Below are 269,577 nucleotides of genomic sequence, written 5' to 3' on the forward strand. Positions count from 1 at the left end.
GGAGACAACTGGGAATGAACTGATTCTCTTGAGTGGAAGGGGAATTCCAGACCTGCCTCAACAATCACCACGAGGGCACACTTGCATGAGCAGGAGAGAGATGTGCAACAGGTGTGAACACCCAGGCTTTTTTTAAACCTTACATGCAGGCAGTAATTAAAAGGATCAAACCAGTAACTGAAAACATTGATTAATAGTGACTACCTCCTTCAGGCCTTAATCAGGTTAGGTGCGAAGTGGTTCTCACAGATTAAGTTCTTGAGAAGATGCTAATCACCAGTATCCTGGTAGTATAAAATGCTAAACTTAAAAGAAGAAACAGTTTCTCTTCCATTTGATTTGACCCAAACCTAAAGGCAAATCTGCCTGCTGACTCTCTCACAAGCAACCAGAACAAGATTCACCATCCCAGAGCAGTTTTATGGAAGATTTCTCCTCAGCATTGAGAATGGAAGAAACAAGGAAGAGATTTCTTCTCTACAAACACTGTATGCATTTTCTTTAATGTCTAGGTGACCAATATATCTACATATGAAACCACCACACAATATTTGACCTTGATATTAAAATTGTTCAGAGATCAAAAGCAAGTGCTAAAAATAGGCAAGATTTATATAACTCATAATAGCAGACTCCTATATTACTGGAACCTCTCAGTGGGGACAGGCCTGAACCGAAACCTCAGCTCTGCACGTCATACCAAGAAAAGAAAACAAATAAACAAAAAGCTGAAGTTCTGTCTCATATCTCAGAGGGTTACCAGGAGTGTTCCTGGTTCTGCTAAAGACTTTGGTGCTTGAGTGTTTGGTACTCTTCATGCTATAGAGAAGAAGAAAAGAAAAAAAGCTCTCTCTACTCTGAAAGTTAAGCACTAAAGTCAGCTTGCCATGTGAATGAAATGAAAGAACCCCAAGGAACAAAATCTCGGCAACACATTGCTATCTTTGGGTAAACATTTGTTTGCAATATCTTTTAAAAATAATACTGTCAACTTCAGTGATTGACGATTTCACCCCATTTATCACTGACAACTAGAATTATTTTTTCAGCTGTGGGTCATGTTAATTGTGGAAGCTAATAGGGAGGAATGTGAGGTAAATGGTCTCAATACCTTTTGTACATGTGATGACTTTACCAGACTTGCAGTACTGTATTTACTGTAACCAAAAGGTCATGCTCTATATTTTAAAGGTAAACAGTGAACTTTTCTGCATCAGTCACACTCCTACAAATCATGTACAAAAATATTTTTAGAAAAGGCAATTAGCATTTTTTAAAAATTAACCTTTGTTTCAGATACTTGAAGGAAGGCATTCAACTTTAACTGACACATAAGTATAAACCTGAAAGGATTACAGCTGTCTCACTGGTAAACAAAGCAATTTAGTAAAGATGGACTAAGGCTGTTATAATTTATATTATTGACAATGAGTGCTCGTTTCTTCTCTGTAGCAAGGTAAATATTGAGGCAATGACGAAATTGAATTGTCCATTCCACTGTTAAATAAAAAAGCAATTTCCTGGGTACCGCAGTTTAACTGGTGTTAAATGGTACAATCCCATTCACATCTTGAACTTCTAGGTTTTACATAGGCACTATAAATGGGAATGGTAAAATAAAATAATTCTGATGTAGTTTTGCAAATAGACATTTGTTGTTACACACATTAAAAATACACTATTTTGATACTGGCAGAAATTGAGTTTTTGAAAGGTATATAATAATACTGTAATTTGGGTGCATAGGCTTCTCTGAGCATATGCTGTTGAACATGGTAGCACAGAAAGCTTGGTATGAGATGTATATGAAACTTTTGTTTCGAAAAATAGCAAGATGTGTATTAGTAGAAAATGGGTATGTGCTTTCAAGTAAATGAGATAAGGTGACACAGGACAGAAAATGCTATTTTAACATGGGCTAACAGAATGCAGAATGGATTAATTTCTATAGAAGAAATTTTTAGAGTGCCAACCTTAACACACAGCAGGAACTGTTGCTTTAAAGGGACTGTGTCAAACTTGACAGGCCCAAAACGTAACCTACCATAAAATTAAACTTTTTACAAAATGGCCTTTTGATCCTGAAAAATCTAACAACCTTCCAAATCCAAGACTGCCACATTGTTAAAATACCAAATACTTTGCTGTGTGATTGGCCATTAAACTTTGTTTAGTTTTGCAACATGTATATGCAAGTCATGATTTTGCTCTGTCCTCCACACTATCTTTGGGCCTATGCATTTAAAGAGTACCAGATCTTTTGTTTGGGATTTCCATGATTTAGCGTGTCAGTTACCAGTAATTTATAACAAAGCTATAATACGAGGCTTCTGTACTACAACAGTAAATGTCTCCTTAGAAAGAGGGCAGTTCTTCATACATGGAAGTTGTCAAACCACAAAAGGATTTATTTTTGTCTTGTTTTACTTAATACATGCAAATACTTTCCAGTGCACACTGAAATGCAATAAATTAGTTACATGGCATAGTAATAAAAATGAACAACAGCATTTAGCTATTTCAAGGTGACAGGTAAAAAAGAAGTGCTGTGATTGCTGCTCTTTTTTTTTTGTCAGTTTTAGCTCACAATCTAACAGTGAGAATTGAGAGAATTAATTGTGAATGGCTTTCCTTATATTGCACACAAGCATAATAGGCACAATTCATCCCTCTTGCTTATTAGCATGTGGGCAGGTTCTCAAATATATGTATAGATTTTTCATGTCTGAGGAAATGCTTCTGTGCTTAGAAATTAACTATACAACAGCTTTTCATTACAAATATGGTCTTTACCAAAACCAGGCTATTTTCAGGCAATGAGTTCCTCTCTTCTCATAATAGTAGAATGGCTGGGCATGGATTATGTCATTCCTCCTCTTCACACCCTCAACTCTTAATTTTCTATAATCTTCCCAAACCAGCACAGGACCTTTTGCTAAACACTTTTATTAGGTTTACTGCACAGTGTTAGCACCAATATTCACATTTGAATATCTGCCTTTTCTAGACAGTTTCAGTAATTAAAAAATTAAGGCATATTTAAGACATCATAAATGGAAGTGCTGAACATGCTCAATACACAAACATAACACTCCACAAACAAGGCTGTCCTGAACATATTCCATCAAAACCCACCAGATGACCACATATTACATTTTCCCATGAAACCTGGTGAAGGAACAAGCAACATATACAGCATACTTTAGCTTCTCTAAATATAGCTGTGATAAAACACATTATAAGCAGCTAGCATTAAGCATAAAAGTCTCAGAATTAGTTAGATTAGACCTGATCTTCAGTCCAACCCACACAATGAAGTTAGTCAGTTCACCCATGAAGGCTGAAGATTGAGAAGGCTAATGATCTTTTTCAGTCTTTTCACCTAACAGAATTCAGCAGCCCTACTTCACTTCAGGAGTCCTTCTCAACTGCAGACACTGAAAAAGGTATGGTTTTTGTTTTCACATAGGCTGTGGGACACTCTCTCATCCTCGTGTTAACCTGGGCCCTGGATGACTAACCCTACAGCTGACACAAACAGATGTTTTTATTTGTTTGAACTATTAGGTCAAAGGGCTAATGAGCTAATGAAAATTCTTTCAAGAGCTATCAAATGAGGCATGATTAGCAGATTTGCAGTTCCTATTTATATTAAACAAAACAATTAAAAATACATTCCAAGTTTACAAATCTTTCATTTCCACCCTAGTCTTGGTAAGAGGCAGATTTAAAAATAATAAAATGACAAAAACATACCTTAGTAGCTGCATCAGCAACTTCAGTTGGGCTCAGCAGAGCTGTACTTCCAACAGCTGTTAGAACTGGTGTTATGACAGTCTCTTCTGCTCAGTGTTTGAGAGGGTAACAATGAGTTTTCCCGTTTTCCCAGCAAGCCTTTATTTTCCCCATAGTATTTTCCTTTGCTGAACTTCTGTAGCTTTTTTTTGGTGTATGTACTTTGCCACATCACTTTATTTAAAAATAATTTCTAGTCATATAAACATGTCCCTCTGTTTCACATTATGGAATAATTGTATGAAGATTATTCCAATCCTTGTTCCACCAATAAACCTTCAATATCTTTCAGATATATTTCCAGAGTAACAACACCTTGCTGTGGAAATAAATCACCCAATTTTTGGAAGTTTCTCATTTTTATAAATATATATGTGTGCGTGTGTCAATATGCAACTATGTATAATTTAGCAATGATTATATAGTAATATTTGTTTTCACCTAGGAGTGAATAATTTGTCTTGAAGATTCCATATCAAGGTAATATGCCATACTCCAAAACTTGCTACTACTCAAGAAATCCAAACATAGCAACTTAACTCTACAGTGTTTATTTTCTTTTTTTTTTTTTTGATAGTGGAAATCATGTATAAATCACAAAGAGTACAAGTTCCTCATGTCAGCAATTGTCCACTTGAATGGGTCAACTCCTGCGTATAGACACTGTATTTTTAGTATAAAGCCAAGATAGTATGGCAGTTAACTAATACTTTCGACTACAGTAAAGATACAAACTTTTGTAATATAAATTAATTGCCATTACAAAAAGGCAACTGTATTAACTAATATGGTACAAAAATCTGCAACTCCTATAAATATAATGAAATGCAAGAAGTTAAATGAAATAATACATCACAGATTTTTGTATAGCGCATTTGAAGAGGCAAGCTAAGATACACATGGAGCATTATACAGCAATAAAGAATATCAAAACTCACTAGATTCAACCTTTTTTCTATACAAATGCTAGAAGTACAAGGACAGAACACAACATGGAAGCAGTAAAATTAGCAGCTCAGAGTGGGTAGACAAAGAGGTCTTACTGACAAGTTGTAAAGCACTAGGCAGCAGACAGAAGCTTGTCAAAACCAGCTGTTGTTGGATACTGATTGATAATGTTTTCATTCTGATGGCTGAGACACTGCAGACAGCCACAGGTCTGAGAAGCCCAATGTGGGCACATACACACACACACACACACACACACACACAAAGTAATTTAACAGATGGCTAACAAACATTAAAGCACAATAACTTTTTAAAAAGACAGTTTTCACTCTTTAATGAACTTGCATGTAAAGTAGAGCCTAGTGCCCAAGTTTGTTTCACCTAAATGATGAACATGTGAAAAGATTTGAAAAAAAAAAAAAGAAAGAAACAATTGAGATTGATCATCTGAATAAACACTGCATAGTGCTTACATAGTCTACCATAGCCAGAGAATTCGACAACTCTTTAGACAAGGAAGTGTGACATGAGCTGCTATGAACATTTTAAATTCCTCCATAAAAAGGTGAAGGTGTTTATAGACATTAAAAAGGTACACATCCATTAAGTCCATCCACAACACAAAACCACAGAAGAACTACATTCAAAGTGAAGTTAAGCATTGGCCTTAGCCTTAAGCAGTTATGAGGTATTGTTTCAACCTGTGTTGAGGAATGATCACTGTATTAGTAAGAAAAAGCATATTGAAAATCATTCTGAAAAAAAAAAAAAATCACTGCTCCTGCACTGTTAGCATTTTCCTAAAGAAAAAGCATTAAGCATCAAGAGGCCCTAGTCTAAGTGGCCACTGGCATATACCAAAGCCATATTCTCATCAATTAGCTGGGCCTTTTGCATGTCAGTGACGTAGCACCTTCCAACAGTGCATAGTTTGGAAATCATGACCAAAACAAAACTCAGAAACTCTAGGAGTTTTTGGACCAGACTCACTCATGCTACAAATAGGTACAGTTTTAAGAATGCAGTACAAGTTGGGCTTATTTTCATTTGCTGCACCTATTGGTCCATAACTTTAATACAGTGAAGAAGGGGAAAAACAGTAGAAAAATGTTCTCTCATCTTTTAACTAATGCTCAATGAAAAAGCAGTAGAAGCTCTGAATCCCTCTTTTTGCCTCCCCACACTGCCTGCCTTCTCTGGGAAATAATTCTCACTCCTCCCCACCACTTCTTTTTTGTCATTGTCCCTAAACAGGACAGAAATCCAGGGACCCTGTGGAAGTCTAGGGACCCTGTAGCCTTTAAGCTCACATCAGCTAAGAGGCTAAGAGAGAGTTTGGAGTTGTAGGTTAGATCCAGTTCCTCTTTAAATCCAGGGAAAGGAGCCTCCTTAACCCACACAAGAGAACCTGATGGGCAGCTGGGTCCCCTCTAACCTGTGCAGAGAGAACCAAACCAACATAGGGCTCCTCTCTGTGTTTTAAAATGAATAATTCCAGTTCTTGGATTTTTCCAAGATTATTAGGAGGGAGGCAATTGACCTGGCAGGAAAGAGAAGGAAAACAAAGCAAGAAGAGATGTCCTTCAGGCTTTCTGCCTATTCTATCACAAAATTAAACACTGAGCTTACTGGTATTCCAGCTTCTTTCTGATAATAGGAAGCAAGTTAGAACAGTGATCATCAGGCCATGCATTTGGGCAGAAGTAATTCTGAGGGAGCAATGCAAGAAATCCAAGGAAATTGAAAAGTAAACAAAAACCCCACACCTGTTAGAAACATTTTTTTAACAGAGTATAATTGCAAGTAATAAAGAAATGGCTTTTATAAGCCTTTAAAAGCTGATCCTTGCTATTTTCTTATCCCCAAATAAACTCATGAGAAACTACAATAACCTTCAAACTTAAAAAAATAAATGCTCAGAGTAGAAAGGTATGTTGCTGAAAAAAGGAGTTGTGAGTTTCAAAATGCAAGCAGAATCAATGAAGAACCACTGACACATCACTACAGTTTGTGTTTGCAGACGCTCATGCACAAGGGTCGCTGAATGCACAAGGCACAACATTCAAGGAGTGCACTGGTCCAGTGACTGATCTGCACATACCCTGTTGTGACTGACTTAATGGTGAACCAGTGACCTGGCATGTTTTTTTAATGGACAGAATTGGTTTATAAGGTTTTAAAAAAATCAACAAAAGGCAGCCAAAATACTGCAAACCTACAATGGGGAAAACTTGGAAAGAGGAAATATGTACTGTGTTACTGGAACCAAATGGGATTTTTCCAAATGTATTACAAATGTTGTTTCCAATGAATACTTTTTTGTCTTCTAAGTAACACTTAGCCCAGAGGACGTTTGAAAGAATGAGTTATAATCCCTTGAAACGAGAAGCTTATAGTGCAAACACTGGAAGGCCCTTAGTTATGGTATAGATGCCTTGGCAATGTTACGATAACAGTAGTACTCTGAGTGAGTGATATAGGAAGCAATCCTTATTTAAAACCAGCCACACTTCTGACTAGTAATAAAGCCTCCACAGCTGAATTAACAGACATTTGCTTTGCTTCTCTTACGGAAAACTACTTTCAATGAAAATTATTACTTTATCCAACTTTTTTACATTTTCCAAAAATATTGTTACTTTAGACAACCTCTTTTTGTCACCTATTTTTTCCCAGATCTATTATCCTCACACATCTGTTCACTACTTTACCTTTCAGGAAACTTCCAGCAAAATAATGGTTCTGCCTTTGACAGGTTATGCTGTGACTTTAGAAGAGGAATCAACTAACTTGTCAACTGTGTTTTCACTTAGTAAAATTTCAGGACTAACCTTTGCATTAACACGAAACTGCTTGCCTTCAAGGTATCCTATTAAGGTTCTCAGTGACTGTGCTTTCCATACTGTGGCGTCAGTAAACAAGCTAATAAAAAACAGTTTCACAAATCCTTAAGACATTAGTCAATTTTTTAAACCAAAGGTATCAGGTAGAAGTCCTCCTTTACAGACTATGTTATTTTTGTGCGTGTAAGATTTCCTGTGAAGGATGACTGCAACGCAAGGAAGCAACACGCAACGTGCAGAAACAGTGGTAAACAATGAGGAACTTCTTATTTCAGTAGTGTAGACAACTTTACTGTTGAAATAGTTGTGTACCTGATTCACAGAATATTTGTTTTAACAAAAGGACATTCTGCACTGTGTATGAACAACATATCACAGCAGTCTTGATACCACACCATAATTAAGCTGTGAGCAGAATGAGCAGGTACGGAGACGCCTGGAGAACCACTCTTCTCTCTTGCATTTCACATTCTTGAAGGTTCGAAGTCCCTCTCTTCCAGCAAGTTTATTAGAAGAGAGAAGCTGTCCTTTACTGCCTCCATATCATCCAAGGAGCAGGGTTTAAGAATCCAGCGCTTTCCACGAGCAAGTGGCTCAAGTTCAAAATACTTTTTTATCTATTAAGAAAAAAAAAAAAGAGACCAATGTATTAATATTATAATGAAAACTCTCTGTCTCTCGTCTAAAAAAAACCAAAGCAAAACAAAACATCAAAAAAAACCCCATGTAAAAAGATCAGGATACTAATTTTTTAGTCTTACCCACAGCTGTTCTTATAATACAGGTTATATGACATGACCTGAAAGTGTTTTCTTTAGGGGTGACTGACCTGCTTGGAAGCTACCATTCTACCCATACATTTAACAGCATGGGAGGTCTGGGTAAGAATTATACGGACTTTAGGCAAAGAGCAAAGCACACAAAACAAGTGTTCAAAAACACAGCCAAAACAGTAGAAGAAATTTTAGGTTATGCTTGTATTTTAATGTTAAAGGTGTATGTTTCATCATATTCTTATTGGTAAACACGTAAGAGGCAGAATTTGTCACCAGACTAACTACAGATATGAACTGTGAAAAATGTACAAATCCTAAAGATGCCAAAGGTGAGCTATAGCAGAGGGATTCTTAATGACCTTGAGAAAACTAGAAAAATAATTATTCCAAAATCAGCTAGTTTTTCTAAAATTAAACATAGAAGACTGGCATGCTAATGTGATTATGATAGTAATAAGTATTATATGTAGGCATAATGCTTTTCTACAATCATCTTAGTTCAAAATCCAGCACATACCAGCAGACTTCAGCTACTCACTAACAATACCTAATAATGTCTATAAAGAAGGAAACTTTTTAATGAAACTAATTCAGTTTTTACTTATGCAGTAACCATGCAGCAAGAAGGCATAAGAACATGATGTAATATAGAATTGCAAGTTTTAAGGTGACTACACAGTTGTGCCTTGACAAAATAACTGAGGAAGATGCAGTTTCTTGGAAAGACGAATCATCATTGATGCTAATTACACCACCTGCCAAGGCAGAAACACAGACCCACAGAAAGACTGAGAAAGAAAAGATTTTAATTTAGTAGTATACTGCAACACTTTTTAAAATAGCAAGTACAATATCAAAACATGTTTTTGATGCCTCTTAGGAGAAGACAGCAGTCTGCAGGTTATTTTGGTCCACTGATTACTGTTTTCATCAAAATTTTAGTCTTTGATAGTATTTGATCCAGTACTATCTGATGCAGAAGTCTACTCACGTTTGACTTGTCAAAATAGACATTTAGTTTTTACATCCAAAATTATATCCATCAGTACTTGTTATTGTCAACATACCAACAGAAGTATTTAGTCCTGACTTAGTTTGCACATCCTTGTTTCCTGTAATTATTGCCAAATACTATTTTCTTTTATCACAGACTGTCCCCCAAATATGCACAACAATAGGAATAGTTACTGGTATTGTGGTAGGCAGTAGAGGCCTTAGACAGGCAACTGGAGCCACACTGTGTAAGGCTCCATATGCAGGGGGGAATAAAAAGAAAGAAAAAAAAAAAAGCTTCCGAAGTCCAAACAAGCTGCAACATCTCTATGCAGCTCTTATAGCATCTATGCAACAGTTTTATTTATCTAGTAATGTATTGTAATAGAAGAAACCGACTGTAGTTGTATCAAACTCACATAAATCAGAATTCAACTGTGATAATGTGGCAGGAAGGGTTTCTTATTTTTAGAAAGGAATTTTGAGCAGAGTGTTTAGTAACAAGTATTAGAAAAAATGGTAGTTTTCAGATGGGAACTTCTGCTTCCCCAGCTAAGACACAGGTTAAACCTTTTAAAATCTACTTCCAACAAAGCAGAATTGTATTAATGACAACATGCAAACATCTGAAAATTCAGCACGGTACTTGACATTCATTTCCTCTCAAACAAATTTCAGAAAACATACAAGTTGAAATAAACAGGACTTCAACAACCAGTATTTTAATAACAGCATACCTACTTTCTAGCATTGTTATCTCAGTGCCTTATTAGTATCTGATATGTTAGTATGGTTATATGTGATCAGAACCTAAATATTAACCTCTATAAGTTATATGTTGTAATGGATTCAGCAGCTGAAGCGACACCGAATTGAGTTTACCCCCATGAACATATTGAATTAATGGCACCGACCAGATTACTGGAGAAGAAGGGTAGGAAAGCTCTCTGGCCTGTTTCAGCAACATCCTCCTTAACTGCTAAGTAAGGGAGGAACTAAAAGCTGCACAGAAGCATAACAAAGCAAGGTGTCAGTGCAGCTAGCTGATAGAGCAGCCTGCTGGTGTTAAGCTGACAAATATGGCTGAGTAACGTGAGATGTTTCAGACCCACAACCCAGAGGATGTCCACCACACCCCCTCTACTGGAAGACTGTTGCCATCAGCCCCTCGAGCTCACTGAAGTCTGTCTGCAGTCTTATTTACATAGCCTCTTGAATTAAGGCTGTACCATTATCAGGAAAAGGTCATTACATTGTAAGGAGAGTACTTGGGTTTAAAAGCAATAAATATCTAGAAACACATACATAAGGAAATGATGGCAGTAAGCAGACTAGGACTGAGTCTTGTGCGTTTGTGGGCAAATACGATGTTGCTTACCAAGGTAGCCTCTGGCCAAGAAAACCACAATGACTTTAAGCTATATTTCAGTGACTGCAGATGCCAAGATAGAATTTCTATTTCAGCAGTAAAACAGCATCAGTTGATTCAGTGAAATGAATTTTGCAGACACATTATTTATTTCTATGCCCAGTGTTGATCAAAATTTATTTTTTCCTATTCCTAGGTGTGTAATCAAAATGTAACAAAATGAACGATGTGCTGTCATCATTTTCCATACCTAAGGAAAGTTCAGAGTATCTTCATTAAAAGGCCCTAGATGAATGATGAAATTATAGTGATTGTTAAGCAGTGGCTTTTGAAATGGTAAGTTTTGATAACAGCATGAAAGCACAACAGCTTATATTCACTTAAGTAACTGCTATTTTGTTCATACCTACAGAGAAAAAAAGATTTGCTCGGTGATTTGTCTCTAATCCAAATACAGAAAAATAACACTGACTGGCTCACAAATAATAAATAACTAAACCAGAAGTAGCACAGAAGTGATTTTCCACAACCCAAGGGACACTCTGTGGTATGCTACTATATTCTCGCATTTAAACTTCACACCACAATGGAGTCTGGTAAAGCCCAGAGCCTTGCAAGCGGGCTCAATGACTTTGAAACTTCCAGCAAGAAGTTTGTGGACACAAATACTTCAAAATTTACTATAACTTCTCCCCTCTTTAACTCAGAAGATGTCATTCAGTTCTAGAAACGAGTAACTTTTTTTTCAGACTTTAAAAGGAACCCTTTTTACGTGCAAGAGATGAATCAACGACACAAAAATAGACCAACACAATGAGATGCCCAATACTGTTTATATAGTTGAGTTTTCCACTGGAATGCTCTCAGCTTTCCATCCTCTTTCGTTTCTCTAGTTGCTTTCTGCCCTGATGGCCATCATTCACACTTGTTCCCTACCACATTTCCTAAGAGGATGCACACTAATCACAAAAATATCCAAAGGAAGCTGAAATTCTCTGAATACTCACTCACCTATGTAGTTCTTGCATAATCAGATAATCAGTAACTATTTTACAGCTCCCTTCAATTGCACTAGCACAAAAGGGGTGAGTTCCTAAGAGAAGCTCTTTTGTCTTCCCCTCTAGCATAAATGGTGAAAAGCCTTCTGCCTGTTCACAGATGCCAAAGCAAAATATAAACACTCAAACATGCTCCAGATGTCTGACACATTAGACGTGCATTTACATACTGGTGTTGCATTTTTAAGAGTTTAAGCATTACTAAAGTTTTAAGATATAACCTTAGAAGAAAATGCAATAAATTAAATCCACATAATTTTAAGTCTTCTTTACTACTATTTTACAGGATCTCACTGCATGTCTTGACTCCACATGGGGGGGCTTGTTTTATAGAGAAGCTGACATTGTATTTATGCTACATTCTGTAGTCAATAAAATCTAACAATACATGTTTGTAATTATTCCCACTCCTCCCACACTACACCTTCTATGTGCTATTCTACTAGCACAATATACTAAGCATACGGTTATCAAATGTTGCTTAACCTACATGCTAGAAAAGTCAAGATACAATAAAAGGATTGGTGCCCAGAACCTCAGCTGGTGTAAATTAGCATAGCAGCATGGAACTGATGTCACTAAATTGATACACGTAAGGTGAGTAGCTGGGTCCTGCTGAAAGCTTTTATATGTTCTATTACTGAACCTCATCTAGCCATGAACATAAGATGTAAAAGAAAACTTAGACACTGCGATATTTGAATACGGAGTCATTTCTATCTATTACTTAACAAGAAAAAAAGCTGATTGAAAGGATTATTTTCCAAATTCAAAATTTTAATACCGAATTTCACAACACAAAAAGGCTTCCAACCCACTCTGATTAATCTGTTGTAAACAAATATAAAATTCAGGTAGTGACTTACATTACCAGCCTGTATTTGGAGAATTTAATGGATAAAATATTTTTTCATTCATTGCTGTTTTACTGAACCATTTTACTGAGGAAAAAAAATTGTAACAACACACGTATGTTACATCTAATCAACGGCTGCAGAGTCATGTCAGTGTCTCCACTTGTCAAAAATTTTCAGAGACTTTTACAGGATTAAGCAAGTACTACTGCAAGAGAATGACTGTTGGAGGTATGAACTAAACTGAAATTACCTAATTTGCTGAATCCATATATTAACCACAAGAAATGGTTCATTCATCTATCCCTCAGCTGCATGGACAAGAAATGCAGTAAGAATGGGAGACTGGGATCCCCATATTGACACTGTGGAAGTTTTATTGGGCTTTAATGCTAAGATCACCTTTTCAGACATCATAAAAATCTGCCTTTTGGAGCAACTGTTTAGAAGATGCAGGAGACAAAAGGCCCATGAACAAGAGACGAGCTGCCTATAACAGTGACCAAAGCATGCGCAAATTCAGCATCTTTGGAGAAGAGAAAAAGCCAAAAGTCCATCACATAGCATTAAGTTTTAAAAAGGGAAACTACATAAAATGAGTAACTTAAAGAAAATTAACTGTGCAGCTAAAAAGGTAAAATACTTGCAGGTGGCACAGAAAAAAAATACCATAATGAGAGGCTCAGAGTATATTTATACTGCTACAGGATTCTTTAAAAGAAACAAAAAAAGCTTTCAACAGTTGTAATAAGGAAAAGGATGGTATTAGAGGTAAAAGAAGTCATATCTAAAAAAGGAAAACAAAAAATAAAGGAAAGGAAATTCTGGCAAACTAAATAGAAACCACAAATGTTGACCTACTAACCATAGAGTGGAACCCATTGCTTAAATCACCACTGATGCTAAAAAGTAAATTGAAATCCACTCTAGCTTATGTTAGTGTGCTGGACTGCAAACTAGACAGCCTCTTGAGCTGTGACACGTGCTTTTCTGCTGGTCCTGTTCTGAGTATAGTGATTTATAAGAGTGGGTGGAAAGGATCGTTAGCCACCTCATCTTAAATCAACCGGCTCAATCCATTGTTGTACAGGAGTTAACACTTTCATGCTTTTCCCTAAAAATCTGCTAGAAACCGCTTTATGTGACACCCCTCTTAGCTAAAAAAGACCTCTTGTCTGACCACAACAGCTGCTCTAACATGCAAAACTGTCAGCAGAAACTTCATAATGTTTATTCTTCTGACAGTGACACTTGACATCCTCCTGAAAAGATACTTCAGGTGTGCCTGCCTGTGTGCTTCTTCATAACAGTGATCTCATCCATGTCTGTAGAGATCCTTGTAGTGCACCTATGTCTCATAAGCACTCCTGCTAAAACACCTGTACCTCATATTTATTGATTCCACGTGGAATACCCTTTATGCAACAGGGAGGGAAGTGGAAGTGCCTCAGCTGATGGGAAGGGACAGTGATATACTGTGGTCTGAAGCAACCTGGACCACAGGGATGTTCCCAGGAATGCCAGTTGAGGTTAATGCTCTTAAATTCTAGTTCTTTGAAGCTAAATATTTCACTGACATCTGACTTCTTTGTGACACTGAATCCAAAGTCTGTATGTGCAATGTTAAAAATTTGCAGTGAGTCAATTAAGTACCTATTATGATAACCAGAATTATGTAACTGAGCTGCTTTTTTTTGTTTGTTTTTAAAATATGTTTTAAAATATGACCTGCTGAAGTAAAACCAAAATAAAAGCTATGACTGTCTTATTCAGCCTTTCTGTGTGCTGGCAGAGTAGGCAATTTCTCTGGATAAGATTTCAAAACCATCAGACAACTTTTTGTAAAACCCCTCACAAGTAGCAGTGAATGCTTTACAAATTAGTATTTCTAGTTTGTACAGCTTTCCAATCTTTTTAATTTTGCTTTTTACAAAAGATTACCTGAAACACTTCCAGCTAAGCTTTGAAGTAAGCTTTGTAATAGACCTGGCCAATATTTTTGGCTCATAAGTCTTTACAAAGAGGAATACAGTCACTTATACCCATATTCCACAAAATTATTTATACAGTGCTTTGTGAAACAGACGCACTTTTCCATCCTTGTTACCTCCAGTGGCCACAAGACGCTACACTTTTGAGACTGCAAGTGATTTTAGAAAGAAATGTATTTTAAAGAAGACCCCTAACTATTCTGAATGAAGAAACTGTTTCTGAAGAAAGATGATGCCTGGCAAATCAGCATAGACAAGCTGTTCCGAACAGAGAGCACACAGTACTGGCAAATGCAAGTGTGAGACAAGAAAAGGGGGAGTGAGCTAGACAGCTGGAAGACGAATCACAGGGGTGCTTAGTATAAAATCTGAAATATTGCATCATCTATCAGGATGGAGAGAGTGGAACATTTTTAAAATGGGTAAGTACTTTCTTATACAGATACATATAAATAGACTTTGCGTACAGATACAGGTCATGTTATAATGGTTCTGGGTCATAGAAGGCAGATGAGAGTGAGGACAAAACTGCTGAGGGTGCAAAAGTACTACAGTGATTTGCACGTATGCAAAGATAGGCTTTGAGGAGCTACTAGCATCTATCACCTCTTTTCATGCAAGTCTTTTACCACACTACAACGTACTGCAGCCTATGAGATTTCTTTGGTTACATTCTGTTAATTTGTTCAAAAGAAATAGTAAGAATCGGGTAGCTGCCAAAACCATACACATGTACTTTGCCTTCCATATCTCATTCACCCAGCATATTCTGTTTATATAAGCATGTGCTTTTCTTACAGCTGGAAGTCATAGAGGTAGCATGAGAACAGCAGCATCGTAAAACCAGGCTTCCAGATGAAGATTCATACAACCAGCGCTGGACTGGACAAACGAAACAAGGGCTCACAATATCCAGCCCCAGAGTGAGCAAAATAGCAATCCTTCTTGAGTGACAAGTGAAACAACAAGAACAGAGAAGGAGGCATTGTACAAAAATGTATGCCATGAAAGCACAGTAAAATATTCTCCTTTAATATCTACAGCTTTAATTCTTTATTAAAAAAATAATCAGAAGAGGAAAACAGACATCAGATTTAATACAAGACTACAACTAACCCTTTAAGTTACTGCTCCTATTGCTTCCTCTCTTACCCACTGTGTTTTCTGAAGTACTTTGGGTTGCAACAGGTACTGTCTGACAGCTACATACTTAAAGTGTCAGAATATAAAATCATAAAGAGTAATACTGCAAATTAGCCCTGGTTTAAGTCAGCTATTTGGAAGACATTTAAAAATCACATCTTTTTTCCCCACATACTATGTACACACAAAAATGCCATTTTACTGCATATAAGAACAATTTTCTGTATGTCTCTTATTAGCATATCCAAATATATTTTTAATACATACCAAAAATAACTGATTGATTTTAAGCTCAATTTAAACTTAGAATAATTTGTTTAAATTATTATTACTGCCCTAATCTGTTAAAAAAAAAGGGAGAATATCCCAAAATAATTTTACAAGACACTCATTAATAATTTTTACTATACCACCACGCATCTCCTCTCTACCTTCTCTCCCTAGGTTTGGTTTCTTGTTACATCTTCAGTTAAATAACTTAAGGAATACAAATAACTAGTAGAAACTCAAGACCTTTAAGCAGATATCTTTCAGAGCCTTGCAGCATTTTCATAGCATTTTTTTAAAGTAGCAGATATTCATGGTTTACTTCAGAATATAATACTAACAACAGAGTATGCTGATTTCAGCAGCAAAATACGCTACCTTTAACTGCAGATTGTGGTTTCAACTAGTAACAAAACCTGAGACACAGGTACACAGGTGCTGAGTTTTTACCCACCCCCCAGAAAAAGTTTACCTGTGATGTTGAATGTCAAAATAACATTTAGAATAAAGAGAAGTCCAAAGATCAGTCCGTATTATGACAACCCTCACCATGCAAATGGCATGTTTTCTGTTCAGATAATAGTTAAACAGTATTTTCTGGAGAGGTGCATATGTGATGATTCATCTGTGTTTGCCTGAACAGGTATATAAATCTAGCACTTGAATAAATAACATCTGTATACCATGCCCAGGTCTGCAAAGCACCAAAACACTGTATGGACACGTATTCTTGTATCAACAGCAAAGAACAGGATTTCTATGGGCTTTGTGGTTGGTTCCCCACATTTACACTGCTGAAACTGTTCCAAGCCAACAGCCAGTATGAACACAAAAGAAAAACAGTATTCAGCAGTAGCTGCGGTTCTCTGAGATGTGTGCTCTCATGCACAGATCAGGCACTGGTTGTTCCTATTTCACTTGCTCCAAACCAGGTATATAGCTGACTGTACAAATGTACGATGGTTTCAACCTCCATTCATGTCCTTTGCTGATGGGAGTATTATTAGTTATGCAGAGTCCACACAGGGGCAACAGAAGCCCAGAATTTACTGGAATTAACCACTTCTGGTTTGAAAGCAGAAACTGTGACATAAATCCATTTTGGAAAAAGTTAACGTAAAACATCTCTGAAACAAAAAGTGTTCCCAGAGATCCTGTCACCACCAGCTTCAGTTCCTGGCTCCCAGAATGCCATGGGCTCTGTGACCCCCTCTGCTCCTCCAGCACCAGGGACTTCTGCAGGGGCTGTTTCAGAGGGTTTCTGCCTTGCCCTGTGGTTAGAGGAGGCAAATAAGTGCCTTGGGTTTTCTAGGTCCAGGCATCTGGAAATGCCAGTGCTTCCAACCTCATAGGAAGCCACTGCTTTAAACTAGTATTCCAGGTAGCTCCTGACTTATCTCAATTTCTTGATATTTGATAACTCTCCGTCTAGAAACGTAGCAGAACTCCTTCATGCTCTGTGACTAGAACCTTGCTTGAGTAAGGCCCCTCAGAGCTTCCAGATTCCTTCATAAAGCAGAAGGATACCAAGAAGAAAATTACACAGCTCAAATCAGACAGTCCTCTACAAAAGGGTATAGAGAACAACTACATGCAAGAACAGTTTGCCACTACTTCTAAAATGATAGGAAATACATGAACAATCATAAGATATGGGAAAAAGGGAGCACTTTACACTGAGAGAGGATATTTTAAGCAGGTAACTGAAGTACTTCCATTACTGGGAAGCAATATCAGTGACCTAATGCAGAGGTTTTCTGCAATGATGCTGAAAAAGACAGGCATGACCAGAAGGATTTTGAGAAGATGGGTGAATACAATGAGATGCTGAATAACTGTGTTGTTCTTTTGACTCTTGAACTTAAAGGTAATAGGCTAGAACCTCTCTTTTTCCAGTCTCCAGTGTTATTCCTTCCATTACTGTAGGCTGCAGTAGAGAGTTCCACCTGAGACGTCTTTTAGTAAAAAGGTCCCATGGGAAGGGACAAGCAAGAAAATAATGAATATTCTTCACCTACCGCATCAAGATACCACTTGCCCTACATTATCCTGACCCCACACTTCAAGGAAAAACATGAAATAATATGCAGGTCATCAAGAGTTGCCTATACATAAAAGAAGAAAGATCCACTGATATCTCAGGCAGGGTATCAACCTTTAGATAAAAAAAAAAACAAAACAAAACAAACAACAAACCAACCCATACCTAAAGAAACCACACTCTTCCCCAAAGAATGCCTGAATTCTGGGGCAGAAAGCCAGCATCTATAAAATTTAAGGGCTCCTTGAAGGAGGACTACTACTAATAATATTGAAGATGCTTAAAACAGGATCTGTAATAAAGCTATTGTTACTTTGCTTAAGTGAATTAAGGCTTGCCTTTGTAGACCTATGACTATGGAGTGCCTTTATGGTGTCGCTAAAAAGCAAGATTATTTCTGAAGAGAAGCACCTGAAGGCAGGAATATTATGTCCTGGTGATGTCCCAATTCTCATTATTCTATCAATGAAAAACAAGAGCAGGCAGTTGTCAAGTGACTCCAGCAGAAAGGGAAGCCTGGCTTCTGCAAGCTGACACGCAGTTTCTTCCTCTGAATCTGACTCCCACTTTTACCAACAGGTTCTAGTGTTACACCTGAGGTAAGCTTCTCACTGGAAAGGAAATTGTATATAGCAATATATAGTGGACATTAATTTTTTAAGAGGATGAGAAGATTAATATCAGTTGACTAAAATATCTTAATGCAACAGATTTTGTGTTAGACTGTTCTAAGCACTCTCCACTTACCTTACAGAGTAATTTACCTATTCAAAATTATGGTCTAATGAAGGTATAATCACCTCTTTAAATTTTGGGGTTCTGGTGCTCAGGAGAAGTCTTAATTCTGCACATTTGCAATTACTGATTGAGTCTTCTTCACATTAGAAGTCACTATTTGATTGTGGCTATAAGTGTTCATATATGATGATATATGATAACCATATGATAAGTTTGTGGATGAGTAGTGACAAGTTAAAAGGTTATAATGTATATCACTAGCTTTTTTAGAACATACCCTAATTTTGCACCACTTCACCACTTCTTGATAATGAACTATGACTATACCTAAAAAGACACTAAGTACTCCAGACCAGACCAGGAAAGGTTTGGTATATTGAAGTTAATGAGTTTAAGTTCCAAATCCACATGTAAGAAACAACCAATTATCCTGTCTGAAACACAGGCTTGTAAAACTCTCAGTTACTTGTAAAACGGTCTGCTACACACCAGTAAGATGTTGTTTAAATGACTTGTTTGACTAGATGCATTCACCATGAAATTGATTCTTTTAAAGCATTATTTTTAAACTTGATAGAAGTTAGCTGTGTAAATTGAAAATGGGAAAAAATCTGTCATTATATAAAGCGTAGGTTTCAGTATGAGTTTAGTATTTTATGAGGTCAAGGGTGACTTGAATGAGAAACTCATCAAGAACAAATAGTCATTTGTAGGGTAGTAATTGAAAGGTTTAATATGACTAAACTGTTCTGTCCTTTCTATGCCAAGATGTATGGTATAGGATCTAGTGTTATTCCACCACAGCCTGTGCAGCTCCAAAATAGTACAAAGACAATAAAACAACAAATAATATCTTTCAGCCATAAGCACCAAGTTGCTATTTTTTCTATAGTCTGAAAGTAGCACTATATTGTGGTTTTACACCTGACACTTCCAATTAGATTTAGTATTATTATTTTATTATGCCTTTTAGGTAGCTGCTAGCATAAGAAGGGGATAACTGGCAACAGGCTACTGAATGTTACTCAATCTCCAGCTCAGGGACTCAGTTTTCAACTTTATAGTGGTCCAGGTTTCAAAGAGAAAGACGAAACCATTGCAAGGAGGTCATGGAGTTGAATACATGTAAAAATATTCCCCCCAAGCTAAAAATATGTTCTTCAATAACATTTTAGATTTGAATGTTTAGCATGGTCCTATATAAATACTGACAGATAGACCATGCCAGGGTTACTGAACAGACCAGAATTTGCAAAGAAATGTTTTATGTTTGCTTCCATAACTGGAAAATTGTTCTATTGGTTTATAATGAATCAGTGTACTAAGGGTATGTTGCTAATAATTCACAGATGCTTTAGCGGCTTAAACCAAAAAAAGTCTACTTGGTAACAGCTAAAATTTGAAATCTTGCTAATGGAATATTTCCAATTGTCCTCTCAAAAAAGAAATTACCTTGTTACAAGATGAAACATTAACAGTAGTTTTTTAAAAGATCAATACAACAAAAAAATGTGTTTTATACATCGCTCCAGAAAAGCTGGAAAAATACTATGCTGCCTACTGTAAAACTGTTTTGGAGAAGAATCAAATTCTTAGACTTTCAATAAAGTAGTATTTGCACATTGTACATCAGTTTACTCAACATCCAGTGAAGAGTGCCACCAGCCACGCTGTTTTATAAGCCCAGTTGTAGACAGATTAATTGAAAGGACAGTGTCATCATCATGTCAGTCAGACCACAGGCAGTGCAGCAGGAATTGGAGAGGGAAAGTAGAAAGAGGTGTAAAATGGTTTTAGATGACTTACAAGCAATAAAACATCCTGCTTCTAAAGATGTCTAATCCATCACAGCAGAAATGACATCATATTAAAAGGAAAAAATTCCAGCCCAGATGGTAGTGTATCAGCTTAATGTTTGCCAACTAGAAAGCACAAATCTGCAAATGGACTTGATAGTGCTTGAAGCAGAGTATACTGAAAAGAGGACAATGCTTAGAAAAATCAAGGTGAAACAGTGACATTTGTCTCAGGAAACAAAAAATGGTTCATATTTTTCCCTTGATAAGAGTTAAGATGTATTAACACGACCTATCAGTAAAAATAAGGTATAAATGCAATCAACTGGGATTAAAGACAAATGCAGGACAAACAACTACAACTGGGCCTTACAAAAAATCCACTGGCTGGTGGTCTTCAGCTGATTGGATCTTCAGCTATTCTTGGGGGAGGGGAGAGAGCAGTTCTGCTTATTTTATACAAAACACAGGCAGCACCATTTTTTAAATTAAAGGTTAACATATATGAATTTTGTGAATTTTACAGTGTCAGTTAAAACACTAAATTCCTTCCCCTTTAGCCTTGTCTGTATTTATGTATACAGTATTTTAAGAGAAAAAGCCAATGAAACTACATTTGAAGTTATATTGTTCTACTAATATAGCCTGTACACTCACAAGTCATATGTAAACCAATCCTTATTTCTGTGAACACACTAATTTACTTTGCACAATGAATTTTCTAACCTACAGGGTAAGCATGAACAGTTCAATTATTTGCTTCTCATTGTCTATAGTATATGACTGATTAGCTAGATCACTAGGTTTTCCTTCTTAACTGGATGACATTTTAAAGCATGGCAGTAGCAGACAGAGAACCCAACAAACAACAACACTGTATGTGTGCCCAAATACCCTGGATGACATGCAACTTCTCATTCTTGATCTTCCTTTCACTACTAACATTCAGAGATGACAGTGAGTTTATTATCAGTCATGTAATATACTCATGCTTGCTACAACAGTATAAGAAAGCTATGGGATTGCACTTTAACTATCAGCTATACACTAGTCTCAACGCAAGAACATCATCTCAATTTATATCATATAAAAAGGTAAAGTGACATTATCATTAAAATTACTGCACAAAAATGCCCAACTGAAGCAAGAGGAGAAATACAATGTCTTGTTAATGTCATACTCAATACTGTGTTGCCTCAGTAAGCACTCCCAACATCTTGATGGACTATAAAGAAGTGAAAATACTCAGTCAAGTAACTTTTTTTTTCACAAACAGTTCATCTATTACCACTCCCAACCTGCGGAAATAATTACACATCCAGTGCAACAGAAACCTATTTAAGAGGAAGAAAAAACCATCTATGGTCTTATACTTTGATATTGGCACATACTTGTGCATAGTACATTTTTACCAGTGCAAGTGAGACTCAAGTTCATTTGTAATCACACACCTGTGCAAACTGAACAATATATACTGACTGCATGGAAAAGAGAGGAGAAGGGAGAGAAAGTAAAACAGGAGTTGTCTGTTGGAAGTAACAACATAACAGGCATAATTATTTTAGATTCCTTCTTCCAAGTATTCTTTGTGAGGGAATAGTACTATTTAATTTAATTACTCATTGCCCATTCAAACATATTTTAAAGCTATTCCTTTATACTGGTAGAAACAGCTACTGTTCAGACCTCTTCACAGTGTACTTGGCTTGGCTGCATGCTACTAACCTCTCAACAGGCATCCTTCCAAATCAGAGGGGAGAGTAGAGGGCAACAACACCTCTCCCAGCTAACACCAGTTTGTCGGATTATGTATCTATTTACTTATTTATAAAAAACACTACAGATTGCAAGACACCATGATACCACAGTGATATAGACCATGTCTCTATCTGATACAGATAAATCTTGAACATTCTGAATCCTAATCTGTACTTAAAGCTGAGGATATTTAGAAGCAGGAAACTGCGAGGAGAAAAAGTAGTAGAAGGACATCAAACAGAAGGAAAAATAATGCCTCTCTCTACAATTGTTAGCATTAATGTATTTTAGGACTATGATCTAGGCCACCTTCTTGCAGAAGGAAGTTTGTGCAAAGAACTGGAGGTCAAGCCTAGAGTGACATGGTTCAATGAATGACCAAATGGAGGTTTACATATTTCCTTTATGGCTGCTGGCACTGGTTTTGGCCTAGAAGCCTCTAATGAACAAAGAGAGCTCTGATTCCTTCTGGGTCCATTAATTTGTGATTAAGATCCAACAATACAGCACTTTGACCCACTGAGCTACAGAAGGATTGGATGTTTCCTGAAGGAGTAATTTTGGGTGAAGGGGGAGGACAAGAAAAGAAGAAGGGAATTTTACTGATCAGGTCAATCTTACTGAGACAGCACTCTTCTCACATCTGACATGCATTGTACTCTCTAGAGAGTTTTGAAGCTTTGGAAAGATGACAGATGACTGAGGTATGGAAAAGAGGAGTGAACTGTGGTAGCAGTGTCTCAAGTACAAAGAATAAATTTATGTTTTCAAAGATGGAATAAAATTCATTTTCAAGAGAAGGAAATTGAGTTAGCTGTTGCAAGCCATATTGTCACAAAGAAGGACATACAAAGAGGGAATCATTACAGCAAATCGGATGGCATCCTTCATAGGTATGTTTGAAAAGCCTGTAGTATCATAGTCAAAAATACGTGCTTCCTCACTCTGATGTAGCTGAAAATAGGAGACGTATGGGTAGGTCTATTAAAAAAAAAAAAATCTCAGAGAATGAACACCTGGTTCCTTGAAAGTAATCTTTCTATCTTGACACCAATATACTTCATATAACCCAAGAGAATTAAAGGCCTGTTTGAAGTTAGAAGAGCATGTACATGACACACCATTTGGAGGAGTATTTACTTTTTTCAACAGACATAAGTATTAAGCACAGGTGATAGATTCAGATCCGCAGGAATGAACGGAGGCTGGAATGTCTAGACGACCAGGAAAGCATAACACAGGTGCGACAACTCTGCTCAACTCTCACATTCCAATATTTTCAGTATAAACTAAATAACTTCCATCATATGTTGATATAAAAGCAGAAGAGGGAAAACATATTTGGCTTTGTCTACTACAAATGTCTACTCCTAGTAATTTATTTTGGAAGCTAACTATCCTTTTCATATTTGGGTTGGATGCTTCCAAGTCCACCTGGGGATGGCTCAACTCTCTGGCTATCCAGTACAAGAGTTTTCAGTTCAGAAAACACTTTAAATTCTCTGTCACTGGTTTAGCCAGGTTGCTTATACTTGAATGCTTTTTAAGTGGCTGTCCTACTGGACAGCAGGTGATTTTTTGCTCAACATAAAATCTTTTTATTTGACATTTACATTCTAACTTCTTGAATCCCTTGCCAATGTACATATACTATGATTTGTCATGTACAAATCAAGCAAAACACACTATCTTCCCTCATATGATTTTTGAAAACCAACATAGAGCTGCACTGACAACCTACTACCAACAGCAGGCAAGCTGAGGTGAAACCAAGGCAAATTAACAAGGTGGTAACCCCAAACCTAAATCCTTCTGCCATTATTTGCTGTAAAAGGGGGTTTGTCACTAATCTTGTACCATAAGAGAGACTACCATCCTCCATAAACTACTCAGTTTTATAGCACTATAATGTCAGATGTATATTAAATAGATCTTGAACTGCTGTGTTTCTGTACACAAGTAGGGCAGTTAAAAGGTACCTACTCCTTAAAGCAGTACCACAGAAAAAATACACAGAACAAGCATTTTGCATCTTTGTGTTAATTCAATGTCAATAACGAGGTTTCCTCCAATTCTAAAAAACACAGTTCACAGGAAAAAGATGGGATTTGCTTTGGAAAGCTCACCTGCAGCTTATGCTTAAGGACTATATGGCAAGTGATTTGGTACAGTTTACCTGTTTTGGAGTGGAAGTTACAAAAAGGGAGGTTTTATTTTCCCTATCACATATATGCAGTATAACATGTTCAGCAGACAGCTTGTCGGTAAAATCTTCTTCAATCATTAATGTTTGTTATTCTTGCCCTAATTTCATCTGCTTCACAAAAGATATTATCAAATTAATAATTTAATTTTCATCAATTAATTAAAAATATATTAGAGCACATTTGCTATTACAAATCTATGAAATGGAGACGATTTAACATTAGACTAGTAGAAATACAATGTTTGAAACTATAGAACTGTAGACAAGAAATCAGTCTTTTTTGGAAACTAACAGTGGGTTGTTCCCTAGGACTGACCTGCGAATTAGCAGAGGGGCAGGATTCTGGATAGCAGCACTCTCTCAAGACATTTACAAATTTGCAGTACATTAATATCACTGCTAAGAGCAGAACATGGTCTGACAGACCAAAACAACTTACTGACCCTATTTAGAATTAACAACAAAGGCACAGATTTTAATGGCAAGTAACCAGTTAGGCCAGCTGCTAATTACTGCCAACCTGCAACTGGAAGTAGTGACACCTGTGCTTCTGAAACTCACCCTACAGCCATACACAGCTGAGATTTCTGACAGCACTAGTGTAACCACTCTTCACCTTTAAGAGTGCTCCACTGTTCAGAGTTGTCTGTACCCCACTGTGTGACAATAAATTTTCAATAATTTCATTATATTCTGGGTTTTGGAAAGTCTGCTTTGTTCTGTTCCGGTGACTGACAAACTGATTTTTGACATTTGCTTTCTAACAAAAAGATGCACTATCTTAAGTGTTGTTGTTACAGATTATGATAATCAAAATGTATGCAGAGCGAGCAGAGTTTTTGATTCATGCTCATTCAAGACTGCTACTACCAACTGCAAATCACTTCATTATTCAGGTTAGGTTAACAATACCACTACCAATTACAAATCATCATGATGACATTCCCTGAAAGCATGGCTAATAAAACAACATGATAACATTTACCATCCTCATGCCCTATTCAGCTAACAGAACACCTAGAATCCTAGATTCCATAATTACAGAGAAGGTAAAACATTCAAAGCATGTCTTCAATAAAATGAAAATTCAGATCTTGGATTTTTTTTTCTTTTTTGTAAACATATAACCCATGAGCATTATGAGTAGAGCAAATTTAGTTTATTTACTGCTATATTGCTTTCTTTCATTTTAAGGGCACATCTACTTCAAGGCATCACTTATGCAGGCATAAATAAGCTCTAGATTGACACAAATTATGATAGGGACACCAGATCTCCTTCCCAGAAAGAACTGTTGGATTCTAGAAGGCTTCTGTGTAACAGTACCACCTGACATTAGAGATAATAATGAAGGAAATGTCATATATCCCTCTGAACTAAATAAGCTTAATTTTCCCAGTTTTACAGATGGAAAGCTGAAAGTAGAGATTAAAATCCTCAAATTGGCAAGTTGTTTCATCATGTGTTTGATTACCAGTTGTGAGCAGTCCCACTCAGGTGAGTAAATGCTTCACTTCTGACTTGCAAGCTATTTTTTCCAATTCTTCCCACCCACCCCCATTCCAAGTATGTTGGAATAAGTTCAGCCAGGTAATGGCTAGCCAGAAGAAAAACAACACTTCTTTTTAGGAACTGACACCAGCTCAGACTTGTTCTGTTCTGAGTCTGTGCCTTGGAGAAGTTCAGGAAACTTGTAATTTCTACACAGAAACTGCCTCCTAAAATAGATTCACTTACAAATGGGCTCTGGCAGCACCTGGATCTGGCACACCTTGTGGCCCCAGAAAGGGAATGAGATAGGTAAGTTGGTGATGAGCTGTAACATGTTTCTGTATTTTCCTTAGGTCCTTGTCTTTTTGGAAGACACAGGGAATTATTAGTGCTTATCATCTAGCTATTCAGTAAATTCCTTATAAAGAAGTGAATACATTCAGGCTCTCAGTCAGTTAACTAGCCAAAAGTTAGACTGCCAGGCAGGTAAAAAGAGAAAACAGTGTAGAGGGCTGGTTTGCTCTAAAGACGAAGATAACTTACCTCTCTTTAGATCAAATATTGGGAAGCAGTAAATAACAATAATCTGGAATTATGGAAAATCTGGATTTTTTTGATGGATGTCTTTCCCAGTATATATTAGTGTAATGAATTATACATTGGAAATATAGTAATCTTGCTTATCCACATCTCAACTTTTTCATGTCACTGTGATATGACCGTATAAAGTGCTGATTTTCTTCTCCCTTCCTGATAAGTCTGAATACGCAAATGCAAGAGCTTTAAAATAGAGTAAGACCAAGTTTATACAAATGAGGTTTTGTTGGCAAATATATCTTTTACTTTCATGGGTGAATTTACATATAAAGAACTGCAATGTGTCAACAAATTTTGTCCCATTACCCCATATTTACAGCTGTATTAGGAGTGCCAGTGCTATGCATTTGCCACACGTATAGCTGTTCAAAAGATAGCTGAGACTTTGGCTTGGCGTGGAGCCAAGAAGACAAGATACTAAAGGCTATTAACAGTGCATCATGACTGAGAATTATAGAATCCTGTGGAACCATAAACTGTCTAGAAAGAAAATGAGAAAAATAATAAAATTTGATCAGAGGGTTAATATATTTTTATTAGTGCCTAGCAGCAGACTAGTAATAGACCATTTAAACATGTACAGCAATATAACTGACTTGTGTCAAATGCATAGTGGTGAAAAAGTCTGCAGACAGTGTAGTATTTATAGCTAATAAAAAAAAAAAAAAAGAACCTGACTAGACTTAGCATAGAGTTCATCTGTATTTCTCAAGATGATATTCTCTGGAATGTGGAGATTCTCTGAAAGAATCAAAAATGTTACCAAATGCTTCCAGTCTATCAATGACAATTACATAGAAAGCACTGCTGGGAAACCCGAATTCCCACTTTAAAATGGCAAACTATTTCAAAAGCTCAAGACACAACTCTCCCCCCACCAAACTCTGTCTCTACAAGGTAAAAATAGCTGTTCCATCCACAGAAAATTTGCCCAGCCAGAAGATGAACGCTGCAAAAAGTAGTATTTTGAAGTATCTCTTGCCCATTAGTCAAGAATTTTACAGCAAGTCTCAGAAATGAAATTACTACCTTCTTCATAATAGATTATGAGTATAAAGTATTTTGTAAGTTAGATTTTATATTTCCTCAAACACTTAAGTCCTGAGAAGCCAGATTTTATGGTTGTACAGAGTCTTGTGTTTAAATACGGAATCAGCCATACTGGAAAAAACCAAGGATGTTTAAGAAGTTTTAGGCTCATTTTCTGGCTTTCCTACTTGTGTTCTGTTACACAACAAAGCTAATATTAATTAATTTTAGCTACTAACACATTTGAGAAGATTGTGGATGAAGAGTTTATGAACAGAACTGAAGATTCTCCAAGTAAATACAATCAGAAAGCCAGAACATTAGCTGAGTATGGAAACATTAGCGGCAGGTTTTTGTTGTCCTCCTCTCCCACCAAAATGGTCTTACTGTTTACTTAAGATATTTATATACATATTTATACAGTATTTAAAGATAGAAAGGAAAATCATCAAAAAAAATGGAGAAAATAAACATGGCCTGTTTATCCCTCTTCATGCCTTCCACTCTCCCCCTCAATCAAGTGCCTTTCCTGTGCTTACCTTGTTCTGATCTTTCAAATCCACCCAACTGGACAAGAACCATCTGCTGCAGCACCACAGCCCACAAGGCCAGGAATAGCATGGAGAACCATAGCATCATTTAGCCCACAGGCTGTTTTCTCACGACTGCTGAAAATGTGTCCAAGAGCCAGGTCATACTGCCTTCCATCTCCCACAGAACAGATTGCAGTGACTCAGGATCCTTCTGGGTCAGAAGAAGTCTGCTGGGCCAACCTGCCGCTGCTGTACACAGAACTAATTCACCCCTCCTAGAGCCACTCCACCAAGCCTATTTCAAATAATTTAAACGTGTTCTGGCAGACAGCTATGATGAATAGCAGCAGACTAAAGTGAAACTTTGGGGAGTTCAATGAGAACATATGTGCAATTCAGTTTAACACTGGACAACTCAATTTTGTTAACATGGGTTTTTTTAAATTATTCTTCATCAAACAACTCCCAACACTATAGTGATGCTGTGAATATACGTATCAATAGGTACCACAAAAACATGTTTTCTTTGCATTTCCTGAGGACCTCCTAGAACAAAATCTGGAGTCCTAACACCTTGCTGTGCCAAAGCAATGGTTATTTTAGTGATTTGATTAATCCATTCTAGGTCAGTAAAACACGCACAAATCTATGTCAGTCGACTTCAAAAATAGGCTATAAAAATGATACAAAGAAGGGGAGAGGTTACTGCCAGAGAGAGAACATATTTAAATAATGAAAATTAATAAGTCCACAGCAGAAGAACCCAGATGACATTATAATTTATGTTTCCTCTTTGTTTCCTTCTTACTAATGTAGTAGAACTTATTTTGGCAATTAAATCGTAGTAAGAAAGATGTTTATATACTGAGCTTTCCTTGCGTTCTCCTCATCCTCTCCCTAAAAACACACACAAAGAAAACGCAGAAATCAAGCAAACTGCAAAAAAGTCCAAACAACTACTCAAATATTTTCAAAACCGTTTTCTTGAAAAAGATCCAGGTACCACCTGAAGTCAACAGAGGGACTTTCTAATTGGTATTTTAGATGGAAGCAACTGAGATATGAAATCTTCATGCAGAAAGACAGCTATAATAAGTTAAATAGCATTAACTTTCTTTGGTGTTATTCTTCATGTTCTTTATGTAAAAGGTTCAATGAAGTTGAACTCATAAAACTCAAAGCTGCACTGAAAGCATCTGATATAAAGCAATACTGTGACTATCTAATTAGTATCATAAACATTGCCTATTTTTCCGATTAAAAATAGGACCTATAGTTCCATTAAAACTTTGTATGATACTAAAACAAGTCAGAGATACATGAACTAAAGTACATAAACAGCAAAATGCCTTGTTTCACTACTTTAAAAAATATTTTAAAAGCCAGTACAAAATTCTGGAACATCACAGCAAGGTAGCACAACCAAGCTTATTTCAATACAATATCACCACTAATAATAGCTCAAGAACCAGAAAAAATAGGCAAGGAAAAAGCCAAGGAAACTAATTCCCCAAGCATTTGTGATGTTTGCTAAAGGACAGAAGGAAGCTGACTGGTAGCATCAGCAATAAATAAGAGTCTAGAAGTCACTGTGCTCTGTACACCTCCATTGCAAATTGCTGAATACTTTCAGTGGTGTTTTTTTACTCTTGAAAGGGGTTCCAGCAGTTTTGAAAGCAAAAGTACTTACAAAAACCACTCACAACTGTGCTGGCTGCTAGTCAGAGTCCTTTGCTGCTGACAGGTGTTTCCTTGGTAGCTATAAGCTATAAGCAATATAGCAAAGTTGATTTGTAGAGTCAAAAAAAAAGATGAAGAGTTGGAGCACTGCTAGCTGACCTGAACACAAATGTCAGCAATATGGGAAAAGCTCTTCATCTGGGACAAGTGAAGGGAAAAGAAAAGTAGATGTCACACCTCAGTCAACAGTGCTTTTGCTCAAACCCAGAGATCTGTGGTCCTTTAACACTCAAGGTACCTGGCTCGTTATTGACAGCAGACTTCTTTCAAAGGTAAAAATGATTTGGTGCTAATGACAACAGAAGTTTAATGTCTGTGGTTACAAACGAGCTACATAGCATGGGTCACAAAGAAAGAAACGCTTAGGCAGTGGGCTGCAAGCCAGAAGGAAGCGCTCCTGATCTGTTTGCTGCAGCTGGTGGCTCTTCCTGCTTCCCCTACTGGAGAATCAGGATAAGACCTTGTCTGTCCCAGGCCTACTAAGGGATGCAGAAAGGGAGAGTGCAACACAGCCAGCAGACCAAAACCAGACAGCTACTGTGCTACCCAAGCAATTATTTCTGTGTATTGGCTTTCTATACCTATAGGCAGGTATCTCAAGCTCAGAGGAGCTTATTTTCTGTTTTGAAGGACCTGATGCTCCAAAGCAAAGACTCTGAAATGGCTGCTGAGTTAGTAACTACCATAAATGCTGTGACAATGAAGGAACAATTGTTCATAAAGACTGTGTCCTCCCCTGCTCCCTTTGAGGGCAACTACAAGTTCAGCTGCAACCATTCATGTGGGAAGCTCTGCCAGGTTATGCTTGCTTACAAACTGGTCATGCAACAGCAATATAACTGAGCTCAAAAGCTCCCAACTGAGAATAAAGAGCTCTTAGATGAAAAGAGAGGAATGTCAACCTGAAGAGACTGGGCTTTTTCTGATTGGAATATCCCCATGGAAACTCTCCCAAATCTCATATGTGAGACCACATCTTTTTTAACTAAGAGTTCGGGAGGCTTATGTAAATTATTTGCACAGAAAATAGACAGATAAACATACAGAGAAACTGCATGAAAACAATACCAGCTGCAAATGAACAAATCAACTACCATAAAAAACTGAGCTACAAAAATAAAGTCCAATGTTTTTTACTTATTCCAGGCTCCAGACATTCGTTGTCTGATTTGTCAAAGTTCTTAGCATTTTATAGCACTTTCCAGATTCAAACAAAGTGCCTACTGAGTCTTTGATTGACAATATTTAACACAGAAAAGTTCTCTCAAGTTGTGTATCGAGAAAAGAGAACTGGGAGAACACACAGTAAGGGACCACTCAAAAATGCTAGGTTTCACTGATTTATTGGGCATTAGACAAAAGTTCTCTAACAAAGGCACTCAGAGAAGCATTCAATTACTTCAACCATATACTTTGTGCATTGCCTTGCATATCCTCGCAAACTGATTCTACTCCTTTTGCCAAGGATCACCAGCAGAGACCAGGATTAAGTACAACACTAAGCAAAATTCCCTTATTCAGTAAGGCTTTTAAACACATGCTGAACTTCAAGTATTTAAACTGTCCCATTAGTAGTTAAAAATACATTGAAGAGCTTTAAGGACCCAAGATGGTCCTTATCATATCTAAAAATAAGTCCTTGTTTAAGAGCTTTGCTGAATCAAGGCTTAAACACTAAGAAGTATTACTAACGGCTGATCCCCAAAAGAATCCTTGCTGAATTTTACTCTTTTCCCTTACCACAGAAGTATCTGCATGTATTTCAGCCTGCCTGATGGCCCATTTTTGCCTCTCCATACTTGGTACTAAGCTCTGTGAAGAACACCTTTCACAAAGACACTGCAGAGGAAGCTACAGAAGGAATGTGACATCCAGGAATGTCAAGAGCACAGTATCACATGACTGACACTAACATTTCACCTATACAGAATGCCAAAGATAATCAGGAATTAATTTAGGCAAGATTTTTCAAATGAGATGTCTATAGTTAGATTCCTAACCCAGATCTGAATGCTGACCTGAGCGCTGGGCAGTTTTCAGAGGTGTTGAGAACTTGCAAAGCTCAGTGTTTCAGAACTTCAACATCACTGAAACATCAAGTAATCTGCTGAAGTACCTAAATATAAATTATGTAACATAACTTTAGGCTAGACTGTCTTGCTTTAAAATTTTGTTGATGAGAAAGTTAAAACTAGTCACCACTTTATTCCAATGAAATGACCAATGCAGCACCCAAAACAATGTGGTGACTTTCTGTATTGTAGCAGTATGCAGCCCCAGCATTGTAGCTACCTGAAACCAATATTCAGCAGCTAGAAAGTTAATCTCAGAAGTACTCACTACAGCTAGCTTTTAGCATGGAAAGAGAAAAAAAGTACTGGCATTCCACTTTTGAATAATTTTTTCCTCTCTCAATTGAAGTTTTTTGGGAATATGATTGTAAATCATTCAGGCAAAGAAAACATTTCCATAGATGGCCAAATCACCCCACAGCTGAAATGCATCCACACAGAAACTAAAAATAAAACAGAATTATGCACCCAACAAACGTAAGCATTATCTATTACAAAGAGCAAACAGAATGCAGCTCACACTGAACACAAACCATAGCATGCTTAAAAGGGAGACCACACCATCCTACATGCTACCAACCAATAATGTAAGATCAACAATTACGACTAAAAAAAATTGATTACACAAAACCCACTTAGACATAGGACTTGAGTATAACTGGTCACCGCCATTTGCTGTTGATGCAGAAGATTAGCAGAGAAACAGAAATCTACAGAGAGAAAGGTGCCCAAAGTGTAAGCCCCCTCTCCCACATACCACCAAGATCATATCTCATGCACTCCTGGAAGCCACACACAGAGGGCAGAACCTTAGTACAGGTTCCAGAAAAGCAAATGAACTGTTTCTGAAAATAATTCATTGAACAATCAGAAGCCAGAGAAGTAATTCCTATGGAAAAGAAAAACTCTTCTCAATTTGGCAATACTGACCACCAAAAATAATCCACCAACAATGACCTATGCCTGACACAGTATCAGGATGATTCTGTAATCAGATGAAATTGCAGCAGGATGAAAGGGTATATAGAGGTGAGAACATTTCCCCCTTAAAAACAATATTAACGTAGTTACTGTATGCATGTTCTCAGATATTTTTCTATGCATTTCTCTATATATTAAAAAACCCAACCATATTACTTTACGGAGGGTGTTTTTCTTCTTCATACACAAATGCACATCCTATCTACAGAAAAACAGCTTCCCATAGAGCTAAGAGGGAAAATTCTCTCCCTCCTACAATTCATTTTTTCACCTCCAAATGTCATATTATACATAATACCAACTTACACATACTTACAGAGGAATAAATGACTTCATATACTGTTGTATCAGAAGACACCTGGAATATTTGTAATATTCCTAATAAATTGCCAATTTTAGGATAGCCCACATACTTGAGCATTTGCTTCACTTCCATCTGCCAAAAAACGTGATACGATGAGTGTTTGCTGCCTAGCTGTATTCCTTAACTCATATTTCTAACTGGAATTACTAAACATTTTATTAGTAGAACATGCACTTTAAAACATAGCTTATGGAGAGAAGCAACTTCTTCAGTGTTTTTTACCACATCTGTTGCCTCTTATGCAAGCCATACACAATATGACACAAATGGACAAAGCTCACTGAAGGGAAATTAGACATCTAAACCCAAATACAACCACATCAGACTGACCTAGTTAAATGAAACTGCATGTTGTAATTTTTTTTTTCTCAGCTAAAATTCTCAGTGTCTACATTTTCCTCATTGAAACTATCTACCTACTCATGAATATGGGTCCTTCGAAGGGAGTATATTTCCCCCACATAAAGTACAACCAAACTGTGAAACTCACTGCCACAGAACGCTATGGATGCCAGAAGTATAAATACATTCACCAATTAATTTGAGAAATTCTTGGAAGAAGCATTCTTTTAGGCAGAAAGGTGTGGAGGCAACCTGCACAGTTACAAAGTCCCTAAAGAGTCCTGGAAACTGGGAGGATAAAGGGTGAAGCATCACTGCATACCTCATGTTGTTACACTGGTACAATGGGGGTGCAAGCCAACCATGGTCAGAAAGGGGCACTGGGAAAAATGAGCCTTTGGTGCGACACAGTGAAGCCGCAATTAGTCTCTTCATGTGAGCAGCATTTCTAGTCTTGTAGTTCCAAATTAAAACCCTAATCTGAAACACAATCTACTTTATGCCGTTTTAACTTGTGTCACACATATGTCTTTTCTGTGTTAACTGAAACGTACTGCTAATCAGAGTGATGAACCAACTAGTGAAGCCAATCTACAAATGACTACGTAAACCTCACTGTCGCTCTGTATACTCATGCTTCACCACTAGCAAGTCTGCATACCTGTGTTGCTCACCTATGGACAATACCTCTATTAACATAGTATAGGAATGCAAACAAGGTGTGGGGGAAATGAAATTAGAATTAATGAAAATTAGTAAGAATGTTACAAAATTAAGAAAGTTGCTCTAAAGTTTGATCAACAAGAAAGACTTAAAATATACCCCCTAGTTAAGTGTAAAACACATTACATTCTCTTGCAAATCAAAACATCCATATTGTACCTATATTCCTAAAATATGAGTGTTAATCACAAGTTCCAAACCAAATAATTATTTAACATTGCTTTTAAAATGCTGTCACTAATCACAAGTCACCTTTGCCACAATGCAAGTCCAGGATGAGATGTTTCTATAAATACCCCCCCAATACAGGAAGTGGATGAAGTATCTGAGAAGATCACAGGAAGCCTTTGGATGTGGCAACACACAAAAACTCTCAGTCTGAGAGCAAAACACTCTGGAATATGGGTAATTCCTGTTACTCAAATGCATCAGACATCAGTTCCCATAAACAAGAAAACACAATTAAAATTTCCTATATAGTATTTGAATATAAATTAAAAGCAACACTTATAAAATCACATTTAAAACACACAATGATTTCTGAACAAGAAGATTATGATAGATGGTTGGAGGGATGTACAGTTTTGATTAACAATAAAATATAAGTGTTTTAAAAGAGCAAAAACTTGACCAAACCAATACCATGTAGCAGATGTTCCTGTGGGGCTATACTCCTTTCAATGCTCTAGTGTAAATAAGGACAAACATCATCAGTATAACGCAACAGAGACAGGAATCAGAATTTGTTACTTCGGTTTTCAAAATTTTAGAGGAAATAAGGTAAAACCTGAAAGAATGGAACGGCATTAAAGGTTTGTCTCTTTCTTTTTAAGCAAGGGAGAAAACCAAATACATGATGTCATGAAACAAAAATTAAAGAGAGATAAAAATCATTACTGAAAATACTAACCCATAGAAGCCAATTGCAGATTTCTACCAACGCAAATAAATTATAAAAATTCCAAAAGGACTGGGAGGCTAAAACATTAAGAAGTATAAAAACCTCTGCTTTTCAGGGGAAGATTGCAAGGTTGAGCTAAAAGAAGCGATATTATGACAGGGTGCAGTTCATTTATGAGTGCTTGTGCAGGGAAGGAGGAAACATTCCTTAGGTATAAAACACTAGCAATTAGGCTGCTACATGATTAACATGGCAGCTTCTAGGTCTCTATCACATACCATTCTGCCTTATATTATTAATGTTACTTTGGTTAAAAACAATAGTAGTAGGTGCTTTAACTTTGTACACTGGATAGTTGCCTGTTGGACTTGACTTTCAGAGGCTTTCTGAGTGCAGGACATTCAGCATAATGTGAAAGGCCATAAATAGTTTAAACATCACTCAAAACTACCAAAAGACATCCACAGCTAAGCTACAAACCAAAGTGAAGGAACTCATGCACGCAACACACCCTTGGCAGCCAGCAAAGTTCAGACCTCCCAAACTTCCTGGTTGTTTTTCCTCTCACTTTGGGTATATAAAAAAAGGAAAATAAAATGTTTAAAATATACAAACTGCTATTGGGTTTCTCAGCAGTCAGCCCTGGGTCAGTTAGGGGAAGATTATTTCCACGTAATGGATAACAGAAGCAAACTAAATTTATGTAAAACATTATGTAAGAATCCAGACTAAATCTTACTTTGTGTTCATCAACAACAAACCTGGGAATAAAGCAGACTATAAATGTTAAGGTTTAAAAAACCCCAACAATAAAATCCAACAAAAAAAACCCAACACAAAACCCCAAAGCCATGTGATTTTACCTAGGATCTCAAGGAGTAAGTGTGGGCCAAAATGCTTGCTTTGCAGGAGGTATCATCAGAAGACTGAAGCACAGGATTGCTCACCACATTCTGTGACCATATGTCCCCTGGGTTCTAATTTGTCTCTAGTTTTGCTTGGTGCATAGGCATAAAGATTTAAGGAGACTGAAAATCTGTGGCTGTAGAGATGATAAGGGATAGTGAGGGTGGCATGGGGGCAAGTACTGATGGATCTCTGATATTATTGGATTTTTTGTATATTAATCTTATGCACTGACAGATGGAAACAAAAAGTCCCTTTAACATTTCAAAAGTAAGAGCAACCAGGAACGTATGTCCTTCCTATTGCATAGAAGTGTTTCTATATTGGGATGACTTAACTCAAAACAAAACACATTGGCCAAAATATTAGCTCCAGTGGAAATAAGCGGTTGAGCAGAACTCCTGTTCTTATATAGTCTTAAAATGGTGTTAAGAATCCATATCTTTTTCCCTCGCATATTTCCATGCTTTTTAACCTGTTCCCATAATTTCCATATGGCTTTTTCAGCAATTTCATATCACAGATTTTGTGAATTACAAGCATTTTTTTTCCCTCCAGAATGACTTTTCTAGACTACACCATGAAGAGATACCTGCACAAAACAAGATCCTATTATACTACAAAACACATTTTTTAATTAAAAAGCTCAGCTAGGAATCATTAGAAATGACCACCTTGATTTTTGAGGAGCACCCTTCAGGACATGGAATTAGTGAGTACTCCATATTTTAAAATACTAGTGGTGATTAATTCTGTAGATCTAACCCTTGCTGTGCCACTGTGAAGTGTTTTGGATGAGTTGATTTTGCTTGGTTACCCTATTCCCAGCAAAGGCAACTGTATTTCCCAGCCTATAAATGTATATAACACTTATTTTGACCTACCTTTCAGAAGTAGGAATTACTTATATTCATCAAATTATTTGAAAACTCAAAGCCTTATAAACAAACTTGTTACCAGAACTTGTGAAGAACACACCTTTGCTGAAAATGGTACAGTATAATAAAAACCTAAATGTATAATCTTCAGCTAAACAGAATAGCTTCTTCTGTACCGGAAGGAGACAGTGGCATGTATCAGCAATGTTCTTTCTAAAGCCTTTGTATCACCATGAAGCGTATGGTTAAGAATCAGCGCAATGAGATCAGACTGAAGTTCACTGAGTTACACAGTGATCTCATTTAACTTTGTTTTTGGAAGGCAAGGTTAGGTATGCTATTAACATCTGCAGAGCATTCCAAAATCCTGGCATGGCCAATGACATGCAAGTTCCAGGTCCTGTGATTTATCCTCCTCCAGTACACATAAATTAGTGTGTGTAGATGGAATCCTTTCACTTCAAATAAAGTATATAATGTAAAATAATTTTAGCTGACAGATTTTTTTCTTCACCTGTTTTTTTTAAATTAATTTACAAGTAATTACGATTTTATTCAGCATTAAACCCATATATATATATATCTCCACAGACATTCTCCACTCATCTCTTTGGCAGAAATTAAGTCAGGAAACAGCTGAATAGGTATTACAGTGCATCTGCTTATCACATCTCTGTGTTCAACAGGCAAACCTATATCTAATAATAAATACTGAATGAGATAGAATAAGTGCACTTGTAGATGGTGGGTTAGATCACAAAGCACATAGGCTTTACTGAAGCTCACAGTTATGTGCTTTCATTCCTCAGCTCCTTCTATATATGGGTAGAATCTGACCTTTCCTTCAGACTGGCCAGCACTTTTCAAGTTTGTCTGGTCGAATAATTTCAGTGCAGACTTTTGAATCGTTGAAAGTGTAGCTGAAACTCGTAATAAGTCTATGAACCTTGCAATGACTTTTGTTCTATTATACTCTTAATGCAATGGGTTTAATATTCAAATTGGGAAGAAGTTTGAAAGAACACATTTGTCAAAAACTGAACTTCACCACAGTATTTCATGCAATCCAGGGAAATAAGAGACAGCATATTATTCCACCATATTTCCCAGCAGAGTTAAACATCAAAATACCTCCCTGCAGTTTATATAAAGGCCAGACACAGAGGCAAATGCACGAAGTATGACATTAGCCATACTGGAGCTATTAATGGAATAAATGCAGCAGTCAAAGACCCTCTGAAGATGAAAGCATCACTCTCTCCTGTCTCTGGAACTTAGCCCAAATCACAGTCATATTTATGTATTTGTCAGCTTTTTTCCCTTGTAATCCAAGGGTTTCCTTCATAATAGTAAATAAAAATTAAGTGTTCCTTCTGTGCTTCAAATTAAATGGTTTCAGTAATGATGCACACACTACAGTTTGCATCTTTCTAAGGAAAGATTTACTGCTTCAATTTCAATTTAAAAATTTGTATTGCTTCAGGATTAAAAACACAAGGACATGTAAACATGCAGAATTCAATTTCTTACAAATGAATTCGTTGCTGTTTCTAGTATCTAGCTCTATGTTTGAAAAGGGTCCTATTTACTAATTAATCCTCCGAGAAAGAGGTTTTATAATGTAAACATATGTGGAGCAAATCTAAGTCTTGCATAGTTGAATGTAAAATAATGTTAAAAACTTCAACTTAGAATGTTAACTAGGTTTCACTTTAAAATCCTTTCTGCAGGAAAAGTAACTGATCTAGAAAGGACAGTTATGTCAATCATTGATTTGACAGACTGACTGTTACACAATTTATGACAATTTCTGGTCTTACAGACAATCCACAGAGTTTCTGTACATCTCTCAGATATTGTTGTTTGAACTAGAACCAAACTTTAAGAAAGGTATCTGGTCTAGTTTTAAAAATTGCAGAAGCTTTTACACAGAAACAAGTCCCGGCAGAACAAAGAGTTACTATATATCAGAGCATCGTGCTGACAGCTCCTGCATTTACCCTGGCCGGTGACAAAATCAAGATAGTTTACATCCTCAGTGAACTAAGCTCTTTCCATTTACTTTGTGTTTGCTGAAGGCTAAGTGGGTGTGGACTATGACCATGAATGAGCTGACATGTAGCAAGTTTGTATACCAATGCAACTGTTTTTTTTTTGCCCAAGCACTTACTGGAGTATGGGCAATTACTTCTGTATTTAACTCCCTCACCACCACATTGAAGATCCCCTTCTATTCAAAATCTCCCATGTATTTACTTACAGATGACAGTACAGTAATTTCTGAATGTTTCATTTGATTAAGTAAGAGACATAGCTTCTTCTCTTAACTAATAGCAATGGAATTTGCTGTATCTCAAACCAGATACTCTAAAAAAGTGGCTCAAGATCTGTTAGAAATGAGGACAAAACCCACTAGAAAGTATTTGGACCTATGAAGACAATGCTTTCTTCAGCTGAATTAGGAATGGCAGTTACAGTCTTTGGTATTCAAAGTAAGCCTTCCGGTCATCGCCCAAGGAAGTCTGCTGTCTTAAGGCAAAGCTGAAGCATCAGAGAGAAGACAGAAATGCCAATGCTACAAACCTCATCTCATTTTGTCTGTCCCATGTTCCATCTTACTGTGATTGCACATCAAATGAAATAATATACTTAAGTGGTATTCCTCCTTTTCTAACTAATCTCTCCATAAAAAGAAAAAGAAAAAAAAAAGTGTTGCTGGCATATAGTGCACCTTCAAATCTCTTTTGGATTCCTTTTCCACATACTGCAACAGTGAGCTATTTTCCATCCTCCCACTCTCACCCAGAACCACTAGTCTGCTTGTCACATAGATAGCTGCTCATGAGAGATATAAGTAGCAACAAGTTGTTGATTTCAATATTTAATTTATTGCCAAGAGTAGAAGCAATAAGCAAAATTCTATTTGACTATGAGCAGTCAGAAGATTAGATACCACCACAAACAAGCCTGCACCCTTTAAGTGTAACTTAACCACACCTTACAGCTCTTCTGTTTTATGCTGCAAACCTTTACATAATGAACATCTAATGAAGCTGCAATTTCTCTACCTGGCCTGGATATCTACATCACTTGACATAATACAGTTGAATGGTTTCTTGTTTGCTAGATGTGCAATTCTTTTCATTATTAGCAAATTTGGAGTATACTTGGTGACACACTGTGACTGAGGCTATTCAAGTCAGCACGCAGGCATGCTTTTCTCTAGCACACACCTTTTTTGGGGCCTGCAGTTTGACTCTCAGCTACAAGGTGAAAGGACTTTCCAGTTCTCAGATGACTTGCAGAACACACCCAGGTGTGTGGACACAGGAGTTGGACGACACATAGAGATTTTGAAAGGATTTATCCGCTGTTAAATATCTCTTTCAATGCCAGAGCTCCTGTGAGGGAAGCGTAATGTCAACTATCCTCATAAACTGGGACTATTTACAGCTTCAAGTAATTATTCCTTTATAATTTCTTTCAAAGTCTGAAGCGTGTCTCAACTCTAACACAGCAAAAGATTACTTTTTAAAATTGTTATTTTTTTCATGCTTTCCAAAAATTGTATTGGGTAATACATGTTATTTTTAATCTGAACTCGAGTAACATTTATCTGAATGTTCAAACACTTCTTGTTAGGTGTGTATTTCAATATTAATTGTACATTTCAGTAATAAGCATGAACCTCCTGAGCTGAGGTTCCATTCAACCGAAGTGCTCTCTCTGCAGTTCACAACAATGCATTAAATAAAAACTGTTTTTACAGCTACCTGTACTAAAGCTAAGATCTTTATTTTCAACATAAATATATGAAAAACCATGAATATGAGCAAATATGTATAAAAAGTTTTCAACCTGTAGAAATTTTCTGCAGATCCAGTGTGAAGACAGATTCAGCATTGCTCATGGCAAGCAACTCTCAGTGTGGTTGTAGGGAAAAAAACCCAAGGTCCACAAAATCTCTACAAGCCCTTCTAATTCCAGCCATAAACTCAGTAAGATAAAAATAGGGGCTATGAGAAAACTGAAGTGCAATATTGATGGAACATTGCCAGTTGTTGCTCTCCTTTAAATGGAGATCTTTTGTTTAAGCTCCCCTGTTGCTCACTGCTAGAATAAACTGCCTAGACAAGTTCCAAGCCTTCAGGTGTTCCATAGGCCAAAGTCAATATTTTAAATACCACTCCAAGAACACCAGCAGCATTATTAACTTACAATTTTATCATGAGTCCCAGGATATTTGTTGATTTTTCTTTTCTTCACACCCCAGTTTCCAGAGTTATGCAATGTCAAGAAAAACTTACCTATTGTAGTAAAAGAAAAGGGTTGCTGGAGATAAAGCCACTTAAATAAGCAGGCTACCATGTTCCTTATGAGGTCTGGGTTACAGAGGCGGGTTAAAATACAGTTCAATAAATGCATGTTGCAAATATCTAATCACAAGCAGACAAAAGCAGTCTGCACTAAACAGTGCTCTACTCTCAGTCTCCTAGAAAAATACAGATGGAAAAATGTTTTTTGGCCATTGATGCTACTTGATCATTGCCAACAGCTACGAATCTAGCAGGATTTGGAGCTCAGGAATACTTCACCAAATTTTCTGGTAGCGTTCCTTAAACTAGAACCAGTGTTTTCTTTCTTTTCTTTTGATGGATCTTCTGCCAGCCAACTTACTTTTGTGCATCAACCAGTCCTCCAAGATACAGTGACAGACTGCTCAGACCACCTTACAACAAAAAAGCTCATGTTGATAGGATTATGACAGCAACAAGCATGTAGCTCGCTATTCCTGTTGGATTTTGATGCCAGAAGAGTTCCCCTACGAGAAAAGAAATTCAAACTCCCTGGGGGAATGTTTTGCAGAAAAGGAACATCTGAAATCAGATTTGTCCACTGAATCAACAGCACTAAAAGTCTGTTTGAACGCTATAACAAACACATGAAGTACAGCACAGCCAAGTAACTTTATAAATCATATCGTTTTCATTTCCTGAATTCATAACCAGAGTGATGCAATAATGGAAACTTTTGTATGTTTATAAGTTAGATGACCCACAATCATTCCCTACAGTAAGCAGTAGTAATTTCTGACTATTAAAATAATTGTTATATTCTATTGCTATGGTTTGCTTTAATGTTGTAAGCCAGTTTTCTATTTAACAAACCATATTACACTAGCCAATGGTATTGGATGAGATTAATTTATAACATTCTTTTTGGAAGTCAAAATAATAATTCACTTAATTTTCTTTGTTTGCCATCTCAACATCCTAAGCAGGCTGGCCTTCTCACAAATACATGTTCGTTGCCCTAATTAACTATTTTCTTTTTAAAATGTCTGAACTACATCCAGTTAGATTCTCTCCCTTTAAACGCCCTTTAATCTAACATTAATCCCCAGTTGCTGTATTTCATTTAAATGACAATCCCACATTATATTTTAAATTAAACTTTCAATTAAAATAGACTGTTCAGAGTTACAACAAAAGTCATTAATTTGGCAAATGACAGGAAAAAAGAAGATACCCTTTAAAAAACTCTACACACAAAGTACTGTATGATAGGATCAGATCTTAAGACTGCCACATCTGATCAAGAATGCTACTGTGTAAGGTTCTAGAATATTTGGAGGGATTGCTTTAGGATATTATTTTGTAATCCCTTGTTGCTTCTTAAATTACTCTCAGTATCCTAGTGCTGGTTAGAGGTAGAATTTAATTTGCTCTCTCAGCTTCTGCCATAGATGTCTCACCAATGTAATTAGCAAAACTGCTTAAAAGATACCTTGCAGATTTTCTCAAAGCGAGTTCCTCTGAAGGAAAACAAATTTATGCTTTTGTAGAATAATACACAAAGTTGCTGTGCAAGGTTGGATTCTACCCTGCACGCTGCTAATGTTCACGCATCTGCTTCACATCTTCAATGTAGTAGCTGCTTTCCAGACACTTAAGATGGGCAGACTGTTATCCTTCAGATGGCAGATCAAACTAGAATCGCCATTTAAGCAAAATAACCATAGAACGGCCTGCTGGAAGTAACAACCACGCTACGAGGCTCAGTGGATGAGACACAATGAAGAAATCCTGTCTATACAATCTGCTTCATCCACTTCTTTTCATAATTAACTTTAATCTTTGCATCTTATGTCTCATACTTAATTTGTTTAATTGGCTGAAGTCTAGAATGGCCTCCAGTTGTCTAGACCATTGAACTAAGAATGCAGTCCTGCACCAGCTCAAAGTACATTGCCTCAATTTTTGCTCCCGGAGATTTACATGAGCAGTTATTCGCACTGCTTTCTAGTTTGTCTTTGTAAGATACTTCCTGTTTTACTTGTTTTAATTGCCTACCTTTCATTCTATCCAAGAATTACCTGACTACCAGTGTACCATAAATATGCATCTGTTTTGCCAACAATTAAGTTTTTTCTTAGTGTGGATCTTCCACCATTCTGTTCTTTTATTGACTTAAAAGGTATATTTTATGTCCTTCCCTTATATTAATTAAATAATTGTGTACATTTGTTCCAGTACAATGAAATACCTACATCTTTCTTTCTCTCTTCATCTCCTGCATCATATTTTTTTATTATGGGTGCATGACCCCACGGTAAGGGTAGAAAATTTCTGCGTGTTTCACCTTAACTTTCCCATGCTCAATCTCTGCTGGAAATTCTACAATGTGTTAAGTTTACAGTCTGTTCTCTGTAGCACTTAAGTAAATAATCATTTAACCTAGATGTCTAAGAACCTGGTGATTTTATAACACTCTCAGTCATAGATCTTTTTCTCAACCAAAACACAAGTTATCATAGGTCCTAAGTAGTTTAATGCATTTTTCTACTTTCCAACATAGATGATATACTTGGACTGTGTACCTGTGACTTGGGGTGTGTGAGCCAACATTCTCATGGCTTCGTTTCACAATTTACATCAACCAATAGTTACTTTGAAATGCCAGACCCTGAACACTTAAAAGAGGTTCTGTGATAAGGATCTAAGGCAAATCAGTTCTCTCTCTCTCTCTCTCTCTTTCCAGCAGAAAAGAGACTTGATACACTAAGAGACTTCCCCATCTGACTCTATTGCCCTAGTAATTTGGCAGAGGAGATGTGCCTCCAATATATTAAACCTACATGTTCGTGAAAATGAACAAGTGTGCAGGGACTGTAGTCCCATTAATGGACTCACTCTCTAAAAGAATGCAGCCCAGATCCAAACTTCATTAGAAATTGGAGAATCCACAAAGGGATGTCACAGTGTACACACCTTAACTATGGAAAAGCCCCAGATAATCCTCAGATCAACTCTAAGACTCAAGTCCATTAGAAGTCTGTACTTCACGGAACATTTCATTCCAGGGTCTTTATCATCTTCTCATTTTTAATGTAGCATCTGCAGATTGCAGTCAGCCACAATATGTATCTCAGACTATAAAGAATCATCATTTAAATTAAAACACTGCAAGAAAAGATACACTACTGTACCATATTAAGAAATACAAGCCTATGTTCAATAGTGATTCTGTTCATGGTATTTGGTGTGCTCATTAAAAATATCTGTAACAGCAGAGTTCTTCCCAAGAACAGTATCTTCCAAAGGAAGAGTAGGGCTTTTAAAGCTCAAGTCTCAAAGTGGAACTATAACGGTACTCCTAATTCATGTCTAAACATTAAGCCATTTAATACATGACAAATATAAAATTTGTTGCTCGACTCTAGGAGAAAAAAAAAAAAAAAAGGTGGTGGGATAGATTTAGCTGGAGGCTACTTAAGTACAAAATGTAAGATCTGTAGTCTGCAGCTCTACTAGGACGCTTAAGCAAGAATAGGGAAAGGAGACCTGCATTGTAAGAACACAGTTGGCAATGAGATATGAATTCCTCAAGGTTTCAAGGGAATTAAATGGGAACAGAGCAAAGGAAGCTGCAGAAACTAAAGTCAGCATACACAAGAGTGCTCACATAGTGAAAGAGCTTGCCTGCCTGTAATATCAAATGAAAAGCAATTTCAGGATATAAAACATCACTGGCATACAAGTTCTTATAGTGCTGAATATTACCACCATACTTTGATTTTTCCTTTGAATTAGGGGCTGACTCTCAGAAGCTGCTCTTCAAGATTCAAAGCTTTATGTAGTTTAGATAATTTTCATATAACTTTTAAGGCGCCTCTATCCCTGGCGAAAAACTGCCAGGTATACTACTAAGTATGTTATCTGGGCTCTCTACCATATGGAAATAATGGATCAAATCTATATGGGTAGCTGACTTTCTCCAGACACTTTTGGAGTCAGTCCTGAATGGTAATTAACTATTCTGGATGATGATGTTGAATACAATGAACAGAAGTAAATCAGAAAGAGCAAAAAATTACACCACAAAGCCTAGCACTAATAGAAAAGATAAATAGTTCAGAATGGTGCATATTCTCAGGAGCTGCAGAGTACTACTATTTATTTTTTTTTGACATTCAATCGGTATATTCCAACTTAACAACCTGGCAATTACTTTAGACCTTTGTAGGCTTTACCTAAGATGCTACACACTTGGACCCGACAAAGTGCTCTTCTCTCTTTCTCCTGAAGCCAGTTTCTCCTCAAAGCAACAGGATAAACCACAGAACACTTTCCAAATATCACACTGGAAGAAGATGATCTACAGCAATTATTAGTCCAATTACTCTAGTGCATCTCAAGATAATTAATTGCTATCAGTTTTAGTTGTTTTTGAAGGGCTGAAAGTAGCTAGAAAAACAGTATGATGCATCTATTATGAACAGAAAGAACATAATCATTGCTTTCCAGTCCTTATAGGGGGCTGTTTTGCCAAGTCTCTTTCTATGGTCTAAAGGGGACATGAAAAGTAGAGAATAACACTTTATCTGTTAATACGTTATCCTGATGAAAAATACGCATGTCACAATAACTTCAAGTGGTGGGTGTAGATTTTTCTTCTACAAGCAGATAATGCCTATGGCCATCATGAGAAGATGGCATTTAGATATAAATCCTAAATTCTATGACATATGTTTTTATTTTGAGTTTTCCCCCTCCCTGATTCAAAGCACTGGCAACAGAAATTGCATCAACAGATTTTTGGCATAGCCATAATGGATCCCACGTTACAATGAAAAAAAAAAATCCCCCCAAAATTGTGTGTGACATTTTCTCTTTGAGACCAATGAAAGTCCAGTGTATCAAAACATGACATGTTAGACTTTGAATATTACTGAACTGAATACATAGAGACCCTGAAGTGTTGACCGGGTGACTAAGATATAGTCCATGGAATTAAGGTTCAGAGGGATCATTACCTCACCTGATCTGACAATCTGCATAACACACACAAGGCATTTCAGGTAGTATTTAATGTAATCACTACAATGACTCGTAACTTATGGATCCCATTCAATGAGGATTCAAAAAACTGGAGCTGAAGGATACATGCAACACTCCTGTTTCTCAGAGGTACAGTCATAGATATCCAGTAAGTGTTAGGCACAGGAAGGCTAGAAGAGAAACTCCAGGGACGATGGAAGAAAAGTCAGCCAGCGTATACTGCAAACACACACAAATGCATATTTTAGGTTGCCACAGTAACAAGCACCAGATTAGAAAATTTTCACCAGATCTGTTTTTTTCTTTGAAAGAAAAAAAAAAACCAACTCATGACTGTCACAAGTTCCTGCGTGCATTCTCTACAACACATGAGCAGAAAGTCAGTCCAGAAAACACATTTAAATTATCTGTTGTGTATATGAATAACCTGTACCTTTATCCCAAAGTACTTAGCCTGACCCACAAAAAAAAAGCTCTTTAGTTTCACAAACAAACTGCTATTGTATCACAAGTGTAGAAAAGGGACAGATAAACATGTAGGGGCCTCATTCTGTGCACACACAGCAACTAGAAAACCTTCTTAGAGCTGTAAGGAAAGCAGACTAGGACAAAAGGCATATCTGAGACAAGCATTCTATGTGTAGATGTCTCCTTCCATTAGCTGAAATGATGGCTTTGACCAACAGCAAACTGCTGACTATGAGCATCTCACTAGAAGGAAAAAAGAAAAGGTGCTAAGGCCAATGTCCTCTGCTAAGAATGCAATTGCTTCACTGATATGTTTCTCAAACTTGGTGGAAGTGCACAGCTTTTTAGCTCATCTGATCACCCAGTCACCCCAGGAGCCAAATACTAGGTACGCTTCCAGAGTCACAACACTAAAAACACAAAGATGTGAAGAACAGTATTTGCCACACCACCCCAACTTACAGATTTACAACACACACACACGCACACAAGTCATCCTGGTTAAGTTTTAGCTTTTTTAGAATATCATAAAATAAAATTTTAAGCCTTTCTAATACTCTCCAGGCAATTTTGAACTATTTTGTGATCCCATCAGGAGCAGTGATGCCACCTAAATGTGTTTGCACTGCATCAGCCAATGTATCGATGCCCACAGAATCTAAAACCATTCAGAAATTTTTCTGTGAAAAAATACCCAAAACAGAAGCTCCTATCATCATCTTTTTCATTCACATCAAGCAACTAAAAATTCTTGGAAGATCCCATTTCCTAATCAGGATTGAAAATAGCAATGTTGATACTCATGCAGTATTTCAACCTCAAGTTTTAAGTTCAGAGCTTATCGAAGTGCTGTAATAACACTTCCGTCAGTTGTCTGGTTTAAATTTTTCATGTCTCTGTCAGTTCTGGGCATGTTTTTGTCTTCTTTCATATATTTTAAAAGGGAAGCACTACTATACAAGGACAGACAGAAGAAATAGAAGTTGCATAAGAAACAGGTTGACTGGAGGACAGGTAATTGTATTTACAAGTAACACTGATAATTAGATTTTAAGAGTGCTGACTAACACATAGTTAGATACCTCTCATTTATTTGCATGTTTCAGTGCTATTTTACATCTAGTACGGGTAAGAAACTTTCTTAAGCACACAGACAAGTGAAGTAGATACACAGATGAATATCCACACTATGGCAAGATCAGTTCAGGTGTGTATGAAGTAGGTGATAAAGCATAATTATATTTTCAGCATGCCTGACGAAGTGTCTGTCATGATAAAAGGATACAAAAAACCCCTTACCTTGACAAAATGAATCCTGCAAAATTATATTTTGTAATAAAAAACTTTTCTAAGCAACTTTACACTTAAGGCAATAGGACAAGACTGAAAACTTACTTTCAATACTACCTTATTAAACCTTTAAAAAACTCAGAGTAATTATGTAATATAAGCAATACTTGTACCAGTTGTACCTGAAAGTATTTTCCTAATGTAGAAAGTAATTCTAGAAATAGTTGAGTGCTTCCCTCTTCCTATACCATGTTCTTTAGTTCAGATTTACTCCATTTACAATCATGGGCTTAAATTCCAAGAATTCTTTCTCTATTCTCTGTCTTAAAATACTAGCCGACTGAAGCTAAAACTTCAGTCTGAGCATTACTTTCAAAGGAACTGGGATAACTTGAATTCAAAAAGGTAAAGTGGAGACATAAGTTTAAGGTATGAGTAATTCAAACTCAGGGTGGAATTTGACAGCTTAAGTATGATCTTTTCTTGCTGTCCATCTGCCAGAGAACTTGCACCTAAGATCCTTTGCAAACTGTCAAGCAACTGACCTTGGTAATACAAATGTCAAAATGCAAACCAGGCTTGTGCTGATACTGTAGAGTTAATAGGAAAAGCAATCAAAGAAACAATATGTATTCTATTACAAGGGCAAGCAGATGCAACACTGAGTACATGCAAGGAATAGTTTTGTTGAGTAAGGTGACATTTTTACATAGTCGCTTTTCAAAGCAGAACTACATTTTAAGGGCTTTTGCATATGTTTTACCTAGAGACCTCTGTGATGAAGTGCCAATATCAACTTCCCTTTCTCTTTAGTTGCCAGTTTTATTTGATTTCTTTCTTCAAATATGTGCCAACCAGTTTCAACTTGTTTAACAACATTTTTTTTAAAATCAGCTGCCTTCTGGAATGTTGAACTGATGCATGTGTGGGTGTGTTTATAATACATGCAAAAAATACATTAAAGCAATACAGAGGCTCTGGTTTAAGCCTATAAAAGTAAAAAAAATTTAGCATTAAGGCAAAATACTGGAGCAGACACCTCTTTACATATCATAATACCCTGCAAAAACAACCCCCTAAGTTGCATAGAAAGTGTTAAGTGAAAGTGCTCTGTTCATTTAATACAGTTGCAGTTTATATGGTTGACCTGAAAAACCAATGGAAAATCTCAGGCTGTATTATTCTTTAATGGAAGGAGTTACATTTGCAAAATATTTCATCCTCAAATACTGTAATATGCAATAAAATCATGCAATGCAATATATTTGATGATTATATATATTTGATTGTGTACTAAAGTGACATTCTTTCTATCCCAATTATTTAATAAAATGTTGATGACCTGAGCACAATCAAGCAAAACAATAAGACCAGGATGTCAGATTTGAATATACTATTAAAGGAACTAAAGCAGCATCCTTCCTCATCTGGAGAAGCATTAAGGTTCCCTAATGAATTACCTTCAGGCCCAGGCCTCCAAACTATCATAAGTAGCAATTCGAAGTCTTTTGGGAAATTTCAGTTGTGTTATCTGACTTTTATGTTACATTCTGACTTTAAAAACTATAGGATAAGAACAGACCTTCACATAAACCTAATGACAGAGACAGTTCACCAACAGCACAGACCTCCACCTAACACTAGTGATCACACTAACTGTAAATCCTTGTACTTATGATATCCACTGCTTTGTAGCTCCCATGGAGCTTGATAAAACATTAAACAACAAATCTTAAGGTGTTCCTTCTGAAAGCCTTTCGCGCTTAATTGGATTTATTTTTGACAACTGATAAAATACCAAATTCTTGTTGCTGTTATCAGGAGAGACTGAGAGAGAAGAGATAATGGGAAGTTTCTGGCAAAACTTGTAAGATTTTACAGCTCTAACCGTCACTTTAGGATAACTGGATGATCAGCATTACTTTGATAAAAAGCAGCTATTCATGTAAGTCCTATCTTGTGTTTGGGTGTGACTTCCAGTCTACTAGTACAGTAACAAGCTGGCTTGCAAAAATAAGTGGAAACACACTGACAGGTTTTTTCCCCCCTCATGAGTGAAGATAGGAAGAGAACTCTTCAGAAGAAACTTTTCCTTCCCTTCCTGGTCTCTGTGCCACATCTCTGCCATCTGAATATTTTCACTACCTCTGAAGCATGGTCAGATGCTTGTGACCTTCTCTATCGCCTCTGATTTCTACACTTTTCTCTAACACATCTTCTGTAGCAGCTCTCTGAAAGAATCAATGCAAATTCTTTTGTTGCTTTAAGCAAACTGGCCTAGTTTTCACAGGAAAAGTGAACAAAAAAGCCATCCACAGCACCTGCCTGGTCTTGACTTTTGGACAATCACCACTGATTTCACCTGCCTGAACTGTTTCATGATTTTCTGAGGGTGGGGAGAGCAGAAGGATCTTGCTTTTTTTAATCATTGCTTGATTTTTCCATTATATGAAAGGAATTAATTTCTTTAAATTAAACTCTCTCAGTAAGTAGAAGATATCTTGCATCAAAGATATTTTAAGAGTCCTCCAACTCAGTAATTCTGCTTGCCTCTGCCTGCCTCACTAAAAGAGTGAATCTGAGGAGAAATAAATGATGTTTAAGCTTGTCTGAACCTGATTAAAGACACATGGACAAAAGAAAATGGTAGTCTGTGGATTATTTTTTTTTAAGTTTTCTCTTTTGGCATTGATTGCCTATTCCTGTCAGTCACTCAACGGTGGATCCAAAAAGTAGTAACTTGAGATTTTACTCATGCAGTACTTCAGCAGGAGTTCCTGCCACATGGAGTTCATAGAAAGATCTCAGGGGATGTAACTAACCAGTAGTTGGCCCAGATAGGTCCTTCATGTTTACATACCTTCTTTTTTGTGAAAAATAGAAAGTGCCCTCAAACAGTCCTTAGTGATTGCAGACACTGACCTAGCAAGTTGAAAAGATAATGTGCCAACAAATGAAGTGTTGGTCATAAAAAGTTGTTTATGCTCATCTGTTAGAGTAGTAAGGCTCTATAGATTGTTATTTTTAAACACCTGAATACTCAAAAAGAAGAGGAATTCCTGCAATATTATACACTCATTCAGATTCCATGTATTATTTGACATTGCTTGTCTTTATCAACCCAGGGTTGACTTTTTACAGGTCTGTTTATATGCTTTTGGCAGTATTTGATGACTGTGGCTGCATAAGCCCCTGCTTTGGCATAGTGGATCTTGTACCCACCTGCAGGAAAAACCAACTCATCAGGCACTCACACACCACTATGCTCCCCAAAGAGGGATTCACAGGTGTTCCTTAACCACTGAACAAACACCAGTCCCCCAAGTTCAGCTCTGTACTCTGATGGTAGCTAACTCTCGCCCCGATTTTGCCTGATATTTAACTTTTTATGCTGTTTTGACTGCTTGAATCTCAGTAACTTGGGCATGGTGCTTTCCACATCCTTTCAGAATGCAAGGGCACATACCCATCTGACCTAAGAGCACTCAAAGCACTTTGTCATCACAGTTATAATTTAATTTAAATCAACTGCAAAGCTTCAGAAAGCAACCCACTCTCTTCTAATAAAGACAGCAGACTAACACTAAAGCGGTTTTAGTTCAGTCAGATGTATTGCCACAGATATTAACACTGCCGTTTCACAAAACAATCATTCTTTGTTTATTGTAATTTGATAAAAAATACTTAACCATCCCAATCCAAAACTTATTCCTCTGATAATTGTGTTTCTTTGACCAGCAATGTGACCATTCACCAGTGCCAAGAGTAACCGAAGCTCAACCTCTGTCCTGTTGAAATCCAATCTCACATGCAGCTTTCTCCCAATATCAATATCTAATCCTCATCCAAATAAATACTTAGTTATGACTATTTTACTAACACTACTGTAAAGCATGCAGCTATGACATAAAAGAGATCCCAGAAGTAAGAACCGAAAAGCACATTTGATATAACAGGGAAGAAGGTTTAATATACCTTCCACTCCTGAAAATGTCAGAATTAAATTTGTGTCAGAGCTATCAATATGCAAAGATGTTCATCAAAATCAGCTTTTGGTTTTGTGTTTTAATGCAATGAATTGCAATGAATGAATAGACATTGAAATGGTCAGCTTAGTTTTTATAACTACAGATTTCTTCTCAAATTTACATTTTTTATTTTCAGAAGCACAAAGTACTTATGTCAATCTATTCTTAATACTATGCCACATAAAATACACCTATTTAAATCACAGAATGCAAAAAGGAGGGGCATAAAAATCTCAAATGATTTCATGTCATGCAGACCACTTTTGCTAATTTACATGCCTGCTCTCAAAATATGTAGCTTATGTTTTAAGTTAAATAAGCAAAGCTAGATGTAAGACCTTATTTTACATTTAGCTCTGTGGAACTCAGAAATGCGTTCAGGGATCAGCAACGTGCCTCTTGTTAATGAATACACAACACTTCCTACTTTCTTCCATGGACATATTTTTTGATTCTTGAAAAACAAAACCACTTTCAGTTTCAGCAGATATCAAGCTGATATTTGTTGATATCTGATAAGATATAAATCAGGAGACACCAGGCACTCAGAATGTATTGGTCAGGTGTCTAAAGCAATATAGTTATTTTTTAATACTCTGGTCATTGTTATTCAAAAATGTTTCATCCAAGTGGCAAATCCAGTGAACAACAGACTGAATTCTTCAGGGTCACACAAAAGAGCTGCACAACATATTTGCTAAAAAAGGAAATACTTGTGAGGGTTGGAGGGAAAGAACCTCCAGAAAGAATAGGACTCAAAAACAGATGGTAGATAAAGAAGAAAACAATCCATAAAACCTATCCACATAAACAAAACAAGATATACTTTTCCATACAGAAGCTCAAAGCACTTTTCCGACTAGACAAAACATTGGTGTTTTAGCTGTGGTGGAAAATTAACAAAACCAAACCAAACAGGACAAGCCTGAGATCAAGGCACTAAGCACAGCCTGGGTTCAGGGCCTGGCCTGCAAGCAGCACATGTTTAAAACAGTGAGCCTACTTTCTGCTGAACAGTAGCCTGGAAATACATCCTCAAAGTTAGGGTCAAATGATAAGATTCTATTAGAAAGCCTTTACCCACCTCCTTATGAAAGTGACTGATAAAGAGTTGTGGAAATATTCATGTCTGGTGATTACAAATGCAACAAGCAGAAACAAAGATGGTGTATCTGGGGGCACCAAGACCTGATGTACTTCTGCTGTACTGCAGATGTGAGCAACAAGGAAAAAATTGTTCCCTAAACTCTCCCCACAGATACTACTAGTTACCACTCTATGCTATTTCAATTTAAGAAATCAAAATAAATGACTGAACACCCACTATTTGATAATTTAGTGAATAAAAGTTTCAGGACAGTACTAAATGCAGTCTGAAAGTCCTACCTTTATTTTTCACTGACAGTGTAGCCAAGTATAAAGCTATATCTTTTTAATTAAATAAATATTCTTCAGTTTTCAAAGACAGATGATTTATTTTTGGGAAGGCTAAAAACCTAACTCCACATGATCAGTCCTTTATATTTTAGGTCGTGGATTAAAATAGCGTCCACATAATAGTACGAGTGCTTCCTTTTTAAGGAAAGTCGATCGGCTGTGGCAAAGAGAGGCAACAAAATACAGGTTAGGAGGAGCACAGGAGAGGGGGTGTTTTGCAGCCTGCGTGGCTGCCACCACAGTGATCCCCTGGGGCCGCTACAGAACCCCCGGGGAAGGCAGGGGCACAGGGGAAATATTACCCTTGTCAAGGTGGAATAACAGGACATCTGGGATAAAGCCATTAAAAAAAGAGATAAACCTGGTAACAATTATGTAGGATATCCAGAAAGCAGCACAGCTCCCTTAGCTTCCCCAGTACTGATGCAGGGGCTATGCTGAACTGAAAAGGGGAAGGTAAACATAGTGCCAAGGGTAAACGCATCTCTCCTTCATTCAGCTTTCAATTGAAGCTTGGAGGCAGGTATGCCTGGGTAACTGGGCTTGCAAGGATGGAAATGTCAGTGGCTTGCCAGTCATGCTGGAGACAATAGAGAATCACACGCACAATATCAACTAACGTACCCTGATATAAGTTACAGAAAATGTAAAATACCTCTTTGAAATTGAAAGAACCAAAGAATGGGTGATATAGTCACTGACATCAGACAAACATCCATCCTTTCAAGCCACATCATACAGGAAAACTGGGAATAGCATCATACCAAGTCTATATAAAAACAGGGCCAGATCTCCTGGCTTGCACACCTGTATGAGAACTAAATCTGTCACCTCACAACTCCCCATCAAAACAATCCAGCTTGAACCAAGACAAAGTCATGCAAGAATCCATTTAAAAAGAACAATCTTTCCCAACTTGGAAAAGAAGCAAATTAAATCCATATGTTACATAAGAAACAAGTGGTTCCATAAGCAGCTGAACAAGTAGAAATTGGTTTTCTGTAAAACAAAGATTTGTGTCTTGCACTGATTCTTTGGTATCTAGCATGGGCTGAACTTGTTTTTCAGGAGAATGCTCAGAGATGTTGAAGTTGGACAAGAGTCAAAAGTTATTGCTAACAGGGCACACGGACAGGCACACACATGCAGAAAGCACCATCACATGAGCTTTGTTTTCTTAGGAAACCATGTTAAAAAACAATTCCTCAAAGGATATTTATTTTAAAGCAAAACCTCATCTGTGACATTACAGTAATAAAAAAGAAAATATCACTTATTTTAATAATGAGAGTTCTCACCACATTCCTGGGACAAAAATAAAAAAAAAGTCTGTTTTAGGGATTAGGAAATTTGAACTAAAAAACCCTTTCAGTGATTTTTCTAAGGCATGAAGAATTACATACCACGAATAGAGGAAGCACTGAAATTCGTAACTGTTTTGGTACCCCAGAACCCAACTGTCTTGAATTAATGTATTTAAAACCTCCTCCCTGTACTAAGTTAAAAAGGATCATACAGATTAAAAAAATAAATAATATATGGTTCTTCCATGCTCTCAGTTGATCAGCTGATTGCAATGAGCTTCTGTACAGAACCTGAGAGCTTCATTATCACACTTCCTGTAATTAAATATTCAGTCACATTAGGACATTTGAGTTCAGAGAGGAAAGCAAAATTTATCTATCATTGAATAAATTTTACTCCATAAAGATCATGTCTTACTTAGCATACAACTGTAGGAAGCTAGAATTCAATTTCTTTTAGTTAATTCCAATATTTGGAAATTTTATAACAGTTAATTAAAAAACTGAGACTATGGAAGTCTCGGCTACAAAATTACCGTCCCCAACTGGTTTGAAAAAGTTGTTAGGTTTAGTTTTTTATGTTTCAAATGTAACATTTCTACCATTATTTGAATACCTTTGTTTCATCTTCAGTATTACCTTTCTGCAGAGAATACTAGAACAATCTCTTCAATATAAAATAAAGCAAAATACTGAGCTTTTCAATAGTTGTACCATTCAGTACGAGTCAATACAAAAACCTACAGGTTCCCACAACATATTTCGGTTTCCACAAAAGCTTTTTCCTTTTTTAAATAACAAACAGTTTCAATATAATAACTTGGGGGGCTTTTCAACTTTATACAAGACCAAACCAACCCAAGTTTCTTGATCACCATACCCTAATAAGTCAAGATGGAAGAAGAAACAGCATGCAGTACGTGCAATGTCCCAACCAAAAAGATATCTGCCAGTAGCATGTTTACAGCCACAATTAATCCAGAAGCTGCAGAGATACCATTCTTAGAGCACACAGCAACACGGTTAGGCAAGGTTTATCACTTGCCCAATTAATTAAAAAGTCTCATCAACAAAAATAGTTGATATAAGAAAGTATTATGTTAAGACTGGTAAAATATAAATTGCCATTGATTTTAATCATTAACAATATGAATGGTATTTAATATCATTTAAAGTTTAATCCATTCTTTATAGCTCATAAGAATCAAAAGAAGTTTGTACTAGAAACAGATTTATTCCTTTTTCATCTTAAAAATCAGCCAGACACTATTGGCAAAAATAATAGCCATTAGCCAAGAGGATGTGCCTACCTAAACACAGGCAACCTTAAGACCCTACTGTAGAAATAAGAAACTCCAAAATACAGAAACAAAGATAAGGAACTATCCAGTAGTTGCAATCTGAGGAATTTGCAGGGGTAAGGGAGAACAAAGACCTACTGATTGTTAGACAGCATCACCATCTTCCTAACAGGAGAGGAGGCAATCACTCATTAATAAGAGCTAGAGTAACACCGACAATTTTGGTGGCAGTTTGACTGCATGGTCATAGCTTCATTTCTTCCTGCTCCTCATGACAAGTGCTGTCAAACCAGTAATTTCTTTCAGAGCATGCTGCGCACACACACTCCATAGAACCGAGGACCACACAGTGATAATATGAGAATTCAGGTTCCTTACAGTATGTCACAAGAAACACACTACCTCACGTGTTTAGTATCTTGATCAATGCTCATCTAGGATTACTGTTCTTCTGCACTAGGAATAAGATTCAATTATATCTTAAGAGAAGTTCATGGGCTGATTTTCTAAAGCAAGCAGCTTGCAACTTGAGACACAGCTCAGAATACAAAAGACAAAAAAGACTTAATAAAGGTCAAAGACTCAGATAAATTCTGCACTTTTGGCATAAGGATAAGGTATATTAGGAAGTATTCAAAAGGACTTCAGTCACTTTTATGCTCAAGTAAGATCAATCTGTAGTATTAAACACATCTGTCCTAGTACCTTTAGTAACTATGTTGACATAACAAGCATGCTCTGTCACAGAACATCATAAAACTACTATTACCTATTCAAGGATCTGAATTCCCCGGAAAATTATATGGGGCCAAACAGTATTGTACGGTTTTTCATAAGCGTTTATGGCAGAACTTCAACTACTTTCCTGTTAATGAAGTGTCCAGAGTTTTTTTCTTTCCATGTTTACCTTAAAAACATTAATTTTCAGAAATTAGAAACATGCGACAATAATGACTTCTGCATACTGTCAGAAGCTAAATGCAGTCTTTATAATGAGAAAGAATATTAACTTATGTCCCAGTAAATCAGCTAGATTCACAAACCAAGAAAGTTTCCACAATGAGAGTTGCAAACACTAAAGACTTTATCGAATAGCCATTCACAGCCCTAAGAGTCAGAGAATACCTATTCTATAAAACATTCAATAGATAGAGTACTTTTTTTCGAATTCAAAGCCTATTCAAATAGTAAGCGCTTGCTTTCTTACAAACAGGTCAATACTACAACCTCATCAGCTTAACCAAATAGTTTCCCCACTGTTGGATGCTGGGCCCTAAGTATTTTCGTACTTTTTGAAATATCACCAAGGTAAGGCTACTTTTAAACAATACCATAAATAATAGTTAAGCTTTAATCCCCACATGAATAGCACTAAATAAAATTTTATTAGACCTCCTAAATTCACAGAGTAGTCACTGGCATAATTTAGGGTGTCCAGACTGACAGAGATTCAAATTTTCACTGCATGCAAAACCCATTATATATTACATTTTAGAAACACACAGCCAGTATATCAGATCCACACATAATTCTACATACACGCAAATAGTGTCATGACGATATATGCACGTAACATTTTAGCAGAAGTATTAATGTTCACCATGTCCAGGTCTGCTGACCATGCTTATCTTAGACTCCCTAGCAATGCAAAAAGCTCTCCCCAGAACCGCTTTTTCTTTTTGAAATGACCTTTTCTTTTATGTCTCCAACTCACACACACACAAAGTTCAATGTGCAGCACATTCAAAATATGGTATGTAGGACATCTCAGAGAACACAGGCACTATGGAGAGTCACCTGTATGGTTCTTAAATTCACTCCCAAGTTTTGGTGAGTTGCCTATCGATGATGCAAAAGCAAGCACATGTGATTACGTGTAGACAAGAGAGATGAGTGAAAGGTTTCATTACAGTTTGTCAGATTTTTTTCTGCAGAAGGTTTTTTCTTGGTGGTTTTTTTTTTTTTTGAGTCTTGTTTGTTTTTGAGGCCAGTGCACAGGTGCTAACTCTTTAAACATCTCTGAAAGACAACAGTCAAAAACTGGGAGCTGCTCAACTTCCAAGTGTGGCAAACTGCAGATGAATGCGGCACTGTGCAGCTACAGAGCATCCTCTCCAGCCTGCATGCACACTGTGGGGCCGGGCGCTGCAGAAGGCAGCCTGGTGCCATGTGCAGGGCAGCAACCATGCCACCGGTGCTGCCTGCAGCTGATCTCCATGAGAAGATGACTGATTCCTTAACCCAGCTGTGACTACCATATGTCAGCTTCTTCCCCCAGCATACCAGGTTTCCTCTCCTCATGATCTGCTGGCATAACCACTTGAGTAACTGGTTGCTTACTTAGTTTGGTTAGAGTGATCTGGGATAGCTTCAATATCAGTAGTATGCCTTTTAAATTATTTTAAAAAAAAATTTTAAGCCTACAGATGGAATGGGGGTGGTGAGCATCCACACGGGTTATGCCATGGGTGGTAACTTGCAGCAGGGGCAGTGGTGGGAAAGTTTGGGTCAGGGAGGCAGGCAGGGTGAGTAGAGGGAGCTGGGGTAAAGGACAAGCTCCTCCTGACCAGCTGCAAGAGAAGAGAGCCAGCAGCCAGAGACAGGGAGGAGGAGGAGGGAAGGGAAAGGCTGAAGACCATTGCCACAAACCCACAGCAACCCAGCACCAGCAGGACTGTTCAGGGTCTTCAGAGTTGGGCCATGTATAGGACTGGGATCCTCAGCAGGGCTGCCAGCAGCCAGCAGAGCAGCACCGTGTCCTACATCTTCAAGCCAGCCCCCAGCTTGCTGAATTTTAGAGCAGCATGTGGCTGATAATGTCAAAGAGATGTTACTGTGTTAGTCCCCATCTTCAGGAGGAACCAGCAGCTAACATCCATCATTGACCACAAAAACACACAATTAGCGTCTTCGTTGAGAGAGGCTTGAGCAACTCAAGTGACAAACACTTTCCTGATTGCTAGCTATCATATTTAATAGAACACTTTAAAAGTGTGATGTAATATATTGTGAGATTTGGGCATAGTGTTACTATGCTTTCTTCCACTTGCAGACAGAAAATGAAAAATACAGCAGGAGATCATATTGCTCATGGATATTAGCTGGTCCAGCTCTGGATTCTCTTAACATAATTCTCTTTCTCCATAGTCAATGAAGGTTGGTTAAAGGTTAGAAGAAACATAATGGTCCTGGGTAGACAGGCTGGGGGATAAGCTTATTTTTGCTAATTGAGATGGAAAACTTTTGAGGCCCAATTCCCACCTTAAGCTGCTTACTAGGTAACTTGCCAACCTTTAAAGCTCTTAGAACTAGATTTATACTACCTTGCCAGACAAAACACACAAGGAATTCGCTGGAATGATCACAAATGCATTCTTTTTTTCTTTAAACAAACAAAACAAAACAACAAAAAAACTTGCCCAGTTGCCAGAACTATATTTAAAATAGGACATCTACCAAGAACTTCATATGGCCCCCATAATTGCTGTGCACCTATCTGAAACCAATCAAAACAAGTAGAACTCTATTTAGGAATATGGTTGGGAGATATTTCAATCCATAAATAATATATGAAAATGCCTAGGGAAGATTTTAAAAGGGGGTTCGTTGACATGGGTAAGAGATTTTGCACTAGTGAATAGAAATAGCTGAAAACAACGCAATCTTCTTTGGATAATAGATCATTTTATTGTCCAGTGTAAGTATTGTAAAGAAAACCAAAGAGACTGAAATTATTGGCTCAGTTTAGAAATTATAACATTGAACAAATCAAAGTCAAAAAATAAAAGCCCAAAACAATACTGGGAGATGAGAGGTCTGGTCAGGTTTTAGACAAACTATCCAAACAGCTGGAAAAGATGTTGATTCTCTGAGGGAAATTTGTAATGTATTTGACTCATGTTTTTGTGGAGCTGCGGATTATCCTGAGGGGTTTGAAAGAAGGAACATATGCCTAGAAGTTAAGAACATTATCTGGAAAACGATAGTACTTTAGTAGTTTTCCAATACAGCCAGCAAAAGAATATAAATTGTAAAAAACATATAAAATAAAAAGTAAAACAAGAACTGGTGGGGTGGTCAAAATGAGAGATTACCTATCGATGAAGGGGATTCTTCTGCTTTGTTTTCACAAAATACCAGTAGGCTCATGTTTTCAAAAACTAGGTTTTCTTTTCAAAAAATGTTTTCAGGACTAAATTAAATTTTAAAAGAGATTATCGTTCCTTCCTAATTTTCATAGTTTTACATCCGTTAAAATGACAGAACAGAAATAAAATTTGTCATTAATACAGCTCTTACTGGCTTGTTTTTTCAAGTCACATATGTACTACATGTTGTAAGTGACAGACTACCCTTAACATGTGTAATACTGTCTTCACAAGTAAATCTGTTTTATAATGATTATGACTTTACAAACTATTTATTTTTAGAGATTTGCAATATGCTCCCTCTCACCATTTTGAAGTACTTTATAAAACTGGTAATTATGGAGATATTTTGTTCCTTTCTGCAATTAAATCTTGCCTTAGAAGCCATCTTCATGTAATTAAACACAGGGCTGGAATGGCTCACAATGTCAGTTTTCCAGACAAAGATTGTTGTCTTCCCTTATAAACAGTGCTTAAATTTGTGAGGTGTCAAACCAAGATGATTAGTGTGCATCATCTTACTACTAATTATTTACTAATTATTAAATTAGTAATAAACGTAAATATTCAGAGACTAGTCCATGTTACTGCTTCTTGTTCCAGTGATAAGGTTTGGGGCGGGGTTTTACTTCTATTTCAGTGATCCAGGGGTGGTGGGGAAATATACCAGGTATGCAGAATTTGCATACATCTCTTGATTGACAGGAGCCAGTGATAGATAAGCCTCTTTGAGATGGATGTGCCCGGTGTACCCAACTTACCACAAGGCAAGGAGGGATGCGATGGACTCTTGGTGCTTGGCATGGGGCATCGTGCCCCAGCAGGGTCCCCAGATGCAGGGCGCTGGGGGTCACACACACCTCTGCCAGCTGAGTAGGTATCACAACCTCACACGCCAATGTGGCTGACGAGGAAATTAAATCACCGCCCAAACAAATGTGTCCAGTCTGATGGGAGCTACAGAGAGCAAGCAAGACTGTAATGTTGTGATGGGAGGCAGTACGAGGACCAAATGCGTTACAAGTGATTAATATGCAAGGACTCACAATTTCACATTTCTCAGAGCAAGAGATTGACAAATCTCAGTATGCCAGAGCAGGATGCACGTTCTTTTTGAGTCAGGCAAATAGAGAGAGTTCATCAAATCACCGATCAAGCTGAAGCCAGCTTTGTACACAAGGAATTTTGATACCCTTCTCATATGGGAAGTCTCCAGCTCCACTTCCTGAGCCAGGCTACCTGGGGGTCTGTGCCACTGCACATGGGGCTCCCGGCACAGCTAGAATCGTCACAAGTAGGTGGGTAAGCCTGCTCTTCACTGGTAGAACCATACTGGTGGACTAACTGGCCACGTGGCCCAAAGGCCAAAGCATCATTACGCATACACTGGCAATACCAATTCTGCGACAATTTCAGAAAGATGAGCACACTGAATGAGGCTGTAAGAGCCCGATTCTGTTCACAGAAAAATTCCAAAGCATTTTTGCCATTAATTTTGTTTGGAGGACACAGCTCTGCAGAACAGTAATCAAGTTCAAATTGTTTGCAAGCTTAACAGTTTTAAGACTGAATGATGAACGCATCCAAACCTTCAGGGAAAAATTCTGCTTACTCTTTTAGTCCAAAAATTACAATTAGAGTTTAAGCGGCACAGTTGAGCAGATCCAAACACCAGTTTAAAATTCAGTCCAGAATCCATAACATAGCAGCCAACTAAGAAGTATCTGGGGATGTCCAGATCAGTCCAAAGAATTTATAACACAAAACCAGCGTTTATTTAATAATTGTAATAAATGTACAAAAGCATGTTAATATAAAGACCAAAAAAGTCATTGTATTTACCAGGATACAAAATTCTGACGAAATTTGACAGCAAACCAGTTACATTTGAGAAAGTCTGGAATTGTGTTTTCACTTCTCCTTGAAAAATTACTGATTGAGCAGCAGAATTTTGTGTAGAAATCGAGCAACAAACATGTAATGAGAAGACTTCTGTTAGACTAGGAGACCTCAATCTATTTGAAAGTCACAGTTTGGTTTCTTTTTCAACACCAAAATAAAGGAATGCAGATTCACAAACAAAATCTTTAAAACTGAAATGTTTTCCCTGTATTATTAATTTTAACCATATCTATCTCAATTTTGGATCTGCTACAGAAGCAGAGACAGTCTTTTTAAGATGGGTTTAAACCCTTATGCACAAATATTTCTCCATTTTAGTAATCAGATGGGTCTGTTTTAAGACAATAAGACGTGACAGGTAGCACATTTGCAGGAGATCAGTGAGTCCCCCGGTTGCTCTGCAAGACGCAGGTCTAAAGGCAGAGTGACATCAACCAGCCAAGAAGTGCAGTAATCCACTGGGACTAGCTGTCATGTCTCATTGTCGTTATGAAAGAAAAATGGTAAACAAGGAAGCCAGTCTGCAATTATGAATTTATGGATGTTTGTTAATGAGTATCTGAGACCTAGTCAGACAGCTCCTTTTGGAATATTTTTCAAATTTCACAGAATGGTCCTTCAAAACTGATTAAAAATGCCACCATCATTAGATTATATGAGAAAAAATGCATTAATATGTTAACACAAATACACTCTGAAAGCCCGGGGAACACACAGCCGCTGTAAGTTTCAGACATCAGCTCTTTCCAGTGGACAAATAAACCAGGGATGAAAAAAAAGAGGAGAGGGAGAAAGGGATTTAATTCATAAAGACACAAAAAAGAATGACCCAAGAGGACTCTAAGGACCAAATTTAATATATTTCTGGTTTAAGCCACACAGACAAAAATGAGGTATCAGAAATCATACATTATGATTTATGCTAAAGGAATCCTTCAGAAAAATCCCTAGACAATCACACAAAAAGATAATGAGGATAAGATGATACAATTTAAATGCAGATCACCCAGACAAACACCCTCTCCATCATTTAGTAAGTCCAGACAGATGGTTCTTGCAGCAGTTCTCTTACCCTGACTATCCTTAAAATCAGGGTAATCACTTGGACGAAGCATAGCCTAAAGGCAAAACCCAGCACAAAAAAGTATTTTAAAAAAATATCTTTCTTAATATTAATTTAAGGATTATAAAAAAAAATAGAATGTAACTAGAGCAGTATGATATTAAAAGAAAGAAACACCGATGATTTATAATGAGTGCTGGTACCAGACAGGGGAGTAGGGTTGGGATGGCAGTGGATAAGCAGTTCATAAAAGTGTCTTGGGCTACAGGTCATATACAATATAACACAATATCTTTTTTATGGGAGAGATTTACTTGCATGTCTGTTTAATCCTTTGCTGCATGCCTTGGTATACATATGATCCTTAAGAGAGACAGTACAGTGCTGTTTCATATAGGGTGTTTAACAGTATCCAGGCACTAGTCTGCAGTTGGGGTTTTATAATTGTTCAGAACTATTTCCCCCAAATAAAACTAATTTTTCCACAGGTTTTTGAACAACAAAAGCAAGCATCCACTGAACTACATGACAAAGACTTAAGAGCAGTCTGTCCGTGAAACAAAGAGGAGCAGGTCACAGAACAGCACTTACTGCCATCAGCTAAGACGCAACTAAGTAAACAAGTTTTGTCTGAAACTGTGTTTCATTTGAGTTATGGGGAAACCTGTTACTACCTGCCCATTCAAAACTTTTGCCTCCTTGCAGATTAACCAAGGTGCTGCAGGTTGCAAGACTCAAACCAATTTCAGAGCAGCATGCCAGTGAGCTCATAGACATGAAGCCATTCTGGTCTAAGGTCACAAGAGGCCCAGTTTCCTCCTCTCTGTTCACTACTTCACTTTGAAAAGTCTTAAGAGGGAGGGAGAGCATGAAATTGCAGCTGCAATATATTTCTAGTCACCAGTGAACCCCCTCCCCCCATTAGTGTCTCTCCAGACCTAACAGACACCCTCACTGAACTCTCCCATCCACAAGCTGAGCAGAGCTCAGCTGGAGGGATGTTGTCCTGGCGCAAACAACTGAAGCGACTCAGACAAAGCCAAAGAAGTGCCAAGTGAAAATGAGAAATCAAACTTCAAGTAGCAGTCCTGCAAGTCTCTGCTATGTGCTGTTTTACACACTCAGGTCACCAAAGCAGCCATCACTCAAGATCAGAGTGTTGCAAAACCTTGCCACTTCGGAAGCAATACTGCCCCTACAGTTCAAAGTCATGGGGCACAGTGTTGTTCCACATCTACCCACATTTAGATATTTCTATGGAAACATGAAAATCACCTCATCCAAATATTTCTATTCAGTACTAATGTAAGTGACCCAAAGAGAAGACTGATTAAGTTTCAAAAATCATCTTGGTTATATAGTCACAGCAAACGCTAGTGCACCGCAAGAAAAAAATGTATTTGCAGCATTTCACGTGTAATTACATGAATTATGATTAAAACACAGGAAGGAGTTCAAGCATACTAAAAATAGTAATAATATTCCTTTTAGAATTAAAAAAAGAAAATTACTATGAATGATCCAAAACAGGACCAGGGATCTTATATTTGTACAAGTGATTTTATTTTATCTAGATCCAAGATATCACAGTAAGATTAACAAAACATTTGAAGGATGCAAGGTTATAATGCTTGAATGTGGCATATCCCAACTCTTACACGGCACTTGATGTAGGTACAAGTGCCTTCCTTTTTAAAATCTTAGATATAAATGCATCCAAGGGGGATCAGACATCTTCTTGCCTACCAGCTGTAGCAGTATATGAAGTTACTGTGGTGCAATGTTTCTACTGTCATTCCACACACACACACTCACTTGAGCAAGATAAAGTAGTTAATTGTATAGGCTCCAGTACATTTCAGCTCAAAGAAAAGGTTAGTTTAAACTGTCTTCACTAGTAGATTATACCAGTGCATTTTACTTAGCTCAGAAAATAACGAGGAACAATCACACTGGTGGATGTGTCATTGCAGTTCAGGTCCAGTAATCAACGTTTTGTGGGGTAACTTCTGAAACAGCTTGTGGCTGTTCCACACAAAACCTGACTTGGCTCCATTTTCGTTACTGTTGTTGCAATTATATTTTCAAGTTAAAGACAGTAAGAAAGATGGCCCATTTTATCCACAACAAAGCCACTTTCTTTTGGTACCAGGGAACAAAGCTATGAAGATGTATCTGCTATTGTCAAAAATTTAACTTTTAAATAAAAATTAATAGTACAATTTCTAAAGGAAGGTATAATGAGCACCCATATCAGGAGTCCTATAAGTCCAGGATTTTAGGAAAATGAAGTTAAGAGCCAGCAGTGGCTAAAGCAAAAACTTTGCATCAATACTTATCCATTTTCTCCAGTACAGAATTATATATTCTTGAACTGCTAGTATTTACTTATTATCAGCTTCCAGAGATATCTGCCAAGAATTATTCACATTATGTGGGGTTTTTTTTGGGGTGTGTGTGTTATTTTTTTTTTAATAGTCACCATAAATCAGGCTCTACAATAGTAAATGTATGCATAGTGGACACACTTAAGTTCGAATGTTTGAGAAAAAATGTAGTTAAAGAGTTTCCAGCCCTGGCATTTTCCCCACACAGAACAAGTAAAATTATTGTGAATGGTAGGAGCTATGCAATGTCTGATCTTTGTATTTAAATCAAAACCTTTATTCTTAACTTCAAGAATGATGAACAACTTGCCAAAGGCATATGACTGAGGACTCCAGACAAACCTTATAGGGAAAACCTGCCTCTACAGTTTCTGATCACTTTGACTTAATCAAGCCACAGAGAATGTTCTTGTCAGAGATGAGCATGGTCTTTGCAGACACAGAGCATCATAAGAAGCAAAAGCAGAGTTACCGAATGGAAACTGTCTAGACAGTCAGCAGAAACTTGAGCATTAGCAGGAGGCACCAGCATGCCTCTGAGCCATGACAAGAGAGGATTTTGCTCTTTCCCTAGAGAGACTCCTCTCTTGAGCAGAGTTCCCACCTGTGAACAAAATGCATGATCACTCCACAGCTTTCTAAGTGCTTTTGTTAGGTTGTCCCTACTGTGTGAGCTCAGGACTCGTGCACAAGCGACCAAATCCCCGTTTTGAGGGCACAGCCACAGCATTTAACTACTCATGCCATGTAGCTTGGCTGCTGCTATAGAAGCATGCACAGAGTAAAAGAGAGGGAAGCAAAAGGCTCTAGCTTCACATCCCACCTTTGCTCTTGTTTGGAATACGGGGATGATAGCATAATGACTCCTGAATGTCCTAAAGAAGGAAATCTAACAGTGTCCTAAATTTCCTAATAACTCAAGCATCAGATTACTTCAACTCTAAGTGTCATTTTTGTTTCATAAGAAAACCTGTAATGTAATAGCAGTGGAACCACATGGAAAATAAACTGAGAAGAATGTTGATCTTCAAAATCTTTAAGCAAGTAAGTATAATTTTTTTAAAAAATTATTTTAAAAAGGCCAGGTGGGTTTCCATTAGTGTATGGAAAATTGGTTCTACAGATGTTTACAAATTTAGAAAAGTAGAGCAAATCAGGCTTGAGAAAAATCATCACAGTTTTCACCAACTGCATCACAGAAACGTTTTACTATTGACCCTTCACCAACTATAGTAAGTATCGAGTACAATAGCTATTTCCTGCTGGTACCTAAAGTTTAAACATTTGTGCACAGAATGAGTAACCTGACAGTCAGCTGAGTCCACAAAAATTGGTTTTGGGCAGATTGCTTTGGTTACAGGAATGTTATTCAATCTATTAGTCTTTATGTACATTAGCATAACATTTAAATATATTCAAGCTGGTTTCCTTTTAATCTGAAAAACTCAGCAGCTCATTACCACTGGCAGCTAAAATGACGCTAGACTCAGTGGCAGCATGCCTAACCTCAAAATCATTGAGATTCATTGCAGCAAGCAAGCCTTTAAATCTCCACAGTGTCCAGTGGGGACAATCAGAATTGTGCTGATTGAGAGGAAACTACAACAAGGATACAAAAGGGTCACCACACCTAAACAAACATTGTGGCTGAAAGCAATTTCAAACTTTTTGTGTTTTGTAAACTACATAGACTTCTTTTTCCACGGAAAAGCAAAATGAGACTCAAGTCTTTCAATTTATTTTCTCTTAAATCATCTGGTTTTCTAGTATTTATTCTTTATGCTCTGCCAAACAATATTATAATTTACAAAAGTTTTTGCTGATAGAAAAAAACCTGGAAGCCCTCTCCAATGCCAAGCGACAGCAGTTTAAAGAGTTTAACTGGTGAGTAATGCACTGATGAAAAACCGCAATGCAAATTTTTTTCAAAATATTTAGGACTTAGAGACTACCTACGGAAATGGTAATGTTTCCTAACAAATCAAGTGTTTCAAGAACAGACCACCCAAATGTATTATCATAAAAAGATGTCAGTTACTTGATTACATGATAGAACAACACATTTCTACTTTACTTCTCTTTTTTACTTTTTTTTTTTTTTTTTTAACAAAATGTATCCTCTCTAGAGAGTAAAAGGTTTACAGCAGGAGGTGGGTTAAATTAACTTTACTAGTAACCAACTTCCTCATGTTCCAATTATTTTGGAAATAGTTTAACTTGAACCATGATAATGTACATATAACACAAGGGAATGAAAACACTACCCCTTTTCCGCATCTGAAATGGCTTTACTGAGACCACCTACAGTGACTTAAACAGTACATACTTCCAACTAAATTTAAAAATACTTGTATTTGTTCAACATATTTTATATAATTTCACCTTCCCCACACAGATTGGTCAGGAACTACTGTATTTCTGCAGTCTGTGCAAAAAGTGAGACACTTCTTGAGCTACTTCAAAGATTTTAAAACAGACTGCCTAAATATCAGATTCATCAGATTTTAAACCACTCTACTTCAAGAAAACATAAAACTGAACATTATTTAAGCAGCAAAATGTGAACTGGGAGTAATTTACATAAAAATTAATCTGCATGACAATGTACTACCCTTTATTTACACCAGGCTACTAACTCCCAACAGTCAGCCATTCAGACCAGGTCTCCTACCTTTTAATGCGAATAAACACAGTTCTTATTAAGACTTCATGAAGAGTTCAGAAATACTGCCTTAATTTACACATACATTACTAAACCTCTCCCCCGTAAAAACATTTTTCTTAAATGTATGCAGTACCAATATGCCTGAATGTTCAGTGAGGTATCTACCAGAAACATGCCTTAAACACCAGGATAGCCTAGTGAATATTAAACAGACACGGACTGTATTTCTATTTGAGAGCAAAGTGCTGAAACAACTACTTTGTACTTCACTACCTATAAGCCATATTGTGTGTTCATCACCATTTTACAGAATAGTAAAGTCTACTAAGGGGACTATCAGCATCTGATGAGAAAGCAATATGTATTGGCAATCCATTAGAAAAGGGTAACAAAAGGACAAAGTATTTAAACAATTGAATTTCACAGCAGATAACTTTAGTGGGTGTCATAAAATGTGCTATATCTGTAAAACCATAAACATACTGAAGGGTAACATGGAATAAAACTGGATCAGAGGTGCTCTGGCAAAGAAAGCAGGGAAAGAATAGGGATTTTGTAAAAGAATTCAGCCCTGGTCCTTCTCCTTTTCTGGGTGATTACCCTACATTTCCTTCTGGGGCTGTGACAAGATATTTGTTTTTTTCTTTCTTATTTTATTGCGCTGCAGGCCTACCATTTATTTTCACATATTCAATGGATGACTATGCATTTTTCTTGGGTGTCTGTCCCATTAGTGTACTTTTTATGTGAACCTGAATTTGAGGGTATCCTATACCTCATCTGAAACTAATCTACTGTGCAAAAAAACTCCTATTTATCTCCTCGCTGCATTAAAACTGTTTAAAACAGATGTGTCAAAGTTATTCTGCAAAAAGGGGCTGAATTCCATGTTTAATTAGGCCCCACGGAACAGGTCATAAACCTTGTGCTATCACTGACAAACTGTTTTTGATCCCTCTTGAAGAGAAGCTGCTTTGGCCCAATGTCTAAACACAGAAACCAGACCTATACAAATGAAAAACCACAATGTTTTAGCCTTGCTTTGTAAATACAAGGAAAATAATTGGAGAGGAAAATGGTATTAGATGTTAACCTAGTATTGACAGGCAGACAATAGTAGTATAAAGCGTAGCATAATGAGATAGTGCCATGTGGAAGCACAACTAGCTCAAGTTTTCACTTCTCAGGAGGTATCCCTCTTCCCAGTTTCTGCAACAGCGTGACCGGAAGGAGTTGCTGCTCTTCCTCTGTGACAGCGCACGGCTGCATGGTAAAACAGATCACGGAGTCACCCTAGAACAAACATCTCTTTCCAAAAAGAGAGGAGGGTGCATCAAAGGATACAGAATCTCAGTGATCCTGGTTACAGAAAAGATACCTCCACCCTCTGCCTCCAACAGCATTGTTAGTACAGCTATCGGGAATGCAAATGTGCAGCTTGGGAATGAGGAAAAAGTGGCCAAGGACAGGGCTGGGGGAAAAAATGAAAAGACAAAAAATACATTAAGAAAAAAATCAAGCTGGCTCGTTAAATCCATTATGTAACTGAAACTTTCTCTATCAACCTTTTAAACCCATGCATCACTGGGATTGTTTGAGAATTTTTCATACCTCACTGTAGTACATAGCTCCCAGTTGATAACCACTGCTTCATACCTTATTTGTTGTTGACAACCTCCCCTAAAATGTGCTTACTCTTAAATTACTGGCTGGTTCACAAAAGAAAAAAAAAAGCAAAAGAAGGAAGATTTCTGCAGTGAATATGACCATTTATTATCTGTACTACAGTATCACATGAACACTTGAACAAAAGACAGCCAATAAGGATGAATAAATGGGACTAAATTTACATTGTTAAGATATAAAGTTTCATAACTCAAATGTTGCCTATTCTGGTCATGAGGTCTACTTGCAACACATCTCCAGGTAACAATTCTACTTGACCTGTATACAAGACTTCACACTGACATATGTAAACACAGAGCTGGCCTGTAGCATCCATTCACGAGATGTTAGTCTCTAAAATCAGGTATCTTAACGAACAAGGGTTAAGAGGAGGAAAGATGAGCCTCTCCAAATGTGATGATTAGATAAGCTTGGGCTGAGGTCTCTTTGAAGGAACTAGTTTGCATTACAAAACAGTCAAAAACCAAGGTCACTTTTCCTACAAGTTGCTTGGGAGAATGTAATTGTTTTTGCTAACACTGGTGGTTTGCAAGACTTTGAATCTTAAAATACTGCTTTTTGAACACTTTCGATAACAAATCCTATGACTTAGCCTGGTACAATTTAAATACCTCCTATGTTTTGAAAGCTTTCTATAGACTTTTCAGAGGCAATGCCAACTAACCTCTTATTAGGCGCCTAAATAAAAGACCTTTGCTTTTCACCAATGAGGACACAGTCATGCTGTCCCATTTTCTCTCTAAGATTCAGTGTTTTATCCACAAGTTATCTCCTGAGACATTCTGCTAACAGCAAAAAGCTATATAATACTGAGACAGAAAAGGCTATGTGAAAATGACCTCAGGAACAGCATAAAGAACGGAACAAGACGTGCAAAGTATTGTCAATGACTACCTTAAGATTTCATGCAAGCACTACTGCCTAATGTACACCTGTGGAACAGAACCTTTCACCCCAGCTCAGGAAGGCCTTCAACCTGAACTCAACGTGATAGCTTCAAGCTACATTTCTCTCAGGCAGCCTACCTCTTGGCCTGGAATTTGCCACAGCTAAACTGTACCACTCAGGTATTTGCTATATACTATAAAGAGGCATGTAAAATTCTCAATTTAAGTGATACATGGGTTGAAAAGGGTGGGGGAGAAAGTTTCAGTTATGTAATGGCTTTTCACAAAGGCTGAAACCTGTGGCCTGGTGGAGCACCTGCCTTGAGCAGAAAATTTTGCCTGTAATTCACTGGTAGGTATCATAGATCCCACCCAGATTCTGCTGACGGGCATCAGAGAACCCCAGCAAAGGGAAACAGGACCTCTGGAGCTCACTTCGTGTAACTTCAGGCAGGAGCCTGGACTAACACCATCACCAGGCAACCCAGCTGTAGATTTATCTCCACAAGTCTTGAAAACCTCCAGAGACTCCACAGCCCCTCTGTCCCAACGCAGCAGCGCTTTCCTGGGGGTGATTTCCTTCCTGATGTCTAGCCTGAGCCACTTAAGCCACAACTTCTGGCTATTACCCCTTTACATCACATCACCTGGCTCTACTGAGACTCTTCTTCATTTCATTATCTTTCTAACTGCTTCTCAAGTAAGCAACTGTTCTGATTGCATTTTAGCCGTCTCTTTGCCAGACTAGAGAAGCCCAGCTCCCTTGTAGTCTCTCTTGCTAAGAAGGTGGCCCCTGGCCACCCTGGCAGCTTGCCACTGGACCCTCCCCACCTTCTCCACATCCCTGCTAACCTGGGGATCCCCAGACTGAAATACAGTATCCACAGGGGAAGACGAAGGGTACAGCAATTTGCACGTGGCTCTGCAGAGCTGCTGCTAACACCCAGAACAAAATTTGGACAACCCGTTCATGGTGCTAATCACTCATGTGCAATCTGTGCAATGAAAATGTAACCAGAAAGACAGCAATCCAGATGGTAGTGGCTAGAACTGAAATGTAATTAGTTCAGTCAATACAGTAGTGTATTTTTAGATCTTCCACTAGTCAAAACAAGAGATGTTGCTCAAGCAAATTTAACATTGCTTAAAAAAAAAAGATTGCAAAAACTGTATGCATGTAAATTCTGTAGAGACTTTTTTTCTGACAACTTAGGCAAGAGCTGGAAAGCATATTTTAATTCATACAATGACTAAAAGTAAGAACATTGCCAGAAAATATGATTTGGAACAATTCTTGGAATACAGAGGTTCATCTGTTTTGCAAAGGAAAGAATCAGAAGCTCATAAGTATAAGCAGTTATTTTAAACTTGCCTATTAAGCAAGGACACCAATAGCTAACAGATGCAGTTATTTGCAAATGATTTCAGCAAAACATACATACTACACATGAAGAGACTTTTTTTTTACCCCCTTTATACCCTGATTGAAATCTGTGTCCTGGTAGAGACATGACAATAATACAAACCTGCCTATAAACTCAGCATTTGTCTGAGGAATATTAAACTACATATTGAATTAGTGCTGCAGTAACAGAATCTTTCAGACGATTTCACAGTGAAGTTGGAATACAAAAAAATTAATCTAGATTGCCATTTCCCAGAACTATTTAAACCACTCAATAGAAAACTTGCTTTTGTTGGAATTTTTCAGTCTGGAATAAGAAAAACTGCTCAGACTCTGAAGGATCTCTTTCCTAAAAACAGACCTAATTGTTTCCAAATACACCTCAGAATACTGAGGAAACCCAAACCTTTGCAAAGCGGTTTAAGCACCATGGCTTTGATTACCATTGACACATAACACCCATTATACTGTTTGGGTCTGTTTTGATAAGTGCTACACAAACATATTAAGACTGAAAACACAAGAGGAAAACATCATCTGGAGAAAGGAGAGGAAGGAGACATCAGCCAAGTAACAAATGGCTACTTGTGTCTCTAGCTGCATAACTGGCAAATTTCAAGAAGGAGCAGTCAGGGAGCAGGGTACGACCTTCCAGCAGAAGTGCAAAAGAACATCACTATGAGCAGGCCATTAGAAGGAAAAAGTGCTGCAATGAGAAGCAGTAAGGCTCAGACAGGAGAGCAATCAACCTGGTGAAAAGCTAGGTGAGCCCTTGCTAATTATAGAACTCTACAGTTCTTAAGTTTAAAATAAAGATCTTGACTTTTCTAGTTAACAAAAGTAAGAGCTGGGTTGTTTGGGGTTTTTTTTTTTTGAGGGGAGGGGTGTTTGTTTTGTTTTGGTTTTCACTTTGCCATAGGACCAACACCAGGAGAAAAAAAAACCAACAAAACCAAACAAAAGACCCATCCCACGGCTCTAGAAAATCAGACAAGGCAGTGAGGTTCTCCATTTCAAAAAGTGTGCAGGGCAAGCTATGGAAGTTTGGTTAGGTTTTGTGATATGTTGCATTTCAGTGGTTAGACAACTTCAGTGGAGTGGTGAAGAGTCCCATTGGCTCAATGCGGAATAGCAGTGGTAGCCAAGATAACAGTGATAAGCCACTTTAAAATGTCTGGTGAACCACAGGAGACTTGTATTTCAATGATATCAAAAATACATGGCACACCAACCATTAAAATCATTAATTCAAAACATATTTGACGGTTTTCATGGGGCCAGTGTTAAGATCACGGTTAGTTATTTATTTAAGCATTTCTGAGAAGTTACAAGCCCTTTTATGTATAGTATGAACTACAATTGCTTTCTAAATTACTGCAAACATAGTTCAACTTTTGGGTTTTTTCATCTTTTGCTTTCACTTTTTGCCTAAACAGTTTTATGAAACATTTTTAGTTTCTGCCACGTTCTACCCATATTGAGCAACCTAGGACTGTAAACCAGTGTAGAGTTTTCAGGCTGAACACAGTGTATTCTCCACTCCCCTAATCCTGCAGAACCTCCTCCGCCTCACATCTGCAGGGCTGGAGCACTGCCAGTGGCAGGTCTGCTCTTCACAGCACCATTCCTTCAATGCCTGTAGGGATTTTACTGCAGAAGATAATTCTGACCATATCTTACTAAAAGTTGATGCCATTTGATGATATCTTGATAGCCTGTGCAAATTTAATCGAGGGTCTTGCTTGATTTCTGGAATAGCTGGCACTCTCTGTAAAACGAAACAAAACCCCTGATTCACACTACCATGATTACCAGCAATTTTGGCAGCTTTGCAGTTCAGACCCTAGGCTGAAGTGGCACAGAAGTAAAGAAGTAAAACCACTGTTTCCCCCTCCTGCAAACCTGCTTTTGAAGTCATGGCTCTAACACACTGGGCAGCCAGCTTCTGGGCATAAACACAGGACAGTTTTTAGGACTAACCACCATGCACTCTCCACAGACTCTAAACTAAGTTTAAAATAATATTTGCATCAAGAGAAACTATAGCTGTAAAGAGAGCTAATTTTATGCTAGTATGGTTGGAATTCTGTACCTGAACTTGCTAAGAAAGTATGTACTTTCCTTTAATATAAAATTAGCTTTGGGTGTATCTATTATTTGTTTTTCAGCAGAACCTACAAACTATTTCTATTTGCTAGTACCTAAATGTAACAAAAAGATGTTCTCCACACCCATGAAGTTTAATTTTAGGAGCTAGAGGCTCCTGAAAAACCCAGGTGAGCCAACAGCTGGCTCTCATCTTCCTCCAACCACAAATGGAATGGTGGAAAGTCCTAAAGAAGGAACAGCCCTAATCCTGTTACTCCTTCTCTGCATCTCTTTTCCCTTTCTTCCACTCCATGCCAACCAACCACCTCAAACCCAGTTACATTCACTGTCTCCCTCTTGAGGGATTAGTGGCCTTTTCCTTGTTGCAGGGAGAAGGCAGTCTTCATCACCAAGAAACTTCCTTCACTGTAACTAGTCTCAGATCTGTCTGAAATTACTGATTTTTTGCCTGTCCGTTTTGGCTTCTGGCAGAACTACACAACAAGAAACCTTACATCTTAAAACTTAAAATTCACTTGCTAAATACTGTTTGTGCTTACTCATTTCATTTCAAGATTATCATATTCCAGGCTTTCACTGCTGCTCCATTTCTACCAGATGCTGCAAATCACTAGGGAATATTCTGATTAATAATTTTTGTCATATGAATAAGATAAACGAACTTTTCTTTTTTAAAAATAATTCCCCATATTTAACTTTGATTTTCATTTTTTAAGTTAAATTTAGAGTATTTTTCTCAATTTGAACATTTCCTTCTATTTCAAATGAAGAATTAATGGTTCTGTAGGTATTAAAACAAAAATTTTGGCTGAACCGCTAGTAACAGAATAGCTGAGTGTGTGTGTGTATATGCACAAAAAGGCAACACCCTGAGGTTAAATTATCTTTTCAAGAAGATTCTCCTTTATTATTTTTATCATGGTAGAATTTACTAACCTCACTAGAGACTGGGGCCCCACTGCATGATATGCTGTACAGACATCTATTACAACTGAACTCCAGCCCAAGAGAGTTCACAAATCTATATTTCTCCTAAAATGCACATAAATATAGTGTGGCTGTTCAGTTCTTCAAAACTAGCCTGGATAACACCCTTGAGAGCACAGACCATCAAGCAGTGACTATACTTTGACTATCCACGTACTTTTTAAAGTAGTACTAGGTAGCACTGTGGCTTAAAAACATTTTGAAGAGCACTATATTAAAAGACAAATGTCAAATGGGCTTTGACACTTTATAAAAGGAAGCCCAACTAAAAACCAAGCAAGTTTCTAACTGCTGCAAGTAGACAAAAGGCAGTGCTTTTGCACTGGCAAACTTTTTTCCATATGGGAAGAGGTGGGGTAAATGTTTCAGTGCAGCTTACCCTGCGATGTTTCTCATTGCGGTGCATTCACAATGACAGTGGCTCATCTGACACACACACAGACATATATTCATTATTTTGCTTTACTGCATTGCCTGATGTGCAGCTGTTGACTTGTACCCATTGCAATAGATGCTGCACATACAAAACAGAGGCTCAGCACCAGAGCTTACAATGCCTATGTAACAACGCAAACAACAGATGGATACAGAAAATATCTAAAAAGGAGAAACACTGGTCAGAATATTCTCAGCACAATGGGAGAAGACTGTTTTTTTTCTGTATATAAAACCCAAAAATATATATATGGCAAGCTTCTTTGGAGTATAGGGGCATACACAGAGGATGAAGATGCTTGTTTGAATATTAGCTGAGCATGGAATTTATCATCATAAATGGAGTTAGATGAATACTACACTTCACATAGGCCTGCAAATGTTCCCATTTTAACATTTCTTTTCATGAGAAGGAGTCATGAATAAAGAGCAAGTGAGCTCTTAATATGCAATTTGATTCTATTAGGAATCCCTAAGCAATCATTCTTTTTTTCCAAAGCTTAAAAAAAAAATTATCCAAAAACCCCCAATGCATCAACAGCATTTATCAATCAAATGGGTGCCATGTATTTCTAAATATTGCAGTGGCAGTGACAGGAACATAAAAAATAATTTTAAGAGCATATGAATAAAAAGATTCACCACAGTCCTATCATAATGATTGTTTACAGTGAAGTTACCAACAGATTCCCTCTGATCTAATTTCAGACCTTTATCAGTAAGCTGCTGAGTAGGTAGCTTTAAGTACAAATCCTTAAGGTAAGCTGGGAACAGTACCTAATGTAAATGCAACACAACTGTTCTCAAACTACCAGTTGAACCATTGTTCATATTCCTGCCATTTCCCAACCAGAAACAGCACCTCCTGTTATGTTATTAAGTGCTACAGTCTGAAATTAAGTTCATGGCATCAAGCATACTGAAACATAAAATGTTTACCATCAAAGAATGTAAATATTAAAATGATTAAATAGACATGGGGATCAAGGCCACTGGGGTCGGAGAAGAAAGGTCTGCCACCTTGCTTTTTCATCTGTATACTTCCTCCTCCCTTCTCTTTTTCACTCATCTCGCTCCTCTTCCACCATCTCTCCAGAACTCAACAGGAGATCAAAGGATGTTCCACCCATTGTAAATCAAGCCAGAGGCTGCCAGGCTGGAGCACACAGCCAGGGCACAACTGCAGGGAAAGTGAACACAACTGCACTTGCATCAGCAACAGAGGGTAATAATTTCTAAAGGGTAGAAGTCACACGTTCACTGGTTTCACAATTACAAAAATGAGGCCTGTGGTTTAGTTAACCAATAACAAGGTTAAAACATATCAAAGCATTCACTTGTTTTTTTAAACTCAGAAGCCTGCTTTCATTGTTCTAGGAAATTACTATTTTTTGAAACCCATCAGTTCTTTTTAAATGCTTAAGTTTATATTCAGCGTAATTCAGTCTAACTTCTATTAACACGTCTGCAAGTGTAACAATATCCTATCCTTTTCAAGCCATTTGAATGTGAGATTTTTTTCAGCGTTTTCTTTAAAAGTTTAGCTGGCTGTTTTATAATTTGTCACCTTTTGTCTTCTTTCAGCAGTATGTCATTAAGTCTTTAATTTGGTGTTTCCTGTTGTCTGCAGAGGGATATATGCTGTTTTAAATCCAAAGGACTGCAGACATAGATGGTGGGTAAAATCTGTGAACCATAAGTAAATTCTTATAAGGAACGTACAAAAAAGATTGTTCTTCAGCCAGACTTAAGCCATTACTTTCTTCAAAAGAAGAAAAGACACAAGTTAAGAAAAAGGCACCGCCAAAGACCTTCTGCCCAAATGTGCATCTCCATGAAGTTTCCTGCTGAGTGCATATGAATGCACTGCGATCTGGGAAAAGGATCCAAATAGGATTTCAAACATCCAAAAATTTTAACTCAAACATTTAGGTATTTCACCATGCTGCTATTCATTCATTCACTGATTTTTTTTGTCTTAGTTTAAAGAGATGCTAAACAAAAGAAGAGCTCTACATGTATTTACATTCCAAAACTAAGCTCCCCTTACCACCCCCCTAGTCTGTCATCCCTTCATAGCTAAATAAACCGTAAAGTCTGTCCCTATCCTCTTGAAGCAAAGTCACATACATAGCAAGAAAAAAGTTCAGTCTTTCAAGAAGAAAAAGACAGAAAGCAGTTTTAATCTATTATAGCTGCCCATGTTGTTTTGACTATGAACGGCATTGCATGCAGCTAATGCATGCAGACTAAACTGGTGGAGGACTGGGATCAATTTCTTTACTATTTTGGCTCTACTAAGCTTTGCTCTGTGGCAATTTCCCAGTCATTAATAGCCTTTCCTGTCCTACCACCAAGACTGGCTCTTATATACAAGCGATATATTTCACAGAATTGTTTTGCAAACAAAACCAGAGGATAAATATTTTACCATGAAAAAGTAGGCAAGAGCAACAGTCAGCTCTCTGCAGCAAAGGGGTTTCGGCAAGGGGAAGCCTGACAGACCCTGCCACCTGCATTGCATTTGGCACGCTGCAGGGCCCTCTTGGGAGCTGCTGGGTGCTTCGCCCAGGGCAGGTCACACACTGCAAACACCAAAACCTGCAGGTTTTCACCATTTCTGACACACCAATCTTTTTCACACAGAAGACAACATATGGGCTAGGGTCTGTACCTTTCCTAAGGACATGAGAATCTAAATAACATTAAAAAAAAAACGCATCTTCCCACTGGGAAGCTCTGCAATACTTTCTGTTTGTACCAAACACTTACTGGTACATGAGTTCTTTGCTGCGGAAGAAGTAGAAATACCCCATCTGAAGCAGGAAAAAAGCATGAGAACAGTATGGGAATGCACAACTGGTTTAACAAGGAAGTTCCTTCATGCAGAGAACAACACATTTAACCCAATTTTAAAAAAAGAATTCATAATGAATTATGCTATCTTCTCTTTGTGAACCATATTTTAAACCTTAGTATAGTATGTACAGTTAAAAGCTTTTAAACATGGGAGTTTTACTATAAAGCAATTTAATCTTATGTGAACATGCAAAATAATACATTAGAATAATATATCTACCTAACAAGGCCCCTTTGATGAGTGGTAAACATTATTCTTGAAGCACTTACAAAATCATATTTTTTAATATTAGAAGGACGTGTTGGGATTGTAGCAACAAGGATGATAAACTGAATTGGATCCTGTTCAGTTTCAGTTCTTCTTGTGAGACACTGCTGAGCACCACATTCTTTTTGAGCATTAAACAGGCAACAACATCTTTTTTAAGCTGGTGTTAAAATACATCTGCCTACTGTTTCCAACCATGTTCATGATAAGTATTTTGCTTTGTTATTCAGATTAATCCTTAAAGGCTGAAGCACTGCAGAACTTGACTTTCCACCTGGCTTATTTGAAAAAGTTTTGGCCTCCTCTGTGCCAAAAATACAGGAGTTTTATGATCTTTAAAGTTGTAGAGGCTGAATTGATTTCCCTGTGTTCTGCTAACAAGTTTGAGGTAGAAATTTATGATCAATGTTTGTATAGCATATTTAACTGGTCATGCCAGGCATTCAGTTACATTCTTATAATTTCTGAGACCTTCATTTGTCTCTTTATTACTTCATAAATACAATTAAAACTATTTTGGAAGCTGAATGCTGTCACAAACTCGAAAGGAAAATTTTCCTAGAAACGGTCAAAACTGTTGTAGAGGCTTGCCTATGTGGGGAAGGGACTGTGAAAACGTGGAAGTACTACAGCTGTTCCATTCAAACTCCCGCACAGACATTCTTACTAAAAGCTTTTCTGTGGTTTAGCTTAATCCACTTTCAAAGTGGACTAAAAAAGGCACTCTTAACATCCTCTCAGATTGCTACTGTAAAAGAGCTATTCCTTGATAGATATTTTGGGTTATTTCTCCATGTAGACAAGCCTTAAGTGATACCTTCCTTGGCATACTTCCTCATGTTACATCATCCACCACAATGCTTCAGTCTTTTGGAAACAACTCTGTGGGTAGATCCAGGTATTCTGCATTCCAAGTCCTGTAAACTCTACTATACTTCTCATCTATAGAAGGCCTAGTCTATATAAACAGGTTTGCATCAAGCATTTTTACAGAAAATGTGAAGTCTGAACATTCGTCTGTCCTATTCAGGTTTTAACTATTTTCTTTCCTTTGTACTGGGGAATTTCCCATCCAAATTAAAAAGAAAGTTCCCCACCTTTTAAAGTATCTTTTTAAAACAGCAAACATTAAGAAACTTACTGTTTCAATCTAGGAAATCATGTGTTTAACATTCCAGAAACACTAACATAAACATTAGGTCTTGCCCTGAAATTGTTCTTTTTCCTCACCTTCATAAAAGGGAATTACTGGTTCTGATACAGTAGTTAAGTTGCTAATCCAAAACTTAACACTGTGCATTAAATCTGTTCTATGATGACAGAAAACGTGCAACTGTGCAGATACATCCACCTGGAGAGAGGCATCCAATAATTTTAAGATTTTAAGACAGCGAACTCTGGGCTCCCAGAGGAAAACAAAACAAAACAAAATGTAATTCCACACTTTATCAAATGAAGAACAAGAGAATAGGTAAGCAAGATGTCTCTCCCTTTTCAAAAGCAGAGGAAATTGTGCCAGGCAGCCAACTCCAGCCAAAGTAACAGAACATATCACTAAATAATCATAATTTTTCATGTAATACTGTCTTATCCTTATCTTCCAGCATTATCAATACTGCAACAAAATGAGTTTATTTCACTTAATTATGTTTGAAACTCTTAACATGGAATTGCAATGGTTACCTGTGTTTCAGATATACCGCTGAATATATCGCCACATACATTTAAAAGAACAATACAATCAGCATATCCCTTTCTCCATAAAGAAATTCAAGAGGCATTGGCACATCATTGCTGTTTTGGCACATGCTGACCTACATTTGAGCACACAAAAAGCAGGTCTGCTGGAAATCAATTATTTAGTCTCAGAGGACGGTAAGGCTAAAAAAGGTAGAACCATTTATTAGAAAAATGTTCCCAACATGACAACAAATAGGCCACTGCAGAAAACAAGTGTTCTGGACATCATCAGAAGGCCCTCCATGACCTGGTTATAGAAGGTGCTCAAAGGCATGATGTGGGGAGTCTTGAAAAAAAAAAAAACACATGGCGTCATACCCAATGACAAAGCAATTATTTTTCTGGTCTGCTCCAGTCTGCATGATTTCCATCTACTGCTTATTCATTCTCTTCACCTTCATCCACTCATCCACATTTTGTGAGAAACACACATTTCATGTCTAGCTGTTTTACAGCCCGGCTTCAGTCTCTTGCTTCCCTCCTTCCACTCCAAACTTTTAAAGGCTTCTAAATTTTTCTAATGCCTGTTTTCTACATGATACAACCTGGTTGCTAAAAGTGCAGAAGACTACCATAGCAGTCCTAACTCTCAGACCCAATCATTGAAACTTTCTCTTCTGAAGGAGTTATTTCAAGCATCCAGCCTGTCAGCCACATCTATGCCACTATATCATTTCATCTGATCTATAGGATTTTCATTAATATGTACATGTAGGAAAACTTAAAGCACAATGCAAGGATGCAAACTCAAACTAGCCAACTGGCATGTGCTCTGTGAAAGAACACACCCATATCAAACACCCACACTGGTGGAAAGCTATGTCCTCTGCACTCACCAGAATGGATGTGGGAACCCAGATGGAGCTTCCACAAAAAACATGCAGCCCCCAGGTGTCAGGCTGCAGAAAGTGCCAGAGCCTTTCGCTGGTAATGGATGGCAGTAGTAAGAACAGCTGTGTGAGGTGTGACCAGGTGGACGACCTGCTCAGCATGCTGGCACAGCTAGGAGTGGTAGGAGAAAGGTTAAGGAGCATCATAGAGTCTGAGAAAGAGGTAGGCTGGTGGAACCATGTTCTGCCCTCCTGAGACAGAAACAGGAACAGCCACCAGAAAAAAAAACAAGATTAAGGGGATCCTGTGTCCTCCCCCCACCAGGCTGAAGGCAGTAGCTTAAAGGAAAGGAGTGAATAGAGGCAAGTCCACGCTCAGGGTGGTAGGCAAACCCCCTCCTTGTCCACCTTGCCCTCCCAGATGCCTCTGTACAACAGGTATGAGGCTCTGGATGTGGAAGGCTGGTTAATGGATGATGCGGATGATGGTCAATCTACACCAGAGGTGCTGCCAAGGTCAGAAAGGCCTACCTGCTGTATCATAACCTCCTCCATGAGGAAGAAAAGACAGGTTATAGTTATAGGCAACACCCTTCTGTGAATAACAGAGGGTCCAATATGCCAGAGAGACCCTCCCCTTAGGGAAGACTGCTGCCTCCCTGGGGCCCAGGTTAAGAATGTCAGTAGGAAACTTCCTAGCCTGGTACAGCCCTTGGACTATTACCCATTACTGCTTTTCCATGTGGGTGGCGATGAAGCCACAACACATAGTCCACGGGTGATCAAAAGAGACTTCAGGGCCTTGGGACAGTTGGTAAGGGAATCTGGAGCACAGGTTATTTTTTCCTCTTTTCTTCTATCCTTCCAGTTGTGGGCAGCAACATTGGAAGAAACAATGGACAAAGCCTATTAATATCTGACTCCATGGCTGGTTTCACCACCACAATTTGGGGTTTTTCGCTAATGGGATGGCCTACATGGCACCAGGCCTGCTGGCATCAGATGGGATTCACCTTCCTCAAAGAGGGAAGAGGGTCTTTGCTGATGAGCTACCAGGGTTCACTGACAAGAGCTTTAAACTAGACTTGAAGGGGGAGGCGGAAAATATCAGGCTTGCCAGTGACAAGCTGTGGGATGACATGCCAAGGTTAGACGGACAAGGTGCTAGTGAGAGCCCTCAGCCTGTTGCTGTGAGACATGCTGGGTACACTGGAGCACACAAAGTCTTATGGAGAAAAGCCAGGTGCTCCTGAGGTAGTAGGAGCCAACAGGGAAATGCCAGTGAAATACCTTAAAGGAATTTAAAGTGGTGTTCCTCTAAGAAGGTGACACAGCCGACTGCCCAGCTGAAGAGGCTCTACAGCAATGCACACAGCATGGGCAACAAACAGGAGGACTTGGAAGCCACCACGCTGCTAGAAAGCTAAGACCTAGTTGCTATTACTGAAACTTGGTGAGACAAATCCCATGACTGGAGAGTGACTACCAATGGCTACAGGCTGTTCAGAACAGACAGGCAAGGAATGATGGTTGGAGGGGTTGCCCTCTACACCAAGAAAAGCACAGAGTGTGAAGAGCTGTCTCTGAAGAATAGCTATGAACAGGTTGAAAGCTTATGGCTAAGAACCAGAGACTGAGGCAACAAAGGGAACCTTCTGGCTGGGGTCCGCTACAGGCCACCCGATCAAGGGGAGCCTATTGGCAAAGCCTTCTTACTCCAGCTACAGGAGGCATCGTGCTTGCACACTCTCGTCCTGCTGGGGGATGTCTGCTGGAACCACCCTGATACCTGCTGGAAAAGTAGCACAGCAAGCAACCTGGGAGGCTCCTGGAGTGCACTAAGGATAACTTCTTAAGCCAGGTAATAGTCCTACCAGAGGGGATGCGTTACTGGACCTGTTGGTCACCAGCGCAAGCAAGGTAATTGTTGACATCAAGACTGGAGGCGGCCTGGGCTGCAGTGATCATGCACTGGGGGAGTTTGCAGTCCTGAGGTATATGGGTCAGACAAAGAGCAAAGTCAGGATCTTGAATTTTAGGAAATCAAACTTCCAGCTCTTCAAGGATTTAGTCAATAGGACCCCTGGTAAACTGCCCTCAGGGACAGGTGTCCAGAACAGAGCTGGCAGATCTTTAAGGATGCTTTCCACAGCATGCAAGAGCTCTTTATCCCCAGGTATGAGAACTCAGTAAAGGAAGGCAAGAGACCAGCACAGATAAGTCAAGACCTGCTGGTCAAACTAAAGGGCAACAAGGATATGCACAGGCAGTGGAAGCAGTGACAGGTGTTCTGGGAAGAGTATAGGTACACTGCCTGGTTGTGTAGGGATGGGGTAGGAGGGCCAAGGTGCAGATGGAGCTGAACTTGGCAAGTGATGGAAAGAATAATAAGGGCTTCTGCAGGTATGTCAGCCAGAAAAAGAAGGGCAAAGAAAGTGTACCCCCTCAATGAGCAAGACTGGCAAACTGGTAACAATGGATGAAAAGGCGGCTCAGGTACAACATTTTTGTCTCAGTCTTCACCTGCAACCTCTCTTCCCACACCTCTCAAGTGGATGGACCTCAAGACAGTGACTGGGGGAGCAAAGTCTCTCCCACTGTAAGAGAAGATTACGTTTGTGACCTGAGGAACCTGAACATAAATAAGTCTATGGGACCTGATGACATGCACCCCAGAGTCCTGAGGGAATTGGTTGATGTAGTTGCCAAGCCACTCCCCATCATATTTGAAAAGCCACTGCAGTCAGGTGAAGTCCCTGGGGACTGGAAAAAGAGAAACATGGCAGTAATTTTTTTAAAATGGGAGAAAGGAGAACCCTGGGAACTACCAACCTGTCAGCCTCATCTCTGTGCCTGGGAAGCTATGCTATGGAGGATGGGGAGGTGATCTGAGGCAGCCAGCATGGCTTCACCAAGGGAAAGTCCTGCCTGACCAACCTATTGGCCTTCTATGATGGAGTGACTACATCAGTGGACAAGGGAAGAGCCACGGGTGTCATCTACCTGGACTTCTGTAAGGCCTCTCACATGCTCCCCCACAGCACCCTTGTCTCTAAATTGGGAGAGATACAGATTTGATGGATGGACTGACGAGGAATTGGTTGGATGGTTACATCAGAGGGTAGTGGCCAATGGCTTGATGTCCAGATGGAGACCAGTGACAAGTGGTGTCCCTCAAGGGTCTGTACTGGGACCAGCACTGTTTAATATTTTCATCAGTGACATAGACAGTGGGATCAAGTGCACCCTCAGCAAGTTTGCAGGTAACACCAAGCTGACTGGTGCAGTTGACTCGCTGGAGGGAAGGGATGCCATCCAGAGGAACCTGGACAAGCTCAAGAAGTGAGCCCACATGAACCTCAGGAAACTTCCTGAGACCAAGTGCAAGGTCCTGCATCTGGGTCAGGAGGGCAACCCTCACTATCAATACAGGCTGGGGGATGAAGGGATTGAGAGCAACCTCGCTGAGGAAGACTTGGGGGTACCAGTGGATGAAAATCTGGAGATGAGCTGGCAATGTGTGCTCACAGCTCAAAGTTAACCATATCCTGGGCTGCATCAGAAGCAGCATGGCCAGCAGGGCAAGAGAGGTGATTCTGCCCCTCTGCTCCACTCTGGTGAGATCCCACCTGCAGTGCTGCGTCCAGCTCTGGAGCCCTCAGCACAGGAAGGACAGGGGCCTGTTGGAGCAGATCCAGAGGAGGGCACAAAAATGATCTGAGGACTGGAACACCTCTGCTGTGAGGACAGGCTGAGAGAGTTGGGGTTGTTCAGCCTGGAGAAGAGAAGGCTGCGGGGATACCTCATTGCAGCCTTTCAGTACTTAAAGGGGGACTATAGGAAAGATGGGCACAAACTTTTTAGCAGGGCCTGTTGTGATAGGACAAGGGTAATGGTTTTAAACTAAAAGAGGGTAGATTTAGACTAATATAAGGAAGAAATTTTCACCATGAGGGTTGTAAAACACTGGAAGAGGTTGTCCAGAGAGGTGGTAGATGCCCCATCCCTGGAAACATTCAAGGTCAGGCTGGACTGGGCTCTGAGCAACACTATCTAGTTGAAGATATTCCTCTTATGGAAGGGAGGGTTGGACTAGATGGCCTTTAAAGGTCCTTTCCCCTCCAAACCATTCTGTGATCCTACAGCAGAGTCAGAAGTGGCACTGCCAGGCTTAGTCTTCCTCTAAGCAAAAAAACCTCTCCAAGAGCCCATTGCTGCTTCTGGGTCCAAACTGGCTTGAACATTACTCCTTTTGCTGTCCATATCTATTGATTCTTCAGGTGCCAGAATCTTGTATCTGTCTCACCATCTGAAACTAATGTAAAACTGTTTCTTTAAAAGCAAGTCCGCAGCCATTAGAAGTGAAGTCCATTCCTATGTTAACTGAACAACTCCACACCAATTATCACCCTCTTCTGAAGCTTCAATAAGATTGTAAAAGCAAACACTCAGAAGTGAGGAAAATGTTAAGTAAGGCTGCTTATGCAGTCTGCATTTTGCCCTCCTAGTTGCCATTAAGATACCAAAATAATGACATACATCAAATCCTATTTTCTGTAAAGATGCCTCCTTGATTCCATGGAAGTGGGCAGCCTTCAGAGAACGAATTCTCTATCTCTAGTGCACGTTACACTAAATGGAGAAAGCATGACCATGCAATCTGTCTGACACACTGTGGCTAACCAGCAGAGATCTACTTTTCTATCATCCAGTTGGAAAGCCTGAAGCTCTCCTTTTTAGTTTAATTTTCCAACACTGAAATCCATGATTAACAAATGGCAGTAGATTTCAGTGGAAGCAATGCATGATGTAAAACATGTAAAAAATTTAAAGCCCCAGTTTTGGGGCTTTATTCCTGGGTTATGGGCCAGGCTTTGAAAGGTGTTTAGGCATCTCCAGAAGAAGGAGGATGCCAGAGAGTATTCATGGCAGAGTAGCCTTGGGTAGGCCAGAACTCCTCCCTCGGTAACAAGTGATTATGAAAGCACAGGTTATTAACATCAGTCAGCAGACATGACACCTGATCTCATGGTTTTCTGATTACCTGCCCCAGGACACCTTTGTCTGGGCCAAAGGGTATTTAGAGGGAGGAAAGCAGCTGCAACCGTAGCCACCACCATTTTATCTGCCTTCTGTCTGGAGTTTAAAAGGTGTGTGTCATACTGACGCAAGACAGTAAGATGGTTCAAGTGTTGGGCTAATAATACTTAGTGATTTTGGCAGGAATCCAGGAACACATTGTACAAAGGAAAAGCTAGACAGACTATGACAATTTTCAACAGCTTATAACTTGCTCAAGTCTCCAAAACTTTTCAAGGAGCCAGCAAAAGACTCCCTCCTACCTTCTACCTTTCTTTTGCAGGAAGGGAAGTAAACAGAAGTAGCTGGAAGTAAGTAAGAGCTTTTCAAACCAGAAAGCATTAATATTGAAAGACCTACCAAAAGTAAGCAAATTTGCATTTCCCCTGAAAAATTCAGAAAACATCTCCATGGTAAAACAACAGCAAAACTCCCTTAAAATAGTCAGTTATCAGCATGCAAAACCCTTATGAGTCTTCATCTCGTAAAATTGTATTTCTACAGTTTTGATAAGACATTTGTAAAAAAACTAGAAGTTGTTTAAACATGAAGGACTTATAATGTAAACTTGTTTTACTGCTAATAAATCTATCTATTAAGATAACAACTTAGAACAACTAATTGTATAGAGCTCTTCATAACTCAAAAATCATGTACAGTACTAGATAGAAGCAGGGCTCACCTGGGTCTTCAGTAGACTACCACTATCTCACTTGATACAATAGACCCTTTAATTGCATAAGCTTTTGTTACTTGCCACATACACTTTTGCAAGGCATTTAAATTCAGAGGTAGAAAAAAAGTTTAGTTACAGAAGTAATCAGCTTAATAACAGGAAATTCATTAGTGCATGACAGCCTGGAGCTGTTGGCCAAGCCAGCAGAAAGCTAGGATTTTTTGAAAAGGTTTTTTCTACATAGGTCTGGAACTGACCTAGTTAGAATCCTTCCGTAAACTTTTAAAGGTCTTGCCTGCAGAAATACATTTGCACAACTGATGTCATCATCCCAGAGTTGTGTCTAGTCCAAGCTATAACACTGACAAACACTGTGAGTGAGTGTTCCCAGAAAAGAAACTTGTTTAGAAATTTCAAATCCAGGTACTTCAATGCCTGGTGAGTAAGCTTAAACCGTTTGAGAACTCAGTTCTCAAGAGGAAACTCTGACAAAGACAAAAGTTGCTCTATACTGTGCAGAAATGGGTTGTGAGAAAGGAAGCATCAAGATCATTCAAGCTTTGGGCTGATCTCTAACAGACTCCAACAGACTATTGATCTATTGGTCTTTGACAGCTCTCCAAATTTAAAACACAAAATCCCAGGACAGTGATTGTATATGGCACAAAGGAAAAATGCAGCACTTAAGGTTGACAACAAATACTTCAAAATCTGTGTCAAGCATTTAGCTTAAGATAAGACAAAAATTTCCTCTCATGTTTCTAATTTGGCAGGACATTAAGCACAGGCAATACTCTTAACACCTGTTGCACATAACTCAGTTCTTAAAGTGGGCTCTGTTATGCACAGCAACAGGTAAATTAGTTTTTCCTTTTTTTCCCTAAGATGACAATGACTCCCTCCCTATATAAAAAAAAGAAAGGCAAACCAAAACATAGAATAGAAGCCTTGAGCATTTTCACATCTTTCCCCTATTAATTTTTCTAAACAGGAACTGATGATGAAAGAAGCAGGGACCTGTCCTGTGTCAAAATAGATAGTAAACAAATAATCTGTGGGGATGAACCTGTAGTATCAGAATTCTTCTCTGGGAAATAAATAGACCATAATATGATCACTAAATAAAGCCCATGAATTTTCAGTCACCTAAGCAGACAAGGCTTTAACTGGTGTTCTTAAAATTAATCTATTTCCCAACATCCTGTATTGTACATCAACGCTTTTTAGTCATTTAAAATTTGACAATTTTATTTAAAAAAATGCTTATAAAACATATCGTGCCTTGAAAATGCGACTCCAGCACAATAGATCTGTCTTCACTTTCTGAATTATTCATGAACAATATCCTGTTCATCTCAATACAATTTTATTCTTTCAAAAAGCAAACAATACAACTGGTTCGGGGTGGGGGGGGGGGCAGAACTGCATCCCATCTTGTCCTAACCAGTACGAAGCAATTCTACATGGGAAGATTCCTCTGGATATTACTTAGACTTCCTTAATGAAATTCAGGTGTAATCCCTAAGGCTCTATAGCAAAGAGTATCTTTAGCTCAGCTACAGAATATGATATTTGCCAAAAGGAGATTAATTATGTTTAGATATGTCTACTATGAATACCAACAAGTAAAGAGCCACTATTTAAAATACATTTCAAAATTCACTCAACTTAAAATTTGGTAAGAAACAAAATATAAGCAGTTAAAGAGCATTTAATAAAGATTAGGAAGACTTCATTTTCATTAGTTTTGATTTCATTAAGGTCAATTACAATACGAACTGCTGCTCTTGCCCTCTTCCAACATTAATGTAACACAAGTTTTCTAAAATGACCTATAGCAAATGCTAAGCATAAACCTCTGTGATGAACTCACAGACACAGAGATTCTAAACTTAAATAGCAAAATGCTTTTATGGGCCATAGAAAATACTTATGGGGACCAAAATTTTCGATTCTACTCCCAGACTGCCACTACGCAGCCTGTGGTGTGATCCACAGAGGTTTTCCACCAGCACACAATAGGGCCCAACAAATATTTGTCTCTTAATTTGCTCTCTCCTGCATACTTTTCCTGAGGAGAAAGCTTTATCCACCGATACTATTTTGGTAAGGTTTTATGTTTCTACCACAGTTTTCATGCAGTCTAGATTAGGTGCAAAGCAGGGACACAGTCAAGCCCTACATCTCTTTTGAGCAAACATATTTCCCAGCAGCTTCAGTCTTCAGGTTTTTTTTTTTTTATTATTATTTTATTGTTTTAATACTTTCAGCCTGTCAATCCATCCTTCCCACCTGGGACCATAATGTACATAGCACTGAGAGCATTCCAGTAGTCCACGGGGTCTCAGACTGCTTTTTGTTGGCAGACAGAGCGTATGTATAAGAAAAGTAAAAATATTGACTAAAGGAAAACAGATAGATAGCTTTAAATGGACATCATCCTAAACAGCAGCCCTTCCCTTCTTCTGTTTCAGGAAGATAAGGAAGCTGTTATATCTGTGCTGCACATTTCAGACAAATATCCTCAAAATCAGCTGATATTTCACTTTCAGATTTATGAAATACTGAAAATATTGAGATATTGCACTGGAAGTACAACAGTCATTCTTCAGAAAGAAAGTTATCCAGCCACTGATGAAAGTACAAATGAGACATCTATAGAATCACTTAATGCCTGTGGTTTTGCAAAGAAACTTAGCGCCAAGAAAAAAGGTACATCATCTCAAAATACCAGCAATGTAGAGCTTTTCTAAGGTCGCTAAATCAATTTGTGCCTTTCTTACACAGGCACTGTAAAAGCTAATCCAAGTGTCCAAGCCCAATAACCAGTGATACTGCCTGAGATCCTAACACTGACTGTAGTCCCATCCTCTAATATATGTATCCAGATTTTAAAAGGTTGAAAATCATAGGGGGACGACTACCCCACAGAAGAATCAGTTTTGACAGTCCTTGATTATCTTAGCACAAACTATGAATTCTTAAACTCTTTATTTACTGACAAAATGAAACAATGTCTTCACTTCCTTCATCACCTTAGTATGTTTATTATTCTTTTGTAAACACTTCAGATTCGATCCTCTCACCTGATTGTACAATGCACCCATGAGAATGGGGTGGTGGTGGGGATGGCTCTCAAACTGATAGAGCAGAAAAAGACTCAAATGAACAGAGCAGATCAAATACTTGTCTAGCCGTAGAAAATCTAATTTAACACTGAAATCTAATTTAAACAAGCTTTGGACACAAATCCTTCAGGTAAAGCTAAGTTGCAAGTTATATGCTGCATCGATGTTTCTAATTTTATTACAAGTCCATATTTTGAGTATTTTCTATTACACAGGCTACTAATGTAGGGAAATCTGACTGAAGCAGTAATTGGTGCATTTTAAAACTTACAGTATTGTTAACATGGAGAAAAGCCTCTGTATTCCTGTCCCACCCAATTTTTCAGCTTTAATAGTTGATCTCTTACCATAAACCTTTACTTGCTATAGACCTTTTTAAAGAATGACCTGTGCTAATAATGGCTTTTGTGTATAATGGAGCAGCTGATCATGTCAGAATTGAATTTGATTTTAAAAGCGAGAGTAAAAATACAATTCAGGTTCTTTCGCTTAACTAGTAGGATAATGTATTCTCAGGCACCATGTGATAAAAACCCACACAAAAGCAAATAGATAAGTAGTCAGCAAGAAAACAAGAAAAATACAGGAGTAGCTATTACCTATGGAGTGCTCTTGCCTCTCACTTATATATATGAATAAACAAACTGCATTCTGTTAACAGCATTTTTCCCAGTTCCTATGTTAATTTTATAGCCTAACTGTCAAGTTCTAGGTATGAGAGGCTTAATATAGATCAAAAAGAAAGACTCTGCTCATTGTTTACCCAAACTGGAAAAGGAACTGCGAGGGTGAGCAAAAGGGAAGACTGTTCTGCTTCAGCACCCTAGCTAGAGAGAGGCACCTGTAATGACCAATGAGGTGACCAGGTGAAGAAAATAACCCCATCCCTGGCCTCCTCCTCCAACTGAAGGTCCAGAAATAGTTAATTCATGCACATGTTTCAATGTCAAATTCTTCAGGCTAATGGAACACAAAAAATACACATTGTTATTCTAATTGCCAAATCCTTTTAAAATTTATAAATTGATAATAAATCAAATTTTCAAAAGACTGTTAGAACATACTACTCTTCATTTTTAAGTACGCACAGAGGAAGCTTCTGTCACCCAATTCTTGTATCAAATATGCTTTAACCATGCATTTATTCTCCCTCTGACAACTACAGTATGTCCCAGCTTTCCGTAAAAAAACCCTCACAAGCACTGTAGCAAAAAGGGATGGATATATTTCCAAATTGGAAGCAACAGGCACCAACTAATCAACACACTCCGAGCAGTACAGCCACTAACAGTAATTACACAATAATGTAATATGTTAAATCCAAAATCAACTAGTTTTCACTGGATGACCTTCAAACTTCTAAAAGCAACCTGCAAAGGAAAGAAGCTTGTACAATTTATACAAAAACTAAAAGAGTAAAAACATTATTCCCTTACTATTATTACTAATTTATTTGAAGGACTAATATACTTACTCCATTACTATTTATACCGCAAGATTGGGAAGTTTTTATAGACTCTTTGCAGCCTTTATCTAGTTCATTTTAATTACAGTATTTATATTTTCATTTCTGTTTTTGCTGAAGAAACCTCCCCTTGTTTGCCAGGAGTAAGCTTGGATTTTCACATGCTGTTTTTGATGCAAGCTTGTACAGCAATAAAAAAAAAAAAGTATTTGGGATGAATTCCTGCAGCATGCCACAGTTTATTAAAGCTGTGAACAAATCAACAGGAGCAAGAAACATTTGAAAAAGACAGGCAAACCTGAAAATGAGAGGGAGAGATGAAGCCAGGCAGCTGACCTACCCTCCCCTTGCCCAAGTGAGGCAGCTGGGGAATGCAGTGTCCTCTTCCTGTTATGCAGATTGCCCCTGTGCCTTCTCTCCCACCTCCCTAGGATCCAGTACCTCGCAGGTTATGTCTGGAAACACATGTAGTGAGTAATAAAAGGTTAATGAAAATAATCCTACTCTTACTAAGTTTCAAAGCATCTTCTTTTTGCCAAGGTCAATAAGAGCAACAGTCCAGGATTTAAGAGAGACTACCCTCTATTTTACATTTTTAACTAAAAGCCCAGGGCAAATATGTTTGATGGGAGAATAAAGGCAAGAAAACAAGCTGGAACAAGGTACTTTTTAAGGGATGACTACAGGTAAAGAAGAAAAGTTTCACACCATCCTAAACAAACATGTCAATAGGATATTTTTGTGCAAGTTATTTAAGGAAAAAAACCCCAAAGAAACAAAAATACCCAGGCCAAGGTTTTCTTGTTACACTTAAAAGATGAGACTCCCACGTGTACAGAGCAAGGATTTCCGTAGAGCTCTGACCATTGGCGTCTCATGCTGCAGCCCTCTCCTTGTCCAGGGCACCTGTGGGATTGACTCTTCTCCAACCAGCTACCTATTTCCACAACATGTGAAGGAGCTTAATTACCTCTGAGATATTGACACCAGGATCTTCAGCACAAATCAGCCAAACAATTTTAGAAGTCCAGTTTCAAATAAAAGTTCGAAGTAACCACAGGTAAAAGAGATGCATATTCATAAGTAACTGTGCCCCATGGCACCAGTAGCCTGTGCACAGACTGCACAAACCTCTCATCAATCTATTTTCTCTTACCTGGGTAACTACAGTATTGTACTGTCTTCATCTGCCCATCCCAACACTACACAGTCTTCACATGCAAACATCCTGCAGCCGAAGTCCTACTCCCAGACCAAAGGCATAAAATCTAAGATCTGTTATCTCCAGTTTTCTACATTTTTGCCCCTTCTTATCATTTTGCAGTTATCTTACAATAGACACAATTTTTGGCAGTAAAGATGCTACCCATCACGTAGCATACCTTACACAAAAAGAAAATGAAAAAATGGGGTGGCAGGGGGCCGCGTGTTCTTCCAGTAGATTTTTTTCCTGTAAGGATGATTGAAAATCATGGAGAAGAGTGCTAGTTCCCTCTGGAAACTCCAGACGTGATCCCAGAATACATCTGCTGGGTCTTTCTGTGGAAGAGCTAAATAAAAATTCATCACAGTTATATTTCTTTAAAAGCTACTGTTTATCTTCATGTTCAGAAAGGTCTTGCTGCCATTGTGCCATCTGTGAGGCAGGGCAGAGCTATAACGTGTAGTGCTCCAGCCAGGCCATCACACATTTAGCTCTGTATACATAAAAAGAATGAAACCACGCTAGGACAACACAACAGGAAAAACACAAAATCCTCTAAACTAGTAATGAAAAAAAGTGAAATACTCAATGGTGACATCTTTCAGTTCTATTCAGGAACTTATATTTTAACAGCACCCAGAAACAACGCATATGCTGTGAGGATGCATCTTTAGACAGACTGAAAGTTCTCTTTCCAAGCAGTATGGGCCAGAAATACAGTTATTTGACTGTGTGTTGCAGACACCTTACAGAGTTTCTCAAGATACTGCGAATGTGTCATGGTCAGTTATTTTCCTTAAATGTGATCACTACAAAACACAGTCAGGAGTAAATATAATCCCCAGCTTGGGACCTTGAAATCTATAAACTCCATGTGTTTCATACAGGAGATACTTCGGGAGAATAGCTGCATGGACTTTTAAACTGAAATGCTCCGTTCTCAGAAGGATTGAGCCCTGGACATGGACTGTTCTAGTTCAGTTTGTCCTGGAATTTATTTAAATCAGCATGTTTTTATTCAAAGCTTTTTTTTCTACCGACAATTTTGCTAAAGTGTGCAGGACTTTCCATTTTACACTAAAAATTTTTAAAATGCACTTTACAGTTTTTATAATGTGTACAGATACATCTTAATAACTGACATTGAGAACTGAGACCTCACTCAACGCCACAAAAGAGTTTCCATCATTGTATAGGTTGTTCTGTTTCTGGATGCTGAAACAGACTGATCACTAAATTCTCAAAACAACAGCTGAATACGTTCATCATGATTTAAAAAGGACTCCACCCTCATAACTATGCCAAGTGAAAAATACTTTAAAGTTGCCTGTAAAATGGGGGAGGCTTTAGATTTTTGTAGCAGATTCTGTATAAGCTGAGGAACTTCCCAAACGTTATTTCACACTATTATATAGTATGAATATATTTTTTACAACAACACTAGAACTGCTTTTCTTATTTACATAGCCTGAAACAGAAAAAAGGTCAGCAACTGAGATGCTATCTTAGCAGCTCTGTTGATGCCCTGGTTTCTCAGCCTAAAACAGGACAGCTACTGGAACAAATTTATGTACATCTAGAAGAGGGTATCGCTGCTTGTGAGGAAACAAGAGTATTAAACCAGGTATCCAGACAACTTGTTGATGTACTTTTTGTGTTTGGAAGGGCACTGGACTATCCGACCCACTTCATAAAGCCTAGAGTAACCTAAATGTACCATAACACTATGTGCCTATTTATTTAGCTATTACAAAACTTGTCTACCACCTTCTCTTGGCTTCCTTTTTTTAAGCAGAACTGCATGCAGCTCAGTGACACACTGACAATCTTTAGTAAGAAACCCATAATTTGATACAGAAGTATTTATTCATCTTTCCTTCAAGCTGAAGCTCAAAGTCTGGATTTTTTAGCACAAAGTTACATACGAAATGCTGACTTCATTTAAGTGACAGAATAATGATAGGAAGTAGAGAAAAAGCTTTAGCCTGGATATATCACCAGCATCTTGAAAATTATAATATGTTAAATGTTTATGAAGGACAGTGCTTGACAAGGCTAATAGCTAGACTGATGTAATTTGTTTCATTGCAAGTTCATGCTGATGGCCATAGAACTATGAGTTTAAAAACGCCAACACATACATATTATTGTATGTATATATAATATATATACATCTTTTTCAGCTGAGTCAATACATGTTTAAGAGTTCATTCTCTATTACAGAAGTATACAACCTCATTAGAAAATTTCATCAAATAGAAATAATAAATACATAGAAATCAGTAATTTCTAAACCTATGTTAGGAAACTAGCATTCTTAGACACTGGAAAAGAAACTGTTATCCAGTAAAATAATTACTTCTTTAATAACTTATGGTCAAACTGTAGATAAAAATATTCTCCCAGTTCATCAGACAGCTTGAGATGCAAACGTGAAACAAAAGAGTATGGTCCAAATCTGACAGGGTAAGGAAGTCATCCTCTGATTTCCCTCTTTCCAGAGAGCTGTGGTGTCACAGAAAACACCAGCATAACTGGAAGATATAACCCATTATTTTTATGGCTTAAAAACAATAATCACATGATAGCAGATCAGAGTCATATCAGTTTGCTGCAAAATATCTTCTGAGCCGCAGTGAAAGAATTTAGCAACCTTTGTAGAACTATCAGAACAGTACAGCATGTGTCTGCCATTAACAAAACAGAGAATAGCAGGCAGGGATATCTTTACCACATTTCAAATTGGTATGAGATTCAAAGTAAAAATACTGAACTCTGACTTGGATACATTTACAAAGCACAATCCCTGGGAAAAATCAGAATGGGATTAACTCATATTGACTAAACTTTTTTTATTATATTGGATACCTGGCTATCATACTTAAGAGAGAAATTATGACAAAAAGGTAATGAGCTAGTTATTAAATAGTAAGTGCTGGTAACAATTGATGGGGAGAATTGGAGAACTGGGATACCTCTTAATATTTCCTGCAACTAATTGTTTCTAGCATCTAGGAAAAAATTAAGCCTCCACACAAGAGATATTTCCAACTGCCCTTTTTCCTAACCATTTTGATTGACGGAAATCTGAGTATATACTAAGATAACAAACAAATATATTCCAAATCTAAGGTACAGGGATTAACTTGTTAAATCAGAGAAAAAACGTTTAGATGTATATTCTATGGTACGCAGCACATCCCTTGTCATAAAGTAACATTCTTCTCCCTGTCATAATTCTGGAAGACTTCAAAATGCACACCCTATGATTTCACTCATTATAAGAGATGTAGTTTTATAGGATATTAGAATTACAACTGAAAAGTGTTTGGTGAAGATGCTGATAGGTATATTTATCCATTTAGCTATTTTTGTTCAAGCAAGATTTTCTGCAGATTTTCCTTTTGCTCTAGCTTTAACAGCTGTTCACCAAACAGAATGAATCTGGTCAGTCCATTTCCCTCAAATTCATCAAAATACTCTGTTTAAAAAAAAAATCTATCTGCCTGAAGAATTCAGAGCAAAAATCTACTTTTTAAGAAAATATTCTCAGTGGTCATAATAAGGTTTTCTGGTAATCTAAAAAGCAAGCTCTTTGGGGTGGTGGAATAAACTCTGGTCATCTACATATTCACATCTGTATATTGTTCTTTATGAAAGCAGCTGTATTTTTTCCAGCGTCATTTTACAACAGCTACCTGGGACCAGGGAGCTGTAGCATTGAGCAGAATGCAGCTTCAGCCAGAAGTTACCATAGGTCCTGAACAACTTTTCTTTAGGAAAGCCCTTAAGTTTGTCATGACACCTCTCCTTCTACTTACCCCAGCCAGCTTCTTGTCTTTCCAACCCACTTGAAGGGAAGACTTTTCAGTACCCTCACAGACCCACTGGGATTAATTTCTATCTGCATTTTGGAAACACTGAAGAAATGGCAATAAAAATGTGTTCAAACAGCTATAGCAAAATGTCTTTTGTGTCACCTTCCCAACACAACGTCTTAAATAAGATTCTAGTACTTGTCCTGCTCTAATTTTAAAGGTTGTAATTATTGAGCTTTATACCATTTCTTTTTCAATGCCCGCAGTATCACTTGAGAGAAGAATCCCACAAAATAATGACAGTATTCCAAACACAAGTTTCTTCCTGTTGTTTCATGTCATCAATACTAATTTCAGTCACTACACATTTCAGAATAATCCCTTCCCTTCCTTTATATTCTTCAATAATTTATAGACAGCTGTTTCTTTCTCAGCCTACATGTACCTACGCTGTATATATTAAGTCCTGCTACTCATTCCTCAAGTCAGTCCCAACATCCTCTCTTATGTGGGGTCAATCTGTATGCAAGAATGCAGGCGGTTATTGTCCTGGTATTGAGATGCTTGAAAGCTTTTGGGCAAGATACTCAAGGTGATCTTGAACACTGTTACATATGATAATACTTCATTCTAGGGTAGGTCAGAGGTGTTTCACTTCCTGAGTGAGATTTATTGGCAGCTATTACCAGAATTTTTTAATACTTTCTGAAGGCTTTGATTACATATGCCTTGTGCTAATACCTCCTGGGTTTTTTAGAACTTGTTATGGGTATGTTCCAAGAAGTTCGTTAGCCATTGGCTCATTCACGAGCAGTTAGCAGCACTATATTTAAAACAACCTGTTAATAAATGAAAAAAAAAAAAAAGAAAAAAGAACCTGCATATCTCCAACTTACAAATTTAGAACTAAAAAAACCTGTCTTTTGGAGAAACACATGACGACACAGGTGATGTTTGCATATTTTCTTATGCTATTACAAACAAGCCTTTTTCCAATGTTGGATACTTCCAGGAATTTTATTCAAAACTTGAGACAACTGTTGTTCTGTATTAAAAGCCATAGCTATTACTAAAATACATGTTTTCAACAGGGTGAAGTGCACTTCTGTCAGTCAGATCATAACCCACTCCATGACTGATTACTCAAATATTTCATCAGCATTTAACCCTTTAAGTCTTTGATAATTGCCAATTTTGGAAGCATTTTATTCTTGGGAGCCAATTCACTAAGAATAAACCAATACATGAAAGCAAGCTCAAAGTACTACAAATGACTCTTAAGTATATATGCTATTCCTCACTCCTAAATCCTCCGTAAGCTGGTCATTTTCTTCCCTTGTCAGTTTATACTTCTTCCTCTCCTGGATAGCTTTCAACTATGTGACAATGAAGAAATCAAACACCAAAATAGCAGCAGCTACATATCCTCTGTATGACAGTGTAATTTCTTCTGCCTTAAGGCAGTGTCTAGCACTGAAATCATAGCCTGTTTACTTCTAACTAGTGCTATATTACACCAAAGACTTAACTCTTGCTTATATAAACTTGCACAAAGACCAGTTTACTCACAGTGGTCCAATTTAGAATTTAGAGTCCAGGCCAGCAGTTCCTTTTACAGCCAGGGATGTGACAATAGTTGGACAGAACCCTAGTTCTCATGCAAAACTACAGAGGAGCTCAAGCCCTACTACTACTTTCCTATATTCCTATAAATAAGAAACAAGAAAGCAAACATCTATGCATATTCACTCTTTTTCACTTAGAAGGTCACAAGTTTAATATTTTGAAGGAAATTATCTTCAAGAGTTTTAAAAATAGTTTTCATACTGAAGTCTAGTGTATTTGAAGAAGATCCTTCACAGGTTAATTAAAAAGTAAATATTTGTTTGAAGGGGTCACAGAAATCAATATTTCTATGCTCATTTGAATTGGGATTAATGAATTCAGATAACCATATGAGAACCCATGTGGGAAAACTTGAGCTAAAATGAGCAAATGGAAGTGCAGGAATAGATACTGTGGCTTCCAAAAGAGCAAGTAAATACAATTATTAGCTACATGTATTTTATGAGCACCTGCAGAATTGCAAGGTATTAGCAGACAGAACCAGAGAGTTGAGAGGACAACAGCATTCATGCAAGAGTCATGTAGGTTACAAGACCAGTACTCTAGATGCACGCCTGCCTACATAATTCAGCACACATGAGCAGTTTCACCCATGCCCACGGAGCACAAAAACCAGCTGAATTAACTTATACAAACTCAGTTTTCTCTAGCAAATTTTGCATGCTTGGAAGGCAATTTTCTATAGCATTTTTTAACATCTAAAAATATCCTACAGTGATGCCTTTATCTGTAATAACTGATACAAATTGTAAATAGTGTGCAAAAAATCATTCTAATTACCAGCATTATCTATGCATATAGCAAATTGTTTTGCTATGGCTAGCCACCTTAATGAGCATTGCCTCCTATATTAACATAAAAAATATTTTTACATATTACAATACAGATTATTTTTATATGGTTATTTTGAAAATAAAACCCTTATGTTCTATAGGTGTCAGATGAAGTAACAACTTCTGTCTATTAAAGTTACCTTGAAGCAAGCACTGATTTTATGGCATATTTCTAATTCCCAGACTAACAAAACAGGCAATTCATCTTTTATTGTACCTAAAAATTAGCACCAATTCCATTGCTACCAGTTGGATCCTTTAGTCCACTTTCTACCAAAGAGAGCTGAAAAGTTGCATTCAAAGGTAATTTGACACAATAATGCAATTTCATAAATTGCATCATGACATTACTCTAAATAGATTTAAAAATAAATGCTTTCAAAAATCAGAGTCCATTAAAATTGTTTTTACTCTCTAACTCTCTGGAAGAATTTCCTCCTTTGACATCTGCAGTGAATATAAAATCCTGAAAAAATCCTGAAACTCCAAGAGTATCTCATGGCCATTTGTAATTTAACAAAGTCAGTCTATTTTAGTGAAAGAATGCAACAAGACTGATCAACTGCCACTATCAAAAAGTGTTTAACTTCAGAGCTGCAAGCCTAATCTTTTGCTGTCTAGCCTGCACCAATTAAGCCCCTATAAATAAGACAACTAGAGTCACAAAAAATTTCCATTTCAAATTACTAGGTCTCAAGAGACCAAACACCACATAACATCAGGAGTTTCCAGTAAAGATGACCTACAGGTTTTCCTATTCATATTATAACACTTAGTCTTTCTCATCCTCATTAGTCTGCATTTCTGGGAAATACCTAAATCATTTAATTCATCAAAGCCTATAAATGTTTTCCATCACAATGCCTGTTTGTGATTGAGAGTATTCCAGTTTTCATTTTAATCTTTCTGATCATTGAAACCTGACACTTGAAGAACAGTTTATAGCAATTTTTTGACGAGGTTACTCATTTATAGAACTTGGAATGGATATTTTTATAGAATAAACAAACTATACAGAATAAAAAACCCCCAATTAACTGAGATCTTAGCTTATGAAGTATTACTCCCTATGTCTAGAAGGTTAGGCTGAGAAAATGGAAATATGATCAATCTACTGTCTGACATTGTCAGAAACTATTCTCAAATTCCACAGGCAAGGGAAGTCGAGAGCTTTTTCAGTAATAGAAGATTAATTTTTGTTTTCAAAAAATGCTATTTTAATATAAATACACTATTCTAAGGTTTTAATGTTTCTTTATATTAGAAAAGCTAATATCTGTATATAAACTGCGTCTTAAGCATAAGACAGGGGTGCCATTCCTCAGGTTTTGGTCTAATTATTTTAAGTTCTGTGCTGAAGTACAACAATAGAGAAACAGAGGTCGTGATACAATTCAGGCAAATTGTAAAATACCACAAAAATAGAAGTTCCTATATTAAGACCACCTTCTCAGTGAGTCTTCCCTTTGCTGGGTCACAGGACTCAATAATTAACATCAAGGCCCTGGCACTGAGTAAAGCCTCCGCTTTCATCTACTTCAGATGATCTCTTCAAAGCTTCATTATAAGATGTATTTGCACTAATTAACAGAGATCAGAGTCAATTAGCTATTTGCAGGCTGCCCATCACATCACAAGGCACCTATGTTTGCAGTGATGCTGTATGACAGCAAACTAGATCAATTAATGTAACACAACACTGATTTTCTTCCCTAAATGTGCATCTCCAGATTTTGGTCACCTCTGTGCAAATATCATCAAGGCTGTTAAACTCAGCACAAGCCCAGTAACATTAAAACTCTTTACAAATAGTTATTACTGTTTTTTCTAACCGTAACAACACCTACCAAAAAGCACCAAGAAAACAGTAATTTAAAAAAAAAAAAGAACAACTTATCAGGTGTTCTTTCGACATTCCAAAACAAAGGATCAAGCTTCCTGCACAGCTACCTTTTTAATTCCAGATGTCATTTAGGAGAAGTAAATAATAACATTTTCACCCTGCAGTCACCCTCCAGTCTCTCTGTAAAATGCATCTTCGTCTTGAAGCTAAGCTGGACAGCAGGAGCAAGCACAGTACCACGTCCTGCATTCAGACCACAGAAAAACTGAGTTTCACTTCACAAGAGACTGCACTGTGAGTGCTGAGGCAGCATTACCATTCCTCTGCCAGTTCTGTACTTCGCAAAACATTTGTTTCTTTGAATACAGTGTAATCTTCTGTTCTCTATTAATTACAAACTCAGCAACCAGTAGCAGAAAAAGTTTGTCATAGTATATATAAAGCTAATGACATTAATACAGCGGCTCCACCCTTCAGTTGAGCCAGGAGCTGCCTAAATTAATGTGATCTTGATTCTATGCCATGAGAATATGCACAGAAATATAATCCCAAATTATGATATGTATTTTGTGCTAGCATATCACAATGACCATTACACAGGTATCTCCAAAATCTGTCTTGAAGGCAGACCTGAGTTCCATTGCCCAGGCTTCAACCACGTAGAAGAACTAAGTCATGACTTTAGACCGAGAGGAGAGTACCAGCAGTGGTGTGCTGAGTATCAGGACATCCCAACCAAAACGACACTAACATGACTGCATGACTCCTGGTCTCCTCAGAGTGTAGTCACAGTCTTCCTGCAGCTGCCTGGAAAATACTGTGTAGACATACTTTTCATCTTTGGCTGATTTTACACGTTATTTTCTATTTGATCTTATAAGATATCTTGATGTCTTCAGTTTTCTTTGGTAGGATACAAAAAACTAGTTATTGCATGAGACTTCTGAGTGCTTTTTGTTTTCTTAGCTTTACATCATGCGGAAATGAAGCTAACTCACATTCTGCATTTTAAATGCTATCTTAAGTTCTAAGTGGGGCACACTGAAATTTTCAAACACCAGAAAAACTTTGATATGTCACAAAACCACTGCTTTAACCAATGAGACTGAGTTTACAGAACCATTACTCAACCAGTCGTGAATGTGAAAATCACTTGTGTATCTTTTTAATCACTAGATTAATGTAAATTATTTTTTTCCCTGCTGATTTTAATGTACAGGTATATCTGAATAATTACCCTAAGTATTGCATAAATATATGTATACTTATACATAAAAATTATAAATGAACCAATATTGATTATGATGGAGATTGAGTAATGGATCAAAGGGATCTAGTCAAAGCAAATGAAGGGCTGCATAAGGTAAGATGCCTCCAGTCACAATAATTGCATGTGAATGGCTTCTGAAAGGAGGAAGATGAATTACATATACACCTTACCGAGCTCTAAACTGCTCACCAGCTTCACGAGTGGGGCATGGGCAGATGACTACGTGGAGCCTGCAAGGCTGACCAAGTACATTCCTCCTCTCCTGCAGGCAGTGGCAATCCCTGTTCCAGCTCAGACAACTGATGAAACTACATCTTCAAAAGCAGTTTGCTCTCTTGACCTGATTATGATTCTAGTTTTATTAGTCCAAGACACTTGGGAAACATTACATTCATATACAAACATTTCCATTTTTGCCTTATTAACTAAGTCTTGTTCCAAGGCTGGATGATACATTTTTTTCTCACTAATCCAGAACTGACAGTAACGCAGATCATGCCTACACCTCTGTCCCTCCATTTTCTTAGAATTACGCTCAAAATGAGTGGGCAGCTCAATAAATATTTCTGTCCTAGGAAGCAAGATTAAAGATACCCTAACTGAGAGAGATTAATAAATTAGAGGTAAATATATTTTAAAAAGAGAAAAGGTTGTGGCTGAGAAGACCAAGACTGTCTTAAAAAGTGGGAATTTTGTTTTTAAATCTAAATCCATAAAACCAAAGTTCTTCCACCCCTCAGCGTATTAAGGATTTCAAAACTTAAAATATCTTATTAATTGCCTCTAAATGTGGTCAAGCCCCTTTCTTCAGAAAAATGAAATCTCAAAACCCACCTTGCACAGAAGATTCTAGGGTAGTGGATATTTCTTAAATATTTGTATTTGGGTTACCTCTTTTGGCACTCATGCACCATCTTCTTTTTAATATCCACAGAAAAGCCAAGAACCCAAGAAATCACCCCCTAAACAAGCCCAGGCTGTGTCAAGACCACCATGGCATGGCAAAGAGGACAGCCAAAATAATTCTGTTTCCAAGGATTTGCAACTCTTCTGGTTAGCAAGCAGCTACACTGCTGTCTTGCCCTTTCAATTTTAATAAGCACCCTCATGTTTAGCTTTAAGTATATTTTATCCTATTTAATGGAACTAACCATGATACCACATATTGGCTATAAAACTAGACTACTTAATACTCTCAGTAAAGGTTAGTAACTTTCAGTAGTGTTTTCTTCACAGACCACTTTCACACCGTACTTTTCAGTGACACAAGCTGAATCAAGAAAATGTCAAACACATCCTTTTTACAATACTGAAGATAAAGCAACAGGTTTGCAAAGTTCTTCAGAAATCTGAAGAATTTGTATAACATTCTTGAAAATATTTTGTGTTTAGAGCCCAACAAGCCTGCTCTCTGTACCTCACAAACATCTTCCCACTCCCCACGCTGACACACTGCATCTAGACAAAATCAGCCAAAGCAGCAGCACTGTAGCAGGCTCTCATACAAAGGAGATAGCCAGAAGAAAATAGCCAAGCAACTAAGTGGAACTTCTCCTTGGGAAAGTGGTGCTACTTCGATACTGACCTTCACTGAGCACAGAATACTTCTTCTGTGAATAAAGAATATTCAGTAAAAACCAGTAAGATTGGAGAATGATTAAAAAGGATGAGGGAGAGCAGAAAGGGCATAGGAAACTGGGGAAAGAACCACAGGGTCAGACAGATTACCAGAAAAATCCTGCCTCCTGCCTATTTACCATCACACATATAAAACCAGATTAAAGTCAGAGGAACAGAGACAATTTTACAACGTGGGTTTTGGGTGTATTTTTTTGTCTCCCAGTTCAGCTTGCACTGCGAAAGAAGTCAAAGATAATAAAGCAATTAAGCTAACTATAGTTTCTTGAAACATTTACTCTGGGCTTTGATCGCTGGATCCAAATGTCTCAACCCAGTTCTGTTTCCCATCCTTATCCTTGCAAGGGAACCTAAGCACAGATGCCTTCTCATGCCCGGACAGGTGCTGCTTCTCTTCTCATCAGAGCTGGGCAGAGCAGAGGAGCCAAGCAGCTGCACAAGTGCAACAAATGCAATTAACTGATCCCTTCAGAAAACTTTTTTCCCTGTCATTTTCTAAAACCCAAGCCAAAGACTTGTGTATTTTACTTCATTTTCAGAACCCTTAAAAATGGTCCTGAGAACCTTTCTTATAAGAGGAGATTTGCATGATAAGTAATTTTAAGAGAAGCTAATACTGCTGAAATACATGGGAAATTCACAGTGAAATATATATTTAATCTTACTTTAAAAACTTCTTGAGTGGACCGGATTACATTCACAGGTCTGAACTCATGATTCAGCTTCCAACATTCATGTCTGTCATTTCTGCCTTAGTGCAAAATCTTGCTCAATTTGCCCAAATGAACTCTGCAGTACTCTACATTTTACTAAGTGGAGGAGGACTCTGAGGTTTCGGGGTTAGAGACATGGAAGAATAGGAGGCCTGTTAACTGGTCTTTCTTTTCCTGGATATTTTGATAACATTGATTTCTTCTAGGTGATCAAGGGAAATAGAAAGTGGAAATTTTTTTAATTGTATTTAAAAAAATAACTATAGAGTGCCAAATCATTAGAAATCTCTGAGGGGAGACACATGAATAGTATTTCCCTTAATTGCAACTGCTATAGATTAGTACTCCTGTTTTCCTTTTTATATATTATCTGGGAGGAGCAGATGAGGTGATCAGTCCTCAAGCATTCTCTTAATCCTCTCAAATCTCCTGTGCCTCTCATGTTCCTCTCTCCATTTCTAGCTTGTGTTGTCCCCTCTCTACGTTAAGCTGGAAAGTAGTTTCCTTCAGGATGCCATAATGTTAACAGTCATTACCAGCATGACAATGTGATCTTTCCTCTCACTAGCAGAGTTTCCAGTGGATTTAAAACATTTAAAACAAACGAAAAAGCCACAACCAACCTCCCAACACCCAAACTCCCAAAACAACAACAACAAAAACCACAAAAACTTTCTTAGCAGCATTAAGAGGATACTGCTTGGTTGAAAGAGATAGGATTTGAAAAAATTGGGAGTATCAAGATTGTTAAATCCACTGTAAGCAATAACAACTGCAAATAAGTAAATAAGTAAACAAAAAAACCAAACAAATATATACATTTAAAAAGACTGCTTCTCAGTGATAAATAAGGTCTGGGATTTCTCCGATGACTTCTCAGAGTAAATTTGTGCCAAACCACATGATGTACTTCTGGATGTCATTTACTTCCTGACACACCTTGAATAAGAAGATGATGCTTTCAGAAAACTGTACCCTTTTCCAGCATAGCAGTAGAGGATGTCAGTGTCAAAGGTGATCAAGGTGTCCAGATACTAAATCACAAATTTCCTTGTGTAAAGTGAGAATTCTGCAAGACCAGTAAAAGACCATACCTGAAGACCAGCACACAGTGAGTCAACTCACTCTTTACAAAAGCACAGGACAACTCATGCTGAGTGTAAAAAACTTAGGCCTCTGTTATAATATCTATTTATTTACCTCTAGATATGTGAGGCCAGCTTTTTCACACAATGTTATTTGTATATATTTAAATCCTACTTTTTTACTTCTCTAGAAGGATGTTATTATCCAAACATCTGGATGCCTTTTCTCTACAACCTAATGAGCAGTATTTCATGGGCTGTATATTAATCTAGAAATACTGTATATGTCTGCAGTTACATGTTTTGAAGTTAAGAGAGTTTTGAAGGTAAGAGAGAAAAAGATACTCCTTATGTTCTTTATACCTGATTGTGTTTTATGTCTTCTCATGATGAAGAACAGGACGAGCAAAGTCTACACACATTGTAAAGGCCTGTTTAAAAACTATTCACCTCATGATCTAAACTACTTGCAATAACAGATTATGTGATTAAAGGCTCCTGTAACACAAGTAGATAAATTTATCTTGCCTACAGGCATAAATGAGAGTGCATCTGCAAACTTACAACAATGTTTATCAATTGGTCTCTTTCACAGCTCAATAACATACACTAAAGAAGTATTTTAATAAATCCATCTGCCTTTTGTACTTTGTAGAGGGTGGGGGAGGAGAAGGAGAAAACACAGACAACTCCAGTTTTCATATAAGCCAACAATTTAAAAGGGGTCTATTACAGTACACTTGGCTTCTGACAGAACTACTCGAGAACCTGTCATATGGCATGCCAAGTTCTTTTAAACTCTCTGAACAGGCTTATTATTATTACTGCTCTAAAAAGTCTGCAACAAGTCTTGGCAGACCTACCACTCAACAAGAGGAACACTAGACCAGATGTGTTTAGAATCCAAAAGTGCAAAGTTGCCATTTTCCATTTACAAGTCACCTTTAATCTTTCCAACTAACCTTTCAAACTATAGTCAATCCAGGGTCTTGTCTACTTTAGCAAGATAGAGATGGAAATGTAATGAGAAAGTTCAGTTGTCATGCTAGCTGTTTGAGGCCAAAACCAGTTTTGTAGCACGTTAATTAGTCTTTTGGTAACTGTAACTGAAGACAAACTAAAATGACTAAATTCTCCTGGGCTGTAAAAGTACAGTGCACAGATATACAATATTTCAGTTTATGTTCACTGCAGCACTGTCTGGAGGATCTATGTGAACATACTCACACACCCCCAGGTTAATTTTGAATGATCTTTCCTTTCCTCCCCACTCCCCTTTTTCATCTGCCTACCAGAAAACATCTGGAATGACAAAACCATCATGTTAGACGTGGCCAAGATGTCACTGATACTGACTAAATGATCAGTGATAAGAATTTCAAAATTCTACAATCATCCATTATCAGATGGTCATGTAATATAGTAACGTAGTAACATTTACTAAACTCTACTTTTTCTGGCTCCCAGAATTGAGACAGAAACAGTTTAAGAAAGAAAATTAAAAATGAAGATTCTGGAGCATGATTCTGAGGCAAATGATGACAGCTCTAGCACTCCAGCAATGAGAGCAAAAAAGTTTTTTGCATAAAAGCCATGTTTGTCAGTGGCTTGTGGAGGCTAAAGGCTTCTCAGAGGGTTATAAAACTAGCTAAGATATGAACAATGGCAAATATCACAGTATTTCACAAAGTGCAAGCATCATTATATAAAGATTTACATTAGCATTTTCTACTTTCTCATCTGGAATTCTTTACGAAGATATTGTTCTCTTAGAAACTGATGTGATCAAATAAAGAGTTAATTTTACTAAATTATTATAAAGCTGAAGTACTATGCTGAATGCAGATTAATAAAGCAGTGAATTAATCCCTGTGATAAGCTGCCTGAAGGAATATCACAGATGACAATGGTTTTTGGTGATTTGCGTGGTTCTTCTCAAACAGAGAGGTGAGAAAAAAATAATCACACCCATTATTTTACTAAGGATTAGAACGAAGGCAAAACACTAAGAGTCCATGAGGAAAAAAAAAAGCTCTGAAAATTCTAATATTCTTTCCTAACCCCAATGTCTCTAAATTTCAAAAAATGTCAATTTACACTATTGGAGAGAACTTATATTACAAAGAATAATTGTTGAAGCAAGTTTGCGTTTCCTTTCAGGGAACAGTCACTGATGGTACAAATTTCTGGTTGGTTATGGAATACTGAGATTCCACAGTGCTTTGCAAGTGCAAGAAGCTGCATCTTCATCAAGAACAAAGATACTATCTTCAGAAAATGTGCTTCCCTGTATTTTGCATGCTACTAGTTTTTTATTAGGCAAGTAAACATTAAATTACTTAAAAGATCGGACAAAAATTGTATACTTTGGGAAATAGCTCAATATGATGACCAGTTTCCAGAAGAAGCTAAGAATACACTAGAAGTCTCTGATTTTGGTATTCGGTTTGTTTGTTTTGAAAGGGAAGAGATCCTAGTAGAGTAGCTCTAGCGTGGTTTAGTTAAGCACAGAGGTTCAAACAACATGGATCAACGTTAATCCATGATCAACAAGCATTTTTAATTAAGGCCCTAGCAAATTCAGAGTATTTTGAACTGTCTACCAATACAGAACAAACTTTCCTGAAGAAGCTTCCTGACTCTCCTGCTTACCCAGCATTCACATGAGGGTACTCTGCCATACCAAATCCACACAGTCTGTATGTTTGATAACTACAGCAGCATAACATCTCAGAACACTGAATTAGCATCTCCATTTAGATTACATCCATTGATCAGACAGAGAGGTGAAATCTTATGAACAGCAAAGTTTACGAACTAGGAGCACATTCCTACCAACTAGGGACTACAGTTTGACCATTCAGCAAAGATCGTTTCTAAGGCTGGTGGCAAGAACTGTTTGCTGCATGACTGTGTCTAGCATGGTAACCCAATCTCAGGACACCATGTAGGCATTCTACTTCTTCCCTTGTACAAACCAAGATGAGTTGTTCAAATCTGGTTGACCTTATGGAAATAAGTGTCATACAGTTGGTGCTCGCAACAGTTATGTACACCTATTCTCATCTTAATGACGAAGATCAGCAGTTGGAAAGGTCGTGACTGAGACCTCCCAGGATGATGAAGAAGAGCTGCTAATCATGCCACAAGTTATGCAACTGCTGGGGCGGAGTTAAAAAACCAAAGCAGATTGCTACAAAGACAGATCTATGTACAACAGATAGGTATCTATATAACTGTAGGGATAAGTACTTACCTGTATGCACAGGAACATCAGACAGAGCCAGACACCCTCCTCAGGGGAAACTCAGCACCATGAGACACTATGTGCGTTTTGCTCTACATGACCACCACATACCTTCCTATATACCTCCAAGGTGAACACTAGAGTCTGACTCAGAGATTGATGAAACACAGATTATCCATGTTAATATTCTGGTTACATTATGTCAATGGGGTGAAAGGATAAGCACACAGGAAACAAAGGGGAAATACTTCTACGGATCAGTGCTTCCCTTGCAAACAAAGTTTTGGAATAGCAAACTCCGTGCATATAAATTCTTTTTGCATAGGAATTCCTCCATTCAGGTCATGTAATACTACTAATCAATAAATAACTTTCTGAGGACAGATGAAGAACAAACACCCAGTGCAAAACATGCCATAAAATGGGAGTTGTTTCTTCCAAGGATATGATGAAATATTCCAAATGACACAAATGTCCTCCTACAATTCTTTCTGAATTTAATGCCAAGACATGTTTGGTTACTGCTTGTCAAGTTAAGTTCATTTTCTCCTTTCAACAAGCACCTCATACAAAAAAAATCCTTATTAATTAATGTTATTATTCCATAGCAACTTCCTTTACACTGCCACAACAAAGATCTGTCCCATCATAACGAGATTACGTAAAATATGCATCCTCCTTAGTTGTATAACACTACCTAAAATGGTCTTTACATAAGCTTCTTCTGCCAATGAATTTTTTCTGAACATGTGTGCCTTTTGGACAACGAAAAATCTGAAGTTGCTTTCTTCAGTTTAAGAAAGCTGTTTTTATGGTCTTGCTGCTCCTTAACTCCTTAAAGGACTTATTAGCATTATACAAAAAGATAGTTGATAAAGAACATTTAACTGTTTAACAATACTCAACAGACAGTTGATTATAGAAAGACATGTCAGTGCACATATGGCAGGCAGATAAATTATGCACATCTGGATTACTTTTGGCAAGAAACACAGCTAAGTGTCTAACGCCAAGTTTAGCAATCTGTCACTATCAATATGTGCATTTATTTAAAAGATGTCAAGGATTCAAAGTCATATTTTCTATTTCTTCATAAGTGTTCCAGCGCTTCATGAGACAGCAAAGCAGGCGACAAAACACATTGCTTAAACTGCCAAAGGCTGTATAAACAGGGACAATTCTGAACTCACCATGCATATAGGAGTAGCCAAATTTTTAATTCAACTCTATTCTTATTAGTTTATACAAACATCTAGCATATAGACTAGGCATATAAACAAGCTCTGAAGAGCCAGCCGCAAAACTTAGCTGAAAATGGTTAAAACAAGTTCAAAGAAAATTAAACAAAATGAAATTATCAGAAAAGTTGCAATTGCAACCTTATTTGTAACAGTAATTGCATATTTTAAGTGAGAGTCTAATGAGAAAATATGCTAACTCCATATCCAACTTTCTTGGCCAAAACAAATAACAGATTAATGGTAGATAAAGGTTGCACCACCTTGAAAGGCAAGCATAAAACTGAAGGTTGAGAAATCATGCTGTTCTTAATTTAAATCAAATACAAGTAAACAAAACAGAAAAACTCCAACAGATAGGGATTAATATTTGTCACAGGCACCAACAATTATGTAAACACAAATTAGGTGATTAAAAAGCCAGAGCTATTTTTCCTCAAAAGAACAGAGAGTATGACAAACAAGGTTTTTATAAATCCAGATTTAAAAAATATTAAAAACAAAATCAGATTTAGTGGCAAAAAGCCTACTGTATTCTTACACATTAAAACCATTCAACTCATACTAAAACAGGGGTGAAGGGAAAAAATGAGGACAGTATTAACCTTGCTTAGCATTTTTCATGTATAAAAAGCTACAAAAAACATGCTGTAAGAACTCCATAATGGCCCATTGCTTAAGAGAATGTCAACACACCTTTGGCTGATGGTGCTGTTTCTTTGCTATAAGAAATTCATTCAGCTTTAGCTGAATGACCATATTAGTCTCATCCACAGTCACAGCCCTCTTAAGATTTATATTTGTGAGGAGGACAAAACCTCATTCTGTCTCATTTACACTGGCTAGATGTACAGAGAGACAACATTAAGGCTGCATAAGTAAACTTAATTGTTATATTCAAATGTTTTACTTCATTAAAAGTTAATTTTTGTGTGTTTTGTATGCCAGAGTAACTCGTTTTCACTTTTATTAGTAAATCAATACATGAACTATAGCAACATTCTGATTTACAGTTGTAATACAGCCTTTATATTTTTCACTATATTATATATTTATTATTGAGAATTATATTCATAAGAAATGGAAATTACTTGATATATACAATAATAATTATTCCAAGTACTTAATCACAGTTACATTAATATTTGCCATACCAAAAATAAAACTATTTTGGAATACGTTTCAGAACCTACAACCTTGGCATGTGTTCTAGAAGTAGTCACCATTTACATTTTATGTCACACACACACCCCTGATACACACACAGAGATGTAAATAACCAGCAGAGGTAAATATTTCACATTTTAAAAATAGGAATTGATTCACCTATCTTACTGAACACTAAACCTGAAGCTAAGAGGGATGTTTAACCTAGCCAAACACAAAAAAGAAAAGCTGAAAGAAACCAGCAGAGAGACAGTAGAATTATTTCCATTCTTGATGGGAAATCTGTCCTCTGGTAGAGGAAAAACTATCACACTGCTGGGGCTGTTGGAACAACAAATTTCCTATCAGTCTCAGGACAAACATACTAGGCAGCAGGAATTCATGCAGGTCTTCTAGAGATTCACTTAAGATAGCTTTTTGTTTGCTTGTTCATTTGTATTTTCCTGCTGATTCACTTCTTACTGGATCACAGTACATGCTTCTTACCATGAATAACCTACTTCTCTTGTCTTCGGTACCCCTGAAGTTTCACTTTTCGTCATGAGTACTCAAAGTAAACATGCAAAATTTGGTAAAAGCATTTCCCACCAGAGAAGCAGGATTTGAGAAATTATCCTGACAAGTATGCATACAATATTTTAAACAAATTATTAATTAAATTGAATGGAAAATCTTTTTAAAAGGTTACGTGCATAGGGTTGCTTAACATGACCAAATTCTTAAACAGCTCTGAAATGGGTAGACAACAAGCTGATCAGTGCCACAGGTTTGGTACAATACAAATCAACAATACAGTGTAGACTCTCTATTAGGCACTTGACATGAATTACTTATGTGCCAGCTAAAATTACTAGACAGGGAACTTGGTAACTTCAGTTGTACTGTATTTCACTTTAAATTGCTTCAGTAGGTTTGCAATAGTTTATACTGCGTAGCAGTGGCTTTTTTTCTTGCGTAAACGTGTTCAGACACAATCCAGTTTATGTCTAGATACGCTGCAATCTCTTGAACATTGAACTCTCTACCAGCAGAGGGGGACCTCTATTGTTATTTCCTTCTTTCAATTTACTCCAAAGACAGTCTCTAAATCTATTATTTAGCTTCTAACACACTCTTTTAATAAACCTCCTATATAGGACTAGGCAAATACTCCTACTTCCATAAAGTCAACTGTAGAGTTGTGTAGCAAGTCCACAGCAAAGAGAAGAAATGAACCTGTATTTCCTAACACTTCAATAATTGTAATGACTTCTCCTGCTGTAACAGTTATTTCTCATCTCAATTTCTACCAAATGAAATAACTGGCAATCAGCTTGTATGATTAAAAAGAATTATATTATGGTATATTAATTGCAAAAAATATAACTTCTTTCTGCCATTAGGGACTGAAAAATTGAATGTTGGGCATTCAATGATTTTGCACGAGAGTCATCAAGCTGGAAACTTTGTATAAAGCATATAGAGGCATCTTATGAATTAAAATATTCTAAATATACACAGTTTTTATTTCATTTACATTGTGAGATCTCACCCACCCAGAGAGGCTCTAGATTGGAGTTTATCATGAAATAGTAGTAGCACAATACAAAATAAGTACCACAGCTCTAATGTAATTCAAGAAAAACACCGTAAACAGATTCTTCCACTTTTTTTTTTTTATGAGGCTATGATTAAAAGTAGCCTTAGAAACCTACCCCAGGTAAAGCTCTATTTTAAGGAGTAAAGATTTTAAGCAGGATGATGCTTTTCTCAGTACAGGATGAGTGCCATATTTAAAAAAAAAACCAAAAAAAAAAAAAAAAACCAAAAAAAAAAACAACCCACCATCAACAACAAACACCCACTTCCTCCATCCAAAATCTCTGGCTAACTTTGCTGAAATTTAATCTCAGTGCTTAACCGTGCCATCACACTGTGGTCACACAAAACTTTGATCATAAATTCCTTTTCAGAGACCAAAATGAATGACAATAAGAAAGCAGGTTTCTACGGCAGGGCAGTTCTGTTAAAGCTTTCAATAACCATGTCAGCTCCCAGGGGCTTTAATTTGCTTCTCTGGTGGCCTTTGTTTTTATGTTTAAAGAATTTAGTAACTACATGACACATACATACCTAATGTTTCTTCCACACCTAATGTTTCTTCCACTATTCTTTGGTAAAATTTTAATTGCTCTCAAACACACATTTGTGAGGGGCGATCGTCACTGGAGCAGATTTGCAGAGCACTACAGACAGGTGAGGCTCCAAGCTCCTGCAAAGGAGTCCCAAATGCCAAAAATTTCCATTCTTTTGGGGAGGCAAACAGGCAAGCACAGCCCTCATTTTCTGCTTTTTAGCATTCTTCTTCCCACTCATGCTTGGGGACATTACCTGGCACACCCTGTCTGTAAATATTCTTTTCTCTGCAGAACTAGTTTAATGGGGAAAAAAAGAGCAAGAAAAGGAATCTTCTAGGACTCTGGTTTGCTTTTCTCCTCTTCACCTCTTCTCCCTTGTTTGCTTGTTAAATTTTAAATGAAATACGGGGGTCTGCAAAGACAAGCAGGAGATTATTACTGCATGACAAAATCAAACCTTGTCTTTTCTAACAACAGCCTGCCGGCCCCAGAAACAGAGTACAAGACACATGTGGCTCGGCCCTTCCAAGGCAAAACTTCAGATACTATGTGTAAATAATAATGTTGCCCTAGTGCTATGAAATACAAAAAAGCTCGTATGGCCCTAAAATATAGTACCATAGCACATTAAAACTTCGCAGGATCCAGTACCCAGCACACAATTTAAAGGAGTAGTAGTATGGGGTTGTCGAAGGTTTTTTGTATTGATCCATGCTTGGCATAGAAAATTACGATGAAGTTTTATTTTGGAAATTATCCTCAGTGTCTCAAAGCTCATGAACAGAAAGGTTATGACGGTGGCATCCGTAAGTCTTCCTCTGTAGGAACAGCAAGTATTCTACTAAAAGGGTAGATACATAGAAATCCAATTTAAAATCAGAGAGGTTTTACATAATAAGGTGAGAAACAAAAACTTTTTTGGAAACACAACTATTTTCAAAGCCATGAATTAGAAATTCGCTTAACAAACAAACTTGAATTTTCTTATTATCACTGGAAATTAAGACTTTCAGAGTGCTTTCAAGTAAGATAATAATAAACATCGTGGTGATGAATAATTGTTCGCATCTGTCCCAGCAACAAAACCTGAAGACAAGAAAACATTTCTCTATTTCCAAGCACTGCACAAAGCAGCCATCTAAGCAAAGTCTGAAGAGGCAACAGAGAAAACACTGACAGAGGTTGTGATACTGATGGTCCCGATCAGATCTATCACTGCTGTAGAGAGAGGGCAGTTGTCCAGAGTGCAGTCAGCTGAAAAATGCTAAATATGTGAAATCTTGTGGTGTTTTGCAGGATTTCTGGCAGAGTTTTCCTGCATTTCTCTAGAACTACATCAGTTTCTTGATGAGTCTTTTGTGGAGCTCAAGCTGCAAATTCCTTTCATAGGTATAGGATCACCACACTTTTCAGCAGTAATACTTTATACCAATCTTCACAAAACTCTCATAAACTTTACTCCTGAAAAGCCTGATCACTCTAAATTAAGAACAAAGTAACTGATAAAGCAACGATTAAGGTCCGATAAAGAGAACTAGGAATCAGATTTAAAGCTTTCTTTTAATCTTTGGAAAAATTCAGAATTTTATCAAAGCTTGCAAACAACTCCATTACACAAACTAGCTGAGGCTACTTTTTGCCTACTAATACAAAATTAAACAGTCATTATCTATTAGCACTTACATTTTCTGTATATTAACACTTATATCCTGAATGTTAGGACCTACATTCTAACTTGTTAATTCTGAAATACTTCTAAATAGCAACAATTTTTTTTTGTGCAGAAGATGAATTAAAACTCCAACAAGAACATACAGCCAGGCAAAAGAAATGGAAACAACCGCAATATTCTAAACAATAACCAGGAATTTTAAATCTACAAGACAGAAAAAACTATGGTCTTCAAAGGGTATACAGGCAAAATGACCACTTCAGTATAGATGGTCCACATATCCAAAAAATATTTTATAGGAATACTATTTCTGCATTCTTTAATAACATAGCTGAATGAACAAAGAGGAAAATGATCACAAATAGAGAATAATAGATCTCAAAAAACATTAAAGTCAGAGAATGACTCAACTGTTTCTAGATCAGACATCCTTAATAAGAAAGTACTGAAACTGACTGTACATACTGAAATGAAGTATGCAGAATAACTTCTTTGTAACAGACAACTAATTAGGAGATACTGTATGTTACCTATGTCTTGGGTAACTCAGGAATGCCATTTCAGAACTTGCCAGTGCTGTATTTATTTCCAATTATTACAATAAAAGCGAATCCAGACTGCTATCAAATAAGTCAAAATCTTTTTCAAAGGGTCAAAAAAGGTTTTGACTGACACATCACTCAAGTGTCAGTGCAACATCATTATCTCTTTCAATTAATTTGCAGCTATTGCTGTCAAAACAGGTTACAAACTGACAGGCTATACAAGTACATTAAACACTGTATTTTGAATATAACTTAAAAAGTTTAAATCCAAGCAATTCAAAACCAAAATTAATTTCAAGTCGCACTAAAATAACCTAATGAGCTCTGGCACATTTTTCCAGCATTCAACATAATTTAGTCAAATGACTAACATAGTGAGTCCCTCACCGATAATCCTGAGCAGGGCAAGTCAACTCTTCCTTCATTGTCTGATCACAGTTCCCAAACAATACATACTGTATTCTCAGGCATTTTCAGCTACTCATTGCAGATTCTCTGAATACTTAAAGTAGTATTTTTCAGAACACAGAAGTTTAAATAATTGTAAAGCTCCAGGACCAGAAAACTGCCATCTTAGTTTATTTCTTAATTGTTTTGCATAACTTCTGCACTTAGAGAAGTCAATACCACAAACATAACATATGTAAGCTGCAGGACTCCTCACGACCACAATTCTTATGATTGATAACACAGTTCTTAAATTCACATATATCATGTTCTATGCATATAAAAGCACTGTGATGTTGGCTGAATCAGAGCCATCTTGGAAAGGGAGAAAAATTGAAATATTCAATTATTAGAGTGATAGCACCAGTTGGGACACCAGTCTTGTCTTCTGTTCTGTGTGTCCCAACTTTTGCATTAAGCTCTTAATTCCTGCTTCCGATTCAAACTCTCATTGGAATCACCAATAATTAGATGGCCATTAGCTTTGTGGTTCTAGCTGATAGTCTACCAGTCCTTAAATTTCTGTAAAATTAATAGCAGACTGTTTCTTCACCTCAAAGATGACAAGCAAATACATTGGAAGACTGACATGTTCCAATACTATACTATTTCAGCTAAAGACATAAGTATGGGGAGTAAAATTCATTAAAAGATCCAGAGAGCCTTCTGCCTAAAAATCATGAAGGAATGGGCAGTGCAGTCCCAGATGTAACTCCATTTATCTCTGGTATGACAATTTATAACAGAGGTCTCTCTTTAATTTGGTTTTTGTCTGTCTGAGAACAAAATGGAGTGGAAAGAACAGAAATATCATTATGAATCTGAACCTTCCTGAGAAGGACATTTTTGCAAAATATTTTGCATCCAAGCAGCTAGATTTCTAATCTCCTCTCAGCCATGGTTCTACCTAGAACATCAGTCAAGTTCCTCCTCTTTCATTGTATCCATTTTCTCCCTCCAACCTCACTTTGCCTGAACTGGCTTCTAGAACAGCGCTTTAGGGAACAGTCCTTAGCTATCAGGTCTCCTCCCCAGCACAGTGTTGGTTACAGCTGAGACACTTAACATACACTACTGATTTTGTCTTCAAATGCTTTATAGAAACTCAGACCCATGCACATCCTAATTGACAGTACACAGAAGAGGACTCAAACACCAGACCGTGATTCAATCAAACTAACACACGGAGGTTCCACGTGCTCCACTGCCAGGCATAGCAGATTTTAAATTTTAAAATGGATTTTAAAATGGAGATGTCACTTTGCTGACCTACACTTTGCACACAGCTCATTTCTGAAGCATTCATTCCCCTGAACAGGGGTCAGGGACTTGATGATCATCTTCTTTCTACATGCACAAAAAACATCAACCAAATCCTGTGCCTTATTACCCACAAAAGCAGACCCTTTAAGCTTTGACCCAGTTTGGCCACTAACAGCCATCTTCCTAACTCAACAGCGCTGTCAAGGAAATGTCAACAAACTAACATGTAACAAAACAAAACCTAGTTCAATGTTCCTGATTTCGAAAGAGGCAGTTCTTCAGTCAATAAACATTCCTTCTACACTACAAGTAAGTGAAAGGTGACTAACAGGCAAGACTTTTTAAATGCCTGGAGAGTTTGGAGAGGGTTTGGAAGGAATAAACTTGCCAGAAACTTCTGGCAAGCACACTCCCTGCAACAGCCGGCAACAGGATATCCAAGTATGTATTTTTGCTTCCTTTCCCAGACCATAGTATTACCACCCCCACCTTCTTATTTATGCAGGGAAAGGATGGCATTATCGAATTATTTTCTTAGTCAAGCAAGATTTTTTCCTACTGTACAGAAGGAATCACTTCCAAAAGGAGAGGGAGCCAAATACATCTAGGGAACATTTTAAGCCCATTTTACAGTCACTAAAATCTGAACTGTCAGAGCCCATTGGCGTAGCAAAACATTTCATTTTAATACAACATACTAGTTACTTCATTCCCAGTTTAACAACATTTTTAGAGGTATATTCCTCAAACATAGCCTGCAGGAACAATAATGACTTAAGAGAAATGTAAGAAGGCGCACCCATTTTCTTTAGTACAATAACACATAGAACTACTTTTGTATTTAGTGTCTCCTATTTTGCTAAGTCTTAGTTGCATACCATCCATGATGTAGACTAAATCATAACCACTTCACATCATTGAAGACTTTACAGTGCATAACCTGCAGGAATTGCAGCTTAACTTGCAGGAAGGTATAGTGCTTTTCTGCAGGTTATATATTGTGACATATCGATAACAAGAAGAAACTTCTATGTTGCATTTTAGTACCTACTTCAAAAGTAAACATCTCTGTCTTACAAGAAATGCCTTCTCAAAAGGCAGTTATGGACTGGAAGGAAAATTCCAAAAGCCAGCATTTGGCCATAACCCCTCTTCTTTTGCGAGCAGTCTTCCTGTACCACGCAAAAATATTACCATCAAAAAATATCTTAATATTTCCATATAATACCTGGTAAGTTTATGTGAAAACAATTCATATGACAGCAAAATTTTTGTGTTCTTTAGATGGATTTCTGGACACCAAGCTACAAAAAACACTCACGCCTTTAAGAGGGCCAACAAGAATATATGAAAATTTACCATGTTCTTCAATGGGTAAGTAATATTTACTCTTCCACTGCCGGTGACTGGCAGTATCAGTACATTTGTCTACTCTTGGATTGACTTTTGTTTATAAGCTAATTTTGAAATACTGCTCCAGTGTCTTGATTCCTAAACAAACACCCTCAAAAATTAGTCCAGTGATATGACATTAGTCTCTTCTCACTGAACAAATGCTTTGAAATAAGCAGATTGACAGGGATGACTTAATTCAGACACACTGGGTAACTGAATAATTAAATCAAATAGAAGAGCTAATAAAGATTGCATAGACGCTGCACAGACAATGTTATTTAGAGAATGGAGAAAGTCAATGGAAAGAGAATAGTAGGAAAGCTTAAGTGTGTTTTGATTCAATATTCTGATTTGTTAAACATTTTCCCATCATTTTATGCCCTAATAAGTTTCCATTGACCAATATGACCTAAAGCTACAGAGGAAGCCAGTCAAGTGCAGAGTTGCCTAGAATGTGTCTCCACCAAGCTGCTGCAACTAAACATCAGTTAAAATAATTGAGAAAATGGAAATGTACCCTGGTAAAATTCTTTGAGACTAGTCTTTGAGTCTAGCAACTGCTAAGCTACTTTAGACACCACGCTTTTCAAAATAAATTAATTCTATATCAAAATTCTAATAATAAGTTAATTTTACAATGTGGTAAGAACAGAAGTGACACTGGGAAAGTCACTGAGAAATGCTGCAGTGTATACAGAAAATGTACTTTGTTCCCCATGTCCAACTGTCGTGTAAACTTCAGTTTATCAGGAGGTAAAACTATACCATATGTTCACTGCAAACAAAAGAGGATCAAGATAAACCAAAAATAATCTGGCACCACATATTAATACATAATCCAATGCAAGTAAAAATTGAAAGTTAATGTTCAACATAATTAGGCTGACATACTATTGTCTTCTCTTCCTTTTAACCAGGAAGAGACACTCCCTTAACATCAATGAAATTATTTGAATGATCAAGGGGAGCACAGTTCCTGAAGTCAGATAAGAAATTCTCTTAATCATGGTCAGCTCTTCTCAAACGTTTAATTTTTTATATTTACTAGTCATAATGAGACACACAAAGATCAAGACGACAAACTGTTCACATAGTACAATCTAAAAGTTAACACAGCTGTATGCCAATTGTGAAAAACTGATCTTTGACAGCCAGCAGGAGTAACAACCAATTCATGAAACTTCTGGTAGGAGACAGAAAAAAGTACCTTAGCCCTAAGACCACCCATTTGTTTTATTACCTACTGCTTCAATGCACAATGACAATATAGCTAAAAGGCTGCACTTCGATTTTTACTAAAGCCAAGCAGATCAGAAATAGCAATGACAAGTGTTTGCTATGAGTTAAAGGCTATCAATGCAACAGCTTAAAAGGATATTCTGCATGGTAGTTGTACACTTCAAACCATGGAGGTTAAGGCTACTGCAAATTAAGTGAATGAAACAGAAGAGGAATGTAAATTCAGAAATAAATAGCTCCAACCTTTTCTTTTTGCAACTGCAAAGCAGCAGTAAAAAATTTGCAAATATTAAGCAAAGACAACAAAGTAAATTAGCCTGTCTTAAAGACAGGCTGTCAAGTCCAATTCAAGTGTTAGGAAATAACATTTACTGTTAGGAAAAATAATTCTTCAAAACATAAAGACAATGGGGTATTTTTTTCTCTGCATTTGTAAATGTAGATTTAAGATAAATCAGTGTTCGTGTTATGGCCAATGGCACAAAGATTAAATGTTCACTCCAAGAGACACAATAAAGGATATGAGGAAAAAAAAAAAAATAATACACTGCAAAAGGCTTGAAATCTACCTTCCTGGGCAACTGGTGTTAGAATTTTATTTTTACATAAAATGTAAATGTATGCATATATATGTGTGTCCATTTAATAAATACAAATAAAAATTATATATTATATGAACACGCGCACACTTACACTTTACAGATCTCAAAATAAGCAGCACGGGCACATAATTAAGGGGTCCCCAGGGCTCATAAAGAAAGTGCAACGACCTTGTTAGTGTTTGGCCTTTCTTTCGCACCCAGTCTCATTGTAAAACAGTCAACCATGAAAGCACTTTAAAAAGCTGGGTTTTTTTTTTAATATTTACAGCATGATTTTATCATGTACCTTTCATGTTTTAGAGAAACTGGTACTTCTGTGTATCTTGCTGGCAAATTCAACATGAACCACAAACTTTCTAATTTACAACTTTCAGAAATTTGAATGCTTTTGAATACCAGGATTTTCAACTTTGCAATTTAATGACAACCCTGCCTTTGGCCTTTCCTGACCTGTTGTGAAGTAAATCAGGCACACTAATGTGGGCTAACAAGTCTTTTTCACACTGTTCGATCACCCTGCATCTTTTTTCTCCACAGACACTGCTTCTCTCCCACTCTCTGTCTAGCCATCCTCCCTCAAAGCAAACAAAATGGTCACTGTAACCCTGCATTACTGCTCATTAGATCACAGGTTAGTCAAGTGGAACTGCCCGAGGTTCCCAAAGGAGAGCTATACTTCAAAAATCTGTCCATGTCAAATGAAGAAAAAACCCCTGAGCGTGGGGTCACCCAGATCAATGATCAAAAGCGACTGAGAATAGTGGAGGGGAAAAAAGAAAAAAAAAAAAGCCCTTTTTTGTTAAAAAACAGCCTTCTGTATAATAAATCAGAATACAAAGATACTAAGCTTTTTCTCCCCCTTAAAAACACTCCATTTCAGTTTTAAAATGGAATACCTTGCTTTTCAGAAGATTTTCTAGACGTAAGATTATTTTTTAAATGCCAAGAGTGAGATTTGAATAAACCTCAAAATCACCTTAAGAAAAACAGCATGAGAAATAATAATGGGAAATACTGGGGATTTTCTCTCCATCATACAACTATTTAATTATTTAAAAATGTAGTTAAAATCAATTTTTATTCAATTATGACTTTAATTTAAACAACTGATGCATTCTGAGCTTAATGAGCCATGATACAGGTAGTATGTCCACAGAAAAAGTAGTCAACCAAAATTATATAATTTGAACTCTTCTGGTAGATGACAGATGTGCACGCACGTGCAATACTTGAAGAATGTGCAGTACTATTTCTGTAGCCTCTGTTCATCTTTTAAGAACATAAAGTAATTTATTAAAGAGAACCAAGAAAACCACAGGGAAGTCCAGAAGAAAAAAAAATATTTTAAAATAACAACACTATCTGTAAGTAATGAATTTTGACACACAGAACAGACACACATGTGCTTTTGAAAGCAATATTGGAGGATAGTCTCCACTTACTCAGAATTAATGAAATATGACAAAATTAATTTACATAATGCATTTTAAAAGACACACAGATAATTCTGCTTACTCAAAATGAATTATATATTTTTAAAATGTAAATTAAAGATAAACCTGCGTACAGATTTATCTTAACATACCTACATTGTACTACCACTGAAAACACTGCTGCAGCTAAAGGGACCCCAATGTTTCCTGCAATGTTGGTGACAAAGCATCATTTCATTTTCATTACAACTCTGAAGAGTTTTTTCTGTCCTAGAGAGTAACTCAGATTTCACTCTTACTTTCTTTATCCTCAGCCACAAATAAAGGCATTTTAGGAAAGGAAATAAGGTATCTAAATTAGAACAGAATATTTCATAGTACATTTGTAGTTAATATACGGTCTGCTGCAAAGGAATTACTGCAACAGAGCAAAGCTATAGGAAATAAAATTAAAGAATTCCTTAAAATACTCATACGTTTCATACAATTTCAGTAAATAATTTTTTAGCATTTATTACCACAGTAACATAAAAACTAAAATGAGAATGCAAATGGTGTGATAATACGTCATAAAAAGTACTGGGAAAAGTTTACGGAACAAACAGGTATTGAGACAGATGGGACAACTTAATTTTTAATTAATACAGTTGTGGCAAATATATAACAATATTTGCAGTAATTCCAATTATCCTCCTCTATACATATCTGTGGATGAGATGAACAGTTAGTGTTTCATGTCAGACTGCTGTAATAGACTTTCTAAACATTTAAACTATTTTGAGAAAACATTTACACTTATAAAGGTTCCAGCATGACTAATGATATGCTGCAGTATCAACAAATCATCATTAGAATAATGTCATTATATTCAAAACTCTGCTTCTAGTCTTATGAAGACGATTGTTCCCAGATGCTAGAGAGCAGATAATTCATGTTTCTTCAGGGGTATGTCTGTATCTGCTGCTGAATCACTGCAAGAAGGGGATGGGAGAATAGATTCTTCTTTTTTAACCACATGTCATTATGCACTGGACAGAAGAGATTTGTGAAGAACAGACACTGTTTGCAGTATACATCCCTACAGAAGGCAGCCTCCAATGGACTGCTTTAAGCAAAAACTCAGCAGTACACCATCCTCATCCTCCCTGAACTGTGGGTCCCTTCACCACTTTTGAACTTGCTGAACTCCCCTCCATTCTTCATTTCTGTTTCAAGCCCAGAATGCTCTCTACTTGTCACTTCTGCTCTACTGACAGTAAAGTCTTGGGAAGTGGCAGGAAAAGACACGCACAAGATTTGCCACCTTTCCATTCTCTCTGTCACTCCTTATCTCTGGATTGTCCCATTTTCAAAAACTACGATGTCCTGTCCAACAATCAAACTTGTAACCTGGGAACAATCTTTGATTTTTGGTTTCCCTCGCACCCACAGAGCATCTGAGATTTCTTCAGAAGTATAATGGCTTGAAGGAATCCCAGGGGAAAAAAAACAGTGCAGAACCGAGAATGGATAGGAAAGGATTTAGTCTGACTTTACAATATTAAGTCTTTCCTTCTTGGTCTTTGACAACTGCAGCATTGTCCCAGTAACATGCATCAAGAGCACTGATGAAAAGATGATCCTTTCCCTAACCTGTCACTTGGAAATATGTCGTTGTTTCACAAAGACTCAGATGTATGCCATCATCTCCATGTCTAGAGCTGCATGGTTCATTCCCTCTCATAGGAATTTTATGCTCACCCGTCTACATCAGCTTCAGCCTCTGATGGGCCAATGATGCATCCAATTTTCAGTTTTGTTTTCCCTCCTGCTACAGCTCATACACACGAGAAACTCCTCTCAAGGATCTTTAGAAATGCTGAGTCTGAAGAGGCACCAAAAGCATACCATACCCAACCTGAACTCCGAGCACCTTCTGTTTGAGGCAGATTTAAAAAAACTCTGCATACACACCTTCCCAGCAAGCTCTTCAAGATGTTGGGAATTAGACAATATTAATTTATGTTACTTCCTATTGCAGATAGTGCTGATGCAGCAGAAAATTTTCTACTTTTGAGGCACATAATTAAATTCCAACTTTAAATACCTACACGGACATGAAATTGATAGATTTTCTTCTGTTCAGTTATTATTGAGCCTCCCTGGCATGACCAATAAAGATGCTCATCACGACCTCCTATGCAGTGTGAGTAACTAATTCCTGCAGAATGGACTGAGACCAGAAATTAATTGCATACATTGCATGTAATGAAGATTATGTGATCATAAATTTTAATTTTTTTTCAATTTTATTATTTCTATTAGATTGAGTAACAAATATAAATGATACAGAAAAAAGTTCAACTACACAAAATGATCAGAAAGCCACTTGCTTCTTCAATAGATGTTAACTTCCCTTCAATCAATAAACTTTAGCACTAAAGACATTCTGGTACTTCCTCTTAAAAAAAAAAGAACAGGAAAAAAAAGAGAAGGATACGTTCTCATTTTTTAAAATGCAGCAGCTTGTATTCTTGCACTCAATAATTCATTCTAATAAATATAAGAATGATGTCTGAAAGGAAGACAGATTCTAAATTGGTTATACAATAGCACAGTGTCACAGACTTGATCCTTTGCATTCTTTTTCATCTGATCCTGAGACCTATTTTACAAAAACTATACAGTTGTATTTGGAAGCAGTTATATAGCTACTATTTTGTTCCATTTGAAATGTTATTTATTCTGAAAGGAATACATCTTCTCTTGCTCATGCAAAATGTCTCAAACAGTAATTAAATTTTTGAGCATTCAGGAATTCCTCTGAACAGCAGTATCACAGACATAGAGGCCCAAAAGGATCATCATGATCATGTAGTCAGATTTGTATCCAACAGGCCTCAGAATCTCATTTAATCCTCTACTAAAGCCCAGCAACTTTTGACCAAACAAAAAAGGTTTCAGAAAGAACTCTAAAAAGATGCACTCCTCTCAGTGTCAGCTGTCTTCAATGAATACTATATATGCATTTGTAAGTATAGAATATTTATGGAAAACATTTACTGAAAGATTAATACAGATGTTTGTATCTGAAACCATTTGAAAATTTCCCTAGTCACTTCACTTTTTATTTATACAGACTATGCTATACCTTCACAGTCACTATGTTTAGTTCTGCAAGCACAACCAACTCCTTTTTGAATGACATTTTCTTTCTTCTTCCTTGGCTAGGAAGACAACAATGATGTTTACATAGTGAATATAAACGCTTCTTTCATACCTCTCTCTCAACCCCAATAGAAGTACTTGCACACATCCTCCAGAGCCTTAATTGTTAAGAAACAGGGAAAAAATATTTCCCAGAATTTCCTGCATAACCTTCCACTAATGAGTTTCAGTGCAGTGGGATAAGCAAAAAAAAAAAGGCGAGAAAGGTGGCAGGGAGAATGGTCCAAGTGTCACTTAGTTTTAGAGTACCACACCACTGTTTTTCTGCACCAGTACCACCCTCCTCCCACCTCTTTTTTGTGCCTGTACAATAACTTATCCAGTTATCTTGTGAGCTCAGTTCATTTGAAAATAAGACCATTAGGAAGGAGGGGAGTAGTTAAGTAATTTTTCTGCCCAAACCAGTTCATCACATGGTCAGACATGGTCAGACTGTCACATCTGAAGGATGGGGCAGGCAAAAAGGCCAATACTGCTGGTAAAAGAAACACTCCAAGCACACCCATATATACACATATAAAACAACCATTTGCAGACACAAAAACTGCTTTAAAAATCACATTATTGACGTTAATACTATACACAAGAACTCTACAAACTATACACAAAACTTTTCAAAACCTACTCCAAAATATGCTGCTTTTTGCAGACCTGTACTTGGCACCATTAGCTGCAAGCACCATTCAACAGATTTACTTCTGTGAGGACAGTTCGATGTCATGAAACTAGCATATGCAGACCATACTTCCACTCCTGTAGCTTAGCTACTCTATGCCTGTTCTTCAGCTCCCTGTGCATTGTGCAATATGTGCACATTTGAAGGTGTGCTCAAGCAATTTTGTCTGTATCTTCAGGAGGGTCGTTCTAATTCAGAATTTCTAGAGGCACTCATTCAACTCAGTTGCTTGCAGACTTATTTCTTTGTCAAGAGTACGACTAGGTGTTTACTATTCAGACATATAGTTGTCTTTGTTAGATGGGCCACGTACATTGGCACATTATGGTTATTTGTAAGCTTTATTATTCACCTAAAAATTATCAACAATTCCAATTTGTCTTTTGAAATAATAGAAATATATAGAGGATATCTTCTGCCATGGCTTTGCTTATTATAAACCATAATTGAAACCAAAATCCATGTAAAGAAAAACTATGCTTACTGTTTGGATGCATGTTACTGGATGAAGGTGACATAGTCACCTTTTTATAAAGAGGTTTTCACAAAAAGCAGAGCCATTTTAGACAGGTTATTTACAAATCCATAAAAAGACTTTAAAATTCCTTTTCAGATCATCTTAATTTCTTTGTTAACCATTATTTCCTCCCATACCAGCGATTCAAAGAGATCAGAACAATCCAGCTTCTTCCAAGATCTTCAGCTTCTCATTTTAATTTCTTTATATGGTCACTTGCACTTTGCAGTAATAAATATTTACTACCCAACTTGCTATTATTATGGTCATTCTATCTATGCAATGATTGGAGGAAATACTACCTGCTAAATATTTACATTGAACTGCCTTGCAACTGTATGAAACTGTTTTGCTGTTCACATCTAGCTAGGATGTGGATCTACTCACAGATTATTTTTATTTAAATTGTTTATCATTTTATATTTTATTTAGAGTATTTTAGTTTAGGATCTTCTTCTAACTAAATCATCTTCCTAACAGGTCTGAAGAAATTCTTTAATCAGAACAGAAGTTCCTACGAGACATGTAAATACGATTTATTTCTGCATTGTTCTAAACATGGCAGAACTAATATTTCCTAAACATCAGTTTAATAACATCCTCCTCTCCTGCAAATGTGTTCACAACTGAAGTCTGACAAATAACTCCTCTGTTTCCACAAAGGCCACAGTTGTGAAGGAAGCAGCCAATACTCAAAACAGCAGAGTCCAGCTCCAAAACAATCTTCAAATATCAGGGGATACACCTTGGACGAGAAGAAGTATTTGCAGTGAGGGGATTGGAAATATTAGGGTCATTAAGGTCACTATGATCTCAAAACAGGGTAGGAATCCATATTTTGGCTATTTGCTGCAGTAATCTGAAGATAAATCATTTCAGAGACAGTTTCTTGAGAAACCAAAAATCTGCCCCCAATTTAACTTTTCTATGGATGTCCCTGTCATAAAGTACACAGATTTGCAACAGCTGGTCTTTAGAAATTCAGATAGGTGAACTCATTTGAGAGGCTTGACCAGGGTGAGGATGGGATAAACTGCAGAGAGCAATTCCATTTTCACTCTTGGTATCAGGCTAAGTTTTTGTAGTACCTGCTGCTAGAGACATTATCTACTCATAACTCTTAGCTGAGATACTGCATACTCTCTGAAGCTAAACCTCCTCACATGTCACTGTTCTATTCAGTTTTTCACACTGTTAGTAATGACATCTGTAACTGGTACGTTGAAAGGCTTTCCAAAAAGAAACCATTTTCCCCTAACTAGCAGAAACTACAAAAGGCATGAACTACGGCACTACAGAAGGAAGATACCATAATAAAAAGTAATTACATCCTGGAATTAAGCCTGTCATATACAGCCAACTCTGACCATAAGCATCAGGAGGCTGAGAAAGTACAGTTTCTAGAGCGCTCCAGCTCCCCAGCACCAGTAAGAGCCTCCACAGATGCTGACAAACCTGGACATGCTCCTGCAATGGTAATTAAGCTTCAAGATACTAAGGCATCAAGTACATATTGTTTCTCTACAAAACTAGTCCCAGACATAAACAACAGAAGAAACTGGCAGAGTAACAGATATTAGCCCTCACATCCCTAAGGTGGCTCTTTTCACAACGAGAGGCACCCTCCACTTTTCTGCTAACAGAAAAGCAAATTAAACACTGTCTGCAGTTCAAAATCCAAATGCTTTAAAATATTCTCAAACAGATAAATACATCACAATCTATGTTAACATGGGATCAACCTTCACACTTGCTTTTGAAAATATTTTTTGTAATTCAGAGAGATTTTTAATCTTTATCTACTGAATAAAAAAGGAAAATGAGAAAGACTTTCTTCAGCAGTTTCACACGCCCATCAGTACCACAACTTTAAAGATCTAGTATGCAAGAGAAAACAAATCACCTGTGATTGGCACACTACATAACCTTTTAATCTATTTTTTTCCTGACAACAATATTTAAAAATATAATCTTAAAATAGACTAAGAAGAGTTTTGGTTCACTGGTTATACTCTATGAATGTCTTCACATGTATGATCTTAGAATAGGTCAGTTGGAAGGGACGTACAATGATTATCTAGTCCTACTGCAATCTTGAAAACAGCCTTAAATATAAAAACCAAAGAAACTCCCCAAAACCAACACGCTGCCAAACATGTAGCTGCTTCACCACTGAACTAGCAAAGCTTCATGATTCCATTGGGTTTCTCCTTTGGCCAGTCCTACATGTCTTCCAGAAGTCCTCGATGGACTCAGGCAAGTGTTCATTCAGCATAGCCTGTTCCTAAAACACAGTGGCTACCGACAACTTCCAAAGCATCCTATCTGTGACTCCTAAACATCGCTCTGACCTGGGAGGAAAGCAACTCTCAGTTTGCATACTGGTTCAAACCACAGGCATCCACTGCAATATCCTGCTTCCAATATTGTTATACACTCCAAAATAAAAATCAACAAGTTGAGAATCATAGCAATGCTACTGTTCCCTTGCAAAGCAGTTTACAGTGCTTTATCACCACAAATCTCCTGTAATACTTTAAGCCTGTAACAGAAATCTGACTAATCAAAAACACTTGTTATAATCAAAAGCACTTTTGTGATGGGAAACCAAAAGCACACTCCAACCAAAAGCAAGACACTTATTAAAAATATATATATAATTAGGTCACTGTTCTGGAATTCCACCCCGTATTTTGGAAACAGTGACCAAACTGATATGCCACCATCTTCCCATCTGCTGATTAACTAAATTTATGTTTCACTTGTAACTACTTTGATTTACTAATTCAGGTAGTTTCCAAAATGGCAGTCAGAACTGACTTACATATGATTAATTCTTAATTATTGTAATTTTAATCTAAAATAAGGTTATTTTGCAGCCTACCAATTGACTCAAATACGATTGTCTGAGTTCCACAGTCTGGTTAACGTACATGGTCTTTATTTCAGCATGGCTTGGCTGAAATCACTTAGCAGCTATTTGAAGACACTTAAATATGTGCTATGTCACAGGAACAACAAAACAACTTACAAATATCTTTGACGTGGGAAGGTGGAATAAACACCATAGAAGTTGATGTAAGAGAAGGCACAATATTTAAAATTACATCTTTGTTTATAATTTCTAAAAGGAAATGTCATATTTACTTTTTAAATTTCATTTTAAAATAAAAAAAAATTAGGAAACAGCCAACCAGCAACTGAACACAGGAAAAAAGGATTACATTTACTGATTAGTATTTCAACTTGGCTTCTCCTGTAATATTTCCTGATCACTTCACTAATAAGAAATATATTCTCTAATCATGCCTGTAAAATGAAGTAGGTTAAACTGAATTTCATAAATTAAACAAGTTATTTGGATATTCTTACAAATAGACATTAAGAGTTCTGAATTGAACTATTCATGACATTGCTTAATACTTACAGCATGCAGCTTCTACAATATCATTTCTACCTAAGGAATGCATGGAGAAAACACATTAAAATAAAATAGAAAATTTTGAAGAACTGAAGCAATTGCTCTTCCCAACAAGAAATATAACTAACATCTGTTGCAGAACCTGCTTGGCACATATACAGTTTTGTGAAGGATTTTTGTTGTAGATAAATATTTTTCTACAATTCCTATTATGCACCACTCAACTCAGACATTTACTTTAATTATACTCCAAGGGGTCCTTTCATATCCATTAAAGAAAGGCAATTTGTTGCCTAAAAGAATGCATACATGCTTCTAAATTTCAACTGTGATTCATCTGTCTTCTGACATGTGAAAAAGCAAGGAAATACCTATAATTAATGGACTTATATCTGAAAAAATGTCTAATAAAACTCTCAATGCTCAACACATTATTTTGTTAAAGCCTTAAATACGCTTTTCTTGAAATAAGGAATGGTCTTATGATTCAGCGTTTTACTTTCATTTCACATCTCAATAAAAAGAATAACAGCACAGTAAAGCCTTTAGGAAAGCAAGAAATTTCTATTTTAACATTGGCAAAACTGACCAAATAAGGCTCCCATTTTGCATACACATCAAACACAAGGCATCCTTTTTTCAGGGACAAAGTAACAACCATGTGACATTTTCCCTCCTTTTTCTTTTTTTTTTGTAATTTTGTTTTCCACTATTCCTAAGTAAAGAATCTGAAAAACACACACTAAGCTCTTGATACAGGTTTGGTTTGGGGTTTTTTGTTGGGTGGGGGTTTTTTTGGTGAAAATATGTGTAAGCTGTGCACATTTAACAAAATTTTGTATTCAGCATTTCACACAGACTCAAAGTAGCAATATCAAGACTTGTCTGCTATGATAATACATTGGAAGTTTTTTGGGTTTTTTTTTGAAAGAGAATGCAGTAGAAACATAGTTAAATGCTACTGTAAGCATATAAAGATGTACTCTACTGAGATATCAAGCAATTGGTAATTATGGATGAGGAGAAAATGAGGGTACTGGCAATAAAAGAGAAGAAACGCTAACTCTAAATACACAAAAGATTCAGCTCAGGTCCAAAAGTCTATCAACATGGGCTCAAGTGGAGAACGAAGAGTTACATGTATAATCTGCTGTAAAGCAAACTAACTGGCATTGTATTCACTATTCTTATGAAACTGGTTAAGGAACAGTTCTTAAATTATATTTACAGTCAAAATCCTCAATTAACTTTAAACCAAATTTGGACATTTTAAGAAGCTAAAAAGTAGTTAAATAAAAAATACTTAAATAATGTGAAAAGGCATTTCTGTTGATAGAAAGTATAATCTGTATTGCTCTATGAAAGAAGTAAAAATCAAAATACCTTGGCTATATTTGGATGAATAAAATGAAACCAGTTGTGTCTCAGAGTATTGCCAGTTTTCAAGTGGAAGGTTTAGGAATACATGCTTTGCTTTTACACTGCACAATAACATAGATGAAATTAATAAAGTGATATATGAAAATCCATATTGCACTTCCTTTAAATATTCATTACTTCTTCCTAAATCTGTTTTCAGGCGAACAAGACCGAAAACTTGCAGATTCTATCCCTGCTTCATTGCAGTTTACCTTTTTATGTAACTTGATACATTAATTCCAAATTTCTTCTTTTTTCCCTAAGCACAGATTCTTGGAGGAAAGGGCAATATAATAAAACATTTTGCAGTTTTAGCTTACACAGTTCTTACTTATTCTCTTCTTCTCATATTAAAAACATCACTCCAGTCACATTTACGCTTTCCTCTTCTTAACACATAATAAGCTTAACTTCTTATCCTCTATTTCTTCTGACTTAGAAAAGAGGCATAAACAGTAATAAAGCAGTACAGAAAGTACATATAACTACACCATGCAAATAGCAGTTATTCTACAGATCAGTAAGTTTTGCATTTAATTCAATCAGTACTCTTCAGAAAGATCATATTTTAGACAAAGAAGGGCATCTAGGAAACAAGTTTAAATACAAAGCAGCAACAGAGTAAGGTGCTAAAACAGTTTTCACTCTGCTGTAATAAAAAACACCACTCACAGAACAAACAGGAGATTTCACACACAGTCTTTAATAGGAAGAGTCCTTTAAATGACATTTCTGAACAGAATGACACAACCAAATTTTAGCTTCTTCCTACAGTGCAGAAAAGTAAGTAGAGCTTCTCATGAAGAATCAGTAACTTTCAGTATTTCCTCAAAGGTGTGTGACATGAAAGGAATGTAGGTAAGATGCATTTTTCAGAAACTTAATAGCAAAAGGTACACTGCATAGAACATTTATATAATTCACTATGTGATAGCTACAAATTAGAAAAGACATTACTCCTTAAGAGAAGAAAATCAGAACAAGTTAGGGATTTCAGACCAAGAATTGCAACTCTGCCCTCACACCAGTACATAGCAGTTCAGAAGAAAGTTTTATATAAAAGACAGCCTGGGGCTGCAATCTATTCCTTTAAGCAGCTGCAAAGAATGGAGCAATGGGGTAGTGCAAGATTAAAACTAATAGCCAATAAAAAACCAAGCTAAACAAAAAATCACTGTCCCAGCAGCTTTTGATAACAGTAGTTAAAAATGTCTTTTCTCCCTTAAGCAAAATATGGTGAAAGCGGGAGAACTGCTTGCATCCAAGTATTACCTGTCTGTTTTCCAGAACAACTAAGCCGGTATAGAGTGCACTGGACTAAGTTCTTAGAGGCTGGGACTGCTCTTAGTCTGCATACTTAGAGAGGAGAGTAACTGAGGCCACTCCTTAACTAGGATACCAGGATAATAAGTAATACTGAGTCAGCAGTGTGCAGATAGTAAATACAAACACGCAAGGTGGTGCCACGTTAACATACCTCTTGTACGGAGCGAGCTGCTGGTTTGTCTTGATGATTGGCCAGTATTAAAAATGGCAAAGTACATAACTGTGGGTGCTGGAGAGCAGAATGCAGTTCATTCCTAGCAGTTTCTAGATCATCTTCAGAGGAGGCACTGTCTAATACAAATACTACCCCTTGGGATCCTTGGTAGTAACGACTCCAGTATTTCCTGATATTGTCAGCCCCTTTCAAGACAATAATAAGAACTAGTTAAAACAAGAATAAAACAGATTTAACACTTGTATTTGAAAATAACCCTTCTACTTAGAACAATCAAAGCAATGAACTAAATTGTCTCTCCTAAATAACCATAATTGAAAGAATAAAAGGAAAAAAGCAACGTAAAGCCAACACAAACACAAATGTCAAATCAACATTGTTTAAATAAAGGAGAGAATTTGACTCAATGCAGTTTTCATCCCTGAAAGTTTCTGCTCCAGTAACAAGTACTGGCAGAACTACCATGCTTCCAGCGCCACACAGTCTAATCCCATACCTTCTCACTGAAATATCTTGGTACTAACATTTAAAACTTTGCCCATTCTTTTTTACTGAGCCCTGCAGCTCCTTGCCATAACCTGTATCTTCTGTCATGGCAGTTGCTCATTTCTGCGCATGGTTCAGCCACGAGGCAAACACTTCATAACTGGGGAAAAAAGTGTCAGGAGAGCCTATTAAAGTAATTAGACAATGAGGAGAGTGGTGATACAATAGTGAGTTGAACAGTGAATGAGGAGCTATGGTGACAACGTGCAAAGGCATTCATTTCAACTACTTTTGCTCTGTCAAACACACTAAGGATTCTGGAAGAGCCCAACAGTAGACACAAGTGACTGTACAGGCTTTTGTGTCACAGTAATTTTTAGGACACAGTTCAGCAGCACTCATCTCAACAGAAGCCAAGCAATAAGGTTATCTACAGAAACCTTTTGCCTCCCCTGGAGAGCAGCATATGTTGTAACATTGAGGTAGGGAAAAAAAATTGTATTTGACAGCTGTCATACTATCTAAACTACGATTTGGATATGGGCTATTCTTTCTAAGTCTGAATCTGGCGCTACTCTCACGGGGACTAACACTAAAAAGTGAACAGCAGCAGCAATGCTCTAGTAGAAAACTTGACTTGTCTGCAAGACAGTGATTTGCAGAAATGTGCTGAAGGTATCCGTTACAGACACTTTGCTTACTTTGAGATAGGGAGAAGTGATCTTTAATGTAGACACAGATACTACCTTCTGATAATAATAAAACTCCATTTTTCAGTGAAAGAAAATTACACAAAAGTTCTGAGCAACATTTAGGTACAAAATGAGAATTTAATGCAACACAATTATTATAACATTGATATGATATTTAGAATATTCACTTAATTCATACATTGTGCAACAACAAATGCAGTCACTAAACAAGGGTGAAGACATAAATGTCTAAAAAGTAATTTACACCGTATACTTTTGGCATCCAACTCAAGAGTATTCAAATCTCGACACATGGAGTTATTGTCTTCTCCATACCGGCCACACTGGAACCTTAAGCACTCTGTTTCTGTATTCTGCACCTAGCACAATTTAGGTGGCTAACAAACATTGTGCACACAGACTTTTTCCTACAGAGAATGCTGAAGTCATACCTAAACAGATTTTTTTCTGCAAGAGATCTAAAGAGTTGATTACTTAAAGGTAAATGGTCACTGGATTTAGTCAAGACCTTGCTTAATTTCTCTTAATAATTTAACCAGATTCAAAGTAACAATGCACAGATGGGACAGGTGTTTAATTTATTTTATCATCATCTTCTGAAGTTCGACATTACTTATACAGAAAAGGGATTGCGTTGAAAGGTGATTCTGTGTTTCTGTACCATGACAAGATCTACCAATTGTTCTTGTAAAGAATGTCACAGCATCTGTTAGATGTCCCAGTCTTTCCAAACAGCTGTCTATGTCATAACCAAGTAGAGCAAGTTGCCAGAGGGACACTATTTACGTAGCCACACAGAGCAATGTTTTGCAGGCATCTGAAGTATCACATTACTTTAAAAACTGGTGAAGAATCATCTTCAATGAACTGAAAGGCCAACACCATGATCAGTTCTTTGAAGGTGTTTTTTTTTCCTAGCAATGTAACATCTGTCTTATTTACTCTAAGTTTCAGCCAGCCACTTTTCAATCACATGTCGCTGCCAGACCCTGAGTCTTATCTTTGTAACCATACTATTTCTGAAGAGAAAAATTGTGTGGTGAAATGCAGAGCATTTGACCTCTTGTATCCAGGCACACGGACAAAAGCAGCTCATGGATCCCTCCATGGGACACCGGAGCCAAAAAAGCAGAATGCTGATTTGTTGACTTCACGGTTCTGTCTTTTTTGCTCAGGTTCTTTAGCTGTTCAACTTTGTTTCTCCACATCAACTGTCCCAAAAGAAACACCACCAAAGCATAGTACTCCTTTCCTCTCCAACCCTGGCCAGTAATCATGCATAGTTATAAGAACCAACCAGTAATACCCAACAAAACTTGGGATTTCCTTTGGGATCTTCCATTAGAACAACAACTTGCTCTGAACTTGCTTACACTTCAATTCTGAGGAAATCACAGCCTGAGGTTTAAGAATAAAAAAAATTGCACTAAGCAGACAAGAAAAAAGTCTGAGAGATTCTGTACCTTAGGGTGCCATTTTAACTCATTTTTCTGGCAAACGCACTTGAAAAACAATTCTTGGCATCAATAAGCTATCAGCAACTGGAAATCACAATTTCTACAAGACAAATAAGCTTATATTCTTTCGCCTATTAACTCTTCATATCCAGGTAGCATGACCTGCTCTCAGCTTCTTTCTCCAGAGCATTAGGTAGTACATTGTAGAGTTATCCTGGGGAGGAAATGTTGGCCTGTGAATAGTGATCCAGCCATCACACTTTACATCATAACAAATTCTGTCTTATAGACCAAGCAATGGTTTTTAAAGGTGCAGTTTAGCACAGACTATCCTATAAATTAATCTTGTCATTTATTCCAAAGGTTTCTAAGACAGGGAAATTCAAAGTCTGAGTTATTCAGTAATCCAGAATGTAATGTGCATCCATTAAACATCTTCAGGCTCTCAAAGACTGCTCAGATAAAACCAGGAACTTAATTGGTACTGGTACTGGTACTGTCCTATCAAACAGTAGTAACACAAAAGATAAAGCATTTAGGTTTGCCACCCAAATATCATGTATTTCTCTAACAGCTTTGCAGGCACATGGCTGTTTCTTCAACCACTTTATGCCTAAACTAAGATGAAAGAAAGAAAAAGAAAGAGAAGTAACTCAGGTAAAAATCTCCAAAACATCAAAAAAAAAGTGACAACAATTCACATTAGACCTAGGAAATGTGCTACGCAAAAGGTTAACTAAAATGTTCAGTGTAGTATTTTCCTCAGACACAGGCAAGAGCCACAACTCATGCTTAGGCATATGATTTGTTTCCCTCAGCAATGAACCTGCAGGAGTGGGTTGAGTCCTGTGATGTGAGTAAAACATCCCTTTTACAGATAAATTGGGGGGACACACACCCCCCACTACAACACAATCACACTACTTATTAGAAAACAAAAGATAGTATTCAGTCAAACATAGGCTTGAATTACTTTATCAAATAAAAAAAAAAAGCCCTCTCCTTACAGAGAAACAACAGGATGCTGTAATTAAAAACCCTAATCATTCAGCATTACTACAGGGCAGGTTTATTCAACTAACTGTTCAAAATTTTAGAAAGTTTTCACACACAGAACACACACGGAATCGTATACATCGGAAAAGACCTTTAAGATCATCAAGTCCAACCATTAACCTAACACAGCCATGTCCACCTTTTAAATACCTCCAAGGACGGTGAGTCAACCACTTCCCTGGGCAGCCTGTCCCAATGCCTGGCAACCCTTTCAGTGAAGAAGTTTTTCCTAATATCCAACCTAAACTTCCCCTGGTGCAGCTTGAGGCCATTTCCTCTCGTCCTATTGCTTGTTACTAGGGAGAAGAGACCAACCCCTGCCTCACCACAACCTCCTTTCAGGTAGTTGTACAGAGTGATAAGGTCTCCCTTCAGCCTTCTCTTCTCCAGGCTAAACAACCCCAGTTCCCTCAGCTGCTCCTCATAAGACCTGATCTCCAGACCCTTCACCAGTTCTGTTGCCCTTCTTGGGACATGCTCCAGTATCTTGATGTCCTTCTTGAGGTGAGGGGCCCAAAACTGAACACAGTACTCGAGGTGCGGCCTCATCAGTGCTGAGTACAGGGGCACGATCACCTCCCTGCTCCTGCTGGCCACACTATTCCTGATACAAGCCAGGATGCTGTTGGCTGTCTTGGCCACATGGGCACACTGCTGGCTCACGTTCAGCCGGCTAGCACCCCCAGGTCGTTTTCCTCCAGGCAGCTCTCCAGCCACTCTTCCCCAAGCCTGTAGCGTTGCATGGTGTTGTTGTGACCCAAGTGCAGCAGGACGGCGCCTTCAGTATCCTCAGCTGGATCCCATCCAGCCCCATGGACTTGTGAACATCCAGGTGAAGCAGCAGGTCGGTGACTGCCACCCCTTCAACAACTGGGACTTCATTCTGCATACTAGCTCCATCTCCCAGCACAGGGGCCTGACAACCCTGCGGATGACCAGTCTAAGTATTAAAGACTGAGACAAAGAAAGCATTAAGTACCTCAGCCTTCTCCTCATCTTTTGTGGCAAGGTTACCTTCCTTATCGAACAAAGGAGGGAGATTCTCCCTGGCCCTCCTTTTGTCACTGATGTATTTATAAAAACATTTTTTGTTATCTTTAACAGTGGCAGCCAGTTTAAGTTCCAGCTGGGCCTTCACCTTCCAAATCTTTTCCCTGCATAACCCTTGTAGTCCTCCTGAGTCACCTGCCCCTTCTTCCAAAGGCAGTAAGGTCTCCTTTTTTTATTTGAGTTCCAGCCAAAGCTCCCTATCCAGCCAAGCCGGTCTTCTCCCCCGCCTGCTCGACTTACAGCACATGAGGATGGCCTGCTCCTGCACCTTTGAGACTTCCTTCTTTACAAACATCAGCCTTCCTGGACTCCTTTGCCCTTCAGGGCTGCCTCCCAAGGGACTCTGTTAACTCCTTAACAATCCAAAGTCTGCCCTTCTGAAGTTCAGGGTAGCGATTTTGCTGACTCTTTTCCTTAATTCTCCAAGAATCGAAAACTCTATCATGTCATGGTCACTGAGCCCAAGACAGCCTCCGACCACCACATCACCCACCAGGCCTTCTCGGTATCTTTTCAACTTTTTGCTAATTAGAAATGGTCTGTTTAATATCAGTAGAGGAATTATCTATATAATTTTCTAATCAACCATAAAACCTTCAAAATAGGTAGGTGTCTGTTTCAGGTGAGTGGATGTTACATTTGAAGCAGTAGAAAAACTGGATGCCGCCTGCATTCTTTCATGGCCCAAGATTAACAATTTTTGGTGGGAAGGAAAAAAGGTTCTTCCCTGGATTTGAGACTATAACTTCTCCAGAGCTGTGATGCATTTTCAGATGAACAAGAGCTTTCATGTGCAGGCTAGACTGTCTTCAGGCAAGGGCTGTGTGACATTCATCGCGCTGTAGATGGAGACACTGCAAATTTGACAAGTAACACATTTGACACCTTTAAATTGGTTTCAGTTAATTTAGTCTGTAATGCTCTGTTCTGTTCTCCTGAAAGTACTGAAAAGTATGGAACTGAAGGTAGCCTCAAACTGCTGTAAATGAAGATATAAACAGGAGTATTCATAGTTGAAAGGAAGATTTGCAGTTCTGCGTTTTTGTAGTATTTACAGGAATGTGTAATTGTGCAACCTGTCTTGGATGTGTATTAAACTGCACATAACTCTCAAACTCTTCCCACCAGTTTCCAAGGGGCATTTGAGAGGGTACTACCGACATTGATACAAACCATAAACAGTGTTAATATGGACACGCTATACCTTTGGCTGATAATCAAAAAGAATTCATTTATTTGATGTTTAAAAAATTACAAGTGAACAAAGTGACCTGCCTAGTGGAAGAGGGAAAGCATGTGGATGTTGTCTACCTAGACTTTAGTAAAGCCCTTGTCATCTTTTCCCGCAGTATTCTCCTGGAAAAAACTGGTGGGTCATGGCTTAGACAGGTTGGGTCAAAAAACTGGCTGGGTGGCCAAGGCCAAAGAGGGCTTCTGTTTAATATCTTTATCAATGATCTGGATGAGGGGATTGAGTACACCCTCAGTAAGTTTGCAGATGACACCAAATTGTGTTGATCTGCTTGAGGACAGGCTCTGCAGAGGGACCTGGACAGGCTGGATCAATGGGACGAGGCCAATTTTATGAGGTTCAACAAGGCAAAGTGCCGCGTCCTGCTGCACTTGGGTCACAACAACACCATGCAATGCTACAGGCTTGGGGAAGAGTGGCTGGAGAGCTGCCTGGAGGAAAACGACCTGGGGGTGCTAGCCGGCTGAACGTGAGCCAGCAGTGTGCCCATGTGGCCAAGACAGCCAACAGCATCCTGGCTTGTATCAGGAATAGTGTGGCCAGCAGGAGCAGGGAGGTGATCGTGCCCCTGTACTCAGCACTGATGAGGCCGCACCTCGAGTACTGTGTTCAGTTTTGGGCCCCTCACCTCAAGAAGGACATCAAGATACTGGAGCATGTCCCAAGAAGGGCAACAGAACTGGTGAAGGGTCTGGAGATCAGGTCTTATGAGGAGCAGCTGAGGGAACTGGGGTTGTTTAGCCTGGAGAAGAGAAGGCTGAAGGGAGACCTTATCACTCTGTACAACTACCTGAAAGGAGGTTGTGGTGAGGCAGGGGTTGGTCTCTTCTCCCTAGTAACAAGCAATAGGACGAGAGGAAATGGCCTCAAGCTGCACCAGGGGAAGTTTAGGTTGGATATTAGGAAAAACTTCTTCACTGAAAGGGTTGTCAGGCATTGGGACAGGCTGCCCAGGGAAGTGGTTGACTCACCGTCCTTGGAGGTATTTAAAAGAAGGGTAGATGAGGTGCTTGAGGATATGGTTTAGTGGTGGACTTGGCAATGACAGGTTAGCAGTTGGACTTGATGATCTTAAGGGTCTTTCTAACCTTAACGATTCTGTGATTCTATGTCAACTGTTCCACAAAATCTTTTTGCATGGAAGACTGGCCCATGAGTGGAGGAGTAAGAAGGAAGGGAAGGGAAAAATAAATCTCTTGTCCCTTCTTGCAAAATCTTCAAATACACCCTACCCTGCCACCCCAAGAAAACCTATGAAAGAATTTTGAAATAAATGTTTCAAATCTATGTAGGGTTTATAACCTCACTTCCCATCATGTGCTCACAAGGAAAACAGATATGTTTTCTTAGGTATTCAGGAAGATGCCTGAAATCTTAGAAATCTGAATACATTTTTAAGTGACATGGTTGCTCCATATCTATCTCAGGTATATTCTCTGTGTAGGTCTCCCAAGTACTCCCCTTGAAGAATTACAGCATATGATTTTTTTGGTGTTGCTTTGTTTTAATTTGATTGATTTTTTTTAACATTAGCTATTTTTCAACCTCTTAGCACATTTTTATTACAAATAAAGTTATAAATCCTTTCTAAGATATCCACTTTGTATCTAACATGCCATTTGTCCACACTGACAGACACATCCACACACAAAGGATACATAAGTTTCCTGCAGGTGTAATGTCAGTCTCCTTTTGATGGCTATTTTGTATTGCTACTGCTTATCACCAAGTGGCACTACAGATGCTAAACAAAAACCTTCCTCAAGTTTCAAAAGTCCCAGGACTTTTGCTTCGTAGAGTTTAAGACCAAGTGAACACAAGCTGCTTTCTCTAGCCTTTCTGGCAGCGCACTCCTGCAATCATACACAAAGCATGGCGGTAGTGAATTGGCAGGGTTTTTTTCCTGAAAGAGGAACATTTTGAGATTGCTAGATAGATCAGTTACATTCACTGCAGCAATTCAACAACAATCTGGACAAAAAGCATAAAGAAAAAAAAACAAACAAAATTTTGAGGAATAAATTTTCTGCCTTTATATTCAATATATAAAAAATCAGAAATGCACATAAGTTTATTATGCTTATTTTTATTTTTCTTATCAAACTGAAGTTTATGGAAACCATCTCTGTCACCCCTTGTCTGCCTTCCAGGCTTCCCCAGTGACATTAATCTGGAAATCAAGCCTTTGGTATTTTCCCTATTAGCTTCACCTCCAACTTTGAATCTCCACCTACTCTGATATTTTAAACCATTAGAACAACACTCTAGCTGCAAGCACTTGGAAGTTTTAAAAACTCCATATTCACACTTGCCTGCAGAAAGTTTGATCTACTTAGCTGTGTGTATTTTTCTACCATCTTTAATTAAAACAATTTGAAACAAAAATCTCCTGTTCTAGTCAGGAACATAAAGTTCAATAAAATTTCATTTAAAAACTGTTACAGATTATTTCAAAAGGAAGAAAATATATGCCCTGCAATCTGCCCTAACATTTATTTAAGCCTGAAGTCTGAAGCTTCAACAGTTTGCAGCAGGTGGCACACCACACTAAACTGGACTTCATGTATGACAGCATTCTCAAAATCACCCCACTTCCTTTTTTTTAATTACTTTTTTTTTTTTAAGGCACAAACACACAGTAAACCCTCTAGGGCTAGCAAAGAATGGCTGTCAACAAGAAAATCACCTGCCAGTTTCCTCTCTACCCATCACCCCGTCTTCTCCTCTCCCTCCACCTCTGCTGGAGGACTCAATAGCAGCCAGGGTCTCAGAACAAGCAGCACAACTCCCCAGGCTGACAACTGCTGCCAGCACCCTGCATGGCCCAGATGTACCCTCCTCTGAGCTGCAGTCATGCCTTTGATAACAGTGCAGGTAATCTCAAATAAAGCTCAAAACGCATTTTTCTCCATGGCACTTAAGACTAGTAGGCATATAAAGAAAACAGCAAGTCTACCACAGCTGTGTATTTCTGTCTGTCTATCCCTTTTGCAGACTGGAGCACAGAAGTTTGAATCTGCTTTAGTCTTTGAAAGGATCAAGGCTTTTTCTGTCTAGAATCAAAAATAAAAACTTTATTTGTTTGTTTGACATGGGAGTTCCTAAAATGTAGGTATCATTTCTATGCTAAAAGACACTGTTATACTCTACCCTTTGATTCAACTTGAAGGAAATGGAGTTGCAAGTCCAACAAGAGACAGAGGCTTTTTAGCAAACCAGAGGTTCTAGTTTCTCTCCACAAAACATCCCATCAAAAACCACCAGCCCTCCACCCCACAAAAAATGTAACTAGGAAAGTTTGTGGTTTGCTTATCATATTGTACATAGCTTTGATAGGCATTGCTTGCATGGTTCCTACTTGTTTTGAATAAGATAAGCAGTGGGTTGTCTGTTCGCACTGTGAAAAGCTAATTGTAGAAAAAGAATATTTCCAGAGAACAGTAGAAAAATCACTAATGCTGAATCCTTATCAGAGCTTCCTCAGGACTCATGTTAACAACACCCATAGGCAGATGTAAATGATCTCTCTTATCTATGAAATGAGGAAACCATGTGACAGAGCCCAGGCTTAGGCACCATTTGAACAGGAGGCTGAGTATGATTGATGGCAAACAGATCTAACTTTAACGCTTTCAGAAGCTGAATGTCTCTCTGCGACTCACAGCTTGGACAGCTCATCAGGGTCATCTAAAAATTTCATCTGCTAAGACGTTCTGTAAACTGTTAGACACAGCTATGTCGCAGATGGCATTGCATACACTCCACCACCAGATTTTGTAGAGGTGTTGCCTGCCTTTTAGTCAAATACAGTACTGAGAGTTTATTGCTTTGTGTTAGTTTGTCCCTGTGAAGATAACTTAGACAAGCATTTACTTGTGGGATCAGTTTTCTGATGACTGAATGAATGAAATTTTAGCTGCTCTGCCAGGCTATGTTGCTAGAAGGACGTTCAGTACTCCCCGCTACCTCCACCGAGCAGAGGAGGAGAGTGATTTCCAATAACTATTCAAAATATAAATTCTAATTAATAGCTCAACATTATTTTCTCCCTCCTCCCTCATTTTTTCACAAGGCAGATACTACCTGACATCTTCTGCCAGGGGTTCATAACTTCCATTCGACTTGGATTGCATGACAGGGTGACTCCCCTCCTACTCTCTCTTCTTCTGGTCTTTACTTCCAAATTAGGGCAAAATACGCATGCTTTGTTTAACCAATCCTATTTAATGTTATTTGTTCTCAAGCTCTCACTCAGGAAATTAGTTTAGCTGGCCTAAGAATGTGAATTTATTACTTTGGTCATGAAGCTTAAGAAGGAACAGCAGTGGGGAACACAGTTCTCATCTCTCTTTTCCTGGGCATGCTCAACCAACTGCAGATTCAAGCATCCCTGATATTAACCACTCCACTCTTCCTAAGAACTTAACACATTTAGCCTTAAATGAAGTTTCAAAGATGACTACACAACATGTTAATTTGCTATGCTTGTGAAAAAGGCCTTGGGTGGATTACAAAAACGTAACACAAACATATGATAATATATTTTAGTACATAAAACAGAGAATGTTACTAAACCCTGTAACATGTTGTTAGCATTTTTAAACTTGGTAAGAAGAAAAAGAGCTGTTCACTTCCAGAATCATTCTTTTAAACTTGACCAGGCTCAATATTTGGCATCTTACCAGTAGTTTCTAAGCCTGCATTTACAAGACAGAAAACTCAATTATAAAATAGACTTATTCTAAAAAAACAACTGTAAATTATCAGTTGACCTCCAGAATGGACCTATAAACTTGATTTAGGTCTGAAAAAGTATCTACGTCACAAGAGACATCATGACTTTGCATTTTTTGACAGCATTACAACAGCAAATGACTGAATAAACACACTGAATAACTGGTGGTTTCAGGCACTGTGACTCCAGACTGGAATTTGTTAAAACCGAAGAAAAAGCTTCCTGTTGCCTTTGCACCTTGATTATCTGTTTTGAGAATAAACCCCAGCACTCAGCTTCTTTAGCAAAACACTGTTAGAACCTTCTGAGCAACAAATTTTATCATCTGCCTTATTTTTCCAGACTTTCCCCACTCTCCTGTATGTTCATCATATGCAATGTCACCCTTAGTTCCCACCAGAGATTGCTGTACCGTAACAGGAAATCATCAAATCTGTAATTTCTTTCTATATCATTACTCAGCTGAGTTGCATAATAGAGATATTTCCAGTTATCCTTGTAACAGTACATTCTGAAAGAATGTAGTCTAGGGCATGGCACATCTTCACAGTAATCTAGATTAAACACATTATTTTATTGGCTAAATTTCTGGAAAGAAAATGTAAATTTTTTTTAATCTCTCAGGGAGCAGGAAGGGATTACTGGTATTTCAAAATAGAAACTTAGAGAATGGGCAGTTCAACTTGATCAGTAAGTAAAGAAAGACCTCCTTTCCAAATAATTCAAGCAGGCCTATGTTTTATTTGAAAGCTATATATATTCTTACTTATTCAGGATCAAATTCCTGTTTTTAAACATAATGTTTAACATTTATGAAATTGGATAAAAACCTTGTTTTCTGGTAGAAAGGCAGCCTGGCTTAGGAAACAAACACAATTTTGAAAAAATCAGAAATAGCATTTTTTTTTTAAAAGTATTTTAATATCAGGTACTTCCAAGAAAGATTTCTGCAAAAAGAGCACAGCAAACTTTGCTCCATGTCCCTAATCTTAAGGCTGACGAAGAGGTAATGAAACCAGGAAGAGAAAAAAGAAGAGAGACTGTTTTCCACACACTTTGCCTGAAAATGTACAATCCCTACAGAAATGAAGAAACAAAACCTGGCTTCACTAGCAGCTCCAGAAGGCAACCAGCACAGTAAATCTAGCACTGCCTTCAACCTTGAAGAAGGATACTGCTGCAACCAAACAAAAAAGATACTATGCAGTCGTCATCTGTTTCACGTTACTGCTTAGCTGCTGAATACAAGAACATTAAACAGTATGACTTCTGCTGTGTTTTTAAAATATCAGCTGTTAATATGTTGCTGTACAAAGACATATGAAGCTTTCAGTTACATAGACCTAAAAGACAATTTTAAGAGAGTATCAAAAATTAAAACTGTACAGAAATTCACTCTTTGAATAACCTGCAAAATAGGACAGCAATTGTTAAAAACAGACGCCTTTCTACCTTCCTCCAAGTTTCCAAGACAAGCATCTGGAGAAGACCTCCATACTACAGTAAAGAGAACTTAGGTAACAGTACCATAACAAGTGAAGGCAAAAACCAAGAATAAGAACAAAAACATAAGCTTCTCTTCAACACCAGAAGCAGAAATTCCCAAATAAAATTTAGCACTGATTAAATATGCAATATTATTTTCTTTATTTTCATAGAGCAGCAAGAGAAAAACCATGCATACTCCAGAAAGCTCAGGCTTTAGCTTCATGAAATAGGGACACATCTCTCAACTAGAAGATTAAATGGTGACCACCACCTTTTAGAAGAAAAATTAACGTTTGGAAGGTTGCCTTAGGTCCCTTACCTAAGCAATGAAAAGCTATCAGAATTAGCATTTTTCTCCAATATCTCATAGAAAAAACAGATCATATCATTTCTAAGTACAGACATGTAAATACCCATAGTTAAAGGGAAGAGAAATAAAAAGATGGAGCAAAAAAGTTCTGACAATCTGTCTTTGGGAAGAGATAAATGGGTGAAAAAAACCCAAATCAGATATTCTGGATTACTTCCAGACTACTTCAGGATATCCTGTCATGAGACATCTAAGCGCTCCACTGAGATAAAGTTTCTCATAAAACACATACCTGCACTAAATAAAAGTTGTATGACCAGAAAAGGCTAAGGAAGAGACTTCAACAAGGATCTGCTATAAGATACTCAGATTCAATCCTTGAAGAAAAACTGCATTTACCTATACAAATTATGTATTTCATAGAGATTAGGCAGCAGAGTGTGTAAACTGGGCTGCAAATTATTCACCCTATCTTTTAAAAAAAAAAAATATTGAAAAAGTGACCTAAGTGCACATCATGCAGACAACACACTCAAGCAGAACCAACATTATCCCTGTGGAGTGGTCCCTTTATCAAAGAAAACTTCTGCAACTTTTACAGGATACATGCTCAAACAAGAATATGTATGTGTAAATCAACGGACCATCGGTAATGAAGAGGAAATGCTATCCTTTTAATATATGCTTATCTCAAAGCCTTCTTGAAACAGTTTCAAATAAGACAACCATCATGAAACTTTAAACTCCAGCCACATTGATTTATCATTTTTAAATCTAAAAGAGCTAACAGTTTGGTATAATGAGATTTAGACACTGCATGTTTTTGTAAGCAAATGAATAAATGCTATACCTCCAAGTTCTTTTACGTTCAAGATGGCGTTCTGGAATGGCACTGCTTTTATACTAAAACCTAAGAACAGAAATAAAGAGTATTAGTAAGTTATTTGTTAAAGAGGCCATTTGAAATCAATTGCATGCATTCAGAAAACACTACTTTTTTCGTGAAGAACGAGGATTTTGCATGTGAACTTCTATTTCAATATGATGTTTAAAAATATCAGTTATAAGGGGAGAGGCAGGAATAAATCAGCATGAGCAATGAATTTTGCTATGATACTATTAAATAGCTGGCATACATAAAATTCAGCACAGAACTCCCACCCAGACTATCTACCATTTGGTAAGGAGTTAGTATGGAATATACCTTTATAAAACCATCTCTGAATACATTTGGAACTAGAGTTTAGATTTCAGACTACCAGTAATATGAAGTGATCCTTCTGCAATTTTTAGGAGAGGTGGAAGACAACTTGCAAATCACTGTTTCCTTACATTTGAACTCCACAGGTTTTGGTTACACCTAGAGTACTAATTCTGTCTATAAATGTTATTAACAGAAAGATCCTATTACAGACCCAAGTGGTATGTACTAAAGTGGTTACAAGAACATTAGATGCACCTATGAATCTTCTGTTAGTCTGTTATGCACTTAAAACTAAAAAACTTTTTAGAAGTGTGTTTTCCCTTAATTGAAAATTCAGGCAGTCAAGAGAAAGAAAATGTGAAAGGCTCCCAGCAATCCATCAATATACTATATATTAAATTCTCCATGCTTAGTCCATACATATATGACAGTGTATATAACACTTCATACAGGAAAAATTATGTCTGCTCTTTCAGCATAAAATGCCCAGGAAGACATTAAATTTATTTCCATCTAGCACAGGTAGTTTCAGCATGACTACATACCTGTGAACTGAGTAAAGAAGTTTTGAAAAAATGTGTTTCATACTCCAAGTTTATTAGCTATCATTTAACAGAGACAAGGTATTTTTTCTCCCAGTTCAGACCAATAAGATATTCCAGTACTCCAAACATGGTCAGTGCTAGAGGCAGTAGAGGAAAGTGCAAGAAAATGTGAAGGGAATAATTATGAAATATTTTTGTGGTGGTTGTTAACACAAATCTTAAACTCTTCCTAGAAAGGTGGAAAAACTGCAATGGAGCTGTATGGCACTGATCAGAAAAGAAAAAATACAGGTTACAGTCTGAAAACTGAGTGGAAAAGTTGTCATGTTTATTCTTGGATCCTCAACAATATTTTCTGATATAGCACAGATATGTTACATATAGTTAGATTTATTTTAAGCTGAACAGCCTAGATATGCACCATTTTGGTTTGCATGCTGCCTAGTTTTCTCCAGAGTGTTTTCATTCCTCAAGTGGCCTGACTAAATAATAGTATTTTGTTGCAACTATCTAGTAAGATGTAAGAAATCTAATTTTTAAAGTAATCAAATTTTCCTTTGATAGAGCTATACTGCTGTTTACATTGCTGTTATTATTTCTTTCAGGGTCTAAAATGTTAAAGTATAATTTGCCCTAATTCCAGGTGAACTCTAAAGATAAAGCTCAGAAGAGGGGAAAAAAAGAAAATTTTTAAAAAGCCTGAATTACTCTACAATTTCCTTTTAACTTTTTAAGTTAGGCATTGACACCTTCTCCACACAATGATCAGATCTCTTTAACATTCCCAGTAACACCCATGTGAAGGCAATTGGTTAACTATTCATCGCAGAAAAAAAAAACCAGTATTTTCTTGTACCTGTTTTACTTTGTTTACTTACAGCTGTACTATATAACCTAAGGTAACTGTAATTTAAACAAAGATACAGAAAACCAGTTATGGTTGCTAAGGCGCAATCATAAAATTCAAGCCCATGAACCACAGCTACAATATAAAGCCATGTAACTATGAACACAAGTTGTTCACACAATATTCACTATCTGTTCCCTCAGCAAATCAACCTGAGTAAATCACTGCAGCCACAAAACCAGATTTCTTCCATGTCTATGACCTAATCTGTCCTTTTTCTGAACTTTGCAGCCAGGTGTTACTTTTTCTCACTCCACATTTTTGTTTCTGTTTTATCTGGTGCTGTTTTGGTTTTTGGTTTTGTTTTTTTAAATCAAAATACTCTTTTCAGTATTAGGCACTCAGGTTCATCTATATCAGTATGCATATTCAAACTTTTTGGACTTAAGATACCTTTTAGCTGTGGTTGTTGTGTCTGTTTTTATGTATTTTCTCAACGTAGGTATTTTCAAAAGGAAGGTAACTAAGCTGAAGTCCTCTACCACCTTTGCTATATGTTTCAAGAGTTACCTTGTTAAAGCACTCCTCGGAATTAAGGCAGCATCCTACCTGTGGTAGACACTATGTTCTCCGGGCTTTCACTGCAAAGCTGTGACAGAAGACTTGTCTTGCCAGAACCAGTGAGGCCTATGCAAACCAAGTCATATTCAGGTCGTGGTGGTGGTGGTCCCTTGCAGCAAAGTGCTCTGAAACACTGTCAAAGGAAGGAAGAACAAAACAAAAACAAAAGGAAGAAGTTACTTTTTTCTGCAAATGTTTATTCAACAAGGCTCTAAAGATCAAGTTTAGAAATTCAAAGGCATTGGACAGAAGCAAAATATTATTCCAATTTACTATTTTGACAACATCAACAATTAATAGACTGAGATCACCTCAGCTAAAATCTAGAACAGCTTTACAAGAAAAATAAATAAATCTGTTAACTGTTTAACTAAACCTCATAAAGCTGGATTGAGGAAAGTGACACCCATTTCCTGAATGGCATGAAGAAAGTGCATACGGTGAGATAGGCACATACCCTACTCAACTCTGTGGTTGGGTATGCATGAGTTTGCTTCCTGTGCTAATTGTATGCAATACCTAGTGTGAACATTGGAGCTGCTCCTGAGTCATGTGTTCTACCTTACAATATCAGCTGTTAAAGAGTACAGCTTGTATAGAAATAATTTTTACTGGACATAGCTCAGCCATAAATATACAGATCTCCCACTTGCCTTGAAGAAGTATAAAATAATCACAATATAAAGAACAACAATCACTTACACAAAGCCTGCTTTAGAGTTCTGCCCACGTCTCAAACTGTATTGCCAAAGTAGGCCAAGCTCATCATAAGGTCCTTTAAGCCCTTAGTAAAGTCCATTGGACGTGTCTTTATACGTAATATGGAATATTTTTATCTAAAAATCTATAAATGTACCATTCTGGGAAAGCTAGGAAGTTTATATTTAAGGTATGGTGTATTATTACCCACTAATGTCCAAGACAGACTTCGACCACCCCAATATGTACAAATACCTTTTTTCCCAATATCTGCTACCTCGATATCAGAGGAATACATCTGCTATAACAAGGAAGTGAAGACACGTGTGTGCATTCACTCCTCTCTAACACATTCAGTCTCTACATAGCCCCAGATCTTTTTTTTTCCTATCTTAACCACAAGCCAATCACCACACTGGGTAAAGAAATCCAGTCTTCACAACCTTAACCTGGTTTGTCTACATGACTACCCAGGATCTCTCATTAAGGACTACTGGAGGAGCAGAGAAACTGAACAGATGTCAATAAGGCACTGCTGCAAATAGTGGGGTCTGGCTCTGTGAGCAAGTCATCCAAAGAGAACGTGACTAAAAAGACAGCGCACTGAATGAAGAACTTTTATCAGAATCTTTCCGTATAGGTGGTAAGTTGTTATACATGCTGCCAAAACAGTCTCCATAGGTTTAAAGAAGTAAAATATAAGTTCGGGGAAATTTACAAGATTCCTTCAACACCTTTCAAGAATATGAAATGAAATATTTTAGGAGTAAAAACTTTTACAGTAGTAGTTAAGCTGAACAAAGGCAAACAAATTTAAAAATAAAAGCTCTGCCTCTATTAAAATTTGACTCAAAAATTATTTTTTTCAAGAAGGTTTGCCGTTATGTACATGTCCATAGCGAAACAGAGCAAACTTGCCTTCCAGCTTTATTCACTGACGTCAGTTTATACTTATCTCACAGATTCTACAAAGCCACAGCAAATATTCTACTCTGCTACTTAAGTGAGAAAGGGCAATTGAGTTCATTGCACAACATAAGCTCCTTCAAACAGAATTTCCACTTAATGGATATCAGGCTGAAAGCCACATAAAATTCTTCGAAGCTTCCCACAGCTCCTTAGGCTGTGCATCAGGCCCTTTGCAGCCAACCTTTAGAAAGGATTCAATTTGTCCATGTCAGCACAGCATTCTGCGACAACTTCTTGATGTCACATTGAAAAACATAAAGGAATAGATGAGCTGATGAAAGTCTGCGCTTCTCTCTCTCCAGACCCTGCCCCAGTTCTTATGCAACCAGACACAACTCTTGCAACCCTGACAAATGTTTAATAACCTGCATTTCTGTCAAAGATAATTATTGCTCTTTGTAGAACACATATGGAGCCTCAGTGGGTGTCAGAGAAGCTGTACAGGCTGGTTTTGTGAAGGTCAGAGTCTCTTTAGTGCAGACTCCTTAAGCCTAACTTAGTCTGGACAATCTTTATGTGTTATTGATTAACATATGATCAAAAATCCAGCTCAAATGGCATGTACAAAGCAGCATACATAGACCTGCCACCCACTCACTCATCCTTCCCAAGTAAGCACAGCCAGGAATGAAAGTTCCTGAGATACAGTAGACAGGGAAATGGCTCCCTCCAAGCCACTCTTATATTATGATTCTCCTGTCTTTGCTGTGTTCATGACTTTGTCCTTCTGCAAGGGCAAATTCCTTCAGTAGATATTTTTGTTTGGTTGGAATGAAAACAGACTTTAAGAATTCTAGCTTCAAAAAGCTGCTGAAATTTAGGCTGCTGTGTATAGCACTTACCACTGGCTGACATGAGAAATTCCACTGCACATTTTAGGGGATACATGTAACAACATATTTAATTTTTATAAACTTGCTTTGCAATCGTCCTTACTCAAGCTCAATGAAAAAATCTTCCATTGGAAACATCACTATACAAACAGTCCGATCACTGCCTTCCTGTGCTCTCAGAAGTTTAAAGTTACTTGGCCCCTAACAAAGTCAGGACTATTTAAGCATCCATTTTAGAGACTAAACCTCTTTTGTCACAACTTTGGCGGCTGCATCTAGTAGCTCCACAAGACCTGTGAAGAGTAAAAAATTAAGAGCTCATTGACCATGCAGAAGATATTACATCCTATATTCTGCTTTTGATTACGGACAGGAAATGCATCCTGAATTATCAAGTATGGACTAGAGCTACATAATTATTTAAGATGTCATCACATATTACAGTACAGTCTGAAATGCACAGAACTGCAAGAAATGCGTATTAGTAACTAAAGAAGGCATTCCTGAAATCCAAAACACAAATGTGTCAAAAACATTGAGAGAGTTGTTCAATTCACAACTAGCGCTCAATCCTTTCCAAAACCGGTGTACCATCCCCTCCATTTGGACAACCCAAAGGGCATAAGAGAAAATTGAATTAACAGCCTGACTGGTCTTGAAACACTTGTCAGATATAGACGTGGAAGTCTCTTTCACTGATTCCCAAACCTGATTTGCTCGATGAGTCAATGTCCAATAAAAGGCTGCCTCTTAGGTATTATAAAAACAAACTCTGAACCCAAACGAGGTCACTCAGAGGGAGTGTTGGAGAGGACAGAAAGAAAACATTTGACTACCACAAATACAGGGTCAAGCAGAGCTAGCTGGCATAGTCATGGAAATCATGCCTGGGATATGGTCATGCATTTCAGCCCTACTACTAGCAACAAAAAAGGAAAAACTATTTTTTGATCCCTTTCATCCTATCAGGGTAAGACCTTACTTACTTTAAAGGGAGAGAGATGCCAAACGAAGTGCCAGTTTTCATGGTCTTTGAGAACATTACACTCAAAACTCTTTATAGCCCAGTGGATGGGGAGAAGAAGCAGGCAAAGGAGAGTCAGGAGTTGATTTTTTAAAAAAATGAGCAAGCAGATTTTGAAGTACTGAAAATAAAACAATACAGTATCTTGAAACACCACCTGCATTTAGCCAGTTTTGGGAAAAAGTATGTATTTGTCCAGGAAAGGGAGTAATTAGGTGCTACAGTCTGCAGAAAACTAATATTCAGCACCACTGTTACTTTCATTTTACTTGTATATGTGCATGCATGCTGCATGTGCACATATATTCATTCATAAGAGCTAAAGGAAGAAGTTAGCCAGTCCTGCTCCTGCTTAAGGATTTCTATCCCAAACAGATTATTCCAGTTTTAGGTTGACTAGTATTTGAGCTGATGATCCTAGACAGTGCCCCTTTAAAGCCCTATGGAGATTTTTACATGCAAAAGCATTAAATATTTTATCTATAGCAGGGGTGGCTGAACACTTCTGATATATGTGCCACTCAGAGATCAGAGATTGAAGCTCTGGGCAGCAAATGTCTCAGAACTACTATTGTCTCGCACACACTGCGCTGCCTCCAGCCATGGAGTCTGTCCTTGTACTTTACTCTTTGTACTTCTCATTTCACTCTCCTTTTAGGGGTGAAATACTCCATAATTTCTGCTTTGTTCTGGACCCATCTCCTGGCTGTTTCTTTTGTTACCACTATTTAATAGGGACAAACAGAAGCAACAGATTTTATGCTTAGTTAATTAAACACACACACTCTCATGCAAAAATACCCTAAGTTAGTGCAACATTAATGCTAACAAACCAAGCATTCAGAGTTCTTGAAATCCAGAATTAAGGCTGAAAGCTCAACTGTAACACTGCTCTGCTCTCCCTCTTACTTATATTTATGGATATGGTGTCCCTTTACATTTTATTTTTTATTAAGGTATCTTTGAACAGACAGACATCCAGTATGGAGCACACACTTCTATCCAGAGGACTAGTTAACCATCTCAAGCTGTTGATGAAAACTCAGTGACATTATTTTAAAAAGTCATATTTACACACAGCAGGCTCCATAGCTCTGATGTTGTATGAGATCACACAAGCACAAAGAAATCTCAAACCTTGAAGAGATAATGTGAAAGATGGGGAAAAAAACCCCAAGGTAGATAGTTATAATACTAAGGTTAGTAACAACTGGGGACAGCAGTGAAATAACTGCATACAAATAATGAAACACTCAAGGCACCTGAATGAAATTACACACAGCTGGGGGAGGGGGGGAGAGGGTATATAAATAAACTAAATTTTAACTGTATGAATACCTTACTGTTAAATTAGTACAACAGAATATATGCATTTGACCATGTGATCTAAAGCTGCAGACTCTTCAGTTTCCATACGGCTGCACGGGTAGTTTACCACTACAAAAAGGGTGGAAGCGGGGGCAAAATACCAATTTCAAGACAGCAACCAGTGACACTGATTTCATTTTTTCAAAACATCAGATTTATAAGGTTCGTCTTATCCATATCCATATGACAACAGTAATGAGGACAAAACCTAACAGATTGCTGTTCATTTTGTGGCTATCAACAGAGATGAATGAATACTCACATAGTCACTGCCATCCTGAAGTGATGTTCAGCCCAGATGAAATCACTAAAATCATGACCAGTCACCTTCTTTGACAGCCCACAACCTCATTAAACAGTGGCCGCTATACTAAAGCTCCTCCATCCCAATACAGACTAACAATACAAGCTCCGATAGAGATGCCCCAGCTCAAAGCCTGCCAGCGTACCACATCACTCCCCCAACCAGGACAAAATAATCCTCCTGTTTAACCTGGCTATCTTCATGGACTGACCCCAAAAGCACTCTTCCTCTAAATGCACCTACACATCTTCATTTTTATATCAGTCTGTGCTGCAGGAAGACTGACAAGTATATGACATTAAAGACAGCATAATTTAAAATAGGACAGGGGAAAACAAATTCTCAATTAAGTGAGGCAGTTTTATAGAGCAGAGTCCTGCTTATGTCTGACCTTATAGAAATGTTACAGAGGACTAAAACAGCAACATATTGTTTTGAGCAGGAATCTCAAATTCTCCCTTCAGACCACTGAGAAAAGAAACACATTTGGATTCATTGGTTGAAACTATTCACCAATCCCTGTAAAAAACTTCTCGGTATTTCAGAGGAGCTGAGCTTCTGGAGGCTCAAAAGGAGCAATCACACCTCAAATTATTTTCAACATGCCTATGTAGTCACCAGCTGAACAAGACATAAGACACAGGCTCAAGTACAAAACCAGACAAAATGACACAGCCCTATTAGTTCTTTGACATATTTGACAACTCCACTACCAGCAGAGAAGGCTCGGAGGAAATAAGGTCAAGAAGAAAGAACTGGGTGACTTCTGAGAAGCCAGATATGACACTGCTGTTCAGAGGATATGACTTCAAAAGACTTCATGGTCATGCTGCATTCTTCCTTTGAGTGCCAATAATACAATCACAGTGGGTTGAATCCTGTCCAAAATCCAGAACAACTTTTGGATTTCTCATGAAAATAAAATCTTCACTATCTCAAGGATAAAATAAATATTTCAACTCAGTTTTTGGTAGTAAAGCTGCTGGCTGCCACATTGCACAAGGATGAAGGACAGTATCTTTGTTTATATAGCAATTGGGTAAAAGGCAGGATATCAGAGGGACTGTTCCGGGGTGAAGGCTTCACCCACAAGTTCAGGGCTTTCGGAACCATGAAAATTCAATAAATGCAGTCAAAAGCATAACTTCCCTGGAAGGAGCTGTAAGGCAACAGAAGTCCTTTCCCCACTACCAGCCAAAACAAATTGCAAAACCTCATGTCCAAAATGGAAAAGGAGCCTCTCTGACCTTCATCTATTGCACACTTTCTATAAATGAAAGAACAACAAAATGAAATTATGACTCTCCACTCACACTGTGCTTGAAGGAAGCATGAAAAAAAACAGTATCAAGCTCTGGAGGTACTCAAATACTCAGGGCAGTAGTATGATTTAAAAGCCTACATGAAAGAATACAGCACATGGCTATGATAAACTAATGCTGAGTCTGCAAAACAGTGAAACATATGCACAGGTGCTACTCTGAACAGGAGAAGCCAATCACTCACTTCACTGCAGTGTCAAATCAAGCTCCAAGGGGGTTGTCGGACACTTCCAGGTTTCATCAAGTGTAGAATTATTGCTGAAGTTATTTTCTCTCTGACAGTTTGCTTTCCATTTGTTTTGCTGCACAAGTGTAACTCATCAGTCCATTCACATTTAACAGCAAGAGAAAAAGGCAACAAAAAAGATGAATGAAAGCCTTTGCAGTTTGTTTCACAACCTAAGGAAACACAGACCTACTAAAAAAGACTGAAGGATCCTTGAAAATACCAGCAAAAAAGGCAGTAGCAGCACCACTAAAATGTGCAGAAGGATGTGGCACCTCTTGTCACTTCTAATTTCTAGTAAGGATGAGAGAATTTTTTTTTAACGCCACTCTCCATCCCCCACCCAAAAAAAACCAAACCGAACAACCCAATAAAAAAAAGCTTAGAGCTTTTCAGGCTTGCTAAAAGTCATCCCTTTGCAGTTTCTGAGCCAAATCATAAAAAGCTTCTCCACCTTGTAACACACATGAATCGTGGGTTACAGAACACTTTTCTTTCATTCAGCATCGCATGAATAATTGCTTCCACTCTGTAAGCTCACATGGAATCACGGAACCAGAAAGAAGCACACAGACCACCTGGTCTTCTCTGATTTTTGCAACTAAAGCTGACTACATGTCACCTAAATGCAACATCACACTTCGTTTCTTTCTTCTCCCAAAAATTATTTGGTACACAAGACCCTGGACATCTATATTTGATATACGTGGCACAAAGAGTATTACTTCTCTAATAATATAAAAAAGATTTATGGAAACAGTATAGTGATATATCAAAATCTCATGCCCAAATGGGTCAAAGAACCTCAAAGAAAATGCTACGCAAATTCAAAGTACACTAGGAGAGTAGAACCCATCACCAAGTGTGAAGTGAGATTTCTGCAAATCACAACAGGATTCCTGTAGCAAAAAGGGTCTCAAAAATTCCAGTTAAAGTAAGTCAAAAGACAATCAAATAGTTGGAAAAAGCACAAGGAACAGCCAAGTACCACAAACACAAGAAGTGTGTCCTCATGCACTGAGAGCCAGAAGATCTCAAGGGGGATTCAGGTGATACCAGTTAATACATTCTTGAAAAAAGTAGAAAGACCTGAATTCTTCCACCCACTGTATCAGTACCAATACAGAAAGAGAAAAATTACAGAGAAGTTTTTCTACTCTGCTTCAGCCCACACTTTCAGAGTTGCTGGGTATCATAATGATAACTAAAAGAAAACAATTCCCAGGCTGCATTCATGTTTCTCAGTATCAAAAAGCAAGAGAACCTAAAGAAACTCTAAGTGTATTTTGAGGGAAAAAGAAGAAATATGTACTGTTTACTTAAGGCAATGTTTCCTCTGAGATTAAGCCCTAGGATATGTCTTGTTCTTTCTTATGAAAGATTTCAAAACTATCGTTTACCATCAAATCTGAGAGAAAAGAGGAGAAATCTCTAAGGACAGCAGACCAGACTATTTTCTCTAAAGCCTGGTCTTACTGAACATGTCCATAGCTGAGGCAGAATACTAAGTACAAAGAGATTGTGGGTATCAGTCAAAGTAGGAAAATCTAGACAAAAAACAAAACAGGAGAGAAGGACCCACTGACAAAGAAAAAAAGAATCTAAGAGTTGTAGAATTATTTTGTGAAATACCATAGAATAAATTTAAACAAAATTATGACAGTGTGACAGTACTTAAAAATGAAAGTACAGGTTTAGTTGTCACTTTTAAACCTACCTGCTACAGGGTCCCAACTAATAATTCTCCCTGATGATACAGTATATGAAGCACACCATAGCAAATTTAGGCATTACCTAACCAAGAAGTTAGGAAATCAATGAACATTTGGTTGCTCTAAAATTATCAGGAGGTAAGGGAATGAAGAAACCAGTAGAGGCTGATGTAAAAAAAAGTTACAGAAAAAGAAACAGTTTATGCAGTTAACATTTAAATATAAGGGCAAAAAGCACTACTAGCGCACACAGTCTAACAAGAAGTAATGGGCGGATTTAGATGGAAGAAGGAGATGGACAGAAGAACAAGGACAGCTGGGTTTTGCAGGCAGTGCAAGTCTGGCCAAAGAATTCTTCTGCTTGGAACACTGAAGACTGAACTGCTTTCCAACACTAGAAAACGGAGTAAGAGTTACACCAGTGTTGGCAGAGACACAAATGGGAGATCTAATGGGTGTTCTCTATTACCAGTTCAAGGTATTATCAATCTCCAGCATTGAATTTGAAGCATTATATAATTGCAGCTATGGGCATCTCTTATTCATTAGGCTCCTGATAAATGATTTTGCTCTTATGTGCCCTTTTCATTTCACTTTCCCAGTATGCTATATTTACAAAAATAAGAACCTCTAAGAGGATATCTATTTTGACCAAGAGACCTAGGGAATATGAAATATTTAGTAACATATACAGGAACCTCTCTTCCCCCCTTATATAGTATAGAAGTCTTATTTGGCTAGCACTGCACATTATTACTGTGGGAGGAAACACAAGATTGACCCACAGAAAAACATTAATCCAAAATACATGGTTAGAGGAAGGCATATGAACCTCAAGTATCATTAAAAATTCTTCAAATTTTCATCAATGAGAGCCTCTTCAAATGTAAAACAGTTTTTGCCTCAAACTCAAAGTGAGTTTGGTTTGAGACACTTCAGCCATTGAAAACATCTCATGTTCCAACACAGGCATTTTGCATTTCTCCACTCTCCAGCTGTAAGTTTGGCTTTTTTTTAATGGCTATATATCTACATCTACCACCGAGCTTCTCAGCTGTCACCAGTCTGTTTGCTGATGAAGACTGTATTGGCTATTTTCTTCATCTGGCTTTGTAAAACCAGAACTGTCAAATTTGTCACTGCTGAGCACACATGGATCAAGGACTATGCAGCCTTTAAACTGTCTTGAAGAGAAACCCAAAAGGTGCTCTGCTTCTGGTGCATAAATGTTTGGGGAACACAACTCAATTTGAGGTGGGGATTCTCAGCTGACAGGGAAGTGAACAGATTATACAGAGCAATGGGTCAACTACAGATATACATAAGCTGTTTTCATATGCCTGCACTGCTAAAAAAAGTAAGCAAACAAACCCAAGCAAAATAAAACACAAAACCCCACACAACAGCCACGCTACTCTGTTCAACCAAGAATTTTCTTTAATAAATATTGGCCAATACTTACTCAACTACTTAAGGGGGGGGGGGGGGGGGGGGGGGGAAGAAAAGGTAAAGAATAATTTCTAGATAAATTCTGGATACACTTAGAGGTTAAAACTGCCTCTGAAAAGTAAGAATTAATTTTAAACTTGGGGGGGCGGGGGGGGAATAGGAGCTGGCAAGAACCACCTTTATTTTTTGTGAAAACAGAGATTAATGTGGCCTTGCTCATAAAACAGCCTGCCATAAAGCTATGCCTACTCATGGGTATGTCAGTGCGCCCTCTCTCCAGTGCAGATAGCCCAAACCAACCAGCTCCTCCTGGTGAAATTACAACCACTTTTTATCAGTTAAGGGCATGAAATACTTCAAACTATGGAAAGGTATCACTATGCCAGATCTTTTTTTTTTTTTTTTTGGGGGGGGGAATCCCCTTTTAGTCTCAGAGGTGCTGAAAACCTCTTGAGGAGATTCAAATTTTTCTCCCTCAGGTGAGTGCAGCATCCAGGCATCCCTAGCAAATGCAAGCTTTTAAAGGGAATAAAAGCCCTCAGCCTGAAACCTTCCTGTGCCATCCCTTTCCCAATGCTACTGCTTTCACTCACAGTGTGCTGGGTACCTGGTTTTTCAAATAATTATTACACAATAGTTCCATAAAAATTCTCTTAAGTTAAAAAAGCAACAGGTTGTTACTTAAGAATATACCTTATGTTGATGAAATACGATCATAAATCCAAGCAGAAATAAACTCAACACGCTATTCAGATAACTGAGCACCGTTCTGGGGTGCTCAGTCCCTCACCTGATTTTATGCACAGCTGTGAGAGATTTAATACTTGTTCTAAGGAGACTGCAAACACCGCAGTAAGAACTGACTCACTGCATCTTACTGGAACAAAAATTTTACTGTTTATTCTAGATCAGCATAAATCTTGCCAAGCTGAGAAAATCCTCCTTTTGCTGGCTAGAGAGAAAATTTCATTGAGGACCAGGGAGAACTGCTGTAATGATAAGAGTCTATCAGAGAAACATAAGCAGTCTGGAGCTGGTGGCATATGTCAGAACAAAATTAATAAAAACAGTCTCAAGAAATGGAAGAGAGCTGTGTTTTACAGACTAAGTCATGTCATTAGTTATAAAAGCAAAACACTGGCTTTAACTCAACCTTTTTGTTTAAAGTATTTTTAATTTTTTACATTCACTTCCCTAAGAAGTAAACAAACTGGAAGCTAGGATTTTGTAATATAAAGGTATGATAAAGAAATGCCTTTTACAGTGAAATTTCAGTAACTGCCAATTACCTACATATCATTACATCAGTATTTCTGAAGCACAAGGAATGTATGTAGTATAGGAAGAGACACACACAGTTCTTCTCATGCCACAGAGATTTTTGACTGAAGGGAAAACATTCACAGCTCACACCTATTTCTCCGAAGCAATTTATAACCATGAAAAGATATGATAAGCTACAGGATATATCATACCCTATTATACAAGGATGAAGGAGTGCAGCACAGTTTGGTTATGGTTTTAGGTAATGAAATTACAAAGTGTAGGATTTAAGAAGAAACTAACTGCACTAAAACATGTCAAAGACCACAGTAACTGAAAAAGCACAGGAAGTATTTTACTTTCCTAAATAATAATATAGTTTTCTGTATTTGAAGAAATGTGTAGATGATCACATTTCCTTACCCTTCAAGAAATTCTTGCGCTCATATTATCAGGTTTATTGCTATAAAAGCATACAATCACAAATTATGCCTTAAAGAAATCAATGCTTAATCAGGAAGAAATGGCAATCCATAAAAGCAGAGGAAGAGAGACATTTGAAGGAAAAAAGTATTTCAGAACAAATGTCCTATGACAAACATTCATGACATTAAGAGACACTAAACCTTGGTTTCCTAGTAGGCTGCACAAGATCCTTACCTCATACCTAGGTGGAATCATCATGCACATAGATGAACCTTCATTTGGTAGATTTTCAGAACAGAGCCATGAACAAGGTGCTAGCGTACTACTATCAATCAAAACACTACCTCTGCATAGCAGTTGGCAGCAAAAACTACCCCAAACCCCACAGCCCAACAGAGTAAGAGCTGGTAGTGGGGCATGAGCTCTACATATAACCTCCTTGGACTTGCACAGGTGAGCAGAATATAGAGGGGACTTTCTGGACAGATACTGAACCAAATGGCTTAAAAAAGAGAATATCCTCCAAGACTTTAGTCACTTCCACCTCTGCAGGTAAAGAGCAGAAAGATTAGAATTTGAAGTAGTTACTGCAAAAGAATGTTTTCTACTCATTTTCATACAAGCAGTTTAGGAAGCCTATATAAATGAGGAAAACAGCTGTTTGCAGTTCTCTGGCAAGAGACAAAATTTCTAATGCCCCACATGAAGTAAGAGCCCCTGTGTCTCCTGCAACAGAAGAGCTGAAGCACCTACAAACTTTGTCAGGTCACTATCCTCAACAGATGATGCCAAGTAAAACAAACTAAAAGATATGGAGCAACATATAAAAAAGCATAAGCCCAACCATTCCTCAAGCCTTAGCCAGTTCGGCAGAATACTGAAGCAGAAATTCTCCTACCACTATTAACCACACTGCTCAAATCTGAAAACTTGTTAACAGCTACTGTTTTCCCATTGAACATTCCAAGTTCCTTACGATGGGGAACTCAAAAAAACCTCCTATCTTTTAAGCAATTAAGTGCACTCTCTAAACCCAAAGATATTTTGATGGAAAAGAATACCCAGGCAGACAGTTCAATATGAAGCAAAATACAAGAAATTCTAGTGAACATATTCTGTCTAAAGTTCACAAATGTAAATGCATTTTCCTAAAAAACACTGGGAGGCCTTTTATTATTATGAGGCAAAGTGTGGTCTCCAAAACTAATGGGCCACTGCCTAAATTTTTAAACTGAATCTCACAGTGAGTTGGGTTCTTTTTTAACTTTATTCTTAGAAACAAGCCAGCATATTTTATTAAACCTGTTTTTAAATGTAGCTAACCTCACAAAGTTGAGGATAATGTCAGCCTGAACAGTAAAATTCAGCCAAAGAGCTGAAAAAAAAGGCCTAAGAATACTATCAGGATGGGGAAAAACTATGTTGTTTTTAATGTATTCCTTCTAGTGAAATATCACTGAAGTCCAATGGGATCCAAATCAAAGTGCAATGAGTGCAATGCAGCAAAGACTGTAAGTTCCATACACTAAAGAGAAGTAACAATTATATGGCTTTTTTTTATTATTTTGCTCAGACATGGAATTTGGTTTTGGGACTGATTCAACCTATACATAGTTCAAAAGAAAAGAGTCCTTCAGCATAGAAATGTGGTCTAAAAAATTACTAGATGCAAATTTCAGTGCTAGTTTTCTTCTTAAAGGCAACAAAAAAATATGAGAACATGATGTGATGTCCATCCAGTACACGGAAACTAGAGTAATTTAAAGTAGTTTATTGTAAGAGGACACAACTGAGCTTAGCAGTCTCACATTTGACTCTGGTCCAGAAACAGGAATCAAAATGAACTATTAAGCTGTAGTCTAAATGTTTGAAGATTTTTCAGCTGGGGACATTATGCAGCCTTAAATGGTAAAAACAGTTAAGTCCTACCCCAATAAAAATCCTAGGAAAAATAATCTTCTACAAATAAGATGAAGATAGGGTTCCAACAGATGATAAATTGATTGGGAAATGTTCACATTAGAAAAATCAAATTGACAGCAATAAGCACAGTGTTGAATAGTATGAAACCAGGTAAATATTTTTGCACTAAGTGTACATATGAAGTCCATTGTAAAAACATTAAGACCTGCTTGGACTTCCAGGCACACTGAAGTATTTTAATGACAAATGTATCATGATTCTTCTTCCCGCTGTCTACCACTTTTCTCTTCTGCTAAGCCTTACATTCCAGCCTAATAGCAACATATTTTCTACTCCAATCAACCATACTATTCAGTGGTATTTCCTAGAAAAATTTTTCTTTTGTGTCAGATAAACACAGAAGAAAATCCTTCAGGGACAGCTTGATATACCACAGATTCCAGTTGAAATAATACTGAAGCAAGAAATTAAGAATTTCTTTAGTGAATCTACCAGCATAGAAAATGGGGTAAAAGTACAGACATTTTAGCAAAATTTAACTGTATCAAGCATGTGATTTGGAATTCATAATTTTACAGCTATGTGGATTCAGAAGGATGAGAAAAGTCACACTGTGTGAAAGATCGACTGCAGCAAAAACAAACTGAAAGGTCTACATAAGCAGCATTATGGTATTGCACTATCACACAATCATGAATGTTTCATTTGGAAAAGCAGCGCAGCTCATGTGGAATTTTAGAACTTTCTGGTTAAAAATAATTTGGTGGTACCTGACTAGACAAAACAGTGACCAAAAAAAGTTACCTTGCAAGTGCTGCACAGAATCTCCTTAGACCGTAAGCAAAAACATATTCTTCCCTTGTGGAATTGCTGAACTTCTATCAACAAATAAACACTTCATTAAATGAAACTGCACATAACAAAGAAGTGAGTGAATTTACGGTGCAAGTCTTATCAGTATTCTCATAAAATTCTGTGCTGCCCACATTTTCAGGAATTAGACCTGCAAGTTTCCCCATTTTTACACATGTTCGAAGAATTTAACGTGATTAGACTGTCATAAGTGACTTAAGATTTTTGGCAGGCCATCTGCTGTAATAGCTTTGAATTTCCCTTAAGTGCTTATTGTGGATGACTTATTTTAACAAGAATTAACACTACCTTGTGGCTCAGACAAAATCTAAACTCTTAACTCCTTTGCATCACTAACATGCCAAGTGAAGGCCAATGTTATATATGTGGTATTTGCTTAAGGCAAATTAAGATACATGACATATTACATATATTGGACATACTTTTGGTCTTAACTTGAAACTATTAATCTTTCTGAAAAGAAGTAAGACTGTCTCCATATGCTTGGTCAGCAGAGTAATTTGTATCTCTGGTCAGCAGAGTAAGAACCCCAGAAAATTTTAGAATAAATACTTTGTCAGTCACGATAGGGTTAAAAAACAAGCAAGATCGCTAACACCATTCTGCAAATTCCAACTCTATTTGAAAAGTCATACCAGTCCTATTCTGTATTCTGAATTTCTGCAATATTCATTAGTTTCAGTGTAAGAAACATCATGAGTGGAAGACTGATTGGCTGATAATGTTTTCTGTGTTGATTGCACTCTAGATATACTTTGTTACTGTAGTATATAGAAGTATTTAATCAATCCTCAGAGAAACAATCTCAGCAACTAGAGCTATTTCAGTGGCTTATTAGTGACTTATTAAAAACAGACTTCATCACCAATATCTTAGGACAGTGAAAACAAAAACTAGATTGCATAGATTGGTTTTTAAAGGATTTGATGTCATTGTTTTTGCCATAATAAATTGATACTGAAAACAAACATTGGCAAAGAAAGCATACATCCTATACTTTCTTGATGCCTCGATTGCTCATGCATAGGAAAAAATATTGCTTTAAGTAACACTGCAGAATCCTCCCCTTCCAATGCAGACAAGAGGTGAGAGAATTTCAAAAACGAATGAGCAAAATCTTTTATTTCCTGTTCTGTCACAGAAAGCAATCTCAGTTTACACTTTTCAAACAATGGTTTCCCCTCAAAAAATACTGACATAATGATCCTGCAGTTTTCAACCACTTTACACTGTTTACCACGTAGCAGAAATGTCAGCCACACCCTTTGGCGTTTTATACCCACTGGCTTGGGTATTTTCCACGTCGTGAGTGAAAGGGCACGCAACTTTCCTCATTCTCGACACACATAACTTGGGACTTGCAGCAGGATGCAAAGTTTCCCTTAGGAAGCTGACCATCTAAAAGTTTCAGAGATGTTCAACATCATGATGGTCAAGACTCCTATAGTATTTTAGTGGCTTTTCACACATCTAATGATTATACTTTAAGACTATACTCTTTACCAGCTAAGCCAATATTCAAATAATTTCTTATTACAGAATTTTTAACTCGTAAGTCTTTAGGGAGAGATTTTAGGACACAGCAGCAAGCTGCAGCTGTTTTTTTTTCTGTAGTTTCACACAGCCTAAAAACACAGGAAATTGTGCTTAATTCACTTCAGTCAATGCTTCCATCCAAACACCCAAAGAAAATTGTTTCAATACTGAAAAGCTGCTATTCCCCAGTTGTGTTTATCCTATAGTCACATCATGCCACATTAAGGTGTATGGCATGGTGAAGGCCAAGCTTACTTTTTCGATATCAACACACGGTACACGTACATGAGGCCCATGGAAGACAACGTATGAAGAAGAGAACCTTACCTATTGTGTAGCCTCATTCCTTCAGCAGGGTTTGCTTGTTTGTTGTTTGGGGGAAATATCTTTTTTCTTTGGCAATTGCCAATTTTAGACACTGGTAGGCTACAGCTTCCAAATCAGACTGCTAAAATGACTGCCGCACCCTTAAAAGTGGAGGAGCGGTTTGGCTTGTATTTTAATTGGGAACTATTTGTAGTACTCCTGGATACCTACATAGTAACAGTAGCTAAAAACTCTTGCCATCTTTGGCTGTCCAGGAGACTGCACCCATTCTCCAGGAATGTGGATTCAAGCATAGTTATCCACGTTATTCATCACCCCTAGGCTGAGTATCACCAAGTGCTACACCCCAGGGATGAGGCATTTCAACTGAATCAACAGGCAGCCTGCCCTGCGAAGCAGCGCGTGTCGATTGCTCACCCGCGCCCGGCTGCCTGCTGGTCTGTTACCAGATTCTTTCCAAGATCTGGTGCTTGATTTCATGCTAATGATTGGGAGTGGATCCATTTCCCCATGAATTTCTGTGACGATGGCAGTCAACAGGTTATGGGTATGGGCCAAATCAGGGGAGGGAGGCTCATTTCCACAGCAGCTGACTTTAGCAGCAAAATACTTGTGGTGGTGTCTGAACCACAAAACAATTAATAGTTCAGCAAAATTTCCTTTGCAATAGCATTGTGATTATAGGAAAGGTTTCAATGTCTACAAAGAGAAAAATGGAAAGCACCATCTCAGAGCACTATACTGAGTTTCATTAGGCACTTGTATTGCATTACTGTGTACTTTGATCATGTATGCCTGCAACATTTTTGTCTGAACAAAAAATGCTATTCAAGAAGTTGCATGGAAAGCTTATGAAAAACTAAACGAATGCTGCTTTACACAGAAGTAAGAACAGGGAGGAGCCAAAAAAAGTGATAGATTTACCCAATTCTGTTGTCTGCCAGCTGGAAAGTAGTTAATGCAACAGTGGTAAAAAAAATAAGTAGATAAATCAAGGCAAAGACCATTCCACAGTTTAAGATTCCCTACATCTTACCTCTTGCAGCTACTCCTAGTTTTCTGCTCTATTAAAGACAATACTCACTTCAGTAAACAGCAGTTTTTGTTAGTGAAGTCTTGTATTAAAAAATATTCTGCAGCCTTGATGCTACGTTTTTGATACTGGTGACTCATATGCAGCTCTGCGTATCAAGAATGCTATTGTACCACTGCAGAAAAACAACTACCTAAGGCACAGGCTTTAGCAAGCAGTCATTGTAGATCCTGTGCAATACAGAAAAAGCTCCAATGCCTCTGAACCAGGCAGAGGAAGACAACGTAACACTGTCCGTCTTCAGAAGTGGGGTTTTACTGATCTAAAATTAAAAAAATAATGTACCCTACACAGCCACAGTAGGCCATATACAGTTCAAGTGACAATGTGGAGCTACACACAAACAAGTGATACTCCAGCCCTTTCAGATAATGCACAAAAAGAAAGCGAACATGAATTAAGAAGTGGATTCTTACTACTCCTGTACATTACATATACACACAATTCAAGTTAGCCTAACTCTGCTCAGTGAATCTTCACACATAGGTTATGCTAACTTATCTAAACTGTTTTAAAATAAATTTTAATTAAAGCTACACCTTGTGCCTAGGCTAGACTGCAGCTCAGCATATACTTACTATCAAAAAGCCATAAGGAAACAAAAGAGAAATCTACAAACAGAGCTTCAAAACACCACTTACCTACTCCATAGTCATCAAAAAAAAATCTAGCTGGAGAGCAGAAAGAATTAAGACATCTATTTTCATACAGATCATTATTTTAACATGAATTTCAGGCTGCCCAGCTATCTAAAAATAGTAGCATATTAACATGTTGCTGTCTTCTGGTTCTGTTGGCTTTTTAGCATCTTTGTCAATGCCCTAAGTTTCCTATGTGAAATTGAAATCAGTCGGTCTCTCAACTCCAAGCCCTAAATGCCACAGCATATTAAAAAAAATAAACTAAAATAAAATCCATTTCCCTTTGTTACTTAAAAAGCCACTCTGATTTCCCGCTTTCAGAACAGGCATTTGTTAATGCAAATGCATCCGGCATCACATTTTTTCCTTATGTTTCAGATGACAATATTGCCAAAAGTACAAATTTGTATTTGTTAAAATTTATTTTGTACTTGTACTACATGTGCATACTGAATGTGCCAACTTTCAAAAATCACACTGCAGTCTGAGTTGCACCCTCTGCTAAAAGAAATCACATTCAAAATCTAACAAGACCACAGCAGTACAAACAGAATAATCTTCAAGACAATCTAAAGCTGTATAGATATCCAGATAAATGTCCTGGGAACACTCTGAAGGCATACTTGCAGCTGTAAAAGGAGTGAGGACAAGAAACAAGGGACAAATTGAAGCCCAAAAGGTTCAGACTGGATATAAGAAAATACTTTTTCCCCATGGGAACAGTCCAGCAGTGCCCAGAGAGGCTCTGCAGTCCTTATCTTTGATGGTTTCTTCCCCTGGCTATTCAAGACCAGAACTAAGCTGAATAAAGTCTTGAGCAACCTAGTCAGACCTCAAGCTGACCCTGCTTTGACCACAAGGCTGGACTACAGACCTTCCAAGATCCCTTCCAACCTCAACTGTCCTGTGAAAGCAACAAGAAGTCTACAGAGCTCTTTTCTGATCTTTCATCTACACAAGTCTTAGGTGCCAACGTTTTCCAAATACAGTTTGTAGGTTGACAGTGCCCTTACAAAGCTACCATCACTGGGGAGGGCCCTCAGAAAAGCTCAAGCAGCTTATTAATTTGAAGAGACTTCCAGACTGCTCACTTCAACACAGGCATGTTGATTCACTGCCAGCTTTGCCCAGGTGCTCAATCCCAAGCACCTGCATCAGCTTAGTCACAGGGTGAGTAGCCACTTCCCAAGTTACTTTCTTCACCAGTGAAAACATCTCTAGCGGTGTATCACAATGGGGGATTTTTTTTTTTCCTTTGTTTTTACAGAAGAGAACCTTCCCCCATATTAACTGGAAGGGAATCATCAAACATCTGCCTGCGCTTCTGGGAGAGCTGTGGGACAGCCCCAAAGGACTGCCAGATCTGTTCAGCATCCTCATTTGCACAATGGGCAGGTTGCCAGGCTGAGTTAAAACAATACCTGAGGCTTATTTTATATTCCCAGCTGGGCCAGCTAGCTGGGATTTAAAACACTGGGTTTGGGTGTGAGGGCGGCATGCATCAACAAGGCTCTAAAGGACCTCTCTTCTAATGCAAGGTCAGCTCAAAAAAATAATATCACAGTGGCTCCCCCAAGCACAAAGCCCAACAAAAAGCCCAAAGTCTCATTGCTTACACATCTCCAGTTAGGTAACACCAGTGGACCACCTGTTTCTGGAAGGACATACTGGGAGGGCGCATCTCTGGCCTTTATGACTGCAGTACCTGGCACCACCAACCAGCAGCTCCTAAGCTTTCCTCCTCTGCTCCAGCGGCGTGCTCACAAAGCACACTGTCCTTTGCTACAGCAGCAGGGGTCTTTGCCTCTCGGAACTGACAATGGTCTGTAATACAGCCGCCTCAGGCGCCTGTGTGAATTTGGGCAGCGCAACACACCATCCTGCTGGGAACCTGACCAGGCCAAATATTTTATTACTAGTCCCTCTGTTACTTCTTGTAAGTTTAGGCTGCCCTAAAACACAGAAAAAAAAAAAAAATGTAATGTGCACCTATTAGCCCATCTCTGATAAATTCACTTCCAATAAGCAACAAAGCTATGTTCAGAACAGTAAGCCACACTCATTAAAGTGAGTAATGCTTATATAAATACTCTATTGTCTTGCTGTAGAAGTAATGATTTTTGAAAATTTAAACTGTCCATGTAAAGCCTTTTAGTTGATTGAGACAAGTTAAGACAGCATTAAGTAAGATTTCATCACAAGACTTCACCATATCAAAATAAAACCAGAAGTACACTTAAAGAAAAATCTCAATTCTTAAACTTCAAAGGAAAATATCCTATCTAAAGCCTCCAAGGCTGAGTAAGGTTTTCTAACGCGTCGCAGCAAAGAACCAAAAGTAACCAAGTATAACTTAAGAGTCTCAAAAAAACCCCAAACACACCTGTATTTATTGTACGTAGGTACATGTTTCACAACATGAAGTTAAAGCCAGAATAGAACTACAGTGAAGTTAAAATGCTTATTCAACTGTTTAAATGCTGTATTAATATCTGTTAATTTCAAGTTTATACAGAAAACTAACTGGCTAATTAAAATACCTCAATGCAACATATGCATATTTTGACAAAACTGGAGCAGCACAGGAAAAAAAACCAGGAATGTTTCTCTTGTTCTCCTTAAAGACAGTCAGAAAATGACGTTGCCACTGAGACATGGAAAGATACAATATGGAGACAAAGTTTGACAAACTATTAGTCCCAGTAGCCACTGATAAGATCCCTAAGAAAGAAAGAAAAAAAAAGCACAGCTCTATGCCTTCTCCACATAAAGGACAAGAATTCTTATTTTGGTGTTAAAGGTTTGTTTCTCTGATATCTTATATTCTGTTCACTAAAGAACTTGCACAGAGGAAAGTTGTGTAAGAGTCAAACATGTTCAGAACACATAAATCACAGAAGTCTACCCAATAAACAAAGATTACACCATCACACCCTCTGCACATGGATTTGTGAAGAATAAACTAGCTGCTTTATTCCAAGATTCAGTGGTACACTGCTGCTGCATGGCAGAGGAGTTCCGGGCCCCCAAAACAGCACACAGGGAGCACACACATATTTTGTAGGAACAGTAAACTGCCTGCTGCAGAACCAGCACTTGATTTTCTGGAGCTTATTCTCAGCTATTAATATTTGTATATTTACTTTTTATTTACATATTTACCAGATCTATTTACTTTCTTCCAATGTCACAAAGCTCCTTCAAGCAAGAAAAATAGCAAGAGCAGAGGATAAAAGTGCCTATAAAATGGCTTTATATTTAATTCAATTCTTGTTCTTATTCATGATCAGTAATAATTATTCCTAGCAAACGTGAGAGACTTTCCAAAGCACATACCACAGACAGACTTGCAAATTAATTCACGTATTTTGTAAAATTGTTTCTTCATTAAGTGGTAGCATTCCCCAAATATACAGTTTACTACAACATCTGGATCCTTTCATCATCCCATTACTCCCTTTGCTAATCTTGAAATATCCTTATAACAGGAAAACATTTTCAAAACATGCTGTGGCATGTTCAAGCCCAAAGCTTGCCACTGCAATTCAGTTATTTGAAATTTACACTACCTCTTGTTTCCACCATCAAATGTACCAGCATGTCCAGCTTACTTTAAAATTTCCCCAACGCTCTTGCTTAGCATTCCCATTGCAACACAAATTACTGATGCTCTTAAAAAAAAAAGAACAAAAGACACCTCAAACCCCACAACATTTGGCTTATTTTAAATATGCTCTCCTCAAAATCATCTCTCCCCTGGTCAACCATTGGTGGTTCTTACATTGCATAGTAGCTATGACCCCTTCATTTGAGGTGGCACGATCAAAGGAGCCCTGGCCAGACTTGGAAAAACATTTCCACTGAGAATGGACATACTGCCTGTCAAAAGGTTATTCCCACTGCGTACTGGGAGCAGCTCATATTACTCCAGTGTAACATGAAAGTGCAAAATCTAGCCGTAGTAATCCACATACATGTTTTTCTTTCCAAAAGGGCATATGGGAGACACTGACTAGAACAGAAGATCTGTATTATCATTTGAAGGGAGGGGATGGACGAATGAGAGAAAGCTTCCCTAATCAGTCCAGCTGTAGGAATCAGCCTCTTGAAAAAAACACTTTAAAAATTCTGCCTCTTACCATAGCAATTACTTCAGTTCCTTTCCTCCCCTTCAGTTAAAAATTTTTATATGCAAATATGCATCTACATGTAAATAATGACACACATACACACGATCAGACTTTACACTCCTCGGAAGACAAAATAACTTTGGAGGCGTAAATCTTAATGTCAATGACAGGAAGGCTTTGGTGAACCATTACCATAAATCTGACAAACGCTAATTTGATGGGTGGCTGTATCTGTCTGCTGCAAGACCAGTCTAGACAGTCTATTGAGAAATCCTAAAACACAACTGTTTGTTCCCTGTAACACCATCTGGATATGGCAATAAGAGCCGACCCAGTGCCATTCACACATGGATCAAAGCGCATGCTAATGCCATCATGAAGTCATACACATAAAAAATTCAATCTGAGAACTCTATGCAATTTTCCTAAGTCCTCAGTGAAGAAACCTCAGACTTAGCGCAACTCAAGCTAAGTGCATGAAGAGGCGGAGAGGGTGGAAAAAAGAAGAGAATATTTAATGAGCTTGGCCTTCCCGAGGAATGTTAGGCCACCCATTGTATTGGAAAAGGCTCATGTCACACTTCAGTCATGGCACCCATCAGGGTGCCCCTTTACAAAAATTGATCCGGAGGTTTTTGTAATTACCTGTTTCAAACAGAAAGAGTACCCAGAAATACGAGAAGGCTTCTGAGGTGTAAATCTTGCATTTTCTTATTTACAACAGAGCTGGCAGAATTTGCAATATTGCAAACAATATTGAAAACCCCTTTCTCATTAAACTGCACCATGGCACTAGATCAAAGCACCAAGGGCCCCCTATTGAACTTCTCTAAATATTACAAACATAAGAGCAAGTCTAGCTATGCAGAAACTAAAAGTAAAGCCAATTTTTTTTCTGCCTCCAGAAAACAAAACATGGCTTCCCTGATACAGCTTAAAAAGGTACAAGAAGTACTATATAACCATCCTGCAAACTTTAAATTGACAAAGTTTTGTCCACTCAAAAAACCCCCAAAATTAAAAAAAAAAATAAAAATCAAAGATTACTGGGGTTTTTTTCTGCATAGCTCACTTCCAACAGTTTCTGGGTTGCTTTTTAAACTACTGCCCTTTAAGAGGTCTTGTAATTTTTTTTTAATGTAATGCATCAAATTCAACAACCTGCACAAGATGTTTAGCTTTGTCATAAAATCCACCAATTTTTTTTTCTTTGAAGTATCCACTAATAATAAGCTTCCAGTAATTACATTGTTCCCAGCCTTTTGACCATTGAGACTTTATTTCCCATTTAACTGTTTTCTTTCTATGATGTGTTTACAACAAGCAATCTTTAGTCTCTAAAAATTATACTATGAAGCCAGTCTGCTGATACTGAAGATGTATCATGACAGAAGGCAAAGGCAGGTTTTAACAACCATTTTGATACACGCTCCATCTTTAAAAATTCATATCCTATCATTTAAGTCTTTGTCTCTAACCTTTTGAAAGCAATCTAAATACTCATATGGTGGTATTTCATGTAGAAAACATTTGGGCATGACCGCAATCCTAGTTCCTTAAATACTTTTATTTGTAAATTAAAAAATGACAAGTGGCAAAATTTATTTCTGCCATCATGAGCAGTTCAAGGTAAGTTAACTAACTACTGAAACTGCATTTTAAACTTTTATAGTCTGATGTTAACAATTTCCTTATTCTCTAAAAACAGAATTAGCATGTTAACAAGAATGGCCTGTCATAAAATTCTGTATCCCTAATATAATGTTTCATAAAATCACTATAGAAAAATAAACTCCTTAGCTCCTTTACACAACCTGCAAAAATCTCTTAAATATGCACACCAACACACCAAAATAACTGGAACTAAACTTCCAAACACAAACAACGTAAAAACCTCTCAGTCTAACAGGAAAAAATATATACTTGTAAAAGCACAGTTATGAAGTTACAACAGCTATGCTATGGTGCATCACTGAAATTTAACTATAAAAAAAAAGTACACCCTACAGTCCTCATGACCTTCTAATTCACAATTTACAACTGTCTTAAAATTTAAATATCTAGGTTCTGTATATGGTTTTCAAAAAAAACCTCAGAAGAGAAACAAGTTCAGACTGTCACAGAGATAAAATATTCTGAGGAACTTCCTGCTAACATGCCGTTAGAAGGGCCAATTCTAATAACGTTCTTCTAGTGAAATAGATTAAATACATCTTTTTTCCTATCTTAACATTCCAACAAAAAAAAAAGGGGGGAGGAGAGGGGGAATAGTGAAAGACTATTTTTGCAATCAGATTACTCTTTAGGACAAAAAAAGGTGATCAAGTAGCCCTTCTAATTCAAAGTGTGCTCATGGATAAACGGAAAAAAATCTCCACAAAGATTTCCGGTACTAGAAAAGCCATGAGAGATTGGCCCTGACTTAAGACTCAAAAGACTGATAAACTATGAATCATCAAGTTTTCAGACTGTAGAGATATTTCAATATAGGGAAGTGGGAGATTTACAGGAATCAACTGTGCATCACGAACCAACAGTTATTTCTGCAGAAACCAAGTAATTCCCCTTGAGGAAAAAAGTTAGGAGCATACGCATCGTAGTGACTTCCCGTTACATTTGCAGTGGCATTAAATGGCATCATCCTAGCATTAGGCTCTTTTATGTCTGAATCATGAACAGATAACCAAAGAATATACATGCACTTAGTATCTATTCATAAATACCTATAACCTCCTGTTCCCTCCAAATCTCTACATGACTAATTGCCTTCAGAGAACTAACCTAATTCTACACAGAACAATATTTAACCTAACTATTAATGTTTCAGCAGCAGGCATGTAGTGAAGGGCACGTTGCAATGGATCTAAAATTTCTGCTAACGCCCCTTCAAGCGCTGCAACAGGACAGCACTGCCATCTACTGTTCACTGCCCTAGCAGAAGTCTTTCACACACCTCCTCCAAAAAGGATCCTCTGCCTTAAAAACATCACCTCTTCTAAGCACCAGACAGAGCAGAATCAAGCAGAATCCCTTGAGAAGCCAGTCTCGGGGAAGACACCGGCACCAGTAAACTCCTCTAGTAATTCTATAATTCTACACAGCGTAAAATAGAAGTCCAAGGTTCTTTTAATTCAGTGTCTAAGAAGCGCAGCACGGTGCAGGGAGTACTGCAGCTGCTCCCAGGGGCGGCAGTGGCACAGGGGTCACCGGGCAGCTGTGCAGTGCCCTCTTTGTTTTCCCACCAACACAGCTGTATGTCCCGTCCCGTCCCCCGTGAACACTGACATGGTCCCTTTTGCCACCTTTCGGTGCTTTTCAGAGTACAGACATAAATAAATCTACTCATACCCCGAGAAGCTATCAATTTTCACACACAGACAAACATTACAAGGCTACACAAATTATATACCCAGTGCTGTAAGCACAACAATCATTAATTTTTCAAATTTTAGTATCATATTTTATTTCTATCAAATGCTATCGACTCAAATAATTTAAAATAAAGGTTGCAGATAAACTATGCACTAGCTAATAAGATATTTCATTCAGCTGCTTAAAAGAGTTGCCAGGAAGTTAACTGATATGCTCGATTCATTTCAATCACAATCTTGATATGATTAATTTAGTAAAAAAGAAGCACAAGGATTTATTTGTGCCACTGACTTGCTCACTGAAAAAGTTTGTCTGGTAGGTTTTAAGGGTAACACTTGAGAATTCCATTCCAAAATTGCTCTTCCAATTAACAACAAATGTGGATCCCCTAGAAACTGACACACAAAATCTACAGAAAAGAGATTATAGATTTCATTAATGGAACACATCTCACACGGCACCATCATAACGAAGAAACTACTGAAACTTAACCTAGAAATACACTGAAGACAAATTGAACGAATCCATTATAAAAAACAAAGCAGTTATCACTGTTTTGCAGGGTACAAATAGCCATGTAATCACTTCAATCATAAGGCAAGTGCCATGTAATTACAGTACATAGTTATTCATGTCTCACAGATTACAATGGCAACAAAAGCAGGTTACTTCTTACCATATTTAGTAATTAGGAGTTGATGGTGACTGTGGCAGATGTTGACGCTAACTTTAAAAAGGTAAGAATAATTGTGAAATCTATAATTACAATATTATGAAATGGCATTCAGAGGGTTTGGGTTTGCTGTTGTTTTGTGGTGGTTTGGGGTTTTGCTTGGATTTGCTAGACAGATTCTATGAGAATGTGAATGACCTTTCAAAAACCACAGATGCAGTCTGCACCTAGAGATCTACAGACATGTTACAGGTATGGTGTTCCTGGAACGACTTAAACAAAACAATCCATTATCAAAACATAACCAAGACATCAACCTTTAATTTTGCATTGTTTCACAGAGCTAAAGACACCCCAAAGATTTTGCCCTCTAGCCTTAATCTATTTTTGCTGTGTAGCTTCTCTTGCATATTTCTTTCACAGATATGTTAAGATATAAAAAGCTCTCCCAGAAGACCTCTGCAGTCACTCTACCCCTCTTTTTTTGCTGAACAGTTCTTCAGAGAATGTTCAAATATTCTTGTTCTGTAGAACCCAAAAGTCACAGCCTTTTATTTTCTATCCCTGGTAGACAAAATCAGATGAACTGGAAAGCTAAAAAGACTCAATTTTCATATAGTTCTGATAGAACACGCTGACCACATTAATAATTCTCTCTCTCTCCAACAGATCTGGGAAAAGATTTTGATTTGCAATTTGCTAGACTATCCAATTCAACCTGGAGAATCCATTGGGAACACAAATTTCAGATGGCAGGTGTGATATATACAATTTTTTTTTTCTTACAAGCTCCATCCCCTTTTTTTACTTGAAGTCACCAGTGAACAAGAGATGAAGGCAAAGACTATCCATAAACCACCACTTTTTAAATCTTTATTTTAGAAAAGCAAAATTTGGGAAGTGAAATCCAGGTGATGCTTCTCTTGGCAGCCCCCCCTTTTATAGCTGAAGAAAGGTGATTGGCTTGGTGCCTACCAAAAGTCACCTATGAATCAGAAGCATAAGAATAATTACTTTTTACAGCCAGTAAAAGGAAACAGGCACCCACAAAAGCAAGACTCTACTCATTCTAAAATGAATGTGTAAGGTCATAGGTCTACTTCGTCTATGTCTAGATTTAGGAGAAAAAAATCCCACCTGTAGTAAAGGAATAGTTATCAGCAGGATGCTCATACTGAAAATGAATTAGGCTATTTCATTTTTCCTAGGCAGAAGATTCTAATTCATCTGTGGCACCGTAATTAAAATCTTCTCTCCTCATTAACAGGGTATCAGTTGTCCTTTCAAGACCAGATGATTTCTGGCTGGGAATTAATACTGAAAGCAAATTATACAAGTTGCAAAGGAACTGAAAGAGAAATGGGCAGCTAGAATGGTTAAACAGTTTTTAGTGTCCTCTTCTGGCAATAAAAAAAAAAATAATCCATTATTAGATGGAAATTGTCGGATTGCTGACAGTAACAGAAAAAAAATTAGAATTTTAATATACACATCTCTCTGAGAAAAAGCAAACATGATGATGATGATGATGATGATGATGAAATAGTTTCCATTCCAACAGTACTTCAAGAAGATGTTAAACAGCAGCTATTAATTGGACACTTCTACATCAGCCAAGCTGAATAACTTGGATACAAGCATGTTCAAAGAGATGGCATAGGTACTGGCTGGACTAGTAATGCTTATGGTCATTAAAGTTTGAAAAACTGGAACTGGAGAAGTTCACAAGAACAGAGAGAACAGAAGTGCTATGTCAATATTTACAAAAGACATATTTGGCCTAAATACAGGCCTGTCAGACTGAAGCAGAATTTGTAAAGAAAAATAATTTTTATGTAGTGAAACAGCTGATGAGAGATTTGATTATGAACAATTAAATTAAATTACACAATGAATGCCAATCAACAGGTCTATAGGCAACAGACTTACTGGTTTTAAACTGGGTTTTAAAAAGTATGTCCTTATGTAACAGTCTCTGGAATATGCTCAGTTTGGCACTGTAGGACATTTTGCTTAATCCATTAGAACAATCCAATATCAACAAAGCACTTTTAAAATTGTATAAATTTATTTGATTTATGGGTTCCAGGACATACCTGTAAACAAGCAGCTTTCATCGACTGATGCATTTCTAGTGTGATCCCATGGGACCTGCCCATGCTGTCTTACATTTAACAGCACCCATCCCAAAGAAGCTCAAGATCATCAACAACAGAGAAAGAATACTGATAAATAATTAAAAAGACAGCTTGCTGATACATTACTATGTGTCCAGTAGCACAGCAACATAATTTGGAATAGGTGCTCCTTGAAAAACACAACAGACAATAAAATAATCCTGTTTCAAGCAACTGGATGTGCACTGGGTTTCTTGGAGAGGTCACAGAAAGCAAATCACAGGCCACGTTGACTATTCTGAGCAGAAGTAATGGTAGGTATAACAAGAAACTCAAGAGTATGCACATTTGCATCTAGAAACAAAAAAGAACAGTATTTTCTGCCCTGGAAAATAGTGCCTCTGAAAATGCTTCTGGGCTAAATAGCTAAAGTAGCTAAATTTTCACAGGGCATCTGTAAGGATCAGTTACAGCCTCAAAGGACTAACGTCTGCTTTGGAGATTAGGGAATTACCAAACTGGAAAAGAAAGGTTTTGTGATGTCTGTAGTTGACATAGGAATAATTCCCATTGCACTGCTGTTGTCTGTCCTGATGTCCCCAAAGAAGAGTGTTCAAATACGCAGAAGAATAGAATCAAAGAGGTCAGGGAAGAGTCATTAGAATGAGTGAAAGATTCAAAAAAGTTCCGTGGTAACTCAGGGCTTGAGGAACTCGTAATATTTGCCTTATAAAAAAAAAAAAAAGGACTAAGAAAATCTTCCTTAAAACATGCAGAGGAAGATCAAAAATGCAACAGGCATTATTAAAGGAGAGGCAGTTACAACTAGGACATCTTGCTCAGACTGTAGTGAATTTTCTACTACTGGAAATATTCACATCATAATTAGGTAAACCGACCATCATCCCAAAAAGTTGTTTTAATTTAGAGGATCTCTGTAGACTTCATCATCACTAAAGACAAGGTAATCAAAACAATACCTTCTGGATTTACATCTATTGATTTACACTGGACAAACAACAACCACGGCTTTACTGTAACAGAGAAGTCAGTGGATGTCCTCGAGATGTGTATTTCCATGCTTGGTTCCACAAGTGCCACCACGTGCCGTGCAACATCTCACAGGGCTAGCAGAAGCCTGTATTATGCAGGAGCATCCCAGACATGCAGACCAACTTACATTCAGAGAAATAACTCTAACAGGGACAATACAGAGTTCACTACGCTGCAACTGCTAGAGGCTGAATTTGGCTATTGCGCTTACAGCAGTTCAGACAGAGCAAACAGTTCCCCATTTATAACACAGCAGCCCGATCTTTTCAATGTTGAGAGAGAAATACCTCTTCCAGGACGCTGGTGCTTGTCAGGCCCAAGAAGAAAAGCAAACCTTTCTACGGAGGTGATGCGATCTCCTCTGGGACAGAGCAGCAGAAGCAGCTTCCTGCTTACCTGGCCTGTCACAGGGACTGCAAAACATGCAGAAGCAGAAACCACTTCTGCAAGAGGAAGAAGAAAAGAAAGGAGGCAGAGCAGGAGAGGAACACCCTTTTGTTATTTTCCTTTCTCCTCCCTGCTCCAGCAACGATGCCAGCAGCAGGAGCTGGTTAAGGAAAGGCAGAGACGTGCAGATGTTTACACGAGATGGTTGCTACTCCAGCTACCACTGAGAGGCCACAGCACATTCCTTTGTCCCTGAGGCTGAACACAGGCAAGGAAGCATTTTGCTTGTCTGCTCCCATGTGTCAAACAGAGTAAGCCTGGAGGATAGAAAACGGCTGCCTACCAAAAGATGGACCATATTGACTTCAGCATACTTCATCTGGCTGTCCACTTCAGAAAGGTTATTGTAAATATTAAATTCTTGTTACATGTTTGGTGCATCTCCCCAGATTCCATAGAAAATGCATCCTGTGCATTTCTGTGGAAGGAATTCAGCTATACTTGCAGACATCACTCCAGACGACTTCAGATCCAAGAGGTAAAATGTGCTGTTTGCCTTTTAACGTCAAATAGTGAAAGGTTCTCCAGGCTAACTGATGCTGCTGGTCACATGTATGCAATACCTATGATTTTAATACAAGTGCCCAACACTGACTGGTATGAACTGTTCTGGGGGTGCTCAGAAAGGCACAGAACCCAGCAGTATTTTAGTCAGTGGAGCAAGCAGAACCAGCTTCTAACACAGTGGGAGTAGACAGTTTGTCTTAAACAGGAACAGCTTTCGTCTCCTCCATTTTGAGAAGAGAATAAACGCTAAATTTTTTATTTAGATCTAAAAATATTCTCTGTGAATGCAAACAGGTCTGCAAAGTCTGCACTAATTCAGGAATTGAAACAGTGTCTGTAGATGACCATTCCCAGGTAGCAGTTTAGACAGCTTTTATTCAAACCAATGCAGTAGAGAAAATTTGCCTTGAGTGCGGTAAGCTTGAAAGGAAGGATGGTAACCAAATTGTCATTCAGAAATAAAACAAGATCAGGTCCTGCTGAAACCACACTTCCTTTTCCCAGCTGGAAACTTATTATAGGGAAACCTCGTGACTGAGAAAACATTTCAGAGAAGAGTGTGTATACATGCCCACACTGGAACAGATTACCAGTTGTTAGGCTAGTGAAGGCAAGTGTATTTCTCTGAAGCATCCCTTCTCCTCTCAGGAGATAAATCTTATGCAAACGATACTTGCTAACAACGAAAACATAAGATGTCAACAGCTTGCTAGTTTGTTATGCTATTTAATACGAAGTTTGTACCAAGCACAGTGTGGGAAATAAAAAAAAAAAATTTCTGAAAAACTCAGACATTTGTAATGTCATTCAGGTCAAAATCAGAAAAGTTTAGTTAGAAAACCCTGGAATGATTCTGAACTACAGGAAGCCTTTAAGAGTCTTGGAGAAGTTCTTGTGAGCCAAACAAAAGAGAGTCTTAAATGTGAGATAAATCTGAGGTGAAACTGAGCCAACATGGATAAAAACAAAACAAAACAAAAAAACCCAGAAACATACTCTACCTGGCAATAAGCTCTTAGCAAGCTACAACACAAACATCAGTCCCCTCCATGTAGCAAAATGAAAAAGATGGGGTTAAATGGACAATACAGTATTCTAAGAAAATTATCCCCTAAAAATTCAGTTTACATTTAATAACTTATATGTAAAAAATTCCATAAACCACACTTCAATAACAAAGCTTAAATGTGTTACCTGACGCAATTTATCATCAAGCTGAAATCAAGTTATCATATCTGAGATAGCAGTTTTCAGATAGAACATGTATGCTCCTACCTTGCACAGTTTTATTTCACTATTTAGGGATTATTTAGTACACATTAATGCCACAGAACATTCGTCAGCTCCCACATGTAGCAAAAAATTCCTATCTGGAGTATGGCCTTTCTCACTTACTAATCCGAAAAGACCAAGACTAATTCATCATGTGGAAAAACCCAAACAGTAATGCCCAGAAGTACAATAAAGGACATCTGAGAACAAAGTTTGGCACATATTCCTTACAAAATTTGTGCCTTGATGACTGATGATACAGGTCTCCTAGACACAACAGCCCAGTTCAAGACAAGGCTCCTCCTTTGAGCATGAAATCAAAATGAAAGAAAAAACTTATTAAAATTTCTCAGCAATTTATACTGAACCAAGTGATGCAAAGTTGGCACTGGAATGCTGCCTTGGTTAACATCCCAATTTGGACCAGAGAGATGCTTCTAATGGTCTAATATCAACAGCGCATCAACTTCACATGAACAAGGAAAAAGCCTTTAACATGCAGGCAAGACTTATTTGGAAAATGCCAGAAGTACAAGAGCATTCATGGAAGTTTCAAGAAGATTGACACATTTTCATACAAGAATAACAGTACAGTTTTAAAAGAATCTTCTGAATATTGAATAGAAACTTATAAGGAACCGCCTCTGTTGTTACAAGTTATAGCAGTTAAATAATAGCAGTTAAATAAATGTTATCAGAAAAACACGGGGCGAGGATGGATATAGAAGAGACTACTGAGTCAGCCAACAAGGTATGAAAGAACATAAAGATCTGAAACATCACAAACCTGTAAGTGAAGTGAGGCAAAACCATGTCTTCCCTTTTGCTAGCACTACAGCTCAGATAAGCAATACAGGAATCATGTGCAGAAAAAGAACTCTATTAACAAAAGTGATCAGTTTTCTGGGCTTAAATCTTTCGATCAATGTAGCTCCAGTACCAGAAACTTCACTGAGTTACAGTATTCCACCTTCGACATTTTACTTTTCCTCTGTTTCTTGGAAATCAGCAACTAAAAGGAGCTAGAAGAAACAAACGATAAAGCAACAACTGGGAACAACCCAGAAGATCTACAAAGTACTAAGAAACAAGGCTTGTGGAAATGCAACTCAATACTGGTAAATCAAGTCTTCACGCAGCAGCTGAATGAATTCTGAGGCCTCCACTGGAGATAATTTTAAAATCTCTCAGAGTAAGTCTCAAGACTTCACTATTCCCTTTCATACAAACTGAAGGATTTTAATTAATATTTTTCAATCCATTGTTCATTAGGGACAGGATAAATATGAACAGAATACCCTAGATGCCCTTCCTTTATATTAGCTGTCCTTTCACTGTTTTCTGCAAAACCCAAGAACTAGGCTCACCATGCACTACCTTCTACAAATCTTGAGAATACTAATCCAAACTTCAGTGCCATGTTGCAAATAATCTGAAAGCTGGATTTACAACACTGCTACAAACAAACACGCTGTGTTGGTTCATCAAATGATCTAACAGATGCTCTATGGAGCATTTACACTGAAAGTAAAAATTGAGGACCTTCTCCTTCATGGTACAAAACAAGAGCATGCATGGAGTGGATAAACAAAAGATTTCATGAGACGACTAGCAGCTCACCACTGCCAAAAGGGTTGGGTCACCTTTTTCTGTGTCCCTTCCCAGCTGCATATTCCTGCCCCTTACATGCCACTAGCCCTTGATACTAACCTGATCCCTCATATGAGAGTTCAGTGAACTGTCAGAAAACTAATATAAGGATGAAAAAACCAAGCCAGTTTGCTAAACTGGCAGAAAATTAAACAGCTCCTGGAAAGTACAACCACTACGTATGCACACTTTATCCCCCATGCCAAACAAAGGGAAAGGGGGGTCATAAACCTCAGAGCAAGGCCAACTTGTTCTGGCAGCTCAGTTGTCCCATGAAGCCTCATTCTAACCATTCCCTCATTTTACAGGTTTGAACATTTATCTAGAAAAGAATCTGAAAATATCACGTGACAGCTACCTGTAACATTATGAAATAGGCAGGTATTCCAGTGCATCAGCAATGTTTCCAGGCTCTAGATCAGAACTGCCTAGGTGCTTTTTCTAATTCTCATTCCCTGAGTCGGAAAACTTACTCACCGTTGAACAATGAAGTGATAACTAAGGAGTTAAGTACTCTTGTTTCTCATTTGTTCTTTCTTTTTTTTTAGATAAAACCCATTCTCTTTCTCATTTGGAGCCACTGCTGGATTTCAGTGCTGGCCTAACTTGTTTGGTTGCATCCCGAGGTCTCCTCTAGGCTTTGTTTGTTCTCAAATATATCTGGAATCTTTCTTCTCTGTAGTCCTTGGCACTCATCAGTACTGCATCTTCACGAGCTTTGCAATGCAAGACCTAAGGTGAGACAATTCAGAATCTGCCCCCTCTGAGAACACAACTGTCTAACCAAAGGGGATTTACATTGGTTCTCTTTTCAAACCAGACAAATCTGTCTTCCTGGCATGTGTTTTTTCCACAGTGCCTAATAGCTTACTCAAGATAATGGAAATGGCAGAAAGGCAAACTGAGAAGTAAAGGTGTCATAGCCAACTTCTCCTCACCTCAAAAATCCTGCACTTATTTCAAGGAACTACTTATGCAAAAACAACCTTGCCTTGAAAAGTCACAGTGACAAGTTTGCTCTTTCTCTTCTATAAATACTCTAGAATTGGAATACAAAAGATGGATAAGGTTCATTCTCCAAGGAAAATTGCACAATGATCAATGATGAAGTTGTGAAAACATAAGAAGCATCAACTGTTTCAGTAAGCTAAAAAATGTGGCTACTTCAAGACAAATAAAAAAGGGGCATCTGTCCCCCCCCAAAATATAATCAGGCAGCAAAACCCCACTGTTATAAGATGGTACAGAATCCAGTAACTGTCAAGAATCAAAGAGATTCCAGCTATTTACACAGCAGCACACACACTTGGAGAGCTGCAATGCTAGGAAAACAACAGACAAATTTTAAGAAAAACAAAATGTTTAAAACCAACCTTTAATTAGGCATTGCATAAAATCCTCATAAACATGCAGATTATTCCACGTGTTTACTGTGGGAGTTTTGGGGTTTTTTAACTAAATTTGGCGGCTATGCTCCCAGCTGGATCACAGGTCAAAGTATGACAGTTTTTATGTTCTTGTCTCCCACACAAATGCTACAGGGAGTAAAAGCTCTACTATGCCTTACACAATGCCACAGGCAGAATACTTCTATAAATATCAAATACACAAAACCCAAAACACAACAAAACTAAGGGAAACCATACAGAGGTTAACAGCTCTACAGATTTACAAGGTAACTGCAAACAAACAGATCATTGCAGACCCTCCCTACCATTTGTCTTCCTCCCTTTTCTCCCCAGTTTAGGCAAGGAGGAAGGCTGCTGTGGGTTGTCACCCTCCCTGCAGAGCAGCAGCACTGCAGAAGGTGGTTCTCTCTTGGCTTCCCACGGGGCAAAAGCCTAGGAATGTTGTGGGTCACAGGTAGAAAGGTTGCTACCACCATGTCTCTCAGATGCCAGGCTGAGGTGCCCACACACCCAAAACTTCCACCGTGCAGAGAGTGCCTAGTTTCCATGAGGTGCTACACTGAACCATTTCACACACCCCAAGGGAACTGCTCCAACCTTTCATTTCCTTCGGCACTGACTGCAACTGACAAGCTGTCCCCAGCCTCACAGGCTCCCTGCACCCTTCCACACAGTTTCTAGCCACCCTTGTCCTCCTTCACTTACAGATGCTCTTCCTTCCAAGCTTTATTCCCTGCACAGTTCACCTTCCTGTACCTCAACCACACAGTGTCCCAGTAATTGCTCTAGATGCTCACAAGTCACCTGACTATCAGGCTGCCCTGTATTGTACTGAAGGCACAGTAACACTAGGAAAAGCAGTGGGGAAAGGCCCCAACCAACCAAAAACAGCCTTCTCTCCCACATCTGCATCAGCTTCAAAGTTCACCTTCCTAAACCTTCTCCAGTCTCCTATCATCCTTCCGCACACACTAAAACTTATTCATCACACCCTCCCTTCCGGTAGGGATCTCAAGTCTGCTCATCCCCAGTCAGAATGAGGGCTCCATGTCTTAAAATACAGCTTAGTATTAAGTTTGCCTGCAAGTAGCATTTTCATAGCAACATGGCATGCCAGGTCTTCACTGAAACAGGAATCCTCATTTAACTACAACTCAGAATGTTTTCCAGCAGCAGGATAGCTGCACCGGGGCTACAGACACATAATCCCATGTTTTATCGGTATAGAAAGCAGCCTTACAGTAAAATAAGAAACACTGACAGTTTGAAAGCGCTGAGCGGTGAATTGTATTAGTGAGGTAGACAACAGAGGGCTGCTCCTGTCCGTGCGGCGGCGCGCAGGCAGGCAGGGAGCGCGGCAGCCGCGGCAGGCAGCACCGGCGCCCTCCCGTGGGGCGCCGCGGAGGGAAGGGCTGCAGGCCGCCCCCACCGTGGGGCGACGGAAGGGGTCCCCGCCACCACTTAGTTAGGGCGTGCAAGACTTCGGACGCATCCATCCTTTCCACAAAGTGTGTTGTGCATCCCTGTTCCGTCACCAGAGCACAAGTACCCTCTCTGCTCTGAACATACTTCTGTCCTTCTGCCCCGCCTTTCAGACCTCCTTCTGCTTTGCCAGACAGGCTGACAGGCCTGGTTTGAGCTTCCAAAAGAACACAGCAAACTGGTTCTTCATAAGACACAGGAAAGGGATGGATTTGGTAGAAATCGGGGTGGGAGGAGCAACACACACCACAGGAATTTAGGTTCAAAAGAAAAACAGTTTGGTTTTGGCAGGTTTGGGGCTTTTTGGTTTTGGCGTTTTAGTTTGGGGGCTGTTTTTGTTTGTTTGTCTAGTTTTTAACAGACTTCTAAAAAACCGCCCTGAAAATACATTAAATTGATAAGACTTGTGAACTGCAATCTCAGCGGTCTGCTACCAAAATGCAACTGACCTCCTGGAAGACTGAGAGCTGGTATTTAGGCAAAGGCTGCTTAGGAGACTCACCTGCTGAATTCTCTCTATACCTCTGCTGGAGTGTGTTTGTCAGTGTACAACTTTTTAATCTTTCATTTCAATATTTTAATTTTCAAGAGAATGGGGCCAGACTCTTTTCAGCAGTGCCCAATGACAGGACAAGGGGCAATGGGCACAAGCTGGAACACAGGAAGTTCCAGCTAAACACGAGAAAAAACTCCTTTCCTGTGAGGGTGCCAGAGCAGTGGGACAGGCTGCCCAGGGAGGCTGTGGAGTCCCTTCCCTGGAGACATTCAAAACCCACCTAGATGCGTTCCTGTGCCCCCTGCTCTGGGTGTCCCTGCTCAAGCAGGGGGGTTGGACGAGATGATCTCCAGAGGTCCCTTCCAGCCCCCACCATTCTGTGATTCTGTAATCTGCAAAATAACAGTTTGCTAAATACGTTCTGAAGTAATTTTCTAATGCTGCTGTCTCCTAGCTCTTCTTAACAGAACAGATCCGTAACTCAGACACACATCCATAACACAGGGAATTCTAAAGTCAGCTACAAAAATTCAGTATAACCCAGTGGGATGTTCAGGAGATTCAAGACAACCATACAAACCTATATTCTGTATATATAAGAGGAAGCACTTTGCAATCTATCAACACAGAAGAAAAGTGGGCAAGTTTTACTGACATCTTTTACAAATTCTTGCCTGGTTTCTTGGGTCTTATCTGTCACTATCAGAAAACAGCAAAAGTAAAGACACAAATTAAGGATTTCCTCCCAAGAAGTGAAAAAAGTATGAATGATCCAATAACTACCTTGGCTTCCACTTATTTACACCCAACAATGAGGTATCGCAAGTATCTGGACCAGCTACACACCTTAGTCACATTCAGGTACATTCTTTAAATTAGCAATTATAATGATGTTGAGAGAGTATAAGAAGCATCAGAAAAAACCAAAACCACTGATGTTTTAGAAGACCTTAATTGAAGTTTGTTTCTTTGCTGTGCTTTAGCTTCTTCTTCTGCGCTACAAGTTTAAGATATTTAATCCCTTCCCCTTCAAAAAAACCTGCTATCCTCACTACTGTGCCAGAAAGATCACCCACAGACTGCCCAAGAGGACAATTTCCAGCAGTGTGTGAGAACAGATTGTGGGGTTACATGAGAGACTGTTACCCACAGAATGGCTGCAACCAAAGAAAACGCTGGCTGATCTCAATGGTGACCAAGATGGGAGAGGTCCCAAAGAAGTGCAAAAATGCCAATGTCATGCCATCTTCACAAAAAAAAAAGCCGGAACAACTGATCAGGGAACTACAGGCTGATCAGTCTGATTTTGGCCCCTAGAAAGTCACAGAGCAAGACTTCTACAAGAGGAAGAACATTACAGTCTGCTTAGGTAGACAACTTAGGTAAATATTGGTTGGATGATTGGCTTAGAGGTAGCAGTTAATGGCTCCTAGTCCACCTGGACCACAGTAACAATGTGGAGAGCTACAGGGGCCTGTCCTGCTTAACAACTTTATCAGTGACCTGGGAGGAGTCATTCACGTCAAATTTGCAGATGACACCAAACTGTGGGGAACAGTCAATGCACTGGAGAGCAGAGCTGCCATCCAGAGGGTCCTGGGCAGGATTGAGGAATGGAGCCTTGTACAGTTCAGCATGGAGAAATGCCAAGCCCTGCCACTGAGAAGTCAAGAGCCTCAGGCAGCAGTCCAGGCTAGACACTGCCTGCCTGGGTAGCAGCTCTGCAGAAAAGTCCATGGGGCCCTAGGGGACAGTGAGCTGTGCAGGCGCCACCCTGGGGCTGGCAGAAGCAAAGGCCAGCAGCATCTAGTGCTGTAGGAGCATGGGCACAATCAGAATATGGAGGGAAGTGATGATGCTCCTTGACTCAGCACTTCTTAGACCACACCTAGATAAGATACTGAGTCCTCTGGTTTGGGCTCCCCAGTCCACAACACTGCCAAACTGGAGCAAACCCAGCACAGGCACACCAGGATGATCAGGGGCTGGAGCACCTGCCCAGCAAGGGAACTCCAAGGGACAGGGCTGCTTCAGCCTAGAGAAGGCTTTGGGGGCACCTCAGGACAGCCTTCTCCTGCCTACAGGCAGGTCACTGACAAGACAGAGACAGGCTCTGTCATGGTGGCTGATGAAAGACAACAGGCACAAGCCAAAACAAGACAAGTTCAGGCTGAAGATAAAGGGAAACATTTCTCCCTATGGGAACAGTGCAGCAGCAGCGCAGGTTGCCCAGAAACACTATGTGGTGTCTGTTCTTGGAGGTTTTCAAGGCAGACTGCATAAAGCACTGAGCCACATGGCCTGACGTCCTCGCTGACTCTGCTTTGAGCAGGAAGTCAGACCACAGACCCCCAAGATAGTCCCTCCAGCCTTAACTGTGGCATGACACTGCCTAGAGTGCTGTCAAGCTTCAATGCAAAACAAAGTCTAAGTGAGCTCTTTAACCTTTCATTTATATTAATCTTACCTGTTAATTTAATAGGTGATCAGAATCCTACAACAAATCCCGTCTGTAAGGTGACAGCATCTTTGCAAAGCCACTGTCATGGAAGTAAAACACAGAAAATTTTGAGAAACCTACTAATTTTGTTCCCCAAGCCTGCATGGTATCATGTTCCACTCTTCTGGGGACTGGGGAGAAGATGCCTTCACAAGTACATCACACTGCCTGTTGCGTATGCTCATCAGAAGCACAGAGAGAATTGCACGACTCTTCAAGCAGGTAATACAGTAACAGCAAAACAAAGCCGCATGTGCTAGACCTCAGTGCTGCTCCACCTGCAGTCAGTATAAAACACAAATTCAAGAAATGCCTGTTCACCAATGCACGCAGCATGGGGAATAAACAGGAGGAACTAGAGGTCTGTGCGTGGTCACAGGATCTCACTGCAGTCACAGAGACATGGTGGGATAGCTCGCATGACTGGAATGTGGTCATGGATGACTATGGGCTTTTCAGGAAAGACAGGCCAGCAAGGCAAGGTGGGGGAGTGGCTCTTTATGTGAGGGAGCAACTGGAATGCATCGAGCTCTGCCTTGGAGTGGAAGGAGAACAAGTTGAGAGCTTGTGGGCATTTGCTATAGGCCACCTGATCAAGAAGAGGTAGTTGATGAAGCCTTCTACAGACAGCTGGAAGTAGCCTCGCAATCGCAGGCCCTGGTCCTCATGAGGGACTTCAACCACCCTGATACTTGCTGGAAAAGCAACATGGCAAGCCATGCAGATCCAGAAGGTTCCTGCAGACTATCGAGGACAACTTTTTGACGCAACTGGTGGAGAAGCCAACGAGGTGAGATGTGCTGCTTGACCTTCTCCTAACAAACAAGGAAGGGCTGTTTGAGGATGTGAGAGTTGGGGGTAGCCTTGGCTGCAGTGACCATGAAATGGCTGAGTTTAGGATACTGCAAGGTAGAAGCAGGGCTATGAGTTGGGTTACAATCTTGGACTTCAAGAGGGCTAACTTTGGCCCCTTCAAAGACCTCTAGGAGGAATCCCATGGGTTAGGGCTCTCTAGAGGGCAGGGGGGTCCAAGACAGCTGGACAGTATACAAGGACCACTTCCTTGACCATCTCCAGGAGGAAGAAGTCAGGCAGAGGAGTCAGGAGACCTGCATGGATGACCAGAGAGCTTCTAGAGACACTCAAATGGAAGAAGGAGGTTCACAGTATGTGGAAAAAGGGACTGGCCACTTGGGAGGAGTATAGGAATGTTGTCAGGGTGTGCAGAGATGCGACGAGGAAGGCCAGGGCCCACTTGGAATTAAATCTGACAAGGGATGTCAAAGCTAACAAGAAGGGCTTCTTTAAATATGTCAGCAGTAAAAGGAAGACTGGGGATACAGTGGGCCCACTGCTGAACAAGGAAGGGGTCATGGTAATGCAGGATGCAGAGAAGTTCCTGAGTTACTGAGTTACTGAATTCCTTCTTTGCCTCGGTCTTTACTGCTCAGGCATCTCAGCCCCCAGAGAAGAGAGGACAAATTGGGACAAAGGAAGACTTATCATTGGTTGAGAAAGACTGGGTCAGAGATCACCTAGGCAAACTGGATCCTCTCAAATCCATGGGCACTGATGGGATACACCCACGAGTGCTGAGGGAGCTGGCGGATGTTCTTGCTGAGCCACTCCCCATCATCTTTGAAAGGTCATAGAGGGCACGAGAGGTGCTCAAGGAGTGGAGGAAAGCAAATGTCACTCCAGTCTTCAAAAAGGCAAGAAGGAGGACCAGGGAAACTATAGGCCAATCAGCCTCACCTCCATCCCCAGAAAGGTGATGGAGCAGTTCATCCTGGAGGTCATCTCCAAGCATGTAGAGGACAAGAAGGTTATCAGAAGTAGTCAACATGGATTCAGCAAGGGGAGATCATGCTTGACCAACCTGATAGCCTTCTGTGATGGTGTGACTGACTGGGTCGACAAAGGGAGAGCAGTGGATGTTGTCTATCTTGACTTCAGTAAGGCATTCGACACTGTCTCCCATAGCATCCTCATGGGCAAGCTAAGGAAGTGTGGGTTGGATGAGTGGACAGTGAGGTGGACAGAGAACCAGCTCAACAACAGAACTCAGAGGGTCTTGATCAGTGGAGCAGAGTCTGGATGGAGGCCTGTCACTAGGGGTGTTCCCCAGGGGTCTGTGCTGGGTCCAGCCTTGTTTAATATATTCATCAATGACCTGGACGAAGGGATAGAGTGTAACCTCAGCAAGTTCACTGATGATACCAAGCTGGGAGCAGTGGCTGATACACCAGAAGGCTGTGCTGCCATCCAGCGAGACCTGGACAGGCTGGAGAGCCTTCAACAAGAGCAAGAGCAAGGTCCTGCCCCTGGGGAGGAACAACCCCATGCACCAGTACAGGCGGGGGGCTGAACTACTGGAAAGCGGCTCTGTTGAGAAGGACCTGGGAGCGCATGTGGACAGCAAGCTGACCATGAGCCAACAGTATGTCCTTGTGGCCAAGAAAGCCAACAGTATCCTGGGCTGCATTAAAAGGAAGGTGGCCAGCAGGTCTAGAGAGGTTATCCTCCCCCTCTACTCTGCCCTAGTGAGACTGCATTCGGAGTGCTGTGTCCAGTTTAGGCCCCCAGTTTAAGAACAGGGAACTGCTCTAGCAAGTCCAGCGGAGAGCTACAAAGATGATCAGGGGACTGGAGCATCTGCCTTATGAGAAAAGGCTGAGAGACTTTGGTTTGTTCAGCCTGGAGAAGACGGAGGCAGGATCTCATCAATACCTATAAATATCTAAAGGGTGGGTGTCAGGGTGATGGGACTAGGCTCTTTTTAATAGTGCCCAAAGACAGGACAAGTGGTAACTGGCACAAGCTGGAACACAGGAAGTTCCAGCTAAACACGAGAAAAAACTTCTTTCCTGTTTTCATGGTTTCAGCTGGGATAGAGTTAATTTTCTTCACTCTAGCTGGTATAGTGCTGTGCTTTGAAATTAGCATGGAAAAAAAACCTGTTGAGATAACACACAGCTGTTTAGGCTGTTGCTGGGCAGCGCTTATACTAGTCAAGGACATGTCTAGCCTCCCATGCTCTGCTGGGTGCACAAGAAGCTGGGAGGGGAGGGGGCACAGCTAAGAGAGCGGATTCAAACTGACCAAAGGGATATTCCGTATCATGTAACGTCATGCCCAGTATGCTACCTGGGAGGGGCTGGCCGGGGGAGGGGGGGAGCAATCACGGCTCGGGGACGGGCAGCGTCGGTCAGCGGGTGGTGAGCGGTTGTATCGTTCGTGTTTCTGCGTTTTTTCCCTGTTTTCCCTTTCCTTCCTTTTCCCTTTTATTATATTAACATTACTGTCATTATTATCATAATCATTTATCATCATCATTCTATTGTAGTTATTAAACTGTGCTTATCTCAACCCACAAGTTCTTTTGCTCGTCCGATTCTCTTCCCCATCCCACAGGGGTGGGGTGGGGTGAGCGAGTGGCTGCGTGGTGTTCAGTTGCCAGCTGAGGCTGAACCACGACACCTGTGAGGGTGCCAGAGCAGTGGAACAGGCTGCCCAGGGAGGCTGTGGAGTCTCCTTCCCTGGAGACATTCAAAACCTGCCTGGATGTGTTCCTGTGCCCCCTGCTCTAGGTGTCCCTGCTTAAGCAGGGAGGTTGGACGAGGTGATCTCCAGAGGTCCCTTCCAGCCCCCACCATTCTGTGATTCTGTGAAAATCAGTACTGGACACAAAAAATACAGGTTTTTTTGATCTAAACCAAAATTCATTCCTTTAAATATATGGCCAAAAGAAAAAATCAGTTTCATAGATAGCAGAATTTATCACAGGCAGAGTATAAATGAGAAGATCTGCATTCACCTATATCAGAGAAAACAGGAAGCAGATGTGCTGCTGGTATGCAGAGTGATAACAGAGCCCCTGTGTTAGCAAGTAACATTGCCAATGCAGCAGCAAGAGGTACATCAGAACTCTTAAAAAACAAGGCAGGACATGTGAGAGTTTCCTCAAACCACCCAACTCATTAGGAGAACCCCAACCTTTGCTTTCAAAAAGGTCCGCTGTGTGTAGTCCTCATGCCAGCGATTACTGAAATTCAGCAACAGAGGACTTGATTCTTGTATCAGTAAACTGATTAAAACCTAGTAGTGTGTATGAAGTTCTTGGGATGAAAAGTGGCATATGAAACAGCTGTTAATCCTCTGATCTCCTTAGGAGGGAGGGAAGGTTCAGAGGGAGCGCAGTCAGCTAACAAGCATGCCCTACAGCAGTCAAGACAAGAGGATGTGAGGAACAGTTAATAGTTTCTGAGATGGCTATAAGTTACAGGAGTCTCATATTTTAAATAACAAGTGGAAGGGACTGCATAAATACCAGTCCTTAAGAGTAACTTCAAAACCCCCAACCTAGCATTTCCATTACAGACAAATCCTCAACAGTGTGAGGGAGGCTCACAAAGAGGAATGACTACCATGCAACCAGTTTAATTACTGATAACTAAAAGAAAGGGTTTTTTAGGTTTACCCGTTACTGGGCATTATATTCCCAACACACACTAGAAATTCTTGTACAGATTCCCAATATTTGGAACAATCACCATCTCATCTGGTTATTGACCTCAAGATTCTGCAGTGTCCAATGTCCAGAAGCAGAGCAATAGTAACTCATGAGCCCCACTTGTGAGTCATCATCTTGAGCTCCATCCATGCTAAGGCACAGTATCTAACATATATCTATCACAGCCTGGGTGAAAACAGATGTTACTGGGAAAATCAGCACTACTGGGGGAGGAAATGGGAAATAAAATGTAGCATTTGACCTTCCTGCTCTCCACTTAATCAAACTCTAACTACACATGAATTAAAATTCTGCTCAACTAAACTAGTAACTACATATAAAAACATTGCAAGAAGTCAACATGCTAAGACCCAGCAGAAAGGCTGTCTTCTTCCACAGCTGCACAAATTCTATGCACTTCGCCGTTCTTCCTGTTGTACTGACAGCTATGTGGCCTATCCTAAAAGATCCTAAAAACTGCCCTCTGTAGAAAGCTTCCTTTTGTCAGTGGTAAAATTATCACAGATATGCAAGCAAGTGTGGGGGAGGTGGGAGGACAGTGGTGGGAAGAGAGATTTGTACAAATATGTACATGCTTGTACATGATCATTCCTACAAATCGGTCTATCACATATGCTTTCTAGATCTATGTATCAATTTTTCCCTTACCTTACTCTATTTTGCTTCCTTTTCTGTTTTATTTGCTAGTTACAGTAAGTTTTCAGGTACTCTAAATACACCAGTGAAGAACTCCATCTGTGCATGTGGTATAACAGCTTTTCATACGGCCATACTGGAACAGTACAAGTATTAACATAACCTACAATGTTAATAAAAATCCTAAAAATCTTTTTAGATTCCTCCTGGGGAAATGCCAAGGTGAACAGAAGCATGAGAGGATAGCTACTGGTTGAAGGAAACCTCCATTTCCCTTCTTGCTTTCTCCTACCCATTCCCTTTCCCCCTCACTATGTGCCTCCTCCCTCCTGCAGCAAAGCAGCATATCAGACAATTATCTACTGTATTTTGTTATCTACTGACAATTATATACTCTATATTCAGTCCTAATTTATCACTCTCCTGCAGCTGCAAGATTGCATCAGGCAGAAACCTGGCTGGCTGGACTGCCACGACTTTTAGGGCACACCCAAGCATGTACTGACTACCAACAAATGCTGGGTACTGTAAGATCTCACTTCAGGATGTCAGGATAACAGTGATCAAATCCAGTTCTACGCTAGACATGAATAAAAATCCATGTGCATAGCCCGCCACTTTCCAGGCCCAGCTTCTCCGCTACAATAAAATAGTGGGAAAATTAGAATTTTCCATGCTCTTTCCTGTTATATGTTCTATTTTACTTTCTGTTCTCAAGAAATTTGAACATTATTTTTTTAAATTCTTTCAGAAGATGGATATGTGTAGTTCAAAATGCAAAAGCACAAATCATTTACACAGCACCAGCATTTGCATAAACAGTCTGTGAATAAGATTTAAAAATCGTTTGCTGTCACACTGCTGTATTTTAACACTAAGTCATTATTTTTGGATCAGTACGTGCATTCTGGCCTTTGCTGAACTCCCTGCATACCATACTATGCTGGATGGTGCCAGAGGACCAGCTGGTGTCACCAACACTAACTTCAGATTTCAAGTGACAAAGAAACATCTCCAGTAATTAAGTGTCCTTCTTAAGTTTTCTGACAGTGAAGACAATGTCAGTGCAACAGTCCTTGACTCACACAGGACAAATAACAGCAAATTCATCTGCTGTACAAATCTGTAGACTCTGCAACATCATTTGTTGCAGAAATTTGAACAAGGCCAGGAATATTCTCATTAGAAGCAGAAGACCGCCAGCTTCATAAATGTAATTCTACCATTGCTTCTGGCACAGGGTGTCTGTTAGAACACTTACACATTTCAAAGACAGATGCTATTTTAGATAATCAAGATGAGAGCTGGAGTGTGATTTAGAAAAGAACTAGTCACTGCTACAGTCAGCGTCATGGATCCATACAGGGAATGGATGGCATGTTCCAGGAGGCAGAGAATTCTGGAAAAAAAAAAGAATTTTGGAGGAAAAAGAATGGGTGTGAGTCTGAAACTGGACATTAAGTTACTACACAGTTTAGACTTCCGCTACTTGATGCTTTGTTCCAAAACTGAAGAAATTTTACAACCTCACAGACATATTATTAAAATAAAATTCAGCATTTGTAAAGTACACAAACATAGTAGCCATGACTGCCACAGAAGAGCCCATGAAAGCATAGTCAGGGTGGATTTTCAGAAAGCTTTCTACAAAATTCTTCAAACACGAAAATCAAGTGGTTGTGACAGAAAAAGAAAAGCCTTGTATGGACAAGTAACTGGTTAAGTGGTAGGAAACAGAGGGTAAGCGTAAATGATCGATTCCTGCAGTGGAGGAAGACCACTTGCAAAATTTCTCAAGGGTCTGTGATGGATCTGTTGTGGCAAAGCCAAGCAGTGAGCAAAATCCAGTTATCCAAAACAGTACAGACTAAAGATTCCTGGGAAGGACACTGTGAGACTGAATGGACAGCAGAATGGTAGGTGACATTCAACAAATAAAGTGATCTACATGGAGGTAAAATAACCTGCAGTCCTAATCAGCTGATGGAGTCTAAGCTGACCATTATATTACTCAGGAATGAGATTTTGGGTTATAACAGTCCCACAAAAAGAGCAGTTTGGTCCTTGATAGTTCTCAAAAAAATATATCAAGTGTTAGTAGTAAGGACAGGTATATAATCAAGCCACTGTATGAATCTATGTTTCAGTCTAACCATGTTTATACCTAACACTGTGATTTTTATCCCACTTATCTCAAAAAGAGTTACAGAACTGAAAAAGGTTCCTAAAAGGATGATCAAAATATGGAATAGCTTTTCCTTCAAGAAGCAGTCTAAGCAATCTTAGGTTTTTCATTTGGAAAAGAGAATTTTGGAGAGGTCTGACAAATTTACAAAGCTTTAAGTAGGTTCTAGAAAGTGGTGGTACCAAGTAACTACACACCGTCTCTTCCAGGACAAGGATTAAGAGCCATTGACTTAAGGTCATGGGAGATTGCTTCAAAAGGACAAAAGGTGATTTGTCATGTAGCTGGTAGTTCACCCGAAGAACCACCAGCTCATTGCAAAGGAGGCTGTGGATTCTGCCTGACTTCACAAAGAAACTGTACATATTCAGAGATAAAAATCTACCAATGTTAATAAGGACATAACCCACAACTAACTCTGAAATTGCTTGCGCTTAGAAGAGCTGGGAACTTGTACAATATCAGGTAGCAGCAGCATATACACTTTTCCTGTTCTTACTCCTCCAAAGGCACTTGTTTATGGCTATTGTAAAACACATTGCTGGTCAAGAGATGTTTTTGGACCGACCCAATAGGGCCATTTTTGTATTCTAATTCTACCTCCAGAAACATGTTCGAGTAGCAGAAAAGAACATGAGGCAACAACACCTCTGTTTTTCTCCACAATTGTTAACAGCAGCTAATTAAATTACCACCACCCATCCTGTGCAATGAATGACTCATGGGTCCTATGGGGAAAGGAAAAGGGAAAACAAAGCAATGTCAGTAATTAAAGACTACACCAAAACACACATGAAACACAGGAGACAAATTAGGCAGGATTAGCTTGCTTGCACGTTTCCCTATCCATGATAGCTTGGCTTTGCCATCAGCAGTTCTAATGTCGCATTTCTAAAACAGCACAGATAAGTTTCCAGTGGTCTGGAAGAGTTTGATAGATGTGTCGTCTAATGCAGAATGCCAATCACACGTCAGAATCACTGGAATGGAATATGTGAAGAATCTCGATTGCTTCCCTGGAAAGAGACAACTGTAAGCTATCAAACACAGTGCTGTAAACTAAACTGGCTAACCTTGTACTCAGGCAGGTTTGGGACCATTCAAACTATATTCTAGCAACTAGGCTGAGCAGCCATAAATCTCTCCATCCATTCCAGGCAGATCAAAGGTGCGTACAACCACAGCTACAGATGTTATCGAACAAGAAAAAAATCAGATGTCAGCACATTGACACTGAAATGTTTTGTCATCTCTGCCAGTTACAAAGATACTGCTGTTCAAGTTATTCTGTATCTTCTGCATTGGATCATACACAGAAAGTGACAGCTCATTATGTGTTAAAACTGGGCTGAGTTTACCAATAGATGCATCTCTTAAGGGGGAGGCAAGATCATTTTTTTTTAATCCTGGGTTCTTTCCTAGGACAGAACCTTCAGAAGAGAGTAGAAAATGCTGAACAGGGCTAAGTAAGTATACACGGACTGCAACTTCACAAAAGCTGACTGTTTTTAGGGACAGAGGTTTAGGGATTCTGTTTTAGTAGGAAGAGCAAAACACTAATTTCCATTTAAGTTTCTATACCTGATGGTGGCTGCTAACAGAAAATGTTCAGAGGAGAGTTTAAATATACATGTATAGGACTATGAAATACTGTTTGTAGTTTATATCGTGAAAACCTGAGGTTTAATATCATCTGTAAAAATGTTTGCTGTTTAGTGCAAATATGATCTAAAAAACCATATAAATGTCTAATCCTTCAAATGCTATTAAATTCTTAACTCCAGAACTATCTTGTAGCATAACATTCCACTACATACTAAAAAAAAAAATGTGCAACATTTATTAAAAAAAAAAATCTGAAATGTCTTTCTCAAAAACCAGGAAGACATTACATTCCAGGAGCATCTGATTTATCACCTCTACAAATATTATTTATTTTCCTTTTTAATGTCACTATTCTAAGAAAAGAGCCCCAAATTCTGTAGTGGCCTCTGAAATCAGAAATTCAAAGAGAAAATTGTATTGTTTTTTTGTTTCTAAATAGAGCTGGAGATATTTTATTTCCATAGCATTTTTAAAGGAGAGATGGGAGAATACTTCTGTAATGCTTTAGGTGAAGGATCAACACCTATCTAACTGCACCACTGTCACACTTTTGGCATCCATGTTTGCTTTTTGCTAAAGAATAGAAAGGGCTAGCAAGCTTTACCCAGTGGCAGCAGTTTGCTTTCCTGAATTGTCACAGCTTTGTTACTTCTCAGTTTCCATGTCAAGCTAACATCCTTGAAATACATCGCTGAGTTACACACACAACCCCATGGTTCTGGTCTTCACATGTAGTTATTTCATTCAGTATGTATCCATGCTGCGCTGGTCAATTGTTTTGAAGTCACTAAAACAAAAAGCGTTTAATTTCTGAGTGAGTACAGATTTCTCCATTAGAACCCAGCTACCCTGTTGTCTTTTTAATGGCAACATACCCAATTTTTTGGTTTCATTAACTTTCTGCATTGAACTGGTATCTGGAAATCTCTTTGTGTACAGTTTAGACAGCTAAATTGATTTACAACTAAACTGGTTTACATACCAAGACTATGTCAAGACCATGTTTTTATAATACTCAATGTCATCTACATGAGTCCGCTTCCTGTACTGAATTACAGCTTTCAAATACTACATTGATATCATAACTAATACCACAATCTGTTCAACTTCTGTGTACCTACTCATTTAGTATCTGATGAAAGACAAAAAAAAGTTTAAATATTTATTTTTATGCCCAGAGTCTGTCAGTCAACAAATTCAACAATATCAAGCAAGATTTAAGACACACACAGTCACAATAGCTACTTAAGTACTTGTATTATCCAGGGAACAATTATCTATCTTTTGCTAGCAACAGCTCAGCCACTTCAGGACAAGGGAGTGAACTTTTACACCTACATCCAGAAATTCCAGCTGTTTCTCACTCTCCTGACCTGGAAGAAACAAGCTGCTACTAACAGTCAAAGATAGGCTAACTAACCACTGCTAACATAAGCTCTCATTACACAGCACTGGGGAGTGGAGAGGACTATTTGAAGACTGACACATACATAAGACCAAGTCTGCAAATTTTTTTTGAGAAACACCAGCATAAGTTTAAGGAGAACAGGTAATCTTTGCTTCTTTTGAATCCTCCAGCGATTTCTGGAAAAGGCTTGAAGACATTATGAAAAAGAAACTAACAATACATTTAATAACTGAACATCTTGTTGAAAACTAAGGGCAGAGAAGGATAACACAGTCTCCCAGTATCCAAACGCACATTCCTGAAAGGGAGATGGCAATCATGAGCATTTCTCACATAGGAAATCAATGGTTTATAATCACCCTGCCAAACTTAGCAGGATATTTCTCAGTAATTTTACATGAAACCACATACACTGTGAGAGGCAATCTCTTCTGAATTTTAACAAGCAAAGACTGCTTTGCAACCGTCGTGTGTCAAGCCATCAGTCAAGATCTGCATGGTATAGAAGCATGCAATCTTCATGGAACAGCTCTGTAGGATGTGGGTTTTGTGTCCAGTGATGCAGCGCACACAGTGAGCAGCAAGACAACTGAAGCAGACAGTGATAAAACAATACATGGAATGAAACAGTCAAATTAGCAATGCACCAGCATTAGCCAAAATAGTAACTGGAGCTCAGGCAGAAAAACAGATCATGTTCAGCTGAGTAATTTGCTTACAAGTATCTTCACTGATTCTGGTACTGATTTTCAAAACAGAGTGCAATGTTGCTGCAGCTAAAAGACAGAAATCGTCATCAGAGTATTCAATGCATTAACCTGTATGCCATTAATTTTAATAAAATATTACTACAAAACTTCAATTTTACTTCAATTATACTAAATTACTTCAGCAATCAGGAGACTCAATCAAAGCCAGAAACTGAGAATGACAGTATAAGGTTATCATCCATGCCCAAGCTCCACATTTAGGACACGGGCAGGCAAAATACACTGTCCAGCGGGCAAACCACCTCAAAATATAGTGGAAATGAAAGAAGCAACACACCCCAAACAGTCTGACCTCAGAAGAAACTTCTTGATCTCAGATCTACCAGTCTAGTTGACTCCAGTCATGTGAACTACAGACCAGGCAAACATCTAAGAACACTGAGACTACTGTCCACCATGCTCCATGCTCCTTCCAATGCTTATGAAATGGCTACAGTAAAAACTGACCAATTGCTCAGCACAAGAATAAGCATCTTCCCCAAACCTCATAGGTGACTGGATGAACTGGTGAAACACAAGTTTTCTCTCCTCCATCCCTCCTTGTTTGGTTTTTTTTGTTTTTTTTTAGTATAAAGCTACAGTCATTATCAGATTTCGTGGAATTTTTCTCTGAGTTATCAGCTTCTAAAAAGCAAAGCACTTAATTTAGGGAAAGTTTTCACTCCCTATAGATTGAAGAAAACCTAGCAGTGCACATTTGAAAAGCTGTGAATCAGGGCATACAGAAACCTCAGAGAAAGGCATGAGAGGTATTCAGCACACTTTCAGTGGGAACACATGACTAGATAGGATCACTGTTGAGTCACTAATTTCCACCTTCCACACAGATATCCACATAAAGATCTGAGATGGACTATCTCAAACAATCTCAAACATTCTCCTGTTCACCCATCCCCTGCACATATTGTGAGCTGCAAGTCATCTCCCACGTCCCCACAGTAGATTAAAGATTGCCAGTACCAAAATTCCAAAGCCAGAACACCAACATTTCTCCAGAAAATAAAGGAGAAATCGCCCGTATTTTGAGCTTGCCAACATAAAAACAAGTCTTTGAGGAGCAACTTCTCTCTCAGTCAGGAAATGTGGTAGAAAAAAAACCAGTAACTTAAAAAGCCACAGAGAACTTTTAGCAGTCAGTAGCTTACAGAACACACAGCCTCACAACTCAGGGCTTAGACAAGGAAGAAAAAGGGGGAATGGGAGAACGGAAGGAACCTCCATCGTAGACAATGCTGGTAACATCTTGCAGACCCTGGACTTGAGGCAATAGCATTAAATCTGTAATAATTAAAAGAAAAACAAACCATCATAGAAAAGGCAAAGGAAGGAGGAGTGCATGTTTTGTACATACACCTCTTGGGTCTCAGAACCCTCCCCAAAATCCCCTGTATATACACAATAGAGGTACAGTAATGCAGAATTATTTTGATCCACAGACAAAATAGCTTAGCCTGAGTATCACAAATGACCCTCCATGTATACACAGCTCAAGAATTAGAAGGCTGAAGAATATTATGTCATCATAGCAAGAGACTGAGTGAAGCAGAAGCTGAGCCATGGTCATGCAAAAATACATAAATTGCTAACACCAAGCAATGCAAATGTAAAACACAAAGTACAAATCCCTTACCAGCACTGACAGAAAAGGTGATCCCAGCTCCCCTCAACGATTCAGTTATTCACATGAAAGAGGTAGGTGTTATAAACTAGCCCTGACTAGATGGAGAAACCACTTCTGCTGAGATGGTCCATGGGAGAAGGAATTAGGAAACTAGCAAACCTATATGGGTTAGCCAAGCTAGTATTGATGTGAGAATGATCTCAAATTTAACTGGGAAAGGCAAATGGGTGGAAAAAGAAACATTTCAGAGAAAAGCTAGTTAACTTTACAGAATAAGAGAATATAAAGCTTATGGGAGAATACAAAAGAATAAAAATATACAAAGCCTGTTGTGTGATAGCACCACTCAAAGTGAGAAACAATTTGATACAAATCATTCTACTGACAAAAAAAAACCCCAACCAACCAACCAACAGAAAACAACCAAGCACAAATTCATGCCCAGTGTCTTTTAAATCTGAAGACACTCCAGTAATTCAGAACTAGCCTGTCCGAACAAGAAGTAATAACAAGATTGACAAGCATTTCTTTCCTGCCTTCATACAAAGATATCTCCCAACTCCCGCATGATAGCCAATCTCGGGTTTTACTATTTCCTTCAGGTTACATCAACTATGATTTGCCCTCCAGGTAGGACAGTGTCTCCAAGATAAAGATAAAACAAAGAGTCAATAGCCAGAATTAGAAGTGGTTTCACATTCTGCCACTGCCCTTAAATGTCTGTCTGTCTACGGTTCCTTCAAAAAGTATGTCCCTGTTGCTATTCAGAAGGTGCATGTCAGCAAGAGAGTCTGCCTATCTATATGGAGCAGACCACAGAAAAGCTACCAGGCAGGTACATTTAAACAAACAAAAATAAATAGTTTTAAAGTGAGAAGTGGTATTTGTTACAAGATGGGCACGCAATTTTGTGACAATGTTCAGTAGACTTCTGTTCACCTGCAGAACAGGAATGCTCTAAGAAGAATCCATACAGTTGTTTTCTTAATGTGGTACGTATGAGAAATCTCTACTGCAGTACTTGATCACCTTCTTGCTCAACCATTCTGAATATTTTGCAACGAGCGAAGAAAAATCTTAACAATTTTTAATTAAGAACTATGCATTTCAAAAACACCAAATTAAAAAAAAAAACCAACACAACAAACCACATTACAGTTAACATAGAGAAGCTACAACACCTTGGAACATGAGTTTCTAATTTTATTTTTTTTAAATTGCTTTAATTTATCTTAAGCATTCTCCGGAAACTAATGAAAGAACTCTTTCTAAAAGGAAACTACATTTCTCAACATACAAGAAGCTGTGTGTGAGAAAGCTCCAACAAAATAAGTTTGTATTCAATTATTATTTATATCTACATCCTGTTTAGCCATTTAGGAAAAAAAGTTTAGTTCATGTTTTGTAGACCCCTTTGTGTAAAGCTTTAAAAAGGCTTCTGCTAAACGAGGGAGGGCCCCTGTACTTATATCCTCCAATTCACACTGTGTAACAACTCAGAACCTTCAACCTGGATTTCCCCAACAAAAATAAAGTCATCCTTATCGCTTCCTCATGAAGCAGTTGGTTTTAAGCTTTAAACAAAGAAATAAGGGGGATGTTGAATTATAGAAAAAAAGTAGTCATGTTATTGTTTATAGGTCCATGTAACTTCATCAAACTATTTTCCTGAGCCAAAAACAAGCTTTGCCAGACACAAGTTTTGCCAGAGGAGACTACATTCATCAAGCAATAGGTCTGCACAAGCGTTTTTCTACAGCTTTCCACATGTTCCAAAGACTCAGCCTTAGAATGAGATAGTACTGGGGACAGAGACTACCTAAGGACCCTTTTCTGGCTTAATTACAGCAGCACTGCACTGAAATATAATTGAGGTTTGCTTGCACTTGAAGTGGCAAGTGACCTCAAGAAGTTACGGCTTACACTGAGATGCTCCTCATCTTCAAGCTCATTAGGCAAGGACGGTACACGCTCCCATGCTATCTTGCAAGGGTGTTCCAGCATACACATGCATGGTCTCTTACAACTAGGTATTAGGTCTTTTAGAGCCTGAAGCAAACTTGATTACTGAAGTTAGTCTCCAATGAAAATACATGCTTTCCCTTGACACGCACATTTCTGAGAGCAAGTGCCACTGGGTTCTTGCCAAAGCCAAACACCTTATCCATGCAGAGTGAGCACAGAAGGCAACAGCCAGCACTGTAATAAATTAACCAGCACAGAAGCTAACCAGCAGTAGTACAGATTTACTCGTATTTCCTGAAACTTGAGGACGAAGACTATTAAAGCTGACCACTTTTATTTCATGCCACATTCTGAGAACCCTGGAGAAGGAGCCAAAATCAGACCAAAGCATTTTTACAGCACAGAAGGGAGTCCAGATACAGACAGTCCTCGCATACAAACTAGCATAGGACCTCTCTGGCCCCACACCTAATTGCTTTTAATTTCATTTACTGGATTGTTGGCTGACCAAGTAGAAGGTCATACACTAGAATAATCCTATATTTCACCACAAGAAATATGATTTTAAGTACTACTCATATACGCTAGATTTCTGTAAGAGAAGACGAAAACAAGCCTTATCTGCCAGGGCAGAGGGGAGGGGGAAAAAAAACCAAAGTACCAGTTCCAAAAACTACACCAATCCCAACCAACCCTCAAGAGTACCTAATCACAACTGTTAAGTCCTCACCACACAGAGAATGTTTCTTTAAATTATCTCAATGTCATTATTATTATAAAATGTATTTCATTTTCTTAAACCATCATTCTGAAGTACAGATGCTGCTTTCAGGCTTTTTGAAAAAAGCCTATCATGCTGAGTTCTAAAAATATACCGTTTTCTTTCACATTCACAGAGGTACTTCTAAGACAAAAACTGCGTATTGCCATCTGCTCAAATTATTAGATAATCTTCTCATGTGACACCAGACAAAAGGAGCCGACTCTTGCATACTTGGACTTTACTTTAAATAAAGATGCCATTCAAAATTAAATATTATACTAATATATATAATAATAAATATATTACAATACAATCTGTCTCAGGTGTAATTCTGCTGTATAGGAACTAGCCCAAAACCAATTTAATTACAAATGTTCCTCAAAAAAATGCCAAAAGACATTTACTCCTTGGAAATTAGTTTTCATTCATGTGGTTTTAATTTTTCTGGTTTAGTTTTACCCTATTTTGAGTGTTCATTCCACACGTCCACCATGGCAAGGATGGGGGTGGGGGGAGTGGGGGGGAGTACTTTTTTCTTCTGCCTAAACAACTTGCTCTCTTTGCTCTTGAACTTCATTCCACTTCTGTTTGTTTGTTGGGATCTGTTTTAAACAGGGGAATTAACATTAACTTTTCTGCAAAATACAGCTCTCAAACATTAATTCTACCACACAAACCAGTTCGGAACTGCTGCTCAGAAACAGTATACAGGCATTTCAAAGTCAGGAGATTCTAAAACCAGCTGTGCAGTCTCCCACCTCATAAACATACTGAACCAGCTGAATTTGACATAACTCAGCTTTGCCATTTTGAGAGTGACAGCACTGAAAATCACGTTCTCTAATGAGTATTGCTATTTGCCCCTTCAACTCACAGGGGCAATCCAAAATTGGTGAGAGAAATCAAGAAACTGTCCTCCAAGAAAAATTACTAAATATTTAATAGATTTTTAAACTTTAATTCAAATGCAGATGATAAGTAGGACCACATCATTAAACTATAAATTAAGAGAAAGTCTAGGAAATTGATAACAATTTTGTAATCTAATGTTATGTTAACATAATATTAAGTTGATAGCAAGAGCATTCTGAAGATGAAGTAACAACCGGAGCACGACCTCTACAATTCGTACAAGATTCTTCATAGAAAACCACTTATATTTGCATATACCCATGATGTATAGCTGAAAATTTTCCCATCACAGTCAGAACCTGCATATGGCATCAACTTCATAGTTTCCAAGAAGATCAGCTAGAACATGCTTAATTTGTAAGTATCCCGGAGCTTTCTGTTTCACTGTTAAAATACCCATTTTATTTGCTGGTTTACCTAACAACCTTTTTGACCGCCACCCTTTAACTTCATCAGAGAACAACACAGTGTTACTGAAAGCTGAAGCCAAACATAATTTGGAATTTTGAGGGTGATCTAACTCAACTTATCCTTCAAAATATGCAGCTACTTATTCTTCAAGAAAAAAGTGTCTCTTGGAAATATTCACATTCTCACAATATTTTTGGTATTCTGATGGTGGTATCTGTTTCTTGGTGCACCTTCTATGGTTATTGAAGGCATCTGAAAATTTAAGATAGATGTTATAGTTCATTTATTAAGCAAACATAAATCAGGTGGACAAGACACAGACATTATTACAAATTATGTACCTAGATCAATATAAACAATTATTGTTGTCAACTGGAATGTAGATTTCTAAAAGCTAGGAGAAACTACTTAAGCCAGCACATTTTGGATAAACTGCAAAGGAAGCAAATGTGACAGAAGAGAAACTTTCTAGACTGCAGATTAGTCTAAACAGAAACTTGCAAATAACAATAATTAGAAAAGTGGGCAGCTTTAATTGGTTTAAAATCTGTACTTTGTTTACTGCTTCACTGCAGCAAGGCATTAAACCATTTAATTTGTTTTATACAAAGCAAGAGATATCCGACCAAACACCAATCAGTTAGACTTACAGTTTAATCACAATAACCATATTAATGCTTATGCATAAAAAGTTAAATTAACCTCACCCTCTCTAATTTAAGAAACAAAACATACTCTCACTGAAAGCCCTAAAGGCGTTGCCTCTTTGCAAAAGCTTAACCAAACAGGACATAGTTCTACTAGGCTATAAATCCAACCAGGTAGATTGTCCTGAATCAGCTGACAAGACCCCTAGTGCTAACAGCCAATCATTGGCCTTTGGTGACATGGAAGCAGGACATGAACCAAACTTTCAATTTGTTCAAATTTACCAGTTTTTAGTTGTAGATAGAAACAACATTACATTCCATAAAAGCCACATATATTGACTCAACCCTACAAACAGATTTCCAGGTTTTAAATAGCTGCTTCCTTATTGTTAATTCAGAAGTAGAATGAATTCTCTTTGTAAAATATCTTAGCAAACAGCTGTGCTGAAGTCAATTGGTCTGTAAGTAATGCAAGAAGTTAAAGCCTGAAGTCTAATTTCATAGCGATTCAAGCTGCCCGTTAACCAAATGCCATCCAATGACAGAAGCATTCGCAAAGATTTTTCATTCAAAGTATGCTATTCTTCAGGGGAGAGAATCTTGTTGCTATAAAAATCGTTATCTTCCCAGATGATATAAAAAAAGGTGCTAAGTCACAGCTGGTAAGTCTCTTACAAAAGAGGAAAGAAAGAAACGTTGAATCTGTTTCATGGTTTCACCACTGTTCTAGGAACATCCAGGTATATTTATGTAGGTTCTATTGTCCAATATAATCAAGTGCTAACATTGGTGAAGCTTATCTTCTAAGAGTCTTTCCCGGCATCCTTGATAGAAGAGTGCCTACCCAGTAAACAATCTCATCAAGCAACTTAGTATGTTCAGCATGAAAAAAATAAGCTGCTTCTAACCCCTGTTTTATTGAAGTAAAGGAGACAACAGAACAAAGACGAGCTACATAGCAGCACTTCTGAATTGTAACCTGCCACACCAATAATTCTTCACTTTGGTTGTAACTTTGGGGTTCTGTACAGAATGACACATCCTTTAATTTACAGAAAGCTGAAGAAGTATTTGACAACCAGTTTTCAAAAAACAAAGGAAAATACTTTTCTCCCTGTTTGCTATGTGTAAGATAAAGAAGAGCTTAAACCATAGGAAGAGAGATTTAGGTTAGATCTTAGAAAAACTGTGTATAGAAGAATATGGCTAGTCAAGCTCAGGAAGAGATTACCAGAGGAGAGTATGCAATCTACCAGGGTTTTTTAGAGAACCAGTCTGGTCAGAACTGGTTTGGCCATAGCTCATCCTGCTTCTGAGCGAGGGATCAATTAGATGACTCTCACTCCTTTCAGCCCTATTTGTTATGATTCTGTCATGTGAACATGAAAGAGAGAATAATTTGTGCATCAAGACAGACTCTCTGTTTCTGAAGTTTCTTACACTTTACTGATCTGTGCCATGAAGTCTTGCATCAGCAACACATTAATCCGCTAATTCATCTGTCTATAAAGCACTTTTCTTGATTAAGCCCTTCTTTAAAAAGGAGGCATTTCAACCTTGACAAACCCAAAAGAGCCATTGAAAAGACCATTACAGGTAGACCTTCTTTGGTGTTCCAAATGACTCTTGCAAAGCTCCACCAAGAATCAAAGCTTGCTCTTCAAATAAGTAATCTGTTTTCAGTACAAAATAGAGACATAACCATCAGAAAGTACCTGAAGTCAGCTTAAGAGCTAAGGAATACTGCAGTGCCCAGGGCCTAAACAGTAACACAGACCTGTGATAGTTCAACAAACTGAGCATATAATAGTAAAAATTTACATAAGACTTTTACAAATAAATAAAAGTTTTGGCACCACATTTACTATGTACTCTCTCTTTTCAGTTCTTCACTGAATACTTTTTTCCCTATTAAGAGCAGAAGACCTTCCTTACAGCAGTCGTTAGGGTAAGCAGGCAATACACATGCTGAAGTATAACACAAGATTTTTTAGAAAAAAAGTTCAAGCAATGAAAGATCAGGAGATCAAAAATAGAAAATCCTGAACCTCAATCACGTACAATACCACAGTTAGCATCTATCTTAAAAATGGTTAGTTTATTAGAACCAGATGCTAAGAGAAAAAAAGATGTCAGATTACCTAGCACACCTCTCACCTAAAGAAACCTTTAAAAGAATGCTTGAAAGAGTCAGAAACAGAACAGAGTAGTAACAAGATGAAATCAAATGTTATTCTTGGCAATATTATTCAAGAAATAGACCAAACTACTAACATCTTCCTTCCTCAGGAAAGAGCTTCCTACACTATAGGCTTTTAAAAGGGAAAATACCTAACTCAAACAAAACAAGGCACAGAAAAAGCCTATCTTTTCTCAATCCTGCGCTAGAATTCACAAATTTGCAATCACAATGTATTGTTTTCTAATTATGTTCTAATTTGAACAGTAAAAAGAGCAGAAGGCTAGTGTCAGAATTCAAATGCCCACATGTCAATCACACAAGGCACCGTGATTTGGAACCACAAGCACTTGTCTAGGACTTTCTGTGGAATATCAATAAGTTGTTTGCATTTTACACCTCAGTTTACCCTGCTGAAGAAAAAAATAAAATAAAAGTAGCTTTATTCTCATTAGGAAGTTTTAAGGTTGAGCCACTAGCTGTAAGATTTGGGAATACAAGCAGACAGAGTAATAAAACCATCACAAAGAAGAGTTCCACAGACATTTCCAAATACATTCAGATTTCATACTCACTAAAAGCTTTATTCACATTCTAAATCTGAAGCTGATTTACCATCCACTAGATTATTATTAAAGGGTGATAGCTTATATAAGATTAATTCACATTACATTACAGAAACAGAAACCTAAAACCTCAGTTTCTTTTATTGTGGTTTTCTTGCACATTATCCGATAGTCCTAGAGCCTCACATTTCCACTGGCTCAACATACCTAATTCCACAGCAACTGCTTTTTTTATATATATTATGACCTTCTTATTCATGGGGTATTTGGATGTAGAACCCCATTTTATGACCCCCATGTTATTCTTGCCTACAAGATCCCGTGATTTGGGTTCTCATGCTACTGTAGCTTCTGCATTTTAATCTGGTATGCCAAGGTGTCCATTTCCATACTTGAGCCCCTTCAGAGTTACCTTCTTGTTCAAAGTCAAGTGAGATGTTAGAGTGAAAAGCATTTTAGAATCCTTGAAACCAAGAGTTACTTTCCCCTAACATCCCACATGACCCAGCCTGCTCTTGTAAGCCTCTCTCTTAGCAGATTCATTCTCTTCCACAGCCAATAAACTCAAGCAGAGAAAAAACAACACAAAACTCTTATAAAGAGCAAGGCAAAAGCATCTGAAACACAAATCTTTATGTCAATAATCAAAAGTCTTTGTCAAGTCTTACTCTACCGGCTCATTCCACTTTTCCCTTCATCATTCCAGCATCTTTTGTCTATGCAGACTCAACTTCACAACAAATCCCACCTTCTTTTCCATGTGTAAACAAGAAGTGTGTGTGGCACAGACCTTGCATGGCTTCCACACACGCTGCTGTGTTTTATACATTCCCTATCCGCCTATAGTCTGCTGGTCACAGGGGAGACTTGGCTAGGAACCGAACAGAGTATCAACCTCTGTTGGGCCTCTTGGTATGACCTTATACTGAGGAGTTAGTACTTAAGCGTATATAATCCAGAGAAACACACTGGAATGTCTTCCATGTAATCCAAAATGATTACAAAATTAAGTAAGCAGATCTTCAAAGAGAATACTAACACAACACAGGCCTGGCTAAGAAACAAAATCTCCCATGTTTTGGAAATACATGCAGTTTTAGAATCCGGGAACAAAAAATTATCTTCCATAAATTGAAGTGTATGTTGTCTGACTACACTACGGTGTGAACAGTGGTTAAAAAAGATGTTATTAATGGAATTTGAGGGAAAGAGATTTTAGCATCCAGTTTACCTTAAAATGTTTAATCTGCACACACACCCTTCCACCACTGCCACTCACTCCAACAAAAAACTGGAGATGTAAATCACATTGTGCTAAAACTGGAGGAAATTAAAGAAGCAACACTAAGAAACAAGTCTGAGGTACAAGGAAAGTGAGTTTTACAGAGTAAAGCATTATCTTTGTCAGTGGCAAGAAGTCTGATCTAACAGAGAAGGCCAGAATGAAGTAGAATTACACGAGTGAGGTGAAGAAAACAAACGTGACACTTAGGGGACCATTGAACAGGATGGGAGCGTAGAAAAATAAAATAACGAATAACTGAACTGTGGGATGAAAGAGAAAAGAAAGTGACAAGCATTAGCAGAATACACTGAGGTAACTCCATTAGCAGCTGAACAAAAAAAAAAAAAATCTTAAACATGCAGAAGCACAACACCTGGCTAATGTTCAGTTTTGAGGAGGCGAGCAGTGACTTAACGCGTGTTTCCCAAACCAGGTAACCGACATGCTACCACAGAATGGTCAGAGATTAAGAGCATTTGGCTTCAACCTTGTGGTAGCTAGAACTGCTGCAAATGAAGCAGAAGAGCTGCAAGGCTGCACAGAAGTGATTTCATTTGTAACTCACTGTACAAAGTAGCAGATGTGATTGCAGGCATACACAGGGCAGTGCATGCAACTTTTAGCATAATCATAGGGCAGTCTTTCACTACAATTTAGAATTGCCTGGCCAGACTTCAGGAATCCTTGCCAATTAACTTGCTTTTCTGCAAACCTCATGGCTATGCACAGACCCAACCTCTGGACTACAGAATGTGAAAGACAAAAGTTCAGGTTCACTGAAGAGCCATTTCTAGTCTTTTTGCTCCCTTAATAATTCATATGATACAGCCAACTGCTAGATTTGTACACTTGCTGCTATCTTCCTGTGTCCACAGTCACAGGGCAGCTCAAATTTCTAGCACATAGTATTTTTCATAGGAGATTGTCAGGATTTTGAATACTTTTGTTTTGCAATGCACTTGCAATTTACATTTTAAATCTATTATTCATTTGAAATAATTATGTTTTATTTTCATAATTAAAGAGGCTACTCTGCAAATGGTATGAAAAAAGGATGCTCAGCCAAGGCTATCAGGAAAACTCTGTGCTCCCACAATCACTCCCTGCATCACTTGAGCCTACAGGAGTAGTTTATCTTTCATGTGGACCAGCCACTGAATGCGTAACATGACATTTGGCCAATGTATTACACAACTGTTCCCTGGAAAGACAGCAACGTTGAAAATCGGGAATCCTGACTTCCAAACAGAAGATACAGAACAGTGTATACAGTACAGGGTAACTGACCACATAGCTTTGAAAAATACAAACTGAAGAGCCACTTGTCTGAACAGAACAGACTGAGACTTCTAATGAGGATCTGGGCTTTTTTCCTAGTCCTCCCTGAAGTTAATGGTATGTGGAACATCACCACTATTTTCTAGAGCAGGAAGGGGACATGGACAGCAAAGACTAGTCAGAAAGAACACAACCGAGTTCATAATGTCCTTAGTTCAGGACAAAGCTCTGTTCCAGCCTGCAAGTTTGTCCAACAGACACTTAATTCTGACAAAAATTAACAGGCTAATTTGGCAAACTACACTTTTCCCAGTGAAATAAATTACTAGTTGTCAGAGGTTGTCAAAGGGCTGTAAGTACAGTGTATATCAGTTAATAGTTATATCAGTAATGCTGTCGCAGCAGCATTGTTTGGACCAAACTGCTGAGCTCAAAGCAGGTAGCGTGAGCTCTGGCCACGACGAGAGGCTGTTCAGCAATCCAAGTACAGTTTACTTTAACAAATGAACTCTGTGGAGAGACAGGGTAGAGAATTTTATCCTGATCTCCCTCCTGGCCCAGCCTTGATGATTTGCCACTTCACCTGTCTTTACTTTCCCCATTTGAAAAAAAAAAAGTCAATTCTTTATTTCAAAAAAGTAGAAGGTGAAGTCTCATAGCTCACAGCAAAAGAATCCAGTATATCACATACACAGAACAACACCTGCATCAGAACATTCTGCCTCTCTTTCTCCTGTTCAGGCTGGTAGCAACGCACACCACAACCAGCATGGTTCAAGCAGCTTGACTACAGATTTGTAACAACGAAGTGCCCATACTCCCATCAAACGCAAGTCATTGCCAATACTAATGATAGCAAGCACCTTTTATTTAAGGCTGGATGCTGAAAACATTTATACCTTTGCTTTCCAGCAGCCTACCCACAGAATATCAACAATGTCTGTGAATGGAATTGTCCACATTTCCCAAAGGGTACCACATAAAAGGTTTTTTTCCTGCTGCCCTTTTATGCCTTTGTTTTGCTGCTCATGTCAAGGACATGACATGGGAAAGGGAGGAGCAGACAGGATATGCTATATGAGCTCTGTTATTACTTTAATTTGGCTTTTTCCAATGGGAGACCACGTTGGGGAGGGCAAGAGTCTCACAGGAAGATTTCCATACTCTAAGTCACAGGCTGGCTCCTGAACTTTTCCAAACATGCTCCCATGATTACCTCCTATTCCATGACTGCCTTTAATTACCACCTCAGTTGGTTTCTCTTCTCTTAAGAGCTTCCCCTCCACCACTTCATGAAAAAATGTTATTTCTGTTTTGTTCTAACGTCAGACAAATTCCTTAGCTCACCAGCTGTTTCCAGTCAAACCATTTCAAGACATGAATTTATCATTATAAACAAAGACAAATGGAAGTTAATCCAAACCAAACCAGAGAACTAAAAGCACATTTGCATCACTTGCTATACTTAACCATATATAAACTACAGTTATAAACTACAGCAGGCACAACTGTATAAATGCATCATTTATTTCCACATCTCACTGCACAAATGCAAGCAAAGAGGCTACTAATACCGAAATATCCATTACTCATCATTTTCAGGAAGAAGATGCCAACATTGATGCAATGCTGCTAGCATGCATCACTTTTGCCATACCCATCATCTGAGAAGCAGAAAGTTCTCCAGAGGGCTTTTTGGTATCTTTATTGTTTTTAAATGAGTGTTTTCTAACTTTACTGTTTATGCCATATTCTGCAATCAAGGAAAACCATTACTTTCTAATTTCCTGAGAAGGGAAAATCTTCTCCAGTATGTTTCTTTATAATGCATACCAGCAAAGGACCATGCTTCCACTAAGTCTTCTTAGTTTTTCTGCATGGTTCTCATGCCTGCAGCGGCTTCTGTCCTTGTTTTGTTATCCAAAACAAGTGACAGCAAGATTACATTTTGCTTACTCCTGAGTCACATGTATGGGGTAGGAACAGGAAAGAATACCTTATTACCCCTGTTCAAAAACCTATTATAGGCAAACAGTTGAGAAGAAAAAAAGCCTCAAAGGCTAGTACAGAGCATCAGAGAACATTCCAGAGATGATGTGCTGGCATACAATCATGCTTACTGTTTCTGAGGTGGAGTCCTAAATACCTATGAAGGTGGCAAATGTCCTATCATAAAAACTGTTTTACAAGACAAAAAAATTTGGATTATTTTTCCATTGAAGTTCATGTAGGTTGAACTCTCCATCATGATTTTATGAGTATTTTTACCTGGTTAAGAAAATCATATTGGAAACAGATAGGAAGTTAATGATAATATAAGGATAAGCTTTGCTACAAGCTGTCATAGATTTACAATCCCCAGAGTCATGCAGAGTCAGTAAGTAATTTATCTGCCTGTTCCCGCACTTCCAACTTGACACATCTGACTCAGACATTACCATGGTGCAAGAAGGAGAAACGTGTCTGAAAAGACTGGTACTCCTGCCATAAGGTACTAATGGCGTAAAACACAGAGGAAATGTAGTTTTATTTTGGTTGGTTGGTTGATTGGCTTTTAATCCCAAAAGTTTCCATTTAAGTTTATGATGCTTTCATTTTAGGGTACACATCTTTCAGCTTCAGATACTCAAAAATATCTGTGCAGTTTTTATACTAACCAGCTCTGCTTTTCTACTCCCACCTTTAAGTGTATATAATTCTAAGCAATCTCAACTGATTTAATCCCAAAAAATGGGTATCACACCTCTTTTTGCACTCTTGCAAGGATCTATGTTTTTCCTAGCTCAAGACAACAAAGCTTTATCCTCTTAGTCATGGCAGCTGAAGGCAGCATAGGCTCTTTTGCCATGGATAACCATATAAACTCTTCCTCCATCTCATATTCTGTACAGGCATGAAAAACAGGGAGCCTATTTAATGGAATAGCACTGCTGAAGTTATGGGTGCTCAAGAGTGTCACTGACAAGCAGCTTGGTAACAGACCAACAGCTGAGATGTCTGTAGCACAAAGGACGAAGAGCCTTAGCAATATACTTGGAGCACTATACAATGAGGATGTACAGAGCAGGAAGTGTCCAGATAATACAGTACAAAATGAACATGTGATGCTGGTAAGGACTGTCATTGGAGAGACTGCTTAGCTTTTGGATAAAAATCAATCAATTAAAAACAAAAAAATGTATTAAATGTGCAAAACAGCATGTGGTAGAAAGCACATGATACAAGATATAAGGAGTTAATTAAATGGGAAATATGAATTGGAGTTTTGTGTTTTGCTTCTTGCCATCAGTAGGGAGCACCATACTTGCTAGCTGCCAGATTGCTCGCATATCTGAGCAACAAATCCAGTGGCCGAGTTATGTGACTGAGCATGAGCTGGGCACAGCACAGAGGAACTAGCACACTGCATTTCTGCATAGCTCTCGCTTCAGCAAGCCTCTCCCTTTACTCTGATATTAAAGCCATTCAAACCCACTTTTCATTCAGATCACCTGAAACTCACCTTTCCAATGACAGGCATTTCTATATAAGCAGGTACTCTCAGCACCTACCATTTTCCTTAAGGAACTATTTCAGCCTTCAAATGCACTTTACATGGGACACGTTCTCCCTCTCCTCTGTGGGCATAAAAGTGCATCTCTGGATGCTCTGAAGCCTACTCATCATCCTCCTCACTTTCCTCCCTCAAGTACCAGCAGCCAAGGAAATCAGTTCCTCTCACCATTTTCATAAAGGAAGCTAGCTCTTCATACTCTGTAATTTAAAACATTAGATGAAATTAAATATTATGTTGCCCAAAAGGTCACAATAAGATATCAGTTATCCAACTATCACTATAACTGCTGCTACAATTGTGCAGTGTCTTGCAGTATACATACCACACTTGCCTATGTTAAATTAAAACAGAACCAATTATTGTCAGAGGGTGTATTTTGCTTTACATTATACCTGCTTATACCAGACACTGCAACACACACACACACATTTATACTTGGACATATTCTCAAATTAATTTGGACAGCTTATTATAGCCTTCTGAAGAGCTGGCAGATAGTCTGCATACCTTGCAGCCATTAAAACCTCATACTGTAACCCTCTCTGATCCTTCAAGATAAGCTTACTCTTATCACATAGGAAGTTGGACAGAGAAGTCTTCCTAAAGAACTTAAATACCACTGGAAAATACGCCTTTGACTCTGCAATTAGCAACTTCCTCCAGGAGGATTTTGTCCATATTGCCCAAATCTGTTATTTTCTTCCATTTACAAAATAGGGCTTTAGCTGTTAGAAACCAAATGCAGGCAAATTTCATGGGAAAAAACCTCAGGCAGACATTAAACTCTACCTGGAACCAATTTATAAGAATAAAAGAAAATGTTAAGCTTTGCAATTCTGTCCTCAGGAAAGACTTACTGGTGATACATAGTCCTCATCACAGCTGTTCAGGAGTCACCTACACTTTTGACTGTACAGCCTAATAAAATGGGAATTAGTATGTGCCAGGCTTCCTCCTGAAAAGTCTTAAAAACAGGAGCAGCACTCCCACTCCAAAAGCTCCAGGATTTGAAGCATGATTGGAGCAACAGTGTCTTATACATTGTGTAGAGCTTACCCAATGAATTTTATGAATCATTCCATTCATACAACTGTTCTCATCAATAACTGGAACAACTGGGAGCAGCAAGAAAAAATTACTTAGCGTATTTGTGACATATGTTTGAAGTAAACCTCATATTTATTTTACATAAGTTAATTAAGGTTTGGAAAGTTTAACTTCACAGCATTTGGAAAATATTAAGGCACTCCAGACAAAGCTTACAACAATATGTGCATCTAGCTAACATGTTTTAATATAAGACATTACTTAAAAGCACATCTATACAAACCCTTCAACAATAACATTAGGCCAGAATTCTCAGCAACCAATACACAGGAGTTCTGAATTTTCTTACACCTCATGAGATTGGCTGAAAGTGGAGAATACTTCTTCTGTCCTGGTATTAGTAGATAGACCCATGCTGTAGCCTGTTTATGTAAACTAGTATGACAAATCCCTTTTGCTAACCTGCATTACTTAATCCTGATCCCAAAAGACTAAATAACTTCTTTTCACTCAAATGGCATTAACACTAACAAAAATTATTTAGGTAGTTAGAACATTGCCTTACCGTGTAAATGCCAATTCTACAAACAGCAAATGAGAGCTGGATACATTCAGACATAGTCTAAAGAAATTAAAATAAAGACGTTACCAAGCATGCTATTTATTAAGAATTAGTTTCCTTCCCATCTCTCCCCACTCCCCTCAAAGAAACACCCGATGGTATATTACTTTGTTTCTCCTATAAGGCTGTATTAAACATCTGAGAAAAATGCCATATAAATTCAGATTATGCAGGTACTTATTACCTTTCATACAGAAGCAGCTGCCAACACTATTGCACTTAGTAATTCAGTACTTCATTATCGGCCTCAAATTAACTAATGGTCCCTGAAATACCTGTGTGCAACATTAACATTTTGCATGCAAGCTTTCAGTCCCATTTCTTTTTATCTACTCTGGTTTAAAAACAACCTGCAAGAGACATTTTAAGAGAGTAATGCGCTTTTTGGCTTCTTAGCGGACTGTAAAGAGCTTCCATGTTTAAACAGTATAGTAGTTCTCTCCCTGTATCATCATTCAATTTCTCTTCCTCTATATACCAAAATAATGCATATAACTTTATGTTCCCACATTTCTGAAGTAATATTCCTTTAGTTTTCTGAGATTTTCATGTTCAAAATAGAACTCTGCTGTCTTGAATATTTTATTTAATCTGCTTTTACAGCTGTGAATATCATATTAAGAGTTTTTGCCCCCAACTCGCTCAACTTCCAATCTGTTGTGATGCCACAATTCTATGTCTTCTGCAGTCACCCAGAGAGGCTGAAGATGGACTATAAATTTCTAATGAAACAGATGAAAAACACCTTCTTTAAATAGCATAAAGAAGCCAGAAAATAAATGCAACTCCCCACCACCAATATAAAACCTATTGTAGGTTTGCCATTTTTTTTATTCAGTCAGGTGCAATAAACCAGGTTTACAGGTATTTATTTAGAAGAGTAATTGAGAAATTAGTTTAAATAATGTATTTGAAAAGTCACTGTAGGCAAAAATTAAAGTAACCAAGTGGAACATTTTTATGTATGTGTAAAAAGTTCACACATCATGTACATTTATTTTAAGATGCTGAAGGTGAAGTACTGGGTGATATAGTGAAAACTTTTTTTTGGCCTTTGCTTTCTACACACATACATACACACACCCCACCCCTCCCCCCCCAAAAAACCCCACAACTGCGACTGAATCACCCATTTAATTAGAATTGTGAGTTTAAAAAATTAAAAGAGCAGCTCTTATGAATTATGAGTAATAAAAAAATGTGTAGCAATACTTTTTTTGCTATAACGGTTAAATTTATATTTCAAACAAACAATATTTCACTGAACTGCCTGAAAGTCAAAAAGCACAGCACAAAACCTTAAAGCAAACAAGCAAACCTCAAGAGCAAGGTTGTTTTTCTTTTCTTACTGGAAGTAATCTAGAATATTATTGCTGACAGGGAAATGCTGCTTCAAAGCACCATTTAAATTGCCAGGACATTTTTTTTTTTTTTCCCCAGCTTCAGAAGAAACTTCAAATTCTATGAGTTGTGCTCTGAGTTTCCCGTAAAAAAAAAAAGTCACAGAAAAATAGTAATAGAACTGAGTTTGAGAAATCTTACATTACACAAAGTGGTGGGGTTACAAACTGTACTCATACTGCTCCTGATAGTATTGGCAGAACTTGTTCCAAAGGTTCCAGGGATGGATGACTTCCCCGAGCAATCTAGTCCAGTGTTTCATTACCCTCCCTAGTAGAAAGCTTCCTAATGTTTAACCTGAGTCTGCTACAATTTAGGCCCACACTTAAACACAGCTGGAAACAGACAGTAATTTGTATTTTCAGTATCATGACATTATACGTTGATGGCAGACCCAACTTTACATACAAAGTAGATTATTTCAGGTTGCAAGGGAAGTAAACATGCAGCAGAAAACCATTAGTTTCTTAATGTATATAGTTTGCTTTTATTCTAAACAACCACAGCATTATAAATTATTTTCCCTTTTTAATTTTTGTTCAGTACCTCCAGGCTATACACTGAAAGGAGAACTAAGCTGCAATTCAAATTCCCCAGCAAGCACCCGTTGATCCTTGCTTCAGTAGAATAAAGCAAGCTACATCTGTGTTACCTTACTCAGCTGTTGCTGGGTTTGCTACTGTTAATGTTTTAAAATCACAAGCTATTATAAGGCATGAATTGTAAAATTACCTCCAGTTCCTAGTGTCACATACAGTATCAGTGAATGTTTCCCATATGCATTTCCCAATGAAATATTAAGCTAATCCCTTTCCCAACCCTCAGAGATAATGCTGTAGTGTTAAAAAAAGCTCATTAATTCCAATGCTGTTATCACCTTCTCTCTCAGAGATATATATAATGGTGTAGCCAGCTGGAGCAGGGAAGTGATCATGCCCCTGTACTTGGCACTGGTGAGGCTGCACCTCGAATACTGAGGAGCCCAAAACTGAACACAGTACAAGGAGGACATGGAGATGCTGGAGCATGTCCAGAGAAGGGCAATGAAGCTGGTGAAGGGTCTGGAGAGCAGGTCTTATGAGCAGCAGCTGAGGGAACTGGGGTTGTGTAGCCTGGAGGAGGGTGAGGGGAGACCTTATTGCTCTCTGCAAGTACCTGAAAGGAGGTTGTAGTGAGGTGGGTCTTGGTCTCTTCTCCCAGGTCACTAGTGATAGGACAAGAGGAAATGGCCTCAAGTTGTGCCAGGAGAGCTTTAGATTGAATATTGGGAGACACTTCTTCACTAAAAAGGTTGTCAGGCATTGGACCAGGCTGCGCAGGGAAATGGTGGAGTCACCATCCCTGGAGGTATTTAAAAGACATGTAGATGTGGTGCTTCAGGACATGGTTTAGTGGTGGACTTGGCTGTGTCTGGTTGATGGTTGGACTTGATGATCTTAAAGGTCTTTTCCAACGTATATGGTTCTATGATTCTATATTCACACCCCACCCCCGAAAATTTACATTCCTTTCCAGTATTATCTCAGTTTAATCACTAAAAAAGTGTCAGAAAATTATTTAAATAATTAGTTGTTAAGTCATATTATGCTACAGACTATCACTCTCATCACTGAATTACAATATATGTCATCATCTGCTGCTACAATGGAGAATTTATTCTTGATTCTTGTAACATTTCATTAGTTTGGTTTTGCAAGTCATTTTGCACCATACAATTAGGCAATAAAACAATTGGAGAATTTGCATTTAATTTACTTACAGTTTACTGTTGCTTTCTGAAAGGATTTTACATGGTAAGCATGAAAGCAAAGGAAAAAAAATAATGTAAAAATATACCTACAAATATTACAATTGAAAGACACCTTGTTTGATATCATTCTACAAAGACATTCATAATAGAAGCCACTTAACATGTCTAAAGTGAGAAACGGAGTCATCAGGTCAAATATGTCACAGATAAGCATGCATTTCAGCCAATATGCACCCTCCTGGTTAGGCGAAGGGTCATCTCATAAACAGTAAATAACTTGTCCAGCTGGAAGCTAAGCTAATGGCTAACATACCTATTTGCTCAAAACTTTCTTATTTTAAACATATCTTTTAAAAAGGTGTCTGTTCATAATGACTTAGAAAGATGTCTGCCTTGCAGCTGTGCAGTTTCATTCATGACAAGCATTTGTTCTGTCCTTTTCTTCAAGCATTCAGCTATCAGTATAAATATCAGTACAAAATAATTTCAGTATTTGGTGTTTAAAACAAAAAAAATGCTCATACAGCTCTGATACAGGCACACATTAGTCTACAGCCGCACAAATTCATTGTTTTAGTATTGATATCTTCAGCAAATACTAAATTAAATTCCTACTCACAAGAGAGCAAATTTTGAAGAGATTAATACAGCATGTTCTGCAACTGATCACTTCAAATTGAATCACTGAGCTGAAAGCACTAATCTCAAGAACTTTAATGGGCAAAAGGCAGGGGAGGGATCCTAATCAGCTTCTCAGAAAAGACACAAAAGTCTCAACACCAGCCAGAACTGGAGGAGCTGGTATCCTTGATTCTGCCAACCAACAGAAATACTCACCTTGACCTCAGCTTGCTTTGCCATAACCCTAAATACATTACAGCACTAAGTATAGTTCCTAGACCACAAAACCAGAAAGCAACATGACAAAAGGAAGTTGTAGGGTTTTTTTCTGGTGAAATGTAAAACAAAGTAAAACAAAGATTAAGATGCCCTCCTGCTCATTTATAAAGAAGTGGTCCACCCCAGGAATCACTCAGAATTCCTGCATCTTCCAGGCACAAAGCTCTTCCACCTCCATTCTTATCTACGTCTTTTTCAATGCATAAGAAATGTGAAAATTAGCAGTACAAGTATAAACAATATGCAGGTTTTAAGGTACCTGTATGTATGGAGCCTGAAAGAAATTCTTAGTGCTTACATGTTTTGAAGAACATGTAGGTACCCAAAAGCACACACAACTACGCTACAGTACAGGTGGCAGGAGCTTTGACAAGAACTGCTGTTTGTTAAGCTTGTGTACTGAACTCCAAGTAGCAACTCAAAAGTTCCTCTTTCTGCACAAGATGTCACAGTTCTCTAGCGCATTCCATTAATAGCATTTCTAATTTAAACTCTCCAAATTAATTTTTAATACAGTTCTCAGAGATAAAAGACACACAAAATGTTTTCATATTCTCCTTTAATGCTGAATAATTACATTTTTAAAATACTGACCTTCTTGTACATAATCATCAGAAAAATATGAGTTTCGAGACTATAAGAAACCTGATGCTGATGGAAAGACAATGATAAGTGAACAAAAAGGAGGATCGGATCCAAGAACTCTCTTGTCATCATAAAAAGTAATCAACTGGATGCACCAAGGAACAATGCTCTCCTCTCTTTTAGGCAATATTCTCACTAGAACAGTTTTCCATGACTGTTTCCAGGACTGCAGCGGTTCAGACAATGAAAGATGCAGATTAGCCAACACAAAATGAATAGATGCAGAACAGCATAGACATTTCTCAAGAATTCTGGACCTTTTCTCCAATCTTGCTGAAACGTGAAATTATGTAAGTTTCTAGGCAAGAATAAAGTACTGAAGGATCACTCACAGTAGAGTGCATCATCACTATACACAGGCTGTCAATTCAGTTTCCAGTTCACTCAGTGTTGTGGGCCTTATATATAAAGTAATAAATTGCCTAGGATATAGATGTTGGAAACAAATAGCCACTGCTCATATGTCAAGTGAGCACCTCCAAGCAGAAAGAGCCCTTTAGCTATGTGTCCCTGGAGCAGATTAAGTGACTTCATAAATCCCTCTGAATTAAAAAGTCTCACCTCCTGCACAGTCAACACAATCCTGCTTCCACTGTGGAGTGTTCCTGGACACCATCCAGCATATCTCCATTTTCTAACTGCAATTTCCTGTTCTGGAACTGGATCTAGCTGTCCCCTCAATGAGGAGGGATGGAGGTGTTTAGCAAACAGCATAAGCACCAGGACACACAGGGAATCATATCTCATGGACACATCCTCAGGTTCCAGCAATCACAGCTTCAGGATCTTCACAAGCCTATCATCACATCTGAACACCATGTTTGATACCTCCCCCAATGGACCTGTCTTCCAAAAACTGTACAAATTCATAGGTATTCATTTTGGTCTCTTCACCACTACCACTCCTGTGCTTACTGCACAAGTGAGACCCAGAATTCAACCATACTCATGGGAAAAAGCCATTCCTGGATTATAACTGTCATCAAGTTCTTTTATCAGGAGACATTACTTACTATTTACCTTCTCTTTATGATTTCAAAGATATCTATGATATTGCTTCCCCACACCATTCAGCTGCCTTTTCTTCACACTGAAGGGCTCTAACCATTTAATCCTTCCTTGTACAGAAGCAATTGTTTTCTTTCAATTACTATGTCATCCCTCTCTGTATCTTCTTTGGTTTTACAATACTCTCTGAGATGATGCAACCAGAACTGCAGCATTTAGGAAAAGAGCAAGCCTTGCATTTAAGCAGTGTGAAAATTAGATTTTTCTTTCTTTTTTCCTTTTTAATACTCCAAGCTTGTTGACAGATATCTGGGTTGAGATGACCTTTTAAAGAAGGATTCTCTTTTCCTCTCTTGAGCACTGATGGTATTTCAGGGCCTGTCCATGCATCTGTACTGTCATGTGGCTTCTTTTATAAATATATGTAACTTCACATTTATCAACACTGAATTTCATCTGCTGTTTTATTACCATTCCCCTTTATATAGGGGTACTACGATTTTTTCCCAGGTTCGGTATGCACTCTTAATATTTGTCTCTGCATTAGCCTGTCCAAAGCATATGTAGTTTATTCAGCTAAATACAAACATGAAACTCCCTTGTAATCTCTGCAATCTCTTCTCCCTCTTATTCACTGCCAGAGCAGTGTTATCATTGCTCATTTATGAAACTTGTTATTGACAGTTTACAGAACAATTACTTCTTTTTTAATTGCTTTGAAGTTTTTGAGCTCCATTAGAGGCAAAATCATATAAAGGAAGACTAGGCAGTAGTTGTTGTAAAAGCTAATAAAAACGTAGGATGCTACTTCCATCCAAAATCTCCAAGTCATAACAACAACAACAAAACCCCAAATACCCAAAAACAGATCTGCAAACTCTCTTCCCCCCATAACAACAGTTCCTACTGGCACTTGGATGCCACCTTGCTTCCCCAGACTCTCCAATGCCAAGAGCTAATGTGGTCCTGTGAACAAATCCTTCTACTGCTCCACCAAAACACACACCATAAAAACAAAGCATTGTTCAAAGATTCATCTTCTTCCTGCTGTTCGTCCATATAAGCAAGAAAGCTGTAGGGAAGGATTGCATCTAAACATAAGAGGACTTGTCAGATAGACTTCCTGCTTTGTCTCTTCCTCAGTTGGCAGGAAGCTACTTACATTCTCGTGTTGGCAATTAATACAGTCACCTTACCAGGCTGCCAGTGAAACAAAAGAAAAGTTCTGTACTCTGAAGAGCTCCAGCATGAGCTGAGCCAATCTCTTATTCAATTACAAATACCCTGTTTATGTCCCCAAGGACTTTTATACAGACAGTTTGCACTTCAGAAACTTTTGCTCCACACAGCGAAAGAAGCAAAACCAACATACTCCAGAGTATTATGAGCCAAAACACAAAAATCACAAGATTTTAAGTGCTGCATTTTTTTTTTCCTTACGACTTTACAGCTGTCTGGGCTCACATTTGTGCTTTTAAGTTTGAAACCAAAAATGCTTCTTTTGTGGTTATGTGAGGATATCAGCTTTCCATTAACAAAACTTCAGAGCACAGCCTTGAAGAGAATATCATCACAAGCTGGCAGTATTAAAAAACATGAGCTGATGATACTGACGACAAGCCAAAAATGGTAATCAGCATGGGGTATTAGGATGAATACTCTGTCCTTACTAAATGCAGATTTTCTCACTTATTAAAAGCATGCATTTCTAATCTTTTGTGAAATTCATCACCATGTGGCCTCAGGCTTGGAGCTATGACTAAAGAATTCAGGAGCAGCACACTGCAGAACAACATGAAGCCCAATACATATTGACCTTGGGGGTAATTCACAAGGCCACTTTAGGTCTATTCATAACAAGCAGAGACTAACACATTTTCAGAAACTGAGGCATATGTTTTTTATGTAATAATGTCTACCACTATAATGCAATCCTCATCATGGAAAAGAAAAAATGGTAAAGTAATTTGATTTTAAATTGTCATGGTTTTAGCTGGCATAGAGTTAATTTGCTTCACTGCAGCTGGCACAGTGCTGTGCTTTGGACTTAGTATGAAAACAATGTTGATAACACACCGATGTTTTAGTTGTTGCTGGGTAGTGCTTGTACTAGTCAAGGACTTTTCTAGCCTCCCATGCTCTGCCGGGTACACAAGAAACTGGGAGGGGAGGGGGCACAGCTAAGAGAGCGGATTCTAACTGGCCAAAGGGATATTCCGTATCATGTAACGTCATGCCCAGTATGTTAGCCGGGAGGAGCTGGCCGGGGGAGGCAGGCAGCAATCATGGCTCAGGGACCAGCAGCTTCAGTCAGCAGAGGGTGAGCAATTGTATCGTTCGTGTTTCTGGGTTTTTTCCCTTTTTCTTCTTATTACATTATCATTATTGTTATAATAAATCATTACTATTTTATTCTAATTATTAAACTGTTCCTATCTCAACCCACAACTTCCTTTTTTTGCTTTTACTCTTCCAATTCTCTCCCCCATCCCACAAGGGTGGGGGGGAGTGAGCAAGCAGCTGCTGGTGTTTAGTTGCTGGCTGAGCCTGAACCACGACATAAATGTGCTAAATTCACTTGTTTCTTCAGTGTGTGTATCTGAAGAGAATGAAATTTCTGGCACTGCAATACTCACGAGACTTCAGAGAATCTTGTGCTGGAAATTATAGTACCATTAAGGCATTCTCTTGTGTTCCCAAGGAAGCTGTATCATGTTTCACTGTTTGTAACAGACATCTTTGAATCAAAAGTTTACCTGGGGAATTCAATAATGCTTCCTATTGCAGGATGAGCAAATACAGCATTTGACTTTTACCTCCTGCAAAGGAATTCTACACTTCTGCTTGCTGACCTATCTTCAGCCAGGTAATTTCCAGCAAGTCACTGTCTTTGTATTGCCCTTTCTGTATGGCTGATTCCATCTTTCATTCAACAAAAACTGTCTGCAGTACTGGCTAGGTAGATTCTATCAAGGAGGAGGACTTGTTTTCCAGAACACCCCTCTTCAAGGTCTTCAGCCAGATCAGGTTCTTGAACTCCTGAACTTACTTAAATCAGAAACATGCTCATTCAGTGGAGGTTGACTCCCAGAATTTATGCCATTTGCCATTCCCAGTTGATTTAGATTTTAATAACATGCTTCGTAAAGCTGAAATACCAACAGGAACTTAGCCACAACAACCTCCTTGGGAGAGGATCTCAAAAATTTGTTTGGGGTTTCTTCCTACTTTGCTATGCTGATGGAGAAAGCAATGAGAAGCAGCAGCACTCTCAATTCCAGACTAAGAGACAGACCCTGGCTAGGTATGTAATAGCAAGTAGCGCAGCATAGGAACAGCTGGTGCTGAAGACCAAGTGCTTTTACTACATACTTCAGGCATTTTCAGACTGGTTCTGATCAGGTCCAGTGGGCTGAAAACCAATTAGTTGAATGCATCTTCCAGCCTGGTTTCACCTGAAAAATATCGAGTTCATGTGTTCTGTGATCACCCTGAAATGCAAACCTACTTACAGTAAGTAGTGGTGATGATTCACTTCAAAAATTCACATCTGATCAAAACACTAATGCAGTTGCATGCACCCTGTACACTAGTGGATCTTAGACCGGCTAGTCGTCTTCTTTCCTGCGTTCACCTATATCTTTATCTTGAAACAACCATCAGACCCCTCCATCCTTGTGCCTAATCAGCTTCCCAAACTGAAGGAGATATAGTATCTTAAGATGTAAGCCATTGTGCTCTACAGAGGGTATAAAATGTCAGGGATGTTATAGCTGACAGATGAGTCAACAGACAGCCCCAATAATCCTTAGTTACGTGACAAAATACAAAATTCATATGATGAGAAGCATGTTTAGTAAACAGTAAGAGGGCAAGGCTACATAGACCTTTGTTGCTTATGTTGCAGGTGATATATCAAACACCTGTACATGCATCAGAGGAAAAACCCAGGGTTCCTAGTATGGACCTGCCCCTGTCTTTCCTTATTCAAAGAAGAGCAGCTACTGGTTTACAAAGTTTCAGTGAAGTAGGACTCTAACCTTCAAACAGATGCCTCTGTAATGCCATTTGTAGTGTAAGAAATAATGGTTTCTATGGCCTGCAGATACCAAACCACGTAACAGGCAACAGCAATGGAAAGACAGGATATGAAATAGGTCAGAACCATCAAGCGATCATGATCTATCCTGTATTACCACTTTCCAAATCAAACTTGTCCAATTAAATGAAAGGTCTTAAAGGTAAGCTATCCATGAAAGAGAAGTTGCTCAGAAACATTTTTTTTTCTTTCAATATCACATAATGTTTTTAAGAACACCACGGCTTGGTATGTGCAGCTTTCCCCAGTGAAGAAAGACTTTGCCTGAATGGTAACCATCCAGAACTTGAGGTCAAGACCATTCAGAAACCAAGAAACCCTGAATTCACTTCAAGGCCTATTCATCTAAAGTTTGAAAATTCAGTTCCATTTACTCAAAAACTACCCAAATTATAGCTTCTGTGTGCATGCATACAGAAGTAAAATAGTTCATAACAGCTAACAAACGTACAAAAAAACAAAAAATCCAAACTTATTATAAAGAAACAATCCCAAACAAAGCAACAAGGATTCTACTGCCCTAAGAGCATACACCCTCTTGACTTTCCAATACTCATGTTCATGCTTAACTTTTTTTAAAAAAAGGAAAAAAAAAACACAGGAAAAAAAATATCACTAAAGTCAATGTGGTTGTTCATGCAAGAAGTGTTATCTTCCATTTCAGGTTGGAATATACTCTTCATTACCTGCCCAAGAAATAGTCTTATATGCCACTAAGATACTACGTAGTATCAGATACAATATAAATTGTCATAATAAAAATGTTAATTATAAAATAAATAGGTTATCAAGTGTATTTTATAAACTCTCAGGGTGATATAAGATCTCTTCTTTTTTTGTGGTCACACTGAATCAATTTTCTATAACATCCCCTAAGGTAGCTTTTAAAAGCTCTACACAGATCAGGCTGACACACACAACTGTTCAGTGTAAGATCCTTATCTAGTGCAGAGGATCCTACTGATCAACTATATTGTGAAAATCTACTCAGCAGCTTAAAATTTGCATTGCAGGTATCACATAAGAAAAATTGAAGCATTGTTATTGTTTCTCCACAAGCTCCCCAAGCAAAAATTGCAAGATTGGTCACATGCCATGCTTTTCACAAGATGTATCATGCTGTAATTTCTTAAATTAAGCATAGTCTACTGAACACAGGCCAGCCAACACAAGTCTACATATGCTCTATAATCCTTCCAGTCACAATGCAGCAAAAAAGAAGCAGAAGAAGGTTGCAGATATACCACAGGATTACATAGTCACAAAAACCTACAAATCTACACTGCTGCAGCTGTGTTTACAGAGTAAGTTTTGAAGGAGTTAATTTCAATACAAGAATAAAGTATATAAGGAAAAGGTGCCTCTAAACAAGTGAAGATGGATTATTTTCTAGAGGTTGAACCTGGTTTAGCTATGTTGATTCAAAAAATAAACCCAAAACACATAACACAAAAGAACCACACCACTCCTAGAACTGTAATTAGATCAATACAAAAATACAAAAGCCACCAGGCCCAGAAGCCTCTTTCTAGCTATTAAAGATACAGGGGCTAATGCTACTCTTCTGTTACAATGCAAAACCAGACCACAGCACCACAGAAGATACTCTTCTAATGCCAGTGCTTTGTCAAATGGCATTAGCCATAAATCAAGGATCACACTCTAAGTAGGAGAGGTCCTACACAGGTTCTAGGCATCTACCCACACAAGCTTCAGGGCCGTAGTCCAAGCTGGCTCCAACTGACTTGGCTTTGAGCAGCTTTTGCACATTTTCGATAACCTGCTGATATTAGCAGGTGCTGCAGATGTTCAGTGTTTCCTTGGATCAGCTCCATAAATGAGAAAAAAAGTCTCCATCAATGTAGGCCCTATCCAGGAAAAATCCTGAGAGGAACCTTCCTATGCAAGTCTGGGAAGAGCTAGCGGAGGGTAGACTCCTCGTCAAGAGAAGTCCATGCTGCAGCAAACCCAACCTCAGTTACCCTAGCCTCCTTCTGCTGAACTTCCTCGTTCAGCCTCATTGCTAACCAAAACTTTGTCTAATGCTCCATCAGGGGACTACTGCAGCCAGGAACAACTGCATCCTTTTCCCTGCTGTCTGCTTCACACTAAAGGCAGAGGAGAAAACCTCACTGTCTGCAGGCTGGAACACAGGTGGCCAACACGAGGTACCAGCAAAGGGACCTTCTGCTTAAGTTTTGAAGCCTACATAGGTACAAGATCCCAACATAAATGCATTAGACACAAAATCCCTTAACATATCGAACTTTTTCCTACTGCTGTTATGAAAATAACTAGGCGGTTGTTCCACTTGTATAAGTTAATGTCCATACTACAGCTGCAAGTCTTGCATAAGTAAAGAGTAGGCCTATCTTTATGTGATGGAAAACTGTGGCAACAGCTTGGTCCTCCACGCTGAAAGTGGACTGTAGACGACTAGTTGCCAAACTCACCACCATCGATTCGTTTTGTCAGAGCAGGCTTTCTAAGGTGCCCAAATCCCCTGTTCATTACTGAGAAGAGCCATTCCTATCACATTACGAGAGAAGGGCAAAGGAGGACCAATCTGCTGCAGTTGGTGAAGATGAGGGCTGGAAGGGGAAGTCCTCTGCACAAATGCACAAAAAAAATATTTGAACTGCCAAATGGAATTTGTTTTCTTTCCCAGTTATACACAGATGCAAAAATATAACTTTTGTATTTTTTTTCTCCTTTGGTTTAAAAGTGTTGATGCCAGTTGCAACAAGTATTCCAAAGATCAAGGGACTCCTACTGTATAAGAAGCACAGAAACACCAGCAACAAGTGCTAGTCAGTGATAGATGAAGGCATCTGGGACTGTCCCAGAGCATCAGTGGACCAGCAACCTGTTTAAACTATTATTGCCAACCCCTGGCTTTCACCATCTATAAAAAAATAACTTGGCTGACCTCTAACAACTTGTACATCAAAAGAGTCCTTTATGTTTCATGCAGCACCATAACATGCACTGTAAGATTGATGAGACCTTGAGAAAGTCTGCCTTCAGAGATACTCCCTGATACAACAGAAGCATTAAGCAAAAAGTGCTTGAACACTCAGTATATCATTACCCTGAAGACTGACTTTTTTTAGAGAGCACCAAAGAAGGCCATGCAACAGAAAAGAGGAAAAGGATCAGCTGGAGAAAAAGAGTGAGGGAAAAAAATGAAGAGTTATTTAATCCCCTCCCCCCCTTTAGTTAATACAAAAACATGCTCTCAGTTTCTAAGGCTTATTAAATTTATTGTTCTCAGAGTGGCTGGCCTTCCGCACAATGGCCTGTAGCAGTCACAAAGGTTAATACAACCATTTTGGAAAGTACAGGATGGCCAGTTTCATCTGGATATAACTTTATAAAGAAAAAAAAGTCTAAGAAACAGCTCCAGGCTCTCAAGAAGCTACACGGCAGCACCTGGCACATAGCAACTTTATTATCAGTATTTCATTAACTAGGTTCTTAAAGAGAAGTCCACCTACCATTTCTGCTGCACAGGACTCATTTTCTGTTCTCTGTTATTTGAACTCAGGAAGAGAAGACTAAAACATATTTTTTTACAAAGCTGAAAACCCCAAAATAAATCTAAGCTGTGCATACAGAAGCTTAATATTTAAGTAAATATCTAATATATTTCTGACTTAATTTCGTCATCAGAGAGGGAAAAGTCAGTCCCTGCATGCAGCTGTCATCTCAATACGGAAAATCTTCAAACCAATTAACGAAAAAGGGCATCTCCTGAGATTTTGTTGTCTGGTTGATTAACCTCTCTTGAAAGGCTACACCCATGTGCATCTCGTATGAAGACACCAGAAGGGCCGAGTCGAGTTTCTGACTCCAAATACTTCCGGACTGGTTGTGCCAGACACCGACAGCGGACAGGGGTGGCTAAAGGAGCTCCGCTCCTTATTGCCCCAGCGGACTCTTCCCAGCGCTTCGCCGCGCAGGAGGGGGCACAGTTCACAGGCTAGGGCTCAAAGACGCAAAACTGCAGTGCCGGAATGGGCCCGCTACGCTCTCCTGCTGTTATGCTACGCTTATGTCTATGAACACACGTGTAACACGTATGTCTGCAAAGCGTGTGTACGTGCATGTGCCTACGAAGAGGCCCGGGTCAGCTGGTACCGTACGAAGGCGCAGTCACCAGCTCGTCACCTCGCCCTGCCGCGCTCGGGGTCCGCTCGCCGAGCGTACGCGGGTGAGCCTGAACCCCAACCCACCCCGCGCGCCTGCGATACCATCTCTCGCAGGCGAATAAGGCCAATATTCATTAAAGAGCAATAAACGTTACCCCTGAATACCAGCCGCCTGGGCACAGTGCTGATCCCGCCCAGGGTGACAATTTAGTTCATTCAAGCGTACCCTAAGCTCATGCATTTAGGAAAAAAACAGCGACCCGGGTCACGGCGTTAACAATCTAATAGCGGCCAAATGAGCGGGGCCGCCGCACGCTCCAGCGGAGCCGCCGCCGCCGCCGTATCGCCCTTTAGCAGCCCGCCGGGCCGGGCCGGGGGAGAGCACGGCAGGGCTGCCGGCGCCCCCCGCCCCACCGCACCCCAGCCCCGCGGCCTCGGCCACGGCGCGCTCGGTAAGATGTCCGACAGGCGGGGGGCGGCGGGGCGGGGGGGGCGCTGCCGCCGGGGACCTACCAGGTAATCCATGTACCGGGTGGCGCTGGGCGCCGCGCCGCCGAGCCGGGAGGTCTCCGGGTCCGCGGAACTGACAGCGGCACTGGGCCACCGGGAACACCGCCGTCACGGGGGGGGGGGGGGAGAAGCGGCGCTTCCTGCCGCCGCCTCGGCCGCGCGGGGGGCTCGGCTCGGTTCGGCTGCCGCAAGGTGCAGGGCCGGGGGAGGCTCGGTCGCCGCTGCCCCGAGGGCCGGCGGATGGTCCGGGGACACTGGCGCTGCCCTGGCGGCGCTGTCACAGCCGCCCTCCTCCCGCTCCCGCAGACGCCGCCGCCCTCACCTCACCGCGCCGCAGCGCCCTGCGCGCGCGGGGCGGGGGGCGGGGAGCGGGGAGGAGCGCGCGGGGGGGGGGGCGGGGGAGGGCGAGGGCGGGCGGCCCCAGTACAACCAACCCCAGCCCGCCGGCCGCCGCGCGCCGCCGAGCGCCAGCAGCACCCGGCCACGCCCCGCGCCAGGCCACGCCCCGCGCGGCGTCGCTATCAGCTGGTCGCACACGTGTGGCGCGAGGAGGGCGCTCTTAAAGGCGTACGCGCCCGACGGGGCCGTGGGGAGGTCGGTGCGGGCCGGGGCCGGGGCCGGGGCCGGGGCCGGGGCCGGGGCCGGGGCCGGGGCCGGGGCCGGGGCCGGGGCCGGGGCCGGGGCCGGGGCCGGGGCCGGGGCCGCGTTAGCGGGGCGCTCCCCCGGTGAGAGCCGGACCAGGGCTCGGTGGGGGCGGACGGGCTGACAGCCGATTTGCAAACACGGCTTCGTTCCGCCTGGGCTGGGGCTGGAGTTTCGTTATTCCCTCGGCAGAAACCAGCCGTCGCCGGGAGGGGCCGAGGTGGCCAGGTCACATCCATCCGAGCCGCTGAGTGACCTTGGTCCTGAGGCGCTTGGTCTGGGCAGGGAAGAAGTGTGTTTTCTTCATCCTGTTTCACGGCTGCCCCAACCGCCTGTGAAAGCAGCGGCCGTGCCCTGTGCTGCGGCCCGGCGTCCGAGCCGCGGGCTTTTCCGCTTCGTTGTGGCGTTAGCAGCAATACCTGTGTGCGGGAGCAAGGGAAGGAAGCTGCTCGGTGTGGCTGTCGGGCAGGAAATCTGGAAAGACGGTACTGAGTGAGATAATTTACAAAAAAAAAAAAAAAAACCCACAACCGACAGCGTATTAAGCATTGCAAAAGTAGGAAAGGAGCAAAGAGGAAAGAAGGATCAAATGAGGATTCAGGAGCAAACCGGATTGTGTGTATTTGTAAGCATATTAGTAAGCAGTTGGTCTAGGTTTAGTAAATCAGGGTGGGGGGAGCGCAGCTGCAATTGCTTCTCTGATTTTTGTAATGACTTAAGGCCTGTTGCAAACAGGCTCAGTTACAACATGCAGCCAGTGTCAGAGAGCGTTGATAAGGTGTTCCCCCTGCGTGCCCAAGAGGCAGATAGTTCTCAATGGATGATTTGTTTTCCTCATGTGTCTTGTCTAGAAAAAAAATGTGCTTCCTTTGACCCTCTGCACTTGGCTTTGGGAATCAGTGTCAAATACAGGTGTATAGCAGGTTAAATTTAATTTAGATGAGTGCAAATTTGTTTGTTTACTTTGAAGAATTAAAAAATTTGCTAATTTTAGTATTTTAATAGCTAAGGGGTGGAAGGAGGGATACGGGCTTGGCCCATCCTGCTATTCCATATTCTGACTGTTTTCCATGTGGTCTCAACTGTTGCTGGCAACTTTCTGCTGATCACAAGATGTCATTTTGCCAGTGGGTACGGCAGGGTGCACAGAGGTGGCTAAAGTACACCTCTTGATAACGTAACAATGGAGCTGCAAGAAACTCACTTTTATTGTTGTTCTTCTCCCATTGCCTGTGATTTTTAATGTTTTGCTGCGCTTTCCCCTTAACCTTTCAAACCCTTTATTTTTTCACAACAGTAATATACTTGCTGCCATTAGATAATTCTCTGAATAAAGGATGACTGGAAGAGAATCTACAGGAAAGCGTCACGAACAAGCAGAGATTTCAGAAGTATTTCCTGTGAGAGTAACAGGAAAAGACTGGGAGTTATTTCTTCTAGAGCTCATTGAGGGGAAAATAGAATCCATATGTAGAGAGTTGCTGCAGAGAGGGTATCATGATGGGGGGAAAAAAAGGAGTGATTTGCTTGCACTGCAGCAAGGAGATTTAGGTCAGACGTCACGACCAGAAGTGGTAGAATGCCTGAGAGTGGTTATAAGTTACATAAACATTTCTCAGGTGTGGTTTAGTTAGCACTGAGTTAGATCTGGAGGAAATGAAATAGAAGACTGTTCTGCTTTGTATGAATCTGATAGACCTGATTATGAAGATCCAACGTGTTTACACATGCAAAGAAAAATACTTATTCCCAAATTACTATTTTATACATGCAGTTTTCTTCCTAGCTTATAAACAAGTGCTCATGAGCTGAACAGAACATCAGTTTACAAAATCAGAAAAATTCTAATGCATACCCTGCAAATCCCACAGACTTGACTGAGAGAAACCAAGCCTAAACTCAGATATTAGTCATCCTGTTCACTACAAACACACAAGTCACTTCACCATTGTGTAGCCTTATGGTGCATTCATTTTATGACAAGAAGTGAAGATTAACATTGAACAATAGCGGAAGGTAAGCAGAATACAAGTCGTCTTGTATGATAAATGGCACATGCCTTCTAGCCTACATAGCAGTCATCGTGTTGCTGAGATATTTGTAGCATGTCCTGTAGGATTGGTTTCAACTAAAAAGTTCTATTTTCTGTTGGAATATATAGATAATGCAGTGTTAGCTATATTCACAAAGAAACTTGTCAGCAGGAACTAATAGGTCAAGATAGAAGGGAAAAGATCAAAGTATTTTAATGGGGCAAAATGTGGTGGATATTAAAGTGAAGTGAGCTTCGCAGAAGTATGACTATCTTCAGTTAAATCCTGCTGCAAAAATGATTTTTTTAAAACTTATGAAAAATAATTGATCTTGGACTCAGGCTTTGACCCTGACAAGTGATGAGCACAATGTTTAATCATCTGTTGTTTATGTCTGTGCAATTTAATGAGTTTGAACATTTTAACCTATGATTGCCACCTGCCAAATTCAAGGTTTTACAGCACTAGCAGTCAACAAACTCTTAAGGTGGAACTGACATAAAATTTGTTTGTTCATTGGTAGATATTAGCAAAATGGGAATTTAAAATGTGCGTACCAATGAATATGCCTATTTCCAAACATATCTACATGGAGTTAGTAGGGTTTTTTTCAGAATTGTATAGTCAGCTATATAGATACAAGTTGTTCAGCAAGTGTTATCTTGGAAAACATCTTGAGGGACAGGCATACTTTAGTATACCTTTTAGTTGTACCGCATTAATTTCTGATCTCATTAATTAAATAGATTCTGGCAAAGATAATAATTGTCTAGAAGTCTTGCAGAAAGCAGTGGTATTCATTCAGTAGCAGTACATATGAACAGTGTGGCCAGTGTTCCCACATCATGGTTTGAATGGCCCGAACACCGGATGTTTTATAAAAGGTGCCCTAAAGGAAAGAGACCTAGCAGTATATCAGTAATTGAGACAATCTAAACCACTTTGCCACATCAGAATGATTTCATTCATTGGGAGAATTAAGTGCGTGGTGGTTTTGTTCTCCCCTTGCTCCCCTATCCTGCCCAACTGCCTTTCTTTTTAATAACCTTAGGTTAGAGGCAACTGACTTTTGCTTGTTAGCAATCTTCAGTTTTTACTGATACAAGGTGTCCAGATAGCTCTCTTCAAGCTAATAAAAGATTGCCCTTTAATTAAAGTTAGGATACAGAACACTCAATATCTCTGAAATTACTGAAAGAGAATACCTTACTCATACTGTGTTATGTTTCAACATTCAGTTTTGCATGGTACAAGGCTGTTACAGAGAGCATACACAAACTCTTATCTTGGCAAGTCATAGGACAGTTAGCAGCAGGAAAGCAGAACGTTATTACATGTGGCTTCATGTTAATACCATATCCTTACTGTGGAATAATAAAATACGTAGAGAAAAGCCTCACATGAAAACACAGACCACTTTGACTCAGGATACTCATACAGTAATGTAAATGCTCCCACATGCTACAAAATCCCTTTACTGGGCATAGCTAGAAATTTAGAATCGTGTGCCTTAGAAGATTCAAATTGTGGTTAGTTCAAAAAGACAAACAGTGTATTGAACAGTCTCCAACTTCACTGGCAGAACATACAAGAAGCTGGAGATAAGTAAGACTAGTTAGAGGAGTTCTGAGGTTCAGCAGCTGGAAAACTGATGGAAGAGAAGTTTTTGAATGGTCTAATGGTAATAGATTTCTAAGTATAATTTTTAACAGCAAATGTGTGTGGCCAATTGTCACCAAAAGTTTTTCCTAGAAAGATCCAGAAGGGCATAGAAGTGAAAGAATGGAGTTTTTCATACGGAGAGTTTGAGTATTAAATAGAGGCCAAGAGCAGCCGGCAGTTGCAGCTCTAATTTCAGTGACTTGGAGCCTGCTGTTAAACAAACTCACGTAACTGTTACCAGCAAAAGGGAGAAGCTGCTCTGAGTAAATAAAAGTTGAAGCGATTTGCAACTCTATCTGATATATTGGCAAATGTCAACATGCAGAGATACTACAGACAAAGGTGAGTGAGCGCTATGGGAGAAGCAATACCTCTCAGTCAAAAAACTTCTCTTTCTCTGTGCTCTGATGCTTTGCTACCTTCTGACATTATGGTCGCCATGTGTGCTGGGGTTAGGTATTTTTCATAAAAAAGAATGTGGATATGAACGCAAGCAAGCAGATTTTGAAAATTATTTTTCACCTGTTCTCCTCCTTTTTCTTGTTTCCTGAAATATTTGTCTGTCTTCTTGGTAACTTTACAGACAAAATAACAACAGGCAGTCTAAAAGCAAAGATTAATGATGAAAAAGGTAAAAAGTAGAAACCAATTTCTGACTGTAGTTACACAGATATAAATTTAGTGTAATTTTAATGAATAATTAATTTAAACCTATGGGATATTACAATTGCTTTATTAATATTACAGTTGACTTTATATACATTATTTACTCTTCCCTGTGCAGCAAACATGTTACCGTTGGTAAAGTAATTCAAGAAGATTTGCCTGAAGAAATTTTAATAGATTAGTCGATAGATTATATTGCTAAGCAGCCTGGAAATTACTTATAATATCTTTTTCATGTCTACGTCACCGCAGCCGAAGTTGGTAGTGGTGTGGACTCATTTTTCATTTCATGACTCTTCAGTGGAAAGTCATGAAATAGTCCTACAGCAATAAAAACAATAGTGAAGAGTCCTAGTGCTGAAATGGCAACCTTGTTTGAATTATTAACAGAGTTTGGGGGCTAAATAATCACAGATGGGGAATCTCCCTTGGTAGCAGGGGTTCTGTGTTTAAGAAATTGGAATTTGGAAGCCCTGATTTTAGGGCTTTAAGGTTCCTTCTCATATGCACTTAAAGCATTTGACTTTTCTTTGCTTGGTTTCTTTTTTGTGAAATGTAGAAAATACTGTTTTTCTGTGGCAAGGTGTTGTGAAGATTTAAAAAAAACCCAGTATCCCAGTTGCTATCTGGTTTAACCCTCTACTGCTTGGGGCACTGTGGAAATACCTTCAAGACATGGATCAGAAGTTGTACCTTCATCTGCCTGCTGAGAATCAATGAGGAGGCAAACACTAAAAAGTCTAGTCCTGTTCCACATCACGTCTAGCTTTTGGGGATGAGCTGAACCTTTGGATTTTTGTGACTTCACTGTGGTACGTTTTACGAGGATTACAGTTCTGATTAAAGTTTGTAATGCGTTTGTTTCAGTATGAGTATTGTTTGCAGAGTATTCAAGAATTTATCTCTCATGTTCAGATTGTTTTGCCTTTTTACTGAATGAATAAATAGAAGCAAAACAGTTACACTATGGCCTTTGCTCAAGTGTTAACACACAAATATACATTTTAATCTGTAGCCTTTTCCTTTGTTTTTGACCACATGATGAGAACTCTGTTAGGCCAGAATTACCCTTGTGTTCCAAAATTACCCCTAAAAGCATTAGAGAGACAATAGTCTGTCTCTTTGAAACTGTAAAATGGGCTGGGTTTGGATGCAGTTCTTAAAGCCTTCCACCTTCCCATTTGGTCTTAGAAAATTCTTCATATTTTCAGAACTTCTCAAATGATAGTCTTGTGAAGGTGTGAAAAAAATGCCATTGCATTAGTAATAGACAATATATCTTATGACCTACATAATACGTCTGCTGTATTTGGAGATCAACACTGCCATCCCATAGGTCTGCCTGTGCAAAGGAGAGGGAAGTGCTGCCTCAAGTAAAGCTGTGCAGAGACCTGGAACATGGGTCTGACTGTTGCCAGCATCACTCCTCTCTTCACTCTAAAAGGGCAAGATTCAATAATGGCACATACGAATTGGTGAGGAGAAATATGTGAAGTCTCAAAGCAAATGAAGGATAATTCTGAAACAAAAGAAAATGCATTTTGCTTATGACCTTGTATTTCATATTTATATTCAACATGTTAACCCATCCTACATACTGCAGCTTTCTGTCTTCCTTAACAGTCATGTCTTCCTGTGTAGTCAGTATGACTACAAAGCTGTACAACTAAACTTTGCGTGTAGTCTAAATATAGCATGTATTAAGAATATGTTCAGCAAAGTATTACAGCTATCGGTGGAAATGACCATTTCATCCCTCACTGGAAATAGTGAACAACAGATACAAAGTCTCAGTGGTTGAGGCTTTTCTACATTTTAGCTTACTTTCTATCTGAATCGTAAATGAAAAGCAAAATGCCTATTAGCAAAAAGGATAAAATAAATGCTCAAAATTACTAAGAAATAATTTGTTGGTATGGATATACCTTTATGTCAGAAATGAAGCCAGGTTTTAGCCTCATCTAGGCAGTATATTAAGAGGAGAAAGGGCATAGCAGTAACACATGCCTTAGGGTTTAAACTCCAGTTACCAGTTCACACAAAAGTAATTGTGTTTCTTGTTAGCTAATTTAAGATATGCAGGCATGTGAACACATGTTATAATTAAACCTTCATTTTGCTATGCAGCATATCCTTAGAGCTCCTTTTTCTTTAAAGCACGTCCTAAAGTCCTCCTGACTAAAGTGTGCTTAAATGCTTTGCTGCATGTTCCTGATGAATTAAAGTATGTAACTAATGATAAGGCACATATATCAACATAAAGCTGAAACAAGATTAAAAAGCAGTAGCAAAGCATAAGAGTCTGGAAGCAAAATCTGAAGTACAGATATCAAGAAATCACAACAAGCTTTGAACAACACCAGTCCAGAAGGAGAATCCCATGTCAGTCAGATGTATTTAGCAAAAGGATTGTGGTTCAGCCACTTTCTGAAGACAAGGAATAGGGAAAAGGTTATAACAACTGCAGATCATTTTAAAGGATTCGCATTTAGTTGAAAAGCAGGAAATATGAGCCAACATACTAATTCTTGAGGGAAAAAATAAATGTAGTGGCTAAGGAGATACTGTGAATTAAAACCAAGAAGGTATTAAGAAGTCTTAGAAACAAATCGTTATCTCTCCAAAGGGTTTCTTTCAATTTTTACTGTTCTGTGGCATTTTGTCATGTTTCTACAGGTAGAGTTGTATACACCTGAGGTAATAAAAGTCTGAAGCAATGGTACACCAAAACAATCCAGATAAATCAACTTCATGGTCCCCCACTGGGACAGCAGATATATTTTTAAGCTGGAAGGTTAATAAAATAGTGCTACGCTGGCAAATATGTCTGGAAGAAGGAAAGTAAATGTGTGTAATGAAGTGTTATTTATTTTTCAGCTGTACTAATCTCTCTGCATGGGGGCTATTAAGTAAATAATTTGTGTTTTTAAATCACTCAGCTGTCTCCTTGGTTTCCAAAAGCAACTCTCATACAAAAACCTGAATGCAATCTGTACTGGAGGAATAACATGAACTAAAGGTAATCCAAATGTTTTTGAAGCACTGTGCCTTCTAGGTTTGGGAGCTTCCACTTAAGTATCTGTGTAACCACTTCCACCTTCACATGAACTGCTCTTGGAAGGTTAACACGTTGAATATAACACTGAAGGTATTCTGGACCAGTTAAATTGCTTTCTCCATAAAGTGGTTTGGTTGACTCCTGGCTACTCTACAAATGCTAATTCGTACAAAGTTATTTCAGTACCGGGCCCACTTACATGAGAAAGGTAGGATAGTTTATGTCAAAACAAGTTTTACCTATTGTCTTTTTTAAGGTTATGATGAGTAACTAAGGTTGAACACAGCAGGCTGTTAAACATACCACTTTATAAAGGTTTATTCAACAGATGCTTAAGGAGGTGCTTCAATTACTAGTAAGTTCAAAAGACCTTAGTTCTAATGTTTATAGAAGCCAAATACTAAATAGGTTCTTCTTAATATTAAGATTTTTCTTAATTCAATCCTCTTGGAAATCCACAGGTCAAACTCTCACTATTTATTTTATATCACAGATTTTTAAGAAACTATTCTGATAGTGTAAGTGGAAATGAGGAATTACTCCCATGCAAAATGGATGATCTTCATAATGAGAATGGTTGCCCATTCCGAAATCACATGGAGAAAGCTACTTAAAAACATAAACAGTACTTGCATCCAGTATTAGTATCTTCAGCATAATCTTTATATGTTATAGCAATAATGAGAACATCTTCTATTTGGAAAACTGGACTCCCTGTCTCAGCAAAAGCAGAAAAGCCTAGACCCCTCTTTACAAAGATCCAGGCACTTGATTTGAAGACCAAGTTTATGTTCCCAGTAAAAACACTGCTTTCAGTAGCAGCAAGACACTGGTTACCTGATCTTCGTGTAAAGGGGTTTTTTTCAGAGGTTTTCCCGGTTGAACTGGATTCTCCATAGGCCTTATGCACTCATTCTTACAACTAGACAGACCTGAAAGAAAAATACAGTTCCTGAATTCCTGGCTGTCCAGAATTCATATACTCTGAGTGCTCTGAACCATACTGTGTCATCTGTGTGCAGTCTGGTAGTGCATACCCCATCCATGGTCCAAGAGGGAAATGTAAAGCAAACAAGTGAAGTAGCTTAGATGTGTTGTTGGTCCAATCAGAACTAGCCTGCAAAGGGAAATGAGGCGATAAAACTATGTGTCACATAGCTAGCACATTAATCAAAAAAGATGTGTTTTGCACTTTGAAGCTGACCATCTAGCCTGTGTATTTTTGGAATACATATTTTATCTTTGAACTTAGGCTAAATTACCATCATGAGATCTGGCACTGTTACAATCTGCATGGAAGATTTTTTAATGAGAGACAACAAAACACCATCTGTTGGGAGACAGGCAGCTGACCCTGAAATGCCATCACTCTGACAGTTCTCTCTGCTGTATCTTGTTCCCCACCCAGAAGATCCTTCTAGTAATACTGTCGCAGAATGACTGACTGGAAGCCACTGCCCAAGAATGAGAACAGATTACAGCAGCACACAGTGGGGCCTCTGTATCCTTTAAACATAGGAAAATGGCAACAGATAGGTATTGGAATAAAGTGTGATATAACATACTGGGATTCTGCTTGTTTAAATACATTGGCTTATAGAATGCCATAGGAGGAAATAATATTTTAGTCTTCAGGCCACAGTAGACACCTGCAGGCAGCCAGAGAGAGGATTTTATGAAGCCTCAGAAGCTCAAGATCATTCAGTAATAAATAGAAAAAGTCAGTATCAGGTTCTGCTGTGGTGAAGAAAAGTAGCTCGGCATAGCAAGTGTGTTTGAGGCTTTTGTTCCTTAGAACTGATTGAAAGCAGGGAAAGAGGAACCGGGGGTGAGTTTAGGGGGTTTCAATGGGAAGGATGACTGGACAAAGTCAGGTGTTTGGAAAGGAGTGGGATTTATAGAAATCAGAAAGAGAAGGATGAGGGAAGTTCTGGGGCTTTGGGGAGTTTCTCCACACACTCACTTGCCCTCATGCCTTCAGACGACAGGATACAGGACACATCCTTCCACTTCCCCACTTCCCAGTAGTCTTTTCTCCTTCCACAGTCCACTCCCATCTTAAAACCTAGAGTTTTCTTCCTTCCTCTTCCTTCCATGGAATGGCTGTCAGCTCCCACCCTTCCCAGAAGAAGCATTCACCTGACTGCATGGACAGGGCAGCGAAGGGACAGCCAAAAATAAGCAGGCAGGTTGTTGCCAAGTCTCACTTCACACTCCAGCTTCACCCCCAGCAAGATCTTGCAAAACAGGTAGCAAGGTCACATACCGTTATTTACTTTGGCTGTGCCTGGTAGTTAAACTTGCCTATTGCCACTGGTATTGATGAGAAAAGCTTCCACAGGTTTCAGCTGGTTTCCATTAGTAAAAATTGAATGGTTTGCAAGCCCCTTTTTACTTGGGTGTTTGGAGGAAGGTCAAGGAAGCCTTTATTGCCGTTGCTGCTTCTTGCAGAGCTATTTGGATGCTGGTGGTATCTACAGAAGTTTTAAGATGCCTCTGTCAGCTGCTAGAACATACAACAGTATATACGTTGTTTCTGTTCCTTTTTACTGCTCCCTGCAGAATAAATTTTTCGAGAAATTTCTTCCCCTCCAAATATGGCAAAATAATAGTTAGGGAAAAATGCATATAACCCTTTGGGGAAAAAAATACAGTGTAGCAAGAGTTAAGGACATTGACTGAACCAGCTGCATGGCATTATGCTGTTTAAACAATTTGATTCTTCTTATGCACACTGTAAAATTAGGTGTAGAAAACAGCTAGAGGCAAAGACTGTTGTAACTCCCTACTATATTTACTATGACATTTAGAGTCTTTAAAAGTGTGAAACACATATAATGATTTGTTCATACAAAAGATTGGACTAAGGCTTATTGCCATTTAACAAAGGAACAACTGCTTCTTTGCCCTGGAGAGCAGAAGACGGTCACTGACAGGGAAGGATTCGGTCTGGAAAGAACAGAGTGTCATTGGCTTGTTTTTACTAGGAAGATGTACCAAATTAATAGAGATGTTAATTGACAATTATATTAAATGCAAATTTGCCATTACAATGGCCAGGGGCACATCTGTATTGACTGCTTTTGTCTGAGATAATAACAATTAGGAACGGTATTTAAAAATGCAGTATATTACTACATTAAAAAGTTCATTTAGTATTTTCTAACCAAAGGGATTCAAAGGGACAATGGAGGTGCTAAATAGGTGCTTTTAAATATCAGCAAGGAACCCTAAAAAAGCTGTTCTGTCCACTGGCACAAGCAAGTTGCCTTGAATCAGGGCATCTCTCAGCATTCCTCACCACTGCCTCTCACTTTTCAGGCTCTATTAACCTGCTTTGGGACTCAGGATGGGGAAATGTGTGACTAGATTTCTGTGAAGATAAGGGTCCCTCCTGACAGACGTTCTGCTGTAGGTCTGCACCATTAAATATGCATAAAGACTTGCAAGGACTCAGGAATGACACTGATTCCATACACCTGGTAATAAAATGTAATTGCAAAGAGGCAGAGAGGGCAGGCAGAATGCTCATTTCTTTTATAGTCTCCTTATTTTATACACTCTGTAAATGACTAGCTACTATTCCACATTATTATTTACAGGAAATTGCAAGTGTATAGTTAAGAGAGAAAATCATGGGGTTTATGCCAACTATGCGTACAGTAATCCTGGATAAAGCACATGTCTTTGCTGTACACTCTTCAGATTGTTGTCACACTCTGTCTTAGCTGAATTTAATTGTAAACCAGATAGTAGTTGTTTTGCTTAATTATACACATTCAGCTGTCCTTCTGTTTTTCAATTAAAGACTGAATTGAAGAAAGCGTTCAACAAGCTGACACTTGTTTTTAATACTGTTTCACTATATCAAGACTTGCCCTTAAATATAAATATCTAAAATTTTCAAAAAGATAATTAAAACCATAGATCTAGATTTTTAACAAACTTTTGTTATCTTTGTCATGTCTGGTGTCATATAATGCAAATTTCTTTAGGTGATGGTGAGGAGTGTGAAAATCTAGGAATTAATGCTATAAGAAGCATCCCCATTGCCTGCTGAAGTGCACTATAGGAGTTTTGACTTCAGTGAGCATGAAAATTGTGTATTTCCAGTTAGCTCTTCTGATGCCCTTGCATGTTATCCAGAAAAACATCAGGACAACCTGAAAAGTTACAAGAAGGAAGGAAGGAACCTGGTTTTTTATGCATACTCTTTGGACAGATTGTGATCTGGAAAGGTAGTAAATTTTTAACCATTTGATCCAAAGACATAAGCAGTCTCCTATTGACTTTAACTTTGAATTAAGTCCTGAATTCTTGTAACTTCTTACTGCTTAATGAGGTGGAGTTAGGGATTTTCTAGTACCTAAAGTCTGCTTTATCAATAGGCGCCTGCATAAACCAAGAGATAATCAATCCTTCAAACCCCAGTTTTCAAGAACTCCTAAATGAATAATCTTTTAAAGATCTTTTTCTTTCCAGATTAGATTTTTTAAAAACAATCAAACAAAACAAAGCAAAACAAAAAAACCAAGCAAACAAACAAAACCCAAAACACTCCACCAGCAAGGGAATTCTTCCAGTCACCAAGGATGTTTTGGGAGATAAACAAGGCTACTAAACATCTCCCACTTTCATGGCAATGGAAACAACTAGAGCAGAGCAGGAAAAGCTTTACATCTCCTGTGACAGAAAACTGCCAACAAAACATAGACTTAAGAAAAAGACAAAAACTGGGATGTAAGGAAAAAGTGGTGTAAGATCTGGTCAGAGAAATACTTGCTAACACCGGGATTTGTTTGGTCAGGCTTGCTTATCTGAAATCCATCTTATGTGGGTTTTTGTCAGAAACTACAACCAAAGCTCCTTTTTAACTACTTGAGTGGTAATCAGATTCATAGTAATAGCTGGGCATACCTTATACAAATAGATTTGAATTTTCTCTCAGTCTTTACTCAGAAAGTCTTATGTCTGGGATTTACTTTTTAGATCTTGTCTATTTTGTTAGCATCTACCGCGGAAGTATGAGTTAGATTTTCTACAGAGTGAGCAACATATATAAAATATGCACTATAGTGGATTTTGTTGCTTCTGACAGGTACTTATTGTACCTCAACCACACAGGGTAGCAGAGGACTCTACCTAACATATGACATTCTAAGGCAGTTGAAAGAAAATTTAACTCCATCAATAAATTTACTGCTGTGCTTTTGTGCTTGCAATTATCTACAAATACTCTCAACATTTTTCATGTATGCAGTTTAGCACATTAGCACATACAACGATTTATCTCACATATTATCACCGCAACATTTTCTCATACTAATGTCCAACAAGTCTCTGAGGCTTTTTTTTTCTCTTTCTACAATACAGGTATTATAAAAATAAATATTTAATCTTTTTGTGCCTTTGCTCCTTTTCAGTCCTTACGCACAGAAAATTCAATTTCAATGTGAACCTTGCCCAAGAGAGATCTGAACGGTGAACATAAAACTGTTAGTTTTAAATTGAACTCAAGCAATTTCATCCTTTAAAAGCTCTTTGTAGGCAAAATCCATTAATAGTACTGTAGTGTGATAAGCCTAGAATGGGCACTTTTTTGTGTTTTCTTTGCGAATTAATATTCTACTAGTGAATAAAACAGAACCTTTTCTGTACCCTGTATTTTCAGTTGCATTATAATGATGCCCCTGTTTGTAGCACTGGAAGAAATCATCCATTGCGATGTTATCACATGCTATGAGGCAAGTGACATACTTCGTGCCTTTATAGAAGAGGGGGAAGGGCTTAGCCTGTCCACTAACTCCACCTCTTATACCTGAGTCAGCAAGCTGTTCTTTGCTTTCATCAGGAATATTAAAGGTGTATTCCCATTGAATTCAATTTCATCTTTTCACTAGTGATATACCTTCATACTTAAAATTCTAATGATCCTTGTTTGCTCTTTTTTCCTCTGAAGGCCTCATATACTATCTTGTCTCTCTGTAAGAAATTTTGCATTATAAGATACTGTCTGTCCTGAAAAGCTCGATAATCCAAAAAGGGCTAGGATCCAGATACCTCTTCCCCTACTCTTTGGATGGAACAGAAAGACTGTGGTTTGCCAGAATTCACAGAGAAAAGCCTGCAGGAGAGCCAAGAACCAAGACTGGATTTCTTACCTCCCAAGTCAGTGCTCTAATCACAAGTCCAGCCATCCTTTCTTGCTAATGTCTTGGCAGCTGGATTATAAACCTATTTCATGAGTAATAAAACCAGTTGGTGATGACTGAACAGCATGAGCCCAATAACACTGCAGACGTGCTAGGGAGCAGGCTTACGCAGCCAAGCAGCTCAGCTGTATTACACTCAAGGGTGCAGGAATAAAAACAACAGAGGGCATGCATGCTTGGAAATGCACTTCCACGTGGGCAACTTACTGTGTGGGTAGGAACTTTATACTAGCACTGTCCCCCTTTTCCCCCTGTTCCTATGTGTTTTGGGGATGAGGGTCTAAAGACAGAATGTCAATCCAGCCACTGTGCATTTCTTTCAACTATCCTACGTGCAATTACAGCTCCAAAAGTGAGGGAAAGCAAGACAAGGCTGTGAATATTGTGAGTCCACCTTGAAGAATTCTTGGTTAGGAATAAACTACATTTGCCTTTGAGTATCCTCCACATAGTCTTGAGGATGGGAAAAACTGGCAAGTAGCTGGCCATGGAATGAGGGCAATCATAATTTCAAAGATGCTGACAGACCTCTCAGCCAAAGTGAATCTCAGATCAGGAAAACAGGTCACAATAGCCAGTTTTTTGAAACCTCATTAAGGGTTAGGTATTCTATGTGGTAACTGTATAGATTTCAGCTATGGGAGCAAGTCCAAAGCATGCTCTACAGGGTCCTTCGGCTCTCACTAACATGTTTTTCTTTTTCCCTTAAGGGAGAGGCACCAGCAAAAGTATAGGCTTCTTGTCTTTAATCTATCTGAAGAATAGATGAGGAGGAATACCTATTCTATTTTTATTTTGTATAATTTCAGCAGGAAGGGTGGATAGATTTGGATCATATCTGATTTTTGTAGTCTTGGCTAAATAATAAACTAAAGCTTTCTGTATAACTAGCATGAAATTTAGTCAGTTGCTTCTGTGTGGAGGGCTTAAGACGACAAGGAAGGTGAGTCTGTTAATTCATTAACAGGTAACTCTGTTAATACTTACTGAGGGAATTAAGGCTAAAGATTAATGTTACTCTGAACACATGAAAAATCATAAGTAGTGGTACTAAAATAACCAGAGACTGGGAGAATCTTTCAAGTAAAGCGAAAAGCAAAGTATATTTGTGTTTAGAGCAAATGATCTTCATTAGTATTGATCACTACTTCATCATTTTCACCCTGTTCAACAGTTCATATTAATGCAGTGTGTCAGAACTGAACTAGCCTTGGGCAAAAGTAATTTTTTTCACATGTTCCCTGTTTGATATCTAACTTTCAGACTTCTAAGAGGTATTGCTGCATACAGAGAGATATTGGCAAAATTCCCAATAACTTCAGTGGGATACAAATGGAAACTTCCAATAGAGGCTTTCTAACCTAGATCCTGTGAGGTCTTGCCTACCTTTCCTGATATCATTCCTGCTGCAGATGGGGAAGTTCTGGTTTATCTTGGCTGGGACAGTGGGCAGAATATACCAGCTGGATTCGGTCTCCAGATAGGGAACTGCCAAGAGGTTTCAATCTACCTCATCAACTGATTCACAATTCTCATGGAGGATAAGTAGATGGGAGTCACAGTGTGGTCATATCTACCTTCATTTTAGAAAACTTTACATTACTATCTGAATAAATTTCTAAATGTGATTCTATTTTCCATATGCCACACCCTCACAGTAGATTATGTATAATGCTGAAAAACAAGCAGAGGAATAGAAAACTAACAGTTGTGGCTATAGTACAGTAAATGTTCAAAATGCAACATTAAAACCACTGTTGAAATCAGGCATTTTGGAAGAAAATGCTAGATTTCAGATTTCCTGTGGAGCTTTAATTCAGTCTGCATGTTCCTGTCTATTATGATGTGCTGTCCAATTATATAAGTCCACTGTATATTTTCCACTTGACTACTGTCTTAGTTAGTATTCAATTTTCCTTTTTCTTTACTATTATTATTGCTGTATGCGGCCCCATGTATTATTTACTCACTACTTGCCAAATCCTGTCTTGGGACAGAATTATTAATTGCTTTGGCACACATTATGTTACTAAGTCCTTCATAGATATTAATTGGTTCATTTTCACAACAATCATTTAAGATAAGAGAGTATTATTATTGCTTGCTTCCAGAAGCAGGAATAAGGCACACAAAGTTAAAGGTCAAAGGATCTATTGATTTTGGTTACCTAATGTAAGACAGACGGGATTCTGCAATATTTAGCTTCAAGTCACATCCCAGCAAGACCTCTTTTAATATTACCTGGAAGTACAGCTCTGAGGGCCTAACACTGCTGCAGATCAGGACTTGACATTCCAGCTCAGACCTGCTGTATTCGAGCAAGGCATGGGCTAATGGAGCCAGGTATTTCTGCTAGCCTTTCTCCCCACATCTGCTGATACTAACTGCAGGGGGTTGTATCTAGTAACACAAGGGATCAATCCAGTCATTCTGTAAATGCAGGCAATTAACTGCATATGAGTTTGTACAAAAGGCATAGCTGACACGTAGCAGTGTCTTATGGCAGCCAATTCAGAGGCAAAAAGATACCCCTTAATGAAGTCACCCTCACCTAAGAGATGTAAACTTTAAGGGTAACAAACTCTTGAAGATAAGTCACTGTAGCAGCTGCATTCTGGAAACACATAATGCCTTTTGCATGTTCAAATTGGGCTGAATTTTGCAACTGGTCATGCACCTGATGTGTAATTGGTAGATAGTAAGCATCTTTTGTAACCACATTACCTAGCTATCTAATGCCTACTTCACAACTGGATATGGATAAAAATAAGCCTAAAATACATTAAATAATGCTGGACATTTTAGAACTGGGAATTCAAATTATTGTCAGAGAATGCAAAGTGACTTCAAAGACTAATGAAAAATAACATCTACTGAGAAGAAATATTAACTTTAAGTTTTTTCATAATTAGAGTGTAGAACTGCAGCAGTAGAATAACTTAAAAAAAATGCTTTTCCAGCTTGCAGAATAGTCCAGGGTCGTTTTATAGTGTTGTCTGGATGCATTGCTGACTCTGGGAACCAGCAAAATAAGAACAGGAAATTGCATTTGATTCTCAAAATAGCAGAGTGCTCTTGCACTCTTTAGGTACCTAACCTCAGAGGATGCAGCTTTTCTATGGTGCTAGATTAGATCCAGGGTTACAGAATTACCAGTTGTTTATATGTTGGTCCCAAATCTCTATTGCTATGCAGTCTGTGCACATTAGCCATTCCAGAATTATGGTTCACAGAAGAGTCATTACTATTGTTTGCTCACTGATGGTAACTGCTCTCTATGGCTCCCTATACCCAGAAAGAATGAAGCATGGTTTGGCAACTGAGACCATAATTCTTGTTCCTGAGCAGAAAAGGGGCCTCTTTCCAATTTACACAGATTTAGGTGGGAGAACTATATCAAAAACAGCTTACAGACTGTATCAATGTAGAGAAGAAGTAGAAAGCATCCTCTCCTCAGTTGGGTCATGTGCTTAACCTTAAAATGTTGTACATAAAAAAATCAAAACCATTGACAAAAGAAAATCTAACATTGCACCAGTGAAAAAAAAAGTCATAGGCTGTAAACCACTGGTATGTGATTTAATAGTCTGTCATTGTTCTTAATCCTGTTTTCTTTGCTATTTGTTTCCACAGCAAAATTCCAGCACTGGTAGGAAATGAATAGCAGTGAGACAGCATGCAGTCCATCTGAAACTGTCTGGTGGTTCTTCCTTTCCTAGACTGTTGCTAGAATAAGGTTTAATCCTGCAACCTTTACTTCTCTGTTATCCCCACTGAATGTTATGGGAATAGCAGTTCAAGTAGGGAGCTGGTGGGCTGGGCAGACAATCATTTATTATTCAAGATCCAGCTGCTTTTGCCTACTATCACTTAGTATATTTTGATGAATGAGAGCTTGCTTGTACACTAGTAATCAAATTTCCTCAGTTTTAGAACACTGCTGTCCACCCATTTTGTCTTCCACTCTCATCCTCTGCTTCTAACTTCTTTATCCATCCGTCAGTCATTCTCCATATAACCAAATGTATTTTGAATTCATACAAAATGCCAACAGCACTAACTCCTTTGACTGTCTGTCAAATCCCTCTCTGTGGTTTGTGGTTCTGCTTATGGTTGACTCTTCTGAATGGCCTTCCTGTGGCTTTACTCATCCCTAGCACAAAAAAGCCCCACCTCACTTTATAAATAACAGAGTCTTTGGCCATCTGCAAGTAGTCTCGACCAGGCCCAGAGAATGCTACAATCTATATGGAATAGCTAACACGCTTAAAATGCCTGGTAAATATCTGAATTATTTTTAAAAAATTCTCTCAAAGAATAGGTAATCACTTTAAAGTCCAGTATTACAAATACAACTGCAGAACTATCCTATTAGCCTGCACAGACTTAATTTACCTCCTTGGTTCAGCAAAGATTAATATGGAAAAGAGCTTCTACTGTGAAAATAAATCAGTTTCTATAACATGGGAGTTAAATCTGCCATTATAAACATTATTACTCTCTCATGATCTCACTACAAATATTTTATTTCTTGCACAACATGCTATCTAAACATATCTTAACACAGTAAAGTTTAATTAAGGATCTTCTGACCTTCAGTAGAACAACATATGAGCAGTAGATCTCACACAGGAATTTTGCTCTATTTTATTAAAAAATAGCTGTATCAATAAATATTCATTGGGAAGAAACTATTGTAGGAATGGAAAGAAAGTGCTACCTTACCTATTAACCAGGTATTTGGTCATATGTTATAGATGTTTACATGTACAAAGATCATTGCTTAGAAGGTATGGTAAAGACTGAGTGAGATTCTGCCAGTATGTTACATGATATGAAGGCTTTTTTCAGAAGAAAAGCAAGTCTCCCATTATATTTTTTCAAACCTATATGGCATGGAGTCTTCGCATATAGGCAAGTGCACAAAGCAGGCTGGAAAACATGTTTTTAGATTCTTCAAAGACTAACATGTACGAACAGAAGGTCAAATAAGAGAAAGGAGAAAAAAGTCTTAAATTTCAGGCCTAACACATCATTAAAGCATTCACTACTCATGTCTGTGAAATACTGTAACTGTCCAAGTCTTGTAAATCAAGATTCACCATAAACTTAATGTGTAATCTTAAAGAAAAGTGGTCCCTTCTGAGCTGAACCCATAATATGAAAGAATATGTAATTTCAGAACTAGTATGGACAATAATGTTAAAATTAAGGATGTAAATTCTGCACTGATATATACTATATGCAACTCCAATGGAGATAAAAGGATTATGTGGTATATATATATCAGAATTCGGTCCTCAGATTTAACTGAAAACTCTATCTACAAAAACATATTTATGGCATCAGATTTTACAACCTTTGCAGCCTTCCTGGTATTGCCAGTCAGGAAATTAAGAAAATATGAGAACATTGTTCTAGCTCCAACACTGAAGGAAACAACAATTCTGACATAGAAGTCAGATTTTGGTTGGCATTCACCATGTGGACAGGCAAGGGGAAGAAGATTTTTGCCAATGAATTATTGGCTTTTCTTCTAAGACTGGAAACTGAGGGAGAGGCTGGGTTTGTGATATAAATAGGTGGCCCATAGAATGGAGATGTGGCTACCAATGAATTTCACACTATCCACTAAGTCAGTATATGAAGACAGCAGCATCAGGTCACAATCAATCCATATCAGTTACTGTATTGGGGCAAGCCTTCCATTGCCATTACCAACCCACCCAGGCTCCAACTGCTCTTGGTCAGTTAAAGTTGCTCATCATATAAGTTAATTCCCAAGGTACGTTGACATCGAACAACACATATCACTCCAGAAAGGAATTGTTCATTAACAATAGCAAACTCTTCCTGTAAATCCTTCATAAATCACAGCAGTTGTGCTGTAAGGACTTTCTGGATGAGATGCTTCTACGCCGGAGTGCGTAGCTGGCCACCTTCCAGACCAATGTGTTGACTCTCAGCCTCAGTAAGTTTTGGACTGACTGACCAGGGGTTCTTTGCTTGGCCCTAAGGAACTTACCTACCTTGGTGATGCATGGTGGTGGGTGACTTTTTGTTATTTGGATAAATTTTCATGGATTCGTGATGCCAAAGAAGAATCTCACTGATTCTAGTTGGGCCTACAAGACACAGTCACAAAGGATGCAGGATGCCTTAAATCAGTGTCTTCATTTAGCATCCAGTGCTGAAGTCACAGACTTTAGCTAAAGCCACAAGCCACCTTCATACCAAGGGCCATTCAGCTGATATTTCATTGCTAGCAAATACTCAAAAAGTATTGCGCACAGCTCTAAAATTTCCCAGGTACATGGAAATATGTATTCTATAATGTAGTTTTACTCCAGTGCTTATGTCATAATACAATATTTCATGGTAGCTGAGCAAGGAAGTGTGTTTAGCCTTACCTTTAGTATCTTCCAACACTTGAACATGGTGAAAATGATAAAGCTCAGAATTCATTTAGTAAGTCCAATTGTTTTCTGGCAAGTAGTTATTTTGAAAAAACATATCCAGAACATCATTACACCCTAAGTCTTCAACTCATCCTACCTATTTAACTTCAGTCTTAACTTTGTTCTTAGGAAAAAACTAAACAAAATGAGATCATGGGGATTTTGTGGTAATTGTGGGTTAGCATGTTTGATGTGTAATTTAGGTCCTAGGTTTTCCAGCCCTTCCCTAGATGCCTTAGGGAGTACCTAATTTTAAACAGCAGAAATATTCCTACTCACAGGTGAGATCTTCAGTACTTCTAGTATTTTTACTAAAGTGGCCAACCTGCAGACCTAAAGATCTGATCTATGGAATAGGAGTTTCACATCCTAACTAAGCAAGTGAGCACTTGCTATGAAGTTCAAGCAGATCCAAAATAAATACAGCAGTCTTACTGTACTCAGCTGCCTTGAGTTATTCCTGTGAAGTCTCAGGTCAAGACTTCAGTGAGGCAGAGGAGGAGGTAACCTGAAAACTGGCATTCTTCTTGGAACACTAGTTAATTTTTAACTGGTGAAAAGTAAGACTGTTTCTACAGCAAGAGCGGATTAGATTTGCCTTTCAGTGGCAAAACAGAGCTTCCAAGCCATTAAGCACATTATTCTCTTTTAATTGTTCACTTCCTCTCTACTGTTCTGTGTACAAGAAATGAACAGATTATTATCACTCTAAATAAAATACTGTAGTTTGATTTTTATATGGGTTCCTCAAGAATTTGTGAGGCACAGATGCATTTGCCTATAACTGACAAAATAATATTTAGAAAACAAGCCATGTGAATAACAAATCAAATACTTGTAAAGAGATCACTTTAAAGTAACTCTTATAGTAACTTGAAATTTTAAAATCATTATTATACAAGTTGCATTTTTATTCCTTCACTGTTCTGTAAAGACGTTGCTCCAACAGCAGCTGCTGTGGTCCTGTCATCCCTCATTCTCATCTTTCATCTGTCCTATCATCTCAAATGTCAAAAAAAGATCTTGTAGTAGTGGATGTAACATGTCAAAATCATAGTCCTTTCCATGCTTCCTTATATTTCTTTCATAGCTTCCTAACAAATGAGCAAACGCTTGATTCTTAGTGCAAAAGCTGAGATTAGTTTTCCACTTCTTAGAGGCCCCTAAAATTAGGAGATCGGATTTACAGTTACAAGTGAGCATCATGCCCTGGAGAGATTTTCCAAGAGGTTGGGCAGATCCAGCCTTTTCCAGGTTTTGAAGGACGTGACCCATGGACTGAAGCCTTCCTTCAGTTAAGCTGGCTGTATAACAACACAGCCTTTACAACTTGCAAGAGGTTTTATAACACAGCATGAAGTCTTGCTGCAGAGAGAGTTATGTTGTTATTCACTGACCAATATAAATACCATGTGATTGGAATGAGACATTAATAAAAAAGAATCCCTCAATATTCTTGAAAACAGAACAACTAGTATCTGCTAATTAGACACTTGCAGTAGTTGTGATTACATTTTTTATTCCTTCAGAGCTTACTTATACCCAGATCTAACAACCCAGCTGAAAGGACAATTCATAGCTCTAAGAAGTAATGGACTCTAAGTGACATAAGTAGGAGACACTATTTTTCTCATGCTACAAAAATATATTACATACCATAGCTCTTTACTGTCCAGCTTCTATAACTGCCATCCCACATTCCATTCTCACGTTTGATTCTACTGTCTAGCTCAGCGATATCACAACAAAGCTTAAACTCCCGTATTGGATGTAACAGAGCCAGCACCAGTAAAACCCACCAAGTCCTACTCTGCCTTATGTTTCTTATATGTTGCCAAGTCTGAAGTGACAGGATCTCTTTTGAATGACATGTGAAGTAGATCATAAGTGGCATCCTTGCACAAAAATAATTGCAGTGCTCTGCTTAAATTCATTTGGATAATTACATGGCTCTCATTTAAATTTAGCCTGTTAGCTTTTGCTAGAAGAGGTTTTGTTCACTTCATCCTGCAAGCCTTTTCACTTTTTTCCCCTTTCAGCAGTTACTGAATTTCAGTGGTAGTTGAAATACATACTTCTCTTTGGGGGATCGAGCATGCACAAAATAGCAATAAGGCAATCTATTATTTTAAGGTTGTGTCAAGCAGGATGCACCTGTAATATGCATCAAAAATGTGTTATTTTCATGAGTTTGTGCACCTTACGTTTTTGCAATTTACAATACAGCTTTACCAGGATGCCTGCTTTCTGTATTTTCCATGGGTTCAGCATGAATCAAATATTTATTCCCCAACCCTCCCACGTACTGAGAAAAAAGCTCATATTAGCTTGAAAATCACCTGTTGTAAGTTAAACTCTTGCGGTTTTCTTCCTTTGATCTGTCTTTCTATACAAGCATTTCACAGACTGGTAATGATACCTGGCATTAGCACGCAGCAGACTGCGATTTTCTTTTCGCAGCTATTTTCTCGTCTCACCACAAGATGTCGGTGTGACTCATTTATACTGGCACCAGCCAACTGTTGCAAACTGCCAATGGATCCTACTCCTTTCCTTCAAAAATCCCGAAAAGATATTGAGACCATAAAGATATGCGGTCAGTGAAAGAGAGCATGGACTGACAAGTGCAAGGCCACGCTAACTAATTGCCTTACTTTAGTTTTGCAAAGAACAGCTCTGCAATACTTCCCACCCCAGTCAGTTGCTTCCCACCCACTGTGCAGCACAGACTGAGGCCTTCGTGTGCACAGAAAAACAGGGAAAGGAAAACCAAAGCACCAAGCTGGCAATTAAGGACATCGACCCTGCTCCTCCCGGATCTGCTGTGAGGGTTTAAAATTACCTTGGTAATCAATTGTTTTTGAAGTGCATTGCTCGACTGAAGTGTGCTCTAGATATTTGAAGAGTATATCAGCACACCATCAAAGGTTCCTCAATATGGCAGCACCGGGTCCATTTTTAAATTTGAAAGCCCAAAAATAGATTCTAAATTGGTGGTGTGTTTGCATTTCAAGGGTGTTTCCTTTTCCAGTTGACATATTTTCCATTTTAGCAATAAAGAGATAAGAAAGATGGTGCTAGTTCCTGAGCCCTTAGGTGGCAAACAGGGAGAAGAGAGGACTGGGACTGAGGAGAGAACAGGATGGGAGAGGAGAAAGAGACTACACTGCTCCATTACCAAAATTTTTCCAAATCCTTGTCCTACAGAGTAGGAAGGGATCCTATAATCTTCCGTAGAGCTTTGTGCATGATTAAAATTTAAAGGGTATTCAAAGCATCTTTCATGCTAATTAGACCAGGCAGACAGTTCCAAGTATGCTTAATACAGACATTTGAAAGACTAACGGAACTGTTTCTGGGAGTAGATATAGCTGTTCCACACTGAGCTGCACTGAGGTGGTGGTTTCTGTTTTTATTTAAAATGTAAGTATAGGCAAGTTTACCTTTTCACAGAGAAGATGGGAATAATGAAAATAAAATACAAAACAAAAGAATGTGGTATTCCTGCACAGCACATTTATTAATGAAGTGCAAAACTGAAGTAAAATAAGTCAGGCTATCATCACAGAACTCAGCAGAGCCAGGAATAACTTTCAGCTATCTCTAAAAGCGTAATATCACAACCAATCAGGCATACTGCTTCACTTCAGGTTTAAAGTTTCCTCTTCAAGTGAATCATTGGCTAACAAAACAGAAACCAGCTGCTGAACAGATAATGGGCAACACTCCAGGTTATTTTTATCACTATTTTAGCAAGCCACACATTTGGAATTGAATTTTTAAATTATTTCTGGAGGACAGTTTGACAGGAGAAGAGCCAATAGTTAAATAAAGTAGCATAACTTTCCTTTCCCACAATACTTAATCAAATGATTGGCCATTAATGTAAGTTACCTTGAATCTTTGATCTACCTTCAAAAATTTCCTTCCCTTGCGATGCAGCCTTCATGAGTTGAAAATAAAATAGCAACCTTAGAACTTTAATTACAGATGTGTCTGGTAATCCTGCTCTGCTTTTGATTCAATACAGAAGTTCATTTCTGATAGCTATCAAAATTCAAATGCCTCTTTCTTCGTGAGTCCATTAGCAACCAAAAATCCCATTGAAACAGGCTTGCCATTTTCATGGTAATGGAAGACATAAGGGCAAGAGAGGGACAGAGCTCTGAACAACAATAGCCAAATACGAAGGAATAAAAGTACCTTGTCTGATTATTTCTAGCATCAGTGCAACTGAGGGAAATAAACAGTTTTCACCATCAGTTGCCATATTGCATTCTGCTTTACATTACCCAGCCCAGCTAGAGGGATCTTCTAGCAAACATACTAAAATTTGGAAATGCTTTTCCCTTCTCACTGCACTTTCCTTTTTTGTCTTGTTAACCAAACTGTTAACACTTGTAGGTGTTTTTTGCCCTGAGATCACAGAGTAGCAAGAAGATTATATCACAGAAAGCCTTTGAGGTCATAAGTCCTACTCCCCAGACACATGCAGTAGATGGGGTTATAGATTCAAGCTGGTAAGCCCAAGAAGATGAAGGTTACTGGGACAATGTGATAGCATTAAGAATTTGGAGTTGTCGTGACTGTTCTGCTGGGGAAAAATAACTTTGCCCACTCCCCGAAATGTGAAACATGACTTTCACTGTAATTCTCCCTGCACTCTTGCTTTTGACTCCCTGACATGCTGGAGAAGGCTTTGCTGTGTTTGTAGGTCACTAAGATTGCAGACTCAGCCCTTCAGGCGCCCCTTCTTTAGGCAGAGATGGTTACAGTTTCCTCCTCCAACCAATAACATGGTTTTCACCTGTGCACAACTTCTGCAACAAAGTCCAATGCACTTGATAATTCTATAATTTACCTAACCAGAAGTCTGCTCTAGTCCTACTCTCAAGCTAATAAATCCTTTCCCTCAGTAACTTTGTATTTCAGTTAGAAAAAAAAATACACAGTTTGTATCTATTGGCACTGATCCCTTGGAAAAACAGAATAATTACACTTCCATTTAAATCAAAGAATCTTTCACATTATTTGTCTGCTCATTAGTGACAAACAGCACGATATTACAATAATTGGAGATACATTAAAATTTTGCTTTTACTACTTATGCATGAAAGCTGTGCATGTGTTGAAGCCACTCAAGACCCCAGCACTATAAATAGTGCTCTATTGTTAGTGGATAAAAGATGAAACAAGTCTCCCGGCACTGGAGCACAGCACGCCCTATTAAATGTTAATCTCTGCCTGTGCTAAAAGTGAAAAGCGACATCAACCAATAAACCAGTCTGCGGGTAAGGCGCACGGCTGGGAAGTTTGCTCTGACTCTGCAGCTTTCCCAAAGCGATAAGGAAACTTATCCTTCTGCCTCAGCAATGGCAGAAGCTGTTATAAGGCACTGGGTGGAAACTCCCATACGGTATCAAGAGCAGTTTGCTGCCCAAGAGCTGGAAGAACACAAACTGGACCACTTTTTATATGCTTTGCCGGGCCCTTCTACAGCTGTACTGAGCAACAGAAGGTGTACCACAGAACATACTGCTGGGACCAGGAAAAGCAGCCAGGAGGAGGAAAACACACGCTTTCAGGTCTTGCTGGACGTTGTGCAGTTTCGCCCTGAAGACATAATTATTCAGACTTTCGAAGGCTGGCTCCTCATCAAAGCTCAGCACGGACCCAGGATGGACGAACATGGTTTCATATCCAGAAGCTTTACCAGACAATACAAATTACCTAACGGAGTGGAGAACAAAGACTTGTCTGCACTTTTCTGCCATGATGGCATTTTGGTTGTTGAAATGAAGAACTCAGTGGGAAAGAATTAGAGTCTTGTCCATAGTTTATTGGTGAGATAAAATCTTTCTTAATATAATAAAATAATATCATTCAAGCAATGCTGTAGGGTGTACTAAGCATGTGGCTGTATTTATATTACAGTAAAGGAAAATATTTGTGTATATTTTTCAGTATGCTGAGTTTATTGTTTGATGTGAAATGTTAGACTGATTGCTTCCAGCTACATATGTGTTGGAAAGCCAGGGTTTTTGAACAGTAGAAAATTTAGGCTACTCACAGCAAGAGAAAAAAAAATATCTGTTTGATAACATTGAAAATAAAGCACATTTATGAGTTCAGAATGAGGACTTGTGTTTCTAAGGAATAAGCATTTGTTGTACTTAGTCGTAATCATTAAAGTAGCAATAGGCAGGTTGTGAATGTTATGGAAATTTGATTTACACAACACAAATTCTGTTTTCTAATTTTTGAGATTAAATTCTTTTTCCTTAGGCTCTGGAAAAGCACTCAAACTGAAGGATACTGTCAAGAAAAGAAAACCTATTTCCACAGTTCAAGCTTGTATACAAAAATTCCTTGAGAGAATACTTTTCAGAAGCGTGTTTCTGGTTTGAAAGTAGAAGAAAAAAGAATAATTGCTATATTTGCTTGAAAACTCAGTAATTAGAAATGATACTTTCTGTCAAAGACAAAGTAATTCAAAATAAACTATTCAAAGACATTTAAAAATTGGTTTTATTTAAGATATTCTGCTATCTATTAGCAACTGAAGAAAAATATGTTGCTTACAGATATTCAGAAGGATCAAATTCTCCTTGTGAAGACCCAGTAATAAAAAGACATTACTCTAGCACAGATGCCTATATTCTTACACATTTTAGGTAGTCTTGTTTTTTAATTCAATTAATATTTTATTCTCCATGTTGCTTGACAGTTTGTGTCATCAAGAGCAAATTTTTCTGCCTATTTATAGGCCCACTCTCCCTGTACCAACATGGGCTGTATATGAACCTAATTGTAAGTGTGGGAGTTCCTTACTACAAATACAGGTTTAATTTCTGTTACAGTATTTCCCATTTCATGAGAGTGGTAGAGATGAAAAAATAAATCCACCCACTGTATCTAGTATCTGGTCTTCTCAACATTAAAAACAATGCTGTAAGTGAGTTTGTAAATACTCAAACATTTGAAGAGGTCTGCAGCTGCAAGTCGAGCTGCCTCCTTTTATGTGTACTGGAGATGAGTATGACTGCTGTGCTATGAATAGTAAAGGAATTTGGAATGGAAAGTGCCAAGTTAAATACAGACTCTTTATGATAGCCATCTGCTGTTTGGACCAATCAAAAACATATTCAAATGAAACTGAATACAAATATAATTTTAAGAATATGAGAAAAATCTGATTTTTAAAACCCAGGCTCTCACTAGCTGAAGCCAGACAGTTCCTTTAGTTTAATACAAAAGCTTGTGCCATGACTTATGTCATGGTTGTTTAGACTTGAAGATATTTGAAGAAACAGGCTTTAGAAAAGTGGATAGTCCAATTTTTGCATTTTATTTATTATTTGTGCTAAAACTCACAAGGAACTTGTACAAGAAATGCAGAATAAGGTCTGGATTGTAAATTTCCATCATGTGCAATTGTTTTATTTCTTGAATAGAGCAGAAGTCAAGAACCTAATGTTTGCTAACAAACTAAACCAAACATAAAACGTATGTCCTTACATTTCCACTTATCCCACACTTTTCCCTCATATTGTCTGTGTTTAGTTTGTGTATTGGTTTAAGAGAATAAACAATCACATGAGAAAATCAGATGTAGATTTTCAGCACTTTTAGGTCAAGAAGCTTCCTCAGCCAGGAATATGATGGAAGATGTAACATGGATTTCAAAAAAAATGAATTCAGATACAGGTCTAGATTTAAACTTTACACACCAACATCATAAAAACAAGTTTAGTCCCATGGTTACACATCACATGGGATAAAGTTCAGGATCAGCAATTAATAATCTGCTTTGGTGATTTTTGTTTACAGGAGATTTTGTAAATTTGATCCCTTAAAATATTAGGCTATTATAAAAATGATTCTAGCTGTGATTGCAGTGATGGTATTCATAGCCCTAGAGATGAAAAAGCAATTCTAAAAAGCTAGAAGTGATTTAATTATTTCAAATTAGATTATGATTAAACTACTGGAAACTTGGCAAGGGATTAGACCAGACAGCCTAAATCACATCATCTGTTCTATATATGTTAACACCATGGTTACACACAGCCCTACTTATGTACACAGGCCTGCATCACAAAACTGGATGGGTAATCTGGCATTTGGCTGTTGTGTATTCAGGCCTCTTCACATCACTCTGTGCCCAAGTCTGTACTTGCTGACAACGCCATCAGTTAGAAACCACCGGAACATACCGAGCCAAGCACGGCAAGGAGGTACCCAGGAGGATTTTACCTTCTGTAGTACTGTTTACATAAGCCTAATGTGTGCTCCTTGGTGAATGGGAACTTGCCCTAGCGGAGCACCAGAGTGCTAGTGTAACGGGGACCATGCTGCAGTATAGACCTACTGCTGGCTTCCTGCATTTTAGCACCAAGACCAACGCAGGGGAAAGCACTTCTGTCCTTTTTTTTCAGTGGCATTTTATCAAAAGTTCTTGGATGAATGCTTTTTATGTGTTTACCAGAACAGCCTCAAAGTACTTGGCAGAGTGTGTCTGAATTGTCTGGAAAGAGCCATTTTCACATATTGTATGTGATGATTTACTTTTATAATCTGATTAGAACTGAATGTAAATGTCATGGAGAAAACTGCTAATATTGCTCATGGACAGCAGAATAAGAAATTTTACAACAGCAAAGGATTTGAGAACAGCTACAGCTTAAGACAGGTTTAAGACATGCTGATGTGGTGAAATTAAGAATGCAGATATTGGATGCATACGAAACCTTGGCCCAGAAAAAGTGATAAAAGCTGGTGCAAGCCCTGCAGAGCAAATGCTATGGAGCCTTCTCAGTTCCCATCACTGAAGGATTACCTTCGTAATTGATCAGACTGCTCCTCCAAATTGATAAAGATGGTTTCATGCATGAATTTAAGCACCGTGAAAAATGCTTTCATAGAAGAAGAAAATGTCTCAGTATCACTCAGCATTAATGTCCAAAAGCAAGGTAACAAACAGACATCTCCATGCGATCCATGTGGGCAGAAAGCCCACAAATGCCTGGACTCATTGCCTTTTTATAGTTTCTGCTGCATCCAGGGCATTTGAGATGTCTCTACACAATCTGATACTTGTGGTGTGGTGAACCAAGGCTGACACCCATCAGTCACTCAGTAACCATGCAGCTACAGCCCTCGGCATTAGAAAAGAGAAAAGGAAACCCATGGGGTATCATGGTGGCAATGTTCCCTCTAAGAGGGGTAGGTCTTGTGTTCCTTACTTAGCTCATAGCAGAGAATCAAAATGTGCTTTTTCACCTGAGTAACGCTAAAAGATTTGGCTTTTAATGGGTGTTGTGGTTTAGCCCCAGACAGCAGCTAAGCACCACACAGCTGCTAGCTCACTCCCCATCCTGGTGGGATGGGGGAGAGAATCAGAAGAGTAAACGTGAGAAAACTCACGGGTTGACATAAGAACAGTTTAATAAATTAATAATAATAATAAATTGCAATCAAAAGGAAAATAACTAAAAGAGAGACAAATAAGACACAAGAAAGATAAGTGACACAGGTGAAAACAATTGCTCACCACCCACTGACTGATGCTAAGCCTGTCCCTGAGCAGCAGCCTTCTGGCCAGCTTTCCCCTTAGTTCATATGCTGAGCATGGTGTCATCTGGTGTGGAATATCCCTTTGGTCAGCTGGGGTCAGCTGTCCCGGCTGTGTCCCTTCCTAACTTCTTGTGCAGCCCCAGCCCACTCGCTGGTGGGGTGGGGTGAGGAGCAGAAAAGGCCTTGACTCTGTGTAAGCCCTGCTCAGCAGTAACTAAAACATCCCTGTACTATCAACAGTGTTTTCAGCACAAATCTGAAACATGGCCCCATATTAGCTACTATGAAGAAAATTAACTCTCTCCCAGCCAAAACCCGCACAATGGGAGTAGGAACATTTCTGAAAATATTGGGTGCACCTTCTCTTATATGAAAGAGATGCTGATATCCATCTTGCTGACCACCAGAGGCAATAGCTGGCCTTTGTCATCCAGAGGACAGCTTCTCAATGGCCCTGCACTGTGAATGTAGGTTAGACCTGTATGTTACATAGATATCAGGAGATACCTCAGCTGACCCCATGTGTTCTGACTCTGAGGCCAGAAGTACTGTCCCTGTGTGTCAGCTCAGGTCCAGAAAACCCAGACTGTCCATTGCTGTGTTCAGGCTAAAAAAACCCATCCTTTTTAAAAAAATACTTACATAGACAGAGAGACAGGAGAAACACAGCACTACAGCTCAGGGCTCCCCAGCCAGATTAGTGCTAGTGTGAGGGTCTCTGCTTTTCACACCACAGTGGGCTGCACCCTTACCAAAAATCCCATCAATAACCTGAAAAGGACACTCTTTAGTCACATGGTAATACTGCTGATGCCAGCATTTTCAGGGAGAAGTACGTCTAGTAGCCTCTTGCGTAACTAGAACTGATGCAAGTAGAGAATAATTTACAGTTCCTCTTGTACTCCTTGGTGTGTTTATTGTGCTTTGGGCTGGCCCTGACCCCAGCGAGTACCCCTCTTCTGCTGACAAAGCATCCTGCTCCCGAGCCGTGTGAGCTAATACAGATGCAGCAGTGGGCAGGTCTGAACCTGGAGAGGAGACAGAAAACTGTAGGACCAGGGTGGGCCTACATATATATAAATGTAAAGATTTAAGGCATAATATTTAAACCTGCTACAAGAAATATTTGACTTTTTGATAAAATTAATAAATAAATTTTTAAGGGCTGAGAAAGACATTTCAAAATTATTTTTACAAATTTAGGTTGTTCATAGAAAAGGAATACAACACATGGACAAAATCCTTTGTGTGCTACGATGAAAAAATAACTCACCTACTATCTTCAGCTACATTTCTTTCCAGTTGTAAATCCCTTCAATTTTCCTATTCATTAATTGTACATTCCCATCATGTAAGCAGAGATAGCATAGTAGAATCTCCAAAAGTTTCATTTGCTCTTAGCAGAGTTGGATGATAATGGGGGTTAAAGTGTGAGTGCCCTGTCTGAACTAGCCACCCACAGTGAAGTCCTCATCACCTCAAGCTGGTTTACTGATTCACTGTAAACTAGTCAACAGGTGCAGTCATCCCTCTCGTTGGCTCTGCATGGAATTGTCTTGATCCACCAGGACTTCCTCACTCAGGTGAGCTTCAGTGCAGCCTCCAGGCCAGATGGCACCTTGCTCACTCTCACCACAGTACTGATACAGTGCTGAGCTCAGCTGGCTGCTCCTGCAGCTGATTCAGATGTCCAAATGGTACATCAGTGGTTCCCTACATGTGTGTGACTCCACATGAGAGGTAAGATGGAATCAGATGACATTTTGTGTTCCAGTGGCAATAATTCCTTTATTATTAGTTGCCCTCGTTTTAGCCTGGACCCTGGAATTATCTGTTGCACAGACACAGCAGCCATGTAGTGGTGTAGGCACTAGTAGCAGGCATAGCTTTTGACTGTGAATGAGCTGATTCTGCATTTGGATGTTGGGTTTAAACAAGACCAAGTCTTAACTGAAAGAGATAACATTATATCAAGGCTATAATAAAAAATTAATGAAGGAAAATTATTTTCAGAGTGTGGTTTGACAAATAAAAACATAATCCTTTTACTCTGTCTTACAAGGCAGTCAGAAACTCATGAGCTACCTGCAGGGATGACAGCTGTATGCATTTTAACAGTATTTCAAGTACAGTTTTTGTAACTTTACCACAATTATCCAAGTCCTGGTGTCATGATCAGTATGTACCATACAAGATGCACCATACAGTCTCTGCCTTAATGTATATATGAGGCCTTAGGGCTGGATCCTGGAATGAAACTGATAGGGGCTCAACGCAGATACAAAGGCTCTGAGGCAAATACATGCAGAAATGTGAACTCTGAGAATCATTCTATCATACTACCCATAGCAATATTTATCTGAGACCTTCTAGAAACTTCAACTTGAAATGGTTACAGTGTGGAGACAGTTAAGGTTTCCAGATTTATAGACTTAAAGGTCAGAAGGATCAGTGATGATTCCCTGTGTGATCCTCTGAATAGAGCCCACATCATCTCATTGCTGATTTCCTCATGAAGCCCATAATATATTTGAAGAAAAACACATATTTAAGACATCAAATCTTCATTTAAAGACTTCAGTTGATGGAAAATGCATCACGCCCCTCCATAAATTGTTTGAGCATTAATAATCACCGTGGCCAACAAAAAGCAGATTTTCCCTAGCTGTCTGAGATTCATATAGTGATATAAATTTTACCCAAAAGTAAAAGTAATAGACTGGACAGCTCTTGGGACAGTCTTTTTACTATCCTGATGCTGTGAGTTACAAAGATATAAAAGTTTAATACCTGCTGCTAAACACCCTTTTTAGTTACTAATAAAATACAAAGGAATTCATTTACATGAAAAACTGTGAATATTATTTCTCCACACACAGAGCTGAAATATTTAGAAATATATATTGAATAACTGTGGATATATTTAGTATCTCTCCTGTGTCACCATTGGCAGTTTTGTCATCTTCATGGCATACTCATCTAAACTATTGTTAGGATTTTGTTTTTTCCTCAATAAGTCCTGCCTGTTGTCCCACTGGCCATATAATTTTTAATATACCTTTAGCTTTTTCTCATAACTGGCAATTGTTATTGCTTGCTATCAACTTCTTAATTTTTCAATTTCTACTTTCACTTGCCCCTTTATAACAATATATTTTAAATTCAGATAATTCTGCCTAGATTAATACAATTCTCTATTCATGGGTAACTAATAAAACATTCTTCTAAATGCATACAGAAGGGCCACAGGTAGGTTCTGACACTGCTTCTCTTAGGAAATTCTGATCTCTTAACACTTCACTAATGGTATGGGATGCCTGGTATGTCTCCAGCACTGAAATCCCTTCTGATACAAGGGTTTAATATGGATGCAACAGGCTGCACCACCTGTGATAAGGATTTCACCTTCTCACCAATACACAGCCCAAACCAAGCACAGCAGGAACCTTTTTCACCACCTCATCCTTTGCAGGCCTCTATGTTTGCTAAAAGACCAGGAAAACCCAGAAGCTAACACATTTACCTTAGAGTGACTTAGTGCCATTTTCAGCCACCAAGCTTCTCAGAACTCCTCATCTCATCCTCATATCTTGAGCTGACACAGACAACATGAGCAACTCCTTGACCATCCTTTCTGTACTCCACGTCCTCAAGCAACAACAGAAGCTAATTTTTACTCCTTGAAGACAAGACGACAATCTCACTCAGAATTTAATGTCACTGCCTCCATCTAGCAGAATGCACTGTCTTAGCTTAAACACAAGCATGGAGAGAATGGAAGACACAGATGGTCAAACTGCCACCAAAGCCAGTCTGTTGCCTAAGTCAGCAAGAACTTGTTCTGGTTTCCAGGCTGAGACTGAGAAGTCACTCTCAAGGTTCCACAATGGCCAGTAAAAACTCATAGACACATAAAGTTGAGTTAAGGCTCAGCCATCCTGATCACTTGACAGGTATAACTGAGGAGTGATATATAAATGGAGTGACTAGTCCTTCCCTCTGAGGCCAGCCTCTGCCAGCCACCTCTCTCTGCACAAGGCCACAGCAGCTTCAGGGTTGATGTGAACTTCTTCAGCCCAAAGGACCCAAGTCCCATGGATTTCTAGAACCCAGCAGCATTTATTTTCTCATGATAGACCCCTGTGCGAGTGACCAGAGTTAACAAAGGTATAGAAGCCACTAGGGAGGTCCTCTCTGCAACTTCTCTATCCTGGGTGAGGATAGAGATACCTGTGCATGGGAAATGAATGAATGCTCAATTCTTCATTCTTTCTATACCATACTTTATTCATTCTATACAATGGGTTTATTGCTGAGATAACTGTATTTTCATGTTACATTTATGACACGTGGACATAACATTGGCCTCGTCTGGATTTCCTTACCAGTTACCCACTTAGCTCACAGTCTTGCTTTTTGTAATACATTTGTTATCATGAAAGGTATTAGATTGTGGTATGTAAGACTGAGATTACTTCTCAAGGACTTGTGCACCTTGGGCTAAAGCACAGCAGGCTCATGTATCCTCCTTTGCTGTGTCTCAGTCTTTACATTTAGGAGGTGAATTCTGCCTGTACGCATGTCAAGGGACTGGCAGTTGACCTGGGCCCACCCGTCTATAACCACAAAAGACTCTCAGCACCATCCAGAATGCCTGTCTAGCACATACCCCTGCTGCCACAGCACAGAACTCCATGTGTAATGGATTTGTCTTGACAGCATCCTTAGATGGTTATGAAACATGACCACTTCAGACATGGAACGGAGACAGACATGTATTCCAAGCAATATTAAATGGAGGGTTGAGAATTTCTGAGTTGCAGCCATCTATTACATAGGTTGGGGCTGAGATAGCTAATACGTATTGCAAAGGTCAAAAAAGGACCTCAGTGTTTCTGCTTAATTATTCCAATTTTCAACAACCTAGTTTGAAAAAAAAATGCAATTTCTGCTTAATTTATGTTCTCCCTTGAAAAATATTTTATTTTCTCCTAAATTCCAGTGTATCTTTTCCTAAACCCCACAGCATACTATATTGTCTCAAATTTTGATATTGTTTTATGTTTTAAAGAATGATTCTACAAAACATTTAGAAGCTAACAATATTCAATCTTTTAGAAGCTGAAAAAAAGAACCCTAGGATAACATATTTGTCTCATATATTGCATTTTCTTCACTGCTTTGCTAGCTCAAAGTGTTTACTTGTTTTTAGTCTGGTAACTTCAGTGTTTAAAATCATTTTGTGCCCTCTAGTGGCAGCCCTGCCAGGCATCCAGAACCGCTGCTCCAGGAGGTTTGGGAACTGGATGCTACAGTTACAGATGATGTAGAAATGTAAGAAAACCAGTTTATTCCCCTTTTAAGTGAAATTTATTATTCCTCTCTACAGTTTAATAAAATTTTAGCTATTTCTAGTTATGATGAGAAAACAAAACAAAGTCCAGAAAAAAAAACAAACCAGGAAAATAAAATCATACTAATACAACACAAATAGCAACAACAACAAAAAAATCACACGCTGAGTAAGCATTTGACTGAGTTTGCTCTTAGAAATTATATTAATGAAAATTGACTTATTTGTAGCCATTTATTTACACAAAAGCACTGTTCAGTGTGCTTCCTACTAGGACATTGTTCAATATCCATACACAGTTTTTCTAGGGTCCGCAAAGGGACATCATCATAATCAAAAAGCTAAGTGCTTCCAGAGCATCATCTTCTCTCAGGGAAAATGCCTTTGTTTTTCTTATTAAAGCAGCAAAGCTATAGCATAGAGGAAAATTCACAAAATAAAGGACAGATTTGGGGCCTTCAGGGCAAAGTTACTCAGGGGTGATACACACTTTCATTATTTTTTGTTTCAGACTCGCTACTAATTCACTGTTTCCTAATTCAAGATAGCCTAAATTCCTTACCTTTTCCCCAAAATGTTCCCAAATTCTATATTTTAAGCTTCTGCACCTGAGCAGAAAAATAAATCATACTGCATTCAAACAGCTCTTTCAGCATATATTCTCAGGGGTCTTGAGAAGCCTAACTCCAAATTAAAACAATGAGATATCCCATACATAGACACCAGTAGTCATTTGGCTTTAGTCTGGCTTTCAGTTTCACCCCCAAATTACAAATCCATGGGAACACATTAAATAAACATTTTCACTGAATTATAAGTTATCAGTCTCAATAGGATCAGAATACCATTCACTTTGACTCTGAAAATTCGATTCCCAATGAAGATGGTAGAAATTCCCTACCAAGTAAAGCATTCAGATACATGCTTTATGCAACATAAAGGCTGTAAGTCAATATGTGCTGTCCTTATTTTGAAATCCTTGCCTTTGCTAGTCTAAACAAGAAACAAAGCTCAATCAGTCCAGCTCTTCTAATTGGCACCGTAGATGGTTACTGAGGGCCTAAGAAGCTTGCTCCTTCAAACCCTTTAAAGATCTTTTTTAGAGTGGCTTCTAATTTTGCAGGTTGCTTTCCTTGAAAATAATTGTTGAGTTTTTAAAAATGCTAATTTTAACATCCACAACACAGTGCCTGCACACAGTGGTAATCAGAGTTGGCTCACTGGTAGGAAAAAGATGGAAAATTTCACTTACAACCTTGTTTTTGTTCCAAATTCTCTTTGCAGTTTTGTCCACTAGGGAAATAATGACACACATTTTCCTTGCATAATTTTGCCTTCTGAATGGTGTTAATGCCTGAAAAACAACGACCCAATTTAACTTAATTTTTGTTAAAATCTCAAGAAAAAACTGGAAGATTTTAGAGAATAACTACTTCACTAGCTTATATTTATTTATTTAAGAAATTTTATTCTCATTAGCTTTACAGATCTTATGCCTCCAGGTTCTCCTGGTAGCAGTCACCTGTTGAATGTGATGCCTTTGCTTGTGTCCATTTGAGGTACAAATACTGAGCCGGTACTTAATAAGAAAACATCAGATCTAATGCACTAAGAGGGGCAGGGGGAAGCAGGACAGCTGCCACCTCCACCACTGGACCCAGGGGAACAAGGTAGGTGCCCAGCTCAATGTTGTCCCTTCATCCTGCCCTGGCCGTGACAGCCACAGCCTGAAAGGCATCGGCATGTCCGCTTGGAGCAGCAAAATCCCATTCCTGAACTGGCTCAAGGCATCTCATTCATCCCTCCAGGTTGTTCAGTGAAAGCAAATCTTAAATGCATCTATTTATACAAATCAGGTAGGTCAGCATCATTCCCAGTATTGATCACCTCATGTGAAAAAAAGACTATTTCAGAGAAAACAACATTAATGATTAAGGACATTGAAATTAAGATGAATAAGACTGACAATTTTGGGAAAGGAGTTGAATCAGGTGCAGTAAAACATACAAAAAACCAATAAGTGGTATAGAAAAGGGAGATCAGGAGCTAATTTTCTGTAGTTTAACCTGTGAGGATCCACATGAATGCACAAGATTGCCAGGATCAATGTTAGTAATTTTGGGAGGAATACAATCCCCCAGCCACTTATCTTGATTTTCAGTAGGCAGAATCTGGGATGAAATCTAAGACCAACATAAAACTGATCCACACCTACCCCCTGTCGGGGTTTTAGTCTTTACTGTAGGTTGGCCACATGAGTGGAGGGCAGCACGCTGGACTGTGGATTGGGTGCTGCGGCAATCTCTGCATTTGGCAGAAGGGAACCACGTCTGTGTTGAAGGCAGACACTGACAGCGCACCAGCTGCAGCAGCAGAATGCTGACAATCACTGGCCTTGAAGGAAAAAGAGCTTTAGCAGTTCTAAGAGCACTGGTGGATGCTGATGCAGGGCTTGAGGAGCCTGCTGCGCGGGTTAGCCATGACGAGGCCAAGGTCAGGGTGCTTCCACTGGTACCGTATGAGCTGGCGGGGAAACCCAGAAGCCTTGATACAGAATTGTCTGAAGTCAAAGTCTTCAGCTGCACCAACTAGGGCAGCTGCCAGCTCTCTCTCTCGGGAGGAGACTCATGCTTCTCACTTCAGCACTGACATTGGTACTCAGAATTGCTCCCCGTAAACTTGCTTCTGCAAATTTAGTGCTTAAGTCTGGAGATGGTAGCACAGGTGATGCAACATGAATGTGTTCCACTGGGCTGGCCTCCAAGGAGCTGGTTGTGTGGTGAACTGTGTGGTTCTCTGGGCGCTATTGGTATTGGCTAATTAAAACAGGCTTCCAGTGTCAAGCAGTAAAGGAATTTGGGGTTAAATTGTCAGGCTGGGGTGAGCTGATATATTAAAAAAAATGTTCAGTGGACAAGCCAAGCAACAGTAACAGAAAAGCGCTGAGATAATATGTTCGCCAACACTGGAAAAATGAAGGTCAGAAGAAAAAAAAGTGTGAACAAATCAAAACCCAGGTATCAAGCAGTAAAACCATCAACAAAACAAAGACAAAAACAAAAGGAAGTAGTTGGTCTTGCAGCATTCCAGTGGCTCACCCCCCACATGAAGACAAATTATTTGTCACAAACACCTTTGAGAAGCAACATATACTTTTAAGTTTGGCAGAGAAACAAGCAAGAACTGCGTGTCTGGCGGGAAAGCATGAAGAATTGGGAACCAAGCAGGCATGTCTCCTCTGGAGAGCTTTTCTAATTGTTTGTGCACAGGTGGAAATCTTGAGAGAAACTTGTATCCAGTATCCAGGGATCCAAAGGGGAGTAAAATATCATCAGTGGGATGTGATCTAGGTGATTAGGCAGCAGGACAGGTACTGCGTGAGTTACAAGGGGGAATGGGCAGGGCGGGGAAAAAAAGATCGGGGATGGGATTGAGGCTGTTCC

General features: G+C 38.5%; 2 protein-coding genes and 1 long non-coding RNA gene across 5 annotated transcripts; 2 read left to right on the forward strand and 1 right to left on the reverse strand.

Moving 5' to 3' along the window:
- Positions 1–2,467: 2,467 nt before the first annotated feature.
- On the reverse strand, positions 2,468–230,848 carry ARL15 (ADP ribosylation factor like GTPase 15). 3 transcript variants are annotated; one of them, XR_010370476.1, is made up of 7 exons: positions 230,478–230,848; positions 215,954–216,010; positions 148,910–149,054; positions 146,555–146,614; positions 133,134–133,342; positions 41,811–41,955; positions 8,114–8,203 (listed from the first exon to the last, which is right to left on the reverse strand). XR_010370476.1 is itself a non-coding variant. In XM_064437819.1 (6 exons), the coding sequence occupies exons 1-6, from the start codon at positions 230,487–230,489 to the stop codon at positions 8,051–8,053; spliced, it is 636 nt and encodes a 211-aa protein (XP_064293889.1). In that variant the 5' UTR covers positions 230,490–230,580; the 3' UTR covers positions 2,468–8,050. The 3 variants fall into 3 exon arrangements, 2 of the variants coding, with proteins under 2 accessions (XP_064293889.1, XP_064293888.1); XM_064437819.1 differs by lacking the exon at positions 41,811–41,955 and having other exon boundaries at positions 2,468–8,203; positions 230,478–230,580; XM_064437818.1 differs by lacking the exons at positions 41,811–41,955; positions 215,954–216,010 and having other exon boundaries at positions 2,475–8,203; positions 230,478–230,843.
- LOC135310429 (uncharacterized) lies at positions 118,080–131,591 on the forward strand. The gene is made up of 3 exons (XR_010370477.1): positions 118,080–118,188; positions 119,032–119,121; positions 127,297–131,591. It is a non-coding gene; the product is annotated as an uncharacterized LOC135310429 (long non-coding RNA).
- Positions 230,849–256,425: 25,577 nt separating the features above from the next.
- On the forward strand, positions 256,426–257,402 carry HSPB3 (heat shock protein family B (small) member 3). The gene has a single exon (XM_009505203.2). It carries the CDS (start codon positions 256,578–256,580, stop codon positions 257,025–257,027), a length of 450 nt encoding a protein of 149 aa, XP_009503498.1. The 5' UTR covers positions 256,426–256,577; the 3' UTR covers positions 257,028–257,402.
- Positions 257,403–269,577: the final 12,175 nt, after the last annotated feature.

The sequence above is a fragment of the Phalacrocorax carbo genome, chromosome Z, assembly GCF_963921805.1.
Source record: "Phalacrocorax carbo chromosome Z, bPhaCar2.1, whole genome shotgun sequence".
NCBI classification, from domain to species: Eukaryota; Metazoa; Chordata; class Aves; order Suliformes; family Phalacrocoracidae; genus Phalacrocorax; species Phalacrocorax carbo.

Excerpts from the sequence above, each read along its gene's own strand:
- ARL15 (XM_064437819.1), bottom strand. Across the intron at positions 149,055-215,953 it reads GTAGAATTGGCATTTACACG|TGTTTCAGAGCACTTTGCTG; the intron begins GTAAGGCAATGT and ends TTCCTTTGACAG. Across the intron at positions 8,204-133,133 it reads CAGCTCGCTCCGTACAAGAG|ATAAAAAAGTATTTTGAACT; the intron begins GTATGTTAACGT and ends TTTTCTTAATAG.
- HSPB3 (XM_009505203.2), top strand. The coding sequence starts at position 256,578 with ATGGCAGAAGCTGTTATAAGGCACTGGGTGGAAACTCCCATACGGTAT.